A 288,358-nucleotide genomic window follows, 5' to 3' on the forward strand; every position below is an offset into this window, starting at 1 on the left:
AGTGATTTACATTGTATGGGTAAAAAACACATCATAGTATCCTTAAAATAACTTTGTGTTCTGAAGAAGAAAGAAACCATATGAGTTTGAGATTGCATGAGGATAAATGATGAGAGAATTATAATTTTTGGGTGAACTATTTCTTTAACTGTAATGGCACACAATCCAACCATATTACACTCAATTCAACCCTCAAACCAACTAAACTCAGCAAAAAAAAAAAAACGTCCTCTCACTTTCAACTGCTTTTATTTTCAGCAAACTTATCATGTAAATATTTGTATGAACATAAAAAGATTCAAAACCTAAGACATAAACTGAACAAGTTTCACAGACATGTGACAAACAGAAATGGAATAATGTGTCCCTGAACAAAGGGGGGGTCAAAATCAAAGTAACAGTCAGTATCTGGTGTGGCCACCAGCTGCATTAAGTACTGCAGTGCATCTCCTCCTAATGGACTGCACCAGATTTGCCAGTTCTTGCTGTGAGATGTTACCCCACTGTTCCACCAAGTTCCTGGACATTTCTGGGGGGAATGGCCCAGCCCTCACCCTCCGATCCAACCTTTCCCAGACGTGCTCAATGGGATTGAGATCTGGGCTCTTTGCTGGCCATGGCAGAACACTGACATTCCTGTCTTGCAGGAAATCACGCACAGAACGAGCAGTATGGCTGGTGGCATTGTCATGCTGGAGGGTTATGTCAGGATGAGCCTGGAGGAAGGGTACCACATGAGGGAGGAGGATGTCTTCCCTGTAAATCACAATGTTGAGATTGCCTGCAATGACAACAAGCTCAGTCCGATGATGCTGTGACACACCACCCCAGACCATGACGGACCCTCCACCTCCAAATCGATCCCGCTCCAGAGTACAGGCCTCGGTGTAGCACTCATTCCTTCGATGATAAACGCAAGTCCGACCATCACCCCTGGTGAGACAAAACCATGACTCGTCAGTGAAGAGCACTTTTTGCCAGTCCTGTCTGGTCCAGCGAAGGTGGGTTTGTGCCCATAGGCAACGTTGTTGCCAGTGATGTCTGGTAAGGACCTGCCTTACAACAGGCCTACAAGCCCTCAGTCCAGTCTCTCTCAGATTATTGCAGACAGTCTGAGCACTGATGGAGGGATTGTGCATTCCTGGTGTAAATTGGGCAGTTGTTGTTGCCATCCTGTACCTGTCCCGCAGGTGTGATATTTGAATGTACCGATCCTGTGCAGGTGTTGTTACACGTGGTCTGCCACTGCGAGGACGATCAGCTGTCCTTCCTGTCTCCCTGTAGCGGTGTTTTAGGCATCTCACAGAACGGACATTGCAATTTATTGCCCTGGCCACATCTGCAGTCCTCATGCCTCCATGCAGCATGCCTAAGGCATGTTCACGCAGATGAGCAGGGACCCTGGAAAGATTTCTTTTGGTGTTTTTCAGAGTCAGTAGAAAGGTCTCTTTAGTGTCCTAAGTTTTTATAACTGTGACCTTAATTGCCTACCGTCTGTAAGCTGTTAGTGTCTTAACGACCGTTCCACAGGTGCATGTTCATTAATTGTTTATGGTTCATTGAACAAGCATGGAAAACATTATTTAAACCCTTTACAATAAAGATCCGTAAAGTTATTTGGATTTTTACAAAATTATATTTAAAATACAGTGTCCTGAAAAGGGAACATTTCTTTTTTTGCTGAGTTTACTATGTTACTCTCCAATGTAAAAATGTTCCCAAAAACTTTTGAGGACTTTTTCAGCGCAGTCCACTCGGAAGTATGCCAAAAAGGATTCTACATCACAACAAGGGTTCATTGTACCATTATGTGGTCTGCCAGTTCTGATCACCTCTTGAACAACATGAGCACAACAGTGGGGTGGATGGCAGGGCAAAATAACATACTTTCAATTGACTTTGATAGCAACCCACACTGAGAACCAACTGTTAACCAATTGCCGCCTATCCTTGGGAAACTGCTGAGTCTGTAAACCAGATACCTGCTGCTTTGCTCTCAGGACTTCATTTTGGCACCTGCCAGTAAAGTGCTGGGCACCCTGTTTCCTCATCTTTTAAAGAGAGTCTGGAGTGGGAGGACACTGGGAGGGACATGCATGACATGTCTACTTATGATCTTTCAGTCTGACCCACAGTATGCATGAAGGTGAGTCCAGCACAACAATTACACCCTTCATGTCGCTAAATGGCCAAGGAGATCTAAAGGAGCTGTGACACAGAGGAAGGACATGACAAGACAGTATGAAAAGTAACAACAGACTATGCTAAAGGGCAAAATAGTGGAATGTTATTCACCTGAAGAAAAAATACTTGTCAATCAAACAATTGTCCAGGGGTCAATATCTTTCATTAGAGCTGAGCACTGGATATTGGATGTGAAGATGTTTACCACTTGGGTGGATCACCTCTGTTTTGTAGATGTTAAGAATGTGATTACGTATTCAAAGAGTGCTTCTCAAATGAAAGGCTGGAGCCTAGTTGCCTGTAGGCTGTGTCCTTCCGAGACTGTAGGCTAGGCTCCTCCTCAGCATTCAGTGCTATGAGATGGTCTGCAGAAGTCTGCATGGCTTGGTCCACCAGGAGGTTGCACATCGGTTTGATTTGTTTTCCATAGATAGATAGATAGATAGATAGATAGATAGATAGATAGATAGATAGAAAGAAAAACAGATAGAGACAGACCGACAGACAGCAAAGAAAGAAAGAAAGAAAGAAAGACAGGAAAGACAGACAGACAGATAGAAAGACAGGAAAGAAAGACAGACAGACAGATAGAAAGACAGGAAAGAAAGACAGACAGACAGACAGACAGACAGACAGACAGACAGATAGACAGATAGATAGATAGATAGATAGATAGATAGATAGATAGATAGATAGATAGATTTTTTTACTGAAAATTACTATTTTTCATGTACCATATTCTTTTCACACGTATAGTCTACGTTTATTAATAAGTCATTTGGGGATATGATCGTTGGTCCGTTGCCAGTCTATTGCAAATTATTAAAGCACTTGCTCGAGTAAATATAAACATTAACATTTCCTATGTTGACACACAGTTACACCCGTAGGAAGGTGCAAAAAGAGCTACTTTGTAAGGTATGCGGCAACGAGCTGTTTTTTTTTTTTTTTTTTTTTTGACTGACATTTCAGACCACCGAATTAAAAACGAATAATTTTTGGACAGCCGCTCTAATCTCCAGTGTTGGCCAATCAGAGAGCGCATTAGGCGGTCCTTATGCAAATGTGTTGGCAAGGGAAACAGAACCGCTCCATTCATCCTCCTCATCACACAGCAGAAACAAATAGGTGGCGTTTCTCTGTTGAAGTACAGTTTATTCCTCCAACCGCAAGAGTACGAGTCACTCTGAGCGATAAATACAAGACCGGATACTTTTCTCACGATATTTGTGTGAGTTATATATTTTGTCTATATTGAAATAGTTATCTACTTGACTGTACATTCCTGCTTCAAGGTTCGCTGAATATAACATAAAATGTAATATTTTAGTTATTTTTCAGTTAATGATGATTGATAAATTAACCCACAAACTTGGAAAAGGAATGCTTTCTTAGTTTCTATAGCTAAATTTATAATTTGTTAATAATGTTTATAATTGTTGTGCCCCTAAAAACTTTTAGAAAAAAATGTTATAATAATATTCTAGGAAGTAAAACAGCTTTAATTCATTTGTCATGTTGTTTATGCTTACTTATGTAGTAACATGTCGTGCACTCATATAGATGTCAAAGAAGCTGAGATATTAAACTGAACCGAATATTAATTTCAACACAATTTTCTACCAATAAGTCTCTTAAGGTCTTGTCTTGTGATTGTTGGTTTGCTCTCTATGCTCAAACTAGTGTGTCAACTTCGCCTGTGGTTTGTATACTTTTGTCTTTGTCTGTTGCATTTATTAACTCGTGGTATTGACATTATGACGAGGCATTAAGGTCTGTTTATCGAGCGCGCGGTGCCGGGAAAGTTCATGGATTGCGTGGTTGTGAGTCACTGTTGTGTCTGCGCTGCGCCACGCATGTATGAGCGGGACAACATGGCAAGCTGCATTTCTAGACAGCATTTATAGGCATAGCATGCAGCAGTTTTAAGCAACATAGTTGCCCATGATGCCCAAAAATGCTGATTTTGAGACTAAATGATGTTGTGTGTTTCAGTTTGCATTATTTTTGGGCATCAAAGGTGCTTAGAGAGTAATTTGGCATCATTGACCATGAAAGCATGCAGCATTTATAGGCAGCATGGATGCACACAGTATTTTTGGCCATCATGTAGAGGTGCATGGAGCATTTCGGGGCATCATAGGTGAACGCAATATTTTTGGGCATCATATTGTTTGGTGCATCCAGCGTTTTTGGGCATCATAAGCTTGTGCAGCACTTTTGGGTGCCATGGATGCATGCAGTATTTATTTGGGCACCATAAGTGCATGCAGCATTTTTGTGCAGCATACTGCTACTGCACACTGCATTTTTGGCATCATAAGCTCATGCAGCATTTTTGGCATCATAGGCACCTATGATGCCCAAAGATGCTGAATGCACATATGATGCCCAAAGATGCCATCCCGGTATGCAGCTAACAGATTCTGAAACACAGCCCGTGTGTATTTCACTATTTTTTCTATGAATATGTGCTTGTGTTTCTTCATTAACCCTTGATCTCACATTCGTATTACAACACGCATATTAACCAACATTTAATAAATAGTTGAATAAATAAATGACTACCCTTTGTGTTGTTTGTTCACTGGTCACTGATCACCTAGTGTTCATCACTGAACTGAAAAACGATCAGCAGTGAGTTGTGAGGACATCGGTGTGTTGGCACCATGGCAATGTCTGTTTGCATCCTGCCATTTGCACCGGACTGTGAGTGGCAATGAAGCCTCAATAAGCTCGGTATGTCTCATGGCCACTGCTCATTAGGCTCAAATAATGAATGGATGCAGAGATTATGTGCGCTTCAGTATCGGATAAACCGGCAGAGGGCTGGAGAGATGTGGGATGATTTTGATGATAAGAGGAGGTCCAGGACTTCATTATATTGGATAACTGTGACAAACTTAAACTACTGAGGTGTGGGCAGATAGGATCCAATCTGTTATTATCTCTAATTGATGGATACACTAAAAATTTTTGTTGTGGTGGGGTATTTGATTGAAGCAGCTGTGTCCTTTAAGGCTTTTTTCACACTTGGTTCAATTGCTTGGTCTGAACCCTAGTTTGAATTCACCCCTCTCACAGGTCACTTTTCACATTGTACGTGTGGGTCTGAATCGTTGTATAGTCATTCAGTTAATAAATCGGTATACCATGTAATTAATTCGATTAAAAATTTTAAGCAATTGACAGCCCTAATTTATATAAATAACAGGCATTGTCCACACCTCACATATTCTTTGCCACGAAATAGATTTCTGCATTGCCCAAAAAGAAAATCACATAATGAAATTGAAAATATGGCAAGATCAAAGAAATGTATATATTGTAACAGAGAAATTAATTAGATTAATTATCCCTTTTCGGATTTAATCATTCTCTCTTACCCAGGGAGGAATTTTGTCTTATTGTGTAGCTACAGATACTATGAATAATATAGGAAAAAATAAAAAAAATAACAGCAGATGGTCTGGAATAAAATAAGGTGCGTTAATGAGAGATTTTTCCATTTCTAGGTGAACTACTTTTTTAACTGGTGGCTCCCTTTATGAGCAGTGAGCACAGACCTAACAATACCGTACACAAAATAAAAATGGTTGGAGTTCATGAACACTGGTCTCGTTTGACTGAAGACACTTTTCGAGATTGTTGTCCAAATGTCAGAATTTATTAGTAATAAAGTAGTTAGAAAAACTAAAATTTAGTGTAAATCATTAGTAAATATTATTTTCATTAAAAAATATGACAATGTACTTGCTTCAAACTAAAAAAAATGAAGTCAAAGCCACAGGTCTTACTATGTTTTAGTTTAAATCTGAGGGTGATAACTCTTCTACTGAGTTTTATCGATAATTTTCTAAGACAATGTCAAACAAAAGCTAGCCAGATAACCACATTCATTCAATTAATTGACAATATGCACACATTCACTCTTTGTTGTAAGCCTAATAGACTGAAAACTGGTCCGTTAATGTTTTTTACATTGACAATTACAAATTACATTGCGAATCGCGTACTGTACATGATATATTTTCAATTAAAATTGGCAAACAACTACTTAAATTTTACCATTGAAACAAAATAGTTCAGTCATAAAATAGTGGGCAAATATTGCATGTTTAGCTAGATACTTACATCTTACATGGTGCTTACATTCTTAATCTGAACTGCTGACCATGCTAATGCATGGCACTGGAATTATCCACTTGTTGGTTCCCGCTTAGCATCTATAAAAAGTGAGTCCCGCCTTCTTTGATTTGTTTGGCTATCTCAAGCGACATTGACGAGCAGTGTTAAACTACTGAGCAGGATACAACAAAAAAAAAAACTTTTTTTTAACCATTATGTAATCCCTACAACAACCTAATGACAATTAACAGCAGTGCATAATTGTCTGCAGCAGAACAGCAACGAGAATATCAATTATTGGGGGCGGGGGGGGCCCCGAGTATTGACGCTGTCTACCACCCCTGGAGTTGCGAGTTCGAATCCAGGGTGTGCTGAGTGACTCCAGCCAGGTCTCCTAAGCAATCAAATTGGCCCGGTTGCTAGGGAGGGTAGAGTCACATGGGGTAACCTCCTCGTGGTCACTATATTGTGGTTCTCGCTCTCAATGGGGCGCGTGGTGAGTTGGGCGTGGATGCCGCAGGGAATAGCATGAAGCCTCCACACGCGCTATGTCTCCGCGATAACGCATTCAACAAGCCATGTGATAAGATGCATGGATTGACTATCTCAGACACGGAGGCAGCTAAGCTTCGTCCTCCGCCACCCGGATTGAGGCGTGTCACTACACCACCATGAGGACTTAAAGTGCATTGGGAATTGGGCATGCCAAATTGGGGAGAAAAGGGGAGAAAATCAATCTGCATATGGCATATCTGGCTATATCTTATTACTGAGGGGGACATGTCTCCCCTAATTTATATTATGGATATGTCCCTGGCCGAGAGCATTATCACATTAACCCAATTATTTGTAAATGAAAATGCATGGAGCAAAGGATGTGTAGAAATTTTTAAATGATGGGTGTTCCAGATTCCAATTCTGTGGCAACATGATCACACTGGAAATCGTCATGCTGCTTCCCAATGTTCATGTACTCTGAAATCGACCCCATTCTGCTGAATTACTGACTGACTGAAATGCAATTTTTACTCCACTGATGGTTAGGTTTATGGTTGGGGTTTGTGTTAGGGAGTAGGGTTAATAACAAATCCATTCCTCTTGACTGTATTACATCATGTACAGCTAAAAATACATCTCACTTTTGTGCCACCCTGTGTGTGGTCATTTCACCTCAGCAACACTTCTTGTTTCAGCCACTGGGGGCAGTAGTTAGAATTTCAGTAAGCACTAACCGATTCCAGCAGCAGAACTTTCAGCCTCCTGATGCTGAATTCACAGTGTGATCAGTCTGTCTTTGGAAATCTGCGTAACTTTCTGTGGAATTCTGTGCTGATTTCTAACGATACAGGTGGTATTTGTTGCAACAATTCAAATTAGGCCATAAACTCTAGTAGTACCATTCCTGCAGACATTAATGTTCCTGCAGCATGGAAGTTCATTGGGTCAACCTGGCCCAGACAAGAGCACTGTGCAGAATCGGGCACTCCTACACTCACACGCCTGGCCGGCTGACTGATTACCCACGTCACATGCTCTGGTTTTCATGGATATGGATGGCAGATTTAAAATGGCTGAGCTGAAAAAGCCACAGACAGTTGTCAGCTTTTTGGCAGGACCCATTTAATGGCCTCCAGGCAGCTTGACATGGAAAAACAAAGGAATGCCTGTATGGGCGATCTAGTGAGAACTTTTTGTTTGTTTCCTCCTCTGATATGATCCTGTTCATATTGGTCATGTTCCTCAAGCTCTGACTTGTTTTCTTTCTGTTTAAATGTTTTATTTTTTTACTGTTGCTGCTGTTGTTGCTGTTGTTGTTCTTTGCTCTTCTTCCTGTTCTGAATGCGAATGAGTGGCAAGTACAGTGTCATAACGGGGGGATGCTGTCAGATACATTTAGCAGCTGGAGTTATCTGATGCCTCCCTGGGGTGTTAAAAACAAATTGTTCAATGTGCTCAACCCAACATGTTACAGTATATAGATATGGCAGACCATGAGATTCAATATGGCAAGATCAAAGACATTTTAAGACATAGGACTGACAATTCCATGCCAAACTTTGTGTTGGCAGAGAATGACACCTTCTGTGCATTCAGCCTATAGATAGTATGGTACAGCACATCCTTTGGTATCTGACTGCATGTCTATTTCCAGCCTATTGATTTTAACACAAATTGATTTTACATTGAACTTGCAATAGAAAATATTTTTATATATATATTTGCATCTCTTGAGAGATGATATTTCAGCCTTTTTGTTTACAATCGATTTGCATTTTGCACAGATTTAGAATTCCATCCATGTCTGAGGTTTCACATTAAACAGCACATTTGATGCTAACCAATTTTATTTACCAATGTAGTGCACTTACACTACTTTAACTGCCCAGACTGGTCACTTCATTTCATAATCCTATTTATTTTCATCTAAGTACCATCATTTTAGAAGGTACAGTTCACAGCTGAAGCCACTTAAATCAAATGCAGCACAATAAAATGAACACAGAAATACTGTGCACCTGTGTGGCATGCCTTTCTGAATGTTAAATACTGATTCAGCACAAATTGTATTATTCCAGCATCTGGAATAGGAGTTTAATAATTGACCCTTCGCTAGGCCTCGCCGTAAAACCACTTCTGACCAATTGTGTCTTAGCAAATGTTGCCGTGCCGCCATTACTCTGACACGCGTTTGCTACTTTCCAGTGACAGCCTATGGAAGTAATGTGTGTTTGAGTACTTTTAAGCGGGATTTTATCAAAATAATTCAATAAATGTAAAACACATTGTTGAGAGGATACCAGCAGTTTTTCTTTTTTCTTTCTTTTTTAAATAATCTTTAAATAAATCTGGAGAAGAGCATGTTATGAATTAAACTGTGTCAGTTCTCATTCCCAAATGAACATACTGTAACATCTGCAACGACACCTACATTTACTCCAAGGTAAATTAAAGCTAATAACTGAACGTTAATTCATTTATGTATTGATTTAAGTCATAAAAGCAATACTAAATAAACAGTTCACAGCATCAAAACGAAAAAAGTTCGTTTTTCTCTTTTCAAGTGACTGTAATAATCATTTGCCTTGATTCTAATTCACAGTCGACACAGTTTTTAATCAAATTACTGGTAATTTAACAATTTCTTTTACAGAAAACTTAAGATAAATATGCATTACAATGTCACTCTTCATATCAGCCTACGTGAAATATTATCCATTCCATTTATGAGAATATTTTGCCCAAAACCGCGTCGTTCATGGCAATCTCCCATTCATTTCTATGGGGAGTTATGCAGCGCTTGTCAGAGCAAGCAACTGTAACCAAGGGAGGTGGAGCTTAGCGAAGGGCCAATTGTTTGGTTCCTCTCAACAGAGATGAATAATGCATACTTACTGAAATGAAGTGTTGACAGTGTTTTTGTAGTGTAAGAGAGGCTGAACCTTTTGAAACCAAAAACAACATGGTGTTGATTTTATAATAATTTGTTTGGTTGGTAAGATTATTCTTGTGTGTTTGCATAAATTGTGTAAACTGTAGGTCAGACTTACGAAAAAAATTCATATTCAATGAAAAGTTATATGGAATTGAATAACATGCGACTACAATTTTTTATTGCCTTAGGTCAGTTCATATCAGACTTTCTCAGCACTGGTCAGGATGGACCAATCACAGTTGTTTATTATCACTGGATGAGAAATAATTGTACAGATACTGCTGTGGGGGTTTCCATCCACAGGTATGAATTAGGGATGCAAATTTTGTCAAATTCTTTTAACTGAGTAACCACCAGTATTAACCTGTTATTAATCGGTTAACAGGCATGAGTGATGACATATAATAGTATGCTAACGGTGCAATAACCGGAGAAGAACCTAAGAATTAAATTGTACTTGACCCAACCCATTAGCTCTTTGTGCACACAATTTTGTCAACCTACTTGCGCCTAGAATTATAGCGCATGCTTGCACAAAAATACCAAAACTTCATGGCCATGCCCACTGACTTTGCACATATGACACATGGCGTAGCGCTGTGCTTAGCGGTCTTAAAATAGGGCCCAATGTCACAATGCAAAAAATCCTTAATGTTTCTAAATGTAGGGCAAAATATAATTGCATATTTTTTGTATTCATTCGTTGTTAAATATTCCTAGGACATTTCCTGAAAGGTTTAGTGAGAATCGCTTCAAAAGTAAAACATAAGGATGGAGAATGTGCCTAATTGTCATGGAAATAATGTCAAATTTCCTATACTTCTAAGATTTTGGGGTGAAATGTGACCTTTTTCAGTGAGATTCTCCTAATAACCCTTTGTTTTTCCCTGTCACAAAAAGCCTAATTATCTCTAATACAGAACATAATACAGCTGGTTTCTGAAGAAGAATTAGGACATTTCATTTCATAATGGAGTGGAACACTAGAGGGCTGTTAGGTTCCTCAAAATATACTGTACAGTAGCATTATGCTTCTTTGTATTTCCAGCCATTCGTGGAACAGTGTGTTTCATTAGCAGGTACAAATTACAGTACTTAGTGCCTACAACATTTTGAGATGTAGAAAGCAGGTGCGGTGACCTTCAGTCAGTTGCCCTCTTCCGCTGAGTGAGGTGAATCTATATTTCCTCTGCACTAGAATGGGAAAACATCACTATAGAAACAACATATGGGCTAATTTTACACAGTGCATTGGGACTCGTTTAGAGCAGGTAAACAAGGCTAGTTGTTTATCCCAGAGAAAAACTGAATTGCTCAGGGGTTGCGCTTTCATACCTCAGGAGATGAGAGTTCTCAGCTATGTTTCATATAAGTATGAACTTTGTTCAGATGTTTCTTTATGGATTTCTTTTTTAGTAACATTGCATTTTGTTTGGTAACATACAGTTAACAAGTATAATAGTATAATAGCAACATATAAGTGTTTGTATTTATTTATTATTATTTTATTTTTTTCATTTTTGGACTTTTTGCCTTTTTATTTATTGAAAGTTGAGAGTGTAAACAATACCATAAGACCCAGGCCAAAACACCAATACTTGTGCTATATCCTTCAGGCCACTTCTCCAATATCTATTTTGCATTTTTTGTAGTGTTTTTTTAGTGCTAATAAAGTTGTAATTATCGATTTATTTTTACACAAACATATTGATTTGCTTCAGAAGACATTCACTGATCAACTGGAGTCGTGTGGATTACTTTTATGCTGCCTACATATGACTTTTGGACCGTCAAAGTGCTGGCACCCATTTACTTGCATTATAAGGACCTGACAGAGCTCTGTCTTCTTCTAAAAATCTTCATTTGTGTTCTGCTGAAGAAAGACTGTCATACACATATGGGATGGCATCAGGGTAAGTGAATAATGAGAGAATTTTCATTTTGGGTGAACTATATCTTTAAATGCAGTCACGTTTAATTAGTAACATGTTTTGAGCAAATTTAGATACACATGCAATAAGATACAATCAGTTGTTCAAATTGACAACATCTGTTACAACGGTCATTATATGTGTGCATTAGTAAAAAAAATTACTTAACATACATGCGGGGCAGTGGCAAATAATCACTCTTATTTCAAATGATAACATGTTTTAACCGTTAATATTATTTTTTACACACATTTTTTTATAATCACCCCTCAGACTGTGTACACATGATAATACTGCCAGTCAACTCATCCAGCAGGTGAACTGAAATAGTTTGTGACTCGAATGTTTTCTTTCTCGTTGAGCAGATCAACAACAAACTCTTCATCGCTGCTGCAGCTTGTAGAGAAATCAGTTTTCTTTTTTCAATCTGCTTGTCAAGTACCGCTTCTTCTCATGGACCATCATGGGCAGAGGGCAGATCATCTCAAAGGTGCGCTGAGCCACTTACCGCACTAGGGTAAAATTGCTTGTCGATTAGTAAAGGCGTGAATGCGCTAACGGCAATCATTTGCTTCCATTTCTATGGGAAAGAGCCATTCGCTGGCAATTAGCCTCTCATTATCACGTCGCATTTGGTGTGAAAAGGCCTTAAGAGTAGTTGATGAGAATGCACATGATACTGTTCTCTTGAAATGTTCATAATTCACAAAGAGGAAAATACTATATTATGTACACGGTAAGCCATCACACCAGTGATGTATACTCAAATGAAATCAGAATTTCAAACCGCAATTACGTTGACCATGGCAAAGTTAGCTGCACACGAAAGAGACACAGGAAGCTGTGTGGTACAGAACTTGCACTCCCTGCTCGTTTCACGGGATCATGACGAAACCTGTTCACCGTACAGGTGCGTATCGGCCTGCTTTGAGGACTGGAAAGAACCTCCACTTAAACTATTTCGCAGTATTTCGGCAATTAAAAACAATGTTTAAAACATTAAATTATGACATAATTTGGGCATCATTTTTTTAATAGGCTTATGATCATCAGTATGTTATCAGTTATGATATGGAGTTCAAAAATAATCGAATTAAACAGTTTTTCATGAGAAATAATTCAATTTCACATTAATGTGCATCATCAATAGGTGTTCTACGTATTATCTGTTCTGAAATGTCTCCTTTTTGCCACAATGACAGCATGATTCACAGTGCAAATCAGAGTAATACCTGCCTTTCATTCTTATTAATTTGCTCTCGTAGTTTCCATTTCTGAAATGACTTTCAGGCTTGCATCAACACTTTATTATGTGCATTTGGAGGCATGCCTCTAAATTGCATAATCATTTCAGGGAAACATGCAAAAATAAAAAGCAATCCTTAAAGACAACGTTAGTAGATCAGCTCGGACATTTTTTAGCGTGCTATCAAATTTGCATGTTTTTATACATCCAAACCTTTAGTAAATCAGGGCCTAAGTGTATAGGGCTATACAATTAAGAAGAATTTGATGAGAAATGTTTGAGTTCATATTGAAATCTCTGACTTTTGATTGCAAACATAGCATCTTGGCTGATGATATATCGATATATCGGCCAGGAAAATTATTTGATCGATATTTGTCCATTTTTGTGATTATCAGCGTCGGCTGATAATCGTGTTTGCTTAGCCGATTAACTATCCCTTGTGTCTGTTCCAAAATCTACCAATGGATTTGTCAATGGATAGTCAACACTTTCTGTTTTCAAGGGTTTCCAAAGGTTTTTTTTACTTTAGAAATTGTTGTAAATCTGACTTGCTGTTGTTAAATTGTATTATGTTTATGTGCATTTAAACCAGCCATTCGCCATCCTGCTCTCTAAATATTGCATCGGCTATTTAAAAACCCATATCGGTCGACCTCTAATGTTGGCAAATCTGAGTTTGTGACATTGTTGTGATCACTTCTGAAACTCTAAAGGAGGCATATGTGAGATAACTGTAGTCTGTTTCTCAGAAGAAAATCTGCAGAAGGCTTTTCAAAAGTCTAAATTTGCTCTACATTTAAATGGATTGACGTCTTTTTGTATACTTTTGGTATGTTTGTGCGCAATCAAGGTTCATTTACCAAAATTTTTTGTAAAGATGATTATGATTTTGCATCCTTTGAGAAGATTAGGAGTTTAACATCTCAGATCAAGAGCACAGCTACAGTCCTGCAGTTGCTTAGTGATTTGTTTGTCTTTGCCCCAAACCCCACATGGGAGCTAGCAGCCCCGTGCCTACTCCAGTTAGCTTAAATTACTACCCTCAACCATCTGCCACTGTGCCCTATTTGTGTGAGTGTTGTGCACTCATAGTGGGTGTGAGAAAAGTACAGTTAGGGCCAGACAGGAAGAGAGCACTTAGTTCCCTATCTGTCACTCACTCGACGTTGTGTCGATGTAGTGACACTAGGAGTCACTCTTGGGAGCCCGAGACACCTCTGGTCTTTGATAAAAGGCCAGTGAAAATTGGCGAGTGGTATTTGCATGCCACTCCCCCGGACATACGGGTATGAAAGGAGCTGGTATGCAACCACTCATTCAGATTTTCTCTTCGGAGCCGAACGGTCATGCTCACTGAGCTGAATACTACTGTTCATTCAACTCTGCTGGATCTGACGGCGCATTTCAGCGGCTTCTCCCCCCCTGCACTGGTGCACTGCAGAGAATGCCCCTGGGTGCTTTGGCAGAAATAAAAGAGTATATTTCTCTAAAAGAGTATATTTCTCTAAAAGAGCGGCACACACGGAACGTCTTTTTAAAGACGCGTCTTTCTAAAGATGCTTTTCCGATTGTGTGTTATTCCTGGTTGCGCTCGTTATCTCTCGCCTTCTGACGGTCACGATCACTGTCTTTCGTGTCTGGGCACTGCTCACGCGGACACAGCATTCGTAGATGGTCATGTTCTCATTGCGAGAATATGTCCATGGCAATGTTGCGGTCGCGGCTCACCTTTATAAGAAAGCAAGCCACCCCAGAGGCTCCCCGCCTCGGTCCTTTTACCCACGGATATGAGGCCAGCGCGGCTAGCACTGGGGGTGATTTGGGGACCCCAATGGGACCGCCTCCGCCGGGTATCCCCCCGCGGACCTCCCATTCCCCAGCACGCTCGTCTGCCCTGATCGGGCTTCCGGATGAGTCCGCCGGCGCGTCTCACGGCGAGTTCGACCTCTTATTCGGAGCCCGCGAATGTGATGAGCTCTCAAGCGCAGCATCGGAGAGTGGGCTCGTCCAGTCGGAAGCCTCAGCTGGGCTCCTCCCTTCGGGGACGATTGCCCAGTCACAGGCTGACGCGGAGATGACGACATGCTTTCCCGGGCAGCCGCCAGCGTCGGCTAGAGTGGAACTCACTGCTCTTCCCTGAACCCTCGTGGCTCGGTGATTGGTTCCTGGGCTTGCGGCGCCGCTCAAAGCCACGCCCCGCCCCCGCACTTTTTACTGCCCGGTCCCGATCATTTCAGCTTCCACGCCCTCACTACCCTCGATGGTGGGGTGGCCAAGGGCTATTCGGCAGACCCCACCCGTCTCATGGCCGCCCAGAACCCATGAAAGGCTTCAAAGTGCTCTTGAGACGGGCGACCCAGGGACAACGAAACCCGCTGCTCTGGAGCTGGTAAGCAGATCTCTCCATCTTTTTGTTACCTTTTGCATTTAATTGCGCTGCATGCCCAAGTGGCTGCAGTACTCAAGAGCTCAGGAAGAGCGGTTTCCTTGTTCCTTGGGTCACATATCCGGTGTGCACGGCCGTCATCACGACCACTGTCCACCACTCTATTTGGCAGGTTTGGTGCTCCAGCGGCGGTCTCCTGCCCCTGAGCGCCCAGCTGTGGCACAAATCCGCCCTCGAAGTGACAGTCTCCACGGGTCACGAGGACAGGCCTCATCCTCCCCCGTCCCAGGCTGTTCCAGGGGTGGTCACAAGGAGCCAGGTAAGTGCTTCGATGTCCTTAGACTCAGCATGGCCACGACGTGGTGTGGCACCTCGAGCTCCGCCGCGAGGCCCTACCTGCCGGTACGTCCGATGACGTTGTCCCTTTGGTCCCCCTTGCGTGGAACTTAGACACATGGCTTGCGCTTTCCAATCCGTCACGAGGGCTGCTCCGCACCATCCGACTTGGCTGCGTGCTTCACTTCGCCGGGCGTCCGCCCAGGTTCAGCGGTGTCCACTTCACCTTGATGGAGGACGAAAACGCTGCTACCTTGCGCGGAGATCGCTACCCTCCTACGGAAGGGCGCGATAGAACCTGTCCCTCCAGCCGAGATGAAGAAGGGGTTTTTCAGCCCCTACTTCATCGTACCAAAAAAATGCGGTGGGTTGCGGCCAATCTTGGACCTGTGAGTTCTGAACTAGGCTTTACACAGACTCCCGTTCAAGATGCTGACGCAAAAACACATTCTGGCGAGCGTCCGGCATCAAGATTGGTTTGCGGCGGTAGACCTGAAGGATGCGTACTTCCACGTCTCGATCCATCCTCGACACAGTCCCTTCCTGCGGTTTGCGTCCGAGAGTCAGGCGTATCAGTACAAAGTCGTCCCTTTCGGCCTGTCCCTGTCTCCTCGCATCTTTACGAAGGTCGCAGAGGCTCCCCTTGCCCTGTTAAGGGAGGTGGGCATTCGCATTCTCAACTATCTCGACGACTGGCTAATCCTAGCTCATTCTCGAGACATGTTGTGCGCACACAGGGACCTGGTGCTCTCACACCTCAGCCGACTAGGGCTTCGGGTCAACTGGGAAAAGCGCAAGCTCCTCCCGGTTCAGAGCATCTCTTTTCTCAGTTTGGAGTTGGACTCAGTCTCCTTGACGGTGCGCCTTACGAACGAACATGCCCAGTCGGTGCTGGCCTGTTTAAAGGCATTCAAACAGAAAACAGCTGTTCCACTGAAACTTTTTCAGAGGCTCCTGGGGCATATGGCATCCTCGGCGGTGGCCACCCCGCTCGGGTTGATGCATATGTGACCGCTTCAGCACTGGCTTCAGACTCGAGTCCCGAGATGGGCATGGCGCCACGGGACACATTGTGGTCTGTCACCATCTTTTCAGCCCTTAGACCGACCTCTCGTTTCTACGGGCAGGTGTTCCGCTAGAACTGGTCTCCAGGCACGTCGCGGTCATGACAGATGCCTCCAAAATGGGCTGGGGCGCTGTTTGCAATGGGCACGCAGCCGCCGGCCTCTGGACGGGTCCGCGACTGCATTGGCACATCAACTGCCTCGAGTTGTTGGCAATTCTGCTCGCCCTGCGGAGGTTTCGGCCGTTGATCCAGGGCAAGCACGTGTTAGTTCAGACAGACAACACAACAACGGTAGCATATGTCAACCGCCAAGGCGGTCTGCGCTCTCGTTGTATGTCACAACTCGCCCACCGTCTCCTCCTCTGGAGTCAGCAGCACTTCAAGTCGCTGCAAGCCACTCACATCCCGGGCAACCTCAACACTACAGTGGACGCGCTGTCACGACAGGTTACCCTCAGGGGAGAGTGGAGACTCCACCCTCAGGTGGTCCAGCTGATTTGGAGTCGATTCGACAGGCACAGGTGCACCTGTTCGCCTCCCAAGAATCCTCCCCACTGCCTGCTCTGGTACGCCCTGACCGAGGCGCCCCTCGGCATAGATGTGCTGGCACACAGCTGGCCCCCTGGCATGCGCAAATATGCGTTTCCCCCAGTGAGCCTGCTTGCACAGACCCTGTGCAAGGTCAGGGAGGACGAGGAGAAGGTCATCCTGATAGCACCCTACTGGCCCACCCAGACGTGGTGCTCGGACTTCAAGCTCTTCGCGACAGCTCCCCCCTGGTGAATTCTCCTGAGGAAGGACCTTCTTTCTCAGGCACGGGGCACCATCTGGCACCCGCGCCCAGACCTACTATTGGACTATAGAATACTACTGGACGGGACGCGGAAAACCTAAGCGGTCTACCACCAGCGGTGGCCTCCTTTGAGCCTTTGCAGTCAGCCGAGCTTAAGGCACTCTCCTTGAAGACTGCCCTCCTGACTGCGCTCACTTCCATCAAGAGGGTAGGTAACCTACAAGCGTTCTCTTTCAGCAAAACGTGCCTGGAGTTCGGTCCAGGTTACTCTCACGTGATCCTGAGACCCTGACCGGGCTATGTGCCCAAGGTTCCCACCACCCCTTTAGGGACCAGGTGGTGAACCTGCAAGCGCTGCCCCAGGAGGAGGCAGACCCAGCCCTGTCGTTGCTGTGTCCGGTGTGCACTTTACGCATCTATTTGGATCGCACGCAGAGCTTTAGAATCTCTGAGCAGCTCTTTGTCTGCTTTGGTGCACAGCTGAAAGGAAGTGCTGTCTCCAAGCAGAGGATTGCCCACTGGCTCATTGACGCCATAACTATGGCATATGTCGCCTAGGACATGCCGCCCCCAGTAGGGCTACAAGTCTATTCTACCAGGGGTGTAGCGACTCCCTGGGCCCTAGCCAGGGTGCCTCTCTAACAGACATTTGCAGTAGTGTTCACAAACTTTGTTCCCTGGTTGACTTCCTCCGAGCCCTGTGGCAGTCCAGTTTTCGGAGAGACTCGCTGCCGGCCCAGTATACATGCTAACTAAGAGCCCTGTTCTGGGGTAGGTGCTCCGCATGTGGCGGTTCCCTGTAAGGCTAACCCCATGCGATTATATATCTTCTGCTAATTTGTTTCCCTGTTGGCAAACTGCAGCTTTCCCTGCCCCAGTCCCTATGTTTGTAGTAACTCCTCCCCCATAGGGCAGGATCTACCTTGAAGACTCCCCACATGGTTGGAAAGACCATGTGACGTATTTTTCCACTTAAATATCCCCCCTCTCTTTGGGCAAGGTGTGGTCTCCGCGATGTCTTCCCCTTGGGAGGGACACCCTAGAACTGGTGGCCCAGTCGGATAATCCCCCTTCTTTTTTAGGGAGTGGAAAAAAGAAGGGGAAAAGAGGCCACGACTGGGTTAAGCCTGTCTCTATCATTTGGGTAGTCGACTTGTCCCCAAAAAGGGCCATTCGACACTCATAAATATGTTGGGGGAGGTTACATGTCGACCTGGTGTGCTGGCTATGAGGCACACGGTATTCTGCCCACCACACACCGCCAGTTCACGTAACACAGTTCAGCCAATTGTGGCGTTTCTTATAGGGAACACTAGTGTCACTACATCGACACAACATCGAGTGAGTGACAGATAGGGAACGTCATGGTTACTTGTGTAAACTCCGTTCCCTGATGGAGGGAACGAGACGTTGTGTCCCTCCTGCCACAATGCTGAACTACCCGCTGAAATGGCCGGACCTTATATCGGCTCCTCAGCATAAAACCTGAATGAGTGGTTGCATACCAGCTCCTTTTATACCCGTATGTCGCGGGGAGTGGCATGCAAATACTACTCGCCAATTTTCATTGGCCTTTTATCAAAGACCAGAGGTGTCTCGGGCTCCCAAGAGTGACCCCTAGTGTCACTACATCGACACAACGTCTCGTTCCCTCCATCAGGGAACGGAGGTTACACAAGTAACCATGACGGTTTGTTTGGCACTCCCTGCTGATATTTGTTTTAAACCAGCCTAAACTGTTTTGCTGGTCTTAGCTGGTATTCTTACTCAGTCAGGTTGGACTGCTTACTGGTTTTAGAGGGGGTTTTGGCAGTTTTCAGATGGAGACCAGCAGCCAGGCTGGCAGACCAGCTGAAGATAAGCTTGGGCTGGAAGACTAGCTTAAAACTACTAAGACCAGCAAACCAGCATGCTTTATTTTTCTGCAGGACTGACAGAGACGGGAAAATAAAGAGGCTATGCTTTTTCCCCTGATCCATTAATGTATAATTAAAGAATGTACTTTATGTCATCACTTTCACTCACAAAAGCTTCTTTGGCAGATGATGATGATGATGCCTGTCAGTTTTGGATGTGCCCCTGTGACTCCAGATAAGCATGGTTGACCTTTAGCTTGCATATCTCCAAACAGCTGCATTATTTATGCCCACTATTGGTAGTTATGCACATGAGTCAGTGGAGAATTTTATTACTCACCTGTAATTGAACTGCAGTCAAGAGAAAGTGGTATAAAAAGCTACAGGAGTGAAAAAATCCATAAAACATTTGTATACTGTAGGGCTGCCCCCGACCAAGTATTTTCCTAGTAGTCGTTAATTTAAGCCATTAGTCGACTAGTCGCACATTTAGGATATTAATTTAATTACTTAAATATATATTTTTGGGGGGGCATCAGAAAATGGTTTGAGTTCCAGGGCTGAGAAAGAATGTTATAAGTAACATTGCTAACACTGTTCTACATTACAGAGAAATACTAAACCGTAATAACCTTTAAAATATCAATTTTACAAGCGCACGCACGAAGTGAGCCGCAGCGACACCGGCAAAAGCGGTAATGATTCTGAATGTGTCGGAAAAAGCAGCAAGAAGACTGTCTGAACATTTTGTTAATTTATAGAGAGAAATACACATTAGGATTGTGTCGACAGACGATGATCTCGGGGATCGACGATGGTCAGAGTGATTGCCAATAGCTGATGCCTTTGACGATGTCAAGACAATATTTGGCTCATTTTCCCATTAATGTATTAAATAATAATTATTATTATTATGAAGATTACAAATAATTTGCCCGTAGACACACAGACACGCACTTGAAGAAACACACTTTATTATATTATTAAGAACAGATGACAGAAAAGCGTCTATGCGCATGTATGTAAAGAGGCGTGCAGTCTCGTGGAACAAGTGCATGCAAAAGGTTCTCACTCTTTCTTTGTTTCTGTCTTCTGATTTTGTTTTTTGTTGCAAGAACAGTATCGTCTATGAGTGCTGCAAATGACCTCAGACATCTCAGCTCAGGAGGTGCTTTAGACGGTGAGGTAAATGGAAAGGTGTGTGTATATATATATATATATATATATATATATATATATATATATATATATATATATATATATATATATTATGCTTTTATCACATTATTTTATTTGCTTTTTCATTTTGTTTGGAGTGCAATTTGAATTTAGAAATGTATTTGATTTAAGTTTTTCGTTTTTTAAATAAATACATTTAATTTTCAATGCAAAGTCACTAAAGCAAGAATATTTACCGATCCCTCAGCCCAGGGGTTTCCGATGTAATTGGATATTGCCAGAGATATATATATCTTTATTGTGTAGGCTTAACCCTAACCCTGGTTAACGAAAATTACCATCTTTTTTTATGTGGAGTTTTTTCTGCAACCAAACGACCAATCAAAACTTGGTCGACCAAGACTCTTCTCATCGACTAAAGTTTGGTTCGACTATGGGGGCAGCCCTAGTACACTCATATGGGATGTGAAGACAAGGATCGCAATCACTGGCACTACATTTACTGATGTCATGACTGAACTCAAATATTTGTTAGATGCTTGCTGTTCCTGTATACTGCTGTCTCCCAGAAAACTTTTTCTTGATCAGATGCAGTGAATTACAGTATGTCAGAACGTAAGTTTTGTAATGCAGAGTTCAGGCATATATGTATATTATGCTATTTTGAATATCTCTGCTTTTTTTTTTTTTTTGTCAAATAAGTGATTAAATTAGTTGCAAGTATAACTGTATTTCATCCACTGAAAAGGCTGGCTTAAATTTAAATGGCTCAAGCCTTACTCCTGAATGTAAACCACTAAATCAAATCAGTGCTGTCCAGTGCTGATTAGCCTTAAAGGGATAGTTCACCCAAAAATGAAAATTCTCTTATCTTTTATTCACCCTCATGCTATCCCAAATGTGTATGACTTTCTTTCTTCAGCTGAACACAAACAAAGATTTTTAAAAGAATATTTCAGCTCTGTAGGTACATACAATGCAAGTGAATGGTGATCAGACCTTTGTAGCTCCAAAAATCACATAAAGGAAACATAAATGTTATTCAAATGATTCCAGTGGTTAGAAACAGATCAATATTTAATTCCTTTTTTACTCTAAATCTCCACTTTCACTTCAGATATAAAAGTGAAACTAAACCGGCACCACATGTGACTTTCAGAGGTAAAAGTAAAAGTTTAGGGTAAAAAAGGACTTAAATTTTGACCTGTTTCTCACCCACAACTATTATATCACTTCTGAAGACATGGATTTAACCACTGGAGTCTTATGGATTACTTCTATGTCTCTTTTATGTGATTTTTTTATGGAGCTACAAAGGTCTGATCACCATTCACTTGCATTATATGGACCTACAGAGCTGAAATATTCTTTTAAAAATCTTTGTTTGAGTTCAGCTGAAGAAAGAAAGTCATACACATCTGGGATGGCATGAGGGAGAGTAAAAGAGAAACATTTTCATTTTTGGGTGAACTTTTCCTTTAAGGTGAACTGATGTCACATTGTAAAACAATAGCACAAAAAGAAACCGAAGAAAGGATCCATCCCTGTCATAGCTTCTAAACTGTTGTCATTTGCAGAATTTTGTGCCACAGGGGTTGTGAAATCTTCCTGGTCCGTTACCAGGACAACCAATTATTCACCAGTGGTACCATTCCAGGGTTTTGATAAAGCACACTTGTAACATGCCACTTTTGTCCACCATAAAAGGGCAGGAACATTGTTGTGCAAAGGCTAGCATCCTTACAGGGTACTTAAAGGACCCTCTCCATTCAGTTCAGTGGCGCTCAATCGGATGTGTGTTTTATGTTGGTCTGTGTGTGTGTGTACATGTGTGGATCCTGATTCACCTTTATAATTTAAGAAATTTCTTCTTAGATTATTATTATTTTTATTTTTATTTTTATTTTTTTGCTTTTTACCCATATTATTTGCTAAATATTCTATCATAACTGAAAATATCTATAAACAATTGATATGCTTATCAGATGTTTATATAATTCTTGAGAGTGATACCCTATTTACTTTATTAATATACATTCCTTATCTTATTGTATATAATTAATAACAAAAATCAGTCCCTGCCTTACTTTAGGATATTAACAATATCAAAAAAGTCAAATGAGCTCTGATTACCATTCCTTGTTGATTGGCTCAGTTCCTTCCTGGATGTTATTAATAGAAAATTAATTAATGTTTAAAAAAATTATATAAAGAAAAGGGGCATTAGGGTGATGGGACAATGCCACAAGAATTGTTAAAGGAGGGAGGCAAGCTTCCATTTATCCTTGTGTTGTGATTGACAGGATTAGATGAACAAGCTCCTCCCGAACTTCCGTTTAGAACTCCATTTGTTTAACTGACAGCTACTTCATTGCATTTGATCTATTATGTGTGACTATATAGATAGAACACAGCTTCTGTTGGCCCCCATTTCATTTAGCTGTCAAAGAGAGTTAAGAGAGAAAGGGTAAAAGCGAGGATGGAAAACGATGGAATAGGTGGCAAACCCACAGCAGAGAAAGATGCTCAGGCAAGGAACTCATAGAGATGCCACATTGGTTGACAGAAAGAAGGTCCCCTATTAACAAGACCAGTTCAGACCAGCAATAATTTATATTGGTTTTGTGCTGGTCTAGCTGGAGGACAAATGTAGCCATATGTGACGAGGAGGAGGGCATGTCCGGGCCATGAGGGTGCACGCCTGGTGCTGAGTTGCCCCAATCAGCGGGAGAGAGAGATAGGAAGGAGCCGGGGACGCCAGAGAGAGAGAGAGAGAGAGAGAGAGAGAGAGAGACGTGGCAGTGTGTGCGTGTGTGTGACTACAAGTCAGCGTGAAGCAGTGTGTTATTGTGTGCGACTGAAAAGTGCAACAATAAATGTCTATGTGTACTGTTCAACCAGGTCCCAGCTTCCTCCTTCCCACACAACAATGAACCCTGTTACACCATACTTTTCACTGGAAGTAGTTCGCTGGTGAGGCTGGTCAACCAGCATTAACTTTTTGTGATGCTTGTGGACCAAGGAAGTCTTGCTTCTTAAGTTAGTTAAGAAGAATGGTGGGGACAACAGCATCTATTGATGGTCAACCAGTACACCAGCATGTAAAACATAATATATGTTGGTCAACCAGCATTCTAGCAACCCATGCTGATGAACTTGTACTGTAATTCACGAGTTTGCCTGCCCATATAATCTATGAGTAGCCTAGGAAAGGATGAAGTATGTGGCTTACTGTCCGCTATAAGGACAGGGTCGAGGATGAGGCTTGACTCAAGCTCTAAGCCCTCCAGTGGTTACAGCAGAAAAAGGTGAAGGTTCTGGAGTGGCCATCACAGACTCCTGACCTTAATATCATCAAGCCATTCTGGGGAGATCTCAAACGTGTGGTTCATGCAAGATGACCAAAGACTTTGCATGACCTGGAGGCATTTTGCCAAGACGAATGGGCAGCTATACCACCTGCAAGAATTTGGGGCCTCATAGACAACTATTACAAAAGACTGCACGCTGTCATTGATGCTAAAGGGGGTAATACACATTATTAAGAACTAATGGTATGCAGACTTTGGAACAGGGGTCATTTCATTTTTTTCTTTGTTGCCATGTTTTGTTTTATGATTGTGCCATTCTGTTATAACTTACAGTTGAATATGAATCCCATAAGAAATAAAAGAAATGTGTTTTGCCTGCTCACTCATGTTTTCTTTAAAAATGGTACATATATTACCAATTCTCCAAGGGTATGCAAACTTTTGAGCACAACTGTATGCAGGTCAACCAGCAAACCAGCATCCCATTATGGTTTAACTAGTACACCAGCATGCAAAACACAACATATGCTGGTCAACCAGCCCCCAGCATCCAACGCTGAGGATCAGCACACCATCATCCCTCGCTGGGGACCAGCATGCAAAACACAACATATTCTGGTGACTTGAAGTGCTGTTTTTTTAACAGGGTTGCCATCTCCATTATGATGTAATGGGTTGTATGTGTTTCTTAAACTTCATTTACATCTAGAAATATCACAACTATTCTTTCATCTCTCGATTCCTTCTGCCATTTCTATGTCTCAATTTTGAAAGAGTGTGCTGCGCAAAGGGTCAATGGGGTGAATAAAGTCTGTAAAAGACTCAAATTGAGTCATCTCTTCTTTTCTCATACAATTTCTGACAGTTGCCCGCACAATGTCCAAGCCTAGAAAAAAAAATTCATTTTCCCTCCTGGGATCCTTTTAAGCACTATCTTTGTGTGTGTGTGTGTGTGTGTGTGTGTGTGTGTGTGTGTGTGTGCGGTGTGGCGGAATTAATCCACTGCCAATGTCCCTGAGTCCAGCACATCTCGCCTCCCAGAGTTTTCATCTCATTTGGTGGCTCTTAAAAGGCACGCTCACAGTCTGATGTGGCTGGAATATAAAAGACATCAGCAGTGACCACAGAGGCAATCATTGTTCATCGATCTATCTGAGTGACAATGGAGAACTGTTGAAAGAGAGAAAGTGATGGGAAGAGGCCATGAAACAATGCCACAAAAGACATTCACTCACATTTCTTGCTGGCTGGGACGTAGCATCTATAGACTTTCTGTAAAAAAATAAAAATAATAACTGAGAAGTATGTGTTACAAGGATTCTTGACTTTTTAAAGTCAAAATGAAACCAAAATGGACCCTATTTTATTCTTAAATACAGGAAATCTTAATTCTTGGGCTTATTGTACCATGATTCATTAGAGCACGTTGTTCCAAAGAAAACAATGTTTGTCTATTTTAGAGGGCGACCAACAGCATATATCGGATTTACGATTAATCTGGGCCGATTGTTGTGTTTTTCAACTATCAGCTATCGGAAAAAAATCAACACTGATAGTTTATGATAGTTATTTTTGGTTTAATTTCTCCGTGGACGTCACTGGAGGGTTCTACAGCCTAAACCTTGGTTCTACAGAATAGTACCTTGCCCTAACCAGACGCAACACCGCGACACGATAAAAGGTATCTTTTCCATGTTAATCAGAGTTTTTGTCCTAACCAGCCACAACACACAACGAGCGACAGCGACATGGCTTTCTATTTTTGGAATAGTTTCTATATCTGTGATGTTGCGCCAGGCAGCGCAATCAACAAATTGGTCTAAAAGTATTCTTATTACAGTATATTAAAGCTGGCATCTCTCTAGCAGGTTCACAACAACTTGATTTTGGCCAGGGGTGTCACACACCTACCGAATGTTGTGCTTGAGTTCTCGTTCTCTTCAGCCAGAGCTCTGTCACACACACCGGTTCAGAATGGCAGTGGGGAGACACACCGGCTCATTCTGACTTTCTCTCCGCTTCCCTGTCAGGTGGAGATCGGCGAAATAACAACAGGAGTGCCACGTTCACATAAACAATTGTAACAGGCTGAATAAGGATGCGATTCATAATGTAACTTTGCCCTGTGTATGTGTGTGATTGTGTATTCATCCCCTTGGGGCTTGCCGTAGAAAGCGTTACAGAGCTTATGTGAGAAAATTAGTTGCGTACAATAAACGATATGCTCTGTCTGTAATTGCTCTGTTTTCTACATTTTATTGTCAATTGTCCTCATTAAGTGTATTAATATTGCAGTGTCGCGTAGCACCTGATGTGGGCAGACAGATTGTTTGTTGCTGGAAACTTACGGCATTGCGTCTGGTTAGGACAAGGTATAACGGCACTCTCTAGAGCTTAAATAAAAACAATCACTTGCTGCATCCGAAACCGCATACTGTCACAGTATGTACTGTATTTGATAAAGGACACACATATCTGCCACCAAAACAGTATGTTCTTTTAGGTATGCATGCAAGAAATATGAATAGATTTCGGACATACTTCATATGGGGACGTGGGCATTGACCTGTGACCCGCATATATGACACAATAACAATAACCACCAAAATTATCTGCTCTGGTTTTGTTAAACAAGCACCATGTAAGCACAAGGAACAATTGTCTTGGTATATGTAGCACTTACAGTTGAGAAGAGCCGTCTGACTCACGGTTCACTGCCGTTCTTTGAAATCCAGCGTTTTGTATGTGACGTCGCCTCAGCTCCCAAGGGATATGGGATCGTTAAGTGTCCAGTTGATCCACACTTCAGAATCTCACCAGAAATAGTAGGTCATCTGGGTATTTCTTGCTTACCGCTTCATTAATACTGTGGATTCGGACATACTGCTCCATTGGCATACTGTTTTTGGCATACTATATAGTAGAGAAGTATGGATATTCGGACACAGCAACTGACTCCCGTGGAGTTTGTTGTGCAACGTGACTAGGCTATGCAGAAAGACAGACGCTTTTGAAGTAGATTTAAAACATCGAAAAAAGCCAAGGTATTTATAGAGTCAAAGGTTACTATTGCATATAGTCATGGTACAATAAATCAGTAATTTAAGACAACTAAAGGTGGTATGATAATTGATTTGGTTATAACTAATTGCTGCACGGGAATACTGCATTGCCGACAAAGGGGAGGGGACGCTAACATTAGCTGTTCGAATGGTTAGAACAATGTTTCAAAGTCAAGAATGTAAACTGCTTACATTTCCTCTTAACTTGCCATTTTGAATAAAAAATAGTCACTTATAAATTCGTGCAGATCCGTCGATTTTTATTCCGGGGTGGCGGGTGTCCAGTTTGTTCCAGTCAGGTTATAAACATGAGCACTCCAAAGAGGTTTTGTTGCTAAGTAGATTAATAACTTAATCATCAGTAATAAATCAATTTCATGTTGATGGCAAACTTATGTGAAAATGCTTTTGTTTTTGTGTGAGTTTATGTGAGTTTTTGCTTTTGCTCAGCTGTTCTTTTGCTTAAGAATATCAAGCGTGAGCACAGAACTTTGCTTGAATGCACTTTCACGTGCACAGGAACAGTTTGAGAGTTTCTCATTTTATAGTTTTTTAACTATAAAGTTTTCCAAACTTTTCTCCATTCTGACAAAATAAACTTTTGTTCAAACTTCCTTTGTTTTGCCGTAGTTATGTTCAAAAGAAACGGAGCATAGTCAAATATATACATCAGAAAAATAAATTTGATGTTCATGTGATGGCACATGGATATATAACATACAATTTTCTAAATTACATTTAAAAGACAAGACTTGAGTTTCATTCATTTCAGATGGCAAAGGCTTTGAAGAAGGTGCCAGTCTGGGCAGTCGGGAAGATCGGGAGAATTCCCGCTGGGCCGGTCAAAAATTGGGCCGGTTAGGTCCGCATGTTGATTGACAAACTTTCATCATATGTCGCATAACAATTGCCAACACTCCGTAACATCCGGTATTTAAAGGATCAGAATTGCGTTCCGTATTATAGCAGAGGCAGTCTGTATTTTATCATCTCACACCCAAACAAATGAGAGAGTAGCATGTGAGAGACGAAACTGATGTTGCGCCGCTTCACTTGACAGCGCGGGAAGGATCACGGAAGATCCATCGAGAACAGATAGGCTACTAATAGTTGAATGGATGATCGTACTTCAGGTAGCCTACAAGATCATCACAAGTTTAATACTGACTGCAGTCTCACAATCTCAATCAATTAATCTCTGAAATCCTCTTCTCTAGCAGTGCAGAATGATAATAAAATTATTTTTTGTCACAAAATAACAGAAATGAATACAGATGCAACAGCACGACACGGTACGAAAATAATGGGATTTTACAGCTCTCAAAAGATTAAACTCAAGGAAACAAACTGCACAGAGTGCCTTCAATGTTGCATAATGCGATAAAACCCTCTTAAAGAGACAGTAACCATTTTGCCTTTGTCCTGAACATTTACATTCCAAGTAAAAGAAAAGTACAAATGTGTTATTTTTAGTCTTTTATTTCACTCTTATCATTGTAAAATGGCACCTTTTTGAATGTAAAAATGTAAAAACAATCACTCAACCTTCATTGTTTCACTGGATCTGTTGCTATTTTAATTATCTAAAATACAAAGCACTGACCATTTAAAGTGTGAGCCTGTACATCTTGAAAGAGTTATAAACATTTACAGTTCAATAGTGTTATTATGTGCCTAGATAGTCTTTAAAATAAACTTAGTTTACCCAAAAATTAAATTTCTCTCATCATTAACTGGGATGGCACCCTCATGCCATCCCAGATGTGTAAGACTTTCTGTCTTCTGCTGAACACAAATTAAGCTTTTTAGAAGAATTTCTCAGTTCTGTTGGTCCTTTCAATGCAAGTGAATTGTGACCAGAACTCAGAAGGTACAAAAATCTCATAAATGCAGCATAAACGTAATCCATACAACTCCAGTGGTTTAATCTATGTCTTCAGAAGCGATATGATAGGTGTGGGTGAGAAACAGATCAATATTTAAGTTTTGTTTTTTTTACTATAAATTCTCCTCTCTGCCCAGTAGGTGGCGATATGCTTATGTAAATCACCAAAAACAGAAGAAGAACTCTTAAGAGAGAAGAGTGCTTATGAAAGTGAAAGTGGAGATTTATAGTAAAAAATGACTTAATTATTGATCTGTTTCTCACCGCTTCTCATTTACTTGCATTGAATCGACCAACAGTTCTTCTAAACATCTTCATTCATGTTCTGCAAAAGAAAGTCATACACATCTGGGATGGCATGAGGGTGAGGAAATTATCAAATATCCCTTAAACTTTCACTTCTTTTTACAACAATGTCTTATGACAAAGTGAAAATCTTAGTGAATGCCGTTAATCAGGATTAATGAATCGCGATTAATCGGCAAACGGCCTGTTTCCCCACCTTCATTATCGTACCGGCAAAATCCATTATCTGTCGACCTCTAGTTTATTTATCTTTCTTCAGAGTGTAATAACTTGCTTTGCTTCTAAAATGTGCAGGCCATGCAGGATGTTGATTAATATTTATCAAAAGCAAAATAGCTATTAAGAGACTGTTTGTAGGCTACTGTTGTAGGTAATCCAGCCTTTCCAAAATCTTCAATGCAGTAATTTAATAATAATAAAGATTAGGGAAATAATAGCAAATAACAATATAATTAAAAGAGAAGCACTGCAGTTTTTTTTTTTTTTTCGGCACTCAGACAACTCAGATTGTCCATACAACAAAACATTATCATAAAATTTAGCAGATAAAGGGAAAGGCTGAAGCCAGTGCTTATTATACCTTCTCTTTCTAACCTTATACAATTATACAATCTTTTGATCTTATTTAATTATCCTAATTTACAGACCTTTTAACAATTCAAAATTAAAGAGCAAGGTGACTATTTAACAGTACCTTAACAGCATCAACTTAATAATTAATTAATACAACAATATTTACCACATATAGGCCTATAACTTCACTTAAGCAACTTTGTACTTTAATACATTTCAACTTCATTAATAATTAACAATCCAGGACACACTTTGAACACCTCTTTCTAAACAATATTGTAAATTAATTAATTGTTTTACACAACTTTAACTCACATCCAAGCTTATTCCACAATTCCACCCCCTTTATTGAAATTTGTTTTTTAATTCAGTCCTAACTCTGTAATGTACATAATCCCAAATTATGATGACTCTGTCTCTTAACCAACCTTTTTTGTAAATTTTTTGGTAATAAACAATTATTAGCTTTATACATACTCTGAACTATTTTATATTCTACAAGGTTATTAAATTTTAATGTCTGTCATTTTACAAATTAACGATTTGATGGTTCTCTATTACTACTTCTACAAATAATTTTTAGGGATTACATTGGGATATGTCGAGATGCTCTTGAGGGTGAACTTGACCTACATCCTGGTCAGCATCTTGATTCTTAGGTAGAGGATCTGATAAATATGGCCTCATTCCTGGGACAAAATTTTCCCCCTTTTTAAAATTGTCTGCAGACTTGAATTCAGGGTCCATTCATGGTTACATTCTGGTATGAAACTATCACTATCAAATCAATTCCTGATGGATACAATCAGAGTTTACCTTGTTAAATATACTGTACAGTTTCACTCAGATCTACGGCATTATTACTGAAGTATAATGGTCTGCGAATGTTGACTTTAAGTCTATATAGCCTACATATATGGGCATTTGACTTGAAATAAACTTCAGAGGAACTATGTTGAATTTCTTTAAGAGAACTCAATGTTTAATGGCTTAAAATTAGCAGATAAAAAGAAACTATTATTTTAGAGCAATCATATTTCGGTTTGGGAATCTAATGTTAATCGTGTAGCCCTGTCTGGCTGCCCTTTAAAAGTGGCTTTTTCGCTGAATACCGAGCGACCTCTGTGGCAGTTGCGTGTTTCAAGTGACTAAAACATGATGCATTAATCTGCAAATCCTCACTGATAAGCATCACTTCTGTTCAAGGAAAAGGGAAATTGCACAGCGACAGCTACATCTTTACAATGTCTCCCTCGTTTCTTAACTCAGTACCTCTAGGCTAAACTCTTGCAGTCGTCATAATCCTACAGGAGCCAAGAAAAAAAGGAACCATTTGTTGATAAGCAGTGATGTCTTCTCTGGTGGCAAATGAAGCGGGAACTGACTCATCGACCAAAAACTCAGGAGATATTATATTCCACTGCAAACAACTGGGAAAACACTCTGCAGACTCATTATTTCTGAACACAAACCAATTAGAAGATTTAAAGTTTTTTGGCGTACTTCTGTATTTGTTCATTCATTTTATGACTGTATGCTTGTCTGAGGTTTTCTGCAACACTGGCTCTCCTGAGGCATTAATCTGGCTCTGTCTAATGCTCAGGATAGGGCTTGGACACCAAACACAGCTGGTCTCAGAGTTTTCCCCTATAAAAGGCCCCCTCTATCCTTGATCTCTCTCTTTAACACTTTCCTCATCTTCTTTCAGACCTCAAAGTCTCCACATCTATCATTAATTGATCTTCAACTCTAGGAGGTCTTTACCTCCGTCCTCTCCATTTCACTTAGTGTACACCTTGATGGCCTCATTGTGAGATATGAAGTCAGACACTGAATGAGAGATCTTCTCATACTGGAGATCTTGAAGGAAACATGTTTTCCAAAAATGGTGTTATATTCCGAATAAAAAAAAATGGTGTTATATTCTGGAAGATTCAATCTGATGGTCTTAATGTTTGTCTAAAAGTTTCAATAAAAGTGATGTAGGAGTCCTTGCTTATGTGATTTTATGAAATTTGTGGCAAAATGTCAGCACAGCTGTGTTTTTTTATTTTATTTAGTTGTTTGTTTGTTTTACTTGTTGCTGTTACATTTCCCAGGAAACCACACGACTTGCTCACAAGTTCCAAAGCAATATAGGTATAGATTAACCTTCATAACTCTCTCCAACAATGTTGCTTTCCAAATTGAATTCTTTTTATTTCTTGCAGGCTCAAAGAGGGTTCTGAAGTAATGATTGTCAGATTTTGTTTCCTCTTGTACACTGGCTCTTTGAACAGTCAGTGATTTAACAAAGGTCAATCTGATCATAAAAATGCGGTCACACAAGAATTTAAGCATGCAAAATGAATGTACCTCGGACAACACAATCACTATCAATGTACAAGTGGCTGCTGGCACTGGCAATGACGATGACGATGAAGTGAAGAACCCAAGTGCAATTTTATTAACAAATGTGAAATACAAAAACCCCAACTACAAACGTGAATGAAACATAAACATGAACTTGACTTAAACTTGACTTAAACTTGACTTAAACTTGACTTGACATTGCATAACACGTTACCAAACACACAATACCTAACAAAAGACAATGGAATACATGAGGGCTTAAATACTAGGACATGGAAGAACACATGACAATGAAAACCAATGAACAAACAGAACTGATAACAGGATAACAAAACAATGAACCAATGAAAACAAGACACATGAACATGGAGGGAAAATAGGACATCACATGACTAGGGACACATGACATTAAACAGGAAATAAACTTCCAAAATAAAAGACATGAAATACATGAACACACATTAAACATTACAATCGAAACTACGCAGAGAAAGACGAGACTTTGCGTTTTCGCTCTCCCACATTCACATGCGTATGAAAGGAGCTCAGAGTGTAGTGTGACCTCATGTCAAAGTGTTAGCGTTCTCTTTTCATTTACTCACCCTCATGTCTTTCCAAACCCATATGACTTTATTTCTGCCATGGAACAAAAAAGGAAAATGAGTGTTATTCATGAGAATGTTAGCCTTAGTCACCATTCACTTTCATTGTATGGAAAAAAAGATGCATTTTGCTTAATATCTCATTTTGCTTTCTTATAAAAGCATCTGATACATGAATAAATGTAAATGTCCTTTTGTGTTTCATGAAAGAAAGAAAAATGTCATATGGGTTTAGGCGAATGTTGCCAGCCCGTTCAGTTCATTAACCACTTAGATCTTTAATTAAACCTTGCTTTCTAAAGTTAACTAATCAGAAAGATGCCCAGATTAGCAGAGTGCCGCAAGACCACAGAATTCCAAACAAGGTCAGAGACAGAAAGGGAGTGAAATAGAACAAGAGAGAGTGAGAGAGAGGAGATGAATACTCACCTCTGATTAGTCATCATGATCCCACTAAAACGACTTTCCGTCAGGGGGAGAAAATAGCGCTGTGGGCGACTGGGTCTCAGAACATCTCATATGAGTGCTTCTGCATAGCTGCTGCTGTATTCCGTCATCACGAGCCCTTCGTCAACTATTTAGACCTGTTACATATTTAATGTACGTTAATAATACAAGAGCAGAGATAATGACTCCTTAAAGGAGGGCCTCATTTGTCATTCGTGCACCCAAATATATCTATTTTCAAAGCCCAGGGCAGTTTAGATTTGGTTTAATATATCTCTGATTCTGCCACAGGCAAACGTGTTATAAGCCATAATGTCATGACAAAGTGTAAAACCCCAAAAGAAAAGATGCCCACAGCTGCCAACAGAAGCCATAAAACAGACATTTTTATTTCAAGAAGATGTTTGTGTTTCTTGCAATCGTGGCAACAAAAAATTCAACCCCATTCTGCCAAATTACTGACAATCAATTCAAATGTATTTACCTTTCCCTGTGGTGTTACTGATAGTGTGTTACGTGAGCAATCTTTGAGAAATGGGTTCTGGTCTCATGGATACCAGAAAGTAATCACGTTCATGGTGGGTGCAATTTGGAGGTTCCATTTTCCCTCTAACATTACATTTTACTCACTAACAGTTAGGTTTAGGGTTGAGGTTTGAGTTAGGTAGTAGAGTTAATAAAATCAACCCGATCTCATGAAAAGTCGTACATAATTTACAAGGTGACTATTTCGTGTGATGTCGCACAATTTTATTTGCATAAACTCGTACGACTTCATCACATGCAAATTCCCAGATGTCTAATTTGGAAGCGCAAGTTTCGCGCACGAGGCGTTAAGGAAACACTTATTAAAATTATGCCCTTACCCAAACCCTTTATCTAAACTTAACCAATCAGTAGAGTGTGTAAACATGATAGGAAGCTGTTGTGTGTGAAAGAAGCAAGTAATTGTTGCGTATTAGATGGAAACGATGTCCAGCGACGTCATTGGCTGTAATGAAAGTCACAGGAATTCAGTGCAGTCGCACGATATCATAGAAATTAGCCAAATTTAGAAAAGTCGTACGAATCCTGACGATTTCGCTGTGAGAGTGTGTTGAATTAATTATGTATTGCTGCTGAATGGATTCATTTACAAGTAAAACTGCAACTTGCTTTTAGTGCCACTCTGTGGAAATTTCACCCTCAAACTGTTCAGCAACACTTCCAGCCACTGGAGGGCAGTGGTTACAATTTTGGGAAGCATGGACCGATTTTAAAGCAGATTTTTTTACCTCCTGTCTTGGAATTCACAGGGTGCGTTTCATTCCGAAGGGCTCATACCTATTCCCTTATTCCTTTGAAGAGTTTACTCTTCAGGGTGAGAGCTTCAGAGAGTTGAATGGTGTAGGGCTGATAGATATTGGTCATTTGGAATGCACTTCCATGTAATCTGTCCAAGTCAAAAAGTCGCTGTTACTGTCACACAAGGCTGATGCTATTTAACATCACTTGCACCTAATTAGTAAAAATGTATACATGATTTTGTCTTACTTTTAACCTCTTTTTAACCTTATATGTATTGATTACTTCTGCCAGTGTATAAAGCCTGTCGGGATTTCTTTATGGGTTTTGACTGCCCGCTTTATCCACAGAGAGGCATAGAAAGATGGGGAAACACAACAGCAAGCTTGCTCCTGAGGTGCTAGATGACCTGACCAAGAGCACAGAGTTCAATGAGGCAGAGCTGAAGCAGTGGTATAAGGGATTCCTGAAGGACTGCCCATCTGGCATCCTCAATCTGGAAGAGTTCCAGCAACTCTATGTAAAGGTGAGGATTGTTTATACACATTATAAGTGCTCAATTTTCTCATAAATGCCTAACAGGACTCTGAAGTGCATGAAAGAAAGTATAAAATAATCCTAAAGGTTCACACAGGACATGCTATTGCATTCGCCGTCTCTGTTTTGGAATAGTTTTTCAATGTAAGACACCCTGTCAAATTAAAAGAACTTTTGAAAAGAAACAAGATACCTGCATTCTGTTCCATTTGTTGTGCTGCACCCAGCTTTTTACACAAGAATGTAATCTGTGAACTAGAGATAGACCGATATATCGGTTTTACAGATTAATTTGTGCTGATAGTTGCTTTTTGGAGCTGTAGTTATTGGCAAAAATCTATGCCGATTGTTGCCGATATATATTTTTTTATTATTCTTTCGTGTTTCTCTGTGGCCGGCACTGAAGGATTGCACTGTTTGAACGGCTTGGTTCTACAGCATAACAGTGGCCTCTAGAGGTGAAATAAAAACAATCACTGACATCACGTGGGCATTTGCTGTATCTTAGGCTGTGTCTCATTTGGAAGGCTGCGTCCTCCGGAGGTTGCATTTCTCGGCCACATAGGTCATCGAGGCTGTCTCGTTTCATAAAAGCGAGTAGGACACTTCGAATGCAGCCTTCGAATGCGACCTTCTTTCACGTGAATTTGGAGGATGCATGATGTGTATCCTTCGTGGGCACTCACGACCCACAATTCTTTGCTTCAACTGAAATGTCTAAAAAAATAATGCCAATTTGCTCGAAATATGATGTTCAAATGCAAGTAATGTTAATTCCCAAGTTGAAGTACCTCAGTAGATGGGTGCAGAGTATATAATATTTATTATTATGTTAATATATAATTAAAATAAAGTATTAGACTAAAACTACACCTGTAAAATCTATTTCATTTCTCTTTACATCATTATAACTCTCCTAAAATTTACTTCATATATTCCCTTCTAAAGGGACTTTGTTACCGTCTCACTCGAAGCGCTCGCGCTTGTTAAAGAGTGGCGTGCTGTCATAGCAACCATGTTATGTTCCATTTTCGTTTGTCCTACAAAGGCCATCTCGTTTAAACGAGATTTGTTTAAAGGAGGACGCTCGGTATACTGCAGCCTTCAAAGGACGCGTCCTACCTAGCACACAGCCTTCGAAACGAGACACAGCCTAAATCTTTCATCATTGACAATATCCATCCACATTTTTATCCTCACTTCAGTGCATGTCTTGTTATTTGATCAGATAATCAAGTGTTCTAAATTTATAAAGCGAGGGCATGCAAAGAATAATGTGACTATATGGAAAGTGCCCTGTCAGCACATAGATTGTATGCATAAATTGTTATCTTGTAAATAATGATAAACCTTATTCCTCATTAAACACCCACACACACACATATACACATACATATTCTGTATATACACTACCGGTCAAATGTTTTGAAACACTTACTCATTCTTTATTATATATATATATATATATATATATATATATATATATATATATATATATATTTATTTTATTTTTTTTTTCACATTTTAGAATAGTAAAGTCATTAAAACTATGGAATAACATAAATGGAACTATGGGAATTATGTTGTGACTAAACAAAATCCAAAATAAATCAAAACTATGTTATATTTTAGCATCTTCAAAGTAGTCACCCTTTGCCTAGAATTTGCAGACATGTACTCTTGACATTTTCTCGACCAACTTCTTGAGGTATCACCCTGGGATGCTTTTTAAACAGTATTGAAGGAGTTCCCATCTATGTTGGGCACTTATTGGCTGCTTTTCTTTATTATTTGGTCCAAGTCATCCATTTCAAAAACTTTTTTTTTAAATAAAATTTTAGTTTTATAATGAAATAAATTAATATGGTGGCACAGTTATATTTTTGTCTACAAAACTAATTTCAAACATTTAAGCATACGCCTTCAGATCAAAAGATATTTAAGATCATGAGAAACAATTCAGTCAAGTGTTTCAAAACTTTTGACCGGTAGTATATATATATATATATATATATATATATACACACAACCCTTCATCTGGTGAATATAAGCTATAAATAGCTTAATTTGGTTAACACTTTTTAATACCAAGTCTCTGTCATTTCAAAATAAGAGTCCCCAGTGTTTTGCGGGGTGGTTTATAGTTAAAAGTCCTGCGTTATACACTAGATCTGATTTGTTTCTGATTATTACTGAGATTTTAGTTGAACAAACTACATCTTGGATTTTATAAGTTTGTGACTCTTGTAGACTCTAGGTCTGTGCCCATCTTAGTAAGGAAAGACTAAGAATTTTTTTAACATTATCTAAATTGATTTTAAAAACTATTGGCAGATTAATAGTTATTGGCCTATTCCACCACCTTAGTTATCGGTATCCACAAAATCCACTATCAGTCGACCTCTAGTGTAAAGGCCCATAATGTCAAAGTTCGGTTGAAGAAAGGGCAAGGACTCGTAGAAAGGTGAGATGATGGGTTTTATTTAATAAATAAATAAAAGAAAAAAAAGAAACAAAACAAAATGAAACAACCCCGATGGAAAAAAATCCAATGGGGATTGGAAAGAAAACGAGGAGGGAAATCAGGAATGCAGGTGAAGCAAATGATTTAATAATGAGGTAACAAGGGGATGGGATCAGGACGAGAGAAGGGAGAGCACATGGCAAACAACTTAACAAGAACCATGTGCTCACAACAAACCAGACAGAAAGAGAACATGGCTATGAAGCCATCATTAGCAATGTGTTCAAACAAAAAGACAAGACATGGAGCATGAGTGTCCGGATCCTGACTCAGAAACAAGACCGAACCAGACCGAAGAGTCAGGATCCAGACACCATGCTCTGTACATGAGACACAGACTAGACAGAAGAGCACACGGCCAGGAAAACAACCAAAGTGTGCACTCACACAGAGATATAGAACATACGTGTCAGGATCCTGTCACCACAATAAACCTGACTGACAAAGGTAACAGGTTCCTGACATTATCCTCTCAAAAGGGATGCCTCTTGGCATCCCAAAGGGAAACATCAAACATGAAACAAGACCAAACACAGACACAAAAAACAAACTAAAACAGGCTGGAAACACAGACCAGGGTGCAACAGACAGAACCAGCCAAGGGAGGGAGGGAGGGAGGGTGGGGGAACCAACAGAGGCAGCACTAAGTAAGGGGCGGGGTCTGGTGGCCTCGGAAGAGGGTCAAGTTTGGGGGCGGGGTCCGGTGGCTGGGGATGAGGCAATAGGTAGGGGGTGGGGTCTGGCGGCCTGGAAGGAGGGTACAGGTCAGTGGAGGGGTCCGGCAGCCTGGGATGAGGGTCAAGGTAGGAGGTGGGATCTGGTGGCCAAGGAGGAAGCCCGAGGGAGGGGGCGGAGTCCGGTGACCTGGGAGGTGGCTGGAGGAAACAAGTGGGGACAAGATCACAGACTAGGCAGAAGAGCACACGGCCAGAAACACAACCATGCTCACACAGAGACATACAACATACGTGTCAGGATCCTGTCACCACAATAAACCTGACTGACAAAGGTGATAGGATCCTGACACATAAGACTTCTATTAATTTGTAGTTGGGTTACCAGTAAACCAGCAGTTTAAAGACCTGCGGTTTTACTGAGACTCTTTTGTGTCTTTCAGTTCTTTCCTTATGGCGACGCTTCCAAATTCGCCCAACATGCCTTCCGAACATTTGACAAGAATGGCGATGGTACAATTGACTTCAGGGAGTTCATCTGTGCCCTGTCCATCACTTCTAGGGGAAGTTTTGAGCAAAAACTCAACTGGGCCTTCAACATGTACGACCTGGATGGAGATGGCAAGATCACGCGTATGGAGATGCTGGAGATCATTGAGGTGAGGGATTCAGAGTTTGTTTGGGGAATAATTAAAGGAATAGTAATAGTAATTTTCAAAATTTTCTCATTCATATCATTCTGAACCCATATGATTTTCTTTCTTATGCGAATGATAAAAGGAAACATTTATAGAATATCGCGGTTCATCTTTTCCATACAACAGCAGTTGATTGAGACTCAGTTTAACGCTTAAAAAGGACCCAAAAGTATCATAAAAGTAGTCCATGCGACTTTTGTATCATATTCCAAATCTTCTGAAGGCATCCAATTTTGGTAAGAAACCCAGTATTTTAAGTAATTTTCCATGAAAATCTTCCTGTAGTTCTTTATATGAAAAGTTTTGTGTGAAATATTATTTTAAAATACTTCCATTTGTACTTGATTTAGGAGTCAGAAAATCTGAAGTTTCTTTCTTTTTCTTGCTCTGTGTCCACCTCATCCTTTTGGAATCTCTAGGCAATCTACAAGATGGTTGGCACAGTGATCATGATGCGTATGAATGAGGATGGGCTGACCCCACAGCAGCGTGTGGATAAAATCTTCAGCAAGATGGACAAGGACCACAATGATGAAATCACGCTGGAGGAGTTCAAAGAGGCGGCCAAGAGTGACCCATCCATTGTGCTTTTACTGCAGTGTGATATGCAGAAGTAAGAAAGGAGAGAAAGAGAGCAAGTGGGGTTGGGGGTGTTTAGGAAGGGGAGTTGAACCATGTACAGACTTCTAGAGAGATTTAGGTAATAGGTGATGAGAGAAATGTACATAACGTTGATTATAAGTTAGAATCCATGAATTTGGGGAACATGGTCTTGAAGGGTAGGATAGAAATGGCCAAGTAGCTAAAGGAATTTGGAATAATTAGTGCAAGTAAGTCAAGCAAGACATTCACTCACTGCAAGAGATTTTTTTTATCCTGTGTCATCGGGCAAACCGTTTCACTTGTTATACCATTCTGGATGCGCTCCAGTTCTAGAGAGAGTCAAGTTAAAAAGTCAGAAAGTTTGAAAGAGGGAATCCTACTGGACCTTCCCACCTCAAAAAGGGCTTTGGCCTCTCAGTCCAGCTTTGAAATATTCGGCAATGTGACCAACAGACAGGCAGGAAGGCATCTATCCCTCTTTTAGGATTTCCACCATAACTTCTCAATTCAAAACAATTTAGTTCTTTATTCAAGGTTGTTTTATGAACACTAAATGAATACAATATTCAGAATTTTAGCTGTTTCCTGTTGAAAGACCAGATAGCACTAGCATGAATTTCCATGTTGGTCCAGACTTGTGTATTAATGCTCATCATTTGGTGCTGGTTAAAATTGCTGGTCAAAATTGCTGGTCAAACAGTATGATCTTTCTAGTGATATTTCTGGTTGACCAAGGAAGTCTTGCTTGTTAAGCTAGTTAAGAAACTTATTGGGGACATAAGCGCACCAGCATCCCATTCTGGGGACCAGCAGGGCACTAATTTGGTCATACAAAAGGCAAAAGATTTTAGCATTTTTAGGCCTCATCACTGTATAAGTAAATGGAATTATAAATAAAAATTAATATATAGGGGAGACTGGGGCTAATTGCCACACTTTTTACTCCACTGAATATTTCTCAGGGTGGGTTTATTTTTTAAATAACATTTCTGCATATCTACATGCCCTATAGTTTTGGCAAAAAAATAAAAAAAAATACCTTTTGTTACAACATGCCCAAATAGTGTTCCCCTGTTAAATGGTTAGTCACACAAAAATGAAAATCCTCTCATGATTTAGTTACCCTTAAGCCATCCCAGATGTTTATGACTTTCCTTCAGCAGAACTGAAGTGAAGATTTTTACAAGCAGATTTCAGCTCAGTTTGTTCATACAATGCATGTAAATGGGTGCCATCAGGCTGCTGGCTGTTTGACGGTCCATAAGGCATATTTAGGCAGCATAAAAATAATCCACACGGCTCCAGTCAATCAATTAATGTCTTCTGAAGCAAATCGATAGGTTTGTGTAAAAATAATTATCAATTGGTTTCTTACACCAACCTATCGATTTGCTTCAGAAGACATTAATTGATCGACTGGAGCCGTGTGGATTATTTTTATGCTGCCTAAATATGCCTTATGGACCGTCAAACAGCCAGCAGCCTGATGGCACCCATTTACATGCATTGTATGAACAAACTGAGCTGAAATCTGCTTATAAATATCTTCACTTCGGTTCTGCTGAAGAAGGAAAGTCATACACATCTGGGATGGCTTGAAGGTAAGTAAAGTTTTCATTTTTGGGTGAACTAACCCTTTAACCCCATCATAACCACCAAAAATATATATATATACATATGCCTTTCTTTAAATCTATAATATTAAGCATTGCAGCAAAATAAAATAAAAAAACAAAACAATTATGAGGCACAAAATGCTTCAAACAATGAAAATGGTAGTGTACAAAAATATTAAAACGTTTTCTTTTTTTTTTGGCCTATAAATATTGTATTAAAAAAACTGTATACATTTATGACATTTAAAACACAGGTTGTGTGACAGCCTGCCCTGATAAAAATGTGACAACCTGACTTACATAAAAAATAAACTTTGTCCTAAGAACACATTTAACCCTTTTGGTTAAAAATCTGCTTTCATCATGTAGTTGACCCTTGCCTGAGCGTATGCCAGTGTGGTTTGATTCTGTTCGCTAAGGAATGGTTTAGCTAAGGAATAGCATTTTAGAGGTAGATACAGAAAGAAATGTGTGTTTGGTTCAGGGTACGACTGAATTCTTTACCACTTTGTCAGTGCCTTCATATACAGTATGGCATTTTTCCCCAACAGACATGTACAAAAATATCACGACTGCTAAGATAAGCCAGTCCAGCAAGTAATATTGTCCCATCAGATGAGTTTAATTGCATTGCCATAATCTCTTAGACACACGGAAAGATAAAGCTTGACTATACCATCACAATACATGTCCGTTTTCTGATTGTTATTGGCCGAGATAAAACCAAAATGCCATGGGTGAGTAGACAGAGCGATTTATCGTATCGGGTCATACCAAGAAGTGAATAGTATCGTTTATTAGATAGACAATGGACAATATGTGTACATTATGACATTTTGTACATATGCCTATACACATGCTTATATGTACTGTACATGTATATGTTTCTCGACCTTAGAACTGCTTAAATAATCTGACACAGCTGCAATCAATGACTTGTGTGCTAAAATGAAAACTATACTGTATGTATGTGGGGTTTTCTGTCTAGGTGTCGAGGAGGGAAACTAATGTGTACATTTTCTTCACTGTAATATGGTGTGAAAGCTTTAGTGTGTGCATGAGTGAGTTCATGTGAAACACAAATGCCTCAACCTTTGTATTAACACTTTCTTATGATCTTCACGCCAGTGCTAGGAGTATTAAACTGCTGTGTTTGTTGTTAACTGGTATGGCTAGTGAACTGTTTTTTTATTTTTTATTATTATTATTATTATTTATGAGAGCTTTCATTAAGTTCAGTCTTGATGAGTTCTTCTCTTTTCTGCCCACTTCTATTTTACAAGCTGTGTATTGTCAATGTTGATTGGACATGTACATGTACCTTTTCTTTCTCTAGTTATATAAGTGGACACAAATGTAAACCAGATGCAGAATGTGTAGTATTTGTCAATGTTACTATGCCGTAATACTTACTAATATGAAAACACTGTTGTAGAGTAGAGGCAATACAGCTTTAGTTTTAGACTACCACCCTGTGGTGAAGGGTTTTAATTAAACACCCATCAACCTTCACCAAGTTAACATGACTGAAATTGCCACTTTCACTCAATTTCACAATATACCACAAGATTGCAATGAGAAGGATCTACTGAAACATTGTGCTACAAATACAATGGCAATGATTAGCTTTAGTTATATGTCTTCATTCAGCTTTATTTAGAAATAGCTATTAAACATATTGGGTAAAGCAATACTCATCACTTTAGACCTGTGGTTCACTTTTGCTGTATACACCTTTTTTAATCACAGTTTCAAGTGATCCCTTCACTCAGCTATAAGCTCAATGTGTCACAATTGCCTTTACACTGATTCATAATCTTGTGAAATATGAGTTGGACTTCCTTTCACATTCATACACCTCAGAGAATGGCAAGCCAAATTGACATTTAATCATTCACAGGAAATCAACAATTACATTTTTACTAGATAAAATGCCAGTCCTTGATATGAGGAATGGAATTACTACTAGTGAAAATGCAGTTACAGATATGAAGAAGTAAAATTTTTACTTGTTGAAATTTTTAATATAAAGAATGTGTATTTCTGCAAGTCATGACGTAATTTTTTATATCAAGAATTCACATTTTTTTACCAGTGCAAATATAATTACTGGTATAAAAAATGTGCACTTTCACTTGTATAATTACATTACTGATATCAAGAATTTGCATTTTAATTAGTGACAAATTTAATTGTTGATATCAACAATTCATGTCCTGCACGATTAAAAGTTAGTTCGGCTTGCAATAGTATCTCTGATCATTGTTACATTTTACATGTGAAAATGCAGTTACAGATATCAAGAATTACAGTTTTTACTAGTAAAAATTAAATTTTTGATATCTAGAATATGTATCATACGAGTGATGACGTCATTATTAAAATGTTAAGAATTTTAATTTTCACTAGTGCAAATATAATTACTGATATCAAGTATCTGCATTTCCACTAGTAGAAAATCCATTACTGATACAAAGAATTGGCAATTTAAATAGTGAAAAATTGTCTTGTTGATATCAACAATTAAAATCCTTCGAATGATTAAAAGTTAATTCAGCTTGCCATACTAGGGGATCATTTGAAGTCTCCGAATATAAAGAATTTAGAACTGCTCCACCGTTACTCAATGTGTGGCCTATTATCTTTCACATTGCCCCTTTTAACTATCTAATGATCCCAGATCAGATTACATAAACTCAGTAATGGTCATGGGTAATGATTATGGGAAGTACAAATAGGACCTTGTTGTGCAATACTGTGATTTGCCAATAAAATAAGACACAATAAAATAAGACACATGCCACTAAATAAGACATGCCACAGCTAAGGTCCAATATCAGATTTTCTGTGCCAAAGATTTTATTTTATTAACATAATATTGGAACATTCAGATGCAACAAGGACCTACATTTGTAAGCAGTTCATTAAAAATCCATTTTGATCAGATTTACATTGACATTACAGGTTGAAAAATGCAAGACCTCATTATTATCATATGCATAACATTTCTGATTATGCCCCCCTCAGCACAATACTGAAAAGGGAGTAATTGTGTCCAATTGTGCAATACAATGCTTTGTGTATGCGCAGTCCATTTCTGTCTAGTTTCTGTTCATTATTTCAATATGGTTAAGCTCCTTGAACAAAGACGAGTAATTATTTTTGTTACATAGAGAATTAAATATGTGGATGTCTACTGAATCGTCACAGACTGTGTGTGTGTGTGTGTGTGGTTTTTTCATTCTTACTAAATAGGTAAATGTACTCTTACACTGTCATCAATTTCTCTTTCTCTGTCTCTGACACACACATTCACGCAAATGTTTAACTTTTTATGCAGACCTGCACAGTATGAGTCACACTGGGGAGGTGATGTCATGATAAATGCTGTTGTCATGGTTGCAGGGCTGTAGCTAGCACATGATGTAGTGTGATGATGGGGGAATTGTATAAATGTAGACCTTCCTTCAGGGACACACACATTCACATGCAATTTCTCAACAAATTGATACACTCAAGGCTTAAAATAGCTCTGCATCATTGGACTCATCCTGTCTGTCACATCTCACTCATTACAAACCAATGTTTTGGTCATTTGTTTTTAGAGTTGTCCTTTTGCTCTACACACCTGAAGTCTACATACTTCAGCCTGGTGTATGTGTCTCATAGCTGATGAAAAAGCGAATTAAATTCCACTATATATAGACACATTGCATATATGTCATGCTGGGTTTATAACAGCACTACGTAGTGATTTCCATAAATGAAAGTGAGTGTAGGTACACTAGGTGCAAATCTACACCAGCTCTGCCCTTGTATATGATGTTCACCGTAACTCATTTTCCATTCAATAAAAAGTAGAAAGTGATGAGGCAATATTTATTTGTTTGTGGGGTTGATGTTGTGTTGCACTGAATTAATTTGTTTATTTAAACTGATGTAAGGAAATACAGTTTTATAGTTTGAAGTCATCATAAATTAAATGAGAAAACACAAACCACATTGTGTGATATCTTTAGTTCTAAATCAATCAATCAGTACTTTTTTATTCGAATTTGTGACAATATTTTGAAATTATTTTGAAATCGCATCTCGTGACGTGACTTTGACGTCACTTCCTGTCAGAACTGTTTGGGATTAGCTATAGCTGTTCTACAAGAAAAAATGTTACACTTAATACCTCCAAATCCTCGATTTACCACAGAAATAAGATAAAAGTAAGGGATTTAACCCTTTCAAACGTTTCGAGCCGAAATAAGTTCTGCAGTTATTCTATTTATTATATGTTTATGCTACAATTAGCAGCCGGACCCCAGCTAACAGCAGCGGTATTGCTTTAAATAGCAGCAGTGACGTATAACTAATATCAAATATTAATTTATATGGTTCATGCGATGTATTAAAATGTTGTACACTGGAATTATGCTTGTCTTTATAATATAGGTGAAACGATGGTGACGGTTACTTTGCCCACATTTGCTAGCGCGCGACGTTGCTATGGCAACAAAAGCAGAGCGCTTTAATTATAAACAACGAAGCTGTGTGCAGTTTCTAATTAGTTGACAGCTTTGTTGGTTACAGTAGGAGCGTTCAAATATCCTCGCTAGCAGTGTAGATTGCAGATGTTTAGTAACATTAGTCCCTGTAATCAACAGTAGATACATTCTGAGTTCGGAATGCCATACTACCCTTACTACTTCTGCCACTCTTAATCCTCTCGTCCTTTATAAGATATTTTTGAGCCACAAGGTGATGATGGAGGAGCCAGGAACCATAGCAGTGACAGTGAAAACCCTGGATTCCCAGAGCAGGACGTTCACTGTCAGGGGAGAGGTGTGTGCATGTGTATGATCAGTCATGTATGCAATCACAATGAGAGGAATTTGTGAGTTTATGCTCAGAGACTATATTGAAACGCTGGAAATAACACTTTTTATGTAGATGAAACAACTACATTAACATGATGTCAGAACTTCAAATGAAGACTACCATTCTTTTTCTCTCAGTGGACAGTGAAGCAGTTTAAAGAGCACATCACTTTTGCTGTTGAAATCCCAGTGGATAAGCAGAGGTTGATCTACCAGGGTAAAGTGCTGCAGGACGAGAGGACACTCGCAGAATACAGTTATTATAACACGTTCTGTCATTTTCTGTTTGTATCTGGTGAATGTGTACTAGGGCTGGGCGATATGTAAAAAAATATTTTTGCGATAATTGCCTTAAAAAATATCGCAATATCCCCTTACATCGTCAACCCCCCTGCCAAGGGTCGGTGAATTTTTTTGCTTTATTGATTTTGGTTTAAAAATTTAATACATTTATTGAAACACGAAAAACATTTCAAAAAAGACATTTCTAAATTCAGATTGCACTTTAAACTAAACAAAAAAGCAATAAAATAACGAAGTGATAAAAAAAAAATCGTATTTAATCACCTCCCCAAATCCAAACATTTACCGTCTCAGCTACATTTGCCATCAAGCAAGCATCCATCAATGACAACAGGTGGAAAACTACTAATAGCCTACAGATTAAGAACTAAAGACAGTTATAAATGTAAAGACAATAATAATAACAATAAATAAGCCTAATAAATTCCCTTGTGTTCCCAAAATAATGCTGCCAAATGTGTGTTCTTATTGAATTTGTGTTTGTATTGCGTTTTGGTAATACAGTTTATGCTGCCTAAAGAAAAGAAAATAATACTAAATTTTAGGTTCAAGGTGAACGTATCTTGTATTACTTTATGATTGAATCACTTTCGTCTTTGTTTATTTAATACAAAGATATATATTACTGAACCTGCTGAGTTGCGTTCACAATGCATGTTACCCGTGTGGAAATAAAGCGAACTAAACTCACAGCACCTCCCGAGATGTTCGGAGATAACTTGCAGCATTCTCACAGATGACATTATTCTTGCAAACAGTTTTCAGATGAAGAAACAGAGAAAAAAGAGTGAAAACTTCCTTACATGTGCTTGTTCCATGAGACAAGCTCGTGCTGCACACCTCTGAAAAAACAGTGAATCAGACACAAGCATTGACGGCTTTTCTGTTGTCTGTTCTTAAAAATATGAATAAAGTGTGTTTCTTCAAGCACGTGTCTTTGTGACTAACTGCATTTCTTGTCATGTGTCACTCCGAGATGTCTTACAGGTCATCCGCCTGTTGCGAGTAGATGAGCAAAATTACCCACACATGAAATACATTTGGACGAGGAGCTTGTGAACTCGATCCAGTCTCGTCGTATTTTACGGTTGCTAGTTTCACAATCTGGCCAATGTTTAATATATTTGGCGACTTCCCAGATCCACGGTTTTGCCATTTCCCGATAATCATCTGTTCGCAATCGCTGTCGGGATCTTAGTAAGACATTGTTGATATCCGATTACATCGTCATATTGCCCTCCCCTAATGTGTACCTACCATAAGACAAGAATAGAGAGCCTGAAGGTATCAGACAATCCACTTACATTTATGCATTTGGCAGACACTTTTATCCAAAGTGACATACAGTGCCCTTATTACAGGGAAAATCCCCCTGGAGCAACCTGGAGTTAAGTGCCTTGCTCAAGGACACAATGGTGGTGGCTGTGGGGATTGAACCAACAACCTTTTGCTTATCAGTTCAGTGCTTTAGTCCACTACGCCACCACCACTCCACTTAAAGAAGTCGTGACATGAGGAATAAAATTTTCCTCGATCTTTTGACATATAAGAGGTGATTGTACTATAAAAACGTACTGTAAGTTTCAGAACTCAAAACTTCCTCCTCACTGCAAAAAGAGCATTTGTTGAAACCAAGCTGCCAAAACGACTCGTTCTCTACTTCCTCCACATTGTGATGTCACTGTGGAAGACATTTGCATCTGACTGCCTCCACAACAACATATCAATGCCTACTTTACCTTATCACCTCCGTAGCCCCACCCAGTAGCAGTGAGAAGTGAGATGGCAAGTAGAGAGCAGGTCAGTCGAGAGCAGAGAGCCAATCATAACAGTGGGCGTTTACTGTCAAGTCTTAAAGGAGAAACAGCTCCAAAACTGAGCATTTCTGACAGAGGGTCAGAATGAGTGAGGAAAATGATCATGTTTTACAAATGTATGACTGCTTTACTAAAAAAACTTTATTAATATTATAAGTGGACCTCAAGAAACCTTAAAATAAAAAAGGCATGTCATGACCCCCTTAAACTCTTAAAGGGATAGTTCACCCAAAACTGAAAATTCTCTCATGATGTACTCATCCTCCTGGCATCCCAGATGTGTATGACTTTCTTTCTTCTGCTGAACACAAACAAATACTTTTAGAAGAATATTTCTGCTCTGTAGGTCCATACAATGCAAGTGAATGGGTGCCAAAAATTTTGAAGCTACAAAATCCACATAAAGGCAGCATAAAAGTAATCCAAATGACTCCAGTGGTTAATTCCATGTCTTCAGACACGATGTGATAGGTGTGGATGAGAAACAGATCAATATTGAAGTCATTTTTTGTCATAAATGTTACCCCTTGCCCAGTAGGGGGCGATATGCACGAAGAATGGGAATCAACAAAAACAGAAGGAGAAAGTGAAAGTGAAGGAAAAAGGACTTAAATATTGATCTGTTTCTCACCCACACCTAACATACCACTACAGAATATATGGAATTAACCACCAGAGTCGTCTGGACTCTGGAGTAATTTTATGATGTCCTTATGTGGATTTTGGAGCTTCAACATTTTGGCACTCATTTACTTGCATTGTATGGACATACAGAGCTGAAATATTCTTCTAAAAATCTTAATTTGTGTTCAGCAGAAGAAAGAAAGTCATACACATCTGGGATGGCATGAGGGTGAGTAAATCATGACAGAATTTTCATTTCTGGTTGAACTAACCCTTTAAGCACTTACTTTATTATAATAGCATTGCAATTATCTATTTATCTATTGCAATTATAAATATTATGCATATTTATAGCCACTTGTGGTGTCATACTGAATTTGTTTTCTTAACTGTACTGTAATCATAATGCAGTATGTCCTTTTCTTGTCCATTTTGTCAAAAAGTGAAAACACATATGTAGATCAGTCATAAAAATAGGCTAAAGGGTTTTTATTCAAATTATATGAAAGATAATTTCCCAAGGTTTGATAGAGCATGTTTGTATCTTGGTCTTTTTTTTTTTTTTTTTCAGATGTTGAAGAAAAAGCCATTCATCTTGTGGAGCCTCGTCAGAGCAGTCAGTCTGGGTGTGCAAGAGGCAGTGTTTCCAGCTCCTCAGGTGCAGCGGATGGGGGATCCACCTCCTCTCAATCCTCCACCTTTTCAGGAGCTTCCCACAACCGTAATTCCAACAACTACGTCATGCTGGGAACTTTTAATTTACCAGTGAACATCATGGATCAACAGAAGATACAGGTTTACAGTGCTTTCCTCAGGTCAAGAGATAAAGTGTGTGTTTGTGTGCATGCGATATGTGACAACATCAGATTGCACTGTCAAAAATATGTGCATGGGTTTTGTTATTAAAAGCATTCTGTCTATACCTCCTCCTAGATGTCAGTGCAGCAGATGCTTGCTGGTGTTCGAGAAATGGGGCAGAATGTCAGATTGAGCACCAGCACAGGAGTGAGTCATGCACGTATTACAAACCACCCTACATCCTTCTAGCCCCAACTTTTAACATATTTAATTAAGGTGGGAAACCGAGAACTGGTTCTTATTCAGAAACAGTTATAATAAAAAAATACCAGAACCAAATCCATTTAATGCATTCTTCCGCCATTATGGATGTATAACTGCTATAAAACACTCTGACAGTGTTTTCCGAAGCACCGCTACTGATTCTACAGCGCAAAGCACACAGTGTGAACAGTGTAGTCTGATTCCTGAACGAATGACTCATATGAGGCATTTTTATTTTTTTTTGTGAATTTAAACTTACAGCCCGACCAGTGTACTCCCGATTCCGACTCTTATGAGCTGGCTCTTTTTAGAGAATCCAAAACATACAGCACAACCAGTGTAGTGTGATTCCTTAACAAATGACTCCTCTGAGCCAGTTCTTTTTAGAGAATCCAAAACATGCAGCCCAATCAGTGTAGTCCGATTCCTTAACAAATGACTCTTATGAGCCGGTTCTTTTTAGTGAATCAAAACTTAAAAAGGCAATAAATGCAAGAAGAATTTTATTTCTTATTTCTGGAAAAAAAATCCTCAAAAGTACAAAAAAAAAAATAAAAAAAGAAAAAACGTTAATTGAATCGGAACCGGAATCATTAAATTCCTTACGATTCTTATCCCTACAGTATATCAATTCTGCCACTGTAGATTTAGTTAAAAAGCACTGTAATGGAACACTCAGAATGTATTTCTCTTTGGTGCTTTGTCTAGTCATAGACATAGCCCATTGTTTGAAATTAAATAAAATCTCATCTAGAATAATTTATTTCCACTCTCACAGAGCAGTGGCTCAGTGGATGTCCACATCAATGTGGACCAATCGATGCAGAGCGAGCCCAGGATGAGGCTCCAGTTGGCAGAAAACTTACTGCGAGAGAATCAGGCTTTAATCCACAGACTTGAGGTTTGTCTTTCTGACCTTGACATCCAACAAAAGCAACAAAAACAGTACAATTATTTTTTTATTTTTGATTTTTAAGTGTGCTAATGTGATATATACCAGTAGAAAAAAGACGTTGAAATATTTAGATCCTAGGCGTATTTTCACTTACAGATAATTAAATAATTTGTTTCAGGGTCAGTCAAGTGAAGTATCATCTCAACAAGCAACAGAACCACCTTCCTCTTCATCCTCCACGTCACAGACAGAGGGACCAACTCACTCTGGACCAAAGTTAGAGATTTACATATTCAAGTTCATATTTAAACCTCTAAGTCATTTGTCTCTGAACATCAAACAACGCCTCTTTCACTGTTTCCTCCTCCAGTAACCCGAGCCCATTGGAACTAGTGGAAGTTCTTTCAGAGGTGCGGAGGGTGGAGGAGAGACTCCGTCCTTTCATGGAGAGGACTCACTCAATCTTTGGAGCTGCCAGTTCTGCTGATTACAATAACAATGTATGAACACAATTCTCTAACATTACACAATATCATATATTTTTAATGTGCATTGTAAATATGGCTGCTTTTATTAGCTGTAAATTTGTTATTCTTTCCGTGACAGACACAAGAACGAGAGGAAGATCAGTGCACTCTAAATTTGATCGGAGAATCACTCCATCTCCTTGGCAACATCTTAGTGGCTCTGAGTGACTTTCGCTGCAATTTATTTACTCAACCTCCCCACTATTTACACGTGGTTCGGTCAATATCTCACTACACCTCCCCTGTTGTACTGCAGAGTGGACTGCCTCAAATTCCAATTCTGGTAAGCTTGCGTTCAGAAGAATTAAAAAAATCGCTTTTAAACAATCAGCCTGACAGAATACTTCATCTAGGTGAACCTTGGCAGCACTGGCACTATGACCTCAAATGACAGACAGGCCCAGCCCTCTCAGCCCAGCAGCCAATCAGAGCAACAGAGTCAGGGACAGGCTCCTGCCCCTCCACCTACTGGAGCCAATCAACAAACTATTATGCTACTATCTGAAAGGTGACTGGCTCTTTTACCTGTAAGGCGGGACTTCCTTTCTACATCCGTTGACTGTTGGGTGCTTACAGCTTCTTGGTTGTGCATTCCAATTTCTCCCATTCATTTAAATAGAAGTGACCCGTCCCTGCTAAATAGTCTCTGCCTTGAACCAAGCCAACCAGCTCCGAAGTGAATCACACAACATTACAAACTTTGATTTGAAAAAAAAAAAAAAATGGTACAAGACTGCATACTCCAGTTCTGTGATGCACGAATGTACTACTACTCCCATGAAGCATTGTGAATGGTATATAAATCAAAACGACTGTATGTAAAACTATTGTTTTAAGGTAATTGGTTATAAATATAAAACAATATATTTTAAAGGAATAGTTAAAACAAAAAAGGAAAATTCTCTCATCATTTACTCACCCTCATGCCATCCAAGAAATGAATGACTTTCTTCTGCAAAACACAAAGATTTTTAGAAGAATACCTCAGCTCTGTAGGTCCATACAATGCAAGTGAATGGTGACCAAAACGTTGAAGCTCCAAAAAGCACATAAATTCGCATAAAAGTAATCCAAACGACTCCAGTGGTTTAATCTATGTCTTCTGAAGTGATCCAATAGGTTTTGGATGAGTCTAGAGCATACCACAATATAACTCCTTTTTCACTGTAAATCTTGACGTCAGCAGTTTCCTTGGTGATCATGATTTCAAGCTCGATTACAATTCCTAGCGCCATCCAGTGCTCTGCGCATGCATAAAGCACTAGGATGTGTTATCCAGCTTGAAGTCATGATCGTGCCTAGAGACTGCAATGCATCGCTTCAGAAGACATGGATTAAATGGATTCGCATGGTCGTAGCTAATTCTGTAATTGGTGGATATCTCTTTAGTATTATGGGTGACGTGGTTCTTCACCAGGATACTTGGCAATTAAATTTTAAGTTTTAAAAATTACGTTGATATCACACTTCTGTGTATTAAAGAAGCATGTAACAATCTCAGAGCTCATGTTAGGACTGTCTTAGAAGATATAAGATATTGTTAAAAAATAAATTACTGATTGAAAAAAAAAAAAGATGTGATGTTTACTTCTGGAACCCTGCTATGGTGCTCTATTAAGATGAGTTTTTTTCACTGGTTTGAAATGACTCCCTGTACCTGACTGGTAGGTTTCTTTGGAGATCTTCTTTCTCTGGTGTGTCAGAGTTTCTCCATTGTGGACATGGTGGTGCTGCTGCATGGTAATCCTCAGCCTCTGAGCCGCATCCAGCCTCAGCTCACAGCCTTCTTCACGGACCACTATCTGCAATACCGAGAACCCACCGACCCCAACATAACTGTGAGAGCTGTCACTGCAGTCACATGTGGCCTTCTCTACTACATTAGTTCCCCTGATATGAAGGAAGTCATTAGGATCGTATGTGCTATTAAATATTCAAAGGTTGTGTTCAGCTGCTCCTAATGTTCTTACCATTTTTGATTAACAAAATATGTTAATCATATTTATTTATTTATTTGCTCTGAAATGGCTTTACATAAAGGATTTTCTTTTTCAGAGGAACCATAATTTTGACCAAACAGCTATTGTTGCAAAGTATATTCAATATGTTTAAAGCAAGAAAGTAAAAACAGACTTCCACAAAGAGTTCAGTAAAAATTTTTTAGTGATAACGCCAACAAATCATTCAGTCTGTGTTTGGAGCCAATTCTTTGAAATGGCCTGCTTAAAACAACTGATCTGCATAGACAAATCAAGCTTTGATACAACAATTCTGCACACACCACTGAGGGTCATATTTTCGTGATTGTCAGATTATATATATATATATATATATATATATATATATATATATATATATATATATATATATATATATAAAAACTTCCATTGATTGTATTTTGAAAAGGCTGACTTTTTGTCTGACAATTGTCTCCACTAGAGAGCTGCTGATGATCTGATCAATGGACTGGAAGAGTATATTGCAGAGAATTTTGTAAGTCTGTACTTGATCTGTTCTTCTTACACATTTACACTGTACTCCTTGTTCATTAGACTCACAACAGACAATTGTTTTACTGATCTCTGTGCTGTGTTCATCCCAGTCCACAGTGACTGTTCGAGAGGGAGTGAACATCATCCAAACCAACATGTCCTTCCTGAGACAGCAGTTAACATGCATGGCCACACACATTATGTTCTGCACAGGTGACCACTGTACTATCTACACGAGCACAGTCGCAAAAACCACTACAGACCCTACAGACACTATTCAGAGTTTGACCATCTTTCTGATGATAAGATATTACTGATCTTTCCAGATAACACATTTGGACAGCGTCTGCTGTATCTGTGCACTCAGGGGCTGTTTGAGTGTCTGGCCCTTAATCTTTACTGCTTGAGAGGAGAGCAAAGGTCTCTAATCACCATCATCAACCACAGTATTGTAAGATCCACTGACTCTTTCCGTCATAAGATTATTTTGGCTTCTATTGAATGTGTATCTTTTGACTTTCCTCATTTGTTGTTTTTCACACAGAGGAGGATGTCAACAGAAGTGAATCCCAGTCTGGTGAACTGGTTGACCAGTATGATGTCCATGAGGCTGCATGTGATTCTGGAGCACAACCCAGTTACTGAAGATCAGATCCAGCATTATGTCATCTACACACAGCAGGTCCTTCACTCACATTCAGTTCAAGTCAGCTTTATTGGCACAGCATTGCAAGGTTATTTTTGTTTAGAAAGGTTTTTTTTTTTAACACTCAGAATCGCCCGCTCTTTAAGTTACTAGACAGAAGGATGGCCAGTCTGGCCAGTAGTTCAAATTTACTTGCCCTGCCAACATTTCTATTGGCTCTACCACAAAAAAACAAAACAAAACTATAAAACGTTCAGTTTAAAATATTGTCAAAAATATATTTATTATTTCATTACTTTGTTGTTTTCTTTAAGAAAATAGAAAAATAATGTAATTAACTGTAGATGTCGCTTTCATATAATTGCATATATATTTCCCTACAAATACATAGTATTTTCCTTCTGCTGCCATGATACAGAACAAGCACAACTGAGGTCATTTGATCACAATTTGTCACCAGACATCCAACGCTTCAACTAGTGGCTGAATTAATTGACTGGTCCAGTAGCCAGGTCAACACATACAGGATACACCCACAGATTGGATGAATATGAAGTGAATCTCTTTCTATTATCTCTTTTATTTACAGAGCGTGTCTTCTCAGAGAACAGACTCACAAGCGGACCAGCAGTCAGAGAGTGTAGAGGTGAGTTTGAACAGAAAGTCAATCAGTTTTGTTTATATGCCACCTGCCCTACCCACTCTTGCTTTTTTAAGCTGAGCTGTGATTCAATGGAATAATTGAATAGTCAATAAAATCAATGACTTCTACGATTTAATTTCTTCTAAGACTTCTAGAACACATCTTGGAATTCACTTCTAAGAAATGTAACATATCCCTTTTACGCTGAAATGGTGCTGGTTCTCGTGTTGGAGCCTGTGCTTGGCTGGTTCTTGGCCGGGGGAATCTGGAGCCTATGGCAAACAGGCTCTCTTTTCCTCTAACTTAAGAACCGAACAGACTTAATGGGTTACATTGCTATGTGGTAGTCTTATATGACTTACTAATCTGCCCACAAACAAGCATGGCATCTCACGGTGTTTATGTACAGCTTTTACTCCTGTTTTTGAGGCTATATACTGTATGTATGAACATAGAGAGTAATGCAATCCAACATTAATACATTGCTCATTAAGATATCAACGACATCTATGCTAAGATGACAGGTAACGTAATTGCATTATTTTCTATGAACTCATTAATGTGGCTTAACTTGTTAAGCACTATGAACTGTAACAATGGAATGTTTATTAACATTGGTGTAGCAGATGGTTATATTTGGATTTTGCCATAGCATATAATATTATGTTTACATCTTGATTGAGAATTCCACCGGTTTATTCTATGGGATTTTTTTTATGAAATGACATGCAGAAAATGTCTCTTTTATCTGTGGTGCCATTTAAATATCACACCTGTCTCTGTAAAAGCCTTTCATCAGAAGCCTTTCTGCCTGTCAGTCATTGTGCACGTTTACAGGGCAGCCCATGTATGCTCGTATAAGTGCAAGTATGGTGTCCTGCTCCTGCAAAACGCCCAGGTTCAGACTGCAAAATGCTCAGGGGGAGCCTTCCCTCTCCATCTGCTTCAATACGACTTTCTCTAGTGTGTCTGTCTGTGTGCATGTACTGTATCTTTGCAGTGAGGGTATTGGAAAGATTGGGCGTAGCTAATTCAACAGCTAGTCTGGTGGAATTTCCAGAACAGATAAAATCACTTACAACACATTTAGTTAGAAAGACCTTGTCTATCTGTTAAAGGAGTAGCTGGCTAAAAATCCCTGTACTGAACAAAAACAATGCACAAAATAAGACTAGAAGAGTGTAAGGAAAGCTAACAAAGCTGGCAAAAGTAAAGGCTTACCGAGATAAGCTGCAGAGGACACCTGTGATTCAGTGTATGTCTCGGGTGTGACTGTCACCGAATTCAATGCCCGGTTAGTTAGCTGGTTGGTAGGTGTCCGAGCGCAGAGCCCAAGACATCGTAGTGAATGGTTTTATTGCTCTGTCCACTGACACTTTTGCTTGGGTCCCACTTATGGTCCCTGTACTGCTTTTTAAAATTAGTTTATGATTTGGTCAGTCGTCCGATTGAAGCCAGCGTTCTAGCTCTATCTCTTCGAACCTTTGCAAACTCTCTCATTTATCTTGGATCTCCATAGAAGACCCTATTGCTAGTAGAGTGTTGGTTTTCACTGTGGACGACTGCTGAAGGTTTTTTTTTTTTGTACTCCTTGCTGCAGACTGACTGCTAGCCAAACTGTTATTGTTTGGAAAACTTTACCTGGTGACTACACATTAGTCTGCCCTCCACCCCCTGATGTAATCAGTTCCTGCTTAAAGACCAGCAAGCTTTTGGGGTCGGAGCGTAAACAGTTTTTCCGCCCCGGAACTGCCTTTTCTGCAGTAGAAACGTGTGGAATGGTTCAAGAATTTACACCGGCACAGGAACTAGTCCTCGAACCATGTCGGTAGAAAAGGGGTATCAGTGGTTTTGTTATTGGAAGGTTTAAGAACCATAGACTCCTAACAGGGACCAGTCTGCAATTGTTATACAGTATTTTCAATATTTGTTCAACATCAAGTTTGTTCAGGTTTTCTAAGAAGAACCATACTTTTCCTAAGCACTCCTCATCCTCTTGTGCATTTAACCAAAGACTGTTTAGCCCAAGACAGACCACTTGAATTAAAATGAATGGGAGAAATTGGAACACCCAATATGGCAGATGTAGAAAAGTAAGTCCCAACTTACAAAGTAAAAGAGCCAGTCACCTTTTAGATACAGACATCGCCTTTCAACTCGAGACTGTGTGTGTGCACATTAGCTGGACCAGCGTGACAAATAGTGGATTTTAGCATGATCTGCGCTAAAGAAGCACAATGTATACCATTGTTGTCAGATTTTTCTGCTGATTTGAAATATGTTCTTTAATTATATTCTTGACCAACAGTTTTTGAGATTTTACTGTACTTGTATGCCACTTGCACCCATAGAAAATAGCTGCCTTGAAGTTTTCCAAAGATGGCCACTTAACCTACTCCATACGCTGCTAGGCAAGCATCGCATCATTATTACAATTGCTCAGACTTCGGTTTAGACACTTGAACAAACTCCCTGACCCTAAGAGCGATACATTGCAGTGTTGTTCTATAGTGTTTGTGCTTTGCACCTTATTTATACCTTCAGTCATGCAGCTTGTTTAGGAGAGGTGTGCTAACTTTTCTAATCGATCAAACATACGTTTTTCTTCTGCCGTACTTTAAAAAAAAAAAAAAACTCATAAACTTAAAGGAATGACCTAAGTCATATCTATGAACCAGGCTCTTTTGTCTTGGGCCAGTAAGAAACCACCTCATAGCAACCCAGAACACCTTAGCAACCTTGACTGCACTGATTGTTTTTGAATCTGCAGCCACAGACCTGGACGAGTTCACTGATACTGTGACATCATATATCAGTTTCTGTGCATTCCTACTAGGACTTATTTAACATACAACAATGACAAACCATGGTTTACAGCAAAACTCAGACAGTTTGTCAGGACAAAGTGGATGTTTACAGAAGTGGGGATAAAATCTTGTACAATCAGGCCAAGTACAGACTGACAAAGGAGATTAAAGTGTCTAAAAGAAGCTATTCTGAAAAGCTGAAAAAACAGTTTTCAGCTAACGACCCTGCATCAGTGTGGAGAGGCCTGAAAAACTTTACCAACTACAAGACACCATCCCCCAGCACTGTAGGGAATCAACAACTGGCTAACAACCTGAATGTGTTTTACTGTAGATTGAAAAACCTAGTTTCACACCCCACACCTGCTCCGACCTTCACAGCACACAAACATTTACACCTCCTGCCACCACCCTCCTCCCCTCTCCTGCTACTCAACATGCACTTAAGATCTGTGAAGATGTTTTGTGCCGGGTCTTCTGGAAACAGAAGACAAGAAAAGCACAGGGCCCAAATGGTGTTTCACCCACTTGTCTAAAATCCTGTGCTGACCAGCTGGCCCCCATCTTCAGACAGATCTTCAACAGATCACTGGAGCAGTGTGAAGTTCCCTGCTGCTTCAGATGCTCCACAATCATCCCCGTCCCAAAGAAACCCAAGATCAAAGGACTTAATGACTACAGACCTGTCACTCTGACATCTGTGGTCATGAAGTCATTTGAGAGACTGGTGTTAGCCCACCTGAAGGACATCACTGAACCCTTTCTGGATCCCCTTCAATTTTCTCATAGAGCAAACAGGGTTGTGGATGATGCAGTCAATATGGGACTGCATTACATCAACATCTAGACAGACCAGGGAGGTATGCAAGGATACTATTTGTTGACTTCAGTTTGGCATTTAACATCATCAATCCCACTCTTCTATGGACTAAATTAACCCAGCTCTCTGTTCCCATCTCTATCTGTCAGTGGATCACCAGCTTTCTGACAGACAGGCAGCAGCTAGTGAGAATGGGGAAATTCATCTCCAGCACAAGTACAATCAGCACTGGTGTCCCCTAGGGATGTGTGCTCTCCCCAGTGACGGCACTGCCAAGGACCCCTCTGTAAAGCTCCTGTAGTTCGCAGATGACACTACAGTCATCAGCCTCATCCAAGATGATGATGAGTCTGCATACAGAAGGGAGGTTGAACAGCTGGCCGTCTGGTGCATTCAAAACAACCTGGCGCTGAACACGTTTAAAACAGTAGAGATGATAGTGGACTTTAGGAGGAACACCCCAACATTAACCCCAATCACCATTCTGAACAGCACCTTGGCAGCAGTGGAGTCATTCAGGTTCGTGGGCACTACCATCTAACAGGACTTGAAGTGGGAGACCCACATTGACTGATTTTGAAAAAGGACCAGCAGATGTTGTACTTCCTTTACCAGCTGAGGAAGTTCAACCTGCCACAGGCGCTGCTGATACAGTTCTACTCAGCAGTCAACGAGTCTGTCCTCTGCACTTCTATAACTGTCTGGTTTGGTTCAGCTACCAAGTCAGACATCAGAAGACTTCAAAGTATGGTTCGGACTGCTGAGAGGATTATTGGCGCTCCCCTACCCACCCTGCTAGAACTGTACACATCCAGAGTGATGAAAAGGGTTGGTAAAATCACTCTTGACCCATTCACCCAGCACACCTTCTCTTTGAACTGTTGCCCTCTGACCGGCGCTACAGAGCACTGAGCACCAGAACAGCCATGCACAGGAACAGTTTCTTCCCTCAGGCCATCCACCTCATGAACAGTTAAAACTGCCACCAAATGCTTTCCTTTGGTCAATACAACCATGTGCAATATTCAATCCATCCATTCCTACTTATATCCATATTTCATTTATATTCTTTAACATATCCTACCTCCTCTTTAATACATTACATCACCTGCACATAACTGTATATTTGAATATAAAACATTCCAACAACATTATTGTGCTATTGTATATTTCTCTTTATTTTTTGTTATATCGTTTTTTTTTTTTTTATATATACATTTTTTACGTTTAAATGTATTTGTTTGCATGTATGTATGTTGCATTGTATTGCACTGGAAGCTTCTGACACCATGACAAATTCCTTGTGTGTGTAAGCATACTTGGCAATAAAGCTCATTCTGATTCTGATGTAGCAATGCCTTGGCAACCACCTACAACTCCCCAGCATCATGGCGGTGAGTTTTGCAAAGGAAGCATCACTTACAGTTTCATTAGAAATTAAATCTAGTTTTGTTTTCACTTTTATTTGTGAATTAGCTGATTAAGACTTACACCCTGTCTACACCGGACGTGAGCGGCAGGTTGCATCAAAAGCAATAGAACCCATTATAATCAGTGATGCTGTTTACACCAGAAGCGTCCTTTGCGACACGTTGCGCAGACAGTAAATGGGTGTCCCGTTCCATTTTGCACTGTATGTGCTGGCGCTACTACTGCCAACAACACAAATAAATGGTTTAAAATATTCATCTTGACGTGTCCAGTGTAGACAGCCTCAAGCCATTGCGTCGCGTCAACAGACACGCCGGGTGTAGACAGGGTGTTAGAAGGCTATGGAATCATGGACCCCATTTCCACCTAGTTTCGGGTGATCTGATCACAATTGGTCAGCGCTAAATACAGGTGGAAACGAGGTCCAAAATAATGTGATCGGATCACTGAAACCACATACAGAGGTAATCAAAAACACACAGGACCAAATCGCATTTGAGGTGTAAACGCTAATCCACCACCCCTCCCCTGTCAGTCAACCGCTGTGCTAAAACAGGATTTTAAACTTTGCCGTGCTTGTTTAAAATAATCTAAAAATCATCCAGAACATTTGAATAAGTGAATGCATACACAAGCAGGGGAACTTCACAGAACTTTTTCAGTGGATCTGTTATCAACATGCAGAGACACAGATGAAAAGCACTTTCAGCACTACACACATCTCAGGTTAATACAGGTACTCAACTAATGTTACAAATTATTTTGCTCGAAATGTTGCTTTTGTGCTTCGATTCAATTTCAGCTACATCTGGGAGAAACAGAGTTAGATTATGGGATACAAAGGCCGAATAGAATACGGGATGCATAAGTCACTGTTGGCCTTAGCTTAATGACAGTCCCTTAAGGCCTGTACAGAACTGGTTCTGTATCCGCACTAAAAGCTTTCTGCTATGACAGTAATTTGTGATTAAACTGTGTGTTCCAGATGGAGGAGAGTCTGTCTCCTGCCCCTGCTACCACTGCGGAGGAAGTCAAGGCATCCACAGGAAACATTGCTGATGGTGAAGAACCACCACGCAGGCCATTATTAGAGGAGACACGAGGAGCCGTAGCCTTGGCAACAACAGAGTCGTCGTCGTCAAATGGAGAGGTGGAGCCATGGGTAGCCGCAGTTCTACCTGTGAGAATCTCATTGTTTCTGTTAGCTGTTTTACTTTGTCTTTTGAGAGAATAACAATGAAACTGTTTTGATGTGTGTTAATAAGGAGTGGGTACCCATCATAAGACATGACATGCTGACACAGAGGAAGATGAAAGCACAGCAGCCTCTGTCTGATGCTTATCTGCATGGAATGCCAGCCAAGAGGAGAAAGGTCGGTGGTTTTTGCATGTCAACACTTGCTTACCATGCATTCACCCAAAGCAAGGACATTTCTGTAGATCACTAAGGGCGCCAAGACTCTAGAGAAAGCTGTGACGGATCGTCTGACGAATTGGAATGCATAAGATGTGGTTTGAGAGGTGGGTTGAAATCAGAAAGCAATAGAATTTCCAAAAGCATAACTGGACCCGACTCTCCGAAATTCTCATTTGTCAGTGGATGCCTCTTTTTCAGAGTATGTTGCAGCAAAACTTGCAATTCTCTCAACTTGGGGTCACAGTGACAGAGCGTCACTTTCGCAAACCCTTGAATTGTTCCTCTATGTCCTTGTGATGCACTCTCATTGAAATTGGTTTGCATTGTTCACTGACGTATATAGGTGCCATAATGCTAAATAATTCAGGAAATCTATTTATTGCTCTGATCGGATATCCTTCCTTTACATATACTTCAGCAGATATTTTATGGCTTGCGTTATATTTTCCCATTACGTTCATTCTGCTGTGCGTTCTTTCTCATAGACCACACAGGGTGAGGGTCCACACCTCTCTCTTTCTGATGCCGTAAGTCAAGCTGCCAGAGTTGCTGGAGTTCAGCCTGTTACAACACCAGACAGCCTACAGGGGGAGCTGGAGGCACCAGAACTACAGGAGGCATACACACAACAGGTAAGAAAGGGGTTTAGATTATTATTGGTAGGGGTGGGAATCAACAGGGACCTGGCAATACGATATTATGTCGATATCTTCCTGCTTAACTTCATCATAGAGCCATAGAATTAGCGTAGAGCATAGGCACATAAGTATCAAAGAAAAAAAATGACAAAATAGCATATCTTTAAACGAAAAATCCTTTTTTTAAACAGCCTTTAGGTTATAGGCTTATATTCTTATGTATTTCTCTTTTTTGTTTTTGTCCATAAGAAATAATGCGTGTTGACTTATTCTGCCATCTCACACACTTGTTCTGAGTGGTTATCAATCTTTTTTTCACCCTAAAAAATAATGACACCTAGTATGAAATGGGACCAAATAATACTATGTGAAGAACTGAAGTAAAAATGTTGATTCTTGGTTGTGATGCACCAAAATGAAAATTGTTGGCCGAATTCAAAATCCTTTTGTATGAAAACCGAAAATGGCATTTTTGCGCGAAAATCTTTGGTGGCTGACTTTTTGGTGCGACACGCAAAAACATGCTAGTAATGCCTAGCAACGCCTAGCTAAATGCTAAAGTATGCTAGTAATATCTAACAACATGCTAGCAATGTCTAGCTAAAAGCTAAAACATGCTAGCTGTGGTTAGCAACATGCTATAGACTCCTAACAACATGCTAAAACATGCTAGCAATGCCTAGAAACATGCTAGCAACTGCTAGCAACACCTATCTAGATGCTAAAGCGTGTTAGTAATGTCTAACAACATGCTAGCAATGTCTAGATAAAAGCTAAAACATGCTATCTGTGGCTAGCAACATGCTATAAACTCCTAAGAACACGTTAAAACATGCTAGCAATGCCTATAACATGCTAGAACATGCTAGCAACACCTAGCTAGATGCTAAAGCATGCTAGTAATGTCTAACAACATGCTAGCAATGTCTAGCTAAAATCTAAAACATGCTAGCTGTGGCTAGCAACATGCTATAAACTCCTAACAACATGCTAAAACATGCTAGCAATGCCTAGAAACATGCTAGCATTACCTAGCTACATGCTAGCAATGCCTAGCAACATCTGTCTGTCTGTGTGATGGTTTAATTAGCTTGGTGGTCGTCTTACGGTAATGTCTGTATAAACTTCAAACTTGTAAAACTTGTTTAAACTTTCAGACAAGACTTTGTCAAGCCATCATTAAAGTTTGTGTCTACAAACTTTATTATTAACAAACTTTATTAAAATATTGCAATACTTTGAAATACATATACAGTATATTTTTTGCCCCACCTGTAGGCATTAGAAATAAAATCTATGTGACTGAGAATTAAAAACACTTTGAAACCTTTTACAGGTGAAGAGTGATATAAAGAAAAGACTGAGTGATGATCCAGACTATAACCACCAGCGACTTCCCAACACACACAGAGCTTTCTTTGAGGACTAACCAACAGCTCAGTTTACACATCTGTCTTCTCTTCATCAAATGCACGACCATGATCATGATGTCTCACAGGGAGCACCCAATAGCGTCTCACGCTGTGAGGGAACCAGTCGTTTTGAAATCGGCAGCTGACACACGCAACTCAGATGTTTTCCATAGTCAAGTGTGTGGATAGAGACTCTAAATATAGACAGAACCTGTGAAGACCGTAATAGAGGAGCTGGGATGCTCTGTGAAGAAACTAGACTTTCTTCCTTTTACATCATGTGCAAAAGGCACTGTTATACGGAACAGCATCTAATAGTTTTTCGATGTCACTGAGTCATCTCAAAGCCAGATTTACACTGATACGATTCATGTGTCCCTGTCCATTGTAAATTAGTTGTATATTGCTGTAATAATTTGTTTTAATAATGACAATGATAGCAGTTGTAGATACTTCATTTCATCTTGACCAGCTCAATGTGTAGATAATGCCAAGATTATGCCAAGTTCAATGTTTACAAGGTCCAAACATATTGTTGAACATGAGGAATTGATGTACTACACTGCACAATTCATCACATAGGACTTTAAAGTATGTAGCCAAAGTGATGCATTGCTGTTATTTGTCATTATTTCGTGCATGCCAAAATCATACTGTTGGCTCCCAAATTCATGTTGTTGAAGAATGTGGCTGTTCTGAAATACAAATGGTCCATGTCTGGAATTACTTTAAAAAAAAACGTCTGCCTCCATGTCTGTTTTGGCCACTAATAATCTTAAAGAAACTCGAGCCGGATTCATAAAACATTCTAAAGAATTAAATTCTTCTTAACTACTTTTTCTTCATATTTTATGACTCAAGAACAAATATTAAGAATATTTTGTATTCCCAAAAAGACATCTTAAGATGTTCTTTATGAATTGCACTTTTTGCACTTTCTTGCGAACTATATTTATTAAAAGATTTTTGTGAATTCGGACGCTGAATTCCATTTGCTATGGTTATGTTTTACAAAAATAGCTTTCACATGTCACTTACCATAAATTGATTGTCCTATTACATTCTTAAAGCAGTAAAATTGTGGCACCCAGGAAGCAAAATCATCTGGACCCTTTCAACAGCAAAGACCAATTGTTTTTATATTTACGCCAACTGTAGAGTTGCATTTGTCAAGTTCAACCACTCAACCCTGTCATTGTAAGAAATAGCATCAAACAGGGTTATGAAAATTGCCAGTGTTTATTGTGCCATCATGAGATGGATGAAAAACTTTTTCCAAAGATTAAGCATCTTTTTTCACTGTCATGCTTTTGAAAAAAAAAAAAAAGTTCCATTATATGCTACTAATTATTTGACACATAAAATAATTATAATTCCCTTATCCAGAGACAACCCTCAATGGCTCTATCGGGTTTCTAGTCAGATAAATCAGGTGGTTATATATGCTATTGCAGGCTCTTCTGAAGAATCCAGATTATCTCAATCAACATTGTTGTTTCTGTCCATTCAGTTGCAATGATATTGAACAGGCTAGGTTTAAATATATTTTCCTAGAATTTGGCCAGACAGAAGAATAAAGACCAAAGATATTGATGTCCGTATGCATTTTATTTTTCACACAATATATTCACACCAGGTTTTTGGGTAATCACACATCACCAGACCATTGACTTGTGTTTTCATATGCTTCCGTTTTAACAGGATCTAACCCTTTGGAATTATCTGAGTTGTACAGATTGCTGCATGACCATGTTTCATGCTTAAATGTTCATTTAAAAGCACAAGCACTTGAAACAGATGTGTTCTCACACATAACATTGCCTTTTTCTTTCTGACACAGGAGGTCCACTCACATGCTTTTTCTATGTATTTACCACTGGAGGCTTATGTACTTTGAAATGTTCTTGATAAAACTGACATAATTTGTAACTTTGTGAACAACACCAAATGAGCTGACACAAAGCCAACTGTTGAACTAGTGGTGATGAATGAATCTGAGCTAAACTGAACAATTAACCTGGATAACAATAACCCATGCAATGTTAAGGATGGGGAAAGATTTAATTTTGGAAGCATGTAGTCTTACATAAAAGAGTGTTTTAATTTACATGGACGGCGTGGCATTTAAAGTAAGACCAGTGCAGTACTAGATTTGGCAATTTGAGAGCAAGAGTTGTATTGGTCACTAAGTGTCACCAGTTGACTCATATGTTGAAAACTGGCAAATAAATAAAGGGCAAACAAGCACAAATCCATAACGGAAACAACTTTTCTCCATTCAAAAGCAGTCCCTGTCATTGTTTCCCTTAAATTTAATGAAGGCAGCAGCAACCCTAAAGACTTTAATTGAGTTAAGCTACTTGGTAAATTAATTGGTTCGAGTGTTTATTTTCAGGAACCATCCTTGAAGCATTCACTCAACATTCAATCAATGCAACTGATGAAATCTCCAATGAATATGTTAATACAAAAAATATATAATTAAGCAAACCATTCAAAATAGACAATATAAATTAGATCATCACCTTTCCAGATAATCATTTCCACTGTGATCTGGAGTTGCCCTGATCAAATCTTTTTATTTGGACTGTGCTTTAATGAAGCTTGCAGTTTTACAGCAGACACTAACACAGACCAGAAACTGTCTCAGCAAAGCTGCCTCAAGGTACTTACAGTTGGCCATTAGTCCAGGGCCCTTTAAATTTACAGTTATTGTGTGCATCGAATACATAATTGTGTTAAGAAATAATCTACCGTTTAGTGAACGATGGCTCCAATGATGAGGGACATTGGATTATTCTGTCTTACAGTGTAATATCTATTAAGCTAGACTTTGAAAGCTGTTGCAATACAAACTAGTTATACATTTGCATGAGTGCAGAGGAAGCTGTTTAGAACTGATCTGCGACCACTTCATATTAGGTGTCTTTAACTACTATGTAGTTAAGCATTTGATACAATGTACTTATTACTGTATGTGCATACATGTTTTTGCATTGTACTTACGTTTAAAGTACCTGTGATGAATTACATCTGTAATTACACTGTTAACCTTACCTTAAACCCTTTCCCAGATCCCAAAAACATACCTGTATCTCAACCTAAGTAGCAGCAAATGTGGATCTTGTGAGAATTTTGCTGAAAAAAACATGTAGTTACACAATAAATACATTGTATTGTATGTATTTTAATGGTATTACATAGTAGTTAAAAACACCTATTATAAAGTGGGACCCTTATCTGATATAAGTGTATGTCATTTAAATTCAAGAGTGGACACAGGAGATAACTTCAAGTGACAACTGTTTTAACTTGTTTGTTTTTTTCCTGCATTTCAATCAAAACTCACAATTTGGCTCTCTTTTTATCTTACGCTCTGCATCTTTTTCAGTCTTTTTAATGGTGTAACCAAACACACATCCTCCTGAGCATACACATCTACAGGCATTGCCATATTCATCTTTGCAACTCAGGCTCGGGCCTGTCGGAGGGAAGACAGCAGGAGTGGGAGCAGGTTGAGGGCTGGTCGGTGTTCCTTAATGCCCAGAGCCACCAAAGCCCCAGCCAGCACTGAGGTCACTTTAGGTAGCAAGGGAGGGCGAGCCTGCATAACCTGCCAACCAGAGAACAGATAAACATTCAGGTTTAACCGGGTATACGTGCTGGAAACAACATCATCACAATAGACAAGATTTAAGTTTGCCAAAGCAGTCTCTTTAAAAAAACAAATTTTTTTAATCTATTCAAATATGTATGTAGTACATAAAAACCTACTATAGAACAGAGACATACATATTATAGACATGTTTGTGTATCCACTTATTCATATGAGATAATAGTATTTAACTAAATAAAAGGTACTGAAAAAAAATATTTTTAAATGAAAATAAATGTAAGATTACATAATAATAATAATACATTTTATTTGTATAGTGTAACATCCGAGGTTGTTACCCCTCCTACCAACCACCAGAGGGAGCCCTCTCAAGAATACTAACTCTGTACCGTTTCTTCTTTGGTGACTTCCTGTTTAAACTATATAAATACCATGCTGTTCCATTTTGACTTTGCGAAGTATTGCCAGTTTACCCTGCCTTACCAAGCGTTTTTCCATTGCCTTTGCTGATTGTTTTCATGTTATGACCATTGCCTGTTTTCCTGGATTTACTGCCTTTTGGATACCCCTTTGTTTTGTTTGCCTTGTTGGACTGTCTTTTTGGTTTATTGGATTATACCGCTTGCTTTACGACTACCTCTATTTGCCTGCCGATTTGGATTGTTTGCTTGTGTTCATAATAAACTTTAAGCACATGGATCCTAACACCGTCTCCATGGCCAGTGCATTACAGAATACTTCACCTAACATGGATCCAGTGGAAGTTTCACAGCTCCGGGCCGCATTCGCGCACCAGTGCGAGGTATTAAGGGGTTATTAAGACCAGCTGAACAACCTACGAGTTGCCAACGGATGTTTGACACAATACATTCACTCGCTGCCAGCTCCCCATGCTAAACTGGTAAGCTTTGCTCTACCTGATAAGTTTGATGGTTCTGCTGAAAAAATGCCAGGGTTTTTTATGACAATGCAAGGTATTTTTCTCAAATCAGCCTGAATCATTTCATCAAGATGCCAGGAAATGTTCTTTTTTGATTTTCATGCTAACCGGCAAAGATCTCGACTGGGCCACTGCTGTTTGGGATAATGATACTCAAATCCGGGTTTCATTTGATTACTTCATTCAACAAATCCACGAAGTCTTCGAGTATCCAGCGGGCGGCCAAGATATCCCTGTTCAGCTACTTCATCTACGCCAGGGTCATCGATCAGCAGCGGATTATGCAGTTCTGTTCAGGACACTAGCGGCTCAGAGTGGGTGGAATGATGTCGCTCTGAAGACTCTGAAGTTTTCTGCGAAGGGCTTAACCTGAAACTCAGGATGGAACTGACCTTCAAGGTGAAGGTACGAATATTTCTGAACACATAACTATGGCCATCAAGATTGATAACCTGCTTCAGAATGCTTCACGGCCTCAGTTTCGCTTCACCTCGATTTCTACAGTCTCAGTACAGGCCCCGGCGTCCACTGTATCATCCAAACCCATGCAAGTTGCTTACACTCGCATTTCCATGGAGGAACGCAGACGTCAGTGCAACAAAAACCTTTGTTTTTATTGTGGCTCACCAGGTCATCTCAACGCTGCATGCCCATACAAGAAATTAAGTTCTCCTGAGTCAAGGCATAAGGTGAGTACAATGAACACTGTATCACACATTTCACATAATTTTCTGTTACCTGTAGAGGTCTCCATTGATGATAATGTAAAGTATTTTACAGCTTTAGTGGATTCTGGTGCTGCTGTTAATCTCATTAATCAGGAGATTTTACAAGAACTCAACATATCCACCATTCAATGCTCCCCAATGATTAACATCACCACTGATGACAACACTCCTATTGGTACTGGCATAACCCAACAGACTGTTCCGATAACCATCAAGGTTGCAATTTTTCATGTAGAAAAAAATCTCAATATATGTCATCAACTCACCCAAGCATGCTCTTTTCCTGGGTCATCCCTGGCTGGCCATCCATGACCCATCGATACCTTGGAACCAAGGTGAGCTCACACAATGGTCAAGTTTTTGTCACAAACATTGTCTCCATGTTGCTGTTTCCATGCCTTGTCTTATCACCAGTATTGAGAGCCCCGAATCACAGAAGGAGCCCATGATCCCCAAGGAGTATGCAGAGTCCAGTGAGGTGTTTAGCAAATCAAAGCTACACAACTTCCTCCTCATCGTCCATGGGACTGCGCCATTGAACTTCTGTCCAATACAGCCCCACCGAGAAGCAAGGCATATGCATTGTCACACCCCGAGACCCTCGCCATGGAGAATTACATTGAGGAAGCCCTTGCCTCCGGTTACATCCTTCCCTCTACCTCCCCAGCTGCTGCAGGGTTCTTTTTCGTAGAGAAGAAGGATGGAGGTCTACGTCCCTGTATCGACTATCGAGGCCTGAACTCTGTCACCATAAAGTACCGTTACCCATTACCGCTTATCCCCTCAGCACTTGGAACAACTCCGTGAGGCAAAGCTCTATACCAAACTTGATCTGAGAAGTGCTTATAACCTTGTCAGAATCCGAGAAGGGGATGAGTGGAAAACTGCTTTCATCACCACCAGGGGGCACTATAAATATTTGGTCATGCCGTACGGACTTGCTAACGCCCCCTCGGTTTTCCAGTCTTTTATCAACGAGATATTCAGAGACTCACTGAATTATTGTGTGGTGGCTTACATTGATGACATCCTCATCTACTCACAAGACAAGGAACAACATATCCAGCAGATCAAGACAGTTCCATCACATCTCCAGGAACACCAACTATTTGTCAAGGCAGAAAAATGTGAGTTCCATACCTTCCATACCACTTTCCTAGGCTAGGAAAGCCATAAAGGTGTAGAAATGGATGTCTCTAAGATAACAGCTGTCACCGAATGGCCTCAACTTTCAAAAATCAAGGAACTACAGCGGTTTCTGGGCTTCGCCAACTTCTATCGCCATATCATCAGGAATTACAGCATCATTGCAGCTCCACTCATGTCGTTGCTCAAGGGAAAGCCCAACAAATTGCCTTGGAACGATGCCGCATACCAGGCCTTCATCTCCCTCAAGTCAAGCTTCACGACCACTCCAATACTAAAACATCCTGACTCCAATCTTCCCTTCGTCGTTGAGGTAGACGCTTCAGATTGCGGGATTGGAGCGGTCCTGTCACAACGTCACAGAACACCAGGCAAGCTTTACACTTGTGCCTTTTTCTCCAGAAAATGTAACTCTGCAGAACGTAACTATGATGTGGGAAATAAGGAATTACTTTCCATGAAAGCAGCCCTTGAAGAATGGCGTTACTGGTTAGAGGGGGCAGTCCACCCTTTCCAGGTTATCACCGATAACAAAAATCTTGAATATATCAAGGCAGCCAAGAGATTGAGCCCACATCAAGCCCGATGGTCATTGTTTTTTACCAGATTCAATTTTACAGTCACTTACCGCCCTGGCAGCAAGAACAGCAAGGCAGATGCACTTTCACGCAGACATGATCCACCCTACCTCCAACCTCACCCTGGGTCCATTCTGCCACCATCTGTCATCATAGCACCGATTAGTTGGGACATCATGGAGGAGATATGAGCACAACAGCGTGAACCGTCACCTCCTAACTGCCCCCCGACCAAGCACTACGTACCCCAAGCTCTATGTCAGAGGACTATCCAATGGGTCCACACTTCCTTGAGCACTGGACATCCTGGCATCCAAAGAAATGTTACCCTGGTGCGTAATTCCTTCTGGTGGCCAACTTTGATTCATGATGTAACTAACTATGTAAAGTCTTGTCAGGTGTGTGCCCAATCCAAGACCCCCAGAGAACTGCCCACAGGTTGCTTCAACCAATGCCAATACCACAAAGACCATGGTCCCACTTGTCCATCAACTTCGTCACAGACCTGCCAAACTCCCATGGTAACACTATCATTCTGATAATAATAGATCGATTTTCTAAATCATGTAGACTTGTCCTTCTCAAGGGTTTACCCACTGCCATGGAAACTGTTAATGCTTTGTTCCACCAAGTCTTTAGGGTCTATGGAATACCAGAGGACATCGTGTCTGACACAGGTCCACAGTTCACGTCCCGAGTTTGGCAGGCTTTCTGCAAACAACTGGATATCAATGCGAGTCTCACCTCTGGTTACCACCCTCAGGCCAATGGACAGGTGGAACGTCTAAATCAAGAGAGAGGCAGATATCTTCGGAGTTATTGTAGCCATGAACAGGAGAAGTGGAGCGAATACGCACAGAATTCCCTCACTCATACCTCTGTGGGTCTAACCCCCTTCCAATGCGTGCTGGGCTACCAACCCCCAATGTTTCCTTGATCAGGAGAACCTTCTACGGTACCAGCAGTGGACGACTGGATTAAGTGAAGCGAGAGGGTGTGGGACAGTGCACATGTCTGGCTACAGCGAGCGGTCAGAGCACAACGCTTTCAGGCTGACCGACGGAGGCGCCCCCATCCCAACTATCAGCCAGGACAGAGGGTCTGGTTGTCCACAAGGGATCTCAAGTTGCAGCTACCCTGCAGGAAGCTCAGTCCAAGGTATGTGGGTCCTTTCAGAATTATCCGGCAAATAAACCCAGTTACTTACCGTTTAGAGCTTCCTGCTAATTACCGCATCTCTCCTTCCTTCCATGTGTCCTTACTGAAACCCGTCCACCCGGCGTCTGGCTCTGGAACCACGGATTCTGAGCCTCCACCTCCATTGGAGGTAGATGGAGCCCCAGCGTATATGGTCAGAGAGATCATTGACTCAAGACGACGAGGGAGCCAGATGCAATACTTGGTGGACTTGGAGGGCTACAGACCAGAGGAGATATCATGGGTAACCGCCAAGGACATATTGGACCCATCCCTGATCCAAGAATTTCATCATGCCCATCCTAATCGTCCAGCACCACGACCAAGGGGATGTCCCAGTAGAAGAACACCAGGAGTTGTTCGTAGAGGGGGGGGTTCTGTAACATCCGAGGTTGTTACCCCTCCTACCAACCACCAGAGGGAGCCCTCTCCCGAATACTAACTCTGTACCGTTTCTTCTTTGGTGACTTCCTGTTTAAACTATTTAAATACCATGCTGTTCCATTTTGACTTCGCAAAGCGTATTTCCATTGCCTTTGCTGATTGTTTTCATGTTATGACCACTGCCTGTTTTCCTGGATTTACTGCCTTTTGGATACCCCTTTGTTTTGTTTGCCTTGTTGGACTGTCTTTTTGGATTATACCGCTTGCTTTACGACTACCTCCATTTGCCTGCCGATTTGGATTGTTCGCTTGTGTTCATAATAAACTTCCAGCACATGGATCCTAACGCCGTCTCCATGGCCAGTTCATTACATATAGCACCTCTGATACATTAAGTGCAACTCATAGTGCTTTAAAAATCAGAAATTAAAGTGACTGCACCAAAAATAAATCTTATTTAATAATATAAAATATATCAAATGAAAAGTATAAGAAAAATAAATAAGTAATAATTAAAATACATTTATTTTTAATTTAAAATAAATGTAAAATTAAATAATGTTAATAATAATACATTTTATTCATATAGGACCTTTTTTACATAAAGTGCAGTACATATCAGAAATGAGTCAAAGGAAGTGACTGCATTGAAATAAATAGTATTTAAAGAACATTAAATAACATTTTAAATATAAAATTAAAAAAGTATTTAAGGAAATAATTAAAATGCATTTATTTTTACATTAAATGTATAATTTAATAATAATAATATTTGTAAAACATTTCATTCAGACTACACTAAATTAGAAGAAAACATTCACACATTCATGCATACCTACACATCAACCTAGTCTTTAAATTCTTTTACAAATGTGGATACTTGGAGACGGTCTAGTTTTAATTGGTAGAATGTTCTTGAGGGCATTGTGGTTAAAAAGCTGCTTGACCTGATCTTTTATGTACACAAAACACTGTAGATGAAATATTATTTTACACAATATTCACTTTAAAATATATGAAAACAGGACATTTACACTCTGAAGTGCAGACTTGCTTGTCCAAGTACAGTTAATGGTCTAGGCCAATATGTGACAATCACTAAAAACTACAATGCATTTTTAATGCATTTTTTAACCAGTTTGTTGCTGAAATGGACACCTATTGGCTAAATCACACTAAATCAGCAAGCAAGCTCACCTTTTCAACTTTATGACAGTGTATTTGTCCATCAGAGCCAAGATAGAAGGTGGAGAATGCATCATAAGTTCTGAAAAAAAAAGAAAAGAAGATATAGGCTGGTTTATTCACAAAGAGGAATGTAGGCAATGCTTTGAGGTGCTGTCAGAGCATGTCTTACTTGTAGAGTTGGCTCTTGTCTTTTTTGTAAAAGAACACAAGAAGGGAGTGGAAGGGCAGGCCTTTGACTCTCCAGCGAGCTTTGATGGAGCCATCTTCTGGATGCTTGGTCAGCTTCAGCACTTCCAGCTGAGCCTCCGCATAGTAACACAGACACATCAATCGCCAAAGTTTCAGGGTCAGCTGGTAAGCCACACGGCCCCTTCAGAGATACAAGGCAGACATGACACCAACCAGCAGTGCTTTGTAAGGATGTCAGTATTTCAGTACCAAGCCAATACTAAAATTAAAAAAATAACAATACCAGTCTTTCTACAGTATTGGTTGGGCTAACTTCATTTAGTACCCAAATGTGGTCAAGCAAGTCATGACGGAAATAATGGTGTGAAAGATAGCACTTTCTGATTGTTTATTCATTGTTAGCTTGTAGGCTAATCTAGAAGCTGTAAACACAGGATGTTATAATTTTCTGACTTTACCACATGCATTTATTAGCAGAATGTTACCAATAGAATCTGAACCTCGAAAGTCACAGACAAATTACATCACTAGGCTTTTCAAAGGCCACAGCTGTTGTGCCGTTTGCATTACAACTGTAATGGTTATTTGATAATGTAACACTGCTGTTAAACACTTCAAGCACTGTTTATTTTGTTCCTTTGTTTTAATTTTCTTTCTTGCTTGTAATTTGTTTCTGTATTCTTTATTTTATTTCAGACTGTTTACTTTAAGTACATTTTTACTTAATTCTATATGCCATGGTTTTAATTAAACTTGTTAATATTTCTATTCAAATTTTACTTATTTTAAATAAAGGAGTGTGTTCATTAGCTTATCAGTTTTTGCTGTTTTTTGTTTGTTTGCTTATTTTCTTAGTATAGAGAAATTTCTATACTATTAGTATATTAATTCAATTTGTTAATATTTATATTAAAATGTAACATTTTAAATAAAGAAGTGTGTTCATAGCAGTTTTTTATTGTTTGCTTGTTGGTTTGTTTTCTTAGTATGGGAATTTGTATGTTTGAATTAACTTTGATAGTATTTATATTCAAATGTAACTTTTTTTCAATAAAGGAGTGCATTCATTGACATTTCATTTTTTCCGGGGGGGTTTTCTTAGTATGGAAATGTATGTCGTTTCTATAGCATTGTTTTAATTAAAATTGTTAATATCTATGTTTAAAAAAAATAGTTTTTTTAAATAAAGGAGTGCATTCATTGACTTCAATTTTTGCTGTTTTTTTGTTGTTGTTTTCTTATTATGGAAAATGAATACATTTCTATAGCATTGGTGTCGAGTAAACTGAAATTTCCTTGAATGTGATTTTGCTTCTTATGGTTGAATTTACATTTACATCTATGCATTCAAGCTATAAATTTTATTAGTATGCATGTTCCCTGGGAGCCGAACCACTGACTGCCGTTTCTAGTAGAGGTAGGCCAATATATCGGTTCTGCCGTTTAATCGGTGCCGATAGTTGCTTTCTAGAAATTGGAACTATCGGTTATCGGCAAAAATCAATGTCGATAGTTGCCGACAGTTTTTCTCTTTATTTTAACACTTTGTGGGGATTTTCTGTATATAAATCTTTCATCATTGACAATATTTATCCACATTTTTTATCTTAACTTCAACACATTTTGTCTTATATTGAGAACTAAACTAAAACGAGGGCATCAAAAGAAAAATTTTACTATTATTTATGCATTATTTCTTTATTTATATTACCTTTATTGATTGTTGAGCTCATGTTGATTTTGACTGACAGTGTCCCAAGAGAAAAGCAAAGACTTTTTATATAATCCCTGACTCTTTTTATATAATCCCTGACATTTTCGACAAGCGATTGCTGATGATGTACTGTTGATGAATTACTACTCATACTGTATTTATTAGCCTGTCTGACAATGATTACTTGTTTCTATTGTAATACACTGTAGATGATTGTAAGAATGCATGTTTTGTTTCCCCACAGACATGTCAAAAAGAGTCCCCTGTGTGTTTCGGGTTTATTTATAGTTAAGAGACCAACGCTGTGCACCAAATTTTTATTTTTTCTGGTTATTATTGGGATTTTGGTTGCACAATAAACTGCATGTGGGATTTTATTCATTTTGTACTCTTGTAGCATTTATATCTGTGCCCTTCAAGAAAGATAAGACTAAGAAAATCATATAAACACTCAATAAATAGATTTTAAAAATAATCTGCTGATTAATCAGTTATCTGCCTTTTCCACCACCTTAGTTATCGGTTTTGGCAAAATCCACTATTGGTGGACCTCTAGTTTCTAGCGCCATGCTCTACCAGTTGAGCTACAGAGATTTCAACCTTTTCAGTAAAAACGTTTCTGGGGTTCAGGACAGCTTGTATCACTGAATATGAGGAGTAAGATGTAAAAGAACATGTATCTAGAAACTGTGTACCTTGTCTTGGTGTTCAGAAGACCATTGATGAACTCGACATCTTCAGAGTACATGCTGTAGTCATGATTTTTCACAAAGAAACTGGGCAGCTGCAACACAGTGTAGACCAGTCAATAAATAATAACCCAAACCCATTCGTAAGCATATAGAGAATAGAGCGTCATACCTCCACCCTCAGCTTTTCGTACATAAGGGCAAGTTTTTCCTCATTCTCCATGTCCTTCTGACTAGAACTCTTGTCCACACTCTCCATCTTAGTATGGCTGCAATGTGTGACATGGAGGGCTGGACAGAAGCTCTGCTCTTCCTGTCCCCATCTTATTTTGTCCTCTGTCTCCGAGTGAGACTCTATCCTGGGGCAATGAAAGCAATAGAAGCAAGATCCCAACATAAATGGGGCGGGACATCCCTCAGTCTCAAACAGACTTCTGAAGGAGCCTCTCTCCCTCAGCTCCTGCTGGGGCTTTACCTCAGTCCCTAGCTTTCTGGTAATGCTTATATCATCCTCTCTCCTGCCATCAACAGTGGTTAAAGGAAAAAACAATTCAAAGTGTCTATTGGGCTCCAAAGCCAGGAGCTCGCTTAGCTTGGCCTGCCCAAGCAGTGGCATCTCCACCATGGTGTGCTGCACATCGGTCTCCCCGGGTTTGAGCAGGACACACAGGCTGACGGCCTCCTCCCACTCTGCCTCCTCCAGGCTGGGAGCTCTGTTGGGCTGGCAGGCATGGTGGAAGGGATGGGATAGGGCTGGCTGTTTTACGGACTGGTAGCGTAGACCGTTCGGAGGGGCCAAGGCCCATGATGCACTGCTCAGAGTCCTACAGTTGTCATTCAGGTGAAACTCAGTTGTCTGCAAATGGAACCGAATCTAGTTAGAGAATGGACCTACAGTGGCCCTAAAAAGTATTTGGACACTAAAAACACACTTAAAAATGTATGAACATCATTGCATTAGATAGCAAAATAACAAAAGCATGTGACATTTTCAAGCTAAACATCTCATAAAGTTTGTTTGGTTTAAAATTATAAGACAAAAGACATACTGTTCAAAATGAGAATAAGAAGTATTTGGTCATTTTCTGGTTGTCAAACTTAAGTCAAGTCATTTTTATTTTTTATAGCACTTTTCACAACAGACATCGTTTCAAAGCAGCTTTTCAGGAAATTATGCTATAACAGAAAAAAAGCTTTCATTGTGCAGTTTGATAAAAATGTGATTATAGATTGTGCCCAAATAAGTAAATATTACTTGTATTTAGATCCTCAGTAAGCAACCCAAAGGCGACTTTGGCAAGGAACAAAAAACTCCATAAGATGTTGTTTAATGGATAAAAATAACCTTGGTAGAAAAAGGCTGACTTTGGAGGCCAGAAACCTTCTGGATAAACAGCATGAATATAATGCCAGTATTTATTATTTATGTGTAGTACAAGTCATGATTTATAATTAGTCAATTAGTAAACTAAGTAAATGTTAGGGGCATATGTTTAAACAAATGGCATAGGTGGAAATTAGTGGAACATGTCCACAGTTAATGTGATGTTCTGGTTTAAATAAAGGTGTAGGCAATATACAGGTGCATCTCAATAAATTAGAATGTCGTGGAAAAGTTTATTTATTTCAGTAATTCAACTCAAATTATGAAACTCGTGTATTAAATAAATTCAGTGCACACAGACTGAAGTAGTTTAAGTCTTTGGTTCTTTTAATTGTGATGATTTTGGCTCACATTTAACAAAAACCCACCAATTCACTATCTCAAAAAATTAGAATATGGTGACATGCCAATCAGCTAATCAACTCAAAACACCTGCAAAGGTTTCCTGAGCCTTCAAAATGGTCTCTCAGTTTGGTTCACTAGGCTACACAATCATGGGGAAGACTGCTGATCTGACAGTTGTCCAGAAGACAATCATTGACACCCTTCACGAGGAGGGTGAGCCACAAACATTCATTGCCAAAGAAGCTGGCTGTTCACAGAGTGCTGTATCCAAGCATGTTAACAGAAAGTTGTGGAAGGAAAAAGTGTGGAAGAAAAAGATGCACAACCAACCGAGAGAACCGCAGCCTTATGATTGTCAAGCAAAATCGATTCAAGAATTTGGGTGAACTTCACAAGGAATGGACTGAGGCAGGGGTCAAGGCATCAAGAGCCACCACACACAGACATGTCAAGGAATTTGGCTACAGTTGTCGTATTCCTCTTGTTAAGCCACTCCTGAACCAAAGACAACGTCAGAGGCGTCTTACCTGGGCTAAGGAGAAGAAGAACTGGACTGTTGCCCAGTGGTCCAAAGTCCTCTTTTTAGATGAGAACAAGTTTTGTATTTCATTTGGAAACCAAGGTCCTAGAGTCTGGAGGAAGGGTGGAGAAGCTCATAGCCCAAGTTGCTTGAAGTCCAGTGTTAAGTTTCCACAGTCTGTGATGATTTGGGGTGTAATGTCATCTGCTGGTGTTGGTCCATTGTGTTTTTTGAAAACCAAAGTCACTGCACCCGTTTACCAAGAAATTTTGGAGCACTTCATGCTTCCTTCTGCTGACCAGCTTTTTAAAGATGCTGATTTCATTTTCCAGCAGGATTTGGCACCTGCCCACACTGCCAAAAGCACCAAAAGTTGGTTAAATGACCATGGTCTTGGTGTGCTTGACTGGTCAGCAAACTCACCAGACCAGAACCCCATAGAAAATCTGTGGGGTATTGTCAAGAGGAAAATGAGAAACAAGAGACCAAAAAATGCAGATGAGCTGAAGGTCACTGTCAAAGACACCTGGGCTTCCATACCACCTCAGCAGTGCCACAAACTGATCACCTCCATGCCACGCCGAATTGAGGCAGTAATTAAAGCAAAATGAGCCCCTACCAAGTATTGAGTACATATACAGTAAATTAACATACTTTCCAGAAGGCCAACAATTCACTAAAAATGTTTTTTTTATTGGTCTTATGATGTATTCTAATTTTTTGAGATAGTGAATTGGTGGGTTTTTGTTAAATGTGAGCCAAAATCATCACAATTAAAAGAACCAAAGACTTAAACTACTTCAGTCTGTGTGCATTGAATTTATTTAATACACAAGTTTCACAATTTGAGTTGAATTACTGAAATAAATGAACTTTTCCACGACATTCTAATTTATTGAGATGCACCTGTACAGGTAGAAATGTGTCAACCAGTACAAATTTTAGTATCGTTTCTATTGCAGATGTGCAAAATGCCACTGCATGGTAGGGAATATGTGTTCCAATCAGAGGTTGCACTACAAACAGCTAATCACTGTATTATAATTTGAGCTGTTGGTTAAACATGTTAATTTAGTCAGATTAATTATATTACAAATATTGCATAAAAAAAAAATATATAATGCAATTAAACATGCCCCCAATCCATACGTTTATTCTGTAATAAGGAATGTTCCTACCATTGGAGCAGTTCAAGTTTGATGTACCACCTTGATGTGGCAGTAGGGGGCAGTCAGTGCACTAGCTAGACAGATTCAGAATCAGAATCAGCTTTATTGCCAAATATGCTTACACATACAAGCAATTTGTCTTGGTGACAGGAGCTTCCAGTGTACAACAATACAAAAACAATACAAAAACAGCAGCAAGAGATAGATAATAATAAAAAATAAAAAATAATTATACACATACGTACATACACACACAGACACACACATACATACATACACATATGTAGAGCACTCTAATACAAATCTGTTATATGTTATGTACAGTGCAAATACAAATCTATTATGTACAGTGCAAATGTTTTTTTGTTTTTTTCCCCCCAGAGGAATGAAATGGCAGAAGAGGTTGGATGTGTTGGATAAATATAAAAAAAGACTAAACTGTGTATTGCACATAGTTATTGCTCAATGGGGCAATTTAATTGTTCATGAGATGGATAGCCTGAGGGAAAAAAAACTGTTCCTGTGCCTGATGGTTCTGGTGCTCAGAGTTCTGAAGCGTCGGCCAGAAGGCAACAGTTCAAAAAGGTAATGGGCAGGATGAGTGGGGTCCAGAGTGATCTTTCCAGCATTTTTCCTCACTCTGGAAGTGTATAGTTCTTGAAGGGGGGGCAGGGGGCAACCAATAATCCTCTCAGCAGTCTGAACTGTCCTTTGTAGTCTTCTGATGTCTGATTTCGTAGCTGAACCAAACCAGACAGTTATTGAAGTGCAGAGGACAGGCTCAATGACTTGCTGAGTAGAACTGTATCAGCAGCGCCTGTGGCAGGTTGAACTTCCTCAGCTGGCAAAGGAAGTACAACCTCTGCTGGGCCTTTTTCACAATGGAGTCAATGTGTCTCCCACTTCAGGTCCTGTGAGATGGTAGTACCCAGGAACCTGAATGACTGCACTGGTGCCACAGTGCTGTTTAGAATGGTGAGGGGGGTCAGTGTTGGGGTGTTCCTCCTAAAGTCCACAATCATCTCCATTGTTTTGAGCGTATTCAGCTCAAGGTTGTTTTGACTGTACCAGACAGCTAGCTGTTCAACCTCCCTTCTGTATGCAGACTCATCGTCATCTCGGATGAGGCCATGACAGTGGTGTCGTCTGCAAACTTCAGGAGCTGACAGAGGGGTCCTTGGCGATGCAGTCGCTGGTGTAGAGGGAGAAGAGTAGTGGGGAGAGCACACATCCCTGGGGGGCACCAGTGCTGATTGTACAGGTGCTGGAAGTGAGTTTCCCCTGTCTCACAAGCTGCCTGTCTGTCAGAAATCTGGTAATCCACTGACAGATAGACATTGGAACAGAGAGTTGGTGTAAATTATTCTGGAGTATAGCTGGGAAGATGGTGTTGAAAGCCAAACTGAAGTCCACAAAAAGGATCCTTGCATATGTCCCTGGACTCTCCAGATGTTGCAGGATATGATGCAATCCTATGTTGACTGCATCATCCACAGACCTGTTTGCTTGATAAGCAAATTGAAGGGGATCTAGAAAGGGTCCAGTGATGTTCTTCAGGTGGGCCAACACCAGTCTCTCAAATGATTTCATGACCACAGATGTCAGGGCGACAGGTCTGTAGTCATTAAGTCCTGTAATTTTTGGTTTCTTTGGGACAGGAATAATGATTGAGCGTTTGAAGCAGCATGGAACTTCACACTGCTCCAGTGATCTATTGAAGATCTGTGTGAAGATGGGGGCCAGCTGGTTAGCACAGGATCAAAGACACGCTGGTGAGACACCATCTGGGCCATCTCGACTTTTGTTTCCGAAAGACGTGGCTCACATCATCTTCACAGATCTTAAGGGCAGGTTGAGTAGCAGGAGGGGGGAGGAGGGGGGTTGCAGGAGGTGTTGGTGTTTGTGTGAAGTGAAGGTCAGAATGGGTGTGGGGTGTGAGATTGGGCCTTTCAAATCTGCAGTAGAACACATTCAGGTTGTCAGCCAGTTGTTGGTCCACCACAGGGTTGGGGGTAGGAGTCCTGTAATTTGTGAGTTGTTTCATGCCACTCCACACTGATGCAGGGTCATTAGCTAAAAACTTGTTTTTCAGCTTCTCAGAGTATCTTCTTTTAGCCACTCTGATTTCCCTGTTCAATGTGTTCCTGGCTTGATTGTACAAGACTTTATCCCCACCCCTGTAAGCATCCTCTTTGGCCTGATGAAGCTGCCTGAACTCTGCAGTAAACCATGGTTTGTCGTTGTTGAACTTTAAATAAGTCCTAGAAGGAATGCACATATCCTCACAGAAACTGATATATGATGTAACAGTATCTGTGAGCTCGTCCAGGTCTGTGGCTGCAGCCTCAAAAACACACCAATCCATGCAACTGAAGCAGGCTTGTAGTTCCAGCTCTGCTTCATTGGTCCATCTCTTTACAGTCCTTACTACTGGCTTGGTTGATTTTAATTTCTGCCTGTAGGTTGGAAGAAGATGAACCAGACAGTGATCAGAGAGTCCCAAAGCTGCTCTAGGGACAGAGCGATATGCATCCTTTATTGTTGTGTAGCAATGATCCAGTATGTTCCTGTCTCTGGTGGGGCATGTAATGTGCTGTTTGCTTTTGGGCAGTTCAGGTGTGAGATTTGCTTTGTTAAAATCCCCAAGAATAATAACTGAGTCTGGGTATTGTTGTTCTGTGTCTGTGATTTGATCAGCCAGTCGTTGCAGCACCACACTCACACACGCGTTTGGCGCGATATACACACTCACCAGAATAAACTAGGAAAACTCCCGTGGCGAGTAGAAAGGCTTACAGTTAATAAAGAGCGCTTCCAAATTAGACAGCACATCCTCTTTAATGTTGTTACATCTGTACACCAACTTTCATTGATGTAAAAGCATGTTCCACTGCCTCTCGTTTTCCCCGTTAACTCCGCGATGCAATCCGCTCTGAACAGCTGAAAGCCCGGCAGATGTAATGTGCTGTCCGGAATGGCTTCACTCAGCCAGGTTTCTGTGAAGCACAAGGCAGCAGAGGTTGAAAAGTCCTTGTTTGTGCAGGTGAGGAGATGTAGTTCATCCGTTTTGTTAGGAAGAGAGCGGAGATTCGCAAGATGAATGCATGGCAGGGCTGTTCGAAAGCCGCGCCGACGGAGTTTGACCAGCGCACCTGCTCGTCTCCCTCGCCTGCGTCTCCTGAACATCAAAGCCGCGCCTCCAACTAAAATGTCCAGCAAAACGTCTGAATATTCAAAAACCGGGAAAAGACTGTCTGGTGTAAGCTGTCGAATGCTCAGCAGTTCGACTCTGGTAAAACTGACTGGAAAAAGATTTCTAAACACAGGACAAACAAACAAAAACAACAAAACAATAGGAGCACTCCACACCGAGGCAGCCATCATGAGAGTAAACTCAAGGCAACGTGCCTTGTTAAACAAATGAGAGCAGCTTGAGACAGACAGCTCAGCCTTCCATTAAGAGTCGGCGCACTTATTGACAGGTCGGAAACGCCTTGATTTCCAGTCTTTAACTGTCCAGTTTTGGTGAGCCTGTGCCCACTGCAGCCTGAAGCTCCTGACCCATATCTGCATGAATTTATGCATTGCACTGCTACTACACGATTGGCTGATTAGATAATTGCATAAATAAGTAGGTGTACAGGTGTACATAATAAAGTGTATGTATTTGATGTAATGTATTTGAATTATCTTAATTATAATATTTATCATTTTTATTTGGGGGCCTTTTTTAAGTAAATATTGATATATGTGGTTTTTTGCATTAAAAGGTGACTTTTCATGGGCCTGGGTAGCTCAGCAGGTAAAGACGCTGACTACCACACCTGGAGTCACGTGTTCGAATCCAGGGCGTGCTGAGTGACTCCAGTCAGGCTTCCTAAGCAACCAATTGGCCCGGTTGCTAGGGAGGGTAGAGTCACATGGGGTAACCTCCTCGTGGTCTCTATAATGTGGTTCTCGTTCTCGGTGGGGCACGTGGTGAGTTGTGCGTGGATGCCGCAGAGAATAGCTAAAGTCACGACACGCACTAGGTCTCTGCTGTAACACGCTCAACAAACTACATGATAAGATACGCGGATTGAAGGTCTCAGACGTGGAGGCAACTGAAATTCGTCCTCCGCCATCCGGATTGAGGTGAGTCATTACGCCACCACGAGGACTTAGAGCGCATTGGGAATTGGGCATTTCAAATTGGGGAGAAATGGGGAGGGAAAAAAAAGTGCCTTTTCTTACAATCTTATATTATACTTTTAATTTTTTACTTTTAAATAAATTTCATTATCTTTCAGATGTTTTTGAATCACTTTCCATAAATCATCATTCCATGGCTCCAATTCATCTGTGTTACCTGTTGTCATGGGAGTTCCTCAAGGGTCAGTTTTAGGTCCAATTGTATTCTCTCTCTCTCTATATACATTAGTGATAACATACCCAATGCTAGGTATCATCTTTATGCTGACAATATAAAAACGTACTGCTTTGCATCCTCTGTTTCACTAACATTTCAATATTTACAGTCTGCTTTTGACTCTGTTCAATCTTGTTTAGATCAACTCAAACTGGCTCTAAAAGCAGACAAAAAAAAATAAAAATAAATAAAAATCATGATTTTCTCAAATACCAAAGTTTGTCACCAAACCTTACAGATACTGTAACTTTTCAAAGCAACAAAATTGAACCTGTTACCAAGTATAAGTATCTTGGCATTGTACCTGATAACCAGTTTTCATTCAAGTCCCACTGATCACACTGTTCAGACAAAAACGCTAGCATCATTTGTTTGCAGATGCCACTTCTGGTTTTATATTTTGTAACGGGTAGAAAGGTCTTACACTGGGTCTGTGGACAGATATATATAACTATATATCTAAAAAAAAAAAAAAAGAATCTAAAAGAGTATCTAAATAAATATTCTATATATTTTAACTTAAATATTTTTATGTCTAAATGTGGTACATTAATGATCTGTTAATATTATAGAAGGTCATATTATTTGCTAGGGAAATCTAGCATTTTTATATGGCAGGGTTTAAAGGTTGAAAACCCCTAAGCTAATGCAATGTCAACAATGTTCATACATTTTTACCTGTGGCTTTTACTTTTTGGACCCACTCCACCTACCTTGATACACTGATTACAGTGCATTTAAATCATATTAAAACAACATAAAACACTACTAAGTCGATACATACCACTAGTATGAAAAAGATGTATACCTGACATAGACTCCAGCACTGTTTCATCATTGGTTGTCTGCCACCATGGTTCCTGACACACCCCACCCAAAGAGAGACACCCCCTCTGCACACAGCCATTCAAGTCAGGGTGCTGGGGCAACCTCAATGGACACTCAGTGAGATGGCATTATCATGCAACCCAATGAGGAGGAAATTGACTCTACCATTCAGCGCTGCCTCTAGTGACTCACTCCTTCACAGTGCAACTTCAATCCTTTAACTCTAGCATGGGAAGACAAGAACAATTACAATGCAATGCATTCAAACTGCACTTTTATCCACAGTGACAGTGAGTAATACTACAACAAAAGCAACCCATCCTAGGGTGTGACAGAAACATAAGAAGTGCCACAAAAATAGTCATGTGGTGCTTCGAGACTTTGAAATTGTAGCAGATATACGTAGACAAGATAGTAACTACTCAACTATAATAACTTACATTACATTTACATCAATTATCTGACATGAATTGAACCTTACGGTTCATTTAAGTAAGCTCCTGTGCTATGGCATGCTATGTGCTAAGAAAATGTATGCATAAAAGGGCAAGAATAACATTACATTTACCTTATACTCATTATAAAAACATACAAAAGACAAAGGATATTACATGGAACAATTCATTAAAAAAATGTTTGGACAACGAGGGTGGAGTGTGTTACCTAATTTAATTATGAGTCTGAACTGAGTTGTATTTAGGACCATATAGTAGAGTATATTATATTTACAGCTGTTTCAAGCAGATGTTTGCAGTGATGCAGACGGACACATGCACATCACGCTTTAGTCACACTTCACAAATCAACACACTCAGCCCAGTGCTGACAGTCTGATAAATACAAACACTCTTAAAACGAGCAAACCACACTGAACGATTAAAAAGAGGATACTGCCTCTACTTAAGTGTTCACGGATTATCGGTTAGCTGGCTTTGAAGTTCGTCAGATAAGAAGTAGGAAGTCTGTTGGTCTCCATACTATAAATGCCAGACAGTTAGCTGACCTGCATGTCAACATTAAATGCATACCTGTCCTCAATGAATCAAGTGAAAAGCAGATATGCGTCTGTTCAATGTGCAGATATGCTAGAGTGTGCCTAAATCCAATTGACGTAAATTTCTGAATGATTTGAAAAGAAGAAGAATCTGTTGTCAACGTTACACTAATGTCACTTCACTCGCAACGTCCTTGCCCAGCGCCAGTCTGCACCACTACGCAGGCGCGCATAACCTTCTAGAAACGGAAACGGCCAGTTACAGCGACAATTAGCGGCGAACACGAGCTACTGCAAGAGACTCACGCCGGATGTGGCGTTTTTTCTATTCAAAATAAAAGTCGGAAAGTCATAGTAGGTTATTGTTAATTTGTTAGTACTCCATCGTCAGTTGTTCCTCAGTTACAATTAAACGTGGAATAGTTTAAAAGTATGATAGAACATAGACTGAATTTTAAGATGTTCTTTCTATTGTAGTAATCAATAGAAAATTGCTTAAATGATGTTACAGCTCATATGAGTACATTTATTATTATTATTATTATTATTATTATTATTATTACTATTATAAACATATTCCTATGTGTTACATGCCACAGTCTGTGTAAAATGTCCATCACAGGCTATGGCATCTAACACATAGGAATATATTTGTATTCTGTCTTCTATAGCAGCTTCAATCTTGCACACTTTCTTATATTTGACATAAATATAGTTGACATAACTATATTTCTTATATTCGACATATGTTTTTTTTTAATTTAGTGTAAATTTATAACATAATACTTATACAGTATATACATATTATGATATACTACACTAGAATTAATAATGTATTTATATATATATATATATATATATATATATATATATATATATATATATATATATATATATATATATATATATTATCTAAAGTGGATTTTCTTGATTAAAAAATTGTGATCCTGCCTGGTAACAGATGCATGTAAAATGGCAAGAAAAATAATTTTTAGCTTAACATAAAGCTATATGCTCACATGACAATTTACACATTTAGGTTTATTTCTATTTCTTCTGCTCCAAACTTGCTTCAAACTTACTTCTCTGTCTGCTCGTCTGAATGTAACACATCATAAGAAAGTGTTTCACCGCTGTTCAAATGCACATTGGATCATTTATATGTATAAATGTTTTCCATCTGAAAGGACTAAATATTAAATGAAACAAATGACAATAAACTGCAAAGTAATCTCTTCAGTAATCAAAATACTTTTTGAATGTAACTGTATTCTAATTACCAATGATTTAAATTGTAACTGTAGTGGAATACAGTTACTTATATTTTGTATTTTAAATACGTAATCCCCTTACATGTGTTCCGTTACTCCCCAACACTGATAATATATATATATATATATATATATATATATATATATATATATATATATATATATATATATATATATTGTTACCACTGCTGTGATGGGGTTTCTTATACAGCTATGAAGGGAGTGACAGTTAATTTGACATCTTTCTCACTTCTGATCCACTGCAGTCCTCTGTTTTGTGTTTTTTTTTCCAATTCAGGAATGTCGTGGAAACAGTTTCTTTTCTTTTGTAATGTATTTATTTAATTACTTTTTGGGAGCAAGTGGGAATGCAAAAATAATATTTGCTGTGGTCTCTCATTCACCTCTTTAGAAGTTTCTATAGTTTACTTCCAAGTTTCAAGCCCGTAAATGTGAAAAGGGTCGACTCCACAGCATGTTGACTGAATCGTTTTATTACGTTTTATTATCCTTATTACATGTGGTGCTTTAATTACACAGTCAAAATGCATTATAACACCAGTGCTATTGTAAGACTTGTAAGATGATGATGAACAATGGAGGGGTTCAACCCACACTGGTGTTATGATGGATTTTGACTGTGTAATTAAATGTATTAATTTTATTATATGTTTTTTTCCATTTGAAATATCTATAATTAAATATAAAGTTTAATTGTGGCTTAAAAAAAATTGACAACAATTTTTAAAAAGTGACGACTTTTTCTTTGAAAAATATAATTAACGCCACTGTAAGTGCAGTATCTTGACCAGCCTGCGTGAGGGTGTGGCGCTGTCGCAAACCGAGCTCCCGGCGTCTGGTGTCTGTAGGGCGATGCGGACAGGCTGCATGCATGTGATGTGAGCTCAGTGTGCGCGTGCGCATTGTCAGCTGCGATCAAATACATCCCTGAATCAGATTTGTGTTTTCATTCCTTGTTAGAAAAAAAGATTTAGCTGAAAAATGCCAAAGAAATCAAAAGAAGTAGCTGAATGGGAATGTGATGACGAACCACAAACAGGTAACAGCTTGATAATAATAACGGCACGGATCTGAAACAGCTAAACTCATGACACTTAAATCCATTTAAATATACGATCTATTTCAGTACGACACGTTTATGTTATTGTGTATAGTAGAGTGAGTAATTCTATTGGTGGTATACGTTTCTTACCGTGCTAGCTGAAGACAAGTGTGATGTTGGTGCGAAGTTTTATATTTAAAAATCATTACATCATTTGTCAGTATGTAATAATTTAAAATAATAATTTGCTGTTTGTGAGTGTATTGAGTCATTTGTGTTGAATTTCAGTGCACAGAAGTACAGTAATTAACACAATTGTTCTTATTTTGCTTTTTAGATAAACTTATCAAGAAAGGAAAAAAGGATAAGAAGGGCAAGAAGAGTGTAAGTCTTCAGTGGTATTGCTTTTCAGATATGATGTTATCAATAGCACAGTTTTAGTCATTGGTCCTGGTTAGTCCTAGTAACAGTTACATTTAAATAATAAATGTAGATGTAACAATTTATAATAAGAAGAACCTTTCTGTATTATACTATTAAATAATTACAATTACACAGTATAGTTTATAATTAATGTAATACTGTTATTTTTTTAATTTACGTTTTTTTAATAAAGTGTAAAAAAACAAAACAAATAAACACTGGCATCATCTTAATACTGGCATCATGAATTGTGCTGTTCTGCATTGTCATTTTGATTTCATCCTGGCAGTTTTTTGAGGAGCTGGCATCAGATAATAAACCTGAGAAAGAAGAGCCACCAGTGAAAGAGACACAAGGCAAACAGGTACAAAGTTTTAATTTCTTACAATGCATTTAATTAAATTCTAATGGGTTAAAAAGTTAAATAATGTAAGTAAATGAAAAAAATCAAATGTGTTTTGCAGTTATGTCCAAAGTACAGTCAAAAAAGCACGACTGTCATACAAGTGCTTGTCTGTGAATTGACTTGTTATTTGCTGTTAGCCTCAGAAGAAAAAGAAAGAAAGGCGGAAAGGGAAAGCAGGAGACAATGATGGTGATGAAGATGAAGAGGTCATGCAGCGTCTCAAGAAACTGTCAGTTCAGCCCAGTGATGAAGAAGAGGAAGAGGGTAATGTCGTAAATTCACATTTTCCCTCATAAATTCAGCTTTGACATGTTTCTGTGTTCTCTTTAACATGTTCTTGTTTATATTGTGTCAAACATATTTAACGTATTAACCTATTTTTATTTTTCAGTTGTTGTTCCAGTCAAAGGTGGAAAGATAAATGTGAAAAAAGTGAGGTTTTTTTTTTTTTTTTTTTTTTTTTTTTTTTTTGGGTACTTTGATTTACTGTGCTGTACTTCTGTATGTATATTTGTTATATTGTATGTATTGTATATTTTCAGGGTGGCAACATATTTGCTGCTCTGAGTCAGGGTCAGAGTGATGATGAAGATGAAGAGGATGCAGGTGGAGATGATGATGATGATGATGAGGAGGATGATAAACCCAAAAATAAGAAGGGCTCTAAGGTGAGTGAGTGCTTCCATTATGCGTTTAAACTGCGTGAAAAAAAAAATTGAGAAAGAAATGATGTCCTCCTAATAACTTTTAAAGTAAAGCAAAATTTTACATGAAAGTCAAGTGTTTGTTAAATGTAATATTTACCCTTTTAAGTGGTCTTTCGGTCAAACTCTATTAATGATATTACCTTTAAAGTATAGGGTGCAACAGTCTAGTTCATTCATTTTTTTCATAGACTAATTGATTTTACCGATTTCTTACAAACCTTTAAAGACAGACCTACCGTGAGCTCCGAGGTTGTCCATCAATGGTGTATGCTTCCATTGAAGCCATCAGTCCACGTTATTTCAACTTCATTGTTTTAAAATCATGTATAATAATGGAGTTCCTGGGGAACAACTACACTACCCATAGTCCAGCAGAGAAAGATCCACCAATCAGAGAACTGTGGCCAAGAAAGCCCTCCAAACAAGCCCAGAAAAGACCGCCCACTCCCATTACGTACTGTGAATGACGCAACCGAGTCGGTCTCACGTCACCTTAAATGTATTGTTTCTATAATTCTAATCAACAACCTAAAATCAATAGTTTTATATATATCCATTCTTTTATATTTGATTACGTCATTCGCAATGCTTCGTGGGATTGTAGTCCGTGCCCTCATGAAAGACATTAAGTACACATTCTTGTACCTTTGTCTTTTTGTCCGATTTTGCTTCAAAACAAAGTGTATAATGTTGTGATTCACCTCGGATCTGGTTGATTTGGCTCATGGCTTACAACTCTTTTATAAAGGATTTAATGAAAAGTCTATGGAAGAAATGAATGGGAAAAATACTTCCAGAACCCAGACGGCTGAAAAAGTGGGTGGGCACTGATGTGCTCTATTACATTTCTAACTATAAGAAGGTATATTACATTTACCAAAAAGTACCTTGGAACTACAATGTTTTTGATCACAATATCCTTTGAAGTATCTGTACCATGTAAATACCATGTTAGATGAATAAAATTATCAGTCATTACCATCATTTGTTTAATCCCTTTTAATGAACTAACCCTTTAACATTCAGTAGATACTACATAACTCATCCTCTCTAACACTGTTTATTCATTCATCATTAATTCCCACACCAACCATTCTGTCTACTCTCTCTTTTCTTAACATTCCCTGCATTTTTCCAGGTGTGTACCAGTACCTCCAGTGAACTCTTATTTGTACAGTAATATTCACAAGACATTGGTATTCATGTCATCTTTCTTGGTTCAGGCTTTTACTTTTAACGTGAGTCGATCACATAATTTCATTAAGGAAACAGTTCACCTAAAATGAAAATTCTGTCATTTTTTACTCACCTTCATGTCATCCCAAAACCCATATGAACCCGTATCTTTCTTTTGTTGAACACAAAAAGAGAAGTTAGGCTGAATATTAGCCTCAGTCACCATGTACTTTTATTGTATGGGAAAAAGAGAGTCTTACAGGTTTGGAACGACATGAGAGTGAGCAAATGATGACAGAATTCTCATTTTTGGGTGAACTATCCCAGTGAGGCTCATCCAGTTTTCCAAATCATACCAGAAAATCACTTTACATGGAGTCACATTGTGGAACAAGAAGTGAAAAAAACATGGTGATGAATGCTGCTAAAATTGAACGTTTCTACATTTATAAAGACATGCGCCTGTTTTTGTACATGTATGTGTGTGATTCAGGAAGTTGAGAAGGTAACCAAGGGCAAGAAAAAAGATAAGGCTAAACCTAAAGTAACAAAGGTGGGTACATGGGATCTTTTCATAAGCTGCTTATATTCTTATCCATTGTTTTCTTTTCTTGACTCTTCTTTTTGAGTATCAAACTTGCTTTCTTTCTTGCAGTTTTATCTTTATTGCTACACGAAGGCAGTGCTTCATACATTTGGAAACTAACTCCTTTCTGTACATTTCAGTCTGTTTTATTAAACAAAACATATCCTACGGTGAGCAGTGCTCTGAACACACTTTTCCTCTGTCAGGATCTTTGGTTTACTCTGTTGTCTCGAACACAGGAGGCCTCTGAGGATGAACAAGATGAAGGGCTGGAGAAGAAAGATGAGAATGAAAAGAAAGGAGTGAAAAAGGGCAAAGGGAAGGGTGCTGCTAAAGCATCTAAGGTGAGGTTCACTCTTGTTTTGATGGATGGGAGTTATTTTGAACAGCGGTGAATGTGTAAGTGTGTGTAACCTGATGGACGTCTTCATGTTTGGCAGGAGGAAGATGAAATAGAACAAGAGAAATCTCAGAAGAAAGGCAAGAAGGAGCCGCCCAAGGTCAGTGAAAGCTTGATGCAATCACTACATCATAGATTGACAATGGCTCTGTTCTAAAACCTAGTAAGCTGCCTCAATGCCTGCATAAGCTATGTTTCTATTCAAGTTGTGAATTTAATTTATACGAAAGACCATAATATCACAAAAACTATATGCGGATAAAGCCATGGTTCCATCCCATGTGTTCAAAAGATCAAAATTGCCACATCCGGGGGTGGGGGGGTTGGTGGCCTGGGTAGCTCAGCGAGTATTGACGCTGACTACCACCCCTGGAGTCGCGGGTTCGAATCCAGGTCGTGCTGAGTGACTCCAGCCAGGTCTCCTAAGCAACCAAATTGGCCCGGTTGTTAGGGTGGGTAGAGTCACATGGGGTAACCTCCTCGTGGTCACCATAATGTGTGGTTCTCGCTCTCGGTGGGGCGCGTGGTGAGTTGTGCATGGAGGCCGCGGAGAATAGCGTAGGCCTCCACACGCGCTACGTCTTCGCGGTAACGTGCTCAACAAGCCACATGATAAGATGCGCGGATTGACGGTCTCAGACGCGGAGGCAACTGAGATTCATCCTCCGCCACCCGGATTGAGACGAGTCACTACGCCACCACGACGACTTAGAGCGCATTGGGAATTGAGCATGCCAAATTGGGGGGAAAAATACTTGCGGTTTAGAGCACGCAGATAAAACACTGTAAAGAACTTTTTTCATGTCTGGAAGCAATAGCGCGTCACACAGTTTTGGGAGCACTGTGTGTGTGCGTTCCTCCATCCTTGACTCCATTACTTTACCATGCAGATCTATAAGATCTACTTCAAAAGTGTCAATAAACCTGCTCTTGCACAGTTCAAGTTTGTATTCGACTGCGAACTATATACATACAGGCTTTGGACTTTCTAAACACAGTTAATTTCAAGATGACCAAAGCAACATTTCAGATGCAATAATTGGTATGCTGGTTAGTCCAGTTATTAATTATTCAATCACGTGACTTTTTTAATGCACATCTTGAATTCCTAATAAATTCAACAGGAGTTTATTCGGTAAATGTGTTTCCATCATAGTTTATGTGCATTTCTTCTTATCAGAAAATGTTTTTATGCACGTTTTGGAGATTTTATTCATATCTTGGTGTTTCCATACAGTGGTTTTTATGCGATATTTCAAAATGCGCATTAAAATATGTTGATGGACACCCAGCTCTATTAGGCAGCTGTCTTCTAAGGCAGCATCTTAACTGGAATGGAACCTCATAAGTGACTGATTTGGAATGCTCTGCATAGGCAGCAACTTGACTCACAATTAATTCCTATAGAGCAGGACTATTCAAATTCATTGACAAGTGGGCCAGATGGAAAAAAATCTTCAGAGCATTGGGACCATGCCAGAGTATTTTGTTAAATTGTCGTGTATTTTGTCTTGTTATAGTAGGCCTTTAATATTTGTCTACTATATTAATAAAACATTTGTGTTTATTGCTCTAATTTTTTTTTTTATCATAATAAAAATTTTACAGAAGGAAATTCTGAAGAAAATAAAATACAAAAATAAAAAAATCAGATAACTTGAGACCAAAAATATCAACTATAAAGTGCTCTCAAAATTGGTAAATCAGTCTGATAGCAAAAATATTATTAATCAATGACAGTGAAGTTTGTTATAGATGCAGTGATTCAAACTTTTTACTTCAAATAGAATGTTTCCTTGACCAAATTAATAAATGTATCAGTTCTGTTTCTCCAAACTCACACTTATCTGTCGTCCATGATTTTAGTTCTTTAATCTTCCCATAATGATTATTTGAAGCGCAACCTCTGAAAGCATCTAAAAAGCGCTGTGCTCCTGCATGAGACACTGTAAAAACAACGAGGTGTGGCGCGACATCCGTCTAGAGCAAGTTTGCAAAGGAAAACAGCGTGAACAGACACAAAACGTGTTCAGTGTGAACAGCCCCTAAGATAAATGACAACCTCACGCGGGCCACTGAAAATTTCAGTTGGCCAGATTTGGACTACAGGCCGCCAGTTGAATAGGCCTGCTATAGAGTTTTAGGTTAGCATGTTGCTAAGCTAATGACTAAATACTCAAATAAGCTTGAAAATACATAGCACACACAGATATTTGATAAAATAGTCTGTTTCTAATTGTATTAAGCTGTTTTTAATCAATACTTTTCTGTATTGAATGAATGATAACTACTTGCATACGTATTTATAATAAAAAATTTCTCTTGTTTCGGCCACCATCTTGGATTTGTTTTTTTTTCACTGAGCTTGGTGAAATACGCTTTAAGACTGCCATAGGAGTGAGCCTTAAAATAGAGGCAGCTCTAAGAGGCAGTGCACTAGATTTCAGAACGGAGCGAACATGTCTGCATGTTGAATGAAAATTAACGGTGTAGCAAAATGTTCAAGGTTAAATACGTTTGCCAGAGTGTGTTTTGTTGTATGTTTTCAGAAAGGGAAGCCTGCTCGCCCTCCTCCTAGTGATGATGAGGATGAAGAGGAGGAGAAGAGAGATGACAATGACACAATGATGGTACAATAACATTCTGCTTTTTCTTGTTTTCCAAATATTTATCTTATTTATTCTCTTTCATTCGCTCTGTCCTTGTTGTCTTCTAAATGTTATTTTGTTGTCTGGTAGTGCGCAGAGGATGCGCTCATGGCTGAGCAGGCCAATGAAAATCAAGAGGAGAATCCCTTTGCTAACATGAGTAGAAAAGAGAAGAAGAAGAAAAAGAAAACGGTAATTGCTCTATGATCCCATGGCATAGTTGAAATAAAATTAACCAACACTAGATCGAGATGTTTCTGATATTTAAAGGAATTGTTCACCCAGAATGCAAATTCTGTCATAATTTACTCACCTTCATGTCGTTCCAAACCTGTCTGACTTTTATTTTTGTAAAACTTTAAAATCAGTTTTTAATTCTGGTGGTAAATTATTCCACAACTGTCCAAATATTGTCTTTCGTATTGCTACTCTGCAGTTGTGTCTTTCTTCTACGCAATACAATTGGAGATATATTCCAGTCCATCTTTTCAATACAATAGCAGTTGATGGTGACTCACTTCAAAAAGTCAAAAAGGACCCAAAAGTACCATAAAAGCAGTACATGCAGCTCATGCGTGATATTCCAAGTCTTCTGAAGACATATGATAGGTTTTGATGAGAAACAACCCGAAATATAAGGCACTTTTTCAGTGAAAGTCTTGATGTTGTTGCACGTTCATGAGCACCATGTGAGAAGCTCGTTCACAGTGGCTCGCGTGTTCACGGGAGAACTTGCATTGTTTTTAGCACCAAACTGTGCAAGTTCTCCCATGAACACGCGAGCCACTGTGAACGAGAATCTCTGAAGCACGTGTAAACGCATGACGGATGTCAGTTTTGGGTGAACTATTTCTTTAAGCATATTCTCCTTTTAGAATGAAGAGTACCAAAGTACTGTGTTCGACTCAAATCATACACCATGTCTAAATGAACTTTGAATTGATAAGGCAGAGGTTTGATGATATGTCTTTCGAGACCATGAGAGCACAAAATGCTGCTATTGGGGTCACTTAATTTTCTTGTTTTTTTTCAGATGGAGTTTGAGCGTCAGGTGGCCAGCGTGCGTGCTCAGAACGCTATAGAGGGAGACTTCTCCGTCTCACAGGCTGAAATGTCCTCACGCCAGGCCATGCTGGAAAACGCCTCAGACATCAAGGTTAGACTTCTGAGATGCTGTTCTTGGTGACATCTGATCACTAAATATTGATCGCTATCGGATAGCACTTGACCACATTAAATGACACTTAAACCACTTTGGAGGTAGTGAGGGACGGATTCTAACCACAGTCAAAGAAGGTGTAAATGCAAATGCGGTTTTGTTATGATACAACTACGTAAGTAATTAATTATGTGATGGTTATGCTACAGTCATCCATTTTTAAAGGGATAGTTCACCCAAAAAGGAAAATTCTCTCATCATTTACTCACGCTCATGCCATACTAGATGTGTATGACTTTCTTTCCTCAGCAGAACACAAACAAGATTTTTAGAAGAATATCTCAGCTCTGTAGGTCCATACAATTCAAGTGAATGGTGATCAGACCTTTGTAGTTCCAATAACCACATAAAGGAAACATAAAAGTAATCCATGTGACTCCAGTAGTTAAATCCATGTCTTCAGAAGCAATATAATAGGTGTGGGTGAGAAACAGAATAATATTTAAGTCCTTTTTTACTCTAAATCTCCACTTTCACTTTCAGGTGAAAGTGAAACTAAACAGGCACCACATGTGACTTTCATCAAGTGGAAATTGATAGTAAAAAAGGACTTAAATATTGTTCTGTTTCTCACCCACACCTATTATATTGCTTCAGAAGATATGGATTTAACTACTGGAGTCACATGGATTACTTTTATGTTTCCTTTATGTGATTATTGGAGCTACAAAGGTCTGATCACCATTCACTTGTATTGTATGGACCTACAGAGCTGAGATATTCTTCTAAAAATCTTTGTTTGCGTTCTGCAGAAGAAAAAGTCATACACATTTGGGATGGCATAAGGATGAGTAAATGATGAGAATTTTCATTTTTGGGTGAACTATCCCTTTAAAGCACTGTGTTGTGGGTTCTGAAATGTTCAGTGAAGAAGAAAATTACTGTTAAGTGATGAGAAGCATTTGAATTATCTATCCTTGTTTTTAAAATTCACCAAAAGATGTAGAATTCTCAGTTACCTCAGCCTCTGATGTAATATGTATGCCGTGTTTTCCATTTTGCACGGCTAACTTTGATCGGATCTCCATCCGATCACAGAGGAGATGCATTTGACTGCAAGGTGTAAATGCAATCCATCAAAAGAATATCCAGAGGCTATCCGGATATTAAACACGTTAATGCAATTATGTTGCATTAATATTGGGCCATTATGTCTTATTTGTTACTGAATGAGTTTTGTTTATTTTTGTGTTTTAGTTGGAAAGATTCAGCATTTCAGCTCATGGTAAAGAGCTGTTTGTTAATGCAGACCTTCTGATAGTCGCTGGGAGACGGTATGGTCTCGTTGGACCAAATGGGTGGGTTGATACATTTTGATGCATTTTTCATATCACAGCATGGCATTTTCAATTGCTTATTCATTCTGGACATGTTACACTCCTTAAATATGTTTTATTTCTTTCATTTTTGTGTTTAAATCACAGGAAAGGAAAAACTACTTTACTGAAGCACATTAATAACAGAGCTCTAAGCATTCCTCCAAATATTGACGTGCTGCTTTGCGAACAAGGTACAGCACAGCCAAACTTTTCGCTTCTTCTTTCTTTGGGTTGAGCCCACTGTTTTGGGGATATTAGTGGGCTTTCACACTAGATGTTTAAATGAACACAAGTTTGATTGACCAGAGTTTATGTTTGACTATGGTGAAACCATGTTCACTCGCTCACTTTTGGGAGAAACCATACTCCTTTCATCATCTTTTCACAATTTCCATACAGCTGCAAGGGTGATGCATGAGTGTGATGGAGCGGTATCAGAGTAATCTTGAAGCAAAAGAAAACACGGAAATTCATAAAAGCCCACTTTTTGCTCCTGGCAAAATTGTAACTAAACTTCCATTTATAACACAGATTTTGTGACTATGTAGTACAGTGCTGTGAAAGTGCCGATTTCTTCTATTATTGTGTATTTTTCATATAAAATTGTTTTAGATCTTCAAAAGAGATATAAAACAAAGGCAACAAAAAAAAGTAAACAAAAAATACAGTTTTCAAATATATATATATATATATATATATATATATATATATATATATATATATATATATATATTATATTTTTTTTTATTTTTTATATAGAAGCAAAAAAGTTATCCAACACTTATCACCCATTTTAAAAACTAACTGCCCCCTTAAACTTAATAGCTGGTTGTGCCAACTACAACCAAACACTTCTGATAACTGGAGATCAGTCTTTCACAATGCTGTGGTGGAATTTTGTCCCACTTTTCTTTGCAGAACTGCTTTAGTTCAGCCACATCGGAGGGTTTTCAAGCATGAACTGCCCGTTTAAGCTCCTGCCACAGCATCTCAATCGGGTTCAAGTCAGGACTTTGACTAGGCCACTCCAAAACTTGAATTTTGCTTCTTTGAGCCATTTAGAGGTGGACTTACCCCTATGCTTTGGATCATTGTCTTGCTGCATAATCTAGTTGCGCTTGAGCTTCAACTCACGGACTGATGACCGGACGTTCTCCTTTAGGATTTTCTGGTAGAGAGCAGAATTCATGTTTCCTTCAATTATTGTAAGTCGCCCTGGCCCTGAAGCAGTAAAGCATCTCCACACCATCGCACTACCACCACCATGCTTGACCGTACGTATGATGTTCTTTTTGTGGAATTCTGTGTTTTGATTTACGGCAGATGTAACGGGACCCCTGTCTTCCAAACAGTTCCACTTTCGACTCATCAGTCCACAGAACATTCTCCCAAAGGCTTGAGGATCATCAAGGTGTGTTTTAGCTAAATTCAGATGAGCCTTAAATGTTCCTCTGGGTTAGCAGTGGTTTTCGCCTCGCCACTCTTCCATGGATGGCATGTTTGCACAGTGTCTTTCTGATAGTGGAGTCATGAACAGTGACCTTTAATGATGTGAGAGAGGCCTGCAGTTCCTTGAATTTTGTCCTTGGCTTTTTTGTGACTTCCTGGATGAGTCTTCGCTGTGCCCTTGTAGGAATTTTGGAAGGTCGGCCTTTTCTGGGAAGGTTCACTACTGTGCCATGTTTTCTCCATTTGGAGATAATGGCTCTCACTGTGGTTCTTTGGAGTCCCATAGCCTTTGAAATAGCTTTGTAACCCTTCCCAGACTGATGTATTTCAATTACCTTTTTCCTCATCATTTCTGGAATTTCTTTCGACCTTGGCATAGTGTGCTACTGGGTGAGACCTTTTAGCCAACTTCATGCTGCTGAAAAAGTTCTATTTAGGTGTTGATTTGATTGAACAGGGCTAGCAGTAATCAGGCCTGGGTGTGTCTAGTTCAGCTGAACCCCATTATGAATGCAGTTTTTGAATGTAGAAGTTGTTCTATGTTAGATTTTGTTTGAATATTTGAAACAATTTAGTATGAGATATTCACAAAAACAGATGAAATGAGGATGGGGACAAATACTTTTTCACAGCACTGTACTTTCATTGAGGATAAAAAGTAGTTTGCAAATGTTTCGTGATTCGCGAAGCACAGTGTAAGAGGGGGTAAATTTGATCTCTGGTTCATACTCCAGCAAACATACCAATTTTGAAATGTCTTTATTTTTATTTATTTTTTTACGTTCCTCAGAGGTGGTGGCGGATGACACTCCTGCAGTTCAAGCGGTGCTGAAGGCAGACACACGCAGACTGAAGCTCATGGATGAGGAAAAAAGGCTGCAGAGTAGACTGGAGAAAGGAGACGACAGTGTTTCTGAGAGACTTGAGAAGGTCCAATAAAAGCACATCATAGAGATCCTTTGAATATACTGATCTGAATAGTGGAAGACAACTGTGTGTGCATGTTTGTGATCTCACTCTCAGGTATATGAGGAGTTGAGGGCGATCGGAGCAGCGTCAGCAGAGGCTAAAGCTCGTAGGATCTTGGCTGGTCTGTCTTTCACTCCAGAGATGCAGAACAGACCCACCAAGAAGTTCTCTGGTGGATGGAGGATGAGAGTGTCATTGGCCAGGTGAGCACAGCAAGGTTAAAATTGGAGGTCGACTGATAGTGGATTTTGCCGAGACAGATAACTAAGGTGTTGAGAATGCTGTTAACCGATTAATCAGCCAATAGTTTTTAAAATAGATTTATAGAATGTTAAAAGTTTTATTATTGTTTCCTTACTATGACGGGCACAAACATAAACGCCTACAAGAGTCCAAAATAAATAAAATCTCAGATGCAGTTTATTGTTCAACCAAATCCCAATAATAAAAAAATTAAAAAAAAGATTTTCTTCATAACATGGGACTTTTAAAAAAAACAAAAAAACAAGCCTGAAACACACCGGGGACTCTTATTTGGATTAACAGGGACTTGTAGAACCAAGAAATTCTAACTGTAGACCCCTCCAAAAAAAACTATCAGCATAGATTTTTGCAGAGAACCGATAGTTCCAAAAAACAACTATTGGCACCGATTAATCTGTAAAACCGATATATCGGTCTTCCACTAGTAAAAAGCGCTTACCCATTCTTACCAATCCTGGAAAGACAGACAATACTGATGTTTTCACTTACAAAAAACCTGCTTCTTGCTTGAGGCAAAATCACACAACTCCACTGCAGTTCCACTCCGCACCACTCACATACTCTGGCCAGGAAAACCACATACACTCATGGAGCACTTTATTAGGAACACTGTGGTCCTAATAAAATTCTTCTGCTGTTGTAGCCCATCTGCCTCATGGTTCGATGTGTAGTGCATTCTGAGATGCTGTTCTGCTCACTACAATTGTACAGTGCTGTTATCTGAGTTACCGTAGACTTTGTCAGTTCGAACTAGTCTGGTCATTCTCCGTTGACCTCTTTCATCAACAAGGCATTTCCGTACACAGAACTGCCGCTCACTGGATGTTTTTTTTTGTTTCTGGCACCATTCGGAGTAAATTCTAGAGACTATTGTGTGTGAAAATTCCAGGAGATCAGCAGTTACAGAAATACTCAAACCAGCCTGTCTGGCACCAACAATCATGCCACATTCAAAATCACTGAGATCACGTTTTATCCCCATTCTGATGATTGATGTGAACTAGAGGTCGACCAATAGTGTATTTAGCTGATAACGATAACTAAAGGCATAAGTATACTTCGGTTGTCCGCATTGCTGATCGCTCCGTGCACAGTATGCATGATGCAAATTTCGTCATCAGCACAGTACGTGCAGCCTGACCGTTCGCCCAGATTTCACCCAGATTTCTTGACTTGCGGATGCGGTCCTCATCTTTGCGCTTTGTCGGCGCATACGCCAGTGATTGACTGAACTAAAACAGTATCACAAAGCAGCTGTAGTGGGAATGTGTCGAACACATTCGTATTCAGAAGAGTATACTCAGAAAGGCAACGTGGTCTGCCGGGTGCGATCCGATACGGAATGCAGAAAAATGAAGTATACCTGGGCCTTGAAGTGGTGGAAAAGCCCGATAACCAGTTAACCAGCCGATAGTTTTTTTAAAATCGATCTATATAATAATAAAAAATATCTTATTCTTTCCTCACTATGAAGCCCACAGACACTGAGGCTGCAAAATGAATAAAATCCCAAAAGCAGTTTATTGTGCAACCAAAATCCCAAAAATAACCAGAGAAATTACGATGTGGTGCATAATGTGGGTGCATACACTGGGGAATCTTATTTTGAAATTACAGAGATTTGTCTCCGTCACAATGCTCTAAATGCAAGTGTTTACCAAGTGAAGCTTTTTATAGTCTATAGATTCACCAGATGTAGAGTTTTGTATGTATATGTTTCACCAGATGAGGTTTATTGATAAGGAATTAATAAAAAAATATCAGCAACTAGCAGCATATATATATATTTTTTCCGATAACCATTTCCAAAAAGCAACTATCGGTAACGATTAATCTGTAAAACCGATATATCAGTCTGCCTCTAATGTGAACATTAACTGAAGATTTCTGAACAGTATCTGTATGATTTTATGCATTGCACTGCTGCCACATGATTGTCTGATTAGATAATCGCATGAATAAGTAGGTGACTAGGTGTTCCTAATAAAGCGCTCGGTGAGTGTACACAGAAACAAGCAGAGTGATGCAAAGTGAAATGTGATCTGCAGACTTGTACTCTAGCAAATCAACCTCTCAAATCAAATTGGAGGACTGGAAATGACTTTTTATTTGTTTGTCCTCTAAAGAGCATTGTTCATGGAGCCCACTCTGCTAATGCTGGATGAGCCCACAAACCACCTGGATTTGAACGCCGTCATCTGGCTTAACAAGTAATTAACACCTCTGCTTAAAATGATGTGATCAACTTAACCATTCAATCTGGCTGACATATTTATCTCTTGAATTGCAGTTATGTTCACAAATCGCAATCGTATCCTTTGTTTTTCTCTTAAAGCTACTTACAGAGTTGGAAAAAGACGCTTTTAATTGTGTCCCACGACCAGAGTTTCTTAGATGAAGTCTGTACAGATATCATTCACCTGGACAACCAGAAACTCTATTACTACAGGGGCAACTACTGTGAGTGTCTTTTCTAAACGTGGAGCATAAAAGAAATTTAACAGAATCTTATTGTATTTTATGTATGCTTAATCTCTTAGTGACGTTTAAGAAGATGTACGTTCAGAAACAGAAAGAACTCCTGAAGCAGTACGAGAAACAAGAGAAAAAGCTCAAAGACCTGAAGGCTGGAGGAAAGTCCACCAAACAAGCTGTGAGTTCTTGACTTTTTCTCGATCTCTGCATGATTTGAGTCTTCTGAAGCACTGCCACTAACTCGCCATCATTAATTTTCAGGAGAAACAGACGAAAGAGGCTCTGACGAGGAAACAGCAGAAGGGCAAGAAGAAAAGTCAAGAGGAGGAGAGTCATGAGGCCACAGAGCTCCTCAAGAGGCCGAGAGAATACACTGTCAAATTCACCTTCCCTAACCCTCCTCCACTCTCGCCACCAATTCTTGGCCTGCACAGTGAGTTGTAGGCCTATGTTTCTATTAGGGATGTGCATGGTTAACGTTTGTAAACCACCAAGTTCACCGAACGGTTAATCAGTTTTTTTTTGTCGGGAGTTGGTAATAAAGGATGTTTGTTGCAATGGAATTTCCTTAAACACTACTCAAAACAGCAGCAAATAAAGTGCACAGTGAGCTATAAGCCTAAATGGCACAATACATCGATCTTCAAATGATAAAATCTCACATCAAAGTAAAAAAAAAAGTAATCAAACTGTCACTGCCTGTATATGCGCTCTGCCTGCGCAGATTCACAATTTCGTGAGGCAGCGAAGCCTCTTTGGGGTACTTTGATTTTTAAATGGTTTAAATTCTGTATAAGAATGGTCTAAAATATAGCATTGAACTTGTCTAATTTTTGTATGTATATATGCACACCAGAGCAAAAAGGGGAAAAAAAACAATGTCTTACCGTTGATCAAGTGCTGAAACTTTGCTCAGTGAAAAACAACCTGGAACCATGTTTAATGGTGTAACAGTTGCAACTTTTTCAGAACAACGCAGCACAACGAATGAAACAATGCAGGTGTTTCAAGATGCATTCATAGAAATTGAAGTTCTTTTTAACTTGGTATCTAAAAATGCATCGATCCTGCGCTAGACGCTGAAAGAAAAAACTGTGAGATTCAGCGCATCAGTCAAAGACATCTGTCCAGCGCTTGTTAACAGTACAATATATATAAAAACAGCGCAGATGCACACAAAAGCATGTTTGAACAGCATCTAACTCGCCCTATACTTGAAAAACTGACCCAAACCCGCCGGAAAACACAACGGTTTCCCGGCACTCGTTGAGTTTGAGTTGGTTGAAGACCTCTATTGCATGTGAAGAGTAATCGTATTAACCGTATGTAAATATTCGAATAGTGGTGCATCAAACGGTTAACTGAATGTCAACTATCCATGCACATCCCTAGTTTCTGTTTTTCATCACTTTGATTCATTCAGGGTTTCTGCAGGTCTGAAAAAAGTCTTAAATTGTACTTTCGCAAATTAAGGCCTTAAAAAGGTCTTAAATCGGAGCAACAAGAATTCATAAGATCATGGTATTAAATGTTGTATGAGGGATTGGTTTCTCATTGCATTTAAGTTGTTTTAAAGTAGAGTGATTTCTGGGAATGAATAGCCCACATACCAAATTTGCTGTCTCTAGGACACACACTACAGCACCACTACCAGTTCAAAAATTCACTTTACTTTTGCATGTATCTTTTGAACCATTTTACCTAGAAACAAAATTATTTTTGCATATAATTCAGTCCTCCTCCTGATGATACAAATGGATACAAATGGACTGCTTAAAAGTCCACCCATTACAGTGGCCGCCATCTTGGATGATGACATTTATTTTTTATTTGCTACTTATCCTTCAAACATTGCCCAATTTGCCTAAGCAATGGTTTAAAATAATCTCCAGACTGATCTGCCCAGAATGAATGATACCGAATGTTTGTTTTTGATTTTGTTGAAAAGTTACGTTAACACAAATTTAATGAGGTCAACATAAATCAGGAAGTGAGGCTATGTCTTGGCAACAGTTTGTCATATTGAAACTAAACTTGGTATGCTTTATCAGGACCATGATCTGACGGTCCATGCAAAGTTTGGTGACAGCGCCACCTATGGGTCAAGAAATGTGAAAATGGCTATTTTTGCCCATTACTTTTGAACCTTATGTCCTAACAGAGCTGGCCCGTGGCATAGGCAACATAAGCGGGTGCCTAGGGCGCAAAATGACAGAGGGGCGCCACACGAGAGGAATTGTTTTTTTTCGTAAGTGCATCCTCTCTTGACAAAAGTGTGCCCCTCTACCCCTGTGTTAGGCAGAATGTTTCAGTATCATCCTTTCAGTGCTAATAAATGGTTACATGTGGTGACCATACGTCCTTTTTTCCCGGACATGTCCTCCTCTTCGGACCTGAGTGAGATTTCAAATTTGCCTAAAAATGTCCGGGATTTGGCTTTCATGGCCTTCATATGGATGTGCCCTCTACAGTAAGGACTACCATACATTCTGTGTGTTTGATATTGTACATCAGTTTTAACGTGTTTATGTGTCCTTATGTGATTATTCTGCCTGAGAGTAGCAGAATATAAGAGGAATATAGCTGATACAATGGGTCTGATCAGAAGGTAAAAGTTATTTCCACATTCTGGTGGTTAAAGGCAGAGGTATCCAAGCCTTGTCGTGTTTACATTTTTTGTAAAATGATTTAAAAAGTGTTACTACAGTATACTATATATATGACTCTTCTTGTTCTCCCTAGGCATTTACATTTAGAGAACAATGCGGTGACATTGTGTTCCCTTGAATTTATTATTTAAATTTCCTTAAGTTGGTCTTAAAAAGGTCTTTAAAAAAGTCTTACATTAGCTTCATATAACCTGCAGAAACCTTGTTTATTGTTGCATCTTTTATTAAACTTTTGGGTGCTGGGCATCAATGATATGTTTGGCTATATTCTTTCTTCCACCCACATAGGTGTAGACTTTGGTTATGAAGGCCAGAAGCCTCTATTCAGGAATGTGGACTTTGGAATTGACATGGAGTCTAGAAGTAAGTCACACAAGGTTACAGAAAAATGGCTGCCTAATCTTAGCGATGGTGGAAACTGCAACAAAATATGTTCAAAAGTGGACTTTCTCAAGTGAACAGTTCTGAAACGGTCATAAGGGTTTCAAACCAGCTAACATTGAGTTCATTTGATCTGTTCAGTATGTATAGTTGGACCCAATGGAGTTGGGAAGAGTACACTCCTTTTGCTTTTGACTGGGAAATTAACTCCTGTAAGTACCTATATATATATATATATATATATATATATATATATACTCTGAAAATATATATATACTGTGTGTGATTGTTTTCATCGTGGCATTAATTGTGGCATTATCTGTATTTTTATTTTAGACAAAAGGAGAGATGAGAAAGAACCACCGATTGGTAGGGGAAAACAGTTTTGTAGTTGTTTATAATCATGTAAAATTTTTACCTTTCCTTGACTTATTCATTTTCTTCCTCTGCATTTGTCTGTAGAAAGTAGGTTTCTTCAACCAGCAATATGCTGATCAGCTGAACATGGAGGAGTCTCCCACAGAGTACCTCCAGAGGAATTTCAACCTTCCTTACCAGGATGCCAGGAAATGCCTTGGTCGCTTTGGTTTAGAGAGCCACGCACACACCATCCAGATCTGCAAACTCTCTGGTAAACACTGTAGGATTGCATTCAGGTATGATTTTCAAATCTATGCTGTCCTTTGTAGACTTTTTTTCTTTTTTTTTACAGGCGGTCAGAAAGCAAGAGTGGTATTTGCAGAACTCTCCTGTCGGCAACCTGATGTCCTCATTCTTGTAAGCGGTTACTTCATGTTTTAATGACTTATGTTCACTAAAAATGAAGGATATAGAGGTTTAACCTCTTAATTTCTCCATGCAAACTAACAGGATGAGCCCACTAACAACTTGGACATTGAGTCGATTGATGCACTATCAGAAGCCATCAATGAATACAAAGGGGGTATGTATGTTATTTATTTCTTTTTACTTTCCTAAATAGGACAACTTTTATTCAAATATAATGACAAATACTATATACTTATTAGTACACATATACACTTTGCAGTTCAGTAAAAACATGACAGAGTAAGAAATACACATTTACATGGAATGATGCAAAAATACGAACAGATGTATATGATGAAGCTGACAAAATGGCTATTGTGCTGCAAAAGAAAAAAAAGTAGTGTTTTTGTATTGTTTTCCAGTAAATATATCTAAACATTCTTAAAACAAAATGAATTTACTTGACAAGCAAACTGGCATAAGATATTTTGTCTTGTTTTCAGATAAATCAATCTAAATTTATCGATGTTTATGCTTTACTCACCCTCATGCCATCCCAGATGTGTATGACTTTCTTTCTTCTGCAGAACACAAATTTTGATTTTTAGAAGAATATATCTGCTCTGTAGGTCCATACAATGCAAATGAATGGTGACCAAAACTTTGAAGCTCCAAAAAGTATATAAAGCCATCATAAAAGTAATCCATACAACTCCAGTGGTTTAATCCATGTGTTCAGAAGCGATATTAAAGGTGTGGGTGAGAAACAGATCAATATTTAATTTTTTTTTTTTACTATAAATCTCCACTTCACATTCTTCGTGCATATCGCCACCTACTGGGCAGGGAGTTGAAAATACAGGCAAAAAGGACTTAAATATTGATCTGTTTCTCACCCACACCTTTCATATCGCTTCTGAACACATGGATTAAACCACTGGAGTCATATGGATTACTTTTATGCTGTCATTATGTGCTTTTTGGAGCTTCAAAGTTTTGGTCACCATTCATTTGCATTGTATGGACCTACAGAGCTGAGATATTCTCCTAAAAGTCTTCGTTTGTGTTTTTGCAGTGTAGACCGTATAACAAATATAGCGAGTTATTTTTTTGTGATTGACTTTTTAATCAGGCTACTTGTCTGGTCAGGCAACTCAAATTCTCTTTCACTTGCCCCTTCAAAAATCCAATTGTCCTGGACAAGTGTTAATTAAAAAAAAAAAAAAAAATCCTGCATAATTGTTTATATATATAAATTTCACTTTCTAAAAGTTTCTGCTTGTAGGCATGCAAATGTTCCTTCTAAACTTGTATGTCCTTGAGTGGTTTTGAATATGAAAATCAAAGGGCAAAATATTTCTAATACAAAAATCTCCTTTAGCTGTGATAATTGTGAGCCATGATGCCAGGCTGATCACTGAGACCCAGTGCCAACTGTGGGTGGTGGAGGACCAGACAATTAACCATATTGATGGAGACTTTGAAGACTACAAGAGAGAAGTGCTGGAGGCTCTTGGAGAAACCCTGGTCAACAAGCCTAAAGAATGAGCAACAGCTGGTTTTAATAGCGAGGATGTCAAACTGTCACTGAAGGGCCGGCTGGTGGATGTTTTAATTTTGTTTCCCAAGCCCTCAATTGAAACTTACAAAAGGTTCTCTCTTTAAATTGAAAGATCAGGCTGAGTAGCTGCATGCAACCAGTCTAGGGTGATATGTAGAAACCCCAAAGTAGCAGTGTTGGTATAGGATGTTTTTTTGGGGGGGGCGGGGTACTTTTACTCACCAACAATTTTGTAGATCTTTATATTCAGGCCATATCATTACCAGCTCTGTTCATCTGTGTGATGCAGTGCTATAAAACATATGTAATAGATCACCACATAGGTCTTGTCAAAGGCTTGAGGTGTGCAGTTTGATAACTGATATACATTTATGCATACCTTTCAGCATTAAACCACTGTTGCAGAATGAGTACTTCAGCTCAGATCATTAAATCATGATAAAATCCTTTTGTGATGGATTTTGCCAGCATACTGGACCAGCTGTTTTTTTGTTTTTTTTTAGATAGAAGTCAACCTCTCTTTTGAATGTTGAAATACATAACTATTGACTAACTTGAACTGAATGTAAAGTATAAAGCATCCAAATGTTGTCATGTAAAAGCAAATAAAATGATTTTTGCAACAAATTCCAGTTCTTTTTGGAGGTTTTATTTCTGACTTTGAACATGTAATACATTTTATAGGAAATGTACACATCCTTTGAAGCTCATTTAAGGATCATTATGGAAATGAATAATCTGAATGAAATTTCAACAAGATTCAGAAGTAATCTATTTCAGATAGGCTTTGTAGATCCTCTTCACTCGCGCCAATTCTCGCTCATCTGGTTTAATACTGCCGTACCATGGATACCACGGTTCTCCTGCGGTGAGAGAGGATGGGGCAGGCGTTTGTCCTACAGCGCCGTGGGTATTTGAGTAGTCCTCTTTTGAATAGTCAACATGAGGTAACTGGACAGGAATTAAACCTTAATGGAAAACAAACGACAGCAATGCATCACATTACCACTTATACATCAAATAGTGTGTTGATGAGGTTCTCCTTTACAATAGGATTTATTTGTCTGCACTTATAGCAACTGAAAAGTCCATTTACCGTGATCTCTAGCCGTCTCAATGGCCTTGTTAAGAAGTTTCTGTTGTTTCATGCACACACCTGGAAAAATCGGAAGATTTAGAAGTGGCAATCAGATTATCCAGGATCACATGATGATAAAATGACCCCACAGTGGTATACTGAGACAAACATGAGGGACGTTACCAGTTCGAGTGGGATCATACACGAATCCTGTTTGAGGACTAATGAACTGCTGCAAAAGGTTCACATTCTGCAGAGAAATACACCATGTATTCAAGCATAAAACTTTGTTATTCGAAAACCACTGATGAAGAGGGCTGACAACACACCTTGTAATGGATAATGACATTCGGATCACGGCAGATGGGACATGGGTTCCCACAGATTTTATCTCCTCTCTATATGAAAACAAAATTAATTAGTTCAATGATCTATTTAGTCAATGAATGCACTTGAACAGTCATGAAGGCTTAAAGGGATAGTTCACACAAAAATTAAAATTCTTCTTTTACTCACCCTCATGCCATCCCAGATGTTTGACTTACTTTCTTCAACAGAACACAAATATTTTTAGAAGAACATTTCAGCTCTGTAGGTCCATACAATGCAAGTGAGTGGTGACCAAAACTTTGAAGCTCCAAAAAGCAGAAAGGCAGCATAAAAGTAATCCATAAATCTCTAGTGGTTTAAACCATGCCTTCTGAAGTGATCCAATCGGTTTTGGGTGAGAACAGACCAAAATGTAACTCCTTTTTTACTATACATCTTGACAGCAGTCTCCTTGGCGATCATGATTTCAAACTCGATTACACTTCCTAGTGCCATCTAGTGTTCTGCACATGCATCAAGCACTAGGATGTGTAATCATGTTTGAAATCATGATCGTGCCTAGAGACTGCAACGGCAAGAAGAGATCGAGATGCACTTATTTAAATGTAACTCATTTCCTGACAAAGCATTTTTAAAAACCCACTGCTTAATCTGAGAAACGCTGATAAGAGAGCAACGGCCAAACACCTCCACCTGAGGGACTGTTCACACCAAACCCTTTTGCAACCATCCAGTTTACCATTTGTTTTTCTATGTTAACAAGCGCTAGATGAACGTCTCCAATGTTTTTGCGTGTTTTGTTGTTTATTCAGCATCTCATTCAGAAGCTTTGTGTTTTTTAGATGCCTTGTCAAGATTAAAGGGATGTTCTGGGTTCAGTACAAGTTAAGATCAATCAACAGCATTTGTGGCATAATATTGATTCCCACAAAAATGTATTTCAACTCATCCCTCTTTTTCTTACAAATGGAAGTGAATGTGGTCAATTTTTATAAAAGCACCTGCATTAATTCTTCTGTTAAAACTCATGTATTATCTTGTTTGAATCGCCATTTTTAGTCATTTTAGGGGTTGTTGACATTACATAATCATGGTAACGAAGTTGTAAAATTGGCTATAAACTTACACAGAAAAGGTTAGTAATTGATTTTATCACACTAAAATCATGTTAACAGGCATATCCTTAATGTCTTGTGGCTATACTTTAAAAAAAAAGTATTTTTATGTTCAAAAATTGGCCCCCATTCACTTCCATTGTAAGTGCCTCACTGGAACCTCGATTTTTGCTTTTTCAAAGAAAAGGAGAGATGAGTCAAAATAAATTTTTGTGGCAATCAGTATTATGCCACAAAAGCTTTCAATTGATCTGAACTTGTATTGAACCCGGAATATTCCTTTAAAAGAACTTCTTCAACCTTCGACCTAAAAATCTTCATTTGTGTTCAGCAGATGAAAGAAAGTCATACACATCTGGGATGGCATGAGGGTGAGAAAATGTGAGAATTTTCATTTTTGGGTGAACTATCCCTTTAACAAGTCAATGTGATAAAAGATTATAATACAATCAACCAAGGTTTATGGACTAAGAAAGTAATCTGAATATAAAAAAGCACAAATAAATATTTACATACAATACAGGTCTTTCTTGTCTTTTGAGGAGGGATGCCGCCTTTGTGGTTCCTTCTGTAGTCTGACCAAACAGGCTTTGACCCATAGCGCTCAATATACTCTATCGAAAGAGACAGGGTTAAACTAAGAGCTGTTTCAATCATTACAACCACAATTGTTTTCTTTCAATTACCTGACCGTATGTACCTTCACTTTCTAAGTAGTCCCATGGTCTGTCTGCATATCTAGAAAGTGTCTCAGCTGATTCAGTGCCATCAGCAGATGATGATGATGATGAAGAGAAACGAATATTCACCCACTGGACTGGAGCAATACTTGAGGTTATTTTCCACTCACGAATAATCTGAAATATAAAACACGTACCTATTATGCTCAAAACGTTGCACAGGGGTCAATCTTTTTTTAGCTTGAGTTGCGTGCACGCGATCACTAGAATGATATTAAACTTCAACCAAAGCATCCGTATTAGTCTGTCCTGTTTAAAAACATAAGCACTTTAATGGAATGCTGTTATTTGTATTCAGCCAACCTGTGTTTGAAGATGTCTTTGTAAAAGAAAAGGAAAAGTGCGACAGACTACTATTCCAATGCGCTGTATGGGGGCTGCCATTTTGTCTTTCTACCAACTGACGAAGTTGAGGCAGAGACTGTTTCGCCCGAGACGGACCACTTGTATTAAAAATAAATGGGAGAGGAACGCTTAATATCCCGAATGTAGAAAAGGAAACCCCGCCTTGCAGGTAAAAGAGCCAATCAGCTTTTAGATACAGACATCGCCAGTCAACTACTCGAAAACGCGCATGCAGATATACTGGACAGGCCGGATTTGTATTTTTTAAATTTATTTTGCCTTATCTGATCCAAAGAAGCACGATTTATGATACCATTGTCGCCAGATATTACTGTTGATTTAAAATATTTTAATTCACCGTAATCTTGACCAACCATTTTGGAGATTTCGGTTTTCCCCATTCAAGTAGACTAGAGCTGTATCTTCGAAAGTTCGAAGCTTATGTAAAAAAAAATAAAAGACATATTTCGTATTGAAGCAATGTACCAGAACTTGATTTGTTTTGGAAAAACCATGTAGTTTGTGACGTCCGAAGCTTCATTTGGCTGAAAACCATGTGACTGCTTCGCTGATTCAAAAGAAGCACAAATCCCAGTACAAGTTTTAACCCAATACAGTTACATACAGTAAGCACATTTCACTCCACTGTTAGTAAAATGTTACTGCCCAGCCCACATAAATATTTATTTTTCAATCTACACATGAATAATTAGTCATTAATTTACTCTTGTACATTGTTTTTATTTTTTTAACATAACACAGTAACTTTTTAACTCATATATAAAGCCACTGAGGCTTGCGCCTTCTCTTGATTATTTATTTATTTATAAACACTTACTTTAGTGAACAAACACAATAACAACGAAACAGAGTTGATAATAAATTGTATTGCTTCAAAACGTTGCCAGCCACAGCGGTGTTCTAGGTGCGCTTAATAAAAAAAAAAATAATAATAATTTTACCATTAGATGGCGATTCATTGAACCTTGTACAGAAGCTTCGAGTACTGAAGCCATTTTCAATACATTTGTAATGAAAGCACCGTTGCTTCTGAAAGCTTAATTTCCCCATCACTAAATGAGTAGAGCTGTTCAGGTTGTAGTCCACAAACCCGGAAGAGAATTTGCCATGGGTTCTCCCTACAAAATAAATTACACACAGTCATACTGTAAACGTGAATTTGAAGCCGTATTGAAGCATCATAAAAAATATATATATATATATATATATATATATATATATATATATATATATATATATATATATATATATATATTTAAAAGATGCCAGCTTCAAAATTCACATTTGAGACATGAAAGTGTGTAATTTATGTTGTAGAACAAAATGTCCATGCGTCGTCAAGTAATGTTAACCACAGACCTATTTTTTACTGATAAATCCAAAACTCCCATTATAAAAACCCATAGGAAAATCACGAGGGACCCCTTGGCGAACTAGACTTCCAGGTTCGCCTACAAAATGACATCACGGCTGAGCAGCTCGGGAGTGTTTCAAAAATGGTGGCCGAGTTTACGGACTTGCTGTGAAAACACTTTGGTTGAGGTTAAAGTTTACTGTGGCGGAAGTGCACAAAGCAATTTATAATTATTGTTTTCTCTAATTTTAACTGGAACACGTTGGCGGAATATAATTATCTCATGTATTCCCGTATTTCAGCAGTTTCTGCTGAATCCACCATTGGATTAAAAGGTTTTTGAATTTGCATAATGTCACATTCGTTTATGCAAACAGAATATGTCGATCAACAGTGTAACCACCTAAATTACTTCAAATATTTTTACTGCAAAATTCAGAGTAAAATAATGGCTAACTCCCTATAGTTTAATATACGCACGTTTAAGCATGTAAAAGAGCTGAGAGTGCAGTGGGGGGATGGGTTTTTCCTTGAACAGACCTAAGGTCGTTTCGAGACTGCGCGCGAGACGACCGCGTGCTCAAACTCCATTTTGTGTTGCAGGGAACGCCCGAACGCGCGTTCGCGAGACGAGTTATGACGTAAAAAACGTCAGAACTATAAATACCGAGTCGCACCCTTCTAGTTCATTCCTGGATTTGTCTGAGGTAAGTGTCACGTCGAAGGACGACTCTCCATTTTTTGCGTTTTAAACGATTATTTTTTTGTCCCAACGTTCGACTACCGTATCAGTTTTATCCACAGAAACTACTTTTGATATTTATCTGGATTTCTGCACACTTCCGACTCCAGCTATTCGACGTTATGCTAATGTGTCTTTGTGCTGTTGTTTGTTTCAGGTCTGTGTCAGTGAAGATCCGGCGTCGAGGATTTTTCAACAGTGTGCGAAGATCAACCCCCAAATAACTCATTTTTTTTTTCTACTCGAGTAACGGACATTTGCTTACTGCTTTTTGGCTCCAGATTGTTCAAGAAGGAAAAGCTCAATTGCAGCCACCACAATCCCGCCCATTATGCCATTTTTCAGCCAATAATGCTAAAGTCATGACAGTTTACGTTCTCTTAAACTGTTTAAAAAGCTGAAAATTGTTGCTGTTAAGCACAGTATATTAATAGCAACCCGAGACGCAGAGGAGAGGTATTAATAGTAAGTGTTTGCTTTCAAACCAATTTGAATCGAAAATGAACGTAACAATTGTCATAGTTGCAGACGATAAATTCCTAACAGTCGAGTGAGGCAGACAGCATGCTGAGATAAAGAGAGACGGTATGAGCTCACACCGCAAAGTCCGAGCAGCGGCTCAACGCCCTGTTTCTCTTTGTGTGTGTGAGACGGAGTACTCAAAATGATGGAAAATAACGATAAAGATAATCATAAGCAATCTGTACATAAAGATTGCAATAGGCAGAGCCAGGAAGTGACTGCATTTAATTTGTGGCTTTTTATAAACTGCCATTTTTCAAAGGAGAGCTCACTGGAACAATCAACGCAATCTGCACATAAAGATTGCCAAGTGGCGACTGGATTTAGCCGAATGGAAAAACCCCAGACTGAAATGCAACATTGTGTGTGTATAACAGGCATTAGTTTGCGGAACTGGATACCGTTGGGCTAGTCTGGTGAAATAAACCTCCCTTGGCAAACGATGATATAATATATATATATATATATATAGCAGTCTCTCTATAAAGATTGCATTTTTGTGTGTTGTGTGCTTAACAAGATACTTAACACGGGTAGTAGAGAGACTATTTGTCTTGTCGATTATGCTTTAAATGGCGGACGGGTTGTCGTTTGCTCGGATCACTCGCGTCAATGGTGGCTTTGTTTTTCAGACTGGATGTACGGGAAATATTATAGTCTGGAACGACTGCCCGAACGCGTCGCCATCATCCCCATACACAGCTCGAGGTATCGTCTCACCATCCGTGAGTCGCTAGCTGGGTAAATATAGTACTTTGTAAATTAGCAAGACGGGGAGAACAGCCGTTGTGCTTTTAAAAGCTTGTTGGGATTCAAAGATGGCGACCGGGCAGCCGTTCAGTAGCGTTGTGCTTCCATCACTCCGACTACCCGAAGAACAAGTGGTTAACGGTAGAAGAGGCGTGGCTTAGCTCAGGCGTCAGCGAATCAGAGGACCCGCTCTCTGCTGTCCTGTCAAGCTGTTATAAGAGAGAGACTTCGTCAGATGGCAATTTATGAAGCAGCAGCAGAAGTTTATGTAACTGGCCTTTAACAACGTTTGATTGTTAGACCAACACTTGACGCTTTGTGTTGACAAAATTTACCAAAAAGCTTTTGGGCAAATTACTTAAAGGTGCCAGTTTATACTACTTTCGATTGAAAGTTTATAGTAATTAATTTTCAATGTGAACTTGAGGGTTTTATCGGTTTATTTACAAGCGTTGTAAGCAATACCATTATACAGGAAATGGTGGATATTTATATCTCCCTCTCTCTAAATATATATATAATCACAGGTTTAGATTTATTTTAAAAGTGAACAAACAGTGTTTTCCCCTTTAATTTGTCTTGTCCACGGGCAATATTTGTCCTCACATCTGCCTTTCATCCAAATCTTTGACAGATACAATGTGAATATGTTGTTTACAGTAACCGTACCATTTTGTTTACTTTTGACATTCTTGTTTGCTATGACAACTGTGACGTTTCCAGGAGTTGTGTGTATTGCTCCGTGTTTAAGGAGTTCCATTGTGAATTCTGAGACTAAAAAAAGTTCTTCAACAACAGTGTCACCGGTAAGACCAAACCTGATTTCTCACACGATATTTAGCCCATCAGAAGTAAGTGTTTCTGTTTTCGATTCAGCCATTAGTATACATTTTTACTTAACTGGAAAATATTTAGGGCACGTAGTCTACACTTAAACGTAAATGTTACTTGCATGCTAAACATTAACATTTAAGTTCATTTGAAGTGACGCGTTGTTCACTTTCTTTAGTCCTGTGACTGGTCGGTCTCGTCGGGACGTTTCGTGGCTGTGTCCAGTCGAGTGTGATGTTATGAGAGGAACTGTGGGGAGAAATACTCGTTGCTCCGCGTGGGCAGGGCAAATGACGTCTCTCTCTCTCTCTCTCTCTCTCTCTCTCTCTCTCTCTCTCTCTCTCTCTCTCTCTCTCTCTCTCTCTCTCTCTCTCTCTCTCTCTCTCTCTCTCTCTCTCTCTCTCTCTCTCTCTCTCTGTAATTGACTGAACTACGGTCAGACATTATTTGGTATATGTCTGTTTTACAAAAATGCCTTGCCATTATAATTGCGTATACTTTTCTTTTATTATACTGTTTCTAAATCACACTTGGCACTGCTTTAGGTATGTTTGTTGATGTATAGAAATAACCACAGTATAGCTTAACTTTAAGGTCCAATTAAATTATTTTTATATTATTGTGTACAACTAGCATGCATATACTACTTTGTAAATCACTTACAAAATGTAATGTATCACATATTTTTTTAAAATATAAGTTTATATAATATATATATATATATATATATATATATATATACACACTGATCAGCCACAACATTTAAACCACCTGCCTAATATTGTGTAGGTCCCCCTCGTGCCACCAAAACAGCTCCAAACCGCATCTCAGAATAGCATTCTGAGATGAAATTCTTCTCACCACAATTGTACAGAGCAGTTATCTGAGAACCAGTCTGGCCATTCTCTGTTGACCTGTCTCAGAGTAAATTCTAGAGACTGTTGTGTGTGAAAATCCCAGAAATACTCAAACCAGCCCATCTGGCACCAACAATCATGCCACGGTCCAAATCACTGAGATCAAATTTTTTCCCCATTCTGATGGTTGATGTGAACATTAACTGAAGCTCCTGACCTGTATCTGCATGATTTTATGCACTGCACTGCTGCCACACGATTGGCTGATTAGATAATCGCATGGATGATTGTTGGTGCCGGACAGGCTGGTTTGAGTATTTCTGTAACTGCTGATCTCCAGGGATTTTCACACACAACAGTCTCTAGAATTTACTCAGAATGATGCCAAAAACAAAAAACATCCAGTGAGCAGCAGTTCTGCGGATGGAAAAGCCTTGTTGATGAGAGAGGTCAACAGAGAATGGCCAGACTGGTTCGAACTGACAAAGTCTACAGTAACTCAGATAACCGCTCTGTACAATCGTAGTGAGAAGAATATCATCTCAGAATGCTATATTGAGATGCGGGTTGGTGCTGTTTTGGCAGCACGAGGGGGACCTACACAATATTAGGCAGGTGATTTTAATGTTGTGGCTGATCCGTGTGTGTATATATATATATATATATATATATATATATGTATATATTTATTTATTTTTGATTTATACTATTTTTTTTATTTAGAATGGACTATAATATATTAGTAATTTAAATGTAATATGTACTGTATATACAATGTAAATGTAATAAACTCGTCTTGGTTTATCTAAAGAACATGATCAATTTCAATTGGTGTTAGGTAAGAATAATAACAGATGGATCACAGCAGTGTCAAACAAGGAAGGAAGAAAGTATTTTAATGCCAGAGTCCCTGTGTGGTTCACAGCTGTCATTGTGACAGTGCTTTTCTTTTACTAAGACAGCTGACCAAGTGTCTGTGTGAGCTTCACTGTTAAACAAGAATGAAGTCAGAGTTTATATTGAAGTACGGTATAGTGTTCAAGGGTGTGAACCTTTCTTTTTCATGTGCACACTTTTACTGTGTTTCTCCCAGTCTGTAAAAAAAAAAAAAAAAAAAAAGTGCTTTTGTAAATGGTATTAGAAATACACTTATATACTTTAAGACTTCAATCATGGAGGATCACAAGGGTTATCCAGACCTTATAAAGTAAAATTTTAATAAAAGATCTAAACCCTATATTCAGCTGTAAGTGCAGCTTCTTTTTTTTCTTCTCATACCTCTTTTTATTATGATGTTTTTCCAATGATATGATTTGAATGCACAATACTGATCACAACCAACATATTCTGTTTCATGACTTTAAGATCTTTGTACCTGTGTACCTTTTCTTTGGGTGATGTACAGTATATATGAAAAGCAGGTGGGTTGTACAATGATGACAGTGACAACACACATATACCGTTTTGTTTGTTTGTAATTATAAACAGCTTGCAGGATGTTAATTTTAGAGGAAAAAAGTAGTAGTGTAATTACACAGTGTTCATGTAGCCATGTTCTAGTTAACTATAAAAGTTATTCTTGTAGCCCCTTTTTAAGTTGGCGAAAGTCTTGTAAATGTTGACAGCCTGAATAAGTATATATTATAACATGCTAGTAAGCGATCTTTGTAATCAACTGCAATGTAGAATTTCATTTGACAACAAAGACCAACCTTTATATGCAATTATACATTTTCCCAACTAATGAAAAATTGTGTATATAATATAATGTTATTTAATGAAGCACATGAGTTAATAATGAATGCTATTGAGAAAACATGACTTTGAACATACTGTCATTTGGGCAATGAAGGACACTGCATGCTCTGTGGTTCTGTACGAGTGGTAATGGTTGCACATGTGATATTTAAAAGTTGAATCACATCCTGTGCATGCCAGAAAGCAGCTGATAAGATGCACATATCCAATTCCTCAAAACATTGGAAAAACAACTACTGAGCCCATACAGTGTTGTCCGTAGCCATGTGTTTGATCATTGTGCTGATGATATGTCCTTGCCGTCATACAGACCTATTGTCTCAAGTGTTTTCCATGTTGCTTCAGTTCTGTGGTCACCTGGTTTAAATTTACATTGATGGAAATAAGTTGAAGGTTTGAAGTTCTCCTTGTGTGTTCCAGTGGGCTCTCCTTTAGTGCTATCATTTCAGAGTCTTGAGTGTAGATTCGAACGATTTGATGCCATATCCCAGATTCTCCCCAGTGGCACAAGCACATGAGTAACCCTCATTCTCTCTCTCCCTCTATGGCAGTAAGCAGTTATGGCTGTGGGCCCAGTGGACCCCAGAGAGGTGCTAAAAGGAGTTGAAGCTCTTTTGGGGAAGGATGGAGAGCTACGGAGCCTTGAGGGAGTTGCTAAAGTCTTCAGGTGAGATGAAATAAAAGTGCACACAAACCTTAATGGACGCATTTCAAAAGCCATAAATTCCATAAACTGATAATATTCCTGATGTATTGTTCTGTTTACACCCTTTTTTATACAGTCTCATGAAGGCTTCTCCTAAAATGGTCAGCAGATGCATGTATCTAAACATTTTACTGCAGACAAAATCTCACGATATACTAAATCGGTGAGTATAAAATCCATTAAAAAAAACTAGTTTCTTAAAATCCTTTCCTTTTTATGGTCGTGGTTAACACTAACCCCCTGGTTTTTCCTCCATCCAGATTTATCCGAGTTGGGGGCTACAAGTTGTTGAACTCTTGGCTCACCTACTCAAAGACCACCACCAACACACCCCTACTGCAGCTCATACTGCTCACCCTCCAGAAACTTCCCCTGACTGTAGACCACCTGAAACAGGTACTTCACCAGACTCATGGCCCATACAACCAGCACTGAAGAAATAATGTATATGTTGACACAGGCCTCTAAAAGATTTTTGTGTTCTTCTTTCTTTCCTAGAATAACACAGCCAAGCTGGTGAAACAACTGAGCAAGAGTGGTGAGACAGAAGGTAAGAGCGAGTGTTTCACGAATCAAAGTCACAAAGTCTGCTTATAACATAAGTCCTGAGCTTAGGTTTGAACTCGTGTCTTTCTCTCAGAGTTGAGGAAACTTGCGTCAGTGCTGGTGGACGGGTGGATGGCCATTATTCGCTCTCAGAGCGTCTCCAGTGGAGCTTCACCCAATGGTAGGTCTTTTATTTAACTCTGTTTTGTGTTAAAGTAAACTTTACTGCCATTTTTAAAGTGCATTTGACGGCGTCAAATAACCCAACCCTGTGAATAACACAAACCTGTTCATCAGACAAGAAGCGGAAAAAGGAGGAGGGAAAAGTGCGTCCAGAAGTGAAGCCACGGGAAAAGGGAACAGATGAGGAGAAGAAGAAAGACAAACCAAAAGCTTATGCTCCAAGTCATGCGAAGATCCGCTCCACAGGTCAGTCTTTTACAAATTTTACAAGTTCTCCCATACAAAAACAAGGCTTTCTCAACCCTTAGATTTCTCTTAATGCTGTTGTCATCTCAATGTAAGATATATTGATCTAGATAGATAGACCGAAAGTTCACTGTAACTCAGATAACAGCTCTGTACAATTGTGATGAGAAGAATATCATCTCAGAATGCTATTCTGAGATGCGGGTTGGCGCTGTTTTGGTGGCACGAGGGGGACCTACACAATATTAGGCAGGTGGTTTTAATGTTGTGGCTGATCGGTGTATGCCATCTCAAGATGTTTTCGGTATCTAATTAAAAGGCATACTGTAAAGACTATGATAGCAACACTGGTTTCAGATGTTCTTGGTCTGTGTTGTCAACAGGTTTGGAGGTGGAGAACCCAGCTCCAGTTCCGGTAAAGAAGACCCCCACTGCACCCCTACTCGGAGAAAAATACAACATCAAACCAGCTGTGCTTAAAAGACCAAGGTTAATAGACACTCTTTCTTTCTTTCTTTTTAATATTTTATTTTATTTATTCATTCTTTCATTTTTTTTTTCTTTGTTTCATTAATTGTTTCTTTCATTCTTTAAATCTTTTTTCTTTCATGTATTTGTTCTTTCTTTCTTCATTCCTTTCTTAATGTTTTCTTTTTTCTTTCTCTTTTCTTTCTTTCATTTAATTGATCTTTTTTACTGTCTTTCTCTCTTTCTTTCTTTTTATGTATTTTTTTCTGTCTGTTACTTTCTTTCTTCCATCTTTCCATCCATCAATCCATTATTGAGAAGTCTTGTGCCATTCTGGCCCCTCCTGATCTGGTTTATGATTTGAATTGAAATTGAATCCAGTTTTACTTTTAAATGGATGATTAAACTCTTCCTTTCATCTGTAGCACCATACCATCTGACACACCACCAGTAGAGAAGAAGTACAAGCCCCTTAACACCACCCCCAACTCTGCCAAAGAGATCAAAGTCAAACTTATACCTGCACAGCGTGAGTATGCCCAGTCAGCATCTTAACTCAAGGAATACGGTCATGATAATTTATTCTTGGGTCAATTTAATCTTCATAAAGAGACTAGTGCTGAATCTCATGTCTCTCTTCCTTTTAGCAATGGAGGCCACTGGATTTTTGGATGCCCTCAATTCTGCGCCAGTGCCTGGCATCAAGATAAAGAAAAAGAAGCCTAAAGCTGCCTCTCCCACCTCTAATAAGGTTTGCCACTTCAGACAGTCCTTAATAATTTGCGTTTATTTTTAATTACATACTTTGTGCATATTTATTTCTCCAGGAACAAAGACACAAATGAACTAACAATGTTAATTTTGCTTTCTTCCTTCTCTTTTCCCTTGTGCTTCCACAGCCTTGTCCGTTTGAGAGCAAGCTGCAGTCGTACTCTGGCTCACAGCCCAAACCCTCTTCCCCCGAGACTCCTTCATCTCAGACTCCTCCTCATGAGAGCCAAGAGCTGGAGCAGCCCGGAACACCTGTGCCCACTGAGGACCCTGAAGCCATGGACACCAGTGAGTCAGATCACATGACTTTCTGTGCTAACATCTGAGCTCCTGCTCTCTAAAGAATCTAATAACATTTACAGTGCATTTTCAAGTGTTAACTTAATGTTGGGACATACACATACTTTATTAGTGCTATTTCCACATTTAAGAATAATGATAAAGAAATTGAAACTATGAAATAACACAACTGGAAGTATGGGAATTATATAGCAACCAAAATTGTTAAATAAATCACAACTATTTATATTAGAGCTTCTTGTTAATTTGTTGGCTGGTTTTCATGCACAGTTACTGCACAACCCCAGTTTTATGTAATGTAAAGAAAGAAATACAAATGCACAGTTTATATTTGTCTACAAAACAAATTTTTAGAAATTACGTTTGAGTCTTTAGGAAAAAATAAGTCTGAGTCTGTCCATTTCTTTGACTGATTACGTACTTTTGCCTAAATTGTTTATGTAATCTCCACCATAGCAACTGAATGAATATTTTGAATCTGAAATGCTTTCTTGCATGTTTTCAGGTGAAAAGCCCAACTCTCTTTCTGAACCACATGCAGAGGAGGAGAGTCTGACTAAGAAGGGAAAGAAAAAGAAAAGTGTTCGGTGGGCAGAAGAAGATAATCTCAAAAAGTACTTCTACTTTGACCTGGATGAGACTGAGAGGGGTAAGACAACTTTGCCTTCACTCACTGGTTTATCTGCAGAAATAAATACTTGTGGGACTCATTCAGTAATCAACGCTCCCTTTCCCTCAGTGAATGTCAATAAGATTAAGGACTTTGGTGAGGCGGCCAAACGGGAGCTGATGATGGACAGGCAGACGTTTGAGATGGCCCGACGTCTTTCTCACGACACTATGGAGGAAAGGGTGCCCTGGACTCCACCGCGACCTCTGACCCTGATAGGCAGCTTGGTCATTCCAGGGGCAAACAGCAGAGAGAAGATGATCCAGAGAGACAGAGAGATGGGCATTCTGCAGGAGATCTTCCTCAGCAAGGAGAGGTAGGCCAAGACCTGCCAGTATTTCGATTTCCACTGGCATTTTGTCACATATAGTGATTTTTCACTACAAGTCAACATGAAACTGTATATTCAAAGACAAGTAATGCAGGGTGGGACTTGATTTTATTCATCTGGATTTGACTGAATCGTGAAAAGTAGGCATGATATTATTGGTTAACATTTTTAAAACAAGTAATTTCAGGGGCAAAGACAGTTATTACATTTTAATGAAAGATTATGTAAACAAACATTATTTTCTTTAGAATAATGTGCACCGATGAACCCGGGACATTTATCGAAGTAAATAGGGTTCATTTTGATTCATGTTCTCTTTAGAAACATAACATAATATTTTCAACTAAGTTTACATATAGGGTTTGTTTCTCTCTATGCAGTGTTCCAGATAGCCCTCATGAGCCTGACCCTGAACCATATGAGCCCATGCCTCCCCGTCTCATCCCATTGGATGAGGTAAGACAGACTGTGAACTTTTTACTTGGGTTCAAATGTATTTTAGAAGTTTTCCCATGGTATGATGTTTTGACCTGTCTTTCTCATTCGGTGGTGTTGTAGGACTGCACTATGATGGAAGAGAATTACATCGAGCCTGCTGACAATGCTACCTCTGCAGACTCCTCTTCCGGCGATAACGAAGGCTCCAAACTGCCTCCTGTTCTGGCCAACCTCATGGGCAGCCTGGGCAACAGCGGCCGCAGCCCCCAGGCACAAGGCAATGCCCCACCAGCCAGTAATAACCCCACTGTCAACGTGCAGGAACTGCTCTCATCCATCATGGTAAGAAAAAGCGTAGATGACATCAACATTTCTCCTTTTTTAGCTATATGTCACTTACAGTGCATGGAGACTTTAAGTCTTCCTATGTGTGTCCAGGGTGCTCAGGGAACTAACCAGTCTCCAGAGGACCTGATCAAACAGCCTGATTTCTCTGATAAGATCAAGCAGCTTTTGGGCTCTCTGCAACAGAATCAGAACCAAAATCAGAACCCGCCTGCCAATGCTCCGCCAAGTAAGTGTTTGCTTATTTTCAAAAATCTGTGAGATGGTTAAGCGGTGTATTTCATTGTCTGTTTTTCTGAATTTGCAGTGAACACTGGTTTGCTTGGTCATGGCCCTGGCATGAACATGAACAACATGAACATGCCGATGCCCATGAACGGCGGTTTCCCCCCAAACAAGCCTCCCGGTGGCCCACATTTCAACCACCCCCCCCCTCCTCACGGCCACGGGCCACCCTTCAACGCCGGTGGCCCACGCATGATGGGTCCCCCGCCCGGTCCACAGGGCCGAGGGGGGGACAACGGAAACTACTGGGGCGACGACTCCATGAGAGGGGGCCCACACCGGGGAGGCCACTTCCACCGGGGGAGAGGAAGAGGAGTAGATCAGGGGTTCAGAGGACGAGGGGGTCGCGGAGGACCTCGCGGGGGACATAACAACATGAATGGTAAGCTTCAAGGCTGATTTAAGCAGGGTGATTGGTTTCTTATTTTGCAAAGTGGTCATTAAATACACTCAAACATGTCAGTCAAAAGTATTAACACAACTACCCATTCTGTATTTTCATTTTTTTATAGTAATAAAATATACACTCAGTGACCACTTTACATATTAGGAACACCTGTACACCTACTTATTCATGCGATTATCTAATCAGCCAATCGTGTGACAGCAGTGCATAAAATCATGCAGATACGGGTCAGGAGCTTCAGTTAATGTTCACATTAATGATCAGAATGGGGAAAAATGTGATCTCAGGGATTTGGACTGTGGCATGATTGTTGGTGCCAGACAGGCTGGTTTGAGTAACTGCTGATCTCCTGGGATTTTCACACACAACAATGGTGCGAAAAACCAAAAACATCCAGTGAGCGGCAGTTCTGCGGATGGAAACACCTTGTTGATGAGAGAGGTCAGCGGAGCATCACATTTTTTCCCCCATTCTGATGGTTGATATGAACATTAACTGAAGCTCCTGACCCATATCTACATGATTTTATGCATTTCACTGCTGCCACACGATTGACTGATTAGATAATCACATGAATAAGTAGGTGTACAGGTGTTCCTAATAAAGCACTCAGTGAGTGTATTTCATCCCCTTAAATAGTAATGCTATTTATTTTTTAACAATAGTTAAGTCATCCATACTAATGGAAGTATGGAATTAGATAGTGACCAAAAAATATTTTAGCTTCTTAAAAGTAGCCACCCTTTGCCTAGATTTCAACTTGGCAAATTTCCATTTTCTCACTCAACTTCGAGGTGCCACCTGAAATGCTTTTTAAGCAGTATTGGAGTTCCTATTCATTAAAAATATATATATATTCATGATATAAAAATAATAAGCAAATATGAGAAAGTGCATTCAAACTTTTTACTAATAGAAAAATGGATTTCATTTTCTTGATGAGCTTTTAAATAGTATTAACTTGTTTTTCTTTCATCTTAGATATGTCAAAGAGGCCTGTGTGTCGTCATTTCATGATGAAGGGGAACTGTCGGTATGAAAACAACTGTGCATTTTACCATCCTGGCGTGAACGGACCACCGCTTCCCCCCCAGCATGGCCACTAACACTGAAAAACTGCCATTCTATGATCTTGCCACTAGTGGGCGACAGGACTAAAAAATGAGCCACATATACAGAAACTGAATCTGACTCAAAGAAACAGGACAATGTGGACGGGGATGATTGCGTCTGTGACAGCACAATCCCGTCTGCTTCCTCTGCCTGTACAGGATCAGTTTCTTCTCCTTTCCACACTACTATCCCCCATCCAAACACATTAACTCGGAAAGCAATGAGAATTAATTATATTCTCTTTGAAGGCATCCGAGTCAGACAGTGAAAACAAACCCATTACTTGACTTTGGGGCCTCCGTGTAAATTTGTATTCCTGGAGATGGTGATTCATATGTATATTTTTATTGTGATTCTGTGTACCACTGACTTGACTGCTGAAGATTGTACTCTGTTGCTCTGGAACCACTAGGACAAGGTGTAAATAATTGTCTTCTGCCTGTGGTTCAGTTATTCAGTTCGGTAGCTTCCCTGGAGGCCAAAACTCCTAAGATCCTGGATGCACAACTTTCCAAATTATAATTTGGGCATCCATCAAGAGCGTAACTCGGATACCCATCATGATATTGAACACTTTCAAAGGTAATTGGTCGTATTAGAAAACAGTCTGGAGGTTTTTAAGATTTAATTCACTTAATTTGGTCCCTCTTAATGTTGACAAAAGGGGGCGCACTCTTTTTATTTTCTGCTTTCTATAGAAGAGGAAGAAACTCTCCTTCTATCAAAGGTGACTAAATGGTAATTGGTGCATAAAAAGTGTATCAGGTCATCCTCACACATGGTCCCTCTTTTTTCAATGTTTTTCAGGTTTCAGTTAAAAGAAAAAAGAGTTTGAAAACCCCAGTCTGACTGTCCTTTAGCACTGAATTGCATCTGTGTTTTGGCGTTATGTTCACCTTATGCCCAAATTGGAATTCTGTGAATCGCAGCCTAAAGGATTGATACTACCTTTTCTGTCTGGGTGCAAGGTGCAAAATTTTGAAGTCCCGTTGCGTACTTGAATGTACTCCAAAGATCTTGCCAAGCCTCCTAAAGAAATGTCAACTGTTGTTCTTTGTGTTGTGACAATCAGGAGAATTGGTTGTGAGGATTTCCTACTTGATGTTGATGCTACCATATGATTTGCTGTGTGCATTCATGTATGTTCTCATGCTATCAGACACTCAGTCCAGCTCAGACTCGCATGGGTCGTGCCGGAGTCACGTCTGTCCTGCTCTGTCAGTGTTCAGCTGAGCCTAACTGGGGCTACAAACCACTATCAAGGCCAAACTTATTCAGGTGTTTTCTGTGAAAACAGTGGCCATTGTGTCTCTTGTGGGACTCTTATTTTCATTTTTGTTTGATTCACGGTTCTATTCCCATGATTTTATTTTGATACAATTCAGATAATATTTCTTTTCTATCTAAATGAGGTTTCATTATTCTTTTGAGAGATGTCTATTTGTCAGAGAACGCCACTTAAACACAATAAAAGGCATATTCAGACATGTACATTTTTTTTTTCTTTTTTTACGTGTAAATTAATAAACATTAAGAAATTAGAAATGTGCTGTGTGTTCAGTATTTACATGTTTCATAACTCCTTAAAGGAACAGTTCATGAACATGGGCGTATGTCAAGAGTTTTTGTGAATCACTTACATTTCTGTTCCTCTAAGCTTTTGTATGGCTTCAGAAGACTTGAAATACAGTCATATGGCCTTTTTTAAAATAAAACTTTCATGTTGCTTTGATGTACTTTTCGAAGCTTGAAAGCTCCAGTCCCCATTTATTGTAACTGAATGAAAAAAGAGCGACTAGTAACTTGTTCAACATTTCTCCTTTTGTGTTCTGCGGAGCAAAGGAAGTCATAAAGGTTTGGAACAACATCAGAGTGAGTAAATATGATGATAGAATATTCATTTTTCAGTGAACTATGCCTTTAATGTTTTGTTTATCTTTTGATAGTAACCAACATTTTCTGGCATCTTCAGACAGCTATGTCTTGTCCCACATAAGAGTCTTTGATAAACCGTATGTTTGTGTTTCAACCTCCAAATGCCTCATTGTTTGAACACTTTAAACAAGGTTGCATTAGATTTCTGCACCAGATAGCTTCACTAGAACCTGAATTTCTCCTCCCTCAGTTAAGTCAATCCAGTCACATATCTAACAGTCCATTCACAGTACGTTTGCAGATCCGTGTTCTCAGGGCGGAGTTAGGTGCAGATGGCCGCTGTGCTGTGTGTAGCAAGGAGTGCCCTGTGTGCCCAGCCCTCAAGGGCAAATATTGACATAGGGATCTTAGAATTTTTGCCTGAATGGAAGGTGAAGGGAGAATAAATTAAATTTAAGGACACCTCAGCAATTTGTTCATCCAGTATTTCATTTCACTTCATTTATATAAACAATATATATATATATATATATAAAAGAAAAAGTAAAATAACTGGCAATTAATGCATCTTATCTCACATTCATTTCAATAAATTATATAAAAAATTTTTTTTTTGAATAAATACCAATTAATGCATCCTATTTCGTATTCATTACATTTCAATAAAACTAAATTAATCAGTAAAAAGGTACACTATAAAACTGCTCCAAAAGTCAAATAGCATTAACAGTCTTAAGGACAGCAGTTTAAAGGGCACCTCAGCAAATCATGTATTCAGTGTTCATTTCATTTCCATAAAGAAATAAACAGTAAAATAAATAGCAATTAATGCATCATATTTTATCTTCATTGTATTTCAGTTAATTAAATTAAAAAAGTAAAAATAAAAGTAAATGCACCAAAAATGTTCATCATATATTATCAACAGTCTTAAGGACAACAGAGCTTAGGACACCTCAGCAAATCATGTATCCTATTTCATATTCATTTCATATTGACAAGCACTCACATCTCTAGTGCCCCTTCAGTAAACTCTCAGGAAAATGTGTAACCAGTTATTTGCTGCATGTCAGCATTTCCTAGGAATTGATAGTTTTCCTGATTGATAGTATTTACTATCATACTGTAAATAGTAGGCCTACTGTATATTATCAGTTGAGGAATTTTGGATCAGAATACTTTTAATGTGTGTTCTTGGAACTTTGCACAGATGGATTACAAATTGGTGTTCCATTGCATAAAAATGTGAAACATTACATAAAATTGTAACACCCAGAAAGTAACATGATATTGACCCTTTATACAGAATGGCAAGAATCTTCAATTTTACCCAATTGTTTTTCGATATATTCACAAATGTTATTTTTGACTGCATTCATCAGCTCATTCAACCATTCACCCCGTATTCATCTATTACTATGGTAAGAAAAATGATCAAACACATATTGTTCTTCTTATAATGCATATCAATAAATACAAACCAACACTAGCCGACCCCTGCTAGTTAATTTAGGCTAAATCTGCAACTCTGTTACCCTTTGACCCATTCTGGTGTATTTTTATTTGATAAAAACACATAGGATTTCATTCATATGTTAATTATGTTTATATAATGCTTATTGCTAGAAAATAATGAAATAATACAGGGTTGTATACTGTATTCAGACATTTACCAAAATTTTGGTAACAGGGTTGCAAAATTCACAAACCTCATGTAAAATAAATGTCAAATAAAACACCACGTATAAAATGTATGTTGACCTTCCGAGATGGAAAAACGAAATTTTCTGAAGATTAAGCACCTCCTTTCATTGACCAATTGTGGAAAAAGAACAAAAATCTGACTTTTTGTCAGTCTCTATTTTATATCGTATTTATGTACAGTGCCTCTTTCTGAGATAATTCACCCAAAATTCAGATAGGGACTCACAACATGATCACACGGGAAATCGACATGCTGCTTCGGAATGTTCATTTACCCAGAAATCAACCCCATTCTGCCGAATTACTTTACTTTACGTAATTTACGAGACATGAGTTCTGGTCCTGTGGAAACCAGGAAGTAATTGCATTCACATAAACTATGGTGATCTGGAGGTTGCATTTTTGCTCTGAAATTGCATTTTTACGCCAGTGACAGTTAGGTTTAGGGTTGGGTTTTGGGTTAGAGGGTAGGGTTTATAAAATATACACTCCTGTTAACTGTATTACATCATTTACAGCTAAAACTACAACTCATTTTTGGCGCCACCCTGTGGACATTTCTCATAGAAACTGGTCAACAATACCTCCAGCTTGGGCTACTGGGGGTGGTGGTTCAAATTTCAGTAAGCAAAGATCAATTTCAGCTGCAGAACTTCCAAACTCCTGTAACGGATTCCCAGTGTGATCTGAATAGGTGATGGCTTTAACTTTAAAAGATAATCTGTCAATGACACATCCATCCTATTTTGAGGTTCATCAGAATGGTTTAATACACCAGAACAATGGCTGAAAATATAGGGACAGAGAAATGTCCACCTGCAGGACATAGCGAGTGAAGTCATAAAAAGACTTGATTCATTCAGTGTGAGTGGTGTTGGTTGTCGTGGAGGCCCTGACTTGATTGCGCTCTACACAAAGATGGCATTGATCCTCCACTGGTCACATTACCCCAGAGCTGCTGGTGGAAAGGAGCTTTGTCAGTCCTGAATTACAACATTATTTTCAGAGAGATAGACACTCTTGGAATTTTTTTTTTTTTTTTTTTTTCAAAAAGCTGTAATTTTCTATAAACACGCATCTTTGATGCTATGCCTTAGTCCGGAAATTTTGACATTATCTACACGTTTGAGAAACTTGAAAGAGGATGTTACACAACAACACTTTCAAATGTCAGATGTAATAATAATAATAATAATAATATATATATATATATTTTGCCCATATTTATTGTCCTGTATTGCATTTCTGTAATTCATTTTCTGCAGATATTAGACATCCTGTATGGCAAGTCTGCTACAAAATAAAATAAAATAAAGAAAAATAATATAAAATAAAATAAAATAGCATTAAGGACACCTCAGCAAATCATGCATTCTGTGTTGTATTCATTTCAATAAAATAAAATAAAAAGTAATTATATAAAAGAAAATAGCTACATTTAAATAGTATTAAGTATTTAAATAAATAGTTAAATAAATTATTCATGCATCATACTTCATATTGATTGTGTTAAAAAATAAAATTAAAATAAAATACAATTTTAAAAGTAAAAATTAAATTATGTATAAAAAAAAAGTTACACAGAAAAATAAAGGTTACACCAAATATTTTTGTTATATAGAATCAATAGTCTTAAGGACACGTCAGTCTTTGAAAGGGACTGCATCCAGCAAACTTCCTTTTGAGTGCCTCATTAAGCAAATGATTGATGGATGGCTTTTCACCAGCAAACTCTACACTTATTCATAGGCATGTTTAGAATCCTGTGCAATACACAGCCTATTATTTTACAGAGATCAGATAAGTTATAATGCACCATGTTTCACTTGAATTGATTGTGTCCAAATGTTCCTTCATGCAGGTAGATTTACTTCAGATAAACTATATATATATATATAATGTTATAATATAAATCATATAAAATGAACAAAAATGCCATGTAAGATATTCCATGTTAATCTGCAAAAGTCACTTTTTTGCATATTATCTTGATGAGATACACCATTTCCTTCCAAAAATGGCCTGCTGAACATAGTATTTCACACAAACAAAACATTTATAAATATGTTTCACCCTCAATAATAATTTGGTTTCTGATTCTAACACGTCATGCCTTAAATTACGAAATCCCATTGATGTACCCAATGACATCACGGATCAGAGCTTAGCCAATCATGAGAAGCCTAATCATATCAGTCTCCTATAATTTACCATGCCTCATTGCTGACCTGTCCTTGGCACGAAGCCAAATAAAAGAGTAAATAGGAAGTTTGCTTACTACATGGGGCAAAATCGTATAAAAATGCAGAATCACATTCCAGAACAGTATAGAGGGGAGGGGCGGAGCCTCTGGTGTGCAGGTGTATAAAGGTTCTACAGGTGAGAGAGAAAGGCAATAGCGGGACAAGGGGACTGAGTCTGAACAAACGCAACAGGGAACCTGAGAATAGGTGAGAACGCATCCAACACACTTTCTCCAACATACTCAAACTAACCCTGTGAATATTAATGGACACTGTGTTTGATATTTCTCAGTAGGCTTCAGTACGGGTTATTTTCTACTATGCTGCAAATACATTGACTGTGGGACTGATGTTAAAACCATGCTTTTTATTCTACTTAGGTCATTTCTAATAGCTTTATATTGATTTATCTTGTTCTTGTAGCTTGTGAAGATGCAGAAAGGACTGTTGTCAGTGCTCTTGGTCCTGGTGGCCTTTTTGTCAGGCTTGGAAGGAAAGCCAGACAAGACCACTGTGAAGAAAGAGAAGAGGATTCCTCAGACTCTCTCCAGAGGTGAGTTTCATTCCTGAAAGATATCATTTTGAGCAACTTTTGCACATTGGCAAAATGATGGTTAAATTGGTGTGCCACAGTGATCTGTAGAGTAAGAAAGTTCCTGTAGCTTAACACCAGCCATGCTAAGTTAATGGGTTCAATTCCCAGGACTGATAATGTGTATACCTTATATGTAAATACCGTAAGTTGCTTTGTCTGCCAAATGCAGAAATATAATGAAATGTAAAAGTATTTATACGTTTATACCAGTCTTTCACGATTTGAAATACTATCCCAGACCTCCTTTTGAGCCATTCTGTTCATAAATTAAATTTGCATGACTGTAATTGCCTATGCAACAGAGAGCAGTCATTATGTACATTAACTATTAATTAAATGTTTGTGTCCAGACTCTATGTTCAGTATTTTTATTTTCCCTCTTAGGCTGGGGTGACCAGTTGATCTGGGCACAGACGTATGAGGAAGCTTTGTTTTGGTCACGCTCCAAGTGAGAAAAGCTCAGATACTTTCCATTTAACCACTACCAATATATACCATATACCACAATCATAGAATTGCAGCGTAGCCTAGCCAATATAGTGTTCAAAAATCTGTTATCATATGCATGTCACTGGTTATATGTGTATAGAAGGTTTATCTGTTGATATTTATATTGCATAAAGTCTATAACCCATGTTATATATTAGGAACAAGCCCCTCATTGTCATTTTTCACTTGGAGGACTGCCCACACAGCCAGGGTAAGGGCTTATATTCTGCTTTTATTTTTTTTGCGGTCAGCTAGTTTTAAATTCTCTGTTTGTCCACTGCTATATTCCTTTGTGAGTTAGGGGGCATTTGAGGTGTAAAAATCCCAAGCAGAACCAATGATTGTCTTATTATTTGAACTCTTTAGCGCTGAAGAAGGCCTTTGCAGAGGATAAAGACATCCAGAAGCTGGTCGATGAGGAATTCGTCATCTTGAATCTGGTGGTGAGTTTACAGTTGATTTCACACAGTTAAAATCTTAAAGGTTAAACATTCAGTGTTTTCAAAGAGATCCTAACAGAAATCGCCATGGTTACTAACACATAAGATAGGATTTTAGAGAAAGGATGTTTCTGTGAGAGGGCCCAGGTCTGTCTCTGTGATCTTCGTAAATGTATGTGAATTAAACTAGCATTCTTGTCATTTGCAGTACGAGACCACAGATAAGCACTTGTCTCCTGATGGCCAGTACGTTCCAAGAATCCTCTTTGTAGGTGAGTGATTCAATCATGAGAGATGTTGAGATTTCTTACATGTTTTCATTGTTTGATTAAAAGTCCATAATTAGACATACATTGAAAATCTGGTATTCAAAGTCAAACAGTAAGTTTTATGATTTTGACTTTTGAAACAAAGAAGCGTTATGTTGTAAAATAAATAAGAAATATTGAAAATGCTGCACTATTTCTAGGTCACTAATCAAATTTATCACATTGCACGTTGACTCCTTAGTACAAAAGGAGGCAAACAAGATGCTCTTTGGAAAATTCTCAAATCAGGTTTTGTACAAATATATGGAGTCCATGCCAAGAATCCCATTGATTTTGATTCCCATGATTGCCAGAATAATTATGTTTAAAATACAGTAAAAATGTACTTTACAGAAAACCTGTACGTTTTACAGTTTAAAACTGTTGTTTTTACAGTATATTTTACAGTGCAGTACCATCGTTTATATTATTAAATGATCAAATTAATAAATTAACCTTCTAAAACTGTACAAATCTGCTGTCACTTTATAATGTATTGTTAATCACCATAAAAATTACAGAAGGGCACATGATGATATGAAGTTCATCAATAGTGGCCCTTCCAGGAGCAATAACCAATAAACATGTCGAGACAGTGCTCAGTGTCACACACAAACACTAAACACCATCAGGGTAACATATGTGAAATTAAAATTATGCAGTAAACATTAACTAAACTACATCAGATATAACACAGAACACCCCAAAGTACATAACTGATATTAAAAATAAGAAGAAACATAACTATTACCATAAAATATAATTGTACGTAATGTGTCACGCAGGGAATTCTGGAAACGCCTGATTATTGTTTTTTACAGTTAAAAGTATATGTACTCTCTTATTAAACATAATTAAAATTTTAACCATTAATTATACGGGAAAATCATACTTTTTTACATCTAAAAAAATATTCTTTTTTTACAACATTTTACCGTAAAACTAAATGTATTGTCTTTTTAAACACATTTTAAAAATGTAACGTATATTTTATGGTAACTACTCGTTAACCAATTTAAAAAAAATTTATGTAGCATTTTTACAGTCTTTTCCCGTTAAAATTACGGACATTTTTTACAGTGTAGACATTAAAGCAAAAGGAGGACATACCAAATACTAAATCAACTTTTCACTCAAACTGATAAGCTGATCATAAAATCCAATTTTCCTGTATTCTAGATCCCTCCATGACTGTTCGAGCTGACATCACTGGCCGCTATTCCAACCGCATGTATGCCTATGAGCCGGCTGACATGAAACTCTGTAAGTCTGACATTCAGAGGGTTTCTGAACAAGTACATTCCTTATTTTTTAACTTAAATTTGCATTATTGTTCGGATAAGCCAAGTCAAATAGCATGCTTACACATACAATAAATAGAATATAAGAAATTATTGAACAAGTAAATTCAATGCCAAAATGATTTATTCTGTGCATTACCCTGTCATGCTAACAGTACTGTTGCTAATCATTTGTTTGCCTTCGCTTCCACAGTGTTAAGCAACATGCAAAGAGCTTTGAAGTTCTTGAAGACAGAGTTGTGAACACAAAGGCATGACCCTTTTGTCCGCAGCCAGGATATTACTTCCCTGAGGTTTACTTTTATTCTGTCATTTGTTTACTGATGGCAAGAGACGCACTGTAAAGCCCTGTACAAATGTTAAACTCGTTCTTTGAGTAGAGTCTGTTACGGACAACCTTCAGGCTTCCATTTTCATTTATTGTATTTTAATGTTTTTTTGAATAAACAAAGTTGTTCGAAAATCCGGTTCTCATTGTAATGTGTGAAAACAGTGAACTGCAATGAACTGTGACTGCTGCGAGTAGGTTAACAGAGTCTCCGGCTAATATCCTGGTGGGAGGGGCCTTGGTTACTGGCAATGTGTTTTCCTGAGTCACCGTGTTGCTTGGTTACAAGCTGCTTTTCTTGGCTTGAAAAAAGCTGACTGTGTGGGCTTCTGATTGGTCAGAGTTTGGAGGAAGTCATTGTCGTAAAATACTTTTTTTGGAAAGGAATTTCAGACGATAAAAGCCTCAACCATAAGTATTGTGGAAGCCTAATAATTATATTGTACAAAAGATAAAATCAGTGAAAGGACAATTGTGTCCTCCAAGCCTTTATTGTTTTCTGCTTTCATTTCAAACACTTGAGAGCATAGTTCACAGAACTATTGGGTACGGATGTACATTTCAATGAGGAAACATGCAAGAAGCCAAAGCAAATCAATCAAGCCAATACAACAAACACACACACACACACACACAATAAAAAAGGCAGATAAACAATTGTGTAATATGAAATCTGAGATCAAACTGTTCAAGGAAACATTCTTCCATCAGCCTATATATGCGATGGTTATGCTTTTGCTTTTGCATACTAATGTGAAGTATAATCCAAATAATGTGCCTAGGTTTCTCGGCAAGTGTGTTTATTGGTAGAAAACCATGTTTATGTGTTTTATTGGAACGTAGTGATTCTGAGCAACTTTTCTTTTCTCTATATCAGTGATGCTAACTGGTAGCGTGTCGTTTTGTTATAAGTAATGCATCGTACAACTGAATATATTAAGTGCGACAGCCAATCAGAGTGTAAATATTGTCATGCTCACACACTGCCAGTCTTGATCACTGCAGCTCATATTTTATTTATACCAAATAAAAAAACTGCAATCTTATAACCAAATGGTCTTTGCAGTTTAGCCCATTAGTGTCTCATATGCATACTGCATATTGATATTTGGTGTACTGGTGCAATGTTTTTCATTCAGAGGAATTCTTCAAACAAAAGTACAGCATCATAATGTACAATGCTGTCACACTGTACTCTTGAAAAATCCAAAACATTATACTGTATATATTTATATATAGCAGCTAGAACACACAGGCTGGTCTCCTCTTCGGTAAAATCAAATACACACTCCCCTTAAATAAAGTTTCAATAAGAATCCCAGTGGTTAGACAAGTGCTCACGACAAATCAAGTGAAATCATCACAGGAATCGAGCCTGGAGGGGTTACAGGAAGGCACTGGGATTCGCCCGCGGGTCTTTTTGGTTTCTGTATCTGTATGCCAGCCAAACACCCAGGATCTGAAAGAAGCAGATCAACAGGAGATAAAATATAAGGACTATGCTTGACAATGATGGAAAGTCTGATTAAGGCCACATACACACTAATCCTCACGTCATCAGTATCCAAAGTACAAGCTAACCACATTGGAATAAGTGTGTAAATGTAGGTGGGTCTGTAATACAAGCGTTAAAATGTCCAGTTTTTCAAATAATGCGTTAGAGTAAAAGTGTTTCGATATCATAACATAGCAGTGTGTGAGTAATAGTACAAAAAATACAGTACGTGTTTATAAAGTCATAATCAGGTCTTGATTTGTGTTAAAGTAAATAAAACGCACAGATTGCAAATGTAGTTATACAAATCAATTCAAATGAATTAACCTTCATGATTATTTAGAACTTTCTCTTTCTTTCGAGTTCATAAAACTGGCACCTTTTAAGTAACCTGAATAGTTTTATTGTACTGAGTTTAATTCACTTTTTTTATTTTACTTTTAAAACTTTTTTAAATATTTAAACTCTTTAAATTTACAGGAACTTAAATTTAACTTTGTGCAAGATTAATGTAAAAGTGGAAGTCTTGTCAGTATTTAATCTTGTGTTATTTAGAAGAGTTTCTGTTATGTTGGAGTTTTGGGGGTTACCATTATGGTGAACAGTAATGCTTGAGTTTAGGATGAGGACAGGTACAGTATGTCAAGCTTACCCATTGAGTGACTGTTATATTAATTAAAGCATAGTGTTTTAAATTTGCATGCATTCAGCATGTTAACATTCACTGTATTAGCAAGTACTAGCTAATTATGTTCCTTCTCCTTGAAGAATTTGCTTTGAGGTTACATAGTAATCTTAAAGGGATAGTTGACCCAATGAAAATGAAAATTCTCCCATCATTTTACTCATCCTCATGCCATTCCAGATGTCTATGACTTTCTTCTGCAAAACACAAATGGAGATTTTTAAAAGAATATTTCAGCTTTGTTGCTCCTCACAGTGCAAAGTGAATGGTGACCAGAAATGTGAAGCTCCAAAAAGCACATAAAGGCATCATACAAGTAATCCATAAGACTCCAGTAGGTTAATCCATGTTTTCAGAAGTGATATGATAGGTCTGGGTGAGAAACAGATAAAAATGTAAGTCCTTTTTTAACTGTAAATCTACACTTTCACTTCCACATTCTGGTGTGGAAGTGACTTTCACATTCACCCACCTACCTGGTTGGTGCTGGTAACAGGTGGAGATTTGTTGTAAAAAAGGACTAAAATATTGATCTGTTTCTCAACCACACCTATAATATCACTCCAGTAGATATAGATTTAACCACTGGAGTCATATGGATTACTTTTCTGCCTCCTTTGTGTCATTTTTGGACCTTCAAAGTTTTGGTCACCATTCACTTGCATCGTGAGGACCAACAGAGCTGAGATCTTCTAAAAATCTTCATTTGTGTTCTGCAGAAGGAAGAGTCATAGACATCTGGGATGGCATGAGGGTGAGTAAATAATGAGAGAATTTTATGCTGAACTATCCCTTTAAATTCAGCCAAAGAGTTAAATTTGAAGTTGCGCAACATGTATGAGTTAGCTTATGCAATATTTCGAGTCAAGAGCAATTAACATGCATGTGTTTAGTAAAGATCATACTTGGAGTATATTAACTTAAAAAATTTGATGTAACTGATTGCCTAAATTTGTTTAGTTCTGTTAATTTATTAGGGAATTTTGGCTATCTATAAAATGAATTTAACATCAAATACAAAAGTAGCTGTAAATAATGCACAAGATATCATTAATAACAATTAATAATCACAATAAATGGTCTGCAAGAATACATTGTATATTAGTGGCCAATGTTTGATTATTCAGAATCTATTTTATTATTTTTTTTCAAGATTGGAAATTCATATGCACACTCCAAAAAATATTTTAGCCTATTTTTAAGACATTCAAATTGTATTTTGTATTGTTTAACAAAATTAAATCAATGAAACGCATATTTGTTTTTATCAAAGATTACTTAGTTAAATCTGATGGTATTTTTATTTTTTTTGTGCACCTCATATTAGTTATGAGCTACACGTTCAACAACACTCAGCTGTGAGACAGTCAATAAAGAACTAATCTGACAACTACAGTGTCCACAGAGGCACAAAACTCAAACTAAACTCATAACTGGATAGGCTAAGAAAATAATTTTATGAAATATATTACATATTAGGTAAAATATATAGAAATTTGAATTTCATTGGAATTTACTCAGGGGCATTTTTGCCACACAATTTAAGTATCTGGGGCATTTTTTGTTACTGTCAGAGGCATTTTGCCCCATGCCCTGGTTAATTTCTCCCCTGATTACAGTTTTAGAGGCTACAAAAGTGTTGTATGAATGACAGATGAGAGAAAAGAAGTTGACCTCAGTGAAGCTGAAGAAGAGTCCAATTCCTCCAACGAAGCGCAGCACTTCACCAGCGTGCTCCTGGATCTTTGCTGCACATGTAGTGCATGTGCTATAATGAAAGCAGGGCTGCACAGGGACAAAACCAACACACAGACAGAAACATTGAGTTATTATATCTAGAAAAATACTGTAATTGCACAAATTAATGTCAGACACTAATATGCTTTCAAGTCAAACAAATATTTAACAAACCATAATCAGTATTAAAAAAATATGCAAATAATTAGCTCAGTCATTGTCATCCACATGGGTGCCATTTATATAATTTGGCATTTGCAAAAGAACATTTAGAAGTGAGTGTGTGTGTTACTTACAGCAGCACAGCTTCCACTGTTGTCCATACTAGAGTAGCCACAGCAGTTCAAGCTCTTCTCCACATCCCTTTGAGTGGTCAGTGAATTATTCCAGCCCACCTCCAACAGGTGATTCTACAAACAGGGATGAAAACACAACATGACAGAAAACACAAACATGAGTGACAGACCCCATTTATTTAACAGATTTGGAGGCATAGAGAAGCATAAAGGGGTGGTCAGACTAGGCTTTGAGCACACAACATTTTTCCAATTTTTAGGATATGATATCATACAGGAGGGCTTCTGGTGTAAGTAATGAATCACAAATAATAAATAATATTATTAAAAAATGTTTTAAATATATTGTCTACTCACTTTCCTGCAACAATAAATCTCACAGCTTTGAAAAATGTATCCTTTGAATTGAGCCATGAGGTCTCCGATTGGTCGTGCTTCCTCTTGACGTACGAATTCACGGTTCAGATTTCACCAAGCTTGAACTTTGGTACGCAGCGTTGTACGAAACTTTTTCGCACGAGCTTACGTTTCCGCTCTACTGCATGGAGTGAATGGAATGCGAAGTGTAGTGTGACCGCCCCTAAAGGCTTCTTAAAGGAATATTCTTGGTTTAATACAAGTTAAGCTTAATCAACAGCATTTGTGACATAATCTTCATTACCACAATTGGTCCCACCTTTTCTTAAAAAAAAATAAAAAATTGAGGTTACAGTTAGACACTTTCAAAGGAAGTGAATGTAAATTATCCCAAAATAAAAAAAAAATACATATATTTAAGGAGGGAACCAAACGTCTAGGTTACTGAGCCCCAAACACCTCTGATCTTTTAGAAAAGGCCAATGAAAATTGATGAGTGGAATTTGCATGCCACTCCCCCGGACATACTGGTATAAAAGGAGCTGGCATGCAACCACTCATTCAGGTTTTGTGCTGAGGAGTCAAGACAGAGTCCCGGCAATCACAGAGGGTAGTTCAGTGTTGTGGCAGGAGGGACACAATGTCTCGTTCCCTCCATCAGGGAACGGGGGTTACAACAGTAAACTAGACGTTCCCTATCTGTCACTCAATCGACATTGTGTCTATGTAGTGACACTAGGGGTCCCTATACGAAACACCACAAACAGCTGAACTGTGTAACGTGGATCGGCGGTGCAGGTGCAGGCAGGCCACTGCGTGCCAAGTAACAAGTGCACCGGCCCCATCGTAACCTTCCCAAGCCCCGTGTACGTCGTAAGGACCCTCGCCCCTCGAAAGCATAAAAGGGGGGGTCAGACGTGCCCACAATGGGAACAGGCCGTGCCAGCTGGGTCTGCCTTTTCTCTTCTTTCTTCTCCCGGAGAAAGAACTCGCTTGATTCCAGCTGGGGCCAAATGTATTGCATCGGGGTAGGTGTCCTTGGAAAAAGACACTGCAGAGACCACACCCTGCCTGAAGGGGAGGTAATTGTGTGGAAATATGTCACATGGTCTCACCGAGTCTTGTCGGCAGTGTCGCATGTGGAGAAGTCCTCGTGGTAGGTCCTACCCAGAGGGGATGGGGCTCTACAAACATGGCGACTGGTGGCAGAGGGAACTCTGCCCAAGGGGAGACACGGGTCTACCGTACCATGGAAGATTACATCATATGGGGTTACCAACAGGGAACCAATGCATATGAGCGCCTATCCCAGTACAGGGGCTGACCTGAACAGGGCATACTGACACATGTACTGGGCCTGGTGTCGAATTCCTCTGCCGAATTTGCTTGCCGCAGGTGGTGAGGGAGGAATCCAGGGTTCATCGATCCCGGGAACTCACATGGATGAAAGAGCACACGTCTTCCCCTGGAGAAGGGGAAAGGCACTTGTGTGCCAGCGGTACACCTGGCCAGTTGTCCCGCCAATTACCTGTTTGTACCTGACAACACACGGGATGAAACCGGCTCAACCCGGAGATTGTAGAACCTCGCGAAGGTATTGGGTGTTGCCCAGCCCGCTGCTCTACAGATGTCTGTTAGAGAGGTGCCATTGGCCAAGGCCCAGGAGGAGGCTACACTCCTATTAGAGTGCGCTCGTAGTCCCAGAGGGGATGGTGCACCCTGGACCTGGTATGCCAATGTGATGGTGTCCAGAATCCAGTGGGCAATCCTCTGTTTGGAGACAGTGTTCCCCTTCTGCTGTCCCCCAAAACAGACAAAGAGCTGCTTGGAGCATCTAAAGCTCTCCGTGCGGTCCAAATAGATACGCAAAGCATGTACCGGACACAGCAATGACAAGGCTGGGTCTGCCTCCTCCCAGGGCAGCGCTTTTGGTTCACCACCTGATCTTTAAAGGGGGTAGTGGGAACCTTAGGCACACAGCCTGGCCGGGGTCTCAGGATCATGTCAGAGTACGCTGGACCGAACTCTAGGCACGTATCGCTGACAGAGAATGCTTGCAGGTCCCCAACCCTCTTGATGGAGGTGAGCGCAGTCAGGAGGGCCATCTTCAAGGAGAGGGCTTTTAGCTCAACCAACGGTTGATGACCCAGAGAGTTAGGAAAGTGCTCTTTTTTGAAAATGTGGGAACTCAATAAAAAAGGGAACCAAGGATTCTCCCTCCGGCCCTCCACTGGGAGATGGAGTGGTCTGTCTACCACCTCCAAATGTGGCGCGATTCTCCTCACCTTTGGGTTGTCCGTCTCAGGGGCACTTAGAAGCCTTCCTATGGTTCTTGGTTGCGGGGTGTGAGACGGGGGACGTCAACTTCCTGTGGGGAGCTCTACGCCGGGGCCGAGTCGCTGGCTCAAGCTGTGGTGGAGCCGATGTTGCCGCTGCAGGAAGTTCGCCGTGGTGACGGGCAGATGGGGTTCACGATCTTGAACCACGGTGGAGCAAGATTTACATTTACATTTACATTTATGCATTTGGCAGATGCTTTTATCCAAAGTGACTTACAGTGTACTTATTACAGAGACAATCCCCCTGGAGCAACCTGGAGTTAAGTGCCTTGCTCAAGGACACAATGGTGGTGGCTGTGGGGATTGAACCGGCAGCCTTCTGATTACCAGTTATGTGCTTTAGTCCACTACGCCACCACCACTCTGTGCTGGATGGCCTCCATCTCACACTTGTGCAGCTCTTTCAATGCCTTGGCATGGTGGACCTGCAGGAGGGCCATGGCATGCAGAGCGTGGCACTGTAAGCCTTCGCTGTCAGAGACAACGTAGTCTTACAGGCCTTGGATGGGAGCCTAGGATGGTTCTGCCAGGTGGCGGCGCTCTGCGGGCACAAGTGTACCGCAATCGCCTGCTCTACCTGGGGAATGTCCGTGTAGCTCCTGGCCGCCCCGCCGTCGAGGGTGGTGAGAGCAGCAGAACTCGAAAGCCCAGTCCAGGCAGTGAAAGTTGCCCGCCGCCACTTCGTGAGTTCTTCATGCACTTCCAGGAAGAAAGGCACTGGGGCAGAATGTGGCTGTGAGCGGCGCTCCGATCCCAGGAACCAATCATCTAGCCGCCAGGGTTCAGGGCAGGGTGGAGGGTTCCACTCTAGCCTGACGCATGTGGCAGCCCGGGCAAGCATGGCCGTCAGCTCGGCGTCAGCCTCAGACTGGGTGACCACACCCAAAGGCGGAAGCCCAGCCGAGTCCTCCGCATCGGACTGAAGCAGCCTTTCTCCAATGCTGCTTTCGAGATCTCATCCTCTCCCTGAGCGCCGAATGAGAGCTCAAACCCGCGGGCTGCCTGACTCATCCCAGAACTCAACCGGGGAGCACGAGCGTGCTGGGGAATGGGAGGTCCATGGGGATTCACCCGGCGGAGTGACTTCCATTAAAGTCCCCAAATCGCCCCCAGCGCTATCCGTCGCAGTCTTGTGCCCGTGGGCAGAAGAACTGCGGCTGGAGTGGCTTTCCCTCTGAGGAAGGAAAGCCACGATCGCAACGTGGCCATGGTCATGTTCTTGCAGTGCGGGCATGAACCATCCCCGAACGCTGTCTCAGCATGTCTGGAGCCCAGACATGTAAGGCAGCGATCGTGACCATCAGAAGCGGAGAAATAACGACTGCAACTAGGAACTGCACATAACCGGAAAGGCATCTTTAAAAAGACGCTTTCCGTCAGTGCCCACTATTTTAGAGGACATATATGCTGTTTTAGCGCTCCTCACGTGCTGCCGAAGCGCCCAGGGGCATTCTCCGCACTTATCTGTGCGAGAGGGGAGAAACCACTGTGCGCCATAGAATCCAACAGCCGCGTGAGACAGTTTGCTTTCTTTACAGAGGCGAATGGATTGGCAGTGGAATACAGCAACACCGCTCAACTCCGAAGAGAAAATCTGAATGAGTGGTTGCATGCTAGCTCCTTTTATACCCGTATATCCGGGGGAGTGGCATGCAAATTCCACTCGCCAATTTTCATTGGCCTTTTCTCAAAATCAGAGGTGTTTGGGGCTCCCAAGAGTGACCCCTAGTGTCACTACATCGACACAACATTGAGTGAGTGACAGATAGGGAACCTCATTTAAAGGGACAACTATACTATGAAGACTTGGGGTTGGGTTCTTTTGACTTGGGCCAGTGAGCAACCTCCCTAGCAACACCCTAGTGAAAAATTAAAAATTATGAGTGAGAATATATAATAATAATAATAATAATAATGATTATTATTATTATAATAAATACATATTATACATATATACTGTATATATTGAATCAGAGTAATTTCTCTTACCTGCTGGTCTTCATTGATAGCCAGACATGCACTGGACACTGAAAACTGAACTACAAACACCAGAAACAGGATAATCATGTACTATTGTCAGTGAATTAAGGTTTGAAATAGAAAATACAATGTAGAAATATTCATAGAGAAACAAAAACATATAAATATTTTTTCACTGCGACAGACGGACGGACAGACACATAGATAGATAGAAAAGAAAGAGTGATAGACAGACAGAGCGACAGACAGATAGATAGATAGATGATAGATAAGAGTGATAGATAGATAGAAAAGAAAGAGTGATAGAGAGATAGAAAAGTGACAGACAGACAGACAGACAGATAAATAGATAGATAGACAGATAGATAGATAGACAGACAGACACATATATAAAAGAAAGAGTGATAGATAGATAGATAGATAGAAAGAAAAGAGTGATATATAGATAGATAGAAAAGAGAGTGACAGACAGACAAATCGATAGATAGAAAAGAAAGAGTGATAGATAAAGTGACAGACAGACAGATAGAAAAGTGATAGATAGACAGACAGACAGACAGATACAAAAGAAAAAGTAATAGATAAATAGAAGAGTGATAGATAGATAGATAGATAGATAGATAGATAGATAGAAAAGAAAGTGACAGACAGACAAATAGATAGAAAAGAAAGAGTGATAGACAGAAAAGAATGAGTGAGACACAGACAGATCGAAAAGAGTGACATAGATAGATAGAAAGAGTGATAGAGAGATAGAAAAGAGTGATACACAGACAGAAAAGAAAGAGTGATAGATAGACAGACATACAGACAGATAGATTGAAAAGATAGATAGACAGATAGATAGATAGATAGATAGATAGAAAAAAGAAAGTGATATACAGACAGACAGACATATAGATAGATAGATAGATAGAGTGACAGATAGACAGATAAGAAAGTGACAGACAGACAGATAGAAAGATAGAGTAAGAGATAGATAAGAAAGTGACAGACAGACACACAGATAGATAGAAAAGAAAGTTATAGACAGAAAAGAATGAGTGAGACAGACAGACAGACAGATAGAAAAGCAAGAGTTATGATAGATAGATAGATAGATAAGAAAGAGTGAGACAGATAGATAGAAAAGAAAGAGTGATAGATATATAGATAAGAGTGACAGACAGACAGACAGACGGAAAAGAAAGTGTGACAGACAGAAAAGAATGAGTGAGACAGACAAACAGACAGACAGATAGACAACCAGATGATAGATAGATAGATAAATAGATAGATAGATAAGAAAGAGTGATAGATAGATTGAAAAGAAAGAGTGATAGATAGATAGAAAAGAAAGAGTGATAGATAGACAAACAGACAGATAGAAAGATAGATAGATAGAGTGATAGACAGAAAAGAATGAGTGACAGACAGACAGATAGATAGTTATAGATATATAGATAGATCGACAGAAAAGAAAGTGATAGATAGATAGATAGATAGAAAAGAAAGAGATAGATAGATAGATAGATAGATAGATAGATAGATAGATAGGAAGTCAGAAGTTTACATACACTTAGGTTGAAGTCATTAAAACTCATTTTTTAACCACTCCACAGATTTCATATTAGCAAACTATAGATTTGTCGTTTGGGACATCTACTTTGTGCATGACACAAGTAATTTTTCCAACAACTGTTTAAAGACAGATTGTTTCACTTTTGATTGACTATATCACAACTCCAGTGAGTCAGAAGTTTACATACACCAAGTTAACTGTGCCTTTATGCAGCTTGGGAAATTCCAGAAAATTATGTCAAGTCTTTAGGCAATTAGTCAATTAGCTTCTGACAGGCTAATTGGCATCAATTGGAGGTGTACCTGTGGATGTATTTAAGGCCTACCTTCAAACTCAGTGCCTCTTTGCTTGACATCATTGGAAAATCAAAAGAAATCAGCCAAGACCTCAGAAAAAAAACAACTGTGGACCTGAACAAGTCTGGTTCATCCTTGGGAGCAATTTCCAAATGCCTGAAGGTACCACGCTCATCTGTACAAACAATAGTACGCAAGTATAAACACCATGGGACCACACAGCTATCATACCGCTCAGGAAGGAGACGCATTCTGTCTCCTAGAGATGAACGTAGTTTGTTGTGAAAAGTGCAAATCAATCCCAGAACAACAACAAAGGACTTTATGAAGATGCTGGAGGAAACAGGTAGACAAGTATCTATATCCACAGTAAAACGAGTCCTATATCGACATAACCTGAAAGGCTGCTCAGCAAGGAAGCAGCCACTGCTCCAAAACTGCCATAAAAAAGCCAGACTACAGTTAGCAAGTGCACATAGGGACAAAGAACTTTTTGTCCTCTGGTCTGATGAAACAAAAATTTAACTGTTTGGCCATAATGACCATTGTTATGTTTGGAGGAAAAAGGGTGAGGCTTGCAAGCCGAAGTACACCATGCCAACCATGAAGCATGGTGGCAGCATCATGCTGCAGGAGGGACTGGTGCACTTCACAAAATAAATGGCATCATGAGGAAGAAAATTTATGTGGATATATTGAAGCAACATCTCAAGACATCAGCCAGGAAGTTAAAGCTCGGTTGCAAATGGGTCTTCCAAATGGACTATGACCCCAAGCATACCTCCAAAGTTGTGGCAAAATGACTTAAAGACAACAAAATCAAGGTATTGGAGTGGCCATCGCAAAGCCCTGACCTCAATCCGATAGAAAATTTGTGGCAAATCCATATTTGTGAACACTGACCCAAAGAGAAATGACCCCTTGAGTTTTTGCTTGAACAAGTGTAAGATTATCTGATTATAACGTTGTCTTTGTAACGTATTGAAAAGAGTGCAGAGATCAATCAAGTGTAATGAGGTAGGATATCTACAAATCCAGAACCAAGGCAGTATGTGACACTGCCAAAACAGATTGACACGAGGAAACAGGACCCAACTGGGATACTATGCTACTGTGTGTGTGTGTATGTACTGGGTGAAACCAGAACCGCTCATCGGCATCAAGCCCTGACCTCAATCTGATAGAAAATTTGTGGGCAGAACTGAAAAAGCATGTGCGAGCAAGGAGGCCTAAAATCCTGACTCAGTTACACCAGTTCTGTCTGGAGGAATGGGCCAAAATTCCAGCAACTTATTGTCAGAAGCTTGTGGAAGGCTACCCAAAATGTTTGACCCAGTTTAAACAATTACTAACAAAGTGTATGTAAACTTCTGACCCACTGGGAATGTGATGAAAGAAATAAAAGCTGAAATAAATCATTCTCTCTACTATTATTCTGACATTTCACATTCTTAGTAGTGATCCTAACTGACCTAAGACAGGGAATATTTTCTACGATTAAATGTCAGGAATTGTGAAAAACTGAGTTTAAATGTATTTGGCTAAGGTGTATGTAAACTTCTGACTTCAACTGTAGATAGAAAAGAAAGTGATAGACAGACACCACAAAAAGACAAACTAAACTGCACATCTTTGTGCATCTCCTCTTGGAATTCCTTAATAAATTGCAGAAACAGACAGAATTGCATTACATTAAGAATTATGAAAAAATACAAACATGATTAATTCCACCTAAGAAATGAATTATACTGAAATATCTCTTGAGAGATTACTGGAATAATCGTATAATCATTACTACCTGGCCTCCAGGGTAAGAGAGTGTAATGATAAATTAGCTTTTTTCTGGATATTTCAGTAATGCCTCAAATTCATCTTCAGTTCATTTGATTATATGTGTGCGTAACAAGAGAGAGAGTTTTACAGTACAAGTACATTGATGGGCATTCTCATTTGTCATGTTAACTGCACCACTCTATGGTCACAGAGTGAAATGCATTACAAGAGTAGATTATAATCTTGTCACACTGTGAAAAGCAATGAAGAAAAACAGGAAATGAAAACAATAAATGTGTGCATTTTCTAAAGAGTATATCATGTCAAGAAATTCAGTTGGTGCCTTGTTTTTAATAGAGGCCTGATAAATGTGAATACATACATAATATTCTATTCGTACGAGGTCAAATTTTAAATACTATTTATATATTAAATATAATATAATATGCCAATAAATGTATATTCATTATGTGTCCAGTGGTATCCAGAATCATTCACATGGCTCTTATTGCATACACATAAAAAATGAACATGAATGAAAAATATTAATTCATATATATCATGTCTAAAGTTGTTGTAAAACAATTTCTATGGTTGATTGCAGTAAAGGATACGAAGAACAGCAGAACCTGGTGGTGCTTTATGGCACCAAGAAGACCAGCGAGAGCAACAAAGAAGAGGAAAACTCCCACTCCGATGATGCCGCCCACCACCTGGAAGCTCGACACCAGCCCAAAACATTTCCCCCAGGCAGCGATGCCAATCATCAGCAAACTCACCATCTGAAGTCAGTGAGGAGCGAGGAGAAATCATTAGGGATGGAAACAGGCATAAAGAAAACAAAGAACTTACTGATTGTAAATAACAATAACAGGGTCATTCTTAGGAAACAGTGCAATTTGTGCATGAAAGTTATAGGATTTTAAGGTTACTGATAAACTTCAAGAAATCATATTTCCCCCACCTCTGGCCCAAAAACGTACACCATAGACATTACTGGAGGACCACCAGGGACTGGGTCTCTCCCTTAATTATGATGTCAGAAAGATCTAAGCATTATTTTTAAAGGGGGAAATGGGTTGAACAAAGTGGGGGGACAATGACAAATCCTCCATTTTCCAAAAAAGGCAAAAATGTGGACAGTAAAAGCACAATATTTTAATTTAAATAAAAGCTAAATTTAGTAAGAATTCCATTTTGTTTTATTCGAAATTTTACATTAAAATGTAGTGATATTAAATGAGCACATGTAGCCTAAATTGATTTATATATAAAAATAGAATTAACATTTAATTAAAATAATTATTTGTCATTACCAAGTAAACAGAGTTAAATCTAGCAAATAGTGTGACTGAATTCAGTATCCTATTAAAAGGAATATATAAGGAAGTGATTTTAACACATTAAAGCCACATAAAACAGATATTTTGTTGCACTAAAATCATGTTAACATATAACATGTTTATGTCTTATGGCTAAGACTTTTGTATTTTAAATGTAAATGGACTGGCCCCATTCATTTCCAAGTGCCTTTTTTTCAATAAACAAGGGACAAGTCGAATTTATATATATATATATATATATATATATATATATATATATATATATATATATATATAGGTTATCAAAATTATGCCATAATTGCTGTCGATTAATACAACACAAAGCTTAACTTGCATTGAACCCGGAATATTCCTTTAATTTCCTGTCAAGTCATGGGGACACAAATGGCATTTGAGTGAATGACCTAACAACAGCTGTGATGTGTTACTTTAGCAGTAACATAAGACAAGCCTTCAGTCACATTAGGACACAAAATATAGAAGAAATTAATTCATCAGAACCACGAAATTGTTAAAAAAAAAAAAAAACACATTTTTTTTTTTTTTCAGATATACAATCAGTAACAGCTGCAGGTGTTTGTGGCAGACCAAAGTCATCATTTTGGGAAGGTAAATCCATATTGTGAACATTGACCCAAAGAGAAATGACCCCTTGAGTTTTTGCTTGAACAAGTGTAAGATTATCTGATTATAACGTTGTCTTTGTAACGTACTGAAAAGAGTGCAGAGCTCAGTCAAGTGTAATGAGGTAGGATATCTACAAAACCAGAATAAAGGCAGTATGTGACACTGCCAAAACAGATTGAGAGTTGCGAGGAAACAGGACCCAACTGGGATACTATGCTACTGTGTGTGTGTGTGTGTGTGTGTGTGTGTGTGTGTGTGTGTGTGTGTGTGTGTGTGTGTGTGTGTGTGTGTGTGTGTGTGTGTGTACTGGGTGAAACCAGAACAGCTCATCGGCCTCATTCCATAGAGAATCACTCTAAATAATTCATATGAGGACTCCTACAACAAGGACTGTATTTAAGCTACACAGAAACATCTCTTGTATGATCATTTGTAAAGCAGCTCTGAAAATATTATAATGAAGGCTGATAAAGATGTTCCATATGGTAACTTTCTCGCATTGGTTACTCACAACATAGAGGATGTTGAGCGCGCACAGGGAATTCTTGGAGCAGGTGAATCCAGCGCAGCCCATCTTGATTGTTTTTGTTTTTCTCCGACAAACGCGTTCAGTTGTGTAAATGTATGTTGCTGTAAATATTCGTTACATGACAAGCAAATCGAACAATTAAAGAGAAGAAATTGTTGTTAAGCAACGAGAAAATGTGGTTCAGACCAGTTCACAGTGAACGCTGATGCACGAAAGGTTGCCAGATCCCTTCAAAGAAATCCCTCCCTTCTGTTTAGGAAGAAAATTGTCTTCTTAGAGCTGCTCGCATAAATCTAGACGGCAGAGACCATGTCCTTTTTGAGTCAAGAGGATTTTGAGTGCAAAACGTAAAAAAATAAAATAAAATAAAAATTATATATATATATATATAAAATAATAATTTGATAATACATTTAGTTAATCATCCATGAATTTCAAGCCAATATTGCTTGAAACCTGTATGACGTTGATCCCCATTAGTGATGGGAAGATCAGATCATCAGGACTTGGATCTTTGAGTCTTGTTCAGCAAAATGAACAAAGCTTTATTCAAGTTATTTCGTTCATTTCATTCATTTGAGCAGAATTAAATTAAAATGTTACATTTTCAATAACCAAATCTCCCCAAACACGTCTACTTACGCAAACTTTGATTATAGTCCCAATAAGAAAAAATGATTATGCAGCCAAGGACAAACGATGAGAATCAGAAATGATTAGTTCACCTTTCAACTCTTTTAGTCCGAGTTGTTCGTTCTTTTGTCATGTGACAGCCGTATACGCTATCGTATACGGCTGTCACGTGACAAATAACAAACAACTCGGACCAGAAGACTCCAGAGGTGAACTAATCATTTCTGATTCCTGTGTGAGCAATGCATAACGTATACAGCTATCATGTGACAAAAGAACGAACAACTCGGACCAAAAGAGTTGAAAGGTGAACTAATCATTTCTGTTTCCTGTACAGCGCCTATGCGGTTTTCACGTAAGAAATGACCACAAAATGAACCAAACAGTCTCTGAGACTACTCGTTCTTCTGAGTCACATAAAAGATTCATTCAAAATGAACGAATCCTTCATGAACGACCCATCACTAATCCCCATTGAAACTGAAAAGTTATTTAGCTAAATGTTTAAAAAGCAGCCGAAGTACAGCGGAAGTGACCCTTTGCTGTCAAGCTCAGTTGAATTTTTTGGGGTTTATTAAATACACTATATGGCCAAAAGTTTGTGGACACCATATGAGCTTGATGAACATTTGATTTCAAAACCTTAGGCATTAGTTTCACCTTTGGTGTAATAACAGCTTCCACTCTTTTGGGAAGGCGTTCCACTATACTGTATGTTGTAACATGGCTGCAGGGATTTGCTCTCATTCAGACACAAGGCTATCAGTGAGGTCAGGAACTGATATTGGTAGATGGGGCCTGACTTACAGTTGCTGTTCCAGTTCACCCCAAAAGTGATCAGTGGGGTTCAGGTCTGAGCTTTGTGCAAGCCAGTCAATTTCTTCCATGCCAGACACAGTCAACCATTTCATTATGGACCTCACTTTGTTCACAGGGGTATTGTCATACTGGAACAGAAAAGGGCTATTCCCAAACAGTTGTCACAAATCTGGAAGCACACAAAGCCCAAGCATTACATAAAGAAACATTAAAATTTTTCTTTACTGGATTTAATGGAGTAACCAAATTCGTTAATTAGAAGCGGGTGTCCACAAACTTTTGGCCATATAGTGTATATACAGTATGTAGGCCTATATATTGAAATTTGAACCTGGGTCCCCCCCCCCCCCCCACTCGAAAAACATACCCGGACTAACCAGTTGTAGGCTACTTATATAATTTATAAAAGCAAACTGACTGCCCCTTCAAAAAAATACATGCATAATGCCCCTGGCCTGCTTTCAAATAGTTAAATAAAAGATATGACAATTCATACTACCATACTATAGAAACAATTCCAAGAAGATATTTTATTGGTTTAAACAAAAATTTGGCCTATATTGCACATTCAGTATCAAGCTTATAGTCCAATCTGTTCTGGCACAATTTGTGGGAGAACCAGGACTTAAAAGTGGCCTAAGAGCATTGCCTTTGTTTACATAAACTGTTATGAGTAAGATACAAATATAATTTATATTGTGCCACTAACAACACACAACAAATTGTGTTTTTGTCAACATAGAACAGGTTAGTAAAATTCAGACGCATGTGGCCTCTTTAAATTGTCCATTTGAACGGGTTATCATCAAGAAAATGTCATTTTGGAGCATTTACAACGTTCTTTTGAAGGTCTTAGTCCAACATGGCCACCATTTATGGAGGCGGGACTGCCTGTGTGAGGTGAAATTGATTGGTCGATTTTTACAGAATGAGGTAGACACAGGAGATGTAAAGTATTCCCGGCTCCCCTTAGTAACTGTTGCTAAGAGAAGCATTGATTTGCCGCGACATCAAAAATAGCGAAAAAGAAAGAAAGAAAGAAAGAAAGAAAGAAAACAATGGTGTATGATCCTGGACACTGGACACATACTGTGTAACCTTTATGGAAATTTGAAGTTTCTGTCAATTATTTCAGATAGTTTAGCCTAGTAATAAAAATAATTCTTCAAATTATGATTATTGTAATTAATATTATTATTTAGAATTTTGGAAAAATCAGACTGAATACTTTCTTTTTAATTAGATTTGTAAGAATTCAAAATCTTTTAGAAACAGTTTCTAAATAATGTTTTTAGAAATATAATATAAGGATAAATATAGGATAAATATTATATATTATATTATAAATATATGTATGTAATATTAATCAAATATAATTTGTATTTAAAATTTGACCTCATACGAATAGAATATTATGTATGTATTCGCATTTATCAGGCCTCTATTAAAAACAAGGCACCAACTGAATTTCTTGACATGATATACTCTTTAGAAAATGCACACATTTATTGTTTTCATTTCCTGTTTTTCTTCATTGCTTTTCACAGTGTGACAAGATTATAATCTACTCTTGTAATGCATTTCACTCTGTGACCATAGAGTGGTGCAGTTAACATGACAAATGAGAATGCCCATCAATGTACTTGTACTGTAAAACTCTCTCTCTTGTTATGCACACATATAATCAAATGAACTGAAGATGAATTTGAGGCATTACTGAAATATCCAGAAAAAAGCTAATTTATCATTACACTCTCTTACCCTGGATGCCAGGTAGTAATGATTATACGATTATTCCAGTAATCTCTCAAGAGATATTTCAGTATAATTCATTTCTTAGGTGGAATTAATCATGTTTGTATTTTTTCATAATTCTTAATGTAATGCAATTCTGTCTGTTTCTGCAATTTATTAAGGAATTCTAAGAGGAGATGCACAAAGATGATCAATCATTTATGTTATGTCTTGTGGGATCTATCTACTGTATCTAGTCAAGTCAAGAAAGCTTTATTGGCATGACTGTTAGAGTTTACAATATTGACAAAGCATTTTACGTATGTGCACGATATAGAAAATAAATAGGTGTGAAAAAGAAGAAGAAAAAGAAAGAAAAAACACGGTAAAAGTGCAAAAAATGTAATACAAAATAAGGTGTAAGGTAACAAAATGTTATATATTTATATATACACTGACCTTCATGCTCATCACCGGCGTTGGCATGTTACTAATGTGCTACAGCAAAGTCTTTCTAGCAAGTCAGTCCACTGTTGGTCATCTTTGGAGCTTATTTCCTACAAGGCAACAGAGGGAGAGAGCTTATTTAGCAACTTGGCAAGCTTGTCTTATATTAAGTGTCTTTAATGAGATGCACTACCCATAATAGTCATCATATTACTGTAAAAGGCCCTTTGGTAAACAAATAAACCTGTATGACTTTATTTCATGGAACACAAAAGAAAAATTTAAAGACGCTGCTCTTTTATCCATTCAGGTAAAAGTGAATGGTGAATGAGGATGTCAGTCCCTAACATTCTGCTGAACATCGCTTATGTATTCCATGTAAGAAAGTCAATGAGTAAATGATGACAGAATATCTCTTTACATTTATTACATATACTTTTTTTAAGTTTATTATAATATTTCTATTTTTCATTTATTACACATATTTTTGCATTTCAGTCATGCCAGTGCAGCTCCTTGAATGGAGAAAGACCAAAATCTTAAAAATAATTGGTCAAAATGATGATCAAAGAACATATTTCAAATCAGCAATAAAATATGACAATTCTGAAATCATACATTGTGATTATTTGCCTCATATTATGCTAAAAATGCAATTTTCCCAGTTTGTATAGCTCATGCGCATTCTAGAGTTGATTGACAGGTGATGTCTGTGTCTAAAAGGCTCTTTTAACTGTAAGGTGGGACTTCCTTTCTACATCCTTTGGGCGCTCAGAGCTGCTTGGTTGAGTGTTCCAGTTTCTCAAATTCATTTTAATAGAAGTGGCCCGTCTCTGCTAAATAATCTCTGGCTACACACTGTCCCTCAGGCCATGGCATGCAGGTAAATAGCTAGCTGCTAAGGAGGCCATGTTTCCCTCTCCTAGTAGGATTTTTATTTCCACATCTGGCAATGTGGGGAAGTCTAGGAGTCCATTCATCCATCCATCCATCCATCCAATCAATCTCTATCTGTCTGTCTGTCCATCCATCCATCCATCCAATCAATGTCTATCTGTCTGTCCATCCATCTATCCATCCATCTATCCATCCAATCAATGTCTATCTGTCTGTCTGTCCATCCATCCATCCATCCATCCATCTATCCAATCAATCTCTATCTGTCTGTCTGTCCATCCATCCATCCATCCATCCATCCATCCATCCAATCAATGTCTATCTGTCTGTCCATCCATCTATCCATCCATCTATCCATCAAATCAATGTCTATCTGTCTGTCTGTCCATCCATCCATCCATCTATCCAATCAATCTCTATCTGTCTGTCTGTCCATCCATCCATTCATCTATCCATCCATCCATCCATCCATCCAATCAATGTCTATCTGTCTGTCTGTCCATCCATCATCCATCCATCCATCCATCAATCCATCCAATCAATGTCTATCTGTCTGTCTGTCCATCCATCCATCCATCCATCCATCTATCCAATCAATCTCTATCTGTCTGTCTGTCCATCCATCCATCCATCCATCCATCCAATCAATGTCTATCTGTCTGTCCATCCATCTATCCATCCATCCATCCAATCAATGTCTATGTCTGTCTGTCCATCCATCCATCCATCTATCCAATCAATCTCTATCTGTCTGTCTGTCCATCCATCCATCCATCCATCCATCCAATCAATGTCTATCTGTCTGTCCATCCATCTATCCATCCAATCAATGTCTATCTGTCTGTCTGTCCATCCATCCATCCATCTATCCAATCAATCTCTATCTGTCTGTCTGTCTGTCCATCCATCCATCCATCCATCCAATGTCTGTCTGTCTGTCCATCCATCCATCCATCTATCCAATCAATCTTTATCTGTCTGTCTGTCCATCCATCCATTCATCTATCCATACATCCATCCATCCATCCATCCAATCAATGTCTATCTGTCTGTCTGTCCATCCATCATCCATCCATCCATCCATCAATCCATCCAATCAATGTCTATCTGTCTGTCTGTCCATCCATCCATCCATCTATCCAATCAATCTCTATCTGTCTGTCTGTCCATCCATCCATCCATCCATCCAATCAATGTCTATCTGTCTGTCCATCCATCTATCCATCCAATCAATGTCTATGTCTGTCTGTCCATCCATCCATCCATCTATCCAATCAATCTCTATCTGTCTGTCTGTCCATCCATCCATCCATCCATCCAATCAATGTCTATCTGTCTGTCCATCCATCTATCCATCCAATCAATGTCTATCTGTCTGTCTGTCCATCCATCCATCCATCTATCCAATCAATCTCTATCTGTCTGTCTGTCTGTCCATCCATCCATCCATCCAATCAATGTCTGTCTGTCTGTCCGTCCATCCATCCATCCATCCATCCATCCATCCATCCATCCATCCATCCAATCAATCTCTATCTGTCTGTCTGTCTGTCCATCCATCCATCCATCCATCTATCCATCCAATGTCTATCTGTCTGTCTGTCCATCCATCCATCCATCTATCCATCCATCCAATCAATCTCTATCTGTCTGTCTGTCTGTCCATCCATCCATCCATCCAATCAATGTCTGTCTGTCTGTCTGTCTGTCCATCCATCCATCCATCCATCCATCCATCCAATCAATCTCTATCTGTCTGTCTGTCTGTCCATCCATCCATCCATCCATCCATCTATCCATCCAATGTCTATCTGTCTGTCTGTCCATCCATCCATCCATCCATCCATCCAATCAATCTCTATCTGTCTGTCTGTCCATCCATCCATTCATCCATCCATCCATCCATCTATCCATCCAATCAATGTCTGTCTGTCTGTCCATCCATCCATCCATCCATCCATCCAATCAATGTCTATCTGTCTGTCTTTCCATCCACCCATCCATCAATCCATCCAGTCAATGTCTATCTGTCCATCCATCCATCCATCCATCCATCCATCCAATCAATCTCTATCTATCTGTCTGTCTGTCCATCCATCCATCCATCCATCTATCCATCCAATGTCTATCTGTCTGTCTGTCCATCCATCCATCCATCTATCCATCCAATCAATGTCTATCTGTCTGTCTGTCCATCCATCCATCCATCCATCCATCCAATCAATCTCTATCTGTCTGTCTGTCCATCCATCCATTCATCCATCCATCCATCCATCCATCCATCCATCCAATCAATGTCTATCTGTCTGTCTGTCCATCCATCCATTCATTCATCCATCCATCCATCCATCCATCCATCCATCCATCTATCCAATCAATCTCTATCTGTCTGTCTGTCCATCCATCCATCCAGCCATCAATCGATCCAATCAATGTCTGTCTGTCCGTCCATTCATCCATCCATCCAATCAATCTCTATCTGTCTGCCTGTCCATCCATACATCCATCCATCCATCTATCCATCCAATCAATGTCTATCTGTCTGTCTGTCCATCCATCATCCATCCATCCATCATCTATCCATCCAATCAATGTCTATCTGTCTGTCTGTCTGTCTGTCAGATACTGATTTTTTTCCAGTGAGGAACTTAAAATAGAAGTAAATGGGGACATTTTTTTAGTCACTGCTTCAGAAATTAAGCCACAAGACATAAACAATATGTGTGTTAACATGATTTTAGAGTGATAAAATCGCTTACTTACCTTTTCTGTGTAAAGTTATCGCCTTTGTTGCCATGACAATGTAATGTCAACAAAACCTAAAATCCTAAAACGACTGAAAAATTGTCAATTTAAACAACTTTACAGCTCAAATAATACATGAGTTTTAACAGAAGAATTAATGTAAGTGCTTTTATAAAATTATAAGATTCACATTTCTGCTTTTAAACCCTCCAAAAATTGGCCCCATTCACTTCCATTGTAAGTGCCTAACTGTTTGACACACTTGTGCAGTAAGTAGAGGATGGGAGTCTACTCCAGTGAAGATATAATACTTTTCCTGAGGCATAGAGATAATAAGATCAGAGTGATAGACTTACACTTAAGTCTAAGATTTGAGGTGTTTTCAGAGCAGAAAAAGAGAGAATGAGATAGAAATCAGACTGTGGGATGGTGGTTAAAGTGTGGTAATATAAAATGTCTTGTGGACCTTGTTTATAAGATGGTTTATGGTTCTCTATATGTCATTCAAATCATAAGGACCAAAGCACATGTTCTCAATCATGGTGAATACAGAAACGTCTTTGGAAAAAAATAAGCAAAAAGACCTGTAATAATTTATTAGAAAGGAGAATGTGTTATCCGGAATTTTTTTTTTTTTTGTGCCTACTGCCTACCTACTGTATATTTTGTATCTTGTCATTTTTAAAATTGACCACTAGGTTGCAGTAAAGCCATTGTGTTTTATTGAGGATGAAATATACAGTAGTGGTCTACTTCCATAACAGGTTGTGTAGGACAGACTAACAGAATACACATATTACATACGTATATTCCATTTATTGTATTACAGCCTATAGGGCCTCTCACTTCCATTCTCACTCATCTCAACTGTCTTCACCTTTTAATCATGATCTGATTGGGATTCCTCTTTGAAAGGTCATACAATTAGGAAAAAGTGCTTTCAGTCACATGACTTCAATTACTTTTGTCTTTCTTTTTTTAAAACAAACTAATTATGAGTGGTGACTTGCATCTAAGTTATATGTAGGGTTCAAAGCAACGGATATGTTATCTGAATGGTATCCAGTCTCATTATATGCACCATGCCGTACAGCTGTCACAGTATCTCAGCAGGCTGATTGTGATTCTCCTGTTGTGAATTCATTATCACCCTTATTCCCTCGATTCTGCTGATATATGTCTCATATTTGATCATGAAGAGATATGAAAAAAGATCAAATGGCCTCTCTGTTTCCTGGTCTCAATATTAAAGTGCGAACGATTCCAGAGAACATTAGCTGCTGGTTTGCCCATCTGAGGGTGATAAGTTCCAGATTTGGCACCCGTACTTATTCAGCGTGTCCAATTTTAGCTGCTATAAAGGGGTCTAGTAAAGAGAAATCACACTAACTGCCCTGAATCTGTCAGAAACTTGTCCACACTACTGGCTCTAACAGAAAACCATAACATAATCCCCAGAAATGGCCACTATTTTATCGCCTTCAAGGCAACAGAGGGAGAGAGCTTATTCAGCAACTTGGCAAGCTTGTCTTATATTAAATGTCTTTAATGAGATGCACTACCTATAATAATCATCATATTACAGTTTTTCTCAATCGCTTTGGCTCAATTTTTGAATGAAAATTATAATTTTTTTCAAAACAATAAGTTCAAATCTCTGAACAATTAGTTTCTTGTTCACAGCAGATTTGAATTTCTTATTCATTTAAGCAAATTGCACGTGTTTTGGCACATGTGTGCAAAAAAGTACAGTTTTTTTATCTAAAAAGCTCAGTGTGATACACAATAGCATTCAGCTCGGCAAAACTGACATTCTTGTATAGTACAGTAAGCAGTCAGTGTCAAGAAAAAAGTAGAACAAAAATGAAATTTGTATATAACAAACATTTACAGGGTTGACTGCCATGGTGAAAAAACAACTAAACATTTTGACCAGTATGGCATTTTGACAATTTTTTTTTTTTTTTTTCATTTTGGTGGCATTGGCCAATTTACTGACACTATAACTAGGTTTTGAAGCATGAATGAAATGTTTTGGGAGATTTACTACATTTTTGCAGACATGCAGTAAAGTTGTGATGTCCCATAAAACAGTTGTGACAATTGCACTTACAGTTTAGAGAATGTTAAGACTGTTTCAAAAAATGAGTCAAAGCGATTGAGAAAAACTGTAAAAGGCCCTTTGGTAAACAAGTAAACCTGTGTGTCTTTCTTTCATGGAACACAAAAGGAAAAATGTTTACAATTTACTTGAATGGAAAATTACTCTTTTTTCCATTCAGGTAAAGGTGAATGGTGAATGAGGATGTCATTCCCTAACATTCTGCTGAACACCTCTTATGTGTTCAGTGTAAGAAAGAAAGTCAATGAGTAAACGATGACAGAATATCTCTTTACATTTATTACATATACTTTTTTACGTTTATTATAATATTTCTATTTTTCATTTATTACACATATTTTTTCATTTCAGTGTTTATTTTTCATTGTCTTTTTATGTGTCGGGAATATTAAGACATATAAACTGAGGAGGGCCTGGGTAGCTCAGTGAGTAAAGACGCTGACTACCACCCCTGGAGTCGTGAGTTTGAATCCAGGGCATGCTGAGTGACTCCAGCCAGGTCTCCTAAACAACCAAATTGGCCCGGTTGCTAAGGAGGGTAGAGTCACATGGGGTAACCTCCTGCTATAATGTGGTCCACTCTCAGTGGGGCACGTGGTGAGTTGTGCGTGGATGCCGCAGAGAATAGCGTGAAGCCTCCACATGCGCAGTCTCCGCAGTAATGCGCTCAACAAGCCACGTGATAAGATGCGCATATTGATGGTCTCGGACGCAGAGGCAACTGAGATTTGTCCTCCGCCACCCTGATTGAGGTGAGTCACTACGCCACCATGAGAGCACATTGGGAATTGGACATTCCAAATTGGGGAGAAAAAGGGGAGAAAAAAAAAAGACAATAAACTGAACAAGTGAAGTCTTAAGACTTCAACAGTGATGTGTCATCATCCAAGAGAACACATTTATAGTAACTTAGGCTGCACAACCTTAATTATAAAGGGACAAAATAAAGAGATGACTCTCTGCCGAAAAAAGCAGTTTCCTGAAGCTATGAAGATTATCTTGAGCTTTTCCATGCACTTTATTCATGCTCTTTTGATGATATACACATCATCTGAAATTAAACTCATTCTGCTATTACGGCTGAAGGAGTGGGAAATCTTTGGGATGTGCCCCTCTTCTATTTGTCCAGGGTACTCTAAGCACTTTCTTTTTTTAAATCTAGTGATGGTACATTATCGCTCTCTGAATTCCCCTGACAGCACGTTCTTTCACTTATGCCATGGCCACACAGATTTTTACAGACCTATAAGATCAAGAGAGGATTTGAAAAGCTTTCAGAAGGCAAGACCTCTTCCATTTACAATGAGGAACACTGTCTGGAGTCTTAAAAGCTCACCCCTGACCTCCCTTACCCTCCTGCAAGCCAACATAGCTTTTGACTCTTTAAAGTGCGGGAAGAGGAGATAATTGCACATCAATATTACAGTCAGTCATAGCTGAAAAATGTATTCGTAAATAATACAGTTTTTTTTTTAATTGCTTTGGTACAATTTTCACATGCAAGTGGTACATTTTCAAAACTCTTAATACAACACACCAAACTGATCACACTTGTAACAAAGCTAGTCATTCTTTCAAAACCTGCTAACATGCTTGTTTCCTTTCATATAATCACTGTTTCAGAACACAAGATTATTGTGATGTCTAATGAGAATATTTGGTTTAATCAACCAAACACAACATTATGATCTTCTTTCAATTTAGTCATTTTATCAGTCTGTTCATTTGTAGCAAACAATGCAAGATACTGTAAATTTTTTCAAACTAACCTTAAATATGTTACAGTAAACACATTTTTTTTGACAGTTGTAAAGTCACAATAGGAAAAACACTTACATTGCCTGACCAAATTGACATAACTGTAAATGCACAATGCCTGTATATTAACCCAATGTGTAATCAAAAGATATGATCAATAAAGATACAGTATGATGCTGACGTTCTCTGCCAAATCTGACAGTACACAGAGTATGTTGTCAATGTGTGATACTGTAAGAATTGTAAAACAAGTACAGTAAAACTGTAATGTAATTTACTGTACCTTACTTTTCTGTATTCTTACAGTGCAGTATGAAATTAACTTTTCAGATGCTTTTATAATAAGCAAAGTGACTTCCAATTAAGAGAGACTCAAATTTGTCAGTCCTGTAATTTGCTTTACAGTAGTTAGACCTTTGTTTGCTGAATTATAATGGATATTGATGGCTCAGATGTCACTGGGCTCACCAGTTCCTGCCCTCTTCCTCCCTCTGATGCCCACCTCTGTGACCTCTCTGAATGACATCCAGCATACAAATTAATTGTTTGATTCCTCTTCCTTGTAGTCTATCATGCACTATGTTGACAAATTGCAAATGCTCATACACACAATCTGAATGCATATGGTACATGTAAACAATAGTGGTTACATATACAAATTCATTATGTTTTCCTGTTATGAACATGATTTACTGTAGATGTTGATATTCTAAAAACATAAAATAGTCAAACCAGCTGAAAATCTATAGATAAACCAAATGATTCATTAATTAACCATTGAGCTCAGTTGGATCAAATGATATACACATGTATTGAACTGAATGAGAACAGATGCAAATCAAAAGTTTGATAGCATTATGAAAGATAGTTACTTTCAATGAAAGGTATATATAGATGAAAGTAACTATCTTTCATAATGCTATCAGACTTTTCATTTGCATCTGTTCTCATTCAGTTCAATACATGTGTATATCATTTGATCTGAATTGAAAAAAAAAAAAAAGCATTTTTTATGATCTGTTGTGATATTAGTACTGAGTTCTGAAAATGTACCACTTACTTGTGAAAATAGTACCAAAGCGATTAAAAAAATTAAAAAAAGGTCAATAAAAACAAAGGCAAGCAACACTAATAACATATACCTCTATAATTTTCACCCTGCAGATGTTAAAAAAGGAGATGTTAAAACAGGGACCTTGAGAACAGTAGGTGAAAGTTCTGCTGCTGAAATCGGTCTGTTCTTACTGCCCCCAGTGGTTGAAGATGGAAGTGCTGATAAAAAGTATGGACATGCGTGGGCTCTGGTTTCTGGGTGAAATTTCCACAGTGGAGCACCAAAAGCGAGTTTTAAAGCAAGTTGTTTTTAGTTGTAAACAAGAGTTAAATTGGGTCGGAATGATCCAGAACAGCATTGCAGTTAAATTATTGCAGTTTGTTTGTCACTTTATACTATTTCCTCCACTTCAGTTTTTTGATGCATTTCATCTCCATTTAGTGGAAACACCTTTAACATTCTATAAAGTTAATTACATAAGCATTATGATTCCATCTAGTCTGTGTCAGAACCTGGTCCGCAATTATCGTCTCGAGCGATACTGTTTTAAGTGCACATGATTTGCCCCACTCTTCTATACACTTTTGCATCCCCCACCAATTCAGGGTTCCCCCAATTTAACCCCTGATTGTAAATATGTAATACAGTCAAAAGGAAGGCATATTTTATTACCCATAAGCCCTAACCCAAACTGCAACCGTAAAGCTAAACATCATTGGAGTATCAATGTAATCTAATAGGAAAAATGCAACCTCTGAATCGCACTCATCATTGTTTATGTAAATTTGATTAGTTCCTGGTTTCTGAGTAACCAGAACCTGTGTCTCTGAGGCTGCTCATGTAACGCACTACCAGTAGCACCACAGTAAAAGTTAAATATAGTTGAACTGATGCAAAAATGTCTGATTGGAAATGCCACTTTTCAGTAACTCGTCAGAATGAGGTCAATGTCAAGGTACTGGAACGTCTGGAAAAATCTAAAGTTCTGACAAACTTGCTGCAAATTTCCCACTCATTATTTTCACATGCAAATGAGCTTGCGATTCATCGCAGATGTTTGCCAGAAGTTTGCAGCTCTTCACCGGTAGTGGTGAACCTGCAGCAATCCTTTGCCGGCAATGAAGGGTTTGCCACAAAGCTCATTTGCATGTGAAAATCATAAGTTGAAAATTTGCGGCAAGTGTGCAGCAAGTTTGCCAGAACAGATTTTTGTAAGGGGAAGCAACATGTCGAGTTCCTGTGTGATCATGTTGCAATATCACAGAGACTTGGGGACCAGAAAGCAAAATGTCTTATTTGAACATCAGCAGCACACCAACATCACGTGTTGTGGAGCATCATTAAAACACAACATATGCTGGTGACCAGCTACACTGTTTTTTTCAGAAGGGTTGACATAACTGCAATACTAAATATCAGTATGCTCAGTGTGTAGTTCAAAAGCAGCAAAATGTGCAGTACATGACAATGAACACAAAGTGACTATGTGAATCAGTATTTGCTGTCAGTGTTAGAACATGATTTGATATTCTGCTTTGCTCGTTGCTGTCTTTCAGCCCTCTGCTGTAAAAGGTCGTTTACACCCTCCATCCTCACAGTGTTTGTCTCTTTGGCAGCCACTGAATGTGTGGGTGTGTATATGTGTGTGTGAACACGGTCACGTTGGTCAGTCTGTGAGAGGGGGCTCCAGGGTGATAACCACACTCAAGGTCTTGTTGTCAAGTGCTGAGGGCTCTTGTTGATTCGTTGATGGGCGATTAGGATAAAGCACACACTGGCCTGGTGTGTGTGGCATAGCTTACTTATTGAACTCTCCTTCCTTTCTGTTCTGGTTAATGTAATACTCTTTATTTGTCCCATCACAGGGCAATTTCTGCAGCATCAACAATAAAATACAAAAAACTAACATAACACAAAATATCACAAACATGCATGAACCATAAAATCCCGGGTATTTACGTACTTCCATTTTCCTCATAACTTTAGGATGTCAGAAAAAAAAAAAAAAACTTTAATAAACACTTGTATCCTTATGCTTCAAGTAAGTATTTACAATCAAAATTGCATTTGTCACAAAAGATCTTGAAGCTCTAACAGTCCTCCACTTGGGGACTCTATATCGTCTTTCCGAAGGGAGGAGTTCAAATTCTGAATACAAGGTGTGAGATGTATCATTTAAAATTGCCAACGACTTTCTAAGAACATTTTTCTCACACAGAGCAAACAGACTTAACTGTACAGAGCCTGTGATTTTTGACCCAAGGTTAACAACCCTCTGCAATTGTGATCTGCTTTTGACACGTAATCCATAAAACCAACAGATCATAGCAAAGGTTAAAACTGATTCAATAAAAGATCTGTAAAACATGATCAGTATGGATTTGTCTACATCAAAAGACTTAAGCTTCCTCAGTATATATAACCGTTTATGAGCTTTTGATACAACAAGATTTGTATTTTCCACCCAGAATTAACTTATCATCTATAACTGTACCAAGATACTTAAATGTGCTAACCTTCTCTACTAATTTATCAGCAATAACCAAATTAGCCGTAACATCAACAGAGTTATTTAAATCTATCATCATATCTTTAGTCTTAGAGACATTAATTTGTAGATGGGAATTTTCACACCAGTCCAGAAAATAGTTCAAAATGGACCCATGCTCTGTTTCACCTTGTCTTAACAAACTTAGCACCACTGTATCATCGGCATATTTGATAATATGCCTGTCTGGATATTGACTTCTGCACCTGTCAATAGTTAGGTTTAAGTTTGGGGTTTGGGTTAGGGGGTATAGCTAATAAAATATGCTGTTGACTGTATTATATCATTTACAACTAAAAATACAATTAGCTTTCGGTGCCTCTCAGTGGCATTTCACCTCAACTACACTTCCAGCTTTGAACACTGGGGGCAGTAGTTTGAATTTCAGTGAGCACGGATCGATTTCAACAGAACTTTTGACATCCTGTTGCCGAATTCACAGTGTGGTCAGCCTGTTCAAACTGCTAGTTCAAAACTGTCTTAATTTATAATATTTTTGAGGAAACTTTCTTCCAACCTGAAAATTCAATATCATCATATTTTTGCTATAGCCTTTGGATAAACAAGAAAGCATAATAAAACCACTCTAGTATACATTCATGCAAGGGTCAGATATGTAATGAAGGTAGATTTTAACAAAAAGGTTAAACTGTGTTCTCAGGACAATGTTAGGTTGGGGCAAGTTGTCACATTTTTATTGAGGCAAGTTGTAAAAAGTTATAAATTCATAAATGTATTACTTAAGCAATATTTGTTGGCCTAAACAATGGTTTGATTTTTGTATGCTACCTTTTATATTTTTCATAATTGTTTCACTGTGAAAGTTTTGCAGTTTCACTGTGAAAACTTTCGCCATAATGAGATAACGTGCCCTGCTATTGATGCCTGCTGGCACAAAAGGTCAACAAGGTGAAAAATAAACCTATGCTGAGAAATATTCAGAGGAGTGCACCTATTATCCCCAGTCTCCTCGATAATCAGAGTTTGAAATGAACTTTTTGGCTCACCGGCCACTGTGGCTTTTAGTTTTCCAAGGTCACTGGCCACTCAGCATTTTCACTAGCCAAAATCCCATACCTCGCAAAAAGTGATAAAGGCAACTGGAGACTGTAACTGCATGCATTTGTTTGGACATTATATTTAAACAAGAATGATATAAGTTCAGCAGGACACAGGCCTAATGGTTTAAGTAACCTATAAAATATCCAAATGCAAACGTTACTTAGAACAGGAGTAGGATAGAACAGGAGGGAAATTTATCAATAATTTTTCCATAATTCAGGGAAGTTTCAACCTCTTCAAATTGAACGTGCCTATGAAAGTTTACCATTGTTCTACCATTGTTTAACAGTGGCCAATTATAGGTAAGACCATGGGTGGCTTCACATTACTGTGGTAAGTTAGGTTAATGTTAATAGTCTTTTCTAAAAACTAAATTTTAGTGTGTGTTATGAAAAAGCTAATAGCCTAAACACATTTAGAAACCTTTTAAAACTTTCAAAGCTGAAGCCTAATAAAAAATAAAGTCTATTATATTTGCCCTAATAGATTTAATATTAATCATTCAAGTTACCAGTTAGTGTTACTGCATTAAAATATATATATATTTAAGTAAAGTTGATGATGCGTAGTTTAAAAACTGATTTGTCTCCTCCTTACCTCGTCAGTGCTGTTTATAATGTATGCCTAGCAGTTTGAGATGTTTGACTTCCTCCATATAGCACTTTATACTAGAATATTCTCTGTAGAATTAAGATGGGCAATATCAAGTAAAGCGCGACTGAATCATGCAAGTTTCATAAGCAGATATAGCTGAAGGCCGGAGACCTCCAAATCGGGGTGGAATCTCCAAAAGAGGGAGGAGTTACTCCAAAAGGAGGTGTTGTTACACCAAAAGGGGATTGTGCCAACTCCAAAAGGTGGTGTGACTTCTACTCACAGTTAAGGTTAGGGAAAGGGTAAGGGGCTCCCTATATCTTCAATGGCAATTTGGAGTGACCGACCCTTTTTGGAGCAATGCCTGCAGCTATACCCTTCTCAAGTTTCACGCTGCACTGTCACAGAGCTCTGGTGATCTTAACTCTGGGCATGCTGGTGTGTGCTGCGGCGGTTCACGCAAAAGCACACTTCATTCGCCCCACACAGATGCACGTATAAGTTATGACAGGCATGAATTCGGCAGCAGCTCTGAGTTGCCTGACATTCACAGAATTTTCAATGCAGGAAAAACCCTAAAAACCTTTACCCGCCAAAGAGGCAAGTAGTGACTGAGTTACCTGCCACGGCCGATTATTACCCACATTTGGCAGTGGGTTGGCGGGTGTTAATTTCAAACCCTGCCGATAATGTAAATCATCAACAAGATATGTTGGAGATTCCTGCATAGACCAATTTCTCTGACATCATTATTAATGAAGTGCTTTGAGAGAACTATTAAACCTTGGATTATAGAGTACATGAACAAGTTAATGGATCCATTACAATTTGCCTATAGGAGAAATAGGAGTGTGGAGGATGCCACTTTGACACCTTTAAATTGTATATATAAGCATGTAGATATAGGTCGAACTCATGCCCGTTTGTTATTTATAGATTTTTCATCAGCATTTGATACCATTCAACCACTTCTTTTAACGGAAAGACTGTTGTTTGAATTTGACATTCCTAAGAGCTTAGTTGGCTGGATTTTAGATTTTCTTACTAGTAGATCTCAAATAGTAAGAGTAAATGGAAAATATTCCCAGGAGCTTCACTCCTCTGTGGGCTGCTCCGAAGGTTGTGTACTTTCACCCTTATTATTTATCCTATATACTGTAAGCGAGGGCGATCGCATCAATGATCCAGTGAGAGAGCCTTCGTATGGAGATGGACATTCCTTTTGTGCATCCTCCATAGCAAATAAAGAGCTGATCCAACAGCCTAAGATGACGGGTGCGCTCAACACATGTATGAAATGCCCTAACCGGGAGTAACATATGCATAGATGGCTCTTCATCCGAATTAAATGGTAGAAAAAACAAGGCTTGCAAACAAACCACCTGAGCCCTGAAAGGCGTTGATAAAACCGTAGGCACGTAGACTTTTATAGGTTTAATGTCATTTAAATGACAAGCCAGCCTCCAGTCTGTTCATCACAGACTGAGCCAATTCTGGCCAAACATATAGGTTCCACAGCTCTGGCTGGGGATGCCAAATCTTGTGCTTGAGAGAGAAGGTCTCTCCTCAGCAGTATTTCCCATGGAGGGCCGTCTAGTATTTCTATCACTCCGGAAACCAGGACTGATTGTGCCATTTCGGCGCAATTAACAGAACTGATTCCATGTCCTCTTGGACTTTGCTGATGACAGAATGAAGGAGGTGCACTGGGGGAAACATATACTTGCATTTTGCCAGCCATTTGTGAGCCAGTGTGTCCACACACAGCGGGGCGTGGGACATGGAGTACCAAAAGGGACAGTGGGCATTCTCGAATAGGTCGACTTCTGCTTTGCCGAATATTTCCCAGATCACTGTCTGAGGATGAATTCTCCATTCCCCTGGTAATGCTCCCTGGTGTGACAACAGATCCGCTCCGAAATTCAGATGGCCCAGGACATGTGTCACATGTAATGAGAGGAGATGATGCCCGCTCCATTGGAGGAGGCATTGTGTCATGCTTATTAATTGTGGCAATCGGAGTCTGCCTTGGCAATTTATTTATTCCATTTCTGTTGTGTTATCCGAACAAATCAGTACGTTGTGTTCACAATGTCGGATTAAAAAGCTCTCAAAGCTAGAAAGACAGCCAGTAGTTCTAGGCGATTGATGTGCCACGCCCGTTTCGCACCTACCAGGTGCCGAAAGTCGGGTGTTCATTGCACAGCACGCCCCAACCTATGTTGGATGCATCTGTGGTCACCACTTTTCTTCTGAATATTTGACCCAACATAACACCCTGTTGGTAGAAGGCCAGCACTGTCCATGGTTCTAGAGCAGCCAGACAGCGGTGAGACACTGTGATGCGCATGTACCCGTGGCACCAGGCGTGATGTGGAACATGCCACTTGAGCCAGTACTAGAGAGGTCTCATGTGTAACAGACCTAATTGTATGATGGCGGATGCTGCCGCCATAAAACCCAGCAATCTCTGAAATGACTTCAGTGGCAAAGTATTCCCCGGTTTGATCTGAGACAGACACCAAACAATGGTCTGTATGCACTCGTTCATGAGGTGCGCATGCATGCTCTCGGAGTCGAGATGAACCCCTAGGCACCTGCCTCTTCTGTGTTAAGGCACGAGGGAACACATGAGGAGGCATGGCGGGGCAGTGAGGTTGAGCTGGAAGTCTTAGAAGAGGATCTCATGCTGGCGCAAGCCCTGCGAGCCTCCCGAACTTCCAATCTAATGTCTTTGCTTGTGCAGTATGCGTGTGATGAGCTCCGGCCCTCTATTGGAGCGCATGGCCTCATTATATTTGGTGGCTCTGACGATTATGCTATGTCACTCGCAGCTTCGGCGAGTGGTTCACGGAGGATATTGCCACCTCTTTCCCCAGCGAGGGTGAAGAGTGTGCACACGCCATGGACAAGGAGCTTCTTCGTGTTCTTGTGAGGGCAGTTGAAGAGCTCGATCTTGAGTGGTCCCCTCCAGAAGAGCCAGAAAAGTCTCGCTTAGATTAATGATTTTTGCAAACTGGCTGTCGTCGATAGAGACCGAGGTTCGGAGGTGTACACCATTCTTCCCTGAGGTCAATGCGGAGCTCACAAAGACCTGGTGTGCGCCTTACTCTTCACAATACTAATTTCCACTCACATGCAGCACATTTTTAAAGTGCAGACACCAATGAGGTGTGAACTGGCAATAGGCCATGGTGTGTGTCTATGCATAAATTTAAAAGCCTCAAAGAAAATGGGATGACGGGCAGAAAATGAGTAGCAGAGAACGGGGCTAGTCGTCAATCAGGGAAGTTGTCACAATATATCAGTAACTATTAGGTTTTGAGTCAAATACAAGTCCAAATACACAAATATGTGTTGTATCTAGCAGTGGTTTTGTATATTGGTTTCACAGGGAATAGACATGGTGCTTCCAAATGATCATCTACACTGAAATCAACCCCATTCTGCCGAATTACTGACAAATCACAGGGCGCGAATTGCCCTATTGACATCAAAGCGCATTCAACCAGAGGCATGGCCTCCTCATGGGCGTGAACAAATGGTGTGCCCTTACAGGACATATGTTTGGCAGCAGGACGGTCCTCACAAAACACGTTCATGAGATTTTATAACCTGGAAGTGGTGTTCATCTCCTCACAAGTCCTCTTCTGCTTCTTACATTCAAGTGGGTGAGCCCAAGCCCTTATTATGTGTGTGCTACCGACTATAATCAACACAGCCACCTGATTACATGCTGTTGAACTGCCCATTGCCAAACAAACTTGTGCCCTTTTTAAGTACGGGCTTCCCCATCATTTTACACAACCGACTGCATATAGACAGTTGTACATTTCCATAAAGTCACAAGTACATTCATTGTAATAAAACTTCCTTCCCGACTGGGTATGTGAAGCGGTTAATTGATACTATATGAATATATAGTTCATATATCCATTCAAAGTGCTCCCCTCCTGGCTCACCATGAGGGTTATTCACTTGCGGTATACTCATGTCGGTCGCCGTCCCACAGGACTGCGGTATCATGCTTTTTCAATAGGTACTCGCATAAGAAAATAAAACCTACTTTTCCAACTATGTTGTGAAAGGGTTAATAAACCATACTGTGTATGTCAATATGGTTCATATAAATTCCAGACTGTGTTAATTTCCATTTGGCATCGGCCATGTGGGACTATTCATATACACTTTAATATGACTTATAAGTCATTGGCCTGTGGCTCCTTATAATATCTCTATTTAGTGTTATAACTCTGGGTGTGTAATGTCATGTAGTGCGGCGTGATGGAATTCCGTTCCCCATAGTGTTTACGGCAATGTCGAGTGAACTGAATTGATAGGGAACGTCTCCGGTTACACATGTAACCTCGATTCCCTGAGATGAAGGGAACGAAACATTGCCAAAGCTGGCTGCACTACTACTTCAGAGTTTTCATAATCGAGTGACTCACTCCCTCAGTCAGAAAATTCTGAAGAAATGGTGATTGAGTGCCCGTTTCTATAGGCCTGATGCGTGCCTAAAGGACCGGGGCTCAGACACCATTGCCAATCAGAGGATTGTATAAGGGTTTCAACAAGGTCGTTGTAAGGACACTTCCTCTTGGTGCTTATGGCAATGTCTTGTTCCTTTCATCTCAGGGAACCGAGGTTACATGTGTAACCAGAGATGTTTTGTGGCTTTTAGTCCATGTCTGTTAGCTTGGAAGGCATCTATATGATTATGCACCTCTAAAAGTTTACAAAACTAACTGTAAGCAGATTCAGGAAAATATTAATGAACAGATTTTTGTCCAGTTAAATTATCTCTAGAATGAAAATATACCTCCCCCTAATACCACCTGCAACTGACAACAAGTATCAAATCATTGTTCATGGCTGGAATGTAAATGAAAGGCTATGGCTATTTAAAAAAGGGACAAGCTCCATGATTTGTCCCAGTTAAACTTCCTGTTTTAATAGGACATGTGTCAACACAGGAAAGAAAATGACATTTGTCTTGTTTTTAACTATAGCTAGAAATAGTGCATATTAGTATGCTAACTTATATTAAACATATAGTGTTGGCATGAGACAATAAGTCTCCCCCTTTCGAATAACACTTTCAAAATGCACCTTCCCAAGTCCATTGATCAAACTTTGAATTCAAAGAAAAGTTCTTCAGCTGAAATCGGTCTGTGCTTAGTGAAATTCGAATAACTGCCCCCAGTGGCCAAAGCTGAATGTATTGTTAAAATGTCCTCAGAGTGGCGCCAATAGCAAGTTGTATCAATTATGTTATATAGACAACCACAATAGGCCTACATATTAACCATACCACCTAACCCAAAACCTAAGCCTAACCTAACCGTCAGTGGAGTAAAAATATAGTTTAGAGCAAAAATTTAACCACACATTTGCACTCACCATTGTTTATGGGACTGTGATTACTTCCTGTTTTCCATGAGACCAGAATCCACGTCTCATCAGAAGTGCTAGAAGGAAAGGTGATAATGGTTTAAATTATGCAAAAATGTCTGATGGGGATGGCGTTGTCAGTAATTCTGCAGTATGGGGTTTATTTCAGGGTACACAAACTTCAGAAGCAACATGTGGATTTCCCATGTAATCATGTTGCCATTAACACCAATGAAAATGATTCATATAGTCCAAATGGATAAAGTAAACATAAATTGCACAAAATGCAACAAAAATTGTGACAACATTTTCAAGAATTGTGTTGCATTAAGGACATTTAGCAAGCAGTAAAAATCCTTTTTTTTTTAAAGTACAGTTTATATGTGGTTTCAAAGCCTCTGGGATGTACTGAATCATGGTTGTAGGTATAAAGTAGGCATACGTGTAGAACACAAAGCGGAGCTGACAGTACACTGTTTTCTTTACCGCAGACCATGCCTGCAGCTCCCTCCAAATGGTTGTCAACATTATGTGTGTTTTGACTGATTCAGGTGGACCAGCAAAGTAAACGAGAGAGAGAGAGAGAGAGAGAGAGAGAGAGAGAGAGAGAGAGAGAGAGAGAGAGAGAGAGACAGCCGTTCAACAAGAAGCATTCACCCAAACCAAAGACCAAGCTTGAATGATCCAATTAGACAGTGAAAGTCACTCGACTACACAAGAGATAAGGCTCCATGAATGTAGCAGCCAATCAAAAACTCGAGGTAAGAAGGTGCCACGGCCATACATGAAAGTAACCTGACCACTGATGGGTGTTACTACAACAAGGTTATTACAAAAGGGTTTGGCTACAGGCTTTTAGAGTTACTGTAATAAGTTAAAAAATTACATCTTCACTCTTAATCATTAAATTCATGAGCCCAATCATAAAAACACAGAAAAATGAGGACAGAACAATATGAGGCCCCAGAGGAAAATGTTATAGCTCAGAGGTTGCTCCGTCATAGCTCAGGAGACTATGGAATTCTTATGGTTCATTTTAATGAACATTCTGATTCTGATTAAATACAAGTTAAACTCAACATTTTTGGCATAATGCTGATTTCCACAAAAATATTTTTGACTTGTCCCTCTTTATTTATAAAAAAGGCAAAAATTGTGGTTACAATAAAGCACCTGTAATGGAAGTGAATGAGGCCCGTCCATAAACATTGAAATACTCACTGTTTCAAAAGTAAATCCACAAGTCGTAACCATTATGCATGTTAACATGGTATTAGTGTGATAAAATCTCTGTTCTACATGATTTTGTGTGATAGAATTGCTTCAGGATTACAGGGTTTACACATCATTTCAACAAAATTGTAAAATTGGATATAACTTTACACTGATAAGGTTTGGAAGCAATTTTATCATACTAAAATCATGTTAAGGCCTGTAATGCTAACGTTTCGTGGCTATACTTTTGAAACAGTCTGTATTTTAACGTTTATAGACTGGCCTTATTCACTTCCATTTAAGCGCCTTACTGTAATCATATTTTTTTTTTCAATAAATGAAAGATGAGTTGAAATACCTTTTTGCCTATGTGTTTTTAATCGCTTTCCACTCTTAATTAATCTACAAACAAATAGAGAAAACCGAAAAGTTTATCCAGTCAGAATTTATTCCTTGATGCTTACAAGCGAAGTGTGACAACTGTTTCACAAATCACATGCCCAAAACAGCATGTGAGTTTGAGCTCCAATATTTCCCACATTTTTTAAACAAGAAAGGAGGACTGATTTTCACTTCAAGTAAATTGCTAAGTGCTTTTTGCATTGTTATAGCAACATCAGGAGTTTTCTAAGCGTAAATTAGACTGCTTGAGCATTCAGTGTCAGATCAAGTTTTGAAAAGTAGTGCTGCGTTCCATTCAACTCGGAAAGTTGGATTTTACAACTTCCTACTAGGAAAAGTGCAATGGAATGCATCTTGAAGTCAGAATTACAACTTGTATGCTCATGCAGAAATTCTCAACTCTGATTTCACCGAGATGCCGGTGCATGATGTCACACAAACATGTCGACACTCAGGGAGATATACAAAGTAAGTGATAAACATTCACTTCATTAAGTAATATCGATAAATGAGTTCGTTTCCACATTACATGATATAAAAGCTTGTTTAACAAATGCCTGCAGAAACAGGTGTATAAAAAATAATCTCTTTTGATAATCGTACACCTGAAGCACAAATGCTAGTGCTGCAGCATTGTTTATCAGTTGGGTTGCTAGGAGACATCTCTAATGAGAGTCAAACTCCTGCTAAGCTATCGGGAGCATTGCAGTTCTGAATATCGGGGAATGGAAAGCATTTATGGTCGGAGATATCAAATAGGAATATCCCACATCCAACTTGAATGGAACGCAGCATAACCGTGTACACTGACGAAACGAAATTTATTACAAGCAACATTTAAATCGCAAATATTATTAGATAGATTTTTCCAGGTATTATAGACCTCCTTGGTAGATTCATATGAAAAATTATGATTTTTGACGTTCATTTCACAAAACATGTCATGCTGCAGTTAAAATTAGGCTTGCTTAAGCACTAAGTGTCGTTTCAAGTTCTGGCTTTCGTGCGTGGACATGTTTTTAAAATGACAATTGGTATTACTAGTTAGCTGCGACATAATGTATAATGCCCAAACGCGGGTATCTTATTCATTGTGAAACTGTTTTCTTAATGGCATGAATCACACTGAAGGCCTAATTAATGTGGATAGATAGCTCAGATCATTTGGTTTTTGAAGAATTTGATAAGAAATTATTGAGTTCATATTGAAAAATATCAGAGTTTTGATGGCAGACTTTGGTATCTTGGCAGTTCTGAGCAGTTATTAACACTGTTGAGATCTTAGAAAAAGACCCATGTGAGATCATTAAGGCCTTTTTTAGGGTTATAAGGGGGGAAAAAATCTGAGAAGTAGGAGACGACAATTGCAAAAAAGTTTCTATTTGCTCTCCATTTAATCTCATTGCCATCTAGGAGAAGCAACTAAGTTATAATTTACATTTTATGCAAAGCGACCTTGGTTTTGCATGATTGCACGGTAAGTGAAGATGTTGCTACTAAATGTTCCAGTACCCTGACATCGACTCAGAGACACAATTTCTCATTGCTTGGAAACCAGGAAGTAATTCCATTTACCTAATCGATGATGAGCTTGATTCATTTGGCCTTTACAATTACATTTTCACTGCACTCACGGTTAGGTTTAGGGTTGGGGTTTGGGTTTGGGATAGGCTGTACGGTTAATTAAATATACGCTCCTCTTCACTGTATAACATCATTTAAAACTTAAAAAAACTTGCTTTACAACTCGTTTTCGGAGCCACTTTGGACATTTCACCCAGAAAATGGAGATTGCATGTGCCCATACGTTAAACAACACTTCCAGCTTTGGCCACGGGGGCAGTGCTTCAAATTTCAGCAAGCACAGACTGATTTTAGCTGTAGAACTTTCACTTTACTGTTGCCAAATTCACACTGAGATCAGTCTGCAGATCTATGCTCTACCAGTTGAGCTTCAGAAATTTTCAACTTAGCTAAATCTCTTTGTCTTTTTCTTGCCTCTTTAAAAACACCACATTATGCTTTGCATTGCTCACATATCCTTGAAATTACAACAAAGAGAGAAACTGGCAATCTATGGTAACTTGAAATAATTGGGCTCTCACAGATAATAAATCAATTATAATTTCATGACACCAGCAGCCATATTTTACAAGTTGCTGCTCATTTCTAGCAACTTACTTCTCAAAACCAGCCCTTTGTTTTCCTGAAACTGGAATTACCTGCACACAAGTTTACAATACTTCTACTTTTCATGGCATTTTAACTTCATACTGCTGCTGCCAAACTGTGGCATCACAAACCTTTAGCAAGATATTCTTGCAGCTGGGATCATTATATGGAACTGGCAATTCAGGTTCTCAACCTGCAGCATACAGCTGTTTCTTTTTCCAGTCTCTGTATCATTACAGGTCTACTGCTGAAACCAGAGCTCAAAGGTGCAGCAGATAGGGACTCCAGACCCACACTGGCACGCTGTCTATACTGAAACTGATCAAACAGATAGCAGGTGAACATGGCATTTCACTCTCAGCCTGTGCGAACATGTTTGTGTGCTTGCATGGAAAAGCTTTGAAAATGTTGTTTGAAGTGATTATTCCAGCATCATTAGTCTATCTGAATGAATGTGTTGAGCTTTTTTTTGTTTCTCAGGAAACAGATCTTGCCTGGGGCCCTGAAGGAGGTTAAAGGGAATCAAACCCTGTGCTGATTAATTATCTGAGCTCCCACGAAGCTACGACATGGGGAAATGTGTTATTCTTTGAGAGGCATTAAAGGTCCTCCCCAAAGTAGGTGCTGTATAGTTATTTGACATCAAACACTCCAGAGTTCTAATTATTACTTATTTTTTAAAAGATCTATTATTTAACTGCACTTTAGGTCAAATCAATTGCGTGGTTAAAAGTTTTTTAACTTTTAACTTTTTTTTTTCTTTTTTTAAAAGAAATCTTTTTATTCTCACCTTAACAAACCTTTGCCAGCAACCTGTGAGTGGTCCAGCAGGGAGATTTCATCATAAGTATCGTTTTTTGCAGCACCTTTGAACTTTCTTAGTTTTATCTCTAGTATAGGATGTTGGACAGTCTTGAGATGAAGATGCTAAAGTGTTTATTGCAAATGATATGGTACACTGAATTCAGTGAAGTCAAACAGTTTGTAAAACAGTTTGTCACCCATTATGTAAATGTAGCTCCTGGTGTAAATCATGAACCCTAAATGCTGCTTTCTCTGTATGATAATGAAGCTCAGGAAATTTCTTTATCAAAGATGGTTCTCAATGTCTCACACCCTGTCCCATTCTTTCACTGATGACAACATCCCCGACGTGTGATCACTTAAATGGTGTGGCAACACCATATTGTGGACACCTTTTTTGTCTTTATGATAATCAAGCTGATGGTGATGCTCTAGTGAAGACTCTTGTTTCATTGGGAGGAAGAAAAAGAATAGATACAGAGAGAGATTTATAAGACAAATGACCTCCGCCTGTGATGTCAGGTCATTGGGAGAAATTAGAAAAACTATTCCTCATCGAGATCTGCCCTCCATATTGGCTTAAAAAGTCACTATTCATTGGTTACACAACGTGAGGCCAAAGCCTGATGTGCAGCGCAAACATCGTTGCTTCCTGGAAAACAATAGCACAGCAGTTGATAAAACGATTTGAGCCTCTCTCATAATGCTTGCCAATGATATTATATTTGAGTTACTGTCTTTCTGTTCCTGTGGGTTTTTGTTGCTGAGATATGCTAACTTAACAAGGAGTGTTCTTCTAGATTTCAGATGTCAGAGATTTGGTTTGGTTGAAACTGGTATGCACACAATTTTTTGGATAGTGACATTATTCTCAGAACACTTCTGATTAAGGTAAGATGTTTTGCATTGTGACATTATTTTCATTACAGTTAAGCACATTTTATGTCTCTCCCCCCCCCCCCAAATTCTCATTACCACGTCTGGACTTCTGACTTATACTATTCCCCGTGTTTTCAGTGATGAGTCATTTTTTTTTACTGCATTACAGTTTTAAATGAAAATCAATAAAATTGAAAGTCAGTACCAAGGAACTACTATGATGTATAAATCTTTTAAGATTTTTTTTTTTTTTTTTTTGCATTCGGTAATGAGAATTGGGGTGAAAAATGTGCTTCACTGTAATGAAAATAATGTCCCAATGTAAAAAAATCTTATTGGCCTTAAAAATAGGCATAATTTTTCTATATGCTAAATAGTAAAAAAAGGATAAGGACATTTTATTTGACAGATTTAGTGTGAATCACTCATTATAATTGATAAATACCTGTATCTCATAATATTTCTAAAAAAAAATGTTTTTGTGCCAACTCTGTTACATATTTTGGGGTTGACTACAGGGTTTAAGATCAGTGCAACAATGTCAAATAACGACTTTGCTTTGTGCCAAGAAAAATATTTTCTGCTACATTTGATCCCTGTGGTTTTATATTTTATAACAGTTGAATTATTAAGCTTGACAGGCCAGTATAAGTGTAAACATAATGCAATATTGATAAAGACTGTAAGAGAAACTTACCTCTGTTTGAACCACGAGGTCAGAAACTTTTGATGATTCCACTCCCTTAAATATGATGTCAGAAAGATCAAACCACTAGCTTTAATGGGGGAATGTCACAGCATAACAGGGCAGAACACAATCTGCAGGGACAAAGACAAGAACATGCATAAACCAAAACCATGTAGTCAGTGAAAGCATGATATTTTAATTCCAATAAAATAAAAAAATAAAAAGGTAGAACTTGATCTTCTACTCTAAATAACCCATTATAATGTAATGGTGATAAATGGGGACATACAGGCTCATATTCCTATGAAAAACATACATTTAAATAAATGTTTAAAAAAGAAATTATTTTACATTACACCCTAAACAAAGTTAAAAACTATCTAATAATGTGATTAATTTCAGTATCCTGTTAATTATATAGAAAGTAAGTCATAGGAACACATACAATTTTGTCCCAGGCCCTGTGAATTTAGGAGATCGTCCTGGCTGTGATAGAGATGGATAGAGGTAGAGAGAAAAGGCATCAGGGAAGACGTAAAGGGGAAATATATGCCACCCAAACCAACTTCAAAGTCCCCAGCATTCAGCAGCCACATTTGTGATACTGAATAGCCTGACATGCACATACAGAGCGTGTTGACCTTGAGCGAGGCAGAGGGGAGAGCAGGGCAGAGGGTGGTGTTAGTGGTGCTAAAGGCTTAAGCAGGTGTGACAGTTCTGAAAGCTTTCACTGGACAAAAAGGTTTTACGGGCCTCCAAGCAATGCTAAATCATGGCTGACCTCACCACTTGCCAGTGTTGGCAGAGAAGCTGTGTTCACAGACAATAACAGAGAGAAGGCTAACTCAGCTTCCATGTTTTTCAGAGGAGATAAAGGAAAATGAGCAAATTTGTGTTTATATGCTCAGGCTACTCAGAAAATAGCACTCATTATATGTGAAATGCCAGGATTGTTGTGTTTAATGAATAATAATAATTTAAAAAAAAAACTATTATACGAGGATATTTAACATTTATAAATGAACTATTATAATATATAGTTCATTTGAAAAAGCAAAAGCTGTTCATGTGTACAATTTTAATAGTATTTCCTCACATTTTATCCAGTATGTCAACATTTTCTCGAGTCCCAATTAATTTTCTATTTTTATCCATTGGGGGGCAGCAAACATTATAGTATAGAATAAAATGCTATTTCTGCATGATACGCCATTTGGAAAATCACAGAAGCTCTACATTTGTAATTACAAACAGAATTGTATTCATACACACTAGACTTGTTTTACTTTTAGTGTTTATAATTAAACAAACACATATCGTTTTTTGAATAACCATAACCAGCACTAATATCATGAAAGGAACATATAGGCTAACATTACATTATCTTTTCTCCTAAGAAAAAACTTTAAATGTAACCATTGACGAAAGGGAACAGAGCCCGTCCCCAAACAAACGCATTATTTTTTTTTTACATAAAGAAAGACTAATTTATAAACTTTCACACTAAAGTGGGCGGTCCCGTATGCCACACACTTCGTGGCGTCACTTCCGCTCGCTCAAGTCATTAGAGCTCGTCGCAAAGCTTTTGTTCGTTTCTGTTTCCAACCGCACACATACCGGAGGTCCGGAGCCGTTGCGACTCGACGAGACGCCGTCAGCAGCACACGCGTTTTTCGTGTAAAGACTCGTATTGCGGAAAGTGGATACTGAAATAGTTTTACCTGCCGGACTTTTGGTGCTTGATTGCGATCTCTTCATTAACTTATTTACAAACTCAACATGGAGGACGAGAGCAAATATCTCCCGCAGCTGCTGGCGGAGCGAGACAGCCTGGACTCGTCGTTCACACACGCCATGAAACTTATATCCGCAGGTAAACCCCGCTGTTTTGTGAAAACAGAAACATCTTATCGGATAACTTATTTTGGATGTAAATAGTCGCGGTTTTGTCGAAAAGAGAATGCCAGACATCGTCTGTAATCGGTACCGGGACGGAGGGCGACCGTTACAAGAGTGTGGTTTGAGCGCGCGAGGGGTGTTGTGTATTTCGCGCGAGCCAGCCATACATGTGCTGCTGAAGCCATTTTCGAGCGGGTCGGCATTTACTTGGAGGTTTCTGGAGAGTTTTTTGTGCGTGGATGTTATCGGTTTATATTGTTCTCCTCTATTCATGGTCTAATGTCGTAGTGTTGTAGAGTTTTACCCCGTCATCCCCGGGCAGTGGTCCCATTTCCGCTTTTTTTTATTTATTTTTTTTTATAACTGGGAACTTTCTGATTGTTAATTACTCTAATTCTGATTAAGGAAGTTGTGAAATATTTCAGTCGTGCTAAAATATCATATCCTTGGAAAATATTTGTTTTGTCATGGTTTACGGTTTGTTGTCAAAGGGCTCAACGTGGCATGTCTTCTGTATGCGTCGTGTCCCAGGAAACATTCACATCTCGTGTTGTGGTCAAGGCTTAAGGTCTGGGAAGCTTTACATCAGACGAGATTGATCGAATTAAATTGAAGACGGGTGGATCCCTTAGGTTTGGGATTTGTCGTAGTAATATAAAACATGTTTCAGACCATATGTGCCTTTTAGAGCGGGAAGTGTTGCATCTGGAGAAAGTTACAGTCTTTCCTGGCCGCATGTCTGCAAGACCACATGTCTTGTATTATGCGTTTAGTGGGAAATTTATCTTGTGGTTGATCTGCAAGCAAATCAGTTCCTTAAATTACCTTTGCTGTGTTTAGCATCAATCTTGCAGAGAAAAGCACTTTAGGGAAGTCCATTGATTGGTGTCTTTGAGACGAGCACATTTCTTTACAACCTGAAGCAAACCCTTGATGCAAAATGACCATTTAGGGAAATGTGCCTGGTGATGGATGAGAAAAATAAAGCATGCTTGCTGTATTCAGCACCTATTTAGAGTTTTAAGATCGAATCTCTTTTGGGAAATTATTCTGACCAAGTAAAAATATTTTATGTTTAGTAACATGAATAAAATCTCTTTGTTGGTATTAAACTAATTGGTTCATTGGTATCTGTAAGTATGTTGTATTCGAGGAGGTTTTCTGTGTGTATGATGCATCCATTAAGGTTTGACCCTTCAAAGGGGTTAGACTTTCTGTTTGTTGTCTTGGACGCCATAATAAAACACTTGAGTTTTGCCCAGTTTAGCTGAAAGTCTGAAGGCTTTAAAGGTTATAGCGGATTTGGTTTGAGAGAGGTTTTGTCCAAGATGCTTGCTAGACGGTTGTGCAAAAATACTTTTAAAAGTAACCATATTCTCTCTCTTGCTCAAATATTTGCAGCTTTTCTGTTGTAAATGTGTGTTCACATGACCTGATTCAGTGTCATATTTTTGGCAGAATTCGCTGGCAGTTTTCCAGATGATATCCTGAAAGATGACTGCTCGTTTCTCATTGTGTCTTTCAGAAATCGAGAGGGTTCAGAAAGGGGAGACCGAGAAAGAACCTGAAAGCTACCTGGACCTCTTCACAACAAAAAACATCAAACTGAAGGAAAGGGTACTTATACCGGTCAAACAGTACCCTAAGGTGAGTGTTTTAAGAGGTGTTTAGGAACATGTATACTAGGCTGGTTTACTTGATTACTTTTCTGGTTAATAAGGTCTTGCCGTTAGGTATGTGCAACACCTTGAGGACAACGTATACTCCGGTTCCATATGCGTGACACAAATTTTGTTAACCGCACAGTCTGCGCGGATTGTCCGCGTGCGGCCACGATTTTCTCAACACACAAACAGTCCTAGTCTTTGAGCTTCAGTGGCGCATGCACATGCCGTTGACTACTAATAGTATCACAAAGCAGTCATAGTACATTCGTATTTGCTTGCGTTCAAAAGAGAATATTTTGAAAGGCAACGCAGTCGACTGGGTGCGATCAGATCCAGAACGTGTTAAAGTGAAGTATACCCATGCCTTTAGTAAGGGTAAACACAGGTCATTTTTTATGTTTTCTGAGCGTAATAAAAAGTTCATACCAAAAATAGGAAGCAAGTAGAGTAAAATTGGGTTATGTATCACACCACAAATTGAGCACTGGATGAAGCTAATGGATTTACCTGCTCGCAGCTGGCTGCCGGTCTCGTTTTTTATTTTAGGAATGCATTTTGCCAACCTTCGATGGGCAAATCCTAAAAAAGGCCTGTAATCTGTCATGAAGAGGCTTAAGATATTTTGTAAGTTCAAGTTTCTTTGTGCAAGTTCCATGACGGCTTGCTTTTCACAGCTTACCTGACTGAGGCGTTCATGCCTTTCGACAGGTGCCTAATATTTTTCGAGTGCAAGTGCGTTTTTTTTTGTTTCTTTGCTGCTCCATCCCTTGAGGATCTTCAAATTTGCTTTTTTTGTGCATGCCATATATCTTAGAGGCAGCAAAGTCTGTGTAAGGTTATTACTTGTATGACTGGCCTTAGGTGGTCTTGATTTACACAGCCTGCAGCACATAAATGGACATGTATTAACAGCAGATTGTTGCAGACTAACTGCTGTTTCTACAAAAGTAAACACTGGATTTTTATTTTGCTGAGTGGGAAGCCTTGTTGATTTGGTGCACAGAACCTGATGTTCCTTTGTCTCCTGAGTGTTATTTCCTCCCGTTCTAGTTAAGTGTCCTCATGCCTGTAATCTCAAACCACAGAGTGTTTGGTGTCGAGCGGAGCTAGACTCCAGCCTTTGATCTGTTTTGCATTCCATTTAAACCCGCTCTGTTTGAGGAGAGCAAAACTGTTGAGTTTTCAGTCCTTGAAATCAAGTTCAATCAAGCTAAGTGGAACGCTGTAGATTTCTTCAAACACAGTGAAATTAATATTTCATTTTTGTCTGTTGCTTTGTGCAGTTTAACTTTGTTGGGAAGATCCTTGGACCACAGGGGAACACCATAAAGAGACTGCAGGAGGAGACGGGTGCTAAGATCTCAGTGCTTGGGAAAGGATCCATGAGGGACAAAACCAAGGTAATGTGCTATTGAGTTTGAGTGATTGTTGCAAAAATGACTTTAAACTAGGAACATCTCACTTTTGGTGCTGGAAAATGTCTTAAGACAGCTCCAAACTTGAGGAATAATAATGTGTATTTGATGCTGCAAGGAAGATTGTGCATTAAATGGCACATTCTCACTATCTGTGTGAAAGTTAAATGAACAGACTAATTTGGATCTTCTAAACTAATTTTTATATTCTTTAGGAGGAAGGCTTGAGGAAAGGTGGAGAGCCAAAGTATTCACATTTGTCCATGGAGCTTCATGTGTTTATTGAGGTTTTTGCTCCTGTTCCTGAGGCATACATGCGCATGGCACACGCCATGGAAGAGATCAAAAAGTTCTTGTTTCCGGTAAGTATTCTGACATCCCTCGATCCAGCCAGTGCAGCCCAAAGATGGAAATTTGCATTGTACCAAATTGCTGATATGTTTTGTCTCCATTTTCTCTTTATAGTGCCGCAATTATGAATTCCAAATGGGTCGTTCTTTAACTACGACACTTGCGTTGTCAGATTATAACTCTACTCCTATTGCCTGTGGCAGCAGATTAATATTTAATCTGATAAATCAGTTGCTTTCGCGATTACACTCGTAGCTGAACAGAGTGACTGATACAAGCGACTGCTGTTGTGAATGATTGTAATGTCTGTCTACACTTAATGACCTAGATCTGTTGAAATCTGTCTTGGAGCCTCACACCGGCCCTTACAACTGTTACAGATTAGTCATGTTGTCCCACTCCCTATTGGTCAGGCATCTCATTCAGTGGAAATGCTTAGCTCAAGTTTGTGTTTCCTGTCTATGAGGCTCAGGCAATTTGTTCATGTGCTTTGTGCCTTGTTTTGTCACTTAAGTGATCACTTCTCATTTCTGCTGTGTCATGCAGGACATGATGGATGATATTTGCCAGGAACAGTTCATGGAGATGAAGTTTCTAAACGGGGGTCAGGAACATGGGGGCAGAGGACGAGGAGGTCCACCCGTCAGAGGCCGTGGAGCCCACCCGGCTTCAGGGGCACCCAGGTACCCACATTCATGCATACGCCTTCTTAAAATATCCATATATTTAGGGGTGCAGAGGAATTATATATATATATATTTTTTTTTTATTATTATCATAGGGGTCGTGGTATGCCCCTGCGTGGAGGTGCTCGTGGTGGCCCACCTCGAGGCGGAGCTGTTAGAGGAGCTCCTGCTGGGAGAGGCGGGCCACAAGCCCAGTCTGCCAGAGGAGCAGCTGCTACCCGTGCCCGTCCAGCTGCTTCTGCTCCACCTAGGATGCCCCCTCCACCACCTTCCCACCCTCCGGCCCAAGAGACATATGAAGAATATGTATGTTTCCTTCTTAGCCTTAGTTTTAATTCAATACATGACCTGTGAATTTGTTCGAAAAAGATGATTGTTCACTCAAATGAAATTTCTGTCATTTACTTGCCCTCGTGTCATTCCAAACCTTTAAGAAATTTTTTCTATACATTGAAAGTGAATGGTGACTGAGGCTGTCATTTTGCCTTTTATTTTTTTGTTGCTTTTTGTGTTCCATGGAAAAAGTCAAAGGTTTTGAACAACATGAGGTTGAGTAAATGATGACAATTCAGAGGAGTGCTCTTATAGACTAATAACAATACTAGGACCTGCTTCCTCAGTGTTACTGGTGCTGTTGATTTGATGTGCATTTTTTATTTTTTTTCTCAGTCTTATGATGAGAACTACACCGAGGCAGCCTATGAACCCTACGACAGCTACTACAGTCAGCCGCAGGCGTAAGTTGATTCTACATATAATATTATGACTGTAGGTTTGTGATTTTACAAGGCCATGTTTCCTCAAAGATCAACTTTGCTTATGATTGTAGTGGTCTATGGAGGTTTTTTGGAAACATCACAGAGTCTCTTAAAAGCAATTCTAAAATGTCCTTGGCTTAACTTTTATTTGGAAATTCAAGCCAGTTTCACTTGTTGCTTTGAGACTTGTAAGTTTTGTATTTGAGATTAAGGATATAACACATTTTTATTTTCTCTCCTCAGAGAACCAGAATACTATGATTATGGCCATGGAGAGACACAGGAAGGGTACGAAAGCTATGGTAAGCTATTTCTCATTTGTATTTTGAGTCGCCATGTGTAAGGCGAAGCTTTGTTTAGTAGTGGTGTAACTGAACTGAACAGTTCCTTTTATTGCAGTATAAGTTGCCAAGGAAGCATTTGTCAGTAAAATTAACACTTGCGCGTGTGTGTGTGTGTGTTTGCGCACTCGCTTGCTCCAATAGCTCAAGATGATTGGAACGGAACACAGCGTGCTGCTGCCGGTGGAAAAGCTCCCACTCAGAGACAGACTAAGCCTGGGTACAGGGAACACCCCTATGGACGATACTAAATCTGACTAGTGGAACGCCACCCAACATGTCGCCATGACAACTGTCGCCCATGGCAGCTCACGCTTTAAGCTACCCGACAAAAGTAATTGTCTGCTTTTGTTGAAAATTCTTTCTTTTTTTTACTCTGGACTTTGTAAAAAGGAAACTCAACAGATCGGCATTTAAATGCCTCAAGAATCGTCATTACCCTTAGAAGGAAAAGAATTTAAATGTGGCTGTTTTTTTTTTTTTGTTTTTTTTGCCAGTTTCTTTTCCTCTGCTCTTACCTACCCTTGCTTTTTTTTTTTTTTTTTTTTTTTTTTTTTTGCATTTGTCGATGGTAAAAGTTTGTTCCAATGGTTGAAGAAAAAAAAGTATTTAGTTGAAAGGTGAAGCCTAACAACTGTACAGCAACCTTTTGTGTCTTAGGACACCACTTTAATTTGTGTTACCATAAAATCCCTGCTGAGGTGCAGTTGCAGATTCCCATGTAGGCTACATTTCAAAATTCTGTTTAATACTAGCGTATAAAAAAGACTAAACTTAATGTCTGTTTTGTAATAAGGAATATAAATTACTTGAAGGAAAAATGTCTTTAATGGTATTTCCAACAGCCATTGATAAATCCTCATTTGATTTAAATAGTCCTAAAAAGCTGTAAATTTAGATTTAGGCCTCAATATTTTTCCTTCCATCTTTTAGAGTTTTGAAATATAGCCCAATTAGACGCTGTTGAGATGAACTGTCCTCAAATCCTTAATTTGTTAAAAATAAGATGTTACTCTTCAAAACTGTTCTGTAGAATAACATATGTTTGGCTACTTATGTTTTAAAGGGGGGGGAAAAAAAATTCAAACAAGTCAGATTACCATGGATGACACCATGCTATATAAACTGCATGCACAAACTGCTTTAAAAAAGGATTTGGACAACAATCTCCACAAGGGTCATCTCTTATGTAAAGGGATACTGCAGCTAAAACCGACTCTTGTACATAGTTTAAAGAAAAAGAAAATCAACCTACATCCAAACTGTACTTTACTGCCATTTAGTATTTGTATCCTCTCCATAAAATGTAGAATGACACATGTGTAAGCTTGCCTAAATAGGTAACTAAATCTGTCCAAAACATGTTTTTGCAGCAGTTGTCAATAAAGCCTAGTTTGTTTTTTATGAAACTTTAACCTGGGTTATTTTTCTTTGTCATCATAAAATCTGAAATGGCCTTTCAAATAACTTATAAACCTTCGGTAACAACCTTTCTTCCTCTTCAAAAACAGATTTTAAATTTAAAACAATGCATGTAGTCTGAAGACGTAAACTACACTAAAGGATTCTGTTTAAAGTGTTTGATTTGACAAATAAAAGCACACCTTTAATGTTTCTCTCTCTTTTTATACTTAAAAAGGACCCTAGAGGTAAGACCTGTGCTCTTTAAAATAACCTGGATAGCTTCCTAATGTCTATAGAGAGAGCTAAAGCTTTCGATGCTTGGGTATGTATTAAACTTTTCTTGAATGACATTTTTATTTTTGGTCTTACTCAGAATGGGAAATGTATTGACCAGCCTGAAATTATTTGAATTTAAAAGTTAAGCTTGCAGAAGCCTTATGTTAAGTCTGATGCAAAGACACATTGGCTGCTTTTAGTAAAGTGGAGAGGACTGTAAACTTTTAAGTGCAGCATTGTAAAGGTAAACCTAACCATAAATTTGTAAGTTGGTAGTGTTATATTTACTTAAAACTTTGTTAACGGCGTGCAATGATTTAAAAGATTCATTCGTTTAAAAATAAAAGTGGAAAAAATTTTTACAAATACGGAGTGATATTTGTGTCTTTAAAATATTTGTTTACTAACATTCTAGACCAGAATTGTAATGCAACTCATGCTAAAAGTGCTCAAATCTAGATCCATCTATGTTTGTAATGCTGCTGCCATTTATTTTTTTTATTTTTTCAAAATCAGTGCGATTTTTAAATTATTTAATGGATTGGAAAAACTTAAATGTCCTAACAGAACAAAAGTTACCTGGGAAAGCTTGAGTTGCATGACTCAAACTTTGCAGATTGCATGAGCTTCCTAAATACTACATAGTTTCTCAACATTTGACAAGACTATTCGGTCATAGTCTTTTCTCTTCCCTCAGGTAATGGTGCCTGACAATTCCAGGAAATGGAATCAGTTTGACAAGAATGCGAGACCTCTGCTCTGGTGAGTTATACCTCTCACATTGTTTTTGTTCTTCTGTATAGTTAGTTGTCAATTCCAGATCTGTACCGTCTGCTGGAAAACGAAATGGTACGCAGTTTTTCTGCCCGAGTGGGCTGGCTTACTGTTTCCACTTGTAAACTCCAGTGAATGCTCAACTCAGTAATTACTGGTAGCTCCTGTGGCCTAATGTGATAACTGGACTCATCTTCTAAGATGATTCCGATGTTTGGCTAAGAGTTGCATGTGTGCTTCACTCTTCTCTGCTCTGCTGATTGGCTTCCAATTCTTCTACAGGAAAAGTGTTTGTTCAAAGTAAGGGCACTCTTAACTCTGAACATCAGCAGTCTTTATGGGACCAAGGACAATGGCAGTTCTCAGAAACCAGAGGTCTGAAGGACGTCTTCTGAGAAGAACGAAGTGGGTCTGTGCGCAGAAGGAAATCAACGTTCTGGTCGACACAAGGCCCAAGCTTGAATCAGGCCGATATGTGCAATAGAAGTCTCTGTTAATGTATTCTATATGCGTCACCAGTTGTATTGGAGGTGAAAGTTAATTTCTTCGTGCCAGAATGTTTCTGGCACTCTTTAGTGGTTACCTCAAGGTGTTTCTTAACACACTTAACTTGACATTCTCATCTTTAAATTGACCTCTTATGCTTTTGTTGGCCAAGAAATCATTTTAACAAGCTCTGAAAATTCTGTCCAGGCTCTCCGGATGTCCACCTCTGACAATACTCCAGTGCTTTATTCTGCAAGACAAGCATGACTTCCCCGACACACTCGGTTCCTCACTCTGAGGAATGTACATGCTGATTTGGCCATATCTTTTTGCACAGACTTTGTCCTTTTAATTGCCATGGTAATTTTCACCCGACTCGTTAGAGGAGATATCTGTTTGAATGGGCTTCTGTTGCTTTAGCTGTCTTGGAGTTTTATAATTTACAATTGAAACTTGGGTCTTAAGCAAAAACATGCTTGAGCTTTTGCAGTGTTGATTTTCATCTAAATCATGTTATACAATAGTTGGTTTCAGACCTCTGCTGTGGACTATTGGTGTTCCAAGAGCACTGATATTTGGTCTAACAGCACTGGAACACTTCACTGTTTGTATCACCCTGCTTTTCTGTGTTCCTATTTTCGTTGGCGACCCAAAATTTAGTGTCTAAATTATAATTTACTCAACATTTTGTTTATAGAATACTCTTGCTTGTGATATTGTTCAGTTAGCATTTTTACCTTCTGGACAAAGGTCTGTCTTGCCCTAAATGAGAGATTTTCACAAATATTGCTTTTTCTAATCCCTGCTATGCAGTCTGACTTTTGAACCGAATACATTTGTGCATGTGTACATGTTGTTGTCAGAGTATATAAGTTGAGCTTCCCTGGATCTTGATCTTTTGCTCATTTTTCCCCAGTGCAAGAAGGATTCAGGCTTGTCATTCTGACCAATTACTGCTGATGACAGCATGTCCATACCCACCGTAGAGCCGGCACTGGTTGCTGACTGGCTAACAGGACTCTGCCTTATTGCATTAGAGACACATCAGTCCTCAGCACAGATTTTAATAAGCATCAGGCACCGCTCAAGTGACATCGAACAATTGGAAATGGGAGCATGTGGGTATAGGGTTGACCGATGTGTGTACGGGCCTCAACATAATGAGAAATTGCAAAAGCAGATAATGGAAATATTTAATTTATTTCCCTGACATGCTGAGGGGCAAATAGACTACAGAACTCTCTGGAAGAACAAAATGTTCAAGCAAACTCTGCACTTAATGGGTCTCTGTTTACATGGTTATGTGTCTGTTGGACATGCCTGACCTACAGCTGCAGGGGACATGCCTCTATGGTAGCGTAAAAGGCATATGTGATGGTCTGAAACAGTTGTGGTTTGGCAGCTCATCAGTCCTAACACATTCTGCATGCCGAAAACAGAGCATGTTTGCCTGAATGCAAATGTATTACTTGCACCACGGTCCTGGTCTGTCAGTTTCTTGCATGGTTATTTTGTTAGTTTTGCACAACCAGTGCGTTCACTCCAGGGAGTCGGTGTATTGAGTGCATGGGGAGTGGCTCCAACAGTTCTATGATGGTTTCTGGCTCAAGTCCTGGAGAACCATGGCTGCCGGCCACCTTTTTCAGCATGAAAATGCTTGTAATAACCAAGCCTCTAAAAGGGCTCTCCCTCAATGTAGTGTGACAAGGCTGAATTGAATGTCCATGTGGAATCTGGCTTGAGAAATCTGTAGCCCTTCAGGACAAGAGTTGGACACCTCCACCTTGGCTGTCACAGTAGTAATATTCCATTGCATGTTGTCCAACAGCAAATGCACCCAACACAATGTGGGGAAATTATGGGAATTTCTTGTGATTGGAAATGGAATACAAGTGCCAGGAGCCTATTCTTTTGTTTTCTTAAAGGGATTGATAGGCTTGGAGTTGCCATGCAGCTAACTTTGAGTGTCTTTCAACACGGCAGTTGGTTTTTATCTCAATAGTAACAAACTAAGCCTTTGGGGGCTGAGAAACTGATTGATGACATTGGGGAATGGACAGAATTTCAGTTAATTTGCAAGTCATTCAAACTTCTTGTCTCTGGAAGTTAGCACATCTTCAGGCACATTTGACCAAGTTCACACCCAGCCTGCAAATGAATTCATCTGCCTCAAAGGGAAATGCCTGATGACTTCAATGATTTTTATGTGGTTTTTACCAGTAAATGATGTTTGGCCCCTCAAATATTGTCAGAAATAAAGATATTGAATGCAAACAATGACTTGTGTTTGTCTTGTTAAATGTTATATATATATATAAAAAATACACAAACATACATATATATAAAAAATACATATATATAAAATATCTGTCACACAATGGCTCGTTCTGACATTGATTCAAACATGCCTTTAAGGAATATTCCAGTATAAATACTATGATGCACCAGTGTATCAGCCAAACATCAGTATCGGCCAATAAAAGCAATTATCTGCACACAATAATCTGGGCTGACAAATTACATCATAACTTTATTACCATACAACTCGTTCTGTGTGATAAATTGTGAATTTCATGAGGTGGAACTACAGATAAAACTTTCAACACAACTAATTGCATTACTCACCCCTAGTTTGACATGGTGAGGCATGAGTTTGTTAAAGCTAAAGTGGAGGTTGCTTCAACACAAAAGCATTTAGCTTATATTGTGTGCCTAATTTTTTTTTTAGGCACACAATAAATTGGTAAGCTAAAGCTTTATTTTTATTTTTTTTAAATGTTCTTGAATGCAACTCAGGCTACTCAGAGCCCAGTTAATGTGAGTTAAGAATGTTAATGTGATTTTGTTTTGTATATAACCAGTTTCAGATCAATTACTCCTGAAAAATGGAAGACATGTAGAGAGTGAATAAATAAATGAGGTTGTGTAATTCCCATTGTTTTGAAACAATATGGCATAAAACAAGCATTATCACCAAACTATTGTTATCAGCCAATGTTGCTTTAAAATAATCTGATGTACATTTTGTATTGGTGAATCTCTAATCAAGTTGATTTCTTTTGACAGCATGTGTGGCATGCTGTCAATTACCACAGCAAATACTTTTGACTCATTCCTCAGTATGTATAAACAAACCGAAAATATGTTGATAGAAATCTACTTTCAATGGAGGTCTGTGGGGCATGCAACGGTTGACCCATTGACTTCATCTTTAAGTACAGGCAACATTCAGACAAAGTCAAAGTGCTTGAGTAATCATTCTGCAGAGCATCTTCTGAAACCTTGATGGTAAATAAGACATTGGCGTCATGCAGCCCTCATGAATAATTAACGAATCCCATTTAGATTTGAATACTTTTAATGCACAGGGAGACAGCACTTTCTTGGGTTGTGTGCTTAGAAAACTGTTTAGACCAAACCTCGATGTAAGTGGGCCTTTTGAGCAATTGCGGTGTCTTAATGGAATGTGTGTTTAATGTGGGCATGCTCAAATATCTTGTGAGAATCAATGAGACATGCAGGGCACTACACAGCTTGAAGGGAAGTGGGCACCAGTCTGCCCTTCTGCTCTATTAAACTAGCATTAAGTTCTACAGGAAGTATCAGGTCTGCTTGATGAGAAACACACAGCCTTGCAAAAGATCCTTTATGGTGCTTTGTCTCCAGCGTGTGTATTTATGGACGAGTAATTGCTTCATTCTTGTGTTTTTCATCAAATAGTTTGGCGAAGTTAAAGAACTTAAAAGGAAACTGTTCTCACTTTGACCGTCAACCCACGCCGACAGCACAAATCCACAAATGCCTGCTCTCTTCCTTTCTCTTTGCTGGTCTGCTGCCAATGTGTTTGTGCAGAGTGAGACTGAAATGGCAGCAAATCCTCGGGAGTGTTTTTCATGTGGAAATGAGTTGGAGAAGATGCAGAAGTTTAAGTAGTTTTTGGTTTTCTAACGATAGCGTTTTTAACCAAAGCCGCCTCCTCAAGCTAACCTTCGATCACCTTTTAAAGATTGTTCCTTGTTGGGTATGTGGTTTAAACCCAGTAGTTCGTCACAGGTCAGCGCTGCGGTCCACTTCGACACGTCCACGCATACGCAATGCTTTTCTCTTTGTCTCTGTTCACATGGAAACCCTGGGCCTCATTAGCTTGCACACTTGACTCCAGGCCCCTGTCTGCGCTTCCATGGGAGTGAATCCCTCTAAAGCAATTTAGGGCTCAATATAAATACATTTTTATGTTAAATAGTTGCCTTGAAAGGAAGTGTGGGGGTGGGGAAGTGTGTGCTTTACTGAGCCGTAGGCTCTCACGTCCCTTGTGCTTTAGTCACAATGACTGGCCACCTCAGGCTGCTTCGCCCCTCGCTCTCTTCTCGCTCTCTACAAGTCTTAGTAGTTCACCTTGCCTGCTCGGTTTATCCTGCCAACCAGCAATTTTTTTCCCTCTATATCTCTCTGGTCTCATGTTTGACCCTCTCTGGTTGCTGTGCCTTTGCAGGCCTTGCCTTCGGCTCAGCTCTATTTTTAGTAAGACTGAAGCAAGTCAAGCAAGGGAAGGGTAAGGGGGTCTTTCTGCAAGACTCAGACTTCAAACCTAATTACCCAATCTGTTACCTCAATATCGGTCTCCCTGCAGCAAACTCGACCAGCAGACAAAGCAGTGACTCAGTCACTTCTCAATAGAGCTTTTAACTGAGAATGAGGGGTAATTGCCATTTATTATAAGTTTGTGAATTGAAAGTACATCTTATGTAAATTATAGGTATGGTGGATATATTTATTGCCTGCACTTCAGAAAGGGAAAGGTAGATTAATAAAAAGGAGGTTTAAGTTTGCATGTTGATTTGCAAATTTGCGACGTTGCTTTGGCAGTTACCTTTGTGTGGGCAGTGCTACGTACAGTACATAGCTACACTGAATATTCAAAATGGATGAGGAACACATTTTTTTTTGTAGTTTCTTTGTAACTGCACTTTCCCAGAGCATAAAGTGCAGCATTTAAAAAAAAACAAACAAACAAAAAAAAGAGGCTGCTTGGCAAATTCATATTTAACCATGCCTTCTTTGCCTCAAAAATGTTGCTGTGCTTGGGTGAATGTGACTGAGCCTTATGTCTTAATAATACTGTACCAACTGTATTAGTAGTCGACCAATGCAGATATCTACATCATGCAATACAGTATTGTTACACCAAATAAAGCAAGCATTTATTTAATGCAGTATCTTTGCAAAATTTAAACATTTAAAAATGTTTAAGTCATTTCTAAGGCACTATCTATTGACAATGGTGTCAGTAGATTTAGGCAAACTTCTGTTAATTAGTCAAGTGAGCAAAGATATCAGCCAATGCCAGATATCTCAAATGGCTAAATATTGTCTTATTAATCTGCCTGGCCAATATATCAGTCATTTAACTTTTACACCTTAATTTAACTCACAAACTATACATTTCATTCATTCAGACATATTAGTTTGTACCCAGGTAAGCTACTGTCATTGCAGTTTAAGTCTTATTTCTCTCTTTCCTTAGGAGTGCCATAGTACTGTTTTACTGTACTGTAATAGGCTCCTGAATAAGTCATATATCAGGCACATTAATCTTGATAGGAAGAGCTACTGGTTAAATGGTTAATAGCTGACGGCTTGAAGTTTTGAACTGATAAGCTGCCAATTTGAGTCTTTTGGATTTACATGGAGCTGCTATGGAGATGCAGTTCTTTCTGGAATCATCTGACGTGCTTATTAGGATGCTTTCTAAGACAAGCATCACTGTTACTATTATGCATACTTCCCCTAACTATAAACCCATAACCTTAAGGATTAAACTTTTGAGAGTAACTCAAATCATGTGATGTGTAGCTTAGAGTTGTGTAATCACCTGCAAGATGATGAAATGAGCAAAAAATCCCATAGATTTTTAGGTAGGTTTTCACACCTGGTTCGTTTGGAGCATTTGTTTCGGAACCTGGTACTCTTTCTCCTTTAGTTTTGTTTTGTCTTATATGAACACTGTAATTGCACTCGGATCTGCACAAAAACAGTCGGCCCGAGACCACCTCGATGAGGTAGTCTTGGTCCGATTTCAAATTAACTCTGGAGCAGTTCACTTGTGGTGAGGCTTCAATCTGACCCAATGGATTGTTGTACTAAAAATTAAGCCTATAAATAACCATGACCATTCCTGATTGTTCTTTGGAGGAGAAATTTGTAGGTCAGCACATCACTGTAATTATCAAAATATGTATATAGGCTTTTTTGGCTACTAATTGGATAGAATTGCACTTTTTAAAAGGGTTGTGTTTAATCATTCCTGAGGAAATTTTATGTTGGATAGCTGCAGGACAGACACAGGTAGTACTGCATTAGCAACCTATTGACAGATATAAATATAAAAAATAATGGAGGCATAAAATAGAACTAGCACATTTGTATTTGTTTTGACCATCTTTACGTGGCTTCACTCTACTGTGTATATGTGTGTTTGAGTGTGTGAGAGAGAGAGCAAGCTTTGTGACTGTAAGAACAGGCACTTTCCAATGCAGAAATAATGCAAAATAAACTAATGACGGATAAAAATAACGTGTGATGGAAAATGTTTATTTGTAGTGCAACCTCTAATTGGAAAGAACATTCTGTACCACACGTTTTGTATAACATGACATAAACTACTTTAATTTGTACCGACTGACATTTATACAGGTGCCTTTTTAACCGGTATGTTGATGTATGAGCTAAATCCCAGAACAGCGCACAAGCATTCTGATACGTGATCTACTGAAATAATTTAGGTCCATTTTAAATGTTGCCTTGTGAAAGTGAACAGAACCAAGAAGAAAATGCAGCATGTAACAATTTTAGCCAGTTTCAAAAAACAAATCAAATGAGCTACAGCTTTGGGAAAAAGAAAAAAACATTATAGGAGGGGTCCGAGCCACATTTAGGGACCATGAATATCATGGAGACTTTGAGTTTGGCTCTTTTGACACAAGCACCAGGGTTGTGCAGAATTCAGAATTTAAGAATGAACTCTCTTTCAATTCATGAGTTGGAATTGAATTGGCCACACCCCTCAGGAAGTTGAAATGGATTATGAATTGGAATGATAGGAAGTGGAATTTGAAAGAAATTCAACAGGGTGCTTCTCAAAGGAAAGGCTGCAACCTAATAAGACTGTGTTCTTCCTAGACCAGTCCTTCTGAGGCTGTTGACTAGGATCATCCTCAGCAATCAGTGCTATGAATGAGACGGTCTACAGTAGTAAGCCTGCATGGCAGCGTCATAAATGTTTCCATCTCCACGGTCACGGCATGAAAATTTAGAAAATAAATCATTTGTGAACCACTTCAACTACTTTGTAGAAATGGAGGAAGCCACCAGGAGGTTGCACATCCATTTGATTTGTTTTCCAATATTTTATAAAAAAAAATAATATAAAAAATAAAAATCTGAATTGCACAAAGGATTGTGGGAGATTGAAGGCCGTGAAGGATGCACCTGATACATCTTCCAAATTCTGGAACTGAATTGGAATTGAATTTGTGAGCAACTCCGGTAAGCATTACCTTAGCAACCACTTAATATGCCCTGGGATTAACACCCTTGCATTGCAAGCTTTGTGCAGTCAGGTACTACTCACAATGTAAAAATCTTGTTTAATTACATGCTTGCATTCTTTCTACGACTCAACTTTACAAGGACCTATACTCAGTACTTCAAGGCGTGACTATTAAATGGATTTTCCTTCTTAATTTCAGCCATATACATTCACCAAGAGACTGCGAATGAAGACAGTGCCCTGCTTTCATTTGGCTTGGCTGACACAGCTCTTTTAATCAATGCTTGGAGCGCACTAAGAGAAATCTCAAAGCATCCTCCATGCTTTTCCATGGTTTTCTCCTACTCTTTCGAGCTGTCAAACTGAATTGAGTCACATCTGCTCTCTTCTTTCCTTTTGAAGACGAGGAGATAGGTTCAGCAAATCAACCAGCTGACGGTAGGGAAAGCCAGAACCTGTCACAAGGGATGTCATTAGCCACCGACTAGACAATCCTGTCTGCATTTCACCCTCTATCCAAACCATCCCTCATCCGTCTAGCTCACCACAGCTACCTCGCTCAACATTCTCGCAGTTTTAAGTTCTTGTTCTATCTTTTGCTGGCTCTGCTGACTCTATCGGGTTTGTCTTCGTTTAGCCCTCTATATCTCTCTTTGTACAGCACTCTCTGACAGGCTGCCTATTTCTGAGTCGTGGCATTGTCAGACTCATGCTCCTGTGGGCCTGCTCATTTTATTGATCTCTCAAGTCTTTTCTGTCCTCGTTAGTGAGAGAGAGGCGGTTGGGGGCTTGATGCTGTACTAAAGCAGCCTTCTCTTTTGCTGTGGCATGGTTGAAGATCCAGTCCAAGTTGTGATTGATGATCTCAGTGCTTCTGTTAGTGTTCAATGAGTTGGTCCTCTGCCCAAGGGTCTCATTCAAAGTTTGTAGTTAAATAACCCATGAAATCGTTAAATGAAGCACATTTTCTTTTTTTGTGTTGACATCTGTTACGAGGTAAGGTGGGCAAGGAGGAGGCAGGAACCGGCTAAACATTCAACATAAAGTTTAATGATAAAACTCATCCTCAAACAAACATAAACACAGACACATATGCAACGCGGCCGTGTGCGTCTCCCTCTCTCTCAAACTGTCACCTCCAGCTAGTCTTTATCCCTCTCCTGGCTGATTAGCCCGATTCATGGCCAGCTGAGCGTCTTCACGGCCCTCCCCGCCCTCCTCCTCATCACAACATCAATGTCTGAAATAAAAAAAATTATTAACGGGGGAAATATTTGCCCCGGGATTTGATTTGAAGCAATGTTTATTTTTATTTTTTTGGAACGTAACACCCACAGTGTGTTCTCCATCTAAATATTTGGGGCATTTTTGTCACTTTTGATGCCATTTTTTGCCCCATGCCCTGGTTAATTTCTGACCCTGTTGAAATATTTCCTAATAAAATAGGAAGCTGGAGTGGGACATAAAATGGCCAAAAGGTTTGAAATGCAAACTACCATACCTCTCATACATCTGCTGTATATAGATATTGCAGTACCGTGGTATGCCATTTCAAACTCAGCCCACGATTTGCCTCTTGCTAGTCGGTTGCAAGTGATATTAGGGAGAGAAGACATTTTAATTCTGGAAAGCATTGGACTAAAAAGTGTAGCACAAGATGAGTCATCATTATTTTTCGTCTGTTTTCCCAGAACAGAAATACTGTAAATTTGAAATGCATATATGCTAAAGATTAACATTTAGGGGTAAACTAACATGTAGATGGTTTCAAAGCCGTTAGACATGGACTTAAAGCCACAAAACACAAAATGTTGGATTGCAGCATAGGAACATTGAAGAATTAAAACGGTTTTGCTGTTCCTCTTGGTTGTGTAACAATATGAAACCAGTTTGTAAGATAAAGTGTGCTATTGTGGGAAATACAGGTCTTTCAATGAAAAAAAATGGCTGGCAGGCTTGTGAGCAGAAGGCCAGGCTTTTGCCTCTGTAGGGAATTTGCCACACGTTCCATGGGTCATGTGTCTGAATCGTGCTTGAACTGGAGGGATGCCCATCACAATTGTGCAATGACCCAAAAGGAGGGTGATTCAAGAGGGGAAGAGCATCACTAGTTGAGCAGAGATGGAATTTGAACTCTCTCATATTACCTTTAGTCTAATAATGGTAAGGCTCACAAAGTAAAGTCTGTCATATTTCACCCCAGAATAAAAAATTTGACATGAAAATGAAGCCTATTTTTAGGATCATTAATTTTTTTTTTTTTCTATTTTGACATTATTATAGGAGGTAGTGTCTGTACTCTGTAAACACCAAAGTCATATGTTTGATCCAAAGGAACACTGAAACTGATAATGTATACCTTGAATGCACTGTAAATTGCTTTGGATTAAAATGTCTGCCAAATGAATATATGTAAATTTTTATGACAGTTTTTATGACCCTCCCCCCAAATTCCAACATGATCACAAAGGAAATCGACATCTTGCTTCCAAAAGTTCACTCTTAAATATAAAGGTTATTTCTCAGCATGCATGGTTCCATGAAGAACCTTTAACAACCATGGAACCATCCCATTGCACTAAAGTTTCTTTATAGTGAAAAAAGTTTCCTCAAAATGGTTCTTTTAAGAACATTTATTTTAAGAGACCCTGAAATCAACCCCATTCAGACAAATTACTGACAAGCGCAATCTCCGATAAGACATTTTTGTATCGTATTGTATTATTAATTAGAGTATGAACACATTTCCATCAAACGACCTCTGAGACAGGTTCTGGTACCAGGAAGTAATACTGTTCACATAAGCAATGGTGAGTGCAATTCAGAGGTTGCATTTTCACTGTGAATTCCATTTTTACTCCACTGATGGTTAAGTTTAGGTTTGGGGGTAGAGTTAATAAAACACGCATTTCTGTTGACGGTATTATATAATTTACAACTACAAATGCAACTCCCTTTTAGAGCGACTCTGTGGACATTTCGCGCAGAAACTGGAGCTCCCCATACGTTCAACAATACTTCTAGCTTTGGCCACTGGAGGCAGTGATTATTATTTTATTTTTTTTGCAAGTTCTCATAACGGGAATGCAAAAATAACTATTAAATGTATTACTATAATGCAAAAACGACAGTAATGATTACTATTTTTTTCTTCGCATTATGGCAGGCTATGTCATGAAAAATAGTTGATGTCCTAAAAATAGGCTTTACAAAATATGATTTTGTGTTTTTCTTTTACCCTATGTTTTTCTTTTGAATTTGGGACTCAAATATTTTGTTGACAGTTTTCATGAGATTCAAACTCAAATACTTGACTTCTCTCTCCTTTCACTATTTCTCTTCTCTTTTTCTGTCCCACGCTTACTTTCTCTTCCTCCGTATCATGGCTGACCCTGCACTCTGATCCCAGCTTAGCTGGGATATGTGAAAAAAAGAATTTCACTGTATATGTGCAAATGTATAATGTGTGATAAATAAAAATAAAATTAAAAAAAAAAATTAAATTAAATTCCATAAATAGTGCAGTAGCATGCTGTTGTGCTATGTCTTCCAGTGCCGCTGTCTGCGTGGGCCTGAGGCTGAGTCTGTTCTGTGGTCCATGCTGCCTTTAACACTCCAACTGAGCAGAACACAGTTTACATTAGGACTTGCACAGCTAGCACTTTACACTCAAATGGCAATGACAAGAACAGGGGTGGAAATAAACACCTACATTGCTTTCTGTTTCTCTTTCTGTTATGTTTTTGGCTTTTCTTTCTCTCTCAGACTGCCTGACAGAATGAAAAGACACTGCGCCGTGCTAAGGGCGGAGGTCTTGGTGTACTTGCCTACTAATGAGATGGTTCTGTCTATCTCTCTAGTGTCTTTCCCTTTCAACCCCCTCTCTTGTAAAAATAATCTATTGTCTTGGCATCAGTCCTGACTCTTTCAGGGACTTTTATTTGTAGTGTGGACTACTTGCTGTTTGTGGACATTCTGGAACTGGGAAGGAAAAATATTTCACTGTTGTAAATAGATTACACTGACATCCCTGGATGTCTCCTCCATATTTCACAGCTCTATGTGAGAGTTCAAGATAAAGCATGCAATGTTCATCTTGTTACTATCTACATACAGTGGCCCCCAAAAGTATTTGGACAATTTTGGACACAAGTCACTTAATAATTTATGAATGCCATTGATATCAAACCAAGTGGCATCTGCAAACAAAGACTACTGGACCTTTTCTCAGAACTAACTTCTCTTCTCTGAGACATTTTTGTAATGACTTTTAGCCACCTGGTCCCAAGACCAGTTTAGTGGATGCATGAGTTTAGAGGATTTATGCGTAAGTTTCTTTCAGGTTCACACAGGTGACCACAGGTGTAGTTCATCACATTAACTATGGACATGTGACAATGTTTTTCTTCAACATAAGTATCTGCTATTTCTTATGCACCTTACTACAATTCCCCACAATGTTATACTATATTATCATATTACCAGCGCACAATATAAATATTAGTACCACATGGCAATTATCACTTGTCAGTGATGATTTTACTCATTGTCAGTACCAGTAATATGACACAATCATCCTGTCAGTTTCATTTTACCTAGTGAGAAAGCAATACTGTGTTGTGTCATCAAGTAGATCTAAAGGGTCATCTGCAGTGCCATCAAAATAATCCTTCTGAGATTCACACAATGTCATTTTACGAATTCACCTGCTTGCATTCTAACAAATCAATGCTATCACTCTGTTTTCATAATTTAAAGCACTCGGCACATTTCAGTGATATGAAATATGTCCCTTGAAAATGAAGACTAAATTTAGACTGTGAAAAGAATAAAGCTCGGTGCCTCAGATTTTTTTTTCTCAGTTCTCTCTCTGCCTTTTAGCAGCTGCTTGCACAATCGATCAGTTTGTAATCGCTGTCCCCGAGTTATGCAGCAATGTTTTGAAAAGCAAACATCCAACTCGCTCGACCTGACTGCTGACCTGACCTTTTTGACCTTTGAACTCCGGCATTTCTGATGACGGGTTTTGATTGGATGCTTTGGGTTATTTTAGAACCACTTAAGGCTTGAATTTGTCTGTGTGCATCTTAGAGACTGAGCTGACCAATGATGCAATCCTGTTATAAGTGCAGCTGCTGTTCTGCATGTCTTTCACAAGTCTTCTGCTGTAATATAAGAACAGGCATTCTAAAATCACATGACATGTATTATTTTTTTTATAGCCATTCAGCACACAGTAATGACACTGTGGGTTTTCTCACTTTGATTTAGCAGCTAGTGTACCACTGCATAATTAACTAGTGTAAAGAAACTAATTGAGGAGTACTTGAAAATAGCATTGCTGCTTCTTGCTGATGTACAGTGAGGTCCAAAGTCTGAGAGCGCATTGGAAATCTGGATTTTGTTTTTTCATTTAAACCTGGAGATAAGCTTTTAAATTTGAAAAGTTTTAAACAAAGGATTATTTATTTATTATTATTTTCCAGTATCTACAGTATTTATTTTTTGTGATCAATATTTTTTGAGTTTGAAAAAGAGCATATGGATCACAAATTATATGAACTATATACAGAAAGGTGCCCAAGAGCTGCCCAAGTTACAGATAAAAATAATCATAAAGAAAATAAAAAATATACACACATACATACATATATACACATATACATACACATACAGATGGATAAAATAAAGGTAAATAAATAAGATTCAAGACCTAGTCTGGTCTAACATCACTTTAGCAATTTCCTCCCAACTTTGAAAAGTCTTGCTTTTTGCACCTACTTGGAACTTAGTAGGTACCTACTGCAGCGTTATTACACAGATGGCAGTGAGTGTCGGGTCTAACCTTCATCTTCTGCAATAGATTGGGTGTAATGTAAGACTTGTTAATAAGTTTATAGTGGATCAGTTGATGGGTGGGGTTTTTTGTGATGGAGAAACAGCTGTCCCACACAACATCACAGTGTCATATCCTCGTCAGCCTCTGCTCCTCCAAACTCCTCTCACTTCCCTGATTACTAATTACTTCCACCTGCTCCCCATCAAACAATCAACCAGAACAGTATAAAGTCTCACCACTTTCCCTCAGTCATTGTCTAGTCTCGTCTGGATCTGCTACTAGTGTGTACAGCTCTCTCTTGAATCTTAGTTTTCATGAGTAATTTACCTGTTAGTCTTCAGTCAGCCTAGTTACTTTATACCCTGATTTAATCTGTGGTTTTCCCTGTTTTCTCTTGGTTTACTCCTGAGTTTGTAATAAACTGCATCTGGGTTCAACTCCTTGTCTCGGCTTCATAACAGAAGACTAGACCTCTAAACATGAACCCAGCAGGAACGATGTCAGCCATGGAGCGTTTTCTTGAGCTTGAGCAACAACTAATACAACACGAAAAGGCGCTTCATTATATGCAACGTCGACTAGAGAAGCTATCACTTACCCCAACTGCTGCAGCATGTCCTCCTGCCCCAGTCTTCACTTCAACTCCGGTAGCGCTAGTCTCTGACTCTCCTCCTCTGTTCGTTCTGTTTCCTGGAAACTTCTGCCCTCTGGCTCCACCAAAGTGTTTCTCTGGTGATGTGGAAATGTGCAGCGGCTTCCTCCAATGTTTGCTGGCTTTTGAGTTACAACCCCAACACTTCACCACAGATCGCTCCAAGATAGCGTACATTATTTCTCTCCTCTCCGGGAAGGCACTACAATGGGGAAATGCCATCTGGAATCAGGGAGGTCCCATGATGCAGTCCATCTATGCCTTAACCCATTTCTGAGAGGTTTTTGAGTCCACTAATGGAGCTCCTTTTGCCAGTGAGGAACTAAGCCGTTTCCATCAAGGCAAGTTATCAGTCACTGAATACGCCCTGCGCTTCCGCATGCTTGCTTCCGCCAGTCATTGGAACGAGCCAGCACTGATTACTCGTTACTGCCAGGGTCTAAACTAGTCCCTTCAAATGCACCTAGCTGGTGTGGATGACTCCCAAGGACACGACTCATTCAATTCTCTCTTCGTGTGGATCGTTGACTAAAACAGTGCTCGACTGACCGCAACTATTCAGCCCTGCCACTCCCCAAGACTGAGGAGGAGGAGCCTATGCAACTAGGCATAATACACCTGACACCGATTGAGCGTAGGAGGTGGATTATCAACAACCTCTGCCTCTATTGTGGAGCGGCCGATCATCACATGTCCTATTCGTTCTCCCAGACTGTTGGTAAGCTCTGTTTCCTGTGAGCCTGTATGTGAGGAAACCCTTTTGTACAGACATCATGGTTTCAGCTTCCACTTCCTCAATCCTTGTACATGCCCTTCTAGACTCCGGGTCAGCAGGCAACTTCATCGCCCCCTCAGTAGTCAAACAGCTCAACTTCCAGACAGAACCTGTAACTAAGCCCTTACCCATCCACTCTGTCGTTGGCAAACCTATTGGTTCAGGCTTGATTACTCCGCAAACTACGCCACTCACCATCCAAGTAGGAGTCCTCCATACTGAGTCATTGCCATTACTCATTCTCCCCGATCCCACAACAGACTTTATACTCTGACTACCCTGGCTTCTCCACCACAATCCAATAATTTCCTGGTCCACCAAAGAGGTAGCTGCCTGGGGTGATCACTGCTTTACCCAATGCCTAGTATTACCTACCTCCATTCAATTCCTGGGTTACATCAGTTCTAGCGGAGTTCAGATGGACACTTCCAAGATGCAGGCCGTAACTACCTGGCCCCAACCTACCACAGTCAAGGAGTTACAGAGGTTCCTTGGTTTTGCCAATTTTTATCGGAGATTTATCCGGAACTTCAGCACTGTGGTCGCCCCTCTTACCAGTCTTCTAAGAAGTAAACCCAAAACTCTCTCTTGGTCCCCACAAGCCACTAAAGCCTTCCAGCTGTTAAAGACTTCCTTTACTACAGTGCCCATGCTCAGACATCCCAACCCAGACCTTCCCTTTGTCGTCGAGGTAGACGCTTCAACCTCAGGGGTGGGGGCCATACTCTCCCAGCGACAAGGTAATCCTCCCAAACTGTACCCTTGCGCCTTCTATTCCAAGAAACTTTCTCCAGCTGAGACAAACTATGACGTTGGGAACCGAGAACTACTGGCAATTAAGCTGGCGCTCGAGGAATGGCGCCACTGGCTGGAGCGCCCATCACCCTTTTACTGTTATAACCGACCACAGTAACCTCGAATATCTGCAATCCGCTAAATGCCTAAACCCACGTCAAGCAAGATGGACACTGTTCTTCACACGTTTTCACTTTACAGTCACCTATTGCCCTGGTTCCAAAAATATTAAAGCCGACGCCTGTCATATCCTTGTCAGCCTCTGCTCCTCCAAACTCCTCTCATCACTTTCCCTCATTGTCTAGTCTCATTTGGATCTGCTACTAGTGTGTACAGCTCTCCCTTGAATCTTAGTTTTTGTGAGTAATTTACCAGTTAGTCTTCGGTCAGCCTAGTTACTTTATACCCTGATTTAATTTGTGGTTTTCCCTGTTTACTCCTGAGTTTGTAATAAACTGCATCTGGGTTCAACACCTTGTCTCGGCTTCGTAACACACAGTCAGGCTCAGCCTTTAGTTCCCTTTCCCAGAAAGAAGCTGGCATTCTAGTGTACTGCCTTAACATAAGGGAATTATAGACATTGGATACCATGCCTCTTGAGGGGGTGTCTGGGTCTAGCCATTTATACAATGGATGTACTTCTACATTAGTAGAGCAGGGGACACCATATGCCTTTATAGCAGACCTCAGTCTTAAGTAAAGGAAAAATTTAAAACCAGGTAAAGAAAATTCTGCACTCAAATTCTGAAAAGACTTAAGGCCTTCATCACAGAAGATATTATTTAATGTGTAAATGCCATGATTAGACCAGGCTTTAAATACAAAAGGCTTATTCCCTGTACATAGCCTGTTATTATGCCAGAGGGGTGAGGTTTCATTGTACAGAAAAGGTCCACCCATGATCTTTTCAACTTGTTTCCATGTATTAAAAGAGAGTTAGATAATTGGCCCAACATTTTTAATTGATTTCTTAGACATGGCAGAAAAAGGAAGATCCTGCAGATGAATAGGCTGGATTATATTAGCCTCTAGGTCTTGCCATGGGACGAGTGTCTGGATTAACCCAGGTTTTTAAAGATCTAGTTTGAAATGCATGATGGTGTAGTTCAAGGTTAGGAAATGTCAGGCCTCCATTAAGTTTCCTATGCTGCATTGTTTTCAACCAAATTCTGTTTTTTAAATTTTTTTATTCAATACAAATTTAGGTATGGCCACACTGAAGTCTTTAAAGAAGCGTGCGGGTAGTGCTAATGACAACATGTATAAAAGAAAGTTAACCCTAGGAAGTACATTCATTTTAATTGTAGCGATCCTGCCGTGAAGAGCTAAACAAAGAGGAGACCACCTTTCTAGATTGTCCTTGATCTTGTTCAAGAGAATATGAAAATTACATGTCTTAATGAGATGTAGTGATGGGAGTATTTTGATTCCAAAATAAGTGAATTGCTCTGTGATAGGGATTATGTGGTGTAGGCTGCTGGATTATGATTTTGCAGTATTGTTTAGGGGCATTAATACTGACTTGCTCCAGTTAATTTTGTAGCCTGAAAGTGCACCAAATGTGTGAAAGTTTCAGGCATTCAGGGACAGATTTTGAAATATTTGATATATACAGCAAGATCTCGTCGGCATAGAGAGAGATTTTGCGTGCAGTGTTCATACAGATAATGGTGCAAACTGTTAAAGACTGACGCACAGCTTGGGCAAGTGGTTCTATTGACAGATTAAAGAGCATGGGTGATAATGGGCAGCCTTGATGATTGCCTCTGCTGGTAGTGAAGGATGAAGATAGAGAAGAGCATGTAAGTACGTGAGCTGAACAGTTACTATATAGTGTTCGAAAAATTTTAAGAAATCCTTGCCCGAACCCTGCATGTTCCAAAATAGTCCAAAGAAAGCTCCATTAGATCCTATCAAAGGCTTTCTCTGCATCCAATGAGATGAATGCAGAGGAAGCCAAGTAAGAGTCAGATCTATGTATGATATGTAAAAGTCACCTTATGTTAGCTGAGGCATATCGGTCTTTTAGGAAACCAGACTGATCATAATTAATTAGATCACCCACACATATCTAATCTTAAGGCTAAAGCTTTAGCAAAAATAGTTTTGGATCAGTAGTAATTAAACTAATAGGCAGGTAGCTGGCACACTCTAAAGGGTCCTTGCCTTTCTTCAGTAAGAGAGTTAAAAGAGCTGTATACTGGTCCCTGTGAAGAGCTTCATTTCCCAATGCAAAATTAAATGACTTTAGGATAAGCAGCACCACTATATCTTAGATAGCCGAAATTAGTTCAGGAAGGATCCCATCGCTACCTGGAGCTTTATTTTTCTGCATGGAGTCCAGAGCCAATTTTAATTCTTTGAGTGACAGAGGGTTATCAAGCAAGTTGCTGTGGTAATCACCTAGTTTGGGGAGATGTATCTGTTTAAAAGACATGGGCATGCTTGGGACTCTGTGTATAACTGTTCATAAAAAGCCTTAAATGTCCTATTTATATACTCAGGCTGGGTATATAAAACACCCCCTTCTTTAATGGCATGTATGTTTTGCTCTAGACTCACCTAATTTTATCCTTAACGCCAATAACTTACTAGGCCGCTTGTCGATAAAATAGTAAGACTGTCTGATGTGGTGCATAATAATTCGGCTCTATGTGCGATTATTCCCTTTAGTTCAGTTCAGATTTAAGTGCATGTAGGCCCTTTGCTTTCTGTTGACAATAGTGACTTAACTTCACGCTCTAAAATGCAAATCTGCTTTTCTAACTCAAATTTACAGCTTTCCCTAGTTTTCTGACAAAAGGAGTAGTTTCATTTCCCTCTAATGAAACTTTTCGTGGTCTCCCAAAGTGTCTGAGGGTTGCTTGCTGAATTGCTGTTAAATTGAATTAACTCTAATATGGAGGTGTGTAATTGTGACAAATTTTCATCATGAAGTAGAGATTTATTGAATCTCCAACATTTGCATACAGAGGGCAACGAAAATGAAAGGAGACAAAGTTACTGGAGAATGATTGGACAGAAGGAGGGGTAGAATTTTGAGGTCATCAGCGAAAGGAATAAGAGTGGCCGATATAAACAGGTAGTCGATCCGTGAATAGCTTTTATTGCGAGCTGAAAAAAATGTATAGTCTCTAGCACCATCATTTTTTAACCACCAGATATTTTGAATATTAGTTTGTGTTATGAAATTATTGAGCATCCGAGAGAGCACTAAATCAGAAGGGGAGCTGACCAGGCATCCTAATTTGTCAATTGAATCCACATCTGACTTGTTTTCATTCAGGGGGTTTCGTAGTCAGCTCCTGAGCCCTCTAAAGTGCCGTCCTCTATAATTTCCATTGGCGTGTCTCCAGATGTAAGCAGCGGCGATATAGGCCTTGCATATTGGCCGGCGTAAGACTTCCCCTCAGCCGACATCCACAGAGAAGAGAAGTTACCCCCTGGTGAGTCACTCTGACCACAGCGGGGTAGATCATGAAGGAGTGAATCCCCAGCAGTGTAAGCTTTTTCCTGGACTGATTCATCTCTTGCCTTTTAGTGGCGGTTTGGTTGCTATAGTTGGAGAAGAAGAGAAGTGCAGTGCCATTGTGTGATATCTGACCAGCGGTTCAGGTTCTTTTGAGAATCGTGTCCCTGTCCTGGAATCGTAGCAGTTTGAAGATAAATGTGCCTGGGCCTCTTTTGTTTCCATCACCACTATAAATGCAGTGTGCCCTCTCAACCTTAACTGATCTGTTGTTAAGAGACGGAATCCATTGAGATAAATGCTTTTGTATAAAGCCCACCAGGTCACTGCCTTCATTGCTTTCTTTAAGCCCCACAAGATGAATATTGCACTGACAGCTCCTATCTTCTAATCTCACCATCTTACCTCACGTCTACGGCTAACTTGAGTTCTACGGAATCTTTCTTGATTTTTAGGACTTCCGCCTGCATGTTTTCGAAGTTGCTGCTAATTAATCTCATCTCTTTGTCTAGTGTACCAATTCTTTTGGGCCTAAGTTCCTCCTTGAAGATTTCTCTGACGACACCAAACTTTAGCTTTAGCTCCTCAGCTACAATGGCGCGTAGCATTTCGTGTTCAGGTTCTTTCGATCATTTCTTCTCAGGGGAGGACAGCAGAAGCTGCCGTTTAGACATTGCGTACTATTTAACAGTCACAAAGATATACACTACCGGTCAAAAGTTTTGAAACAATCATTCTTTATTATAATTGGTTTTTTTTTTGTTTTTTTTTTTCACATTTTAGAATAATAGTAAAGTCATTAAAACTATGGAATAGCATAAATGGAACTATGGGAATTATGTTGTGACTAAACAAAATCCAAAATAAATCAAAACTGTGTTATATTTTAGCATCTTTAAAGTATTCACCCTTTGCCTAGAATTTTCAGAAATGTACTCGACATTTTCTCAACCAAATTCTTGAGGTATCACCCTGGGATACTTTTTAAACAGTATAGGAGGAGTTCCCATCTATATGCTGGGCACTTATTGGCTGCTTTTGTTTATTATTTGGTCCAAGTCATCAATTTCAAAAACTTTTTTTTTTTTTTATTAAATTTTAGATTTATATTGAAATAAATTAATATGGTGGCACAATTATATTTTTGTCTACAAAACTAATTTCAAACATTTAAGCATATGCCTTCAGATCAAAAGATTTTTAAGCTTTTTAACTCAACAAAAAAAGAAACTCTTTTTTCAAGACACTGTATTTTAAAGATAATTTTGTAAAAATCCAAATAACTTTACAGATCTTTATTGTAAAATGTTTAAACAATATTTTCCATGCTTGTTCAATGAACCATAAACAATTAATGAACATGCACCTGTGGAACGGTTAAGACACTAACAGCTTACAGACGGTAGGCAATTAAGGTCACAGTTATAAAAACTTAGGACACTAAAGAGACCTTTTTACTGACTCTGAAAAACACCAAAAGAAAGATGCCCAGGGTCCCTGCTCATCTGTGTGAACGTGCCTTAGGCATGCTGCATGGAGGCATGAGGACTGCAGATGTGGCCAGGGCAATAAATTGCAATGTCCGTACTGTGAGACATCTAAGACAGTGCTACAGGGAGACAGGAAGGACAGCTGATCATCCTCGCAGTGGCAGACCATGTGTAACAACACTTGCACAGGATCGGTACATCCGAATATCACACCTGCGGGACAGGTACAGGATGGCAACAACAACTGCCCAAGTTACACCAGGAATGCACAATCCCTCCATCAGTGCTCAGACTGTCCGCAGTAGGGTGAGAGAGGCTGGACTGAGGGCTTGTAGGCCTGTTGTAAGGCAGGTCCTTACCAGACATCACCGGCAACAACGTCGTCTATGGGCACAAACCCACCTTCACTGGACCAGACAGGACTGGCAAAAAGTGCTCTTCACTGACCAGTTGTGGTTTTGTCTCACCAGGGGTGATGGTCGGACTCGTGTTTATCGTTGAAGGAATGAGCGTTACTCCAAGGCCTGTACACTGGAGCGGGATCGATGTGGAGGGTCCGTCAGGGTCTGGGGCGGTGTGTCACAGCATCATCGGACTGAGCTTGTTATCATTGCAGGCAATCTCAACGCTGTGCGTTACAGGGAAGACATCCTCCTCCTTCATGTGGTACCCTACCTGCAGGCTCATCCTGACATGACCCTCCAGCATAACAATGCCACCAGCCATACTGCTCGTTCTGTGCATGATTTCCTGCAAGAGAGGAATGTCAGTGTTCTGCCATGGCCAGCGAAGAGCCAGGATCTCAATCCCATTGAGCACATCTGGGACCTGTTGGATCGGAGGGTGAGGGCTAGGGCCAGTCCCCTCAGAAATGTCCGGGAACTTGCAAGTGCCTTGATGGAAGAGTGAGGTAACATCTCACAGCAAGAACTGGCAAATCTGGTGCAGTCCATGAGGAGGAGATGCACTGCAGTACTTAATGCAGCTGGTGGCCACACCAGATACTGACTGTTACTTTTGATTTTTAACCCCCCCCTTTGTTCAGGGACACACTATTCCATTTCTGTTAGTCACATGTCTGTGAAACTTGTTCAGATTATGTCTTAGTTGTTGAATCTTTTTATGTTCATACAAATATTTACACTTGTTAAGTTTGCTGAAAATTAAAGCAGTTGAAAGTGAGAGGACGTTTCTTTTTCTGCTGAGTTTAGTTTCACTACTCACATCGTACATGGTACTGAGTGCTGAACTAACTAGCTGCCCGCTGCTCCTCTCAAAAAGTGAGTCCCACCTTTGATTTGTTTGGTCATCTCAAACGACATTGACAAGTGGTGTTAAATCACTAACATTTCTACTGCAAACCTATTTACAACTTGAAACTTACTGTGATTTAAAACATTGTTGTTATTATTATTATTATTATTATTAAAAGCATGTTTTGTATTTATTGTTAGCCCTGTGAAAACCTGTAAATGGCAGATAGTTCTGTTTATGTACAGTATGTAGATAGATATTTCTATTCATAGCTTTCTTTTCCTATTCTCCCTGGGATTGTTTAATAACACTTAACATTATAAAACTATATTTGATTTAGATTTTGATCTTCAACAAATCAACATTCCATGGGAAAGTGTTCTTATTTAAAAAAATAAAATCATTATGTTCTTAGAATGCCGCCTTGTGGTGGAATAATGCAAGGACACATATTGTGTCATTGCGTTTGTGTTTGAAAAATGAGTTTAATAACGTGAAAAAAAGAGGAAGAAAAACAAAAAAACTAGCGCTCAGAGCAAGATCTGCCCCACCTATATCTGTGGTCACGAGCCGCAATACATCAATCATTATGTTACTGTGTTGCTGCAGGATTAATGTGTTGCTTAAAGTGCAAGCAAAAACAGTATAATAACAAAATGAAAGCGTGGGGAAAAAAACGGCGCATCGTTTCTGCACTTACTATTTTAAATTTTATATTTTGATAAATAGTTGTGCTTGAAAAATACAAGCGCTCAAATAAACAAGGGTAAAAGATTTGCATATCATATAAAGTTAATATTTATTGCACCAATAATTAGATGAAATGTCATGTGCAGGCAAATAAGATCCATGTTTATATTGAACAGGGTCATAGATTGAAAAACAATCTAGTAGTGTGTAAAGGCTATACATGGGATATACATTAGTATAGTCATGCTCGTTCATGATAATTTTATTGCATTTTTTAACTAACTTTGGCCATATGGATCCAAACAGTTTTGAATAATGATGCAGAGAGCGCAACTCGGAATCTTATTGTCACAGTTATTCTCCATTCTGTTCTTTGGACTCTTATTTTGAATTGGTTTTGTGTCATCCTTCCTTAGTTTCCCCTGGACTACACTTCCCATAATGCACTGCCCTCATCACTGCCATCTGTTCCCAATCCTCCTCACCTGTCCTCCATTCCCTTATTAGCACTTGTGTATAAATACCCTCTAATTTTGTCCAGTCCTTTGACAGTTCTTGAATTGTTACAACAATTGTTTAGTTGTAAGATATTAGTTCCACTCCAGCGTGTTTCCTAGATTGATTCCTTGTAAGATATTTGTTCCACTCCAGCATGTTTTCTTGATTGATACCTTGTTTGACATTTGTTCCACTCCAGCATCTCCTATTAAAAGACTGAAAAGCTACTCCTGCGCCTCCTCACTTCCACTCCCCTAACTACTGTGATGGAAGAACTGACCAAATAAATGGACATACCGGCCATAAGAATCCTCCTCCTCGAACAAGGAGACCATCCAGTTGAGGATCACGTGCGTGAGTTTCTCCATCTAGCAAATTTGGTGCACTATGATGACCACTCTGGTCGTTTTCTTCAGAGCTGGTCTGAATAGTGCACTGAAGGAACTGATGCCTCAGACAGGTCCTCACTGGATGCTGGCCGACTACATGGAGGTGGCTCTGGAACTCTGTGACTCACCCTTCACTCTGGGAAAGGAGGATGAGGACAACTGCTCCAAACCTTCCATGGCTTCACCCCTCAAGCCTCCCACGGCTCCGCCCTCTGAGTCTTCCACGGCTCCACCCGCCTTCGTCAAGTCTCTCCAGGCTCCGCCCGCCTTTGAACCTCTCCAGGCTCTGCCCACCTTCGTCGAGCCTCTCTTGGCTCAACCTGCCTCCATCGACCCTTCCTTGGCTCCGCCCTCTGTGTCTCCTACAGCTCTGCCCTCAATCCCTGGATCTCCACCTCCTACGGCTCTGCCCATTCCACCACATTCTCCACCACCTGTGTCTCAAATCCCCGATCCTCCTTTGGCTCCGCCAGCTCCTCCTCCGGTTCCTCCTCTTGAGACCCAAATACTCCATCCTCCTGTGGCTCCATCTCCGGACCCATCTCCGGCTCCGCCATTGAGACTTCAAGCCCCTACTCCTGCTGCTCCACCTCTGGATCCGGCTATGGCTCCGTTCCCTAAGTTTCCACCTCCTGCGGCCAAACCGCCAGACTCCGTTCCCTTCCTAGAGCAGCCTCCCAAACCTCCTGACCCAGTCCCTACTCTGTGGCTGCCTCCTGACCCAGACCCTGTCCTGTGGCTGCCTCCCAGGCCTCCTGACCCAGTCCCTGTCCTGTGGCTGCCTCCCAGGCCTCCTTATTCTATTACAGCCCTGAAGCAGCCCCCCAGGCCCCCAGATCCATTCCCAGCCCTGAAGCTTCCCCCCAGTCACAGTTATTCTCCGTTCTGTTCTATGGACTTCTGTATAATATTTGTTCCACTCCAGCGTTTTTTCTTGATTGATATCTTGTATGACAGTAGATGATGTATACCAAATTATGTGCTGATCAGACAAATGGTCTAGGAGTTTGAAAAAGTAGGTTTTTCATAAAATTCAAAATGGCATAAAACAATTATAGAGGAAATGAAATCAGAGATATACATTTTGTAGGTCTTGACTCAAGGAATCAGAGCAAACATAATTTTGATTCTAGCCCTTACGGTTGCAGAGATATGAGTCAAAACATAAAAGTGTTTATTATAGCGCCACCTAGGGTCAGATGGGTGTGTGTTTGTGTGCCTGAGTAGTGGGGGGATTTGGGACCATCCTGCCAAGATTGGTGTCTCCACGACTTACGGTCTCTGACGCCCAGACATTTTTAGGGCAGAAAAAAAAAATTATAAGAAAAAGAAGAAAATTATTACAATTATAATAGGGTTCCAGCAGCTTCGCTACTTGGCCCCCTAAATACTAGTGTTGTGAAACAAGTACAGTGCATCTGGAAAGTATTCACAGCGCTTCACTTTTTCCACATTTTGTTATGTTACAGCCTTATTCCAAAATGGATTAAAGTCATTATTTTCCTCAAAATTCTACAAACAATACCCCATAATGACAACGTGAAAGAAGTTTGTTTGAAATCTTTGCAAATGTATTAAAAATAAAAAATGAAAAAAAAATATCACATGTACATAAGTATTCACAGCCTTTGCTCAATACTTTGTTGAAGCACCTTTAGCACCAATTACAGCCTCAAGTCTTTTTGAGTATGATGCTACAAGCTTGGCACACCTATTTTTGGGCAGTTTCTCCCATTCTTCTTTGCAGGACCTCTCAAGCTCCATCAGGTTGGATGGGGAGCGTCGGTGCACAGCCATTTTCAGATCTCTCCAGAGATGTTTGATCGGGTTCAAGTCTGGGCTCTGGCTGGTCCACTCAAGGACATTCACAGAGTTGTCCTGTAGCAACTCCTTTGTTATCTTGGCTGTGTGCTTAGGGTCATTGTCCTGTTGGAAGATGAACCTTTGCCCCAGTCTGAGGTCCAGAGCACTCTGGAGCAGGTTTTCATAAAGGATGTCTCTGTACATTGCTGCATTCATCTTTTCCTCAGTCCTGACTAGTCTCCCAGTTCCTGCCACTGAGTAGGATATCAGAATATGCCATATTCAGATACAGTAGACAAACAACCTGAATGACCTGTTGCATCTGCTGAGATGGACACTTTATTATTCCATTTAGCAACAGCAGCTGAGGAGACGTCAAATTAAAAACGCTGAATTGAAAAAGCGGTGGACAACCGCAAGAAGGGCAGCTGTTTTCAAGTGTAAGTTTCATAAGTAGTAAGGTAGTTTGTTCTCATTTATGTACAGTGCATCCGGAAAGTATTCACAGCGCTTCACTTTTTCCACATTTTGTTATGTTACAGCCTTATTCCAAAATTGATTAAATTCATTATTTTCCTCAAAATTCTACAAACAATACCCCATAATGACAACATGAAAGAAGTTTGTTTGAAATCTTTGCAAATTTATTAAAAATAAAAAACGGAAAAAAAAATCACATGTACATAAGTATTCACAGCCTTTGACATAACACTCAAAATTGAGCTCAGGTGCATCCTGTTTCCACTGATCATCCTTGAGATGTTTCTACAACTTGATTGGAGTTCACCTGTGGTAAATTCAGTTGATTGGACATGATTTGGAAAGGCACACACCTGTCTATATAAGGTCCCACAGTTAACAGTGTATGTCAGAGCACAAACCAAGCCATGAAGTCCAAGGAATTGTCTGTAGACCTCCGAGACAGGATTGTATCGAGGCACAGATCTGGGGAAGGGTACAGAAAAATGTCTGCAGCACTGAAGGTCCCAATGAGCACAGTGGCCTCCATTATCCGTAAATGGAAGAAGTTTGGAACCACCAGGACTCTTCCTAGAGCTGGCCGCCCAGCCAAACTGAGCTATCGGGGGAGAAGGGCCTTAGTCAGGGAGGTGACCAAGAACCCGATGGTCACTCTGACAGAGCTCCAGCGTTTCTCTGTGGAGAGAGGAGAACCTTCCAGAAGAACAACCATCTCTGCAGCACTCCACCAATCAGGCCTGTATGGTAGAGTGGCCAGACAGAAGCCACTCCTCAGTAAAAGGCACATAACAGCCCACCTGGAGTTTGCCAAAAGGCACCTGAAGGACTCTCATACCATGAGAAACAAAGATTGAACTCTTTGGCCTGAATGGCAAGCGTCATGTCTGGAGGAAACCAGGCACCGCTCATCACCTGGCCAATACCATCCCTACAGTGAAGCATGGTGGTGGCAGCATCATGCTGTGGGGATGTTTTTCACTTAAAGGAATGTTCCAGGTTCAATACAAGTTAAGCTCAATCGACAGCATTTGTGGCATAATGTTGATTAACACCAAAATTAATTTCGACTCGTCCCGCCTTTTCTTTAGAAAAAGCAGAAATCGAGGTTACAGTGCGGCACTTACAATAGAAGTGAATGGGAACAATGAAAGTGAATGTGACCAATTTTTGGAGGGTTTAAACAGAAATGTGAAGCTTAAAATTTTATTAAAGCACCTGCATTAATTCTTCTGTTAAAACTTGTGTATTATTTGACCTCCAATGTTATTTAAATCATCATTTTTACAGTAATTTTAGGGTTTGTTGACATTACATCATCATGGTAACAAGTTTTAAAACTGGCTATAAACTTACACAGGAAAGGTTAGTAAGCGATTTTATTAAACTGATGTTTAAACGCATATCCTTTATGTCTTGTGTGTATACTTCTGAAACAGTGAGAATTTTAATGTTAAACATTGGCCCCCATTCAAAATCAATGTCAAGAGTCAAAATAAATTTTAATCAATATTATCAAATCAAAAATCGAATCACTTTTATTGTCACACAACCATATACACAAGTGCAATAGTGGGTGCAGTTCCGAGCAACATGGTAGTCGTGACAGTGACGAGACAATTTACAATAAACATCAGATTTACAACACAGTTTAAAATCTAATATACACATAATTACACACAACACAATATACAAATAATAACATACAATGTACAGTATACAATACACACAATATAGAATACACATTATACAATAAAAGTATATATAGAATGTACAGTAGGTTGTATTGTACTGTATTGACATTCAGGCTGTCGGTTGATAGTAAGTTGTTAAGAGAGAATGTAATATAATAATAATATAATTTATGACAGTCTGGTGTGAGATATAAGAGTAAGAGTAATAAAGTGCAGTGCTGATGTATTTTGATCATGGGAGATCAAGAGTTCAAAAGTCTGATTGCTTGGAGGAAGAAGCTGTCATGAAGTCGGCTGGTGCGGGTCCTGATGCTGCGATATTGCCTGCCTGATGGTAGCAGTGAGAACAGCCCATGGCTTGGGTGGCTGGAGTCTCCGATGATCCTCCGAGCTTTTTTCACACACCGCCTGGTATATATGTCCTGGAGGGAGGGAAGCTCACCTCCAATGATGTGTCTGGCAGTTCGCACCACCCTTTGCAGTGCTTTGCGGTTGTGGGCGGTACTATTGCCGTACCAGGCAGAGATGCAGCCAGTCAGGATGCTCTCTACAGTGCAGGTGTAGAACCGTGTGAGGATATGGCGGTTCATTCCAAACTTCCTCAGCCGTCTCAGGAAGAAGAGGCGCTGATGAGCCTTCTTCACAACGGCTTCAGTGTGGATGGACCATGTTAGTTCCTCAGTGATGTGGACACCCAGGGACTTGAAGCTGCTGACTCTCTCCACTTGTGCTCCATTGATGGTGATGGGACTGCGTTCTCTATCTCTTCTCCTGAAGTCCACCACAAGCTCCTTTGTCTTACTGACGTTGAGGGAGAGGTTGTGCTCCTGACACCAGTGTGTCAGAGTGTGCACCTCCTCTCTGTAGGCTGTTTCATCATTGTCAGTGATCAGACCTACCACCGTCGTATCATCAGCAAACTTAATGATGGCATTGGAGCTGTGTGTTGCCACACAGTCATGTGTGTACAGGGAATACAGGAGTGGGCTGAGAACACAGCCCTGCGGGCCTCCAGTGTTGAGGGTCAGTGATGAGATGTTGCTGCCTATTCTAACCACCTGGCGTCTGCTTGACAGGAAGTCCAGGATACAGCTGCACAGCGAGCTGTTTAAGCCCAGAGCCCGTAGTTTCTCATCAAGCTTGGAGGGCACTATGGTGTTGAATGCTGAGTTGTAGTCTACAAACAGCATTCTCACATAAGTGTTCTTTTTTTCCAGGTGGGAGAGAGCAGTGTGTACTGTAGATGCAATGGCATCATCATGGAGCGGTTGTTGCGGTAAGCAAACTGCAATGGGTCAAGTGAGAGAGGCAGCACAGAGCAGATGTAATCTCTGATTAGTCTCTCAAAGCATTTGCTGATGATGGGGGTCAGAGCAACAGGACACCAGTCATTTAAGCAAGTTATTTTTGATTGCTTTGGAATAGGCACAATGGTGGATGTTTTAAAGCATGTGGGGACTACAGACAAAGAGAGGGAAAGGTTGAAAATATCCATAAAAACACCAGCCAGTTGGTTCGCGCACGTTCTGATGACGCGGCCCGGAATGCCGTCTGGACCCGCGGCTTTGCGGATATTCACCCTTCGGAAGGATTGGGTTACATCCGCTACAGAGACGGAGAGTGAACTAACCTCTGTTGCTTCGGCCGCAAGAGCTCTCTCCGCGAGGGCGGTGTTATTTCCCTCAAAACGAGCATAAAAAGTATTTAAATCAACCGGGAGAGAGGCAGCGGTGTTCACGGCGGAGTTTTTATTCCCTTTAAAGTCCGTGATGATGTTAATTCCCTGTCACATGCTTCTAGAATTGGTGGTGTTAAACTGTCCTTCAGTCTTTTTCCTGTACTGACGTTTTGCTGATCTTTGCTGTTTTTCAGAGGGCATAACTGGCTTGTTTATGCTCCTCTGCGTTCCCAGAATTAAAAGCGGTGGTCTGCGCATCAAGTGCCGCGTGAACTGCTATTAATCCAAGGTTTCTGGTTCGGATAGATCTGTATTGTTCTGGTCGGAACGACGTCCTCTACGCACTTTGATGAAATACGTTATGCTATCAGCGTAAAGCTTGATGTCGTCATCAGAGGCGGACCGGAACATCTCCCAGTCCGCGTGTGATTGTCACAAATGTTGTCAATTGAGCCTAACTTGTGGTGAACCCGAAATATTTCTTTAACGTACTGCTTTTTACATATTACTGAATATGTTAGGGGAGTACGCATTGAATGCTGGGCCATTCTCTGTAGCTGAAACAGGTAGGAGTACAGCTGCAGGGCTGGAGAATCAGCCTCGTTTGAGTGTGAATCTCTGTGGATGCTTCTTTTGTAATGAAGTATTGATGCCATGGTGCTGAGGAAAAGGCAGGTGATAATTGGATTCTGTTCTGGGCCCCGTTGCACACCCCAGCAACACGTGTTTTGATTGAGTCTCTCTTTCTCTCAAGGCCTTCCCCTCTCTCTTTCTCTTTTCCTGCCCCCCTTTGTCCGTCTCTCATCATAGGATGTGTTATAAGCACCTCTATTCTGTCTTTCCCTCCATCAGCAGTGTGCTGGATGTGGCGTCGTCTTGTGGTTGTTTAGGTAAGGTGACGAGAGAAGCTGGAGAGATAAGTGAGTCCTAATTTCACTCGCTTGTTGTCACTTGTCCAGAGCGGTTTCAGAAAGTCTGTTCATCCAGATGCTGTGGTAACGCGTCCCAAATCTAGCTGTAATGACACCGTAATGTTGCGTTCTTCCTCATTTATTTCTATGAGGTATGATTAATGGATCTAAATGGACACAGAAATAGACTGTGTGCATTTTTGTGTAATTGCATATACAAATAAGCACTTTTACACCATTGGACGAATGGTTAATGATCTGGAATGCACTGTTCTGTACTGATACAGTCTCTTTGGCACACTGATGGGTTTTTTTTTTTTCAACCATGGCACTGCAAAATCAGGATTACAATGGCCAGTAGCTCAACTGGTGGAACGTGGTGCTTGCAATGCTAAAGTTATGGCTTGAAAAGATGGTCTGGGCTACAGTTCATGTGAGCTTTAGTGCAGTTTGCAATAGGTATGACAGCAATCCGTCATAAATAGCAAAAGTGTACCGCTATTGATGACATATAATTTCTCCCTATCACTTTAAATATACTAAAATATATTTCTCATAGCTACTTGTCTCTGAATAAATTGCCTTTGGAGAGCAGCTCACATTTTGCACATCTCTGGCAATGTGTCCACAGCAGACAAATACCAATTTGTACGTGAAAAGTTTTGTTGGTAATTTCAAATAAAAATAATAATAAAAAAACATGAATAAAACAGTAACACTGGCAGTTGTTACCTAGCTACAGTGGTAAACATTTGCCACTAGAACTCAAGATGGTATTCTCGTTGATGAACACCAAGGTTCAGACACAAGTACAATGAGAAAAAGAACCTGCATGGGGAGGGAGATAGATTCGAACTTTGGTTCAGACCAAGCAGTTGAATCAAGTGTGACAACAGACTATGCCACTTTGAATAAAAGCATCTGCATGGGCCAATTCAGGCCCACACAGAATCTGCAAGTTCGTTTTTCTTCAGAATTCTAATGCCCGTCATCACCAACATGATCACATGTGAAGTCAATATGTTGCTACCAAATATTCCAGTACCCTGACACTGACCCCATACTGCCTAGTTACTGGCAAGCAGCATGGACATTTTTACATCAGTTCAAGCTAGGCTTGGGATCGATGCCTTTTTTGATGCCTTTTTCACACATCAATAATCAGAAAAATTTCCTGACGATTATCAATCTACATCAGCATTTTGTTTTCAGATATAAATAGGGCTAATGATTGCACAGTATTCTTTGTCTCTTCAAAGATATTTCTCCACACAACTTTTGTAAAGTGTGGGCGGCAGGGTAACTTAAAGGGGGTCGCACACCTGAAGCGTCGAAAATTCCAAACAATTATTTTCTATGACTGCTGCTCAGCGTCTGTCGGTTGCGCCCAGCTACGACTCCGGAGGCTGCTCAAAATTCTGCAGCGCCACGGAGTGTAACTTGGATAGTTTTCCATTACACTCGACCCAAATCATAATCAAAGACATATATTATTTACTCTAGCCATCACTGGATGATATATTGTTTATTTCTTAAACGGCTCTCTGGAATACTCGATTCTGATTGGTCAGTGGTGGCATCCAGCGGTCAGATATTGCTCTGTAACTACTGCACATCCGGGGATTTAGACATGTCAGACCACTCATCGGGGTTCTGCGAGCCATCTCTCCCACTTCTCGGATCATTGTACAATCTCTACAAGTAAGCTAATAAAATAATTTCAACTCAAATCAATGTTTCATGTGCATTTATGTATTTATTTGAAAAGAAGTCTTGTAACAGGCTGAATAACGAGGAGTCAGATGGTCATTTTTACAAAGTATACACAAACAGAACTCCGACGCAAACCGGAGGTGGATTTCAGCTGTTCAGCGATTAATTTCTTCTCACATAATTACATAATTTCAATGCAAATCAATATTTTATGTCTATGTATTTATTTATTTGGTTAGTAAATGGGTAATAAGCAGGATAATGTACAGCCAGCCGGTTATAATTGCACAATAAACCCCTTCAGGGTGATACAAGATCCTGATCACCCTGTCGTGGTTTATTGTGCGATAACAACCGGCTGACTGTACATTATCCCTAACATGTGTCTTTCATATAGCCTACACAATGCATTTTCAGTTACAAGTATTTCTTTTTGTGGTTTGACAGCATGAATGAAACTGTTCAAATCTACATATAGAGCAATTGCATAATAAATGTTGCCATTTCTAATCTTTCAGTTTGTGCAGTTACACCAGTTCATACGCTCACCTGCTAAGTCATCAACGTCACTTTGTTCATTCTTGAAGAAGTACAAACACCTTCACAACTTTTGTGTGGATGGTGACAAGATTCACAACTTTGGACTGCCACCTGCACCGCATCGACACATACTGTGTGCGGTACCTGTGCCTTGTCCTACCCACGACGCTTCTTGTCTGGTGTGCGACCGACTTCAGTAAATGTTATATCACCTCCTTGTGGTCTCCCAAATCTATTATGACAGACTACATTAAAGGGAAGGCCAACTGACAGTGAATTGGAAAGCACACAAATTAGGCTTCTAATTTAAATGACGGCTAAAGGTAATATATCGATGCCTCAAAATCATATCGAGGAACTAACGTGCCAATTAATAATTGATGTATCAATATTTTGACATTCCGAGTTCAAGTACATTTACCTTCTCCTGTGGTGTGACCACTAGCACATTGTGTCAGCAGTGTCTGAGATCTGGGTTCTTGACCCACATTGAAACCAGGAAGTAATCGCATTTGCATAATCAGTGACAAGTGTGAGTCCGAGGCTCCATGTTCCCTTTGAGATTACATTTTTACTCAAGTGACGGTTAGGTTTAGGGTTGGGATATGGGAGTAGAGTTAATAAAATATGCATTCCTTTTCACTGTATACATTATTATTTTAATTACATTGAGTACCACAGTGGAAATAAGCCTTTGCCTTTACTGTGTTTATCCACAGCATTTTGTTTTTTTAATTGTATGGGATATTTTTTATCATTTTTGTACATTTTGTAAAGCTTGTCAAATAAATAAAAAAAAATGTACAACTAAAAACAACTCTCTTTTGGTGCCCCACTGGGGTAATTTCATCTGGAAACTGGAGCTTAGTTGGGCCCACACGTTCAGAAACACTTCACTTTGGCCACTGGGGCAGTAGTTTGAATTTAGGTAAGAACAGAATTAGGTTCTCTCAAAAACTGTGACCTACTGCTGCCGAATTCACATTATGATCAGTCTGCATTTTCATTGTATATATTCCCTGCACCTTGCATGTTTCGTTATTAAATATTCTGTTTATTTTTATTGTGCGTTCAGCTACCAATAAGAGTGTAGTAAGTGTAACTTTTGTTTAAATTTTTTTTTTTTTACAAATTTTAAAATTTTTGCTTATTTTTTTATTTTTACAAAAAAGATTTTTTAATAATTTTTAAATCCATTCTGCAGAATTGCACAGGTTTTGACAAAATCAAAATCAGCTCAGAAAATGTGCAAACAGTTCACAGATTCTGTCTGGGCCTGCCCGTATGACTGTGCGACTCCCTGTGGACATGTATGTGCATTATCGAAAAGCTGTGCCTTTTTTCAAAGAAGAGACTTGGAGTGCTTAATAGTTACCGCAGGAGTGGAGTGGCTTTTCATCCCTTGAAGAGCAGTTGGCCTCATAGAGAAGGCTTTCTTCTTAAAGTTTTACATTGTCTTAATCCCTAGGCCTAATCCAGTTTGTGTCAAGACACCACCATCACCGTGAGTCCAGGCTTGGCTGAACTGCAGGATTTAACACGTTAGTATTAGAGTCCCTTTTCTCTCGGATCACTCTCTCAATACTAGGAAGGGCATACTAGCGGCAGACCGAGGCCTCGGAAAGTGGAAGCCAGGGAAAATGAGTGCCAAGCAGCATGTAATGGTGCTGTATTTTCATTTGAAAGCACAGGAATATGATTATACACCTCTAAATAGGTTTAAGGCACATCTAGAACAAGGTTGTGAAAAGCATAACACCATGAATGTGCATCTGGAGAAGCACTTAAAGCTTGAGGGGACAGTTAAGGACATTTGTGTTTCACTCTCAGGCAAGACTGCAAAGGATATGGTTCACATATTATCAACAATTGTCTTGTTATAAAGCTATTTGGAAACATTTATAAGAAAGCCTACACACTAGAGTTTACACTGCATCTGAGAACACTGTGAATCCATTGATTTCATTGTTGAGGTGGGAATCAGCAGGAACCTGATGATACAATGCTATATCTATATCTGGGGTGTGTTAAGATAATACTGTGATTCTTTGCTTAATGTTTTGCAATTCAAAACTGAGATATATTGCAATCTTTTACTCAGTAATTGTCACTGGACTGCAGTGCTTTGCACAAGTGCTGAACTTCCAGCTTTACTTCTTTGTTGAGCCATAGAAGAAGTACCTTGGTTCCAGTGTGTTTACCATTACATGAAAAACTCTTGAGGTCTAGCTGTATGAAGGACATCCTTACAAATGATACAGAAAAATTGCAGACATATATACTTGGCTTGTTATGAGTTTGAATTTTGGTTGAATAGGAATAAAGTGTTTGTTGACCTTATGCCGCAGTCAATTTCCTCTTCTCAAACACTTCCTCTGGGTGGTCAGTTTCTTTTTCCCATAAATATAAATATTAATATTAACACAAATATTAATACTGTTTTATGATGTGCAATATCACAATATTCTGAAATAAAGATTTTTTTTTTTTTTTTTTCAGTGGGGATGGTGTTGCAAGAATGTAAAGAAAAAATGCAAGTGTTTGCAAAAGTGATGCTGTCATGAAACTAAAAGTTGAGAACATTGTAAAGTTGTAATTTTTTCTATGTTAACTTTTTTAGTTGTATCCCAGCTTAATATGCAGAGCTAAGTAAGCAGTTTGTAGGATCTGTTTGTACAACCAATGGAAGATGGGGAGAGTTTACTGGAACCTGAAAAAGATGATTATTTTTGCAAGATCATTTATTGACACAAATGGTGCAGAAATGACAATCAACAGCTTTAATTTGCTGCAACATATGACATAGGCATCCATTGACCTGCTTTATCCGAGTGTAAATGATCTGTACAGTTTGGAGGCCTACTCTTTTTAATTATCCAGTATTTGAAAACATGATTAACCACAGGTATCTATATTACTATACGCTATTAATTAAATGTATGCGCTCTTATAAACCATTCAATACAGCGCAGTTAAAAAAAATTATTGTAGATTTATATTCCAATTTCCTGCTATAACGTTATCCAAAATGCTCTGAAACCAAATGTGGCACTTTTATGTTATGGGATTTGAAAGTAATAAACCGTAAGTTACAGTCCACTGCCCTACAAACTCTAATGGACTTAATAAATGAATAAGATCTAGTGTGGATACATAGAGCACACATTTCACTCACTGTAACAGAGCCAGTTTGAGATTCTACTTTCCTTGTCCTTAAACTGAGCCAAATCTGAATGAGGCCATGTTTACATCTGGAATTAACATACATCTCAGGTGATTCAGTCACAATTGGTCAGACGAGACAGTTTTGCATTTACACCTTGTATTAACATGTGACTCAAATGTGTCTCCTGTAACCACTTGTGATCAGATTTTATTGGGAGATTCTGTGAACACCATGTACACCTTGGATTTTACTCTGCAGTTTATTTAAGCACCTGTGTTAGTGTAAGCATGAGAAACACCAAGTAAGAATGAGAATGAGAATGAAAAAAATAAAAAAAATAAAACATAGGTGCATAGTTTACTTGACTTTTTCCTCTCAATATGATGACTCATCTGTTGACTCACCGCTCACAAATAAATACATACACATTGCACTGTGCTTTTGAATGTCTGTGAACTGTTGACCTTCCTCGCTTTAAAAAAATGAAGCATTGCTTGCCCACTTCACCCTTCTCAGTGTATTCACATAAATGTGTGCTAAAGGTCAAAACCTGCTTTTCACAGGTACGCTATTGTTAGTGAATCATCAGTGACAGCGATGGGGTGAGTTTAGCCAGACACATCACGCAATATTTGCTCTGCCTGTACTGCAGAGTGGAGCTCTCATGAGGAGATCCCCATGGTATTTTAAAAGTTAGGTCATGATGCATGCACAAACATAATGCAGTAAGGATAAAGATGGTGAGCTACCATGTAAAAACAAAAGGGAATGTCAGTGTGAAATTTCTGAAGAGAAAATCTTTATTTATTGTTAATACACAGATGAGAGCACATGCAGGTTATTTCTTTAGCACTAATAGTGTAAGTGCTGGCCTAAAGCCATGTTAAACGCACGTGAAGGAGAGTGTTAAAAACTTTTTTGTGGGTGTCATGAAATTTTCAGGCTTGTTGACAATGTGAATCGCTCAGCATAAAATTTGACATGTCTTTGGGTTATGAGTAATCATGTATTTACAGATATAAATTAAGGCCTGAATCTAACAAAAATGAGCAATTGTTGGGTGTAGAATATGGTCTGCCTGGTGGATAAGGGGCTGGTAAATTTGGGTTTTTCTGGTGTGTCACCCTAACTGTAGTGGCGAACAGCAGGACTTTTTGCATAAGGTCTGGTCCATTTTGCAACTTGTTCTGGCTAAGAACCACCCACTTAAAAGATTGATTGACATGTCATGACCATCCTGAAACCACAGTTTGTTTTATTGTTACGTGACGCATAGAGGCAGCTAACTCTGAAATCCATGGCCCCACAATAATAGACCAGCTTAAAAAAAATAATTCAAATAATGCTGCAGCACTGTCTGCAAACTGTTGTTAAGAATCCAAATGAAATAAATAAATAAATAAATAGCAGAAAATGTGTATAGAATTTGTGATCAGAATTTCTTTGTTCAAAATTAATAAATCCTGATCGTTTCACAGACATAACTCAGAAATAAAAAAGGATAGAATAATCTCTAGAATAATTTTTGTAATTAATAGAAAAATATCTGTTGTGTACCACAAAAGAAAGAAAACATCAGGATGTGGAATGAGATAAGGGAAGTGTATTACAGGTTATTGACATACATCAGTCATTTTTATTGCATAAATAAATATTGAATAAGTAAAACCAAATTTGTTCAGACATTTCCTTTCTTAAAAGAAAGTGTTGGATAGGAGCCTAGCAAAACTGTTATGCCTGTATTGTATGAATTTGAATTCCTTCTATTTAATTGTTTGGTGCCTATGAAAATAAAAGTCATACCTTTCATACATACAAAGCAATCATTAGTGTTTTATAATAAGTAATAATTCCTTACATTTATATAGCGCTTTTCTAGGCACTCAAAGTGCTTTACATAGTATAGGGGGAATCTCCATGACCACCACCAGTGTGCAGCATCCACCTGGATGATGTGACAGCAGCCATAGTGCGCCATAACGCCCACCACACACCAGCTGTTGGTGGAGAGGAGAGAGTAGAGTTATAGAGCCAATTAATCGATGGGGATTATTAGGAGGCCATGATTGAGAAGGGCCAATGGGGGCAATTTGGCCAGGACACCAAATGTGATCACAACACTCCCTTTATAATCACGGAGGCTGCGTTTCCCAAAAGCATTGCAAGCTTTAGTTGATCGTAGAGACCATTGGTGTCAATGGTGTCTGCGATCTACTTAGCTAACAATGCTTTTGGGAAACGCAGCCTGAAGCTGCACTTCAGTTCAGTGTGAAGTGAACCAGTGTTATTATAGTTAATGAAAACTGAAACTAAAACTAAATAAAAACATTTTCGTTAACTAAAATAAAAATAAAAACTGAAATTATTGGAAAAAAAATGAAACTAAACTAAAATGCTTTTTCATATCTCCAAAACTAACTAAAATAAAAATAAAAATGGTCTCAAATTCATTTTAGCTTTATTTTTTGATATACTAGGGTGAATATGAGCAAAGTGGGACACTTTTGGAAATTTCCCATTTCTTCACACTTTTAATTATGACCCAGACACACATAACCTTGAAAAAAAAAAAGAAAAAAAAATTGAAGAAATGCTTTATACTGGGACATTTGAAAAATTATTCTCCAAAAAAGTAAAAATTATTCTCCAAAAAATATCTACAAAGTATTTGGAATGAATTTCTTTTCATATTTAAAATTATCAATTGAAAACCTTAAAAAGTTAGAGATAAATTATCCCAAAAAAATTATATTCTCTCATTTACTGACCCTCATGCCATTCCAAATGTGTATGACTTTCTTTCTTCTGCTGAACACAAACAAAGATATTAGAATATCTCAGCTCTGTAGGTCCATACCACACAAGTCAACAGGGTCCAAAGCTTTGAAGCTCCAAAAGCACATAAAGGCAGCATAAAGTAGTCCATAAGTGGTTTAATTTATGTCTTCTGAAGTAATCTAATCAGTATTGAGTGAGAACAGACCAAAATGTAACTCCTTTTTCACTGTGCATCTTGCAATTGCAGTCAACAGAAATGATCATGATTTCAAGCTCGATTACACTTCCTAGTAGAGTTGGCAGAGTTCTAGATGGTGCTAGAAAGTGTAATCGAGCTTGAAATCATGATCGTCAAGGAGACTGCTGATGTCAAGGTTTACAGCAAAAAAGGACTTAAATATTGATCTGTTTCTCACCCACACCTATCATATCACTTCTGAAGATATGGATTGAACCACTGTAGTCTTATGCATTACTTTTATGCAGACTTTATGTGATTTTTGGAGCTTAACATTTCTGGAGCTTAACATTTCTTTGCATTGTATGGACCTACAGAGCTGAAATATTCTTCTAAAAATATTCGTGTTCTGCAGAAGAAAGAAAGTCATACACATCTGAGATGGCATGAGGGTGAGTTAATGATGAGAGAATTTTCATTTTTGGGTGAACTATCCCTTTAATTGTTTACTTCCCATAAGATTAGTTTAGTAATGATTTAAAATGATTTAAGGAAATTCATATGGAAACAATGGGGTGAAATGTCACTTTACCCATATTCACCCTGTATTTTAACATTTGCAACATTTACAATCCAAATGAAGCATGATAATACAACTAGATAGAGGTAACACAAGACTACCCTGAGAAATGTAATGATGTTAGACTTTTTAAATAATACCAGTAAATGTTCAGCTTTGGCAGCCATAAAAAAAAAAAAAAAAAAACTAAAACTAAAATAAAAACATACTAAACTGAAACTGAGAAAAGGAAAACTAAACTAAAACTAACAAAAACTAAAACAAATTCTGAATGACAAACTGAGTATAAAAAAAGAAATAAAAACTAAATTAAAAATCAAAAACTATGATAACAGTGGAGTGTGAGTTCTGCACTCTCGCCAGAACTTCCATTATAATCAATGAAACTGTCTACACTGCACAATAAATTTCTTATTTACGAAGTTTCTACACCTTGTTTATAATGAGATCATTCGTGAGAGTGCAGCAGCAGAACTCAGTCTGTGAGCATGTCTTGAAGGGTCTAGTTTTGGTCTGGATCTTATGGGTCTGGTATTGGTCTGGGTCTTGAAGGATCTGGTCTTGGCTACACCTCTGCTCTTAGTTCACGTCCACACTAATTCCTTTAAAAACACATTCATTTCGCTACGTTTTGGCCTTCTGTCCACTCTGAGCGTTATTGTCCAGCAAAAACTGAGATTTTCAAAAACGCTCTTGCAAATGGATACATTTTAAAACACTGTCTTGGTGTTGTAGTGTGTACAAGGAAAACTGAGATATTGGAAAAGTATTTGTTGTCATGTGGTGTGGTCATGTGACACAACCTAAAGAGGTGGCCCGTGTTGAAGCGGCATAGTTCACCCAAAAATTTAAATTCTCTCATCATTTACTCACCCTCATGCCATCCCAGATATGTATGAATTACTTTCTTCAGCAGAACGCAAATGAAGATTTTTAGAAGAATATCTCAGCTCTGTAGGTCCTACAATGCAAGTGAATGGGTGCCAAAATTGTGAAGCTCCAAAAATCATGCAAGTCATCATAAAAGTAATCCATAAGACTCCAGTGGTTAAATCAATGTCTTCAGAAGCGATCATCAGTCAATCTCCACTGTAAACTTTCATTTCCACATTCTTCTTCTTGTTTTTATGGTGATTCACATTCTTCATGCATATCGCCCCCTATTGGGCAGGGAGAAGAAAAACTGACTATTTATCTGTTTCTCACCCACACCTATCATATCACTTCAGAAGATATAGATTAAAACACTGGAGTCATATGGATTACTTTTATGATGACTTTGTGCTTTTTGCAGCTTCAAAATTTTGCCACCCGTTCACTTGCATTGGATGTACTGTACCTACAGAGCTGAGATATTCTTCTAAAAATCTTCCTTTGTTTTCATTTAAAGATAAATGTTAAATTAAATTTGTACAACCTTCACATTGCATTCCTTTAAAGGTGACATAAAGTTTATTTGGAATTGCTATCTAGTAATGTGGACCTAGCCTTAGAAGCACCTATTGTAGCAGCCCGGTACCTTGTAATCATAGATGTGAACACTCACACAAACTCCTCTGGTGCTGCTCTGAGATCTCAGCTCATGACTATTTCAGCATTTTATTTAGAATGTGGACCTTATTAAAAACTACCAAACAGGAGGAACTCAAAGGTCTGTCAAAATAAAAGTTCTAATAGCAAAGCTATTAGCTTAACTACATTTCTGAGTAGTGAGACGGTAGCTTTGCAAGTTTTTAAATCAAAAAGGATAGATGTGGTATCAAGAATATCGATCCTCACATAAAACTAGTGACATTTTAACTAGTGATCTTATTATTTAGATAACATTAATATTAATGCATCTCATAAGCTTTGAAGTGGAAAAAAATAATTATATTGCGAATTGTTGCATGGCACCGGAACTATTTTTTCTTCTGCTCATCTTGACGTGCAGAAATGTTAAAATACACCAGCAGACAGCGCTCACCCTTTCAGTCACAGCGCTCGTTCAAAGAGGGAGCAGTGTTTTCCTGAGGTAATGACAGATAAACAGCATCTGGAGTTTTTCACACCAAGTAATGACAAACCAAGTGTAACACAGACTCCGAAGATCTGGGGTTTAGATCCATGTGCGGTTTATTAGAAAATGTGCAAATCATAAACAAACAGGTATTGGGGTCAGGATGGTGCAGAATGGGGCAGAGGTGAAACGGGACTTCAAGTTCTTGAAGGCCTGGAGGGTCATTGTAGACCAACACAGTTTGGTGCCCCCTCCCCTTAACATAGATGTCAGTGGAGCAACGACTGAACTGAAATTCCTGATAAACTGCCTGTAGAAATTGGTGAACCCCAGTTTGGCCAGTTGAGGCCAGTTTAGTACTGCACGTACCTTGCTGTCGTCCATGGCAACCCCTTCTGAGCTGATGACCAAGCCTAGGAATGACACAGAAGTCTGATGGAATTCACATTTCTCAGCTTTAGCATAGAGTTGGTGGTGGATTAGATGCTGAAGGACTGCTCTAACATGGGTGATGTGTTCTTCCAGGGAGTTCGAGTAAATGAGGATATCGCAGTATACAATTACCCACCGGTTCAGCATATCTCTGAACACATAATTTATGAATGACTGGAACGCTGAAGGACTATTAGCCAATCCGAAGGGCATGACCAGATATTCATTGTGGCCGCTGCTGGTGGAGAATGCTGTCTTCCATTCGTCCCCCTCCCGGATGCGAATGAGATTGTATGCACTGCGAAGGTCGAGCTTTTTGAAGTATCTTGCGGTACGGAACTGTTCAAGTGCTGCTGGAACCAGAGGTAATGGATAATGGAACTTTACTGTTATGTCATTGAGAGCATGGTAATCGATGCAAGGACGGAGCCTGCCATCCTTCTTGCCAACGAAGAAGACCCCGGCTGCCGTGGGTGAGGTGGATGGTCAAATGAAACCCTTTGACAGTTCCTTCTCAATGTAATTTCTCATAGCTTCAGCCTCGGGTTCAGACAAAGGAAAAATCCTCCCTCATGGTAATGTAGAGCCGGGCAACAGTTCAATGGCACAACCGGAACAGTAAGGAGGGAGTTGAGATGTTTTGGCCTTACTAAAGGCTTGGACAAGGTTGTCATACTCAGAGGGTAGGTTGAGCACTGATGTGAAGTCCTCCGTGACAGTGGTGGTTCCGATGGAAACAGGTGAAATTGGCTTTAGGCAGCTGGAGAATCAAGTTGAGTCCCACTGGGAAATTTGTCCTTCACGGCAAGAAATTTGAGGGTTGTGTTGTTGAAGCCACGGTAATCCAAGTATTACAGGGTTGTGTGGTGAATGTATGATATAGAGGCATGTCCTTTCTGTGTGAATCTTTCCAACTTGGAGAGTGATGTCTGTAGTGGTGTAAAGAACATGGTCGGTCCCCAGAGAGCGTCCACCTAATGCTGCCACTGCCAAAGGAGATTCACAGGGGATTAGTGGTATCTCAAACCTCTTGGCTAAATCTTCATCAATAAAATTGCCTGCGGCACCTGAATCGATCATGGCTTGAGTGGTGATTATGTTCTGAAAACCAGTTATAGTGACAGGCACCATAATACAGGAAGAAGTGAACAGTGGAATCATGACATTACTCACCGCTGGTTTAGATGATTGGGCTGGCCGTAAGGGACAGGTTGCTCATAGATGTCTGTCCTGACCGCGATATAAACACAGACGTTGCTTCATGCAGCGTTCTCTCTCCACCGTCATCAGATGAGTGTGCCCAATCTGCATGGGTTCTGTTTCACCTGTGCTGAATGTGGTTTGTGATGTGACCTTAGGGAAGTAGACTGGTCTTTGTGAGCGGATGAGATTATCTAGGTGAATGGTTAGGTCAATGAACTGGTCCAGGGTTCTCCCTTCATCGTGGCATGCCAGCTCAGATTGTAGCTCCAGATTGAGTCCCCTTCAGAAAAGTAGTTTGAGTGTGTCCTCTACCCACACTGTCTGAGTAGCGAGAGTGTGGAATGAGAGCGCATACTCGGCAGCGGTGTCTTTCCCCTGTCAGAGTGAGTGTAACAGCTCGCCAGCGTTCTTTCCTCCCTCGGGATGCTTGAACACTTCTCAGAAACGCTGGAGAAAATTTTCGAAGTGATGAACCTCGACCCCTCATTAGACCATATAGTGGTTGCCCAGTCCAGAGCCCTTCCAGTTAATAAGGAGCAAACAAAAGAGATGTGACTGTCATCAGAGGGATATAGTGTGGGTTGTTGCTTCACAAACATTGAACACTGCATCAAAAATCCCTTGCACTTAGATGATGTTACATCAAACTTTTTCGGGAAAGCAAGTCGTGGGTTGGCAGTGAAGGTGTTCGGAGAGGGAGGGTTATTTAACGGAATGGGTTGAGATGCCTGTGGTGGTTGGCCCGATGCAGGAATGCAGAGGTTTTGTAAGGTCTTTACTAATTCCTCCGTTAAAGCAGTCAGCCGGGTGAGTTGTTGTTGATGAACAACCAACACATTTGCTTGAGTGGAAACCTCTGTAGACAATTGAAGGAGCGCCGCTGGATCTGTAGTTGGCGAAGTCTTTTGTAAAACAGACTCAGAAGAACTGGGGTTTAGATCCATGTGTGGTTTATTAGAAAAGGTGCAAATCATAAACAGACAGGCAGGGTAAATCTCCAGCGATAGAACAGCGTAGACAGATGAGAGACATGGTCATAAACAAGCAAGGTTCAGGGCAGGCAACAAACAAAGTATAAATCCAGGTGAACAAGGCGTAATAAAAAGGCAGGCATCAGAGAATCAAATGGTGAGTAAACAGACAGGAGTCAAACACAGGCAGGCAGTATCAACAGTATAAATGCTCAGAAATATTAGCAGTGGCAAAACTAGACTTCACATTGATTCTAGTTAGAACAGTGCTTAAATACAGGTGCATCTCAATAAATTAGAATGTTGTGGAAAAGTTTATTTATTTCAGTAATTCAACTCAAATTGTGAAACTCGTGTATTAAATAAATTCAATGCACACAGACTGAAGTAGTTCAAGTCTTTGGTTCTTTTAATTGTGTTAATTTTAATTTGGCTCACATTTAACAAAAACCCACCAATTCACTATCTCAAAAAATTAGAATACATCATAAGACCAATAAAAAAAACATTTTTAGTGAATTGTTGGCCTTCTGGAAAGTATGTTCATTTACTGTATATGTACTCAATACTTGGTAGGGGCTCCTTTTGCTTTAATTACTGCCTCAATTCTGCGTGGCATGGAGGTGATCAGTTTGTGGCACTGCTGAGGTGGTATGGAAGCCCAGGTTTCTTTGACAGTGGCCTTCAGCTCATCTGCATTTTTTGGTCTCTTGTTTCTCATTTTCCTCTTGACAATACCCCATAGATTCTCTATGGGGTTCAGGTCTGGTGAGTTTTCTGGCCAGTCAAGCACACCAACACCATGGTCATTTAACCAACTTTTGGTGCTTTTGGCAGTGTGGGCAGGTGCCAAATCCTGCTGGAAAATGAAATCAGCATCTTTAAAAAGCTGGTCAGCAGAAGGAAGCATGAAGTGCTCCAAAATTTCTTGGTAAACGGGTGCAGTGACTTTGGTTTTCAAAAAACACAATGGATCAAAACCAGCAGATGACATTGCACCCCAAATCAGCTTCTCCACCCTTCCTCCAGACTCTAGGACCTTGGTTTCCAAATGAAATACAAAACTTGCTCTCATCTGAAAAGAGGACTTTGGACCACTGGGCAACAGTCCAGTTCTTCTTCTCCTTAGCCCAGGTAAGATGCCTCTGATGTTGCCTGTGGTTCAGGAGTGGCTTAACAAGAGGAATACGACAACTGTAGCCAAATTCCTTGACACGTCTGTGTGTGGTGGCTCTTGATGCCTTGACCCCAGCCTCAGTCCATTCCTTGTGAAGTTCACCCAAATTCTTGAATCGATTTTGCTTGACAATCCTCATAAGGCTGCGGTTCTCTCGGTTGGTTGTGCATCTTTTCTTCCACACTTTTTCCTTCCACTCAACTTTCTGTTAACATGCTTGGATACAGCACTCTGTGAACAGCCAGCTTCTTTTGCAATGAATGTTTGTGGCTTACCCTCCTTGTGAAGGGTGTCAATGATTGTCTTCTGGACAACTGTCAGATCAGCAGTCTTCCCCATGATTGTGTAGCCTAGTGAACCAAACTGTTGAACTAGTTCACAAGCTCTTAGAATTCGGGCAAGGGAGACCTCTGGTGGTGAGCAGGAGAAGTTCTTGATTTCGTGACACCTAGACATGACGTCTTATAATGGGCTTGTGTGACCATTTTTACAGGCTTATTTAAATTCAGAGGTGTTAAAACATTGATAATGATCTTTAATCCTCATTAATAAATGATACCGTTATGAAAACTACCCATGGATTTACTGTAGTAATATTGTATTAACCATGACTAGTAACCACGTTTTTTTTGGGCAGTAACCAAGGTTTTGATACAATTAACCATGGTTTACTACAGCATTACTGTAGTATCCATATTGTAACTTGGTTTTAGTAGCCATTTAATAATATCTATGATTAATTTTGTGGTTTTATATGTTGCTTATAATTACTAATTTTTAAAAGGTAAACAAAACAGACTAATAATTTTCTGCTTAGGCCTATAAATATATAAAAAATTTAAGTACTAATTTAAGTTAATAATTTTATCCAAAGGATTTGTAGAAATTACATTTATTAGAGTTATCGTATTGGTATCGACGATACTGGCCTAAAAGTAAATAAGTTCTATCAGGAAGACTTGCAGACTTGAGTGAAATTCAAGATGACATTTATTTGATGAATATAAAACAGAAAATGTAATGTCTCTCTTTGGTGTAAGCCCCTCTGGAGGTCCGAAGAAGTTGTACTCGGAACCGTCATATCCTGCCGGAGATAGGAGGCAGGGGCGAGGAGCCCACCCCCATGCAGGACGGGACTCAACCTGTGGTGGTGGGGTGGTGGAGGTTGCCGTGTTAGCTCACTGAAACAGCAATGTGATAGATTGTGAGCAGACTTATAAAGCAATGGCTTACATGTGATTGGCTAGGAGTTACCTAGCTAATGGTGCGATGATGTACAGCTGCTAGTCTTCCTGCTAGAACTATGCTGCGTTTACATTTCTATCAGGAAGACTTGCAGACTTGAGTGAAATTCAAGATGACATTTATTTGATGAATATAAAACAGAAAATGTAATGTCTCTTAATGGCGTAAGCCTCGTCTGGCAGTCTGAAGAAGTTGTACTCGGAACTGTCATATCCTGCCAGAGATAGGAGGCAGGGGCGAGGAGCCTACCCCAAAAGGAGAGAGAGAGTAGAATACTACCCCCAAAAGAGAAGATCCAGTCAGGTACGACCAGGTCTTGTGTTAGGCGTTCATTCTGGAGAAGAGGAAAAAAAAAGAGATGTGAACACCTAGATTTGACATGGTGCATGATATCTCTGGCATGGTTGTGCAATACCTTTGCAATAGGAAAAGCCGTGCATTTTTTGTTTTTTTCCCTCCTTGATTTTGTCCTTGTCCTGTGTGTTTTTTTGTTTGTTTTTTTTTTGTTTAATTTTGTCCTTGTCCTTGAGTGCGATTTTGGGCTCTCTGTCGAGGAGCCCCTGGTTGTGCAGAATCTTTGCCAAAGACGAACAACATGGTATGAGGCCCTACGTTAGGCCAGCGTTGTTGTGCAGTATCTTTGTTGAAAGATAAACAACATTTGATTATGAAAACCCTCCGACGAGGGAAGAGTTGTTTGAGATATCTTTGCCGAAAGGTGAACAACGTTAATGGTGACATTGCGTGCAATCCCTTTGTTGAAAAAATACAACGTTTGATTATGAAAACCCTCTGACAAGGGAAGATATTGTTTGATGGTTATCTTTGCCGAAAGGTGAACAACGTGTGTAAAGCCATACGATAATGGCGACGTTGCGTGCAATACCCTTCGTAGAAAGATATTCCATGAGGCTCGAGCCCTCAAATGAAGGTGGCCGTTGTTTAATGGTTATCTTTGCCAAGGTGAACAGCATACATAAAACCATACGATAATGGCGATGTTATCGTGCAATACCCTGTTGAAATATATCCCATGATAGTGTGAGCTTTCTGTCGAGGGTGAGCTGGCTTGTGCAATACCTATGCAAAGGAAACCATGCTTGAGATTATGGAAGCCCTGGCGAGGAGGGTAGACATAGTTATGCGTTATCCTTGTGAAACGATGGATGTGCTTGAATTGAATCATTGTGTAGGGAAGGATGTGATGGAAGAGAGCCACCAAGCACCACCAGATAGGTATGAAAACTTACAGCTGATGGAGAGTTGAGCTTGTTTGATGATTTGAGTGTTAGGTCGAATATATTTCAGGTAGGATGAGGAAGACCAAGCATCTTGATAGTGGACTCTGGAATACCTCGATGAGCAGCAGTAGTAGCTGCTCCGATACAAAATGAGTGCCCCGAAAAGATATGAGGGGAGAGACCACAGTGTTTGAGGGTTGCAGTGAGGTGGTTTCTGAACCAGTAGCGCGACATGGGGGCTAGGGATGGAGTGATGTATAGGGGAGGAAATTGAGATGTCTAGTGTGAAGCAAAAGGAAATGAACATGAACACTGGGAGATCAGAATGGGAAATAGAGGAGTACTGTGTGATTGGCAGAAGGAGGAATAGTGAGCCAGGCGGAGTTGTAGAAAGTGAGTGTGGACCGGGCAAGTTCTTTCTGCGTGAGAGTTGGAGCGGAATTTAAATGGGGTAGTGAGGAGGGGCTTAATCCAGCAGGAGGTCTGAGAGGGGAAGGCAGGGAATGTTTGTTTTTTTTACATTGAAAAACCCAGGAATGTTTCTGGCTGAGATAATGGAGTTTCAGGAAATGCTCTACCATGTCAGATGTGTCATAAGGGAGATGATGAGGCTAGAGGAGAACCGGCCTTAATGATTATAGTGACGACTGCGGAATTGTCGCAAAACTACAACGCGTTTGTGTGTCCAAAGGGGACCCCATATAACACTGCCCATGACGATGGGATCAGTTTCAAAGAGAGCGGAAGAGGGAGCGTAGGAAGCTATTGAAAATTTTAGCTGGCCCTTTCCCTGTGAACCATGATCCTAGAAAATATCCCCCGAATCATACGGAGGGAGCCGCATCCGTGAAAAGGGACATGTTGTCCGGAGATTCAGGATTTTTTTTTGTGTGTGTGTGAAAAGGAAATGACTTTCTGGTGATTTAATAGCTGTTACCAGAAGAGGAGGTCCGAGCGGCAGCCGTCATCGATTGATATGATGTAGGAGAGGTTGTCTACAGAATGGGCTAGTGTGAGGAGGCAGGAAACTAAGGAGTGGCCTTGAGGAATGATGCGCATGGCAAATTGAGCGCAATCTTTCCGGAGAGCGACTTGGACTCGACGTCAGACAGTGCTATAGAATGATGTTGCCCTGTTAGCTCAATGAAACAGCAATGTGATAGATTGTGAGCAGACTTATAAAACAATGGCTTACATGTGATTGGCTAGGAGTTACCTAGCTAATAGTGCGATGATGTACAGCTGCTAGTCTTCCTGCTAGAACTAAGCTGCGCTTACATTGGTATTGCCCATCCCTAGTAACCGCTACATCATGCCTTGTACCCGGTGTTTACTAATGCCAGTTTTGAATCAGAACTAAAGATGTCCGATCTTTACAATTATTTGGTCACACGTGATAGGAAAGCAGTCTGAATCGGTTCATGATTCAATCTGAATGACTCAGAAAGCATGCGCTCGCGCTCGCACAGCTGAATCATTTGACGCACGCTCTCACTTGTCAACAAGCTCATGGAATATTTTATAACACAGCAAATAAAGATAGCACTGTTTGCAGTGGATCTACAATCAATCAATGGAAACCAAACCCGTAAATACATCCTATCGTTTGCCAGTGATGAAGAAAGTCTTTATTAAGTTCAATACGTGTGCAGCTTGTGAACGACTTCTGCAGGTAAATACATTTTCCAACTAAAAGAGTATCAAAACACTTATTAGCCTACATGAAAACACTTAAAAAAGTATCATGATATTACCATGTTTTTTGGACATGTACCCCTTAACCTAACCCTCACAAAGAACTTTCTGCATTTTTACATTTTCAATAAAACATTGTTTAGTATGTTTTTTTTTAAGCGATTTGAATTATGGGGACACTAGAAATGTCCTCATAAACCACATTTATAGCATTATACCCTTGTAATTACCAGTTTGTAACCTAAAAAAAAGTCCTCGTAAACCACTTAAACCTGCCCACACACACACACACACACACACACACACACGCATACACATCGTTTAGGATGTTTTTTAAATGATTTGAATTTTTGGGACACTAGATATGTCAAAAATTACCATTAAGGTAGTCATTACGCACTATATTCCAAGTTTTTGGAAGTCAGAAAGTAATCGCGTTCACATAATCAATGCCGAGCTTGATTCAGAGGTGCCATTTTCCCTCTTTGATTGCATTTTAGGGTTTAGTGTTGGGGTTTGCATTTGGGGGTAGAGTTTTTAAAACATGCATTCCTCTTCACTGTATTACATCATTTCAATTAAAAACAACTCACTTTACAGCTCACTTTTGGTGCCCAGAAACTGGAGCCCCCACGTGCCCATACATTCAAAAAGACTTACCGCTTCGGCCACTGGGGGCAGTGCATCAAATTTCAGTAAACACAACTGATTTCAGCAGCTGAACTTTTGACCTCCTGTCACCAAATTCACAGTTTAATTAGTCTGTTACACAAATTTCTGTTTACATTGTTTTTAAAAATATTCTAATGTAATGCTGGAATTCCATAAGTGGAATGGAATGTGACAATGTATGTATAAATGATGTAAAAACTAAAAAAACAAAAATGTTTTTATTGTGTTTCAGGAATTTGTCTTGTGAGAACCAATAACACTGATGTCAAACATTACGCAAAGCTTTTATTTTCTTATTATGGAAAAAGCAGTTTGGACATTCAGCAAAATTTCTTCTGTTGAGTTCTACAGATGAAAGAAAGTCATATAGATTTGGAATTAGCTGAAGATAAGTAAATGATGACAGAATTTTCATTTTTGGGTGAACTGTTCCTTTATATTTGGGTGAAACATAATGTCTTATTTATAAGTGGAGAAACAAATGCATTTTTTGAGTGCTATTACACGCATATCAAAGCTGATGTCTGGAGGGAGTATGTCATGGACAGGAAAGTTACAGAGGCATTTGATGGCTCAATTTAGGACTGGAATTGTCATAAGAAACTGACACATGGAATAATTCATCAAAGCTAAATGATTGTATTGTTAAATGTTTTACCCAGAGAAAGACCTTACCGTGGGGCTGATCTAGAGAACATTTTAACCCAGTCTACATGTTTTGCATCCTGTACCAGAGAAAAATATAGAAGGAGAGCATGTGTCATAATGGACTTCTCATGTTCCCCTGGCTGCACTCTGTTGGGTCGGGAATATGACAGGTGTGCTGAAGTATTTAAACTGCTTTCCTCTGGTCCTCACTTCATCACCACTGGCAACAGGCCCCTGTTGCCATGGTGACAGATGTACGGTAATGCAGCCAGCTTTGGTGTGGAGTCCTTATGACTCCCTTCAGGCCTAATTTTGGTGACACTGGTGTCTAGAGCTCAGTTACAAAAACCTAGTGAGCTGCCTTGCTGTCTACTGCCTGCAGCTACCTAGTACCTTCTAAGGAAGCGTCCTAACTGAAAAGGAACCTCATAAGTGAATGATTTAGAACACTCTACATAGGTGGCAATTTTGCATGGCACAGAAATAGCACCATGCTATAACCTTCCAGTTGAGTTTGAATTTAGCATGTTGCAAAGCTAACAACGTAATACACTAATAAGCATAAAAATACAAAATACAGACAAAAATTGGGTAAAATAGTCAACTTAATTGTTTAAATAGACTGAAATTTTATATTCATACTTTTAAAAATTAGATGCAACACGTTTGGAGGGTTTGTTTCAGAACCTGGCACGTTTTCTCCCTTGGTTCTGTTCGTTTAGGCACATATGAACACGGCAATCGCACTTGGAACCACACCAAAACAGTCGGACCGATTGCAAATGAACTCTGGAGTGGTTCGCTTGTGGTGAGAATACAAACTGACCCAATGGACCAACGAACCGAACAATATCTTTATAAAAATCATGAACATAACTGAGGGATCTTTGGAGAAGACATCTGTAGATCAGCACTTCTCTGTAATTCATCATCAAAACGTAGATATAGCCTTTTGGCAGCTATATTAGATGTAACTGCACATTTAAAATAGAAGCTGTTTTATAATTCCTGAGGTAATTTTAGTATGATCGTTTCTCTCATTTGGATAGTGTCAGAACACAGGTAGGACGGTGTTAGCAACTTTTTGACAAAGAAATAATAAAATAAATGTTACGCGGCTTTACTCTGCTGTTTGTGTGTGTACTTGCGAGAGAGGGACAGAGAGAGAGAGCTGTGAGAACAGGCACGTTTCAATGGAGAAATAATGCAAAAGCAACTAATGACGGATAAAAATAACCATGACGGAAACTTTACAACTCATATCCAACCGAGTGACGAATAATTTGTATTTGGAGCACAACCTCTAACTGCCGATGCTTGAAAATTCTCTAACATTTGTTGTGGTTGACAAAATTTGTACAGGCATATAATTTTAATTGGTATATCAATGGATGAGCTTAATCCTGGAACAGCGAACAAACATAGTGACCAATAAGGGGACAGCTTGCTCACATGTGACTTTTATTGACATAGTTTTGATCCTTTTTGAAATGTTGACTTGTGAAAGTGAACCGAACCAAGAAGAAAATGCAACATTGTAACAATTTAGTCCCCGTTTCGGAACAAAGCAAACGGTCTACAGGTCTGAAAATGCCCTAAGGCAGCATCACATGTTCTCTTTTAGAACAGCCATCACACTGGAAGTGTGCCAATGATGCCTTAAAGTGATTGTTCACCCAAAAAAGAAAATTCTGTCATTATTTACTCACACTCATGTCTTTCTTTCTTCTGCGGAACACATAAGGATCTATTTAAAATGAATGTCACTTTCACTGATTTCCATACAATGGCAGCAAATAATGACTCACTTAAAAGCTTAAAAACAGGGACTAAAAACTAAATGTTTTTATTTTGGTTCGTTCTGAGTAGAAACTGTATTTTTTCGTTCCCGTTCTGGTGTTCCACAGCCTCCTTTCCAAATGGTAACTGATTAGAACTAAATAAAAAAAAAAGGTTAATAACAAAAAACAAAAGGGAGCACACTCATTACTCATGACACTTTAGCTGTAATAAGCCATATAATACCGAACATTATTACAAAGTAAGGCCTAAATAAAAAAAAAACCTGTATAGATAATTTAATTACAGATCTGCTTCTCAGTCAAAACCCAGCAGCATCACATCTGTATTAATGCATCAATATCTAACAATTCAAAGAAGAGTACTTTTAAACTTTAATATTCTTCCTTTTGTCTGGATTTACCTTGCATGTATATGTAGTCATTATATATATTTGTTAAAAAGGTCTTCAGCATGTTACAGGAGGCTACATCCACAACATGCAACTGGGCAAAGAAATGTATGATGTAGATTCCCTTCAGGATCAAAGCACATGCTTATGTTCTACTAAAAAGAGAGAAGCCTCATTTTTTCAGGCAACAGGAGGTGGTGCAATTCGTAACATTTACTGTTATAAATACTTTGGTTTCATGAAAAAATTTACGGAACGAAAAATATAATGTTTTCACACTGGAACAATTGGAAGGGACTTTGTTCTGCCAAAAAATTCATTTTCATTTTCGGTCCTTGAACTAGTTTTAGTCCATGCTTAAAAAAGCACCCAAAAGTGTCAAAAGTAGTCCATGTGACTTGTGTGTCATATTCCAAGTCATCTGAAGGCATAAAATGACTTTTTAAGTAGTTATTCACTCTCAAATCAAATCAAACTATTGATCAACTCATCTATATAATATAGAGACTAAATCAAATATGGTGAAATGTCAGAAACATCTAACCTCATTGGTTATTGTGTGTCTTGTGACCTGACATCATTACACAAGCACCAATTTTATGAACCAACAAAAAGTTTGATGTTTTTGACATGTCACCATATTTGATATTGGCTCTGTATATGTACAGGAGTTGATCAATGATTTTATTTATTATTTATTTATTTAGTGAATAACAATGTAAATTTTGGTCTATTCTTCATGCTAAATTATTGTTTGCTTTTAGAAGAATTTGAATATGATGCACAAGTCAAAAAGACTACTTTTATGACACTTTTGGGTACTTTTTTAAGCTTTAAAGTGAGTTACTATCAACTGCTGTATGGAAATCAGCGCTGGCACCATCCTTATATATATATATCTTCTTTTGTGTTCTGCAGTGGAAAGAAATAAGCGTGAGTAAGTAATGACAGAATTGTATTTCTTCTGTGAACCATTCCTTTAAAATGCTGTTTTGGTAGGCAGCTTAATAGGTGTTGAAACAACTAATCTTTGCCTGTGTGTGGAAGAGTGAAAAACTGCAATACTGTGCCTTTGTGACTGGAAGAATTGTAGATTGGATTATGTCCTGGTCAGACAAAAGAGGGGATCAAGACATCTGAAAAGAAGAATAGAGGGAGGACACTAAAGAATAAGGATACAGAAAAAATTATATTCAGCATTTTAAGACTCTTCTACATTTTGAACATATTGTTCCTGTAAAATCACAGTCCTCATTGCTGTTTTCCTTGTATTCACTACAGGACATTGTCTATTTGGTTGAGACTGGATTCGCAGAGTGACAGATGGCATAATCCAGCTACAGTACATTATTCAAATGACCTTGAATTCACTCTTTGATGCCTCTCTTTCCGTGCTTGCATAAATCCACACATAAATCACTAGCTGACTCATAATTGCTTGGGGAGCTGCTAAATCATTGTTTTATATTTGCAACAGTCATCTGGCGATTTCCTCCTAAGTAACAATTTTAGAGATTTTATGTAACAATTATGTCGGGATGTGGATTTGTAATCCAGCATTGGGTCACTTCCATTAGCAGAATCTCTCTCTTTTGTTTTGTCAGTCTTTCTTGGGGTCTGCCGCCTCTGTGTGCCCATCTGTGTTGGACAGACACTAGGCAGAGAGACGCCCCTGGCATCCTCACATTGAAAGGCTTCATTGAAAAGTTCCAGTGTTTGGTGCATGCAGGCGGAAAACTAACAAACATAACTCCTAATGCATTGTTCGTCATCTCTGTTCACTTGACTGCTCGCTTTGTCATGAGCAAGACGGGTCAACCAAAAGGAAACGGCAAGTGCATGAGGAAACTAGGTCCATTAAAGTGACTACATATATACATTTCCATGTGTTACTGCAGATGCCTACATGCCATAAGTAAACTAAATTGTTATATTGTGACAATTACCTCAGCAACTAGCAAAGGTACAAATTAAGTACTAAAACTGGTCATTTGGCTGACACTTTGACTTTTTTAACAGTGCACTCATTACAGGGACAGCGCACTGGACCCACATGAGGTTAAGTGCCTGTTTAATGGCACATGTTGATGGTTTGAACTTACATCCTTTTGATTATCAGATGATCCAACATAGTCTCTTGACAATTTGTAATAATTTGTACAAGTCGGCGAAATCGTAAAATATCATATAGCTAGCCTCCTATCCAAGACTTTATTTTATGAAAGGAAATGCCTGTGAATTAACTGATTACTCATTATTTATGCAATACAAATGACTCTGTGTAGATAACCTGTAATATGCTTCCTCCCATGATGTTTTCTTCTGTGGTACAGAAAAGTTATTTTCTTTTTAAAATCATGGTTAGGTTGAGGGTTTGGGTAAGGGGTTAAAGTTTATGGTTAGATTTAGGTTTGTTTTAGGGGTTAAACTCGAAAAAACTCATTTGTTCATTTTTCTCTTAGGGAGTAAAAAGCAAAAAAAATTATGAGCCAGCTTGTACGATTTCTTATGATTTTGCCACCTCATACTACTATTATTGTTTATACTATTGTCATAAGACCGGGTTGGATTATCCCATTAGATATACATGAATAGTTCACCCAAAAACTAAAATTCTGTCATCATTTACTCACCTTCATGTTGTTTCAAACTCAAATGACTTACTTTCTTCTATGGCACGAAAATGAATATATAAAGCCCAAAGTATACTTCGGGTTTGACATGAACGCTAAGTGTCTGCATACAGACGAATGCTAGCCTTACGACATACAGTTTACTTCATTTGACTGTACAGCATTGACAGGCAGTTGGTGTATGCCTGCTATGACTGCTATGTAATACTAGACTATTTCTCTTCAGGGGTTTAGACTCATAAAGCTGTCTTTATAGTTCTTCAGACTCGAGTTATTCAAATGCAGTGATCTCCTGACCTCCTCACACATGCGCTCTTGACATGCACATCCACTGTTGTTGTTTCTACCTTTGTCTCCTGCTGTTTACTGGGTATTACATCTTCTGGCGCTTCTTCATGAAAGCTAAGTTATTTGAGCAGCGGTTTTGGTTTCCATTAAGTCCCACTAGAACAAGTTTTTTTCTTACTAATAGTAGACTCTCTTTTAGTTTTTACCATGTTTCAATCCATTCCACAAAATTCAATTTTTTTTCCCCCTAGATCACTTGGTTTGATTTTTAGCTGTGAGCTTCAATAACATAATTGCTGGCCAGGCAGAGGGAGCATTTGAGTCTGTCAATGGGAGGTCGTTAATCACTTGATCGTCGGGACTTCTTGCTGAGGCTTCAACAACTGAAAAACACATCCGGCTTGCTTGAAAAATTTGTTCTGTCTCCGAGGCGGGGTCTTATGTTCTCGTCAATTGACCAACGAGCATCTTTTTTTACTGAACAACTGACAAGGGGTGCTCCTCCGTCCTTGAGCCCGTGACCTGGAAAACAAAAGGACATATAAATTCTCTAAATGCACCGCAAGGAGGTGAGGATTGAGGACAGAGGAAGCTTACCGAGGACACTTAAGCTAGGAAACACTGCAGCATCCTATGCGGAAGCCTTTTTGGTTGCACATATAAATTATCCTCACCCTTCACATCTCACACAACAGTTTTATTTCATGTTTCACCTTTGCAGTTTAAATAAACCATAATTGTCACGTACTTCAACAGTGCATCTTCAATTATTTGGATTTATTATGAATATATTAATAAATAAAGTTTCAATAACATATAGCCTGCAGCTGCGCAAAAACGCTTTCTGAAGTGACGTGCGAGTGAGCAAGGACATTTCATTTTACAAACATGTCATGCTTCGATTTCTCTGTCCTCATTTCCTTTCCTTCCATCCTTTCCTTGTTTCCTAAGAGGGTGTAGTTAGGAAGCGAGGAAAGGAATCTAGGAAAGGAAATGCGGATGCACAATTTCAGAAATGAGAAGCACCCAAGATGTCAAGCTGAACGTTTTCATTGCCCTCAGCTGCATATCATCACAAACGCTGATTGTAATCCATAGTGATTCTGTCACCAAGCGATTTTCCTGCCTTTTTTTCTTACACTAAAATTACATCAGAAGAGGAGCAAAAACAGTCTGTTTTCTTTACTCACTGAAAGCTGCATATGGACATAAGTGTTCTACGGCAAGCCTCGAGGGGATAAATACACAATCACGCACTTTCACAAGGTAAAATTTCTCCGTGAATCGCTTCATAAGGTCGTTTTCACACCTGGCTCATTTGCAGCATTTGTTTCAACACCTGGTGTGCTTTCTCCCTTGGTTCGGTTTGCATAGGCATACAGTATATGAACATGGCAATCGCACTAGGATCTGCACAAAAACAATCTGTCCGTGACCTCTTGGATGGAGAAGAAATCAGTAGGTCAGCCAGTGTTGTAGTACTCGAGACCAGGACTCAAGTACGACTCGAGTCACGATATTGATGACTCTTGACTCGTCTCGGACTTGAACACTAATGACTCAGACTTGGACTCGAGCATTGGGCACATTCTGACTTGGAGGAGAGGACACGTTACAACCGTTAACTTTTGCGTTCTGCCCTTTTATGGCATGAGATCACATGCATGCGTCACATCAACTCGCCTTTTGGTCGGTGGTGCATAATACATGGTTAAGGTCGTACTGTAAGAATGATATTCTGATGCTCACTGACAATGTTAGAGACATGAGTAAATCAAATGACAGAAACCGTTAACAAAGAACAGGTTGCGACTCAAGTCCTCTCAAAACTTTCACCTCAGAAGAATTCTTACCTGCACAAGTTTGTCTAGAACGCATAAAGGATTTTTCAGAATCTATGTGGCGGCACATATGTAGAAAATTCTAAAATATGTGAAACAAAATCGTAAATCATTATTACGAGTTATGATTATAACTGGAACATAAGATCATGATGACGTGTGTTCATGCGTTTATGACAGGTGCAGTTTTATATAGAGACGGAGACTGGCTCATGTGATGTGGGTTTAGCACAAATGTAGGCTAAAACAATTAAGTAATCCCATTGTTAAAAGGACAAACATCCATCCATCCATCCATGAAAAAACATGTGAATTGCTCCAGTGCCTGAATTATAATGAATTTTGATAATATAACACTAGAGGACAATACCTGATAGAAAATAAAAAATAAATATACTTCAAATAAATGGCTAGAAGGCACTGTTGTTTACAGTGGGAAGTTATTTTTCTGACATCTCATTTTTTATTTCCTTGATTATTGTATAGGCCTATATACAGCTTTGTGATGATAGATAAATAGATAGATAGATAGATAAAGAAGACAAAGAAACAGTTAGTACTAAAATAAGAACAAAGAAACAAATGAAGAAAACTGCTTAAAGTTTCTAAATGCAATATCAAACATTCAAGTAACATTAAGAAAAAAAAAACTACAGAGATGGTATTGTTATTGTGTGTATGGTTTCTTGTACAATACACTTTGAAAGGCTGAATGCGTGTGTGTGTGTGTGTGTGTGTGTGTGTGTGTGTGCCAATAAACTTAAAATGGCAACAGAATTGTTGCTTATTTTATGACATGGACAAGGACTCGGAACTCAGACTTGTATGCAGTTATTGGCGACTCGACTTGGATTTGACACGGACACAATATTGGTGACTTGGACTTGGACTCAGACTTGAGCAGTGAGGACACGGACTCGACTCGGACTCGAGATCTAGTGACTTGACTACAACACTGAGGTCAGCTCATCACTGTAATTCATCATCAAGTGGGATAAAGCCTTTTGGCGGCTATATTAGGCCGATCTTCCCAATTGCATCTGTAGCGGCAGAACAGACAGAGGTAGGACAGCATCAGCAACTATTTGACATATAAAAACATTGGCTTCACTCTTTCTGTGTGTATGTGTGTGCAAGTGTGTGTGTGTGCAAGTGTGTAGGCATGAGAGGGAGTGAGAGAGAGAGCTCTGTGACTGTGAGAACAGGTTGGCTATTTTTCAATGCAGAAATAATGCAAAAGTAACTAATGATGGATAAAAATAACCACAACGGAAATTTTACAGTTTCTGTCCATTTTAAAATATATAACCTTGTGAAAGTGAACCAAACCATGAAGAAAATGCAACATTTGAACTATTTAAGCCTCTGTTATGGAGCAAATCAAGCAAGCTACAGGTCTGAAAACACCCTAAATCACTCTATTGCAATTGTTCATGCACATGACACATGGTACTCCTGTTGTTATTTTGGCAAGCTCCACGTGATGGGGAATCAGAGAGAGCTGCGGTGTGTTGGTATGTTTGTCAACCCTCCACCATTTTGTAGTGGCAAGTGTACCTCTGACTGTAGAGAACGAGATCTCAGGCAGGTGACAGTGCTTTGAACGCTGTGTCTATAGAGAAAGAGCCTAGATCTTTTGTCATCTGATTGACAGTTTAATTTCACTACAAATATGAGCCACATTACGTGAAGTACTGGAATGTAAACTTCTTTTTTTTTGCTTGTTTTTACTCAAAATTCTCAAGCATAATCCAAATGACAGATGTTGTATGAATGTAGCCCACTCAGCTGGTCTGTACTAGTGTGTCCACATACGTAGCATTAATGATTTGAAAACATGTGAGAGTTCGGCATTATATGTGCAAAATGAAAGCATATATGCCTTTACATACCTGTAGGTATCATACTCATACTGTACATGTCAGCTTACACATATAGCCTACTGTACATACAATGGGCTCCAAATGGTATTATCAGTATCATTACTATTATTATCAGATAACAATTTCTATTATCAACATTGAAAATTTACATGAATTTCAGTATTTCTTAGTGCTCTGTATGTCCCCCTTTTGCTTTAATGCAGCGTGCACTCAAGCTTGTGTGGACTCCACAAGTTTGTGCAAAACCTGATGATACATGTTATCCCAGCATTTGAGAATATTAAAAAGAGCATCTTGTGTGCTTCAATGGAAGTAAGAAACTCTGACAAATTTTACAAGCTTACATTTGATTAGGGACCTAAAATAGTGCTATTTCCAATCCTAAAACTGTCCTAGATTTTCAGTGTGGTCTCAGACTTTTGTCCTCACTGTACATACAAACATATGCACGCACACATCTGTAACCTTAAAAAAATAAAAAATACAATTTACAACATTTAATGTGTGAATAGATTATGACCTTTTTGAGAGATATTGGAAGTATGAAACTGAATGTCTTGGCAGTCTAAGGTTATGAAGTGGGTTGGGGGTGGCAGGCGTGACAGCCAATTAAAGATATAAGATGTAAACGGAGAGATTAGAATGCAATTAGGCATAATTACTTCAGCATTGTTTTGTGGGAAGCATGAGCTGTGAAATGACCAACTGCTCTTTCTGTTAAGCATCTGCCCAAACCCTGTGTGCTCACACACAATGATTTGCAACCGTGGGGAGCTGGAAAAACAACAGGCTGGTAAGCACATCCAGTAAACATGATCACTCTATCCCGCCTATCCAGTTCTCCATCACAACCTCTGTTCATCTTACTCTTACTTCTTCTCTTTCCCTCCATTAAATTCACCCTAGAAGAAATTATTTGATTCCTTTTACCAAACAGCACAATCTCTTTTCCCTTCAGGAATACTGTCATTTCTCCTGGTTTAAAACCAGATTACACCTACCAGCACTAAACCAGTAACACCAGCCTTAGCCGGATTGGTGGTCTTAGATGGTTTAAGATAGTCTAGCTGGTCTCGCAGCCAGTGTTTGAATAAAGGGGTGCACCACACACAGTTTTGTTAGTCATTTACAAAATTGCACTGACACCATGTATCCTCGTTTTCTAATTATAAGTGTAAGTTACAAATCTTTATTAATTTATGATTGTTCATATACTTAAACTAAAATAATATACTATAATGGTCTCCTAGCCTGACCAGCTGAAAAGTGTTGAAAGCCCCTCTAAAACCAGCAAACCAGACGAGCCTGACCAGGCTGGGAGATGAGACCAATAAACCAATTTAGGCTGGTTTAAGTATTTTATTTTCCAGCAGGGTATTGCCTCACGCTAGAAAGAAAAGTGAATTTATTTTTAGTTTTGTTCATTAAAAGCAAAACCATCCCATTTCCAAAACAAAGAATTCAAAAAAAGAAAAAAACATTTTCCTTTTGCAGTAGGCTCATTGATCATGTTGCAATTTTCGAACACATTAATTCCCTCAATAATTCCATCAAGCATAGACTTTTGCCCATCTCTGAATAGAGATGAGATGTAATCAACAGGGCAGTAAATATGAAGCTTGTTGCTTTGAATGGTGAATGCTGCGAGGAAATTGAGTTTGAGTTGGAAATAAGTATATCAAAAGAAGTGTCTAAATTGCAAAATCCTTACAGCCTCTCCTTCAGATATCTGCAACCCATTTGCAGTCCGGAAATGTCACCCCATTTCCAACAGAACTCACTTTGGTATAAAAAGCTGTAGTTGATGGAGTGAGGAAAACGAAAAGCAATCACTCTTTCATATTCCTCCATTTGTGTGTCGGCTATGCTTCCCAATCCATCCTAATGCAATAACACCCGCGTCTGAGAGGATGCAGTGTCCGTCTGTAGTCTGAGTGTAATACAACTCATGATACTATTCATCTTTGTTTATGATTCAGATTGTTTACTTGCTCAGTTACTCCACCCTTTCCTGGTTATTGATATCCACGAGAGCATGATAGGAAGGCTCTGAGCAGAATGTGGCATTATCTGGAACCATTCTGCATTTTTCCATTGCTGAAAATGCAGTTCTGGGCCTGAGAAATTGGCCCCTAAAACCTGCTGGTCTCAATCCAGGGACCACTAACATCAGAGGCTGGTGGACGGATAATGTTCTCACCAAGTACGGTTTTAAAACAACAACCACTAAGTCTTGCAGGACTGATGCAAACAAAAATAGATCAGTAGATCGCTCTTAATATAATCAGCTGTCTGTTCAGTGTGTGATGCAACACGTGCTGACTGGCATCCGGTTGTTATGTATATCATGTTGAGCTGCAGTAATTAAAAGGATTTTATTATGTCAGCTTGAAAAAGCCAACATACTGTTATTCTACAGACTTGGTTTAGGGTTTTTCCAAAATCCCTAAACCAAGATCAAAATGATTAATTGTAACTCTTAAAGCTTTTAAGGTACATCCACCAAACTAGGCACAGACCTTAAGACTGTTCTGACTAAAGCCGGGCACACACCGAATGAGACACGCCACACTGCGTCACGTCACGTCACAGGAAGGATGCGGCACAGGGCACGTCGATGGAAAATGATAACATTAGGAACCTTAAAAAAAGTTTTCAAACAAAAAAGGAATAGTTGATGAGGTGGCTTATCTGACTAACCAGGTGGGCCAGGAATTAGCTGTTTAGCGAGTCCCTGTTAGCACCTACTGGCAGATGCTGGAACTACACCCAATGATGGCAAAAGCATGTTTCTCCATTGACAGCAATTCAAAAGTAGGCATGTTTTCTGACATTTTCTTTCTTCCTATAAACATTTCAATTGAAATGATTTCATTACATTATACAGTTGTACATCTTTTTCCTGTGACAGATTTTTTTTTTTTTTTTTAATTAATTAATGTATTTATTTTATCCCCTTTTCTCCCGATTTGGAATGCCCAATTCCCACTACTTAGTAGGTCCTCGTGGTGGTGCGGTTAATCACCTCAATCCGGGTAGTGGAGGACAGGTCTCAGTTGCCTCCGCTTCTGAGACCATCAATCTGTGCATCTTATCACATGGCTCGTTGTGCATGACACTGCGGAGACTCAGCATGTGGAGGCTCATACTACTCTCCGTGATCCACACACAACTTACCATGCGCCCCATTGAGAGTGAGAACCACTTAATCGTGACCACGAGGAGGTTACCCCATGTGACTCTACCCTTCCTAGCAACCGGGCCAATTTGGTTGCTAAGGAGACCTGGCTGGAGTCACTCAGCACACCCTGGATTCGAACCCACGACTTCAGGGGTGGTAGTCAGCGTCACTGAGCTACCCAGGCCCCCGACAGATTGTTTTTTAAGGGCTCTAGAAAGCGTGTAACAGACTTATATTTTCCCCTATGTGTTCCCAGTGATGAGTGATCAGTCATGCGACACCCGATCCAAAAACTAAGTGCTCATGAGCAAAGATGGCAGCCTCCAGTTAACGTAATTCAGGGAAACCCTGCGCCAGCTGAGCACTGCCATAGAGATTAACAAGGATAGTTTGGATAGCACTCTCCAGGTATTTTAGAGCTCCTTGTATCTAACTAGCTTGCTGGCTGTTTGTCTTACTGTAATGTCTGTATGACCCCATTTACACCTGATATTAATATGCGCTCACATAATCTGATCACATGAGGTCAGACTAGACACATCGCTGTTTACACCTGGTTTATTAAATGTGTCTCCTGTGACCACATGTGTTTGGGTCTCTGATTTCATGATGACATACATGAATCACTATGTTATTATGTTTACTGCATGATAATAAACCATAAAAAGCCATGAAAAGCAAATAAAGCGGCAATATAATAAGTGCGCTGTTTCTCCCAGATGCAGCTGAAATTTAATCTAAGCACAAAAGCAACATTTCAAGCAGAATTGTCTGTTATTTTAGTGGATAACCTCCTGAGCTGCAGATGTTTGCGTTTCTCATAAGTCCCTGCATGTTGATTTCAGACACACTGAAGAAGACCCGTGAAGTTCCTGTGCTTGTATATGTATCTGCTTTTGTAAACTTCCTTTCGAACGATTATTTCCTTTTAAAGCCGCTCATAACCAGCAAAGTTTAAACACTTATTTTAGTGCAGCGGTAGATTGATAGGTGAGGGGTGGTGCTTCACTTCTGTCCGGGATGCATTCAGGACGGATAAGCTTTTACACCTCAGATACAACGTGGTCACATGCGTTTTTGACCACCGTAGTATGTTTTTTGTGATCCTATCACAAAACGTTTTAGACCCTGTTTAGACCTGCATTCTTTATTCTGGATCACTAGAAACACATCTTAATACCAGGTGTAAATGGGTTCTATATTCATCAAACTTTAAACTAGTTTAACACTCAAACAAGACTTTGTCAAGCCAACATAATTGTTTGTAATCTAAGTTAGTTTACAAATATATGTGTGAATTAATTGTTATTAATTTTATTTGTTATATCTTCTGACATCAAAATCAGCATAAATTGCATAAAGAAGCTGAATCAAATTACTTTGGATGTTAAAATATCTTCTCAAAACTCATATGATGCATGATAAACAAAGACTGTGATGCAGCATGATTATTTGTGGGCAGGTTATGTGGTAGCGTAGTCAGTTAAAGGGGCGGTCACACTACACTTCACGTTCCATTCACTCCCATTCAAACGCATCCGAATGCAGCAGAGTGTAAACACAAGCTCATGCGTAAAACATTCATACTAAGCTGTGTATAAAAATTCAAGGTTAGTGAACGTCATGGTTACTTGCGCAACCTCCATTCCCTGATGGAGGGAATGAGACGTTGTGTCGATGTAGTGATACTAGGGGTCACTCTTGGGAGCCCGAGACACCTCTGGTCTTTGATAAAGGCCAATGAAAATTGACAAGTGGTATTTGCATGCCACTCCCCCGGACATACGGGTATAAAAGGAGCTGGCGTGCAACCACTCATTCGGGTTTTATGCTGAGGAGCCGAGACAAGGTCCGGCCATTTCAGCGGGTAGTTCAGCGTTGTGGCAGGAGGAACATAACGTCTCGTTCCCTCCATCAGGGAACGGAGGTTACGCAAGTAACCATGATGTTCCCTATCTGTCACTCACTCGACGTTGTGTCGATGTAGTGACACTAGGGGTCCCTATACAAAACGCCGCAACTGGCTGAACTGTGTTACGTGAACTGGCGGTGTGTGATGGGCAGACAACTGTGTGCCTCGTAGCCAGCGCACCAGGCCGACACGCAACCTCCCCCAACATAGTTATGAGTGTCGAACGGCCCTTTGGGGACAAGTGGACTACCCAATAGATAGAGACAGGCTAGCCCAGTCGTGGCCTCTTTTCCCCTTCTTATTTTCCACTCCCTAAAAAAAGGAGGAATATCCGACTGGGCTGACCAGGTCTAGTCGGGGGTGTCCCTCCCAAGGGGAGGACACTGCAGAGACCACACCTCGCCCAGAGAGAGGGGGGATATTTAAGTGGAAAATACGTCACATGGTCTTGCTGAACTATGTCGGAAGTATGTCATATGGAGAAGTCTCATGGTAGGTCCTACCCAATGGGGAAGGAGTTACTACAAACATGGAAACTGTGGCAGAGGGGCCTCTGCCCAAGGAAGACGCAGTTTGCCAACAGGGAAACGAATTAGCGGAAGATATACATCGCATGGGGTTGCCTACAGGGAACCACCACATGCGGAGCACCTACCCCAGAACAGGGCTTTTAGTTAGAACATGTACTGGGCCAGCAGCGAGTCTCTCCGAAAACTCGACTGCCACAGGGCTCGGAGGAAGTCAATCAGGGAACATAGTTTGTGAACACTACTGGGAGTTAATGGCGCACGTCTTCAGCTCAGAGGAGGTGAAAGGCACTATGTGCAAGCGATACACCCGGCCGGCTATCCCGGGCTTATCCGCTTGTATTGCGTGCCACTACCCGGGATGAAACCAGTTCCACCCGGAGGTTGCAGAACCTCGCAAAGGTGTTGGGTGTTGCCCAGCCCGCTGCTCTGCAAATGTCTGTTAGAGAGGCATCCCTGGCCAGGGCCCAGGAGGCCGCTACACCCCTGGTAGAATGGGCACGTCCTGGGCATGATATGCCATAGTTATGGCGTCAATGAGCCAGTGGGCGATCCTCTGCTTGGAGACAGCGCTTCCTTTCCGCTGTGCACCAAAGCAGACAAAGAGCTGCTCAGAGATCCTAAAACTCTGTGTGCGGTCCAAATAGATGTGTAAAGCGTGCACTGGACACAGCAACGACAGGGCTAGGTCTGCCTCCTCCTGGGGAAGCGCTCGCAGGTTCACCACCTGGTCCCTAAAAGGGGTCGTGGGAACCTTGGGCACATAGCCTGGTCGGGGTCTCAAGATCACGTGAGAGTAGCCTGGACCAAACTCCAGGCACGCTTTGCTGACAAAGAACACTTGCAGGTCTCCTACTCTCTTGATGGAGGTGAGCGCAGTCAGGAGGGCAGTCTTCAAGGAGAGTGCCTTAAGCTCAGTTGACTGCAAAGACTCAAAGGGGGCTCTCTGTAGACCCTGAAGAACTACAGAGAGGTCCCATGAGGGAATGAGGCGCGGTCTGGAGGGGTTCAGCCTCCTGGCACCTCTCAGGAACCTGATGATCAGGTCGTGCTTCCCTAAGGACTTACCGCCCACTGTGTCATGGTGTGCTGCTATAGCGGCTACGTACACCTTCAAGGTGGAAAGGGACAGCCGCCCTTCCAGCCTCTCCTGCAGGAAGGAAAGCACTGATCCTACTGTGCATCTCTGGGGGTCTTCCCGTCGGGAAGAACACCACTTAGCGAACAGATGCCACTTAAAGTCATACAGTCACACCTCGTAGAGGGGGCCCTAGCCTGAGTGATCGTGTCTACCACCACAGGTGGTAGACCGCTTAGGTCTTCCGCGTTCCCGTCCAGGGGCCAGACATGGAGATTCCAGAGGTCTGGTCGTGGGTGCCAGCCTGTCACGAGGAGTGTGAGGTCCGAGAACCACGTCTGGGTGGGCCAGTAGGGTGCTACCAGGACGACCTGCTCCTCATCCTTCCTGACCTTACACAGAGTCTGTGCAAGTAGGCTCACTGGGGGAAACGCATATTTGCGCAGGCCAGGGGGCCAGCTGTGTGCCAGCACGTCTATACCAAGAGGTGCCTCGGTCAGGGCGTACCAGAGTGGGCAGTGGGAGGATTCTTGGGAGGCGAACAGGTCTACCTGTGCCTGTCCGAATTGACTCCAGATCAGCTGGACCACCTGAGGGTAACCTGCCGTGACAGTGCGTCCGCTGCAGTGTTGAGGTCGCCCAGGATGTGAGTGGCTTGCAGCGACTTGAGGTGCTGCTGACTCCAGAGGAGGAGACGGCGGACGATTTGTGACATACAATGATAGTGCTGACCGCCTTGGCGGTTAACATATGCTACCATTGCCGTGTTGTCTGTCCGAACTAACATTTGCTTGCCCTGGATCAATGGCCAGAACCTCCGCTGGGTCAGAAGAATTGCCAGCGACTCAAGGCAGTTGATGTGCCAATGCAGCCGCGGGCCCGTCCACAAGGCGGCGGCTGCGTGCCCGTTGCAAACGGCGCCTCAGCCCGTCTTGGAGGCGTCTGTCATGACCACAACATGCCTGGAGACCTGCTGTAGGGGAACGCCTGCCCGTAGAAACGTGAGGTCGGTCCAAGGCCTGAAGAGGCGGTGACAGACCGGCGTGAAGCGGTCTCATATGCATCAACTCTGCTCAGTGGGGTTGGAGTGGGTGTTGATTGGCATCATGCTGTCAGATCAGTGAGGAAAAGAAAGATTTTCCAATGTGTGTGTTGTCTTTAGAACTGTTTTCTTGCAATCTGGAGGGCAACTGATTCCATCAAAGCAGACACACTACATGGCCAAAAGCATGTGGACACCACAACAACTCACCCATATGTGCTTGTTAAACATTTAACTTCAAAACCATGAGCATGAATAAGGAGTTGGTCATCCCTTATCCCTCTCCTCGGCTGATTAGCCCGATTGGGGGCCGGCCATATGGGGCCATTGGGGGCCGGCCTGGCCCCACCCTCCTCCTCGTCACACTCCTCCCTCCTTTGCCTCAGGCATGATGTACTGCCCCCCCCCCCCTTTCCGAGCCTGTTGCCCTTCTGGCCGTGCCTGCCAGCAGGCTTTCCCTGCCTTTCGAGACTTGGGAGGGAGACAAAGGGAGGGAAAAGAGGAGAGGGAAAGGGCAAGGCGGAGCGACAGTGAGAGAGAGAGAGAGAGAGAGAAACAATTGCTCGCCGGTTCCCAGACACGCCATCGCCTGGTCCTCGACCACTCCTCCACCCTCTGGTAGACGACAGCCACTCCTCCCTGGGCGGACCGGAACGAGTCCTCAGACCCCTGGCGGATGGAACGCCCCTCCGCGTTCTGGCAGCCGGTAGCGAGCCCCTCCACCCCGGCAGCGGCTCCACCACTCCAGGCGGCCGTTAGCGAGCCCCTCCTCCCCTCGTGGACATCGGCTGTTCTTCCACGTCCAGGCGGCCGGCAGCGACTCCTCCGTCCCCTGGCGGACGGCCACGGCTGCTCCTTTGGGTGGACGGCAGTGGCGAGGACTCCACAACAGCTCATCCCTCCTCCCTCCCGGGTTTCGGCACCAATGTAACAAGGTTTTGTGGGCAAGGAGGAGGCAGGAACCGGATCAACCATCAAAATAATGTTTAATGAAAACTTAAGACACAAACAAGTACACACACGGCAGCTGCGTGTGGCTCTCTCTCTCTCGAACTGCCGCATCCGGCTCGGCCTTATCCCTCTCCTCGGCTGATTAGCCCGATTGGAGGCCGGCCATGTGCACTCATGGCCTGGCCATGCCCTCTTCCTTGTCACACTAACGTTTACAGAGTACATAACTAGCATAAACATTGACGAACTATAACATCGCACAGAACTATGTGCAAACACAATGTTCTCAAGGACAGTTGTAGAAAGACAAGGACTTGTAATTCAAGACCTGAGGACTGTTGACAGTGTATCATACTTAACAGATGATGAAAACATCACCATCTGTCACTTTGATGGGAGTGTAGGAATTGTGAGTCATAAAGGAACATTTTGCACATGCATTGCAAACAGATTTAGCGAAATATGTGTATGCATTTTAGTTTGCAACATTCTCTACACGACATCTTGTATGTATCTCTGATGAGTCCGGTCTGAGGATTCAAACTGATGAGTCTGTCTGGTGAGAAGTACCAAACAAAAAATACGCCGCAAGGTATGCTCACAGATCTTTTTGAGTGTAGCAAATCAGACCAATTTCATGAGAATAAGGAAGTGTACAATTTAGTACAGAGAGCACATTAATTTTTTCAAGTTTTGCAAAATATAAAACAAAAAAGGAAAATAACCGCACTTCATAATTATCACCAAAGGGTCAAATAACCAAAAGATGCAGTCACTGTAAATTACAGTAAAAAATAAAAAAATAAAATAATAAAAAGTCAAACTAAAACCCTGGGTATACTTCCATTTTGACACAGTCGAACGTGAGCCTGTCAAAGTATACTCCATATAACTGTGTGCCCATTCACAGCAATTTGGGGCATGCGCACTACGACGGCTATGAGACATCAGACTTATAGAAGGATCATTAGAAATGTTTCACCATTATCAAATGATTACTTTATTTTTTGCCTAGCCAAAATGGTTTGTTTTTCCCCCATTGTTAATTTTTAATTTTTTTTGTCAATTATTGTTATATAGAATCTTTGTATAGTATTGTATTTCATAAAAGAACAAATGTTGTAAATAATTCACCAATGATGTTTTTTTTTTTTGTACACAATGGAAACTGTTATTGGACACTTCTTTATGGTACAGTATAACAATAAAAAAAATATTCAAATATAATTATGTAATATATCCTTTTGTATTTAGGTGTAAAAAATAATCTAATAGAGTGGTTCCCAACCCTGTTCCTGGTGGCCCCCCAACACTGCACATCTCCCTTATCTGACACACCCAGTTCAGGTCTTGGAGTCTCTACTAACTAGCTGATAAGTTGAATAAGGTGTGTTTGGTTAGGGAGTTATCCAAAATGTGTAGTGTTAGGGGGCCACCAGGAACAGGGTACAGAACCATTGCAATAGATTAAAGATATCCACAGAAATAAAGTATCAGCAGCATATTAACACAAAAAAGTAAAGCAAAGCATCTCACAAATCTAGTATACATATACATATCATTCTCAGAGGGTTTTTTTGTTTTGTTTTGTTTTTTCTTTCAGACATGAGTCAATGAACTCAAGTGCCCTCCATTAAACCAGGCCCAAGTCCATGCGTTGCCTGGCCAAATGTCTCCCAGTTGTTCTTTAAGGTGTCCAGAAGAGTCTTCCTGCAATTGAAATACATCAAACTATAAGTTTCATGTTAGAGTGATACTCAATCCAAAACCACAAACCAGTCAACATAAAATTTATTGTCCTACCTGCAGGCTTCAGTTGTAGATATTGCATCATGAACATATTCATTTTCACACATTGCTTGGACCACTTTATTTGTGGAGTAAACTTGGCTGCCAGGAACATTACATCACTGACCAGCTCACTGCATTCATCTGAAATGTAGCAATGTACACAAACAGAATTATTAGAAAGGAATAATACCTTGGCTTCAAATCACATTTACTGTATATAATCTCTCAAAATTTAGGGCAGAATATGTTAGTGACAAATTATTTGAGAAAATATCATTCAATATCATTCATATCAATATCAAGTGGAACCCCAGATACCGTATCCAGTCGCTCACTTCTTAGGATTTGCTGTGAGCCCCGCCTGTCGCAGCGACCTCAGGACTGCCCTCAGATGCTGCATATGCCGCTGCCAATCATTACTATAAATGATGATGTCATCCAAATAGGCAGTGGGGTAAGCCGAACGCTATCTGAGGATTCGGTCCATGAGGTGCTGAAACGTGGCCGGAGCCCCAAACAAACCGAATGGAAGTGTCACAAATTGGTGTAATCCCAACGGTGTGGAGAAGGCTGTTTTTTCACATGAAATTGGTTTCAAAAGGATCTGCCAATAACCCTTTGTCAAATCCAGTGTCGAGTAAAATCAAGCAGTGCCTAACCAATCGAGCATCGAGCAACTCCTCAATACGAGGCATTGAGTAGGCATCAAATTTAGACAGCGTTGACTTTTCTATAATCCACACAGAACTGTACACTCCCGTCACTCTTAGGAACCAGAACAACCGGGCTGGACCAGTCGCTGTGGGATTCCTCTATTACTCCCATATCGAGCATTGCATCCAATTCTTCCTGGACAATTTTTTTTTTAATGTTCGGGCAAACAGTAGGGATGGCTACTTACCACAACCCCCAGCTTGGTCTCGATGTGGTGCTGGATGAGGTTCGTGCGACCCGGTAGAGGGGAAAACACATCTGTAAATTCTTGTTGTAATTTGGTTACCTCCGTGAGTTGGTATGGTGAGAGGTGGTCACCGAAAGTGTGTGACGCGATTGTGTTTTGTATTTACCTCCGGTCCGAGCTCCGACCTCTCTGGAACTACCATAGCCAACGTCACAGGGGCCACCTCCCTCCACAATTTCAGAACTCTGTCGGTTCGCTTTTCCTCATAATCGAGTTCCCCCACTTGTCGTGTGACCTCAAAGGGCCCTTGCCACTTGGCGAGTAATTTGGAGCTCGATGTGGGGAGTAATACGAGTACCTTATTTCCCGAGTTCCCGTTATACAGTCGGCTCGGTCGTTCTTGAGCTTGGAGCAAATTCTCATGTGTTAGTTGCCCCAAGGTGTGCAGTTTTGCTCTAAGATCAAGAACGTATTGAATTTCGTTCTTACTGGCTGAAGGTCCCTCCTCCCACGCTTCCTCCCATGTATAACATCAAGCACGCCGCACGGGCACTGCCCATACAGCAGCTCGAATGGGGAAAACCCTGTGGAGGCTTGCAGGACCTCTCGTACTGCGAATAACAGGGGATCGAGCCATTTGTCCCAATTTCCAGCATCCTCGTGCATGAACTTACGAATCATGTTTTTAAGGGTTTTATTAAATCGCTCCACCAGGCCATCCGTTTGTGGATGGTAAAAGCTGGTGCGAATTGACTTAATGCCCAATAATTCATAAAGCTTGCCTAGTGTCCGTGACATAAAGGTTGTGCCCTGGTCAGTGAGGATATCTTTCGGAATCCCCACCCGGGAAAATATTTTGAAAAGTGCTTCCGCAACACTACGTGCAGAGATGCTGCACAGAGGCACTGCTTCCAGATATTGCGTTGCATAGTCCACTAGGACTAATACAAAGCGATGTCCACGTGTTGTCAGCGATGTCCGCTCTAATGGCCCAACGAGGTCCATGCCAATTCTCTCGAAGGGGACCTCGATTAGCAGAAGGGGCACAATGGGGCTTTTGGGGACATTTACGGCAAGCGGCACACCACCTGCGTACATCGCCGCCAATGCCCGGCCAATAAAAACGGCTATTAGTTGGTTCAGTGTTTTCCTTTCCCCTAGATGACCCACCTGATGGCTCCGCGTTTGTATCTTCCTTTGTTTGAGCGTCCTGCATCACTCTATACAACCGCTCATTTATAATTGCGAAATAGGGATATGAAAGTGCGAAATTCGGCCAGAGTTGTTGACCATCGATCACTCTCACTTGGTCGAAGGCATGCTTAAGCGTTTAGTCTCATGACTGCTCCAAAGGAAACCCCCGCACACGGGGTACTGGCTTCGGTGGTGGGACTCCGTGGGGCAGGAACAGGCTCTGGGGAGAGAGCAGAGTGAGAGAGAAGAGGGGAGGGGGAAGAGGATGGGGTAAACATAGGGGGAGGGGAGAGAGAGTGGGAGGGCTCTTCCGCCCTCATGTACGCCACCATATGGTCTTCCGCCAATCGGACAGCCTCCTCCAGCGACGCCGGGTGGTGGAACTGGACCCACTCCACCGTTCCTCATGGTAGTCAATGGACGAGCTGCTGCAGTACCACCTGGTCAATCACTCCCTCGATGTCATGATCCCCTGCCAGCAGCCATCTCAGGTAGGCATCTCGGAGCTTTTGGGTGAAGGCAAACGGGCGGCCGGTCCTCTCCAACGTCATCTTCAGATCTTCGTAGGCCAGCTGCTGGCAGTTGTTGCGCTGTGAGCTGGGCTTCCCCGGGCAACAACGGGAGGAGCCTGGCCGCCCATTGGTCACACGGCCAGCCCCAGATCTCAGCAGTGCACTCGAAGAGCTCGAGGAAAGCTTCTGGGTGATCTCCCCCCCCCATCTTCAAGAGCGTGGGTGGGGGCATGGGGCTGTGGTTGTCCGGGTCGTGGCCGTGGCTTTGCTTGAGCATGAAGGATCTCGAAGAACCGGCGATCTTGATCTTGCCAGAGCTCAAGCAGGGATTGTTGTTGGGACTGGTGTAGGCCGGCGAGGGACTTGAGGATCTCTGCCAATGGGGAGGACTCCATGGGGCGTACTTCCTCCAACTTTGTCCCGGGTTTCGGCACCAGTGTAACGGACTTCACAGTAGGAGGGAAGGAGGACACAGGGAACCGGGTTTCTCCAGTCACAGGTAAGGCTTTTAATGGTCAACTTTTCTGGGGTTACAGCTTCACAATAACTCATTAGCTTCACAATAACTCCTCAGCTACTCAGCAGGACTCTTGATCTCTGACTCTCTCTCCCCCTCCACTGGTGGCGTGGCCGCTTATATGCTGCTCTCCCAATGCTCACTGGAATTAGAGACAGGTGTTAGACATAATCTAGCTCAGGTGTAAGCGCCCTTACCGCTTTCTCTCTCTTTGGACAGACGCTCGACCACGACCCCACTGCCACAGGGTTTCTTTTATTATCATTTGAATAAGCTGATTTATCATCAATATCAGTGTATTGGCATGCATGTAAATGCACTCACAGTCCTTAACCATGTTAAATAATGTTATTATTTGGAGTGACTTGGATGAACTGAAAGCAGCATGCAACATACTGATGTTTAATGTTTAAACTAAATTCACCTAATCCAATTAATAGTCCATTTAATCTATATTATGCAAATTAACAACTGTACAACGTTGCACTGTCAGAAAAAAAAAAAAAAAAAAGTTACATTGTAAAATGTTCTATCATAGTGGTCGGCAACATTTTTGAGATGGAGTGCCATTTTTCATTTTCCTGGTCAATGGCTGTTCCTGTGGATTTTTCTGCTGACCTCCTTGTTCTGGGAGTTTGCCCAGAACTGAAACATACTGCCACTAGAAAAATACTGCTCAATAGTCTATAAGTCAATAAAACTAATACTAATACTAATAATAACACATCAATATTAACCTATAGAATACTCCTGTCCTAAGAGCATCAGGGAGAACAATAAGAGCAGCAGAATGTACAGTAATAACACATTGATTGAAGTGTATTGTGTCACATTACTGTTTTAAGAGAAGAATTAAATGCAAATTCTTTATGGGAACAGCATCTTTGAAAATATCTTACACAGTGTAACTGTAGCGCCCCTTATCACGGGTAGAGACTTTTATAGGTGATGCCCTGAGTTCTTATTAAAAGAAATAATTGAGAGTAAATTTATCTAAATAATTATAAAGTTGGATGGATTTCAGTTTGTAGTTTGCAATGATCACTCAGTTGTGTTTACACATATGTACCTCTTATTAAAGTATTTGAAATAAATCATCCAGTCACATTCATATAAACAAATGTATTAAATGCCAATCATATCAATGCACTTGAATAGCATCATTAAAATACAGATGGTAACCAATGAAGTAAATAGATAATATGCTTAAAGTTTACAAATTGGCTCTCACAGAATATGTTTGACTCACAAAGAAACCCTTATATCAGTCAAATAATTCACATAACAGACAATTAATGCATGATCACAATATACCGTTATCTATAGGATAACCTATGTGATCATCTATAATCATAATTCAATTAATTCAAATCACAGGCAAGTATTCAAATACCACAAAAAACAGTCTCTCTGAATTATACCCTCTGGAATCCTTCATAGTAATTGGAAATCATTCAACACAAGAACTATAACCATATTCATCAAAAATAAAGAAAATAACAAATGATATTTAAATAAGTAAAGAAATTACTCTTTCCCCCCCTAAGTTCAGTTGCAGGCTTGTGTCATTGCTTGGGATTGTTGTGGCCACAAACAACAGATCGCTTCACTCAAGAGCAAAAATAAACTCGGTACTTTAATTTAATGAATGAAGTCATTGTGCAGATGGAAGACAGGCTGACAATCAAGCAGTCATTGCAGGTTTCAGGCAGGTAACAGTTCCACACCAACATATCAACCAGGTCTTTATCCAAGCCCTTGCATAACATGAAACAAACCATATCAAATGGATTCGGTTTAAACACACAACTTATTTAAGTTACCATCAGCTAACCGCTAATTTAATAATATTTACTATCCGGTTTAACTTTGAGCTTCCCATTCCCTCACATGTCCTTGAGCCGAACACTATATTTTGACCACAGAGAAAAATATCCAAGAGCAGCCACGCCGGCATCAGCACTTCACAGTATCATAATAGCATGTGCTCCTACCATCTCACTCCTATAACTCCTCCCAATCACCTAAACACCTGCTTCTAGTTTGATGTTTGCTGACCACATCTGATTGGTTGCATTTCACCAGACTTCAAATAACTTGAAATAATAACCATTTCACATAGAAAATAAAATAAGAAAAAACAAAACACTTATATAACAAGGTATAACAAATTAAAATAACATTATTGACAATCAAAATAATTTATAACAGAGAAAAATAAATGCCATAAACCTAAGGGCTACATAACACATACACGAACACACGAGTGCAGGAGATGTATAAATTTGAATGATGAAATGCCACCATCTGCAGACTGACTTTTAGCTTATGTCTGTTTTACAAAGGGTTGTTTTACTACATTACTCATACGAGCAGCTTTACTGCGGTGGACTGATGAAACAATCGTATCAAAAATGCTCACCATGGACTATTCAGAAGCAGAATATCAGTTCTGTGCGATGTTATAGTTTGTCAATGTTTACGCTAGTTATGTACTCTGTAAACGTTAGCTATCTAATATAACAATCTATTACTCACTACTAGGCATTCTAGAGAGTTTAATTATCGCTGTTCATTAACAAAATATCAAGTAAATGCACATACCTTTACACAAATGTGATCCATGAATTCTCAATGAGGTATTGCAAATGTTTGCTCCAAATTTTCCAACAGCTCTGACCCCGCCTCCTCTATGGTTTCATTGGTTGTCTCCGTAAACCATTAATTTTCCTTTCTGCCCTCAGAGCAAGTTTGAGTAAGGAAAACTCCCACCTGCGAACACTGCTGGGTTGTGCACATACTTTTGGCCATGTAATCTGATATTACATGAAGAGACAGAAGAAATTGAGACTGTGAACAACCTTGATAAACTGTGCACAAGGAGAAATAGTGCTGTATAAATATCTTTCCTCAGTATGTCCTCACAATGCATGTGAATGGTGACCAGAACTTTGAATCCCCAAAAAGTAAGCATATAAGTAATATATAAGACTCCAGTGGTTAAATCCATGTCTTCAGAAGTGATATAATAGGTGTGGGTGAGAAACAGATCAGTATTTAAGTCCTTTTTTACAATAAATCTCCACGTTCAATTCCACATTCTTCTTCGTTTTTTTGGCTATTGAAATCTTCGTGCATATCACCACCTACTGGTCGGGACTGGTTAAAGGTGGAGATTTGTGGAAAAAAGGACTTAAATATTGATCTGTTTCTCACCCACACCTATCATATCACTTCAGAAGACATGGATTTAACCACTGGAGTAATATGGATTACTTTTATGCTGCCTTTCTGTGATTTTTGGAGATTCAAACTTCTGGCCACAATTCACTTGCATTGCATGGACCTACAGAGCTGACATATTCTTCTAAATATCTTTGTTTGTGTTCTGCAGAAGAAAGAAAGTCATACACGTCTGAGATGATATGAGCATGTGTTAATGATGAGACAATTTTCATTTTGGGGAGAACTATCCCTTTAAAAATAACAGACATAGGCTAAAGGTAACAAAGCTATCATTTTAATTTCACTAGGTCTTTAATTGAAGCCATTAAAAACACTGCAATACAAGGAAAGTATAATGTACAGTCAGCTGATCATTATCGCAAAACAAACCCTGACTGGGTGATCAAGACCCAACTCGACTCAGAGGGGACTTGAATCATGATGAGGCTTAGTTTGATTGTACATTATCCAGTATGTTAACCTAGTATCCACCAAATAAGTGAATAAACAAACAGGAAATATTGATTTGAGTTGAGATCATCATGTGAGAAAGGAGAACAAAGTGCTACAAGAGACATGAAAGCAGCATTCAGTAGTGAAGGAGATTGTTTGCCAGGGACAATTGTCAAATATACAGTCATTATACACAAATATTTGATTGCCAAATGCCATGATCGACCAATCAGAAGCAGAAGTATTCCAAAGAGCTGTATAATAAAGTAATAAAGTGTTGAATCTGGTCATATATAATGCTTATAACAGTAATAAAATTAACAAATGCGTAAATAACCGCAATTATCTTCAGTGTGAAGTGTTTACAGTGTGCAGGAATTATTTGATTTTTATCAAATAATTGGATGGACAGCAGTAAAATGGTACATGGGTGTGTTTAGATGGTAGCGGCTTTACAGTCTCTCTCTGGGGATTGGCTGTGTTTTCAGCACTGTCGCTGCATTCAGCCCTATTTGACCACCCTTGTCAAGTCAAGCGCTGAATGAGCAGGCAAGAATGTGTGTAAGGATGCGAGAGGGTGGCTGGATGCAGTAAACTTACCATTTGATGGACATCTCCATCCAACCCAGGATGTTCAGAGGGAATGCATTAGCCTGGCTCTGCTCAGATAGGGGCCATTGCTACATCAAAATAGATAACAGCTCTCAGAATCACATGCCAAAATTAAAAGGCACTGCGAAAAACATTGTTTGTGCAGTCAGGTGTTTACAGAAGTGACTAGATGTGTTTTTTGCAAATGAGACGGTATTAAAGATAAACTGTACGCTGTTTAATTCCTGACTGTGCCATGTCACACTGACCTCAATATGTCCCAAGTCCTTTGATAAAAATATTCCTTTTCCAACATGCCGGTTATTCCTTGGAGATATTATATTTTTAACAATGGTTTAAAATGTAAAGTGTCTCTCTGACATCTTAGCATAGCATCATGATATTATGAAACTTTGGCTGGCTTATGTGCAATGTTTGTGTGAATGTTTGCAATGTGCGTTAAGATGCTTTTGACTGTCAAGCACACTTTGTGGTTGCTTTTGAAGTACAAAGTGCAAGAGTGTTGTCTCAAACAACAAATCAAGAGCCTTCAGCACCAAAGTTTGATCTTTTTTGGGGGCTTCTGAATCTATTTATTGCCTCTGCAGAGACACATTCTGTTGGATATCTGTGAATTTGTTACGCAAAAAAATGTTAAATGGATCCCACAGTAGCATTTTACTTCTTTCCAGCGAAAACAAACATAATATTCAGTCTAATGGACTAATTGAACAGTTCTGGTTTAAACACTTACATGAAAGTATATGCAACAATTTAGTATGTGGTATTTCAGTGCAAAAATATGTATCTTTTTCACTAACCATTCGCAATCCAGCTTAACCTTGCACTATATGCACTATAGCTCAATGCCATGTATATTTAAATTAAGTAATTGCATTTTTTTAGCCCTTTCAATAAAAATTGCAGAATGCACCTTCACTTAAAGTCTGCGCTATAGAGTGCAACAGTCTGGTTCTGGAAGAAAAAAATCCCATTTATTTCCTCCATAGGAAAATTGATATTTAATGATAGCTTATTAAAATAAACCTTTAATGACAGACCTAATGTGAGCTCTGAAGCAGTTAATGGATGGTAATGTAATAGTGGAATTTTTAGTAAAGAACTACACCACCGATGATGCTGAAGAGAGATCCACCAATCAGAGAATTGCTGCAAACAAATCGCACCAAAAAGGCTCTGAAGCGACCACCCACTCCCAAGAAGCACTCTGAATGATGTAATCAAGTCACCCAACACTCTCAAACTACTTATTTTTTTGTATATATTGGAATATTATAATGTATTGTTTCTATTCTTATAATCAACCACTTAAAATCAAGAATTTTATATTTATCGTTATTATTTGGATTTCATCATTCGCAATGCTTCATGGGATTATAGTTCATTCCCTCATGAAAGACGGTTGGTACACAGTCTTGTACCTTTGTCTTTTAGTCTGATTTTCAAATACCTTTGGCTTCAAATTACGATTCTAATGTTGTGATTCATCTCAGCTTGGTGATTTGGTTCATGGCTTAGAACTCATTTATGAAGAATTTTATAAAATCCCTATTAAAGAATTTAATAATAATAATAAAAATACTTTCAGAACCAAGATGGCTGAAATAGTGGGCAGGCACTGTTGCACCAACATGATCACATGGGAGGTTGGCATGTTGTTTCCTATACTTTCAGTATCCTAGGAATAAGCCACATTATGCTGACTCACTGACAAGCATCCTATTAGACATGACTGCATCAGCACCAGCATGTTTACCTTTCACTGTGGTATGACCGATAGTGTGTCACATCAACAGCTTGGAAGATCCGGATTCGGATACCGCGTTGAAACCAGGAAGTAATCGCGTTCGCATGATCAGTGACAAGTGATTCAGAGGTTGCATTTTGCGTTCAAACATTACATTTTTACTCCATTGATGGTTAGGTTTGGTTTTGGGATTTGGGTTGCTGGGTACAGGTTATGATATATGCACTCCTCTTCACTGTATTACTGCCTAAACAACTGAAAACAACTCGCTTCACAACTTGCTTTTGGTCCCACTCCGTGGACATTACACCTGGATAATGAAGCTCACATATGCCCAAACACCCAAAGACATTTGCTACTTTGTCCACTGGGGGCAGTGTTTCAAATTTCGGTAAGAACAGACTGATTTTAGCTCAAAAAAATTCAACATTCTGTTTCAGAATTCAGTGTGAGATCAGTCTGGTTGTACTCTATTTGTATTCCAAAAATTAAAGTGTGTTACGCTCGCCCACAGAATGCATTAATTTTGGCATGCAAATGATGGAAATAAACAGAATTTTATTAAAAAGAGATGTTTGTGTTCCTTTTGCATTGATCATGGCAGCAGTTATTCATTGAATGATGATAAAATGATGGAGAAGATTGTTATACTGGTAATATATCTGACACTTTGTAGACAAGCACATACTTATTTCAAAGAGTACATTCAGTACCTTAAGCACAGTGCATGCAAATAAGCAATGCCATCAGAGGGTGCAATTCATTTGAAGTGAATTCCCCCTAAAATGTCATAGCCTATTTTCTTTTCGATTGTATAATGTATCAGATTTTGTAGAGTTAGCCAGATCTTGTTTTTTATTAAGTGTCATTCTGGTAGAGATATAATGGCATGGCCGCATTGATCAAACACATTGTCTTCCAGCTGCACTTTTGCACCTCTTTAGCATTTTAATGAAAGACATCATGCTCTCCATATTGTCCAATCTCTCAACAGTACTTCATATAACAGTGAATCATTTCCTAATATCTATGCATGAATACTCAACCTTTTCACTCCCTTTATTTCTTACATTCGATCCTTCATGGCCCCTTTTGATATGTACATTTTATGTGCCACAATGTTTAACATCTTTTGCCAGATGTGTGGTTTATGTCATTCATGCTAATGCTATTCAATGCTCATCAATAGACCTACATGCAATGTGCATGTGTGCAGACAATTGTACAGAAAATTCTACACAGCTCAACCCTCTTCATTTAATAATTAATTATGTTTTCAGCTACCAATAAGAGTCTAGTCCATGGAGCTATCATTTAATTGAACCATGTTTAACTGAATATAGATGGAGTACCACAATCTGTGTAAAAGAAAATCTCATGTACTTTATAACAAATTCTGTATTCTGCTTCTATGAATGATGTACATCTAGGGCTACAATTTTTAGCTTAAAGGGATAGTTCTCCCAAAAGCGAAAATTCTCTCATCATTTACTCACCATCTTGCCATCCAAGATGTGTATGACTTTCTTTCATCTGAACACAAACAAAGATTTTTAGAAGAATATCTCCACTCTGTTGGTCCATACAATGCAAGTGAATAGGTGCCAAAATTTTAAAGCTCCAAAATCCAAATAAGGGCAACAAAAAAGTATTCCGGATGACTCTAGTGGTTAAATCCATGTCTTCTGAAGCAATATGATAGGTGTGGGTGAGAAACAGATCAATATTTATGTCCTTTTTTTACTATAATTTCTTCTCCCTGCTAAGTCAATTTCCACTTCAGTTTCACTTTCCCATTCTTCCTCTTCTGTTTTTGGTGATTCACAGTCTTAATATATATTGCCCCCTACTGGGCAGGGAGGAGAATTTTTGATTAAAAATGACTTACAAACCTATCTGTTTCTCACTCACACCTATCATATTGTGTTTAAACACACGGATTACTTTTAAGATCCCTCTCTGTGGATTCTGGCACTTCAAAATTTTGGCACCCATTCACTTGCATTGTGAGGATCTACAGAGCTGAAATATTATTCTAAAAATCTTAATTTCTGTTCTGCAGAAGAAAGAAAGTCATATACATCTGGGATGCCAGGTGGGTGAGTAAATCATGAAAGAATTTTCATTTTTTAGGTGAGCTATCCCTTTAACTATATTTCACAAATAAATTAGCATTTTGACTGCAGGGGCACTCAATACGGAACCATTTTGCACATCCATCACAACAAATCCATTCCTCCCAACTTAAATAAAACAATTTGTTGCAGTTTAGGAAAGTGATGTAGTGGCTATGTTGCAAAAACTCAGATCAAACATATAGCTGGCTATTTTCACAACAAAAGCTTGGGATGTTTCATTACTCTGTGATAGCTAGGTCATATACACACCACATTGTTCCCTTTCGCCTCTCAATTCATTACTTATGACTTCTCTAGAAGTCATGACCCTGTGCAGGAAGCAAAACAAACGACACTCTTATAGATGACAGAGATTTATTACTTACATATTGCAAAGTGGCTGAAATCAGCACCAAGCTGCAAAACAAGATTTTTCAACCCACATTTTTGTGAAAATGTCAAATTCCATTAAACAAACACATTCTGCTAAAATGCAGAGTGCATTTTGGTTTTTTCCACAATGAGACATTTGATCCTGGTCCCCTCACCTCTCTGTGCAGAACATTTGACGGTACGACTCATTTGCATATTAGCTGCAGCTACATATGCAGAGAGAAAGACATCTCCATCTGACAAGCTTTCCGGTTTGCTTCAGGGTGTGATTGTAATAATTCCAGAGTCTTGACAGGTACAGTATTCGCCATATTGCATACATATACCTTACAGCACCTCTCGTCTATTCTAATTGTAGGGAAGACGTTTGCTAAATGTGTGTACGTACTTATGTAGCAATGATGGTGAGGTGATAATGCAGAGGCAGCTAGCAGATGGTCGACTCTGAAGACATACATTGGGGTTCAAAAGTCCACATTGAAAGTCTGGGATTCAAAATCTAATTTTAACCTGGAAACAACTAGAATGTTTTGGGGATTTTTAAAATGAATTGTCATGACGTAAAATGAAGAAGAACTATTTACGATTTTGCACTTGAGAAAAGTATCAACTTTTTATTTATCAATGACCATGTTAAAGGTCACTCCATAAAAAATAACATTTTGTCATAATATACTCACAGTACGTTCAGTTTGTAATTTCTCTATTCAACTTTTCACTTAATTTGTTACTAATATAATTTGTGGTAACAATTTACAATAAGATTTCATTCATTAACATTAGTTAATGTATTAGGTATCATGAACAAACAATGAACAATATATTTTTTACAGCATTTATTAATCTCTGTTAAAGCTACACTATGTAAGATTTTTTTGTTAGAAATTTTCATTAATGAGCAAGTACACCAACAATCCATCTTCCAAAGCATGTATTTGCTTTCCCCCGATTCACTCTGGTAAGCCTATAATAATGATTTATATTTTAGAGCTGTCGGGATGGATTTGGCGGGAAATTGCATACTTCCGTCAGTCATCCGTGCGTGTTTATGCCATATGCTACTTACCTGCTAATAAGAAATATTTTTCAGACATCCGTCTTTTTCTTCCTTTCGTTATTTATTTATCTATTTTGTTGCAGGGACAGGGCGAGTTTTGTTGTTGTTAGTGACATTCGCTCTGATAAGTTGATCACCTTTGACCGGTGGCATTCAAACCATCAGATTCATCCACGAAGAAGAGCAGAGCCAAAGCCCAAATGATGTAATTACCAAAAAAGTAACTTGCAGTTCTATGCTTCAACCACTAGAGGGTTACATATTGAGCTTTAATGTTAGTTAATACAAATACAAGCGCATTAACTAATGTGAACAACCCCACTGTACATAGATGATGTGCCGTCACAGGAGGAGTTCAATGTCCGAGGAGGAGAAAATACCAAGGGGTTAAACTGTCATTTGTCAAGTGTCTCTTGGGTTAATGGGAGAGAGATGGGCCGGTGAGGGGCCTGATGACTACGCCACAATTCTCCTTAACATCTCTCATGAAATACAAAGGAAATTAGTGAGGCTGTGATGACCACACCTGAGTTAGGATGTGAGTTCTAGTTTAGCACGCTTGGTTGAGTGGTGGCGCTGGTGAAATGTAACGTGAAGGGATGAATCCACTCAGTTGTCAGCTTTGATGATTGTGTGTGTAGAGCAAGATTTTATGTAAAATGTAAAATGGCCAAATGTAAGTTACTTGATATTATCTTCTGTAGCTGTATTGAATTTCAATATTAAATTCTGAACAGTTGTATAAAAGCAGTATCTTGCTTAAATGTGCACTCAGTATTTTTATTTTTTTATTTCTAAAAGTATAAAAGTAGTTTTACTTCTAAAGAAATGAATAGTAATTATGAAACATACATATAAAATCATGACCACTCATACAAGATGAAGAGTTTAGTCATATCAGAAACCTTATAAAAGCTCTTTTATTCTACATGAAGAGGGTCCCCTCAAGGGGGCAGCCATGTTAGCATCACATGACCATCTGAATACTACTTGCTTAATTTCAGGAAATGCCATGTTATTGGACACTTTCATTCATGTTGCTATAACAATGCAAAAAGCACTTGCCAATTTACTTGAAGTGAAAATCAGTCCTCCTTTCCTGTTTAATAAATTAAGCAATCACACGGTAATGCAGAACATCTCGTGTTTTTAAATCCATAAGGATCTGTTTCTCAATGGTGATAGCGGCAGTGATGACAGTCGATTCGTCAACAAGATCTCGCGCTCTTCGCTTTCAAATTACATCACTTAAAGCGTGATTGCGTCACTCAAGTCCAGCTAGAAGGCCTCGACCGGGACATGTCCTAAAGATCACACCCACCAAGAACAAATAAATCAATCTGATTGGCTGATGAATCTGACAGTCTGACTTCAGATATGCATTAATTTGCACTGTTGAGGGATTCTGAAGAAATTCTGAAGGCCTGAGGGGGTGGAGCTTAGACTCACATGCTGCTTCGGCTTCGGGCATGTGATTTGTGAAACAGTTGTCACACTTTGCTTGTAAGCATCAAGGAATAAATTCTGACTGGATAAACTTTTCGTTTTTCTCTATTTGTTTGTAGATTAATTAAGAGAAGAAAGTGATTACAAATGCATAGGCAAAAAGGTGATTGAGAATGAAAGGATGAAAAATATTTATTTGGCATGTTAGGCCAGCAGAGAAGGCTTTGCTGGCCCTGAGAATTCGCCACTGCTGTGCATTGTGAATTTCTACAATGGCAGTGGTAACTGAAAACTACTGTGTTTGAAGGATCCAGCATCCATGCCACTAGGTGTCAGTATAAGCCACTTCAACATACTTAAAAAACTTACTGAGTGGACCTTTAATTTACAATAAAATTTAGCACTGTTACTAAATCAATAATGTTTGGAAAGAACGTGGCAAAGTGATATTGAACTACAATGTGTTCAACAAACCTGGAAATACTACATAGCCGTGCAGTTATAGAGTGTTAATCAACATTCTTGGAACATGTGCCAACCAATCAGAACCAAGAATTCTACAATGCTGTGGTAAAATGTGATAGTAAACAGAATCGACTTGCCAGGGTATTTGCAATGAGTTGCAAAGTAGTTGCAATGCATATGAGGGATGTGATCTATACCAAATCCCCAGGCCTCCATGCTTGGATGCATAAAAATTTAATTTTCTAAGTGAAAAGACTAATGAATATAAATGACTGAAGTGAAGGTGCGTGTTTATTTAAAGAAAGTAATGTACGTTTACCACATGCAGAATTGGTCACACTGGCATACATAAATGTTTGTTGCATCCATCTCACATAAATGCTTTTTTTGCCATCTCCTTTTCGCATTGCAGTAGACTTCAAAAATGTAACATATTGTAGTGTCAAATACTGTATATTACTAAGGCTGTGATTTTGGAAGTGTTTCCAAGTTAACATTTTGCAGTAATTAGCAGTCTGAAGCAGTGAATTTAGGGAGGTGTTCAGTAGAAAAAGCATCTGTTCAGACTTAATCATATTTGATCTATTCTTAGAGATGCTTGATCCATGACAGATATGCAGATTTATGATGACAGATCAACAACCATACTTTTCATATCATCTATATTTGTACTGAAGATTGATTACCATTCCAGCTAAATGTACCTTTTTTGTTGTTTAACATATGCATGAGCTGTCAATGCAGTGTCAAAAAATGCCAAAGACAAGGTGTAACTTTTTTAAAAGGATGTCACTTATGTTTGTAATTTTTTGGCATGAAAATATTTTCCCTTCTTAATGTGCAGAGACAGCTAAAAGCTATTTTTAATTTGATTTCCATGGAAAAAGTCACCAGCTACAACAACATGGGCTCAACCAATAGCATGAGTTTGGGGAAGAATTAAATGTTTGGCCAAATAATGGAAGATGGGGAGAGTATTTGGGAAAACGTTTTGGGAACAGTCATGATTTTTACATTTACATTGAAATAACTGAATTATATTTTAATGTGGCCAAAAAATTATTTGGACCACACTTAAAGCTGAAATATGTAACTTTTTCTGTATTAAAATCCTTTGTCCTATCCCAGCTTAATATGCAGAGACAACTATTAGTAAGCCATCTATAGGTTAATTTTCTTCAAAACTGTAAGCACAGTCTTTCTGTAGCGCTATGAAAATTGCTCTGTTTTGAGAGACCTGCTTAGACCCGCCCCAACAACGTTACTCAACTAATGGCATGAGTTGGGGGCGGGACTATCTCTTTGTTTAACTAAGGGTACGTTTACACGACAACGATGTACACACCACTTAGCGCATAGAGGCGTCTCGCAGACAGCGCTGTAGCTTGCAGAATGACATTCACCCCAGTGGGGCACGGCATTTATGTAAGCTACCATTGTCATGTTGTCCGATCGAATCAGAACGTGGTGATTCGCTAACTTGGAAGGCAAAGCCTTTAAGGTTAAGAGACAGCTAGTATTTCCAGATGACTGAAGTGCTAGGTGCCGAAGGCTGGGCGCCCGCCGCACAGTGCGCCTCAGCCTGTGCTGAACGCATCCATGATTACTACCTTTAGCCAGAAGACCTGACCCAGCATGATGCTGTTAAAAGGTTGGAGCTGTCCAAGGTGCTTAGCAGCCAGACAGCGGCGAGTTATGCAAATGCACCCCTGGCACCAGGCATGCCGCCAGCGCTGGAGAGGTCTCATGTAAAAGAACTAACAGTGGCAGATACTTTTCGCCCATTGCCATTTGTACAGCCTGGGCCTCAGAGTAGTAAATTCCCGTGCTCGCACAACAGAGCCTCTGATCGGGCTAATATTAGCCCATCATAGAGGTAGTTAAATATGCACACGCTGCTCAGCTTCAACGGAGCAAGCGGGTGGGAGGGCACGGGAGGCGGGATCGTCTCTCATAATGAGGTTAATCCTTGAGCGGAGCGTCCGGAGGCTCATGCCCTTGCAGTGAGGGCAGTTAGGCTCTATGAGAGCCGCATAGGCGTGGCCCAGGCAGCGAATGTTGCTCTCATGTTCATCTGATGGCGGGATGTGCCGCTCACATGCAGAACACTTGCGGAATGACATCTTGAAAAAGATGCGTTGCACACAAGCGGCTCTTTATGTGATACATAAATTAATATGTATATATGAAAAAGATACAATATCTCCTGCCGGAATGCTGCGGGAAGCGGAGGTGTCTTGCTGAAGCGCTGCGTTGTTCAATGGCGAGTGTCTGAAGCAAAGTACCCGTTCACTGAGAAGCGTCTTCGACGGCGAGGCGGAGAGAATCTTTGCTGGAACACTGCATGGGAGGGGTAAGTCTTCTACTGCATGCGCTGAGTGGTACAGGCAATAAGTCATTCTGTCCACGTCTGCAGGGAAGTCCCATCCGCTGAAGGGTGTCCGGTGGTGGCGAAGAGAGGGCTGTTCAAGCTTGTTGAATATCGTAGTCAAGACTAGACGATGTCGGTCTTGAAGGAAGAAAATTCTGAAGAAATGATGTTCGTGCACCTGCTTATATAGGCCAACTACGTGCATAAAGGGGCGGGGTTTTAACACCATTTATTTAAAACACCATTATTGTACAAGGGCTTCAACTAAGTCGTCGGAGAAGGAATTCCCCTAAAGTTTTTACTGCAATGTCTAGTGAACTGAATCGAAAGGGAACTCCACTTGATAAATCCATACCTTAAAAAGTGAAATGATAGTGTGGGTGAGAAACAGGTCAATATTTAAGTATTTTTTTTACCTATAAATCTCCAGTTTTACATTCTTCTTCTTTAGTTTATGACGATTCATATTCTTCATGCATATCGCCACCTACTGGTTTGTGTTCTGCAGAAGAAAGGAAGTCCTACACAGCTGGGATGCCAGGAGGGTGAGTAAATGAGAGAATTTTCATTTTGGGGTGAACTATTCCTTTAAGGGGGCTCTTTCACATTGTGCCTAGTGACACCCCAAATGTGAGAGAACTCGGTTCTGACCTTTGTCTCTGCTCATTCAAGAAAATGTACCAGCACTAAAGCTAACCTTTTGTGATATGTTTTGTGTAAAGCATGATGGGAAATTAGAGCATTTGGAGCGAGGACAAGGTCTTTATTTTCATGTGAGCACTGACCTTTTCAAGTTCTTGTTGTTGTTTTGTTTACTCATTGATTCAACTCTGACAGAAGCAAGGCATAAGGTAGAGGCTTTCTTTCTTTTGAAAACAAGACTGTAACATTTGAGAGAGGTGGGGGACTCTCTTCAGGGGGACACAGAGATGAAGTCACTCAGATTGTTTTGTCGGGCCAACCTTCAGAAGTGCTGCTGTTTTTCCAGTAATACATCAGCTTTCTGTCAGCAACTACTATGGATAATTTTATAATGCTAGAAACATTGTAAACAGGTGTCTAACATTGGTTTTTAGCAGAGATAAGACTATTATAACCTTTTCTTGCACCCATTCTTTTCACATTCATGTCACATTAAAGGAACAGTTTATTCATTCTCATTATTTGCCAGTCCAATCCCGTATAACTTTCCATGAAACACAAAAGGTACATTTTTGAAGAATATTCTGGCTCATAATATCCACTCTTTTCCATATAATGAAAGTCATTGGGTCTGTCAAGCTACAAAATGGCAAAAAAAAGTACCATATGACTCAAGAGCTATATTCCAAGTCTTCTGAAGCTATATAGTATTTTTGTGTGAGAAACAGTGAAATTTGTCATTATTTACTGAAAATATACCTCTCCGCTCTCAAATCAAATATGCTGACCTTCACATCAATGGTGTTTGTTCCACACACAAAGCTATCATATGGCTTCTGAAGACTTGGAATATAGTGCTCAAATGTATAGTCATATAGCCAGGGGTGGAAAGAGTACTGAAAAATAATACTCAAGTAAAAGTACTGTTACTTCTTAAAAAGTGTAGTTTGAGTAGAGTAAAAGTACTTGTCGTAAAAACTACTCAAGTAAGAGTAAAATAGTAGCTCATTTAAAAGTACTCATGAGTAGTGAGTATTGAGTACTGAGTTGCGAAAGCTATGCCCCTTTATAATAAAAACTCTATGCTGCGATTTAATCTTAGGTATTTTATAGGTGTTTGTGATTGACAACTTTTAAAATACATCAGTTATCTATGATACTGTAAACACTACATGAATCTGATTTTTTAAAAATAAATAAAAGGGTGACATGATTACATAAATTAAAAGATGAAAGTTATTTTCAATATCATAAGGTATGAAACAATTACATTAAAACCAGTTTATGTGTAGGGTCTAAATTTTCCATAATGCCGACTGAGAGAGTTATTGTTGCTCATAAAACATGTTCAAAACAATGCAAGTAATGCAAAAATAAAATAAAATAAAAACACTAAAAAAGCAGGTCACTTGGCGCGTCATTTCCCGCACAATAGAGGTGGTAGAGCAATTGTTTGGTACAGGGGCCACATCGGGCTTTAAAGGAATAATTCACACAAAATTGAAAATTCTCACTTCCCAGATGTGTATGACTTTCTTTCTTCAGCAGAACACAAATTAAGATTTTTAGAAGAATATTTCAGCTCTGTAGGTCCATAGGTCCAAAATTTTGAAGCTCCAGAAATCACATAAGTCAGCATAAAAGTAGCCTAATCCATGTGACTCCAGTGGTTAAATCCATATCTTCAGAGGATATTTGATAGGTTGGGTGAGAAAAAGATCAATATTTAAGTCAAATTTTACTATAAATTCTCCTCCCTGCTCAGTCAATCTCCACTTTAACTTTCACTTTCTTCTTCTTTTGTTTTTGGTGATTCACATTCTTTATGCATATCGCCATCTACTGGGCAGGAAGAAGAATTTCTAGCAAAAATGGACTTAAATATTGATCTGTTTTTCACCCACACCTAAACTCAGCAAAAAAAGAAACTTCCTCTCACTTTCAACTGCTTTTATTTTCAGCAAACTTAACATGTGTAAATATTTGTATGAACATAAAAAGATTCAACAACTAAGACATAAACTGAACAAGTTTCACAGACATGTGAGTAACAGAAATGGAATAATGTGTTAAAGTAACAGTCAGTATCTGGTTTGGCCACCAGCTGCATTAAGTACTGCAGTGCATCTCCTCCTCATGGACTGCACCAGATTTGCCAGTTCTTGCTGTGAGATGTTACCCCACTCTTCCATCAAGGCACTTGCAAGTTCCCGGACATTTCTGGGGGGAACGGCCCTAGTCCTCACCCTCCGATCCAACAGGTCCCAGACGTGCTCAATGGGATTGAGATCCGGGCTCTTCGCTGGCCATGGCAGAACACTGACATTCCTGTCTTGCAGGAAATCACGCACAGAACTAGCAGTATGGCTGGTGGCATTGTCATGCTGGAGGTCAGAATGATCCTGCAGGAAGGGTACCACATGAGGGAGGAGGATGTCTTCCCTGTAACGCACAGTGTTGAGATTGCCTGCAATGACAACAAGCTCAGTCCGATGATGCTGTGACACACCGCCCCAGACCATGATGGACCCTACACTTCCAAATCGATCCCGCTCCAGAGTACAGGTCTCGGTGTAATTCTCATTCCTTCGATGATAAACGCAAGTCCGACCATCACCCCTGGTGAGACAAAACCATGACTCGTCAGTGAAGAGCACTTTTTGCCAGTCCTGTCTGGTCCAGCGAAGGTGGGTTTGTGCCCATAAGCAACGTTGTTGCCGGTGATGTCTGGTAAGGACCTGCCTTACAACAGGCCTACAAGCCCTCAGTCCAGCCTCTCTCACCCTATTGCGGACAGTCTGAGCACTGATGGAGGGATTGTGCGTTCCTGTTGTAACTCGGGCAGTTGTTGTTGCCATCCTGTACCTGTCATGCAGGTGTGATATTCGGATGTACCGATCCTGTGCATGTGTTGTTACACTTGGTCTGCCACTGCGAGGACGATCAGCTGTCCTTCCTGTCTCCCTGTAGTGCTGTCTTCATCTAAAACACCATTCATCTCACAGTATGGACATTGCAATTTATTGCCCTGGCCACATTTGCAGTCCTCATGCCTCCATGCAGCATGACTAAGGCATGTTCACGCAGATGAGCAGGGACCCTGGGCATCTTTCTTTTGGTGTTTTTCAGAGTCAGTAGAAAGGTCTCTTTAGTGTCCTAAGTTTTTATAATTGTGACCTTAATTGCCTACTGTCTGTAAGCTGTTAAGTGTCTTAATTATCGTTCCACAGGTGCATGTTCATTAATTGTTTATGGTTCATTGAACAAGCATGGAAAACATTGTTTACAATAAAGATCTGTAAAGTTATTTGGATTTTTACAAAAATATCTTTAAAATACAGTGTCTTGAAAAAGGGACGTTTCTTTTTTGCTGAGTTTATCATATAACTACTGAAGTCATGGATTTAACCACTGGAGTCATATGGATTACTTTTATGCTGCCTTTATGTGCTTTTTGGAGCATCAAGATTTTGGCATCCATTCACTTGTATTGAATGGACCTGCAGAGCTGAAATATTCTTCTAAAAACCTTCATTTGTGTTCTGCTGAAGAAAGAAAGTCTTACACATCTGGGATGGCATGAGGGTGAGTAAATGATAAGAGAATGTTCATTTTTGAGTGAGCTATTTCTTTAAGTAGCACATGGGGGGCCACATTGTCCTCCTTTTGAGATACAATGTTCAACATTGATTTAGTTCTTGTATCTTTTAAGCCCAGAAATAGTTGTGTTCTCATTCTAATGCATGATGCACAATTTTCTGAAGTTTGTGACTGGTGGAATGTTCTGCTTGAAGTGTTGCTCTATAAAGTTTGATAATTTTCTATCAGGCATTAGAAAAACTTGAAAAAGGTGAAGCATAATTATAAAATATTTTTTCATCTCTACTTTCCTGGTAATTTATTATACAAATTAACACACTCTCTACATCAAGGGTCTGTATTATATATATATATATATATATATATATATATATATATATATATATATATATATATATAAAAACTAACAATATTATTAAAAAAATATTATTTCACTATCACTTCATTATCACTGTTTTATTCTATTACATTAATAATTTTAAAGCTTCTTCAGCCAAAAGTAGTGATTGGTTTTCTCGTTTCCTTGTTATTGTTGTTTGATTAATAGCCTTTTTATGACACAGCCTACTAGACAGTGCTCAATTCAGTTACACTTCAAGTCCGACATTGTGATGCAAATACGCTTTTTGTCCCACTGTTTACATTCACTTTAGACCAAACCGATATCTAGATCATCTAGATCAACCAACCAGTGGTTGTCTTGCTATCGCGATCGATGTAATGAACACCCCTGTTCTAGATGTAGAACATAGGCTAAGTATAGAAAATTACTCAAAGGTTTATCATCGATATTGAGGACATCTCTTTTTTTTTTCTTTTTTTTTTTTTCAGATAAACATCAAGATTGTTTTATCACCCAGCCCTATTGATTACATTGCATTAATCTCTCACAGCAGCCCAATAATCTCAGTGATAGATAGCTAATTTACAGGCTACATTATAGACACACAGAATCTAGTAAGCAGAAATATGAAATTTACCTCGATATGTTTCTTCAAATTAGAGGCAGGATTAATGCTGATATCTGGCTTGAGCAAGATAAACTCACGACACAATCAAGCAATTGGCATTTTCACTGCGAAAAACCCTTTCATGTGCAGCCGTGATGTTCAGGTGTTGAAATGTGTTTGAGGCATCCACATCCATAACAGTTGGCGCCAGATCTACAGCTGCTTTTCAAGTTTTTTACGTGTGATTTGATTTGACGGGAGTCACGAGACTTTCCCTAGCCAATCATGTTGATAGATAAAAATAAAATCAGGAATGGGAAGTAGCGAACACAGACGGTGGGAAAATAGCGCATTAAAAGTACAGTTACAGCACTTAAAATGTACTCAAGTAAAAGTAAAATTTAAATTTTTTTAAACTGCTTTAAAAAGTACAATTCCTGGGAAAAACTACTTAATTACAATAACGTGAGTATTTGTTTATACATATATATAAACCCTTGCATATAGCATAGTCGTATGGACTACTTTTTTGATACAATGGTGCTTTCATGTCAGGCTTGACAGACCCAGAGGTGAATTCACTAAACAGTTTTGCCACTTTTGCATGTGGTGTTATAGTGCAAAAACCTGGGTCATATTTACTTGCCAGAAGAAAGCAGGCAGTAAAATGAATTTTAATTAAAAGAGATGTTTGTGTACATTGTCTATCGATCATATCAACAGTAATTCATCAAATAATGATTAAATGAGGAAGAACAGCATTACAGCCTGGCATTTCATATATCTAGATACGTGGTGTAGTCAAGCGCACTTTTGGCATGTCAAAAAGATGTTTCAGGTGCCTGGACCACAATAGTCAGTGATGCTGTTCAGTCATGCCAAAATGTGTCAGCTCATGGTGGTCTGCTGCATCTTCCACTATAGCACTTAGAATCGACCCCCAAGATTGAAATTACACACAGAAATTGCATTCAGCAGTGATTTTGTGGGCATGTTTGTGCCATTGCCTGATCTGCATAATTCCTTTAGTGAATCAAGTGCTAAATCAGTGCAGACAGAGCGTGCAAATGATCAGTGTTTTTACCGGGCACAATTCGAAAGCCATGCGTGTTTGGAATATCATGAGGGTGAGTAAATAATGACAGAATTCTCATTTTTGGGTGAGTTGTTCCTTTTAACCATCTTCTCAAACATCTCTCTTTCTCTCTCTCTTCCTCTCTATCCTCTCATCACCCTGTCCACTTCATAGCATCCAGAGCTAATGGGAGCAAGACCACCGCAGAGTGACAGTCATGTCGAACTGTGCGTGATGAAAACAGATTGGGAGCATCAATCACTATGTCATACCAGTTTTGCATCAAACCCTCCCTGAAGGCAGACTGTGTCAGTCAACAGCTTGAGACTGGTCCCTCCACCAAAGTACTGATTGATTATAAGATCACTGGACTCGTGAAAGTATTGTGAGTACAGGTGTTTGTTTGTGCACTTTGTCATGTGATTGTGGTTACATGTTGAACCGTGTGTCCTGTTCAGCCTTCTTAAAGCCATGCTACACTGCCCTACAAATCCAAACCACAGTAACACCAACAAAAAAATGGCTTCAAAGTTTTTTGATTGTCCAGCCAAGTGTGGATTTTAAAAAAGTCTCAATTTAGTCTCAGTTTCTCTGAATCTGTGTGAATAAATGAATTTTGACAAAAATATGTTGCCTTTGCAGGGCAATGATAGCTTTGTGTGCAGGGACCAGACTGCAATTTAAGTCACTATTCATTCATAACCTCGCCCTCCGTCAAAGCTCTCAAATTTAATTCACGGATGTGCATATTAAAACGTAACACATCAAGATATGTCGCACCAGGTTTGACAATGTCATTGGTGCATGTCTCAGGCTCGTTCACAGAGGCTTACATGCTCAAACAAAAACTTAAAAACATTGTTTTTAGCAATGCAGCTAACTTGAAAATTTTTACTGAAAATGACTTAACTTCCATGTTGTTTATCATGTTCCATAAGACTTGTAATATTATGCACAACACATTTGGGCCCTTTTTTAGCTTTAAAGTGAGTCACTCCCATTTTTGGAATATTATATTTCTGAACTATTCCTTTAAATTTCATCTGATACAGCATGGCTTCGCTGGTCCACCAGCTAGACCAACACCGACCAACACCAAACTCAACCTTGTCTGAATCACGTTACTATACATACATTTTTATGAAAAGATTTTTACATGGCTCATGTATGTATCGCAGAAGTTTCCTAGTGAAATAAACATTAGAAGTTCTACAACAGCTATGACTTTTATTCACTTTCACACAAATGACAAGTTAAACAGCTGGTTAACACTTACTTTACGTACCGCACACAATGCTACCTTAAGACCACTGTTCCCTCTAAGCTGCGTGGCCACGCACTTCTGACGTTGCTTCCACGCAGACTGAAAAAACATCCACGCAGATGGCGTCCCCAAATGTGTGAGAAACTACATGTTAGGTGAATGAAAGAAATGTTACAATTTTGGCCCAACAACTGTATTCCTTTAACACTAGAAAGAGAGGACTAGTGAACACTGTATGCCATAGTGTCAGTCATCTCCACTCTGGCTCTCAATGTGTGTGGCTTCTGAGAGCAAAAGTCAAAAGTTTTAGATATCAAGGAACTGCAGAAAGTGAAGAGGAGCTTAAAGGAAACTGCTGCTCTGAGGGGCTGGAAGAGATCCCACTCAATTATGCAGTCGAGTGAGCCCATCCTCACTTACACATAAGCACAATACACGTCTGAGCTGTTTCATTGTCCCCACGGGCCATATTAACTCACACACACACACACACACACACACACACACACACACACACACACACACACACACGCACACACACACACGTGCCTCCCTCTCTGCTTTTACATATTCAGACATCCTCACTGTTACAGCTCCAGTGAAGACACTGACTCACATTAAATAAACCCTCATTCAAGTCATGCATGCTTCATGAATCACTCTCACCCTTATAATACCCCCCCGATCTCCCTGTCCTCCACTGAGATGGGTTAGCATTTGTGACACTAATAGCCCATGGTCTGGTTTCCATTCAGCTGGCCAGTGAGGGAAAGCTAAATGAGAGAAGACCTGAAATTATCTTTGGCCACCATTCATGTCTCCCCTTTAGGACTCACACCCTTTGAGATGAAGTCACGTGGTCAGCTGTGACCAGCATGTTAATTCAGTCTAAAGATGGGCATTTTGGTAATTTTAGACTGTTTTAATTTCTGTATAGAAATTTTTAGATGTGGGTTGGAGTTGAATGTTCCCCATAGGTGGATTTTTCAGATGTGGAGAGGATAACAAAGGATATTATATTCAACCTTTGAGGTTGTAGTCTCAATCCAGTCTTCAAAAATCATTATGGGTGTGAGTCAACACAAATCATATCTCTCAGAGAGCATCAGACCATAGGCAGAAAGGAGAGCGAATGTTTCTCTGTGGGTCTGGTTTGGTTTTCATGGGTTTGGCCTCAGGCCAGACCATCTTCTACAGTTGTGTGAAAACTAAACCTCCACTGCAAGAATATGCTTACTCAGATCCATTCCTTTCTGAATCACTCTCTCTCCTTCTCTTTTCTTACTTTTTGTTCTCCTCTGTGTACCCTGTATAAGATATGGACAAGCAACTGCATTGATTTCTGTCAGCAAGTCCCACCTGTGGGAACCGAGCCAACAATCCCCTTGCAGGCATTATGCGTTTTGCACACATTAATGTGTGACAGATATATGCAGGCAGGCAATGAATGTTTAATGAGTGCCTCTCCTCTGTGCTTGCCCTTTGCTATTGCTCAGGGTTGACTGAACCACAGAGGGTCACTGGGTGGAAAAAAAAAAAAAAAAAGAGAGAGAGAGAGAGAGAGAGAGAGAGAGAGAGAGAGAGAGAGAGAGAGAGAGTACAGTAGTAGGAAAAGGAGAATGAGACTTTTCCCTTGTTGTGTTTATTAAAAAAAAAATGAATAAATAAATAAATAAAAACATTCAAAGGTGAATTTTGCACATTAAATGGAAATAGGAGAAAGTACCATTCATTTAAGCACTTTACCTTGAAATTTGTCTTCGGGTGCCTAATATTTATTTGGTCAAATTAAAACATTTGACAGTTAAAATGAACACTTTCACAGTGTTTATATGAGAACCACTATTCAAGTGTTAAATTAACTCTTTCTAAAGTGTTGACTTTATGAACACTGAGTCTGTGACTATCAGGCTCCTATCCACAATATTCCTGAGTCCCATGACGCTTTGTGGGCGATGTGGGCTTAACTTCCGGTTAAGCGTATGCAATCGTTATGTTATATAACGCAGCCAATAAAATGACAGAAACTTGAGAACAAATGAACACAGAATTACAGCGAGGGGATATTGTTCTTCCCCATTTATCTGTTATTGATTATGGGTGGGAGGATGATGGCCAAATATCGCAAAAAGAAGCATTTTATTTACTTTGTTGAGTCTTTATTCATCGACCTAAAAAGCTCAGTAGCCTTTTAGCACCTTCACAGCTGTAAAGTTGGACATGTTTTGAGAACTGTGGATAATTATGTTTATTTTAAAGCAGACATGTCAGAACCTGAAGAGTCTGTTGTACCAAGCTTGTGTACTTAGAGGGGAGGTCCAAGCTGCAGCTTGTGTATTACAGGGCTCAGAGATGATACTGTTCAGTCATGCTGCTGTTTTTGTTTGGATAAAATACAATTATTTTGCAGGAGATGATGGTGTAGTAAGCTAATTAAACACAAAAGTTCAATGTTCTCTGTTAAGCAACCAATATGTATTATGAAAAGCACTGTATGAATAAATGTAATTGATACCTAATTAATGTCCACAGTATTTTCCAAATCACTTTTTCCCCTTAATGGAAGACATGGGCATCCTGCAAAGACACTAAAAAGAAAGTGAATTGCAGGCAGGAAAAAATCAGAAATTAAATATGTGTGGTTGAGAAACAGATAAAAATGTAAGTCCTTTTTTTAACTCTAAATCTCCACTTTTACTTTGAAAGTCTGAAAGTCACATGTGGTGCCTGTTTAGTTTCACTTTCACATCTGAGATTTAGAGTAAAAAAGGACTTAAATATTGATCTGTTTCTCACCCACACCTATTATATTGCTTCTGAAGTTATGGATTTAACCACTGGAAGCCTTTATTTTTGTCACACATTATACATTTTTTGAACATATACAGTGAAATTCTTTTTTTTTTTTTTTCACAAATCCCAGCCAAGCTGGAGTCAGAGCATAGGGTCAACCATGATATGGCGCCCATGGAGCAGACAGGGTCAAGGGCCTTGCTCAAGAGCCCAACAGTGGTATCTTGGCAGTGCTGGGGCTTGAACCCTGACCTTCTGGTCAGTAACCCAGAGCCTTAACTGCTGAGCCAGCACTGTCCCTATGGATTATGGAGTATGGATTACTTACTATGTTTCCTTCATGTGGTTTTAGGAGCTACAAAAGTCTGATCACCATTTACTTGCATTGTATAGACCTACAGAGCTGAAATATTTTCTAAAATTCTTTGTTTGCCCTCAGCAGAAGAAAGAAAGTCACACACATCACGGATGGCATGAGGGTGAGTTAATTATGAGAGAATTTAAATTTATGGGTGAACTATTCCTTTATGAATGGAACCTTATTGTAAAGTGTTACCGTCTAAATTTACCCTCCATTCCCTCCCACAAACCAATCCATACAACAATAAACTGAAAGAAAAAAACATTTATTGTTTCTTCTGCACACTTTTTTTTTGTTTTTTTTTGTTGTTTTTTTTACAGGCAATCAAAACCTCTCGTCTATTACTGCATAGGATGGATTAAGTAACAAGTAACTGATTCATACAAAGCAAATGTCTCTTGCTCTTCAAAATCACAAGTACGAAAGTGTTCTAAATGTAGTCTCCATTTGTGAATCAAGCTCAATTCAGGAGCTCTGGTTTTGTGTTGGATGCACTCAGCCCTGTGTTTTTGATATCAAAAAGCCAACAGTGTTTAAAATCAATATGAAATGACATTCACATCTTATTTTACTTCTGAAATGTGACATATCTGATGAAAATGGGATATTCAACATAAAAAAATAAAAAACAAAATCAGGGTGTGTCTTGATGGCATCATGAAAAATAGGTGTTCCATGACAGAATGAAGCCATAAAAACAAGTTTGTAGTCGATTATGGAGTACTATTATCAAAATGAAAAACTGCTGTTACTCACTTTTGGTTAAAAAGTCAAGTTTACCCTCAAGAGCTTCTCAAAGTATCCCAATAGTAACACTTCTTTTTAATCTATTATCATTACAGTCATTTCAGTGGCAGTGCAAGTTAATAAGTTTAGATGAAAGATTATGAAGACAAACATTTTCTTGTTCTTTGGAATAATGTGCACTGATGTATTGAGGAAAAGTTTATTTATCCATACGGTTGGGAATCGTGAACCAATTCTTGTTTAGAACCGGTTCCATATTTTTAAACATATCAGGGCCTCATTTCCCCATAACGATTGAACTTAGCGGTTAAGAGCATTTTCTATGAGCAATTTTATGAACGTACAAAATTGCACTTAATATGAACGTGCGAGGATGCACTTAAAGTGCTACTTAAGAAAGTCACTCTCCATGCGACAGTGCTAAAATGTGAATGTATATATTAAATTTAAATTGCATCAGGTGTAATATCGCGATTGTCCTGCAGGTGTCTGCATAAGTCTATGTGCTTACGATGCTCTTTGCACTGTACGAGTACTCCAGAGCACTCGTAAATCTACGAGCATTTTCAAGTACTACTTAAGTTACGATGCTTTTGGGAAATGGGCCACAAAACTTTTGGGAAACGAGCCCCAGGACCATTTGAATTTCATGACTTTTGGTTAATTCTTCCTGAACATGAATATTTCTGCCGATGCGGACTAAACATCATACTAAAATACGAACCTGATCTCACGAGAATTCTTCAAAATAGTATGAGGTGGTGAATTCATACCTATACCTATACCAATTCGAATTCATTTGTACGAAATCGTATGATGTATACACCCACCAATGAGAGATGCTTCCCTTGTATCCTTGTAGTTCTTGATGTGCCGTTTGTTCCATTAATCCAAAACAGTGTTTTTTTTAACTGTAACCCCTTACCCAAATCCCATCCCTAAACCTAAACATAGAGTGTAACACCTTACCCTATCGAGGGCGTAAACATAACCATGATATTAAAGGGTTGGTTCACCCAAAAAAGAAAATCCTCTCATTACCCTTAAGCCATCCCAGATGTGTATGATTTTCCTTCTTCAGCAAAACCGAAGTGAAAATTTTTACAAGCAGATTTCAGCTCAGTTTGTTCATACAATGCAAATAAATGGGTGCCATCAGGCTGCTGGCTGTTTGACGGTCCAAAAGGCATATTTAGGCAGCATAAAAATAATCCACACGGCTCCAGTCGATCAATTAATGTCTACTGAAGCAAATCTGCTTATAAAAATCTTCACTTCGGTTCTGCTGAAGAAGGAAAGTCATACACATCTGGGATGGCTTAAAGGTAAGTAAATCATGAGAGAATTTTCATTTTTCGGTGAACTAACCCTTTAAATGTTAAAATCCCTGATGTGTAAGATGGACGAAAGCGACACTTCTGGATTCCTAATGTGTTTTTGAAGCCTAAATGATTGGCTGATTTATATGAATGAAGTCATATGAATTGGTACGAATTCTCAATCTTGTATTATTGTGACAAATTCTTATGAGACTATGTTGAAAATGCTTGACACACTGCACATCCAATGTTATCCCATTCCCAAATGAATGACTCCAATGAGCGGTTCTTTTAAATATACAGCGTGAAACACACAGCTCGACCAATGTACTCCGATTCCCGAACTAATGGCTCTTATTTAGTGATCAAAAACACTTAAACATCAGTCTAAACTGTTATTGAATAAATTTGATTACATGCATGGTTAGCAAGTCGTACTGGCTAATTTTTATGTGTAGAGGAAGGGTTAACTGTGAAGGTTACTTAGTATCCTCATGCACAGTAAACTACCCAAAGTCTCACATTTGATGTGTGGTTTCATGTAGCTCTCAGGAAGGACTTCAGTGTGTATTAAGTTCTTCTGCAGTTGGACAGACATTTAGGTGGAATCAAAGAATTCCTTTCTGACAAATCAAGATGGACTACATCCTATTTCTTTGCTTGTAAGAGCCGTACCAACAAACTCATAAAACTGGATCAGAGGTCTTACTCTCCCTGATATTAACCCTCAAAAGACTTCATATAGTTTTGCAAAGCTATAAATTCTATACTTTTTCCCAAATTCCTTGTTCACTTTCATTAGACTGAGTGGCCCACGTCTCTTCATAGCTTCCCCCTTGCCACATAACTTTTTTAATTTCCCCCTCTTCTTTTAACAAGTGCTGATATTTACACTAGAAGGGGGTGAACATGTGCAATTTGTGTTTTCACATCACACCAGAACAAGGCAGTCTCCAGCACAGAATGGGGAATATTTTTCCCCTGCCATTTTAATTCCTTCCTTTGGTTGAGTGACTTGTGGGAGAGGAACTTGTGTGCAGAGAATCAACCCAGCGGAGAGAACAGTACAGCAGCAGGTCTCTGCTTTTTGATAGACTTAAAGTGCACCTTTTATGATTTTTAAACGTGCCTAATTTTGTTTTAAAGGTCTCATACAATATATTTACATGCATCCAAGGTCAAAAAACACTTTAATTAGCTCATAATTTAAATAACAGCATTACCTTTTTTTTCCCAGTGTCAAAAACGACTCCTTCAATGATTAGTTCTAAAGGATTCATTCTAAATACTCTGCTCTGATTGGTCAGATGTCCCAGTCTGTTGTGATTGGTCTACCGCTTACAGCGTATGTTGGAAAGGAAACGCCCACTACCATATCCAAGTTTCAGCTCTGTCTGAAAAAATTTCTGTTTTACCTTACCAATTTGAGCCCGAGTCCGATAGTGATACATCAGAAAATCAACCCGAACCACCATCGCAAGCACGACGAGAACAGAACATTTCTCAGTGGTAAGTTTATATGTAGTTTGACAATAACGTGAGTTAGCTGGTTAGCAGAGGCTAACAGCTAACAGGCTAACAGCCTGCACTGGCTGTACATGTAAACAGACCAGAGGAGGGTTTTTGTTACCAAATTACGTTGGTTAGTACAGGAAGTAAATCTGGAATTACTAACGACTCATTTCAGGTGTTCAGAATCGGTTCTTTCTTTTGGGTGTCAATAACTCCTTATTTCGTGCACTTTGACTTTTGAAACTTTGCAGACTTTTTTACATTCACAAACAGCTATATAACACACTACATGGAAGGTAATATTTGAAAAACCATAATAGGTGCTCTTTAATGATGAGGCTTCTGTTTTTCTCTCTGTCAGATCCTGTGCCATGATTTGGATGTCACAAGTGAAGGAAAGACAGAAGGAAGGAGACAGAATGGGAGTTTGGGGTTAAAAATAGAAGTGAGAAAGAGGGATGAAGATAAAAATGGAGGAATGAAACGTGGAAAGTGAACGAGATTTGGGATGAAACAGCAACAATGATTGCCCAATACAGATTTTTTTTCTCTTATTTCTTGCAAGTGCTCTTTGATGCTTTGCCCAGAGTTTTTCTTTTCAAATATTACTGTCTAGCTAAAAAAACAAAACAAACAAACAAACAAACAACAACAACAACAAGAAAACGCAGAGTTGCATAAGCGAAGTTCAGTCATGACAACTCTGAGAAAGTTTTAGCATGTTAATGTGGGTGTGACATATTGATTGGATACTGGTCTTGACAGACTAGATCTGCTGCACTGCTGCTGTTGCTGCAGAGCA

General features: G+C 39.4%; 9 protein-coding genes across 12 annotated transcripts; 6 read left to right on the forward strand and 3 right to left on the reverse strand.

Moving 5' to 3' along the window:
• Positions 1–3,297: 3,297 nt before the first annotated feature.
• LOC127421276 (visinin-like protein 1) lies at positions 3,298–40,553 on the forward strand. The gene is made up of 4 exons (XM_051664176.1): positions 3,298–3,415; positions 34,714–34,889; positions 38,542–38,757; positions 39,216–40,553. Exons 2-4 carry the CDS (start codon positions 34,728–34,730, stop codon positions 39,411–39,413), a joined length of 576 nt encoding a protein of 191 aa, XP_051520136.1. The 5' UTR covers positions 3,298–3,415; positions 34,714–34,727; the 3' UTR covers positions 39,414–40,553.
• Positions 40,554–45,135: 4,582 nt separating this feature from the next.
• LOC127421036 (large proline-rich protein BAG6-like) lies at positions 45,136–64,874 on the forward strand. Its single transcript, XM_051663749.1, has 20 exons — positions 45,136–45,848; positions 46,022–46,139; positions 49,199–49,422; positions 49,561–49,632; positions 50,468–50,590; positions 50,763–50,860; positions 50,955–51,084; positions 51,191–51,394; positions 51,465–51,619; positions 52,501–52,508; positions 52,780–52,949; positions 53,551–53,604; positions 53,714–53,816; positions 53,930–54,054; positions 54,148–54,285; positions 54,839–54,895; positions 60,936–61,130; positions 61,216–61,323; positions 61,853–61,999; positions 63,342–64,874. The coding sequence occupies exons 1-20, from the start codon at positions 45,768–45,770 to the stop codon at positions 63,432–63,434; spliced, it is 2,403 nt and encodes an 800-aa protein (XP_051519709.1). The 5' UTR covers positions 45,136–45,767; the 3' UTR covers positions 63,435–64,874.
• A 132-nt stretch (positions 64,875–65,006) lies between these two features.
• Positions 65,007–85,639, reverse strand: LOC127421266 (uncharacterized). Of its 2 annotated transcripts, none has more exons than XM_051664156.1 (7): positions 85,469–85,639; positions 84,421–84,663; positions 75,959–76,642; positions 75,793–75,881; positions 73,364–73,564; positions 73,204–73,273; positions 65,007–67,030 (listed from the first exon to the last, which is right to left on the reverse strand). In XM_051664156.1, the coding sequence occupies exons 2-7, from the start codon at positions 84,517–84,519 to the stop codon at positions 66,887–66,889; spliced, it is 1,287 nt and encodes a 428-aa protein (XP_051520116.1). In that variant the 5' UTR covers positions 84,520–84,663; positions 85,469–85,639; the 3' UTR covers positions 65,007–66,886. The 2 variants fall into 2 exon arrangements, with proteins under 2 accessions (XP_051520116.1, XP_051520117.1); XM_051664157.1 differs by lacking the exon at positions 85,469–85,639 and adding an exon at positions 85,104–85,439.
• Positions 85,640–87,609: 1,970 nt separating this feature from the next.
• Positions 87,610–107,815, forward strand: LOC127421255 (ATP-binding cassette sub-family F member 1-like). Of its 2 annotated transcripts, XM_051664138.1 has the most exons (27): positions 87,610–87,765; positions 88,106–88,152; positions 88,481–88,555; positions 88,735–88,861; positions 88,989–89,029; positions 89,140–89,265; positions 90,974–91,033; positions 91,306–91,410; positions 91,507–91,566; positions 94,016–94,096; positions 94,205–94,306; positions 95,148–95,270; positions 96,531–96,631; positions 96,758–96,843; positions 98,892–99,031; positions 99,125–99,273; positions 101,461–101,544; positions 101,670–101,794; positions 101,875–101,987; positions 102,071–102,242; positions 104,767–104,841; positions 105,001–105,071; positions 105,196–105,228; positions 105,322–105,490; positions 105,572–105,636; positions 105,730–105,802; positions 107,009–107,815. In XM_051664138.1, exons 1-27 carry the CDS (start codon positions 87,708–87,710, stop codon positions 107,173–107,175), a joined length of 2,628 nt encoding a protein of 875 aa, XP_051520098.1. In that variant the 5' UTR covers positions 87,610–87,707; the 3' UTR covers positions 107,176–107,815. The 2 variants fall into 2 exon arrangements, with proteins under 2 accessions (XP_051520098.1, XP_051520099.1); XM_051664139.1 differs by lacking the exon at positions 90,974–91,033.
• mrps18b (mitochondrial ribosomal protein S18B) lies at positions 107,816–110,912 on the reverse strand. Its single transcript, XM_051664169.1, has 7 exons — positions 110,755–110,912; positions 110,412–110,568; positions 110,228–110,325; positions 108,596–108,664; positions 108,450–108,516; positions 108,285–108,344; positions 107,816–108,156 (listed from the first exon to the last, which is right to left on the reverse strand). The coding sequence occupies exons 1-7, from the start codon at positions 110,833–110,835 to the stop codon at positions 107,960–107,962; spliced, it is 729 nt and encodes a 242-aa protein (XP_051520129.1). The 5' UTR covers positions 110,836–110,912; the 3' UTR covers positions 107,816–107,959.
• A 1,722-nt stretch (positions 110,913–112,634) lies between these two features.
• LOC127421256 (serine/threonine-protein phosphatase 1 regulatory subunit 10-like) lies at positions 112,635–125,930 on the forward strand. Its single transcript, XM_051664140.1, has 18 exons — positions 112,635–113,378; positions 118,183–118,298; positions 118,414–118,500; positions 118,598–118,733; positions 118,836–118,887; positions 118,978–119,064; positions 119,181–119,312; positions 119,696–119,801; positions 120,206–120,309; positions 120,428–120,531; positions 120,680–120,839; positions 121,357–121,500; positions 121,591–121,837; positions 122,233–122,308; positions 122,411–122,632; positions 122,729–122,864; positions 122,943–123,302; positions 124,308–125,930. The coding sequence occupies exons 2-18, from the start codon at positions 118,192–118,194 to the stop codon at positions 124,430–124,432; spliced, it is 2,385 nt and encodes a 794-aa protein (XP_051520100.1). The 5' UTR covers positions 112,635–113,378; positions 118,183–118,191; the 3' UTR covers positions 124,433–125,930.
• A 4,420-nt stretch (positions 125,931–130,350) lies between these two features.
• LOC127421277 (anterior gradient protein 2 homolog) lies at positions 130,351–133,868 on the forward strand. Its single transcript, XM_051664178.1, has 8 exons — positions 130,351–130,468; positions 130,685–130,814; positions 131,241–131,304; positions 131,504–131,556; positions 131,712–131,788; positions 131,994–132,057; positions 133,273–133,356; positions 133,588–133,868. The coding sequence occupies exons 2-8, from the start codon at positions 130,694–130,696 to the stop codon at positions 133,635–133,637; spliced, it is 513 nt and encodes a 170-aa protein (XP_051520138.1). The 5' UTR covers positions 130,351–130,468; positions 130,685–130,693; the 3' UTR covers positions 133,638–133,868.
• A 306-nt stretch (positions 133,869–134,174) lies between these two features.
• On the reverse strand, positions 134,175–148,950 carry LOC127421275 (tetraspanin-13-like). Its single transcript, XM_051664175.1, has 6 exons — positions 148,723–148,950; positions 146,856–147,023; positions 142,621–142,701; positions 137,936–138,049; positions 137,577–137,687; positions 134,175–135,181 (listed from the first exon to the last, which is right to left on the reverse strand). The coding sequence occupies exons 1-6, from the start codon at positions 148,783–148,785 to the stop codon at positions 135,107–135,109; spliced, it is 612 nt and encodes a 203-aa protein (XP_051520135.1). The 5' UTR covers positions 148,786–148,950; the 3' UTR covers positions 134,175–135,106.
• Positions 148,951–178,289: 29,339 nt separating this feature from the next.
• On the forward strand, positions 178,290–189,033 carry LOC127421268 (KH domain-containing, RNA-binding, signal transduction-associated protein 1-like). Of its 2 annotated transcripts, XR_007893971.1 has the most exons (11): positions 178,290–178,580; positions 180,132–180,253; positions 181,557–181,673; positions 181,904–182,050; positions 182,586–182,722; positions 182,821–183,031; positions 183,395–183,462; positions 183,727–183,785; positions 183,969–184,158; positions 186,202–186,266; positions 186,561–189,033. XR_007893971.1 is itself a non-coding variant. In XM_051664159.1 (9 exons), exons 1-9 carry the CDS (start codon positions 178,487–178,489, stop codon positions 184,073–184,075), a joined length of 1,062 nt encoding a protein of 353 aa, XP_051520119.1. In that variant the 5' UTR covers positions 178,290–178,486; the 3' UTR covers positions 184,076–185,439. The 2 variants fall into 2 exon arrangements, 1 of the variants encoding a protein (XP_051520119.1); XM_051664159.1 differs by lacking the exons at positions 186,202–186,266; positions 186,561–189,033 and having other exon boundaries at positions 183,969–185,439.
• Positions 189,034–288,358: the final 99,325 nt, after the last annotated feature.

This window comes from Myxocyprinus asiaticus, chromosome 30, assembly GCF_019703515.2.
Source record: "Myxocyprinus asiaticus isolate MX2 ecotype Aquarium Trade chromosome 30, UBuf_Myxa_2, whole genome shotgun sequence".
In the NCBI taxonomy this organism is placed as follows: domain Eukaryota; kingdom Metazoa; phylum Chordata; class Actinopteri; order Cypriniformes; family Catostomidae; genus Myxocyprinus; species Myxocyprinus asiaticus.

What these genes read in the sequence shown, in the direction of transcription:
- LOC127421256 (XM_051664140.1), top strand. Translation starts at nt 118,192, where the DNA reads ATGGCTGTGGGCCCAGTGGACCCCAGAGAGGTGCTAAAAGGAGTTGAA. An exon ending in CCCTGAAGCCATGGACACCA is followed by an intron (nt 120,840 to 121,356) that starts GTGAGTCAGATC and finishes GCATGTTTTCAG; the next exon opens with GTGAAAAGCCCAACTCTCTT. An exon ending in AACTGCTCTCATCCATCATG is followed by an intron (nt 122,633 to 122,728) that starts GTAAGAAAAAGC and finishes ATGTGTGTCCAG; the next exon opens with GGTGCTCAGGGAACTAACCA.
- LOC127421266 (XM_051664156.1), bottom strand. Translation starts at nt 84,519, where the DNA reads ATGGCTGTGTGCAGAGGGGGTGTCTCTCTTTGGGTGGGGTGTGTCAGG. An exon ending in ACGAAAAGCTGAGGGTGGAG is followed by an intron (nt 75,882 to 75,958) that starts GTATGACGCTCT and finishes ACTGTGTTGCAG; the next exon opens with CTGCCCAGTTTCTTTGTGAA. An exon ending in ACTGTCATAAAGTTGAAAAG is followed by an intron (nt 67,031 to 73,203) that starts GTGAGCTTGCTT and finishes TCTGGTTGGCAG; the next exon opens with GTTATGCAGGCTCGCCCTCC.
- mrps18b (XM_051664169.1), bottom strand. Translation starts at nt 110,835, where the DNA reads ATGGCAGCCCCCATACAGCGCATTGGAATAGTAGTCTGTCGCACTTTT. An exon ending in GGACTACTTAGAAAGTGAAG is followed by an intron (nt 110,326 to 110,411) that starts GTACATACGGTC and finishes CTCTTTCGATAG; the next exon opens with AGTATATTGAGCGCTATGGG. An exon ending in GTATGATCCCACTCGAACTG is followed by an intron (nt 108,345 to 108,449) that starts GTAACGTCCCTC and finishes CGATTTTTCCAG; the next exon opens with GTGTGTGCATGAAACAACAG.
- LOC127421036 (XM_051663749.1), top strand. Translation starts at nt 45,768, where the DNA reads ATGATGGAGGAGCCAGGAACCATAGCAGTGACAGTGAAAACCCTGGAT. An exon ending in AGTATATTGCAGAGAATTTT is followed by an intron (nt 53,605 to 53,713) that starts GTAAGTCTGTAC and finishes TGTTCATCCCAG; the next exon opens with TCCACAGTGACTGTTCGAGA. An exon ending in ATGTCATCTACACACAGCAG is followed by an intron (nt 54,286 to 54,838) that starts GTCCTTCACTCA and finishes TTTTATTTACAG; the next exon opens with AGCGTGTCTTCTCAGAGAAC.
- LOC127421277 (XM_051664178.1), top strand. Translation starts at nt 130,694, where the DNA reads ATGCAGAAAGGACTGTTGTCAGTGCTCTTGGTCCTGGTGGCCTTTTTG. An exon ending in TCCTCAGACTCTCTCCAGAG is followed by an intron (nt 130,815 to 131,240) that starts GTGAGTTTCATT and finishes TTTCCCTCTTAG; the next exon opens with GCTGGGGTGACCAGTTGATC. An exon ending in GCCGGCTGACATGAAACTCT is followed by an intron (nt 133,357 to 133,587) that starts GTAAGTCTGACA and finishes TCGCTTCCACAG; the next exon opens with TGTTAAGCAACATGCAAAGA.
- LOC127421255 (XM_051664138.1), top strand. Translation starts at nt 87,708, where the DNA reads ATGCCAAAGAAATCAAAAGAAGTAGCTGAATGGGAATGTGATGACGAA. An exon ending in AAGAGACACAAGGCAAACAG is followed by an intron (nt 88,556 to 88,734) that starts GTACAAAGTTTT and finishes ATTTGCTGTTAG; the next exon opens with CCTCAGAAGAAAAAGAAAGA. An exon ending in GAAAGATAAATGTGAAAAAA is followed by an intron (nt 89,030 to 89,139) that starts GTGAGGTTTTTT and finishes GTATATTTTCAG; the next exon opens with GGTGGCAACATATTTGCTGC.
- LOC127421268 (XM_051664159.1), top strand. Translation starts at nt 178,487, where the DNA reads ATGGAGGACGAGAGCAAATATCTCCCGCAGCTGCTGGCGGAGCGAGAC. An exon ending in CATGAAACTTATATCCGCAG is followed by an intron (nt 178,581 to 180,131) that starts GTAAACCCCGCT and finishes TGTGTCTTTCAG; the next exon opens with AAATCGAGAGGGTTCAGAAA. An exon ending in GGAAGGGTACGAAAGCTATG is followed by an intron (nt 183,786 to 183,968) that starts GTAAGCTATTTC and finishes TTGCTCCAATAG; the next exon opens with CTCAAGATGATTGGAACGGA.
- LOC127421276 (XM_051664176.1), top strand. Translation starts at nt 34,728, where the DNA reads ATGGGGAAACACAACAGCAAGCTTGCTCCTGAGGTGCTAGATGACCTG. An exon ending in TCCAGCAACTCTATGTAAAG is followed by an intron (nt 34,890 to 38,541) that starts GTGAGGATTGTT and finishes TGTGTCTTTCAG; the next exon opens with TTCTTTCCTTATGGCGACGC. An exon ending in AGATGCTGGAGATCATTGAG is followed by an intron (nt 38,758 to 39,215) that starts GTGAGGGATTCA and finishes TGGAATCTCTAG; the next exon opens with GCAATCTACAAGATGGTTGG.
- LOC127421275 (XM_051664175.1), bottom strand. Translation starts at nt 148,785, where the DNA reads ATGGGCTGCGCTGGATTCACCTGCTCCAAGAATTCCCTGTGCGCGCTC. An exon ending in CGCTCAACATCCTCTATGTT is followed by an intron (nt 147,024 to 148,722) that starts GTGAGTAACCAA and finishes CACTGACTTCAG; the next exon opens with ATGGTGAGTTTGCTGATGAT. An exon ending in TCTTCTTCAGCTTCACTGAG is followed by an intron (nt 135,182 to 137,576) that starts GTCAACTTCTTT and finishes TGCTTCTTTCAG; the next exon opens with ATCCTGGGTGTTTGGCTGGC.